The sequence below is a fragment of the Oenanthe melanoleuca genome, chromosome 5 (genome assembly GCF_029582105.1).
Source record: "Oenanthe melanoleuca isolate GR-GAL-2019-014 chromosome 5, OMel1.0, whole genome shotgun sequence".
Lineage (NCBI taxonomy): Eukaryota > Metazoa > Chordata > Aves > Passeriformes > Muscicapidae > Oenanthe > Oenanthe melanoleuca.
This window is the reverse complement of record NC_079339.1, coordinates 18,799,905-19,088,262: the sequence shown is the minus strand read 5'-3', so window position 1 is coordinate 19,088,262 and position 288,358 is coordinate 18,799,905. Positions and strand designations below refer to the sequence as shown.

Here is a 288,358-nt window from a genome sequence, read left to right as displayed (position 1 = left end):
CATCTTTTTCTATCTAGCCTGTGCCTACAGACCTCAGCATATAATTGGCATCACATAAATAAATAGGAAGTTTTTAAAAAGGTGTATTGAGTTGACAGAATGAGTCTTAAACCAGAAAACAAAAGGAATGCATTCATTATGTTGGCAGCCTGGTTTGGTACCTCTCATGCAGAAGAAGACGCTGCTAATCCTGATGAATATTCATTCTGAACAGGAGCGTGAAACAAAATGCATAAATTCACACCTCTTAAATAGGACATCTTTTGAAAACCATCAAAATACAATATTCTCCACACATTTTCCACTTTGGCTTGTCCCTTGTATCTCAATTAATTAAATATTACCTGCACATGCCTATATGTACATAGCAAAGAAAATCCCCGTGTTCTCGAAATTCAGACCTTGATACTAAGACACACATACCATTGGCACATGAACATACACTTAACATACACTGTTCATACAGTAAAACACTTGCATTTGATGGCAACACAAATATCCTAGGGAAATACAACCACATATTTAGCATTTTATAATGAGTACCCAGGACTAGCCGCAAAGGTTTTGGGGCAATGCAGCCCCAGAAACAAAGCAAAAATCCCACAGGTCTTCACTGTTACCTAGGAAGCCTGAAGACACAGTCAGTCTCGTGATCCATAAGATCCTGGGAATAAACCACAAAACACTCTTCTTCTCTGTGGAAAGGAGAATCTACTACAGAAAGAAGATCACCAACAACTCTTTCTACAATTAGGTTCCTTACTTGACTCCAATATTCCCAAATTGCTCAGCACAAAACATGACAAGCACTCTGAAAACTTTTTCCTTTCTTTTCTGTAAAGGGGAGTTTCCACCCAGTGCCTGTATACCATTTTCACCTTTCCTCACATAGGCATTTCAACATGTCCTACAAATGCACAGTCTCAGATCCTCCTCTGGAAGAAGCGCAAGAACTTGCAGAGGCAACAGCATGTCTTCTGGACCCTGTGACCTCAGACTTCTCTGTCAAAAAATGCTCATATAAAATGTGAGGTGAGGAAAGGAACTGAAACTTGGAGAGGCTGCTGTTCACATTATCCACAGGTAAGTGGTGGTACCTGGTTTGTGAGAGTTGCTCTATTTCACTGGTCCAAACTGGGCAACTTTGAGGAAAAAGTAGCATGACTGCAGCAATTCCAGTGCCAAACTGGGCAGAGCCAAAATGGGCATCTTACTTTCCTCATTATCAAAAGAAAAGTCATCTTAGAACCCAGGAATTCAGGCCAGAAGGCTTTTTCTATCAAGTCTCTTAACACAATCTTCTTATCAAATATGCTAAACTCAACTCAAAACTGGTGTTACCAGGTCCTGGTACAATACATTCCATGTGGATTCCTAAGGAAGCATGCACCACCATTTTTGCTCTATGCAGTTGGAGTTACTTTACTGGGCCACCTCACAAAGAGCACAGTGCAGAATCCTTACAGTTTTGTAGATTTTGCAAAGATACTTGAACTCAGGGAAAAATCCCCAGACAAAAGTGTAACCTTTCTTCAGAGTGGCTTCCAGTGCTCTTCAGGGCAGAGACCGTCTTTGTGCCTCGGACAGAGAACACAGACTTAGCAAAATAGAAGCTTTCATCTGATTTCCTCCTTCACCTACAAGCACTTGAGCTGTGCAGAGTACGTGAGGTAAAATCTCATCTGTTCAGGGTCTGTTCGGAAGGACAAAGGAGTAATAACATTGGGACTCAGTGTTTGGGACAAAAGGACATAACCTCCCCACAGGGTCCCCTTCTCACATTAAGAACTGAGTCACAAATGAAAGGAGTATCTTTGTGTGAGCTTCTAAGAAGCTGCTGAGAGGGCCGAGCACTTTGGAAATGTAAAAAGAGGATTACGGTGTTTAAATATTAGAATTGCTTCAATTGGATAATCGGGAGATATTTTTCAAGCATCCATTGGGACTTTTTGAAAGGGGGAGGAGAAAAGAAAAAATTCGTTATACCAACTTGTGCAACTGCCTTAATTGCATCATTAGATTTTTTTTGCCTTGCCTATTCCATCCACTCCATAGAGTACGGCCTTTATGACAAACATGAAAGATTCAGTAACTTTAATTCCTCTCTAACCTCAATGTCAGAGTAGGTATACCATGGTCAAAATTACCTGAAGTCTCAATCACATGTTTTCTACATTTTTTTTCACATATAAGTCAAAATCAAAATTAATTGTAAGAAGAAATTATGAAAAAAACCCCACAGAACAAGAGTACTCTAAAATGATCTCATGTTGTCACCCCTGGAGATCAATGGCAATCCTTTGCCTATCAATCTGCTTCACAGACCTCCTTTACTTGGGCAAACAGTAGTTGGTCTTTGTATTGATCAGCTGGAGAAGGAATAAAACAAGCTGCCAGTAGAGTTCAATTGCACTGGCTGCCAGCAAGTTCTACAGGACATGTGTCTGCAGGGAAATGCAGCCTCCTCATCTTGTACTCCTGCTTTCCTTTGAAATGCCATGTCCTGTCGTGGGAAGTTGGGTCAGGCAGCTAATGCAGGGGAAAACTTGTGTCATTTTAGCTGGGTTGCCCAATAGGAAAGAGAGAGGGAGAGTTGGGCTGCCAGCTCTGGCAGCAAAGCAGGCTGAGATCCTGGCTGACAGCAACCATGGGATCCTCTCCAGAGGATGTAGGACACGGCACACTTTCTTGGGCACAGGCTGTCCTGCCTTTCCTTCTACTTGCTTGATTGCTTCTGAGCTGCCTCTTCTCCTGTCTCCAACTAATGCACAGCATGTCCATCTTGCTCTGCTCCTCAGCAGGCTGGGCAGCTGTAACTGAGTTTAGCCTTTCAGTGAACAGAAAACCTTAATGTTCAGCAAGAAAACTTGGAAATCAGTGCTGCATGCACAGAGTATGGATTAAAACTGGGCAATTTCTCACAAGCGGAAATGTCACTCATGATCCCAAATGCCACTCCTGTGCCAAATCCCAAAACTGGCTAACAAGCTCCTGGGACACTCTAGCTCCTAAGAAGGCAATTGCCAAGATGTGTTTACCCATTTGTTTTAATGTAAAGCAATGCACTCCTTCTAGTCCTGTTCTTGGAAAAGGCTGGGCATTTATTTCTGGGTGACAAAAATAATAACATGGTGAGATAGATAGCTCAGACAAAAAATTTCAGCCAAAGTACTTGTTATTTGGTAATAATATAATCCATTCAGAACTGCTTAGGACAGAGTGTTGACGTGACCTTGGTAGGTGCACTACAAAAAAATTCTCACTGCAGTTGCAATAGAAACAGAAAAATAACACCCTTTATAGATCATGCTAGATGGTATCCACAGGCAGCATCTTTGAACTGGCACAGGTTAACCCTGACTGATGGGCAAGGCTGGTACCAGCACCTAACTTTCTCTGCCACAAGTTTGCATCTAATTAACACAGGTGTATACTGGTGGAACCTTGTGTGGAAAGTTGTCTTCACAACTGCTCACAAGGCATCTTCCAGCAAAAGCTTACCAGGGCAGTGGAATTGAAAGTGGACATCTAATAATAAAAATTAAGACAGGAATGTCACTTCAGACACTTATCTGAATGGCTGCTGTTTTGAAAAGGGGAAAGGTGAGCAAAGATCAAGGTGACATTCTCTTCCTGCTAGGGGCAGTCCTGCTCTGTCCGCACAGCAGCAACAAATTACTGGAGACCTACCCCATCCAGGTTTTAAAATTTATAAACTTGGAATGGGAATTTCTCTATTTGTTCCCCTTCAATTTATCTGGCTGCTTTCCAAAGCTCTAATCTGCTGCAGCGATGATGCATTTTGTTGTTGTTTTTTCAAGAAGTTTAATTAGGTAACTGGAACCAAGTGTCAAAATACCCTCTGCACAGAGCTCTTCCCAAAATAAAACCTGATTACTATAAGTAAGGGCCATGCCTTGAGAGAATTTGCAATCCTCACACTATTTTCTGTCCAGCTTTTCACTTGGGAAAATGAAAAAATAAGAAGACAGAGTCAGATGGAGGTATTTCTCAGTGGCACTCACTGCTTGTCAGCTAATTGTTTTCAGAGCTGCAGATGCTCGTGTAGCACATACCTTCAAATTTTCTCTGCACACAGGGATAGCTGAATAGCCACGCATTTCCAATCTGAATTTAAATTAATGTCTCTTGCAGAAGGCACTGTATGCAGCTTCCTGAGAAATCAGGGAATTGGCAGCAATGTGACAGCAGCATGTCTTACACTTTAGAGCTACCTACTTCCAACACTACTGCAAAACTACTGTAACTTTCAACAACTTTTGACTACCACATTACTCACCAACTGTTGCATGGTTAAATTCAGCACTGTCTTGGAAAATTAGAAAGTACTCACACCTACAACCAAATGTACAGAAAGAAGGCAGAATACAACTGTCTAAATAAGACTTTCCAGAATGAGAGATAAACCAAATTTTTGTTAGGAAAAGTCTGGCACTGATACCTTCCTGGAAAGGATCCATCTTTTTCATGTCATGGAGGAAAGCCCTCCAGCTAGTGAAGTGCCTTTTTTCTATCTACTCCTTGAAGTACCTTCCAAGTTTTATTGCTTTACTAACAGGAAAAGGAGAAGAAAAAAAAAAAAAAAAAAGCAACTTACTTGCTTTCTCTTGCTTATGTTTCCCCAGAAAATAATGACAGCTTGTCAAGTAAAAATGAATTTAAAGTAAAATAAAATAAAATATTTGGAAGAGCTGGGTCTGTCCTGTTGAAGCAGTTGTGTGTCCCACCACTGGAGCAGATGCCAGCAGCAGGTGAGGAGATTCCCCTCCTTCACCAGAGCCATACCTGGCACTGTTCATCATCCACACTGTGAATCCCCCATTGGGCAAAGCTGCTGGCTGTGAAGGAGCACTCCCCCTCACAGCCAAGGGTTCCCTTCCTGCTCTCTGGATAACAGCACTCACTGGTGGCAAGGAGATATTTTAACCCACTGTGATGCTAAAGGCCACATCCACCCTGGTCTACAGTCTCCATGTGTACCAAATAAAATTGTCAAAGAGGTCCTAGCCCCTCAGTGGACAAGGGAATTAATGAGGGAAGAAAGACCTCAGCCTTTGTCCAAAAGCCCTGAGAACACATTAAAGCCTTAATGAAAACATATCAGCACCAGCAAGCGATCAGGACAACAAATTCTACTTTGCTCTCAAACCACCCCTGCAGTAAAATTGCTGGGTGCTCAAAGAGGAAAATGCAGATGGACAGCTGACTTACCTTGTTTATGTGGTTTGCCTGGGTTTTTTTAAACATAGATCTAACATTTCTACCAGATTTTAAAAAAATCTGGCTGTTCAAAGGCAGGCTTGTATTCAATTTCATGAATCTCTGAGATGCAATCCTGTAAGACTTCAACCACTGTACTTTACAAAAGGAAATCTTTCACTTGAGAACAACAGGTCACCTAATACAAGGAGTAAGACACAGAGCAGCTGCACTAAGCAATTGCAGGACTGCAGAGGACTCATCCACAGGCGCCCCCACAGCAGCAGTGCTGTGACATGACCAGTGCCGAGTGGCCGAGGGGGACCCAGGCACCCAGTATGAATCATTTGCCAGATCAGTTTACAGCTGACAACATTGAGTTCGTGTCCCTGGCTGTCACACCTCTGCTGCTTTGCATCTCATGCAGTCCTTTGAGAGAGGGCAGAGGCAGCCTGCCTGATTTTTCAGCTAACAGGATAGGACAAACACACTTCTCTGTTCCTGACACCAATGAGTGTAAAAAGCAGGCAATTAAAAACACACTTTCCCCTCTCAGCCATTTCAAGAACAGCCTTTTGCATATACCCAAGTTCATCTGCTTAACACACAGTTTACTTCCCTCAGAAACATGTCTCTAACAATAGCTTAGCTTCTCCTTAGCACGTGCACTTTTTCTTTTGTTGGCTGTTTGCTTGTAGTGGCCAGGTATACTAGCCAGTATAAGGCAGGGATAATGAACAGCAGTCCTTTATAATTACAACTGAAGCGTTCTTAATTTTCTACATATTCAGCTGACACTTTTGTGTCTTGCTAAAGCACATCTATTTATTCAATATCCCAAACCAGGTTCAGATTTGTCTGCTGTGAAGAAATGAACTTCAGTAAGGAAATGATAAAGAAACACATGGTCTAAGAGAAAATCTGCCCAGCATGCCTGCAGTGTGAGGCTGCCCAGCCATAATTAACACTCAAAACATTGACATGCACATGCCAAACCCATGCAGCGTGGGATTAGCTGTACCTAATCCCTGCTGCTCCCTGCTCTGCTCTACAGCAGCTGCAACAAAAGCATGGGCTCCTGGTCTGCTAGTGAGAAACTCTCCACTATCTTTCCCACAGTCCCTATTCTTCTGTGCCCTTGGCATATCCTCACAACTGTTTTCATATCTGCTGCTCCTTTGGACCTGCTTTCAGTGTATTTAGTCTTTTATTGCACTTAACCTTTGTTCCCCAAGCTCCAGTCTATCTTCCTGTAACTTTTACCCATAGGTTCACTAAAAAGTGTGATGTTTCCCCACTCAAGCCTCTCCAATTCCTAGAACTTTGATGACTTCTCTTACTATTGATGGTTGAACTAAGATCCATTTATGTTCCTGAGGTAAGGTAACCCTCCCAGTGCCTCCTCTTCCTGTAACTCATCAGCCCCTTTATCTCCTTTTTGCCTTTCCCAGTCAGGCAAGGAAAATTGTACAGCTGCTGCACAATTCCACCAAAAACTGTCAAATGTCTTCTTTCTGCTTTGTCATTTCATAAATGCACAATCATATAGTGCTTCTATGTGCCTGACATACTAATACCACAGCTAATTATTCTAGATGGCTTCAGCCAGATCCTGCTAACCCTCCCCCCACTTTACTTAATGAATTAATCTGAAATTCATGTTAGAGCTTCTGGTATGAAGCACTTTTGCAAGTCGGAACACTGAAAAAGCCACTTATTAATAAGGAATAAGTACTTGCAATAGTTATTCTTAATGAAAAATGGAAGGTGGAAGTGGTAGGAATACTCAAGAGCTAATAATAGTGGGTGTAAACTACAGCAAGAAATATTTTAAAAAAGATAAGGAAAATCTTTCTAATGCTCATGGTAGTAACAGACTTGGACTGACTTCCTAAAAAGGCTGTGGAGTTTGAAGGTTTGCATTACAAGGTTAGACAAATACCTGTTTCACAAATGATCCTGCCCAGAGGGAAGGGCAGACTTTGATGCTTCCTGGAGTACATTTCCATCTGAATTTTTGGGGGTTTCTGTGTTCTGCTCTGGCAGCACCTATGGGATGGCTATGACAGTGGCTACAGCCTGCTGCAGACAGCCCCCTGCGAGCCCCACTGCCTCAGCTCCTGCTCTCACCAGAGCCTCTCCTGCTACCACAGAGGTGTGTCTCCAGTAAAAGCTGAGCCATGCTCAAGAGCTATTCTGCCATAGCACTACAAAGTATGCAACATAACAGCTTCATCAGAAAGGTGGTGGCTTAAAACCAACTCCTGAGTGAGGTTTGAGCAAGGCAAGGCAAGACCTGCCAGCCATCCATCAGACAAGCCTACCTGCTGAGATATTAAAAGCCCTGGAATGCAGGCTAAGCAACCTTGACACAAAAAATGTGCATAAAAGCAGCATGTTTGCAGACTGTTCATGAAGTAGACTGTCAGAGGGGATCCTGGCTAATCTCCACTGGCTATTCTCAGTCCCAAGAATACAGATATGCACTGGAGCTAAGTTTCAACAGTGAACTTTCAGCCCCTCTGAGCTTCACAGTGCTTTAACTATATCTTAAACAACTACACACCTTTTCCATCACACATATCCTGAAGTAGCCACAGGATTCTCCAAGATCAACAGGACCATTTTAGTGGGTTTTTTTTGTTTGGTTTTTTGTTTGTTTGTTTGTTTGTTTTTAGTTTTGGGTGTTTGGGTTTTTTAAAATAGCAATCTCATTAACTGCTAAGAGCTGGAGAGAACCAAGTGCACTCCACACAATTACAGAGGAAGTGGGTGGTTGGAAGTGACACAAGGAACTGGGGGCCTTCATGCAGGCAGGCACTATCTTGAAAGCCTGATGTAGAATATTTGTTCTGCTCAGAGAAAATCCATTTCCCCACACTGTGCTGTACACGCTTACTTCAAATTAAAAGACTTTCAACACTATCCATCTACTTTTTCTAGTCCCTTCTGTAGGACCGGGTACATAACTGCTTCGTGGGAAGCACATTAGATTCCAGACACTCTGTAAAATAATTTTTATCTTCCTGTGAGAATTTTCCTCCCAGTTGCTCTCTACCAGGACTGTCTCCAACACACTAATGAATAATATTTTAATCTGCAAATTAAAAGCATGATTTACCACAACTTTTTCTCACCAAGCAACTAACACAAGTGACAGAGCACTGGTGTTGAACTCAAGTAACAGGGCATTTTTAAATGGTGGAAGGCAAAAGGAGGGAAAAAAGTAGCTCATTTTCCACTATGTTCCTGTATCTCCCGAGACAAGGATTGTTTCTGTGCCACATTTGAAAGACCACTGAGTAAATCAGTCTTCTGCAGTCAGAGGGCAGGACAGCTATCATGTGTACGTTACACATAAAAATAACATGTGTTCAAGATCCCGAGGTGCTGACACTGCAATCTTCAAACCCTGCTGCAGAGAGCCTGGGGAAGTGCACCGGGGGAGGAGGAGCTGCAAGGACAATGCACCACTGACTTGACACAGCCTGGGCCCCAGCATCACCACCCCAGTTCTTCCCAAGTTTGTCTGCTTATGAAAGACAGACATATTGTCCCTGTCACTTGCTCCTCTGTCACACCCTCCAGAGCAGTGCAGCCCCTGCTCCCCGAGGGGGACAAGCTGCTGTGGCATCACTGACCTCTGCTTCTGAGAGCTACTGACCTGACCTACTTCCCCCTGCAGGATAGACTGAAGCACCCTCAACATAATGCAGCTAAACATGATTTTAGGAAAAAATCCAGCTATCTCCCTCTCAGTACAAACACAGCCTTGTGGATACTATTAGCACTGTTTTATTTCTATGGGAAATTCTCTACTGATCAACACAATATGTGCTATTTTGTAAAAAAATGAATAATTGGATTAATTATATACAGAAGGTCCTTCTGCTGACCCTATCCCTCACCAGTCCTTCTCCTCTGCTTAAATTCTGCCTGCCAGCTTAGGAGTGAGCCAGTGAAAGACCTCATAGACAGAATAAGATTCATATTTGGATATTTATCTTCATATAAGGCCTTCTCAATTCATTAAAAAAAAAAATCAGGGTTAAGTTTCCTCCTCTCCTTAATTCAAGCCAGATCTTTCAGCCCAAACTGGGCATGGGGATGTACCAGGAGACAGAAAGAAAAGACTGTCAAATCCAACACTTGGACACTTTTTCATTATTATCATAGTGAAGCTTTACATGCAGGCACTGAGGGTCCTAAATTAAATGTCAAATACTATCTGGCAGCAGGAATATGAAGTATAGTCACCTACAGGGAAAAGGAGCCTGACAGCTTTGGTCTGCTAGTCAAAACAGCAGTCATCTCATTCAGCTCTTCAGGCAAAAGAACCATCATTTGGAACACCAAAAGTTATCAGAATTAACTCACTGATTCCTACCAAAAAGAGGTGTTGGTGATGGTAGGGAGGGAGGACAAATTTTTAATCCTACTCAGATGTTGAAAAGATTAATTTCTCCACTGATAACACTGAAGATATAGAGATATCTTTCAATTAAAAAAAAAAGAAATTTAAAGTTGAGGTTGAAAGAAAGTAATTAAATCTTCTCTTTTGGCTTGCCTGTGTCCTCCTCACCACTTAAACAAAAGAAATGCCCCAAGCTCACTTCCCTCTCAGTCAAAGCAGCTGCCTTTTTGAACAGACTCCAGAAAGCTTGCCAGCTGAAGTTTATGAAGTCTAGTTAATTGCTTCAGCATATTGATTTCATGTTTGTATGCGGAAATGTATAATTGGAGACACCCCTAGCTGGTTATTCCTACAATGACTGGCACCACAGCACAGCCACGTTGCAAACCTTGCTCAGTGGAGGAAGAAGTGGGGTCTTCTAACACAGCATCTCCTCCTGTGTCCAGAGCCACAAACCCCCCAAACATCCCAAAGCCTATAGCATTGCTGCAAAGGCACATTACTAGGCATTGCTGATAATCACTGAGGTTTTAGAGACTGTTGCACCAAAAAGAAATTTTGCTTTCAGAAAAGCAGAATAATTTAGGTACAAACTTTTCCTGACTCTTCATCAAGGAATATTCTGTGCCCCCACAATCCAGGAATGTAGCTCTCCTTGTATATGGGGAGGAGGAGGAAGGCTGCAAGCCAGAGGAGGCCTTGGACAAAACAACAGCTCCCAGCTGGCACAAGTGGGCACACCTGCATGGCTAAACACATACTGGAAAATATATGGTAATTACACCTGCCTCCCTGATGCATCAAATTCATTTTAAGTGGGGTGTAAACATGTATTTGGGAAGTAAGACTTAGGCATACCAGGAAATAGTTATGGTGTATGGCATGCCTGACTTGGGGAAAAAATCCATGGAGAGAGCTGTATCCTGGTCATACTGAAACACCATGGCCATGCTTGAATTTACAGGGCCTGGGAAGGAGAGCAACATTCAAGGCAGAAGCAGAGAGAGACACAAATTAATTTTTTACATTTCTTAATGGAAAAAATAAAATCTTTCCCAACTCTTCCACAAGTACAAACTCAGAATTTGCTGAAGTCAAGCACTGATTTGTCAGCTACAGGAGGAAATTGAAGAGTAGATGAACACATTAAAGTAGAAAATAACACAAGCATCCACTATGAAAGTTTTGTTTAGGTGCTCAGATGCTTAAGCAACTTTTTTTCTCCCAGTTCACCATGGAAAGTGCTAAAAAGGCTCTTTTCAGGATGAAGATTTGCAATGTCTGCAGACAAGAGCTTAAGATGCTGAGCTTCAGAAGGGATGAGGGACCCACTCTGCCCCACAGTCATGAGGCAAAACTGCTGGCTCTCACAGCTCTTTAATTAAAGAAATAAAAGGCAATTTGGTGTATTTGGGGGGATTTTGGAATCCATCCAAGTTGTAGAAGAGATAGGAAAAGCCATGAGATTTGTAGGAGACAAAATCATAAATCTTCCTCTACCCTTTGCAGAGCTCTAACATTAATGCTAAAAATAACTACAGCACCTGCAGGATCTCAGCATTTGGCTTAATCAATTCTTACCAAGTTGTGGGGGGGAAGTGGCAGAGAAACAAAGGGCAGGAGGATTTCAGGACCTGAGAGTATCAACAAGGACATGAGGACGAGGTGCCCAGAGAACAAGTGTCCATTTGTTTCTGGGGCGGATGTTCCATAAGAGTTACACCAGGGAAAGGAAGGGGAAAAAAAATCAGGCAGGCACAGAAGCACATTGAGAAATGGGTCAGGCTAGAGGAGAGCTGTCAGCCTTCCCCAACCATAGCATTAAAGTTTAATTAGTCTGAGATCCCTTATTAAGGTCTATGATAACCTATCTAGGAGCAGCATGTCTTCAGACACAACTGTCCTCCCTGGCCTTTCAGATGCCTAGCTCTGGCTTGCAAATTCTGTACCACTTCCACACTTGATGCAAACCTCACAAGCACTGAAGTATGAGAGTCAGCAGTTCCAAACAGCAGAAATCACCATTGTGCTCCACAGGAAAATAGATGTTGAGTGCTAGAGAGGGGAAAGACCTGCTGGGGTAACCTGGCTAGTCTCACTCTAGTGTCTGGTTTATGCTATTATTTTATCATGTTCAATTTATATCAAAATAATTGGTGTCTTTCTGAAAAGAAATTACCATCTGAGGCTTGGGACTTTTTTTGTAATGTGCAAACAAAAAAAAATTGTTTTTCCTTCCAGTCATGAAATTCTTGTACTAAATACTGTTATCTCGAGCCTACCAATATGCTTTATTTGACAAATATGTTGGGGGCTAAGAACCACCTCTCTTCTTTTAGGGTTGTTTATGAAATGGTACTACTAGGTGGTGGCTTTGACCTCCAGCTTCCTCTCTCCTGATGCTTCAGCGGAAGGTCCAAAGCCACATCATTTGAAACTCCCACTTTTGGATTTTGGTTAGCAAATTAGGATTTACACTAGCTGCAACCATTGTGGCTCTTGCTCCAACGTCAGATCCAGTAATCCAATACTCTCCTATTTATAAAAAGACCCCATGGAATGATTTGTGAGATGTCCTGATCATGTTAGCACTAGCATGTTTTCTGACGTATAAGGAGCTAAGAGCAGCTTTGAGTTCTCTGTGATCCTCCAGTGGGACCTTAGCTACAGCCTGGTAAGGTCTGGACCTTTCATTTGATGCTTATTCAAAGCCATTTTATAATGAAATTTAGCCATTAGGGTAAACATTGGGGTATAAGTCATTAAGTATTTGTCTGAAGTTCAGAGAAAACTGAACAAACAAAACACAAAACAACAACAAACCTTCGCAAACCCATTACATGTTCACAGTCAGAAAATTGAGGGTGAAAATACAATTTACTACTAGGCACATTAGAAGGCTACTTTCTTGAGTTTTTTTTGATTGGCAGGCTTAATTAGAGTTTAATGCAATGTTCAGATAGGCATTAACAATACACTGTGCTTAGATCAAGGAGAATGAAAGGCAGCAGCAAGCAAGCGAACGCTCAAACAAGCAATCATTTCTGTAACTTACTTTTGGGTCTGTGAACTTGAACTTTAGCCTTCCCACCATCTCCAGCCTGAACAGGTTCCACACAACAGGCTCTGTTCTGGCAGGATGGGGAGCAGAGGGCACGAGACAGCACTCATTTCAACTCTACAAAGCACAACAAAGATTCTCAGCAAACAATAGGAGGCAGCATTTTTTTCAGCTTATTTTATCAGCCAAGTCGCAGCAAAACTATGAATACATTAGCCTGCCCTTGTGGGACTGCTTTTGTTCAGTCAAAAAGACCAAGAAAGAATGGGAAAAAAATGAAAGAAAGCATGAATTGGCAAAAGAAAAAAAAAAAAAAGAAGGAAGAAAGAATAGCTGCCAAGTGAACTGGGAAACCTTCTAGAAAGAAAATTAAATGTAATTGCATAGGCAAATCGTTTTTCTCATGGCTTTTTTGCATCCTTGTTAATGAAGCTGGGCTACAAGAGATGTTCCCGGATGTTCCAGTGCCACCAACAAAGTCAGTGGCTCAGGAGTTTGTGGGGGGCACTCATTCCTTGCATGCACAGGTGTTAAATTTGCTTTTCAAGGGTGCATATTGAGTGTCTGATAAATTAACACTCTGAATATCTATTTTGATTTATTTATAAATGAGAATGTAGAGAGATCTTAAAAGTACTAATTAAGGAAGCAATCAAGGATTCATGCTTCAGGAGAGAAAACGTGAAGTGTGAGACACTTTAGAAATACCTGAAATATTTGTTTAATTTGCTTCAACAACTCCCTGCAAAAAAATGGTTGCTCTTATTTGAGAGGCAGCAGCTTGCTGGCAAATGAAAGAGTTGAGGCAAAGTCTAACAGAGCTGTTTTCCAGGAGCATTTTCTGATTTCATCTACAGCATTTAATAGAACAGAAACCTTGCTAGACACCTTGCTAGAGGGAGGCTTAGATAACTAAACCTTGATTCAAATGCTGACTTTCAAAAGTCAAACCTCAACTTCCATCTAATCCTAAAGACATTTTAGTGTCTACCAGCAAAATACTCTAGATATTCTTTTTCCCTCCTCTGGCGAGGAGACTGCCTAAGTCTCAGAGACCAAACAGCTTGGCATCAGCCTTGCACATTGTTTCCCATCTAATTCATCCACTGAATCATTCTTTTGCCTTTGCCACAGGCAGGCCAGATGTAAAACAAATTTAAACAATGCTTTCATGATAGCCTTTCTTGCATAGCCACCACCATTCTAACAAGGGTGAGGCTCAGTGATGCTGTCCATTTGACAGATCTGAATCCAGGTCCTCAAGAGAAGTGATCCAGTGCTTGGTCTGCTGGCCCTTCTGGAGCAGAACTCAATATCTCAGTGTCTCCTCCTCTCTGCATAAATAACTGGCTGGAATACAAAAAAGGGAGAAGATTCATTGCTGCATTTCCCAAGATGAAACAGGTGTTCTCCTTGGCATGAAAGACAAAGGATAAAGCTTAAACTATATATTTCTCCTAAGCATCTGTCGACCTCATGGATCCACATTCTGGGTTTCCTAAATCACCCTCTCAGGCAGTAACTGTTCTCACACATAACAGGGGAAGCTTAGGCCCTAAATCAGATGAGCAGTTGGTATTACAGTAGCTGCCTAAGGACTCCAAAGCTGGGAGATGTGACACTTGGGCTAAGGCTCCTTGCCAAATTTAGCCCCTCACAGATAGCACTCTTGACAAACTCCCTCTTGTTCACACACTGAAGAGCAGGAAGAATACTGGAGGTCCTCTTTGTGTTTCTGCCCAGTAATCCAGACCACATACTAACAAGACTGCTGGATTTTTACATCAAGCAATTACTTTATCCTCAGGTCACACGAACAAGAAACTGCTACACCAAACAAGCATCATCAGGTACTTGGGTTCTTACCTCCACTCCCAATGGAAACAAAGGAGTGGTGTTGATATCATAGCTATCCATGGTTTCAACCTCCCAGGGGTTTGTCACAGCACAGTTGAGGGCAATCAGTCCTGGTACAGAAGCTTTCCAAAGTGAGTGTGGGGCAAAGACCAGATTAAACTAACTGTACCACAGGAGATGAGAGGAGAGAAAGGAGATTATCCCCCAAGGGCACTGATGGCTTCCAACAACAGAAGCAACAATCTGGGGTTTTTCAGATGCACCTTGTTTGACACTAACAGAATCCCTTCTGATGCAGGTGAATACCCACTTGCCATGACACCAATTACCATTACCTCAAGACTTTTTGTCTCCATGGTCCACTTCTGAAGAGCCCTTCTAAACTTCATTCACCAGGCAGTCACAGAACAAAATAAGATCCCATTTACACATATTTGGGGTTTGGTGCATGGAAATTAATGATCTTCCCCTGATCCTCACCTGCCTTTCTCATCCTAAATTGGGATGCATCTGGAGTGCCAATCACTATACTTGCTAGGAACTGAATCCTCTACTTTGGACAGCACAATTATCTTTTGAGCAATCAGCTTGTGACACAACAATAACAGCAAGAGAAAAGAAATCAAAAGCCACAATGTTTTCACACAGGTGCCCCAAGCTGCCAAGCAAAGGAAACCATAAACTTCTAACAGATGCTATGCTGGCAGAATTGCTTCCAAATAGATACTTTTTTTCCAAGCACCATTGGTGCCAGGTATCCTGAGGGACTGGCAATACTCAAGATAGAAGGCAGAATCATTTAAATGAGCCAAGAAGAATCCCAATAGTCCACTAACATCCCCATGAAGTGACTGATTGAGGGAGAAAGCATGAACACTTTTTTCTTTTTCAAGAGACACTGCAGATACTGAACATGAAATCAGGGAGAAACTTACGTACAAGTTGTACTTTATGTACAAGTTCCACCTGACTCCAGCTTCAGCTCCACAGAGCTCCACAGCTCTGACCACTGGTCAGTTGAGGCACCCTCTGCAACCTCAGTTTGCCTTGCTATGAGGCTGCAAGATGAGATACTGTCCCAACTGTTTTGCATTGCTGCTCTCCTTAAAGGAAGCATTCATAAACTACTAAGTGGGCACAACGACAACATGCAGGTGCACTTCTTTGCTAGGGCAGGAGGCGAGTCCTTTAGGCTTACACACACACATTACAGACACTGTGACCTATCCCAGTGCTAAAAAAAGCCATTAAAGCCTTTCTAGCACAGACAAATCCACCTTATTTGGCCTCTACCAGATCCACTCAGCAGGAAGCGTACCAACATAAAGAGGTGGATGCTGTTCTGCAGAGCACTTCTAACTCATAATTTTACCTGAGTGAGTGGCCTCAGCCACAGCCCATCTCACACAGGTGGTGCAGCCAGGCACCAGCTGCCTGAGAAGGTGTCAGAGGACACATGATGAACACCAGCTTGCAAACTCATTTCAAGAAAAATGGTACCCTAAGGAAATTAAAGCTTTAGCTAGCAACTATTTATCTTGTCAGTAATGGAGATGGGTGGATAATGATTAAATTTGGGTAAATATAAATCAGTAACACTCAATTAATTTAACCTGTGTACCTTGTAAGTAAGAGTCAGCATAGATCAAAGGCAGATTATAAACAACTTTCAGGGGCATGCAGTGACAGAAAGGACTGTCAGTAATTTTACTGCAACACCAAGCCAGTCAGAGGTCACTTTGTTCCAAACCAGACTTCAAGAAGCTGAGGCCGTGTCAAAGGCTCTAGCATTCTTGTAGTATGAACCAAAATGCAAAATGTAACAAGGGATCCTTGCCTCCTCCAAAAAACCACAACTCAGCTGGCCAGGTTTCTCCCCGATTTTCTGGAGTTCTTGGTTTGCTTAATGTCTAAATGTAGGCATGGACAAACAAGAACACCCACAGTTATATAGAAATCTTACTTGAATGAACAAGTCTGTAATGTGACACCTCCTTTAGAAATAAAGAAAAGCTGTGATCTTCAGGAGTAACCTGTAGCATTAAAGAAAGAACACAGCCTACTCCCTAGATGAAGACTTCATGTTACATTTCTTCAAATCCCCTAGTTAACAACCCTAATTTCTCAGAAAAAGTTTAATATGCCTAATTCCCACTAAAGTCACAAGGGACACTGAGCACAAAACAGGAGCCATTCTTATAAATCTTGAAGACTAAAATCCCAGTTTTACGTACAAAATATGCTAAGTAATAACAGCACGTTTTCCACACATGATTTAATCTAGCAGTCAGAAAGAAACCCCCTCACCATTAGCCTTTTTGATAACCCTGCCAGCTGAGGCAACACTTATGGTGTATGCAATACCCATAGCAATCAGCACATGGCAGCAGCCGCCTGTTACGGTTGGAAGCAACCTGAAGGCTTGAGGATTGATATTTTGCTAACAGACCACCCTGAACCACTCCATTCCCCTCCTTCACTAGATTGAGGAGGAACTTCCCAAAGCATCCAGCAGTGAAGGAACATGGACAACACAGGGGGTGCTAGCTTCTTCCACTGACTGTTCTGTCTGCTAATGAACACTACTGCCAGCCGAGTAATGAACTTCCAATCCCTGGAGCTTCATCCAAGTATCCCCCTTGCTCATGTCTAGCCAGCAGTTTAAAAGCCTGCCACTGCTTTGCCCTTTTATTTGGCTTCCAGGAAAGCAGCCATCAAGCTACTTCTCGGTAGACATTACAAGGAGACCTCACCGGGTTTATGAGGGCGCCCTGTGCCAGCAGGCTCCTGGTGCTGCCTGGCTGGGCCGGCCTGCAGGCCTAGCCACTCCTGGAGTGACATGGCGGTGGGCTGGCGGTGCTCAGGAGAGGCTGAGACATCCAGGGAATCACTTTGATGGTTATCAAGAGTGCTCAGATGTGTGGGAGCTCCCAGCTGCTCCCCTCACGGAAAGCCCCCGTTGCCGCCAGTGGTGACATCTTCCCTCCCTCACGGCCGAAGCTCTGCCTCGGAGCCCCCGGCCTGCCAGCGCTCCCGCTGTGGCACAGGGCCAGCCTGGGCCTCCAGGCCTTACACCGGGAATGAATGGCACCTGCCAGGATTGTGGGCAGGGCTTGTGGCGAGTCCACGGCCCGGCAGAGCCTGACACCCCCAAAAATTGCACCCCAAGCATGCAATGCACGCACCGACACCCGGTCGTGCCCACACAGAGACTCCTCAGGGACAGCAAACCCGCTCTGCACCACCAGGGACTCGCTGTGGCTTGGGAACAAGCAATTATCACTAATCTTAGTTATCACTGCAATCAGCATGGCTTTTCTCAGAGATGTCTGGCCTGAACATCAGGCAATGTGGCAATATGCACTGTTAAGTCCTTTATTATTTTTAAGGGTAGGTTCCTCCTGCAGCACCGCTACCCAGTTTGCTTCAGTTTGCTTCTTACTGCTGATTGTTGTGTCCTCTAATTTTGTTCTTGCCCACCAGGGAATGAGGATGGTGCATCCTCCGATGGCAGAATCCATCAAGGAAAACTCTAGGGGAAAACCAGTTTTTAGCGGTGCCCTTTTTTATTGAACTAAATGAAAGCTGCACTGACGCTATTAGCTGTGCCACAGCTTTTCTGTGGAGTTGCTTGTTTCATGACAGCTGAGCTCAGGCATTTTATTCAGCAAGCTCCTTGGGCATGGCTGGAACAGCAATGTCTGCCATGTGTTTCACCTCCTTGTCTTACACAGGTGAACGTGGCCAGAGCTCGCTCCCACACCAGCCACAGCAGCCAGAGCCATCCTTGCAGCCAGCAATTCTGACAAAGGAGGTGCAGAGGCACCTTCCTGCCCGTGGGATGGGAGAGCTCAGGACAGGATCTGTGCTCTGCCTCCAGAAGGGGACATGAGTGCAGGTGGCTGCAAATGACAATGCTCAAGTGTTTGAAGTGATTTGTAGAGGTGGAGGCAGCCCTGAGCTGTCCTCAGTGCAAAGAACAATAGCTGTGCTTTCCTGGGAGTGGGCTTTGGAATTGAATCCAGAGCTGCAGTGGTGGAAACCTCATGCTTGTAAGCTTTAATCAGCTTGGTTATATACAAAATTACATTTCCAATCAAAATTTCAGCCAGACCCCGATTTTAGCAGCGTCGCTGGACATAGGTGTCCCATGGACAGATGGCTGCAGGACATTTGGGGATGTGAGCATTGTCCTCTGTTTCTCTCTATTTTTTAATGTAATGGACTATTGCATCTCCTTGGCACGGTCCTTAGGGGCTTTAGAAATTAGGCTTGTCAAGAAAGAAGTCGAAGGCCCTAGAGAGCTGTCTGATGAAGAACAAGCGAGTTTTTATGTGCTCTAAACCCTCCCACCCAATTTCTCTGCTGCTGCCAGGCAGTCCACCCCTTTCAGCACACATTAGCAAACATCACAAGCCTATTGGAAAAAGTGCTGGAAATGAAAAATGAAATGTACTCTATTTAGTCTTCAATTAAGGAAGAAGAGTTTACTCCATCTCTCTAGGGCAACAAAAAACTGGAGCAGAGTGTTAGGTTCATTGAACATTAATGATCTTTTTCTATTATGCTAAATTATTGTTTCCTTAGCCAGTGATCAAATACAATAGCTTTATTAAAGCCTTTTTCTGTTAGAAAAAAGAAAGTGCCTTTCTGCAGCAGTGGCTCTTATGAATGACAAAGGAGCAAGGGCCCTACAACGGGGTGATTGTTGGAAACAAGGGAAACAATGGTCCCTGCTGCTCCTGCAGATGCCCTCACCTTCCTCTGCCCCAATAACAGACACACTGAGATGCCTGAATGAGAAGCTAATTTCAGCTTGGTGCTCACCTCTGGCCTCCTCTGCTGTGAACCAGGCACTGCTGAGCAGGGCTCTGGTAGTGCTCTGCCCACGAGTACTCAGAGTTTTCCCAGCAATAAAAAATATGAACCCTCCTGAAAAGGCATTTAACACATGACCCAGGCTGGATGAAAGCATGTGCTTACGGCAATGAAGAACAAGTGCAGGCTTTAATAATGCAATCTAGTGGGGAAAAAATTAATCTGAAGCAAAATGAGTCAATTTTGGTCCAAGTCTGTGGAGGCAACGTTATACTCTAGATAAAATTAAATAAAACAATTTTAGCAGAGTTCTGCGGAGGCCACGGTGCAACATAATTACAATGGAAAATTGATGTTCTGTTAAGTATGCTGTTCCTGAATGGAAAGGGTATGAAGCCACGGCAAAAACAATAGGTTTTAAAAAATAAGGTTGAAATTAAGTTAGGGAAACATTGTAAGCCACTTCTGAAGTGTATTTACTTATACCACTGCGTGCCTCTCTGGCGTGATAACACTCTCGTGAGATGATTGCCTCTTAGAGGACTGAACATTACCCCATGTACTGTGCATAAAATCCAGGTGCTTGCTCTCATCTGCTGCAAGAGAAAAACACAGCAACAGAGGTGCTGTCTCCTGAAGTCCCTGAGCCATGAGTGGCAGTGTGTTCCTGCTTGCCCTAGCTGGATGGCAGCTCGATGGGTTATTCAGCAGTGGAGGATGCTCTGGCAGCACTCACAGACATTCACCTTCACAGTGCTTTCCCATGGCATTCAAAACACTATTGCTACACCATCTGAGGCACACACAACAAATTTCTTATCTGGGACACAGCTCAGATCCGAGTGGGTTTGGGGGAGAAGTGGGAATGAAACCTGTCCCTGGCACGGTGGGAACACGTGGAGGAGGAGAGGGAGTGCGGGCAGAAAAATGCTGCTGAGCACATGGGGAACAGGTCCAACAGCTTCCCCAGGGGGCATAAGAGTTGCTTTATTTCACCAGAATACTTTTGAGCTATGGGAACTTTAATTTTAAAGCAGTTTCTTCCTGCCCCAATCTGTCTCTGTCTGGGAATCCATGCCATAGTACCCTCTGATGTAAAATATTCTGCTTGAAATCTACCTGGTAAAGGGGAGGATCAATAGGCTCTCAGTTTTGCATCCATGGCAACACATATTTTACATATCATTTTATCCTGAACAAAGGAAAATTAAAGACTTGGGGTTTTAGGGAAGAAGGGGAGGGAAGGGAACAGGCTTTGCCTCCAGGTGCAAACCTGTCATATTGAATCCTTAATGCAGTGAACTTAAGAAAAGTGTTGATAGAGCAAAACTTGAGACTCTGTGAGGAGAATATGAATGCCAGATTTATTTCAGCAGACAGTACTCACAGTCTAATGCAAACTAACAGTCAGCAGCAGCTCTCAACAGACAAACATTCAAACAAGTTAGTCTCAAAAAGTAATTATAGGAAAAAAACACCCAACACCTCACTCAAAAAAAAACCTACCAAAAAAACCCTAAAACTCAAAAAAACCCCATAAACAAAAAAAACCAATCAAAACAAAACAACAACAACAACATAAAAACCCACCAAGCATTATCAAATATTCATATTTTGGACTAATAATATTCTAAACATGATTCTGATCTGACTTCTACTGGTAGAAAGCTAGAAAATCAGTTTACAAGCTGCAGTGGTTTAAAATAAAAGAAGGCCCTTCCTGTGTTCCTGAGCCCTGGAAATTTTTGCTAAACTAGGTGATATTTGTGATAAAATTGTATTTGATATCTGATGACCTACAGAATCCTCACCTATGTTTAGTGATTTAAATTAATTCCTTAGTCTTAATAAAGGTTTTGTTTGTTTGTTTGTTTTTTTGTTTGTTTTTCCAAACCCAGTTATTCTGAAGTTGGGAACAGTGATTAAGTTAGGTAGTCAACAACATAAAATGGCCTGATTTTCTTCTGCTTTCTCCCTAGGGTTTTATTTACACAAATAGAGTATGAGTAAAATGCATAAAACTATACATTTATTTTAAGGTTTAATTTTACAGTCATTATGATCCACACAAAGTGAAAATTCCTACACCAACAGCAAGGCAGTGGAAAAACCATTTCCTAGTTGAATGTCTATCCACATCCACATGAAAAAAGGGCACTGAAATACCAAATCTGTTCAAGTCATTACCATGCCCCTTGCTAACACACTGTGTTGCACTGACTCCTCCAGTCACAAATTTTCAGATTTCAGCTTTAAAGCTCTGCTCTTCTAGGAACAGCTTGGAATCAGGTGTGCTGTGGGGCTGCATGTGCCCATGCTGAGGCAAAGGAAACCCATTTCATGGCCTGGCCAGTAAGAGGTAGGAGTGGACACTGCCTGCTACAAGAAGCCCAGAGACACCCCCAGAGGAATCAGAGCATCACACTGGACTAACCCATGTGCAAGCTCCCACCTTTGCAAGCCTGGCATTGCTGGCTCAACATTACATAGAGAGGAAAAGCTTGACCTGAACGGCTTCACCAGCACAGAGCTTTTTCCTGGTCTCCTGTTAATACTGTATCCAAAGATGCTCTATCTGATTGCTAACAAAGGCAGGCCCAAAGAGCACAGTCTTTGCAGAAAATGCATGCAGTTAATCCAGCACTGCTGGGTAAAACCTCATAGATTTTATAGCATACTTTAAGGCTATTTATGTATTAAGCCATTTTTCTGGGGTCAGGATCCCAGAAGACAACAGATGCAAGTATGTGAGACATTGATGCCACATTCGTGCTCATAAAGAACAGAAAGATTTGGTCTAAATATGGGGGGAAAGAGAAATAATTAATCCAGAGACTGAGGAGTGGTTGAAGTTGGGTTATTCCACTGACTTTGCATCACTGCCCTTCAAGCATGTGTCACACAATGGCTCTGGGAGAAATATGAGACAAAGAAGTCACAGTTTTCTTTTACTTGCAATTATGCAAGGATAAATCTTGTATCTATAGTCCCTCTTCTTTACCCTGAAGCCTGTCTGGCATTCTTGGGAAACAAGGGGATCTCTGCAATGTGGCTGTGCTGCTCCATCAAGGGCAGAGGTGTGGGGGAAGCCAAGCAGCAGAGTGAGCTTTCTGCTGGCTCCTGGCAGCAGTGCAGGCAGCCTGAGCTGCCAGCTGCCAGCTCTGGGGAAGTGAGTCCCTGGAGGGACCAGGGACAAGGACCCCTCCTGCCCGTGGCAGATGGTGAAGGCTCCTGCCAGCCAGCAGCATTGAGAGCACCGCTGAAGTGAGACAGTGCTGCTGCCTGCACAGCATGGCTGGGAGAAAAAACCCTGTGCCCAAGTCTTGGCCACATGGGTGCAAGGTTTGCCTTTGCTCACTTCCACTTTCAGTGCTGGAGCTCACCCATCACTGGCCTTGTTTTCCTCCTAAGTTGGGTGCTCTGGCTCTGCCAGTGCCATGCAGCATCCTCTTATGGGTCCTTCAAACCTGTTTGTCTCTCTGTAATGAGAGCAGTAAGACACATGCTACAAGAGCACTGTGATGCCTAACTCATCTTCATAAAATGCTTTGAATCCATCATGAAATGCTCTGCAAAAGTTCAAAGCACATCATCAGTATTATCACAGAATTTATTGTCTCTGAATGGTCCATGTCATTATCATTAAGCATGAATATTATTCTTTATTATGCATCCATGCTATATCTTAGATTCTTGGCAGTTGTTCAGAGATGTTGGAAATGCTTTTCTTGTATATGCCTTTTCCCAACAATTTCAGGAAGACATGCACATCTGAAATGTTAGAAGTCAAAATTCTGTAATTTCTAATGCACAAAAGACTCCATCTGGCACACCTATATTTTTCAGCTATTATGCAAACGGAGAACTGAAATATTAACAAGCTTTGTGAGTAATTCATATCAGGCAGGATAATTTTTAAAGTTTTTCAGTGAGTTTTTCTTTCTGAGAAAGAATTCTCTTGATGACTCTGAACATACTGATAGTTGCTGGAATTGAAAGAAATGGATGGGTATCATTAAAATGACAGCAGATTGAAAAATTACAATGAGGAAAAACACTTATTTGCATTTCAACATAAAAGAGCATGTCATGTGTTTCTTACCGCCCTAGCTGGTGTTTCTGGGGCACCATGTGAGTGGGTAGGTCCTCCTAATGCAGAGTAGCAAAGAGGAGGGAGCATGACCCTGGGGCAGGCAGACTTGTACAGCATATACCAGCATGTGTGAACATCAGAGACATCTGAGTTCTCATCTGAGAACTTGAAACAGAGTGTGGACAGCAGCAAAAATTACCTGGATGGTAAAGAAAATGAGCACCTTGAACAAAGCGAGGAGTCAATACACTCCAGTTCTCTTTCCAGATAATATGGATTTAAGCATTTTCAATGCCATCAGAACAGATGAGTTTGCTGGAGCCTGTTCTTCACTGCTGGTTGGACTCTGCTGAGGCTCTTGCAGAAGCAGCCATCCCACTTCCGTGTTTTGGCAGTGCCCCTATTCCTGCCTTTCCACTGGCAAGGACCACAAACTTCAGCTGAGCTGCTCACAGCTGCAGCCTTGACTTGCAGGATATCTCCCCACTTCCCCATGCTTCCTTCTACTTTTGCTTCCCACCTCTAAGGTCAAACTATGTCTCAAGAGCAGCCTTAGCTGCTGAAGTGCTGAAAATGATCCTGTCAGGGAAAAGTACCAAGTCTGGAGCAAGAAGATACCTTTAGTAAATCAAAAGATTAGCAAATTTACAGGAACAATTTTTTTGCCACTTGGTACCTGCTAGAAACCCTGTGTCAGGTTTCTGTTTTGTGTAGGAAGAGAGCTGTGCCTGTGCCAGTTCCTGGCCCCCAGCACAGCTGGTGATGTGGCCAGCCAGAGCACAGAGCAATGACATGGTGCTGTGGCAGCCAGGGTGACTGCTCCTGGAGGAGCCCAGCTCCATCCTCTGAGCCAGCTGCCACTCTGCTGACAGCATTACACTGGGGTTAGGACAGACCTTGCAGCTTCATGGGCCACCTGTTTTCATCCTGCCTGACTTTGTTTTGGCTTGCTGATTCAAACATCTATTTTCAACTGAAGAGGGGGAAGGTGAAGGAGGAGGAGGAAGGGAGATGGTTGTTTGGGGCTGATCCTAAGGGTTTTCTTCTCCCAGTGCAACACAGAGCCTCTCTAACACCTGAATTCACTAGTGTCACAATTCACATCAATTTCTGACACTGCATATGCAACAGTGATACTAACCCAAACTGTCCATACACTCACAAAGCAGCAGTACATCACCCATGAAGGAACCAAGCCTTAGATCCATACTTCAGTAAGTAGCCTACCTGTACTATGCCTCTTTGATCAGAGACAACCTTCCTGATGGCACCAAAAGCACTGCTAAGACACATGGGATTGCTGTGCTGTTTAGTCAGAAATAGATGTTGTCACAAGAAGCAGTTGTCTCCTCTGCCTTCAGCATAAAGGAGCTAAACCTGACAGTCCAAAAGAGGAAAAAAATTGTAGCCTGTTTGTTAAGATTCACAAGAAGGAAAAAATTCCAAATATTCTCTTTTATAAAATACATTATTAATTTTAATTACTTGTATGGATATAGCTTCATTTCAAGGAATACTGATTGTAGTTTCCACACTGCCCTGATTCTGTAGGAGAGGTTTAGGAAATGAAACTGCCTGGAGACTTGTTATTGACAAAAACTGCCTCATTTATTTACTTTGACTGGGAGAAGCAACATACAAGTAAAACAACTATCTGTACTATTCACTGATAAGTGAATTACATTTCTAATTTAGTTTTAATCACCTGAAGCACTAATAGAAACCTAAGGAGGGGCACTTATTTATTTTTCTTTTTTATTAAAGAAGAATGTCTGCTTCCCGGGAGGCATTCAGAAGCTGTCTGGACACAAACCTGAGTAACATGCTCTAGGGGACCCTGCTTGAGCAGATAGGTTGGACCAGATGACCTCCTGTGGTCCCTCCCTACCTCATCTATCCTGTGATTCTGTGATTAAAGAAGGCAACCCAGGAGCATCCATTTAATGGGATCAGCTCCAACCACTCATCTTCATTGTTTTCACGAGCAAGAAGGTGATGGCACAATCTGAAATATTTCTTGCTAGAGGAGGTCTCAAAATCTCCTGCCATTCTGACTCTCTGGTTAGCTGGGATCCAGCAGTCTGCTGGGCTAGTCAGCAAAGAAATCAGCAAGAGGCTCCACTGCCAGTTCCCCTTGTTGCTTCTAAAAGCATATCTTAAATAACACTCACTGTGGATATACACATTACCAATTTTTGCATCCAAACTGCAGGGATATTCATGTTCTTATGCCTGCAGGGTTGTAAATCAGAAAATACTTTAGTGTGTTACTTGCATTTAACAAATCACAAAGAGAGGTTTAATTTTGATCTCTGGTGGCTATCAAACCAGGAATGACTCCAGTCAAGGAGTCATTTGCCTTGCAGGGTAGCTGGTGTGAAAGGAAATAATACCATTAATATCCTTCAGATCCTTGCATCCAGGCTCATCCATAATCTGTGCCACCTTACTTTGAACTGTTAAAAAAAAAAAAAAAGGTAACTCTTTGTCTGATGAGCAAATCCTGTATGTTAAAAAAAAAAATAAAAATGAAGCAATTACCTCCCCTTAGCTTGAATATAGTAAAGGACCTTGAAAACTTTAGGGGTGATAAAGGTGACCCAGCTAAACTAAAGCAAATTAACTAACTGCAGTCATCTAAACAAATAAATCTGGGAGCAGACTCTAGCTTGCCTACAAGAAATATGTATGGCTAAAAAATATTCACGACAGCAGCTAGAAACCATTGTTTATTAATGCCCTTTACCACCCAGAAGGACACAAAAAGGAAACTAGCAAACAGGGACATTAAAAAATTATGACTTTTCTGACTGAAACATACATTATGCAGAAATACACCTCCCTTCTTTTGTGCTGGGGTTGAAGATACTGATAAAAAATGTGTTTCTTCCTTACCTCATTACTGGGGGACATTACTGCATTGCTATCAGTTGAGGTAAATGCCTTTCTGGCTTCACTGGAATGCATTTTTTTAAATCCCACCATGAGGGAAGAAGGCTTTGGGCAGAAGGGGAAGGTTTTTAAGGAGGGGAAGGTTTTTAAGGTGGTGGGAGGCAGGACATGATGGACATCATTCCTTTTTTGCTTTCTGGGAGATACTACTGGGATCAAAGCCCTTCAGCTACATTTTAGTCAAAACAGGAAAATCAACTCAAACCATACAGACCAACAGTAATTTTAACTCCTGCACGTACTTTTGGGGAACATAAGGAGCAGACAGTGGAAACAGCAAAGAAACCATCCCAGCCTCACTCCTGACACAAAACCACACTGATCCCAAACCGCTTAATCCATCACATAGCTGCAGGTGTAAGATCTGAGGATGCCCCAAGGTTGACACCATCCTCTAGTCCAAATAGTTTGGGAAAACCTTAACTGTTACATTCTTGGATACACTATCTCTGCAGCCATCCAATTTCATCAAAGGATGTTTGCTGCTTGGTCCCAGCATCTGGATGGAATTTGCCTGCTTTAAGGTGCCTCAACATATTTTCTTTTCTTTTCTTTTTTTTTTTTTTTTAATTTTTGTGCCTTTAACTACTTATGAAACACATTCTGCTGGATTGACACCAATGACTGGCTTGACAGAGTGTCACTTTAAAAAGCCCAGGTGACAGAGGCTGGACAAGCACGGTGACACTCTGGCAGTAAAATTAAATCTCCCCGAGATTGTCAGGGGACAATTGTCCCTGTAACCAGCTTGCACACTGCTTGTATTCCACCTGAAACCCCCTTACCTGTGTATCCCCTCCTTGGGATAGGAACTGGAAGGGGCTGGGCCTTCAGAATGTCTGCTCAATTTTCTCTGCATCAGCAATCACTGCATTTTGCAACCTGTCTTCCCTTGTGTTTGTTTTCTTGCAGAAATGGAGCAAGTCCCACACACACAAACCCCTCAACCCAAACCCCACAGGAAGAGGCTGAACAGCAGAATCATGCAAAACCAGACAATCAATTTGCAATGTCAGACTCTCTTTGTTGCCCTATTACTGTTGTTCATCCTCCAATAATCCAGCCAGAGCTCTTTTCCTTGAGTACAGCACTGGTTTGCTTTCAGATAGAATCAGTCTCCTTCATCTGCACAGCTCCTTTCACACCTGCACATCAATTCATGAGGCTTGTGTGTGTCCTCCTTTCCTATAAACTTGTCCAGCACTGGAGCACACGAGGGTGTTAGGACATCACAGTTATAACACCTTGTTCCTGCCCCATACCCAAAATACTCTCAGATTAAACAGTCCCTGAGTGTGGGACTGATAATGTTCATTAAAACACCAGTCAATTCACAATAAATTACATGAGTCACCCCATTGGGAAGTAACTTCTGCTCAGATGAGCATGCATTGCTTCAGAAGGGAGCACCCAAGCAAGGTAAAAGGTTTTCTAGGTCACTGAGAGTAGCAGGAGCTCTGTGGGTGCCCGGCAGGCACTGCTTACTGTGCAGCCCACCCCCTGCTCCTGGGAGATTTGCCACATTTAACCCAGGGAGCACAGCTCAGGAGGAGTGATTAAATTTCATGCTGTAGTTGCAAAGTAGGAATAACAGGCAAAATGGGATTAAGTTTTATAATCTCATATCTCACAGTCCTGGACCACCTAGTAATGTCAGTGAGATAATTCTAAGTTTATTAACATTAAAAAAGGCATCAAACTTCAAAGGGAAAGCAAAAAAATACACTGGTGATGTCAAGAGCACACTGTATGACCAGTGAGCCAGAGTGTTACTAACTATGTTTTCACTGTCTTCCACTGGCCCTGAGCTATTTCCCAAGTCTCTGAATGGGCTGACACAGGCTCAGCAGGGCAGTGAAGCGTGGCACCAGAGGTCAACACAGCTCCATCCCCAGGGCAGCTGCTTTATGGGAGAGGCAAGGGAACTTTGCACCTGGGAAGAGCTTCCCAAGCTGTGAAGGAAATTCTCAAAGGGAAATCCACACTGATAAAAAATCCATACAGGAAATATGGAACTGAATGCAGTGCATTTAAATACATTCTCTCTAGATATTTTTCCCTGTTTTGTTTTAGGTTTTTTTGCTGTTGGGTTTTGTTGTTGTTGTTGTTTGCTTTGGGGTTTTGGTTTGGTTTGGGTTTTTTTTCCTCTGAAGATTATCAGTTAAGCACCTAGGTCTCCTACCTACTTTACTTAGTTAAGCACCTCCTGTCCCACATTTGGGACAGACAGAGACCACATCTGGGCTCTGACTCCCACCCAGCCTCTTCAGATCTGTGCAAGAGATTTTGACATTTGACCAGGCACCAGCACAGCCCACCTTGTCAACACACACTTTATGGAAAGCCTGTAAAAAGCAGTGGGAAGGGCACCATTAAGTGTTCTGCTGAGTGAGGTCTAAAGCCCTACAGCCCTGTTCTGATAGAGGTTGTGCAGATAATTCCTTGAGCCTCAGCTGAAGTGCTGCTGAGCTGCTGGCAATGCACAGGCAGAACTTGCCAATCCTGCTATTGACAACCTTCCACTCACACCTTCCAGGTCCTGAAGCCTTCCAGCTCTCAATGGCCTTCCTTGCCTGTCTTATTACCCTGACTCAAAGGAAACTCTACTGGAAGTAAGCAGAGTTAGATGAGTGCCACTGAAATTACACCACATCAGGTTTTACAGAGTTCCATCCCTTGGTTCTGCAGGAGGATACGAGACCACTAATTTACAAAGCACTGTTTGCCTTAAAGAAATCACACAGAAAAGAGTAAGTTTGCCTTAATATAATGATAATTCAAAGTTTTTACAGAAGATGATCTGCACCAGAAGAATAAAATAGAGTAACAAAGTGAAGTATCATCATCCATCTGTGCTAGTTTTGTCCATCCTTTTTGAATGAACACATTTTCCAGGGCACTGCTTCCCTAGTACAGCATCTCTAGTTTCACACCAACCTACAACTGCACCATTTCTGAACATGTAACTTATATATAATTTGAGGTAGTTACCAGTCACCAAATAGGAAATCATGTTTCTTCTTGAAAGAGGTAATTATCTAGGCTCTGGCTCTAAAGACATTCCAAATGAGATTTACTTCCCATTAGCCATCAAATCCACAGTTGTGCCATAATTATAGAAGTACTTAAACAGAAATAAAACCTTAGATGCTTGTGGCACAGCAGTTTGCTCTTCACAGTGGTTTAAAATGTATGCCAGCAGTTTATTATTTTAATATATTTTCGTGAGGTGAATGCGACAGAAACTGCTGCATTCGAGTGACAAAGCAATGCTAAGGAAGAATTAAGAATTGCAGTTAAGTTGTGTATTATCATGTAAATGACAAGGGAATGTCACATGGGATTCTGTGCATTGTTCGTAGAGATAAATGCAGTGAACTATAAATACAAGCTCAATAGAGCCTTGACAGTTCAGCAGCTGAATGAAAGCTAGTCTTGCAGGCTGACAGGACATTTTGAAATAAATACTCATACACAAAGATGCAATATCTAACATATCTAATTAATCAGCCATTAATTTTTTTTGTGAAACTGTTGTCTTATTAAAAAAACTACCCCCCAAAAAAAACCCTACGACACTGTAATGGCCAACTAAAATTGTCTTTATGTGAAGTTTAATCTAAATAATGAATATTATTAGACCAAAGACCTCCTGCAGATAGGAATGCACAGCCCTCCCTAAGTTCAAGGGAGGGTTAGTGCCTGACACTGAAAACAGCACCTACGTGCACAGCAGCCACTGGGGCATGCTGCTGCCTTCATCAAGAGCTGCCTGTCCAGATGTAGAAGAGATTATGCTGCTGTTTGATTATAGCAGGATATATACTGGCATTTGGGGTCTAAAAAGGATTAGTTTATCCTTTGTTCTTATTCTGGCTGTTATTCTGAGCCATACAATGGCCTCTTCTATGAATACTGGTATTTAAAAAAGCAAGAAGGAGATGCAAATATTTTGCTTTGTACGTCCGCTGCTACTACTTTGCCCTAGAACAGAACTTCTGTAGGGAAAAAAACCCACCAACTATTCCAGCGTGATTAAAGCTTCCCTGTTCTTCAATTCTGCCTCGATCTCCTCATTGCAAAGATAACCAAAATGGGAAGAGAAGGCAGTATAAACACCACTGAAAGTAACCACCATCCCTGACAAGCCTCTGGAGCAGGGACAGCTGACATAACCTGTACCAGGCTGGTTTGCAGTCCCAGCTCCCAAAAAGGCTGACAGCAGCTAGCCCACACCAGCTCTGTCGGCTTGCTGAAACTAACTGCTTCAGTTATCTTAGCCAAGACAGTCCATTTCAGCCTTTGAAAACTGGATAAATGTCTATTCAGCTGAAGTACTCACACTTCTTTACCCACTCCAAGAGCTTTCCCCCTTTCACTGGCACCTAGGAAAGAGAGTAGTGTTTGAAAGCTTAACTGTACCCCTCCTTGCCTCAGAGGGAATGAGTAAAAGTTCATTCTGTTCAGTGGAGTGAGAAGCTGTGAAGTGGTGGCCTCCATCGCCCATAGGAAAGACTGAAGAGATGCACGCTTCCCTGCCAAAGCTCAGGCAAACACCCAGGCCACAGAAGCAAAACATTAACACACTTTACTGAAATATCAGTTTCTTTAGTATGTTACAGAAAAGTTTATGAACATATATAATGTACATAAAAGGCAGACTTTGTAAAATAAAAAGGTCTTCTATAAAAAAAATATTAAAAAGTCAAAGTAAAGTGCATGAAACAGTTTTTCCTCCACTTTAACTATTGTGTCATAGTCTTAGCACATAGCATTATTTTTTTTAAATGGGAGATCTTCTTGTGCCACCCATTAGTCAGTTACTTTACTGGTGAGATGAAATTATGATGGTGATGTTGACAAACAAGAATCAGAACAGTTTAACCCAACAAACCCACAAAAAAAACCCTAAGAACAAAGGCAATATGGGCTTCCTATACACTTCTCATCAACAAGATTTAACAATCAGTGGAAAGGTTCACTCTCGTTAAAGAAAACTGGTAGGAAACAAGTTTCATAAATAGGGCAGTTTTGATAGTTAGGGGCTCCCCTATTGTGCAATCAGTTCTTGGTCTATGAACATCAACATTCATACTTAAATATGCCGTTGCAAAAGAAATAATATATAAAAAAACTTTCCGCCTGCCTTCGTTGGAAGGAAAAAAAGTTACTCGACCCCAATCCAGACAAAAGAAGACTGCTTTTCCTATGGGGTCTCTTATGAGGGCGAGTGCACAAAGAGAGTTAAGGAAAGCACTGAGGATGCTGAGCCCTCTCATTTTTCCAACTCTGGGGGCAGAGTCCTGGAGTGGAATTGGGCCGTAATTATATCGATTGCGCTCTGCATCTTCAGAGATGTTGACAAAGCTGCTTTGGACAGCCCCGGCAGGCTGTGTATGTCCCCCGTGGCCGGCAGTGCAGCGAGCCCGGGGCACCGAGGCGGCAGCGAGGCCAGCTCCGGCCGGGCAGCACCGGGAGCAGCGCGGAGCCGGAGCCGCAGCCCGGGGCACCGAGGCGGCAGCGGGGCCGGCTCCGGCCGGGCAGCACCGGGAGCAGCGCGGAGCCGGAGCCGCAGCCCGGGGCACCGAGGCGGCAGCGGGGCCGGCTCCGGCCGGGCAGCACCGGGAGCAGCGCGGAGCCGGGCGCGGGCGCTCAGAGCGCGGCGGCCTGGGCGCGGCAGTGCGCGATGTGGCGGTGCACGAAGTCCACGCGGGCCTGCAGCAGCTCGGCCTGGCGCTCCGACAGGAAGCCGAGGCGCGCCCAGAGCGGCTCCCGCGCCCGGTAGCGGCGGCGCAGCTCGGCGGCAGCGCTGCGGCGGCGGTGCAGCTCGGCCACCCGGCGGGCCGTGCCCTCGCGGAACACGCACACGGAGCGCAGCAGCGGCTCGTTGTACGGGTCCCACATGGCGAGGAGGCGGTAGCCGTGCACCAGCCCCGCCTCGTTGTCCATGAAGACGAGCCCGCCGTCGGGGCCGCGGAGCAGGTTGCTGGTGGCGCGGCGCATCACCCGCGGGTCCCACTGCAGGCTGAAGAGGTTGCTGACCAGGCGGTCGAAGTTGGCCGTCAGGTAATCGAAGAGGATCAGGTCGCTCCACTGCACCAGCTCCACCAGCTGCGACGGCGGCAGCCCGACCAGCTCCCCCGCCGACAGCGGCTGCAGCCGCCGGCCGGCGCCCGGCTCGTCGCCCCAGGGCGCCGGGGCCACCACGGCGGTGAGGTTGTCCACCCAGCGGGTCAGGCTGACCACGGCGCCCTCGGCCCAGTGCGAGCCGCGCAGCTCCTCGCGCACCGGCTCCCACTGCCGCCCGCGGGCTTCCACCAGGGCGAGGGCCATGGGCGGCAGCCGCTCCTGCATGCCCAGCACCCCGGCCAGGTGATACGAGAGCGCCTCGCCCTGGATCTGCTCCGGGTTGATGCCGTAGCGGACGCAGGCGCGGCTCCCGTCCGACAGCCGCGCCAGCCGGTTGGAGCTGCGCCCGCAGCCGCCGCGCTCCAGCGAGGCCACGCGGGCTGCGCGGGCGGCCGACAGCCACGCCGCCGCCTCCTCCGCCGCGAAGCCCGGCGGCACCTGCTCCTCCAGCTCACGGCTCCAGAAGATGCCCCGCTCCACCGGAGAGGCGGCGTCGGCCGGCGGCGGCGAGTCGGTCACGGCGAGCCGCTCCTCGCCGTCCCGCTCCTCCCGGCCCGTCGCCGCCGCCGGCACCGCCAGCAGCGTCCGAAAAGTTTTCTGCCCGCCGCCGGCGGACTCGTCCCGCGCCGCCGGGGAGCGCGCCCAGCCCCATCGCCCCGGGGGCTGCCCGGCGGGCGGGCGCGGCTCGGGCAGCGCCGCCGCCTCCCGCCGCAGCAGCACCGTCCAGAGCCCCGGCAGGGCGCCCAGCAGCAGCAGCCCCAGCACGGGCAGGGGGCCCGGCGCGGCCCGCCTCGCCCGCTTCATCCTCACGCCGCTTCACGCCGCTACCGCGGGACGCGGCGGCGGTGCAGCCCCGCCGCTCGGCCGCTCGGCGCGGCGCTGGCGCATGGCCGCGGGCCGGATCTGCCGCTCGGGAGCGGCGGCGGGAGCGGGCGAGCCCCGGCGGTGCCCCACGCCGTGTGCGCCCAGCTCTGCCGGCGGCCGGGAGACACGGGCACCGCACCACGTGGGGGAGCCGGGGGGGCGCGCCCGGCCCGCCCCGTCCCCGGCGTGGCCCTCCGCTTAAAACGGCGATGGCCCGCGCGGCGGGGGCGGCGGTCCCGCACCCCGCGGGGAGCCCCGTCCAGGAGGCGGCAGGGTCGCGGATGGCGTGGGAGCCGCGCCGGTCGCCCGCCCGCTGGAAGGGAGAGCGCTGCGGCGCGGGCTATGTGCCGCCGGCTCCTCCTCGCCGCTGCAGGCAGCACAAAGGAGCCTGCACACGGAGGGAGGAAAGCGGGAGGGGGAAGGGGAAGGCGGTGCGCACGCCAGCGGGGCCGCCCCCCGCGCCGGTGCTCGGGCGGCCGCGGAGCCCCGGGCGCGGCCGCGCCGCCTCCCGCCCAGGGGCGCACGGCGGGGTCGCGCCGCGGTCAGCGCAGAGCAGCATCCCGGCGCTCCAGCAGCGCTCAGCCCGGCCCGGGCGCGGGGCCGAGCGGGGCCGGCAGGTGCTTGCACAAAGGGATCGCTCCAAAGCGAGCACCGCGCGGTGCACACCCGGACAGACACCCGGACAGACACCTGTCCGCCCGGCAGCGGAACCGGACCCGCCCGGACACCGCCGCGTGATGCCGGGGTTCCCTGCCGGGCATCACGCCAGTGGCCTGGCGCGGTGGTGAGACCCCACGGAGCATCCCTCCCCTGCTCTTCCCGCTCCGGTGGGCCCACCGGCACGGAGGGCAGCGCCCTTCGCGTCCTTACACACCGGGACGTGCGCGGTGCTCGAGCACCAGGTGTGTCACGGAGTGTGCGGACCAGCTTTTCGTGGTATTTTAACCCTCTCGAGAGGGGTTAACCCATCTCTCGGAATATCCTGCCCGAGAGCGACCTTTCTTTTCAAGTTGTGTCCCTGTGAGGTGTTTAGAAGAGTAGCTATTTTTCTATATCCTATTTCAATTTTTTTCTGCCTTCCCAAGGCAAAGACGCTTAGCTCTGCTCTTTCTGTATTTTACTGGGGACCTCTCTTGGGAAGAACACGTTTGTGAGCCGAGCGAGATTAAACAGCTCTCCTGCTATCATTGCCGTGGCTATCCTCCAAAGTAGTTATTGGAGTTGGATCAGCTCAGCGAAACCACTGCACGCAGAATCTTAAATACTGCAAAAGAAAAAAAAAATCCTTTCTCATCTCTTGAACTCTTTCTGCTCTCTTCAGGTATCACAACAACTCTTTTTCAGCCACACTCCAGTCTTCCAGGTTGGTTGGCATACATTTTATTATCTTTTAATATAAGAATTAGGGAATTGTTTATTTTTTCAGAATTTTGTTAAAAGCATTCAAACTCTTCTAACACACCTAGGCAACTCACAGTTATACACGTGCATACAGCTCGCCCACCACAATAAAAAAAAAAAAAAAAAAAAAAAAAAAAAAAAAAAAAAAAAAGCAAAACACGAAACACCACAAACAAACAACGCAAAGGTGGGAAAGCAGAAGCTGAATGCGCTGTCTTTTCTCCCTGTCTCCTGCCCCAAATTCGCGGCGCCGAGCGCGGCGGGCGCCTCTCCCCGCTGCGTGCGCTCGGTGCGGCCGCGGCCGTGTCGCACCAGCACCTCCTGCCGCTCCCGGCTCCGCGCTGCAGCCGCCGGCGGCACCGGGAGCGATGCTCGTGGGAGATACTCACCCGCCTGGCTCCCCTCAAAGGCAATACAAGCTGTCAAACATTCCTCTTACTGCCCAAGAATTCGGGTCTCCTGCTGTTCCGACCCTGAAGCCTTATTGCCAGATGATGCTTTACACTTTTGGAGCTGGTGATTGCTACACTTCACAGTGGTTGATGAGAACAGTACCATTACTCTGAGCAGGAGGCTTTTATCCAGCAGTATTTTTACCAGAGAAATGACACAGAATTGCCTCTGTTCTCTGCCACTTTCTAGCCTGAAATAGGTTTAAGAAAACTCCTGGCTTGCTGGAAAATTCTTGAAAGCAAAAAACAAATTCTACTCCATGCATTAGTTGGACACGTATTTCTCTTTATATGAATTTGTGTTTCTATCAGGTGAGTTATGCTTCTATGAGCATCAGACTGCCAGCGTCTGCACTGGGAATTCCATGTTCTTATCCATTGCCATGGATAAGGACACTGGATTTCCTGTTTTTTAAGGTGGACATAACCTCCAGGTTATGCATGATATTAATTTCAATTACAGCTTGCCTCTTGTAAGCTAGGCAGTTAATCAACAGGCTGTACTGTGACTACACCCTTAAATCAATAGCTGGGAAAACATCACTTCCCCCAAATACTCCACCTCCTAACTGCACTCTTTGAAAAGAGTACAAGCCAGAGTTTAGCTGAGCCAGCCCTCTGGCTAATAATCCTGCTTACAAGCTGCAATATTTTTAAAAACAGACAATTGGTAGAGGGTTAAACATCAGCCAAGCTGTTCAATTTACAGCATGTTAAGCATTCCTGAAACTGTGATCACTGATATATTTGGGTCAATCAGATGTCTTGTTAGTGCTTTGCAGACATTGCAATAAGCAGCTCAGAGATAAAGGAGAGAGTCTCCAGGCTTCACAGCCCTGTACTGGGGAAGGGAGTGCTGGCCACTGTCCAGGCCCAGAATTCTAGCAAGAAGAAAGATAACAAAATAATTTCTGGCTTCTCCATGTTGTTTCTTATATTAACTTGATTTTAGCTGCCTTGCAAAGCTAGGCTCAGAGAATTCCTGACTGCTGGTGTTTCACACTGTTTTTAGTCTAGTGAAGGTTTTATTCCCCTAATTCCCCTCCTGCCAGCCCAGCACCCAGCTTCTAAGTGATGAGGGGTAGCTGTTATTGCAGGCAGCAATTCCTCCCAATAAAGGCAGAAGAAACAGGAACTGAACTGAGACTTGATGATTTCTCCCCTGCAGTGAAAGTTATTCTGCGTCCAAGACAAATGCCAAACTCTAATGGACTTTGATAGGATTAGGACTGTGGGGAAGCAGACAGGGACTCTTCTTTTCTGGACACTGCATCTATGCTGGATTTGAGTGGTCCTGCCCCAGCTAGCAGTCTCTGCTGGGCAAGGAAGGCTGGCAAACCGGGCACAGAATGAGTCTCCATTGCACCAGAGCCCAAAACTATTAGCACCTCAAAACACCCAGAGGTGCATCAGTGCTCTCCAGGGCAGGAGGGGGCCTCCTCCATGGCTGGAGCTGCAGCTGAAAGAGGGAATGCATCTGTTCCAGCCTGAGTAGGCACCCTCTGGCTAAGGCAAGTTCTGGCCTGTGCTAGCATTGCATATCTTTGTGTGATACTCTCCCACAGCTCAAGGCTTCAGTACAACGCCTCCACCCCCACATTTCAGAGGCATTGCATGGAAGTTATTTCCCAGCACAGACCTTTTTGGACTACCAAAATTAGTCAGTCCCCTCCAGTAATTCCCAGGCTCATGGAATTTTCTCTTCCTTCACTGAGCACTGACAGACACTTTCCATTCAACACTGGTTTTAGTGCATACCCAAAGGCACACCTGACACACCTCGATGCCAAGTTACCAAGTCTGGTGAGTGCCACATCAACTGCAGCAGGGTGTGAGCTCCTTTCCTGGAGACTGCAGGGGGTGAGCTTGAGCTATTGCTTCGTGGTGATCTTTCTCACTAGCACAACACATTAAGCCCTTCATTTACTCTGAACTGGGGTTCAGGATCCCAGGGTGGGAGGGAATAGAATCCTTTTATTCTGCTCCAGCGTATTTTTTCTACATTTCATTCTCCTAAGGTTTTTTGTACAGCTTGTTCTCACCTTGAGTACTTCCCCAGCTCTGTCTGAACTTTTTCTTCTTTATTAGTCAGGTTACCAAACACTTCTATTTCTATCCAGCATTTCCTCAACTGTCCATGAACAGCTTGTTCCCACCCCTGTTTAGCACCTTTGGTTCCTGACAGTGAGTTGGTGCCAGTGAGCTCCCAAACCAGTGAGAGCCATTTTTAAAGGGACCACTGGAGATTGCTGTCAGGAGAGGGGCACTGAGTACATGGTACAGTGTGCCTGTGGGGCTTGGGTCTGCTGTGAAAGCTGCTGCAGGCAGCCTGGAGCAAAATGATGTCCCTGCTTCCTCAGTGCTGCACTGTCCTGTCCCTCCACATTTCCTCTCTGTGTTTTGAGTCTCTGGGTTAGGGTAAATGTGGGTGTCAGGAGTTTCCATCAGGGCACTATCAATTCTCCCCACCCCAGTAACCTACACTGGCTGATTTGCAGGGTTCCTTTTTTGCTGATGGTGGCAGCTTGCTTGGTGGTGAGAGCACCTTATGCTGCCCTTCTGTACTGTCTGAACCCACAGCCTTCTGGAGGAAAGGCAGCTCAGGCTCAGATCCTCCTGCCAGGGTAGCCTGTGTGTTTCAATTCTTCCTGATGCAAGGAAGTTACTTAGACTAGCTGGCTAGGGGTGAAGAGTTGTGCCTGCAAAGCTACCTACTACAGGTGCAGGGTTACCTTCAAAGCACTGCTACTGCCAATACAGCTTGTTTCTCCTGGGGAAAGGTGGGGAGTTTGGAATAAACTACACAGGCAACGAGTTAGTGTGCAAAAATGTTATCTGCTAAGTGTCACTGTGGGTTATTCTCACTAGGAATGCTTGGTACAAACCTATCAGCAGCAGAGCCCATGTATATGCCTGACTGGCTCTGTCAAGGTGGATTTGCATTTGTCAGCCTAAAAAATGCATCCCTCATGATGAGATATTCCGACAGCTGAAGGGCAGGATTTATAGCTGGTTGTGACTGGGGGAGGGCTGAGGAAGTTAAGGTGCTCTGCATTTCATATCAGGGAGGTGTACATTAGAGATGTTACCCTGCAGGCATGTTGGCAATTCTTGGAAGTATTTATGAACTTGTCTCAGCCTGGAATAGAAGCTTTTCTGTTGCTTTGACTTTGTAGTTGATTTCACAGAAAAGCTCTCAGACATATGGGAATATATAGGATTTTTTTTGTTTTGTTTTGCTTTGTTTTATTTTGTTGTGTTTGTTTGTGGGCTTTTTTTCAATCTGATGTACCATGCAGAATATGAAGCTTGGCAATTTCTGTTCATAGAATGGAACCTATCTCTCCTGTGCTCTAGGACTCTGTTTTTAATATCAAAGCAATAAGAGTAAGTGCTTGAGCTCTTGTGCCGGGCTCTTGAAAGTGTTCATAAGATATATCAGGTGCCTGATGATGCAAAGTCTTTCAGGTGATTTGTTCTCATCCCCATTAAAAGTGAACAGAAAAGATGGAAAGACATTTGTGCAATGCTCAGACTGACATTCTCAGGGTCTCTGACAAGCAGAGTCTGCAGAACTGTCATGAAAGAAATATATTGAAATGATAGGTCAGCAGCATCCATTATACAAATACAACCCAGCCTCCAGACAGCTGATGATTAAGCTGGGAGGATTTTTCATATGAGCAACATCAGGCATGATGGCCTTGCTTTTCATGGCTTGAGGGGAAATCCTTGGCTGATCTGAACTGGCAAAGCTGCACAGTGATGAGCTGCTCACTGAAACTTGCAGCATGCACATTAGAACAGTTCTGGGAGGTCACCACTCACCCTCAAATACAGCCCATTCTGGAGGGAAACAGGAGCCATTTGTGTCCATTAAAAAATACACTTTTTTTAAGATCAGCAAGTAAAGAGGTTCAAGACCTCTTGAAGTGAAACTGCTGAGGTGATTTAGGAAAGGAAAGGTGGTTAGCCCATGAGGGGATAAATAACACATTAGGTATTAGCCTCTGCTTTCAAGGGGGTCCTGAAAGCTAAGACCTCATGGCCTACACTATTCATGTCAGTTATATGAACAACTTTTCTTCTCTCCTTCTTCTGGCTGCCAAAACATGTGAGTGAAGAATATTGTTCAATACAGCTCCATTATTCAATACAGTAATTTTAGGAACCTGCCCTGGTGTAGCAGAACAGAACAGAACAGAGAGAAGAACTCCAAATTTGGTGTATTTCCAGAAGAGAGAAGGTCAAACCACCTTGATAACAGCTCATGACCTTCTTTCCTCCTGACCCCTCCTGCAAACCTATGGGATTTTATGTGGAGAAGTATGTATGGTTTGGAAAGATTCTGTCTTTAGATAGAGAGCCTCCATCACCTTCTGGTAAGCTGTGCCAGGAGTTAAATACAGTATTATCACTTTAATGTGATGATAAAATATCACTTTATCATCACTTTAATGTGTTCTCCAGGCACTTAGCCCTGTGATGGGCCCAGTTAAAAACTGAAGTGGACCAGACTTGACTAGAAAAATAAGGCCAAGCTAAAGGTAAAGTTACTATTGTCACAGAAAGGAAGGAAAATGGTCATAACATTCAGCTTCTACTGCAAAAATACACCCAGGACACTTGTTAAAATTTTCATCAAGTCCTAAAAATCTGCAGCTTTTCCACTGCCAGTGAAAGTGTTCTAACTAGTCTTAAGGTAAAACCCCAGCTGTGCCAGTGGAAAGCCAGCTGTTCAGTTGTCTTTAAGTGAAGCAGAGAAAAAGACCAGCTTAAATAGCAAACCAAGTTTCCAGACCCCTAATACCTTCTCTGCATTGTTGCCTGGAGAGGCAGCTGGGTTCCTTCCAAGGCCAGAGGACCCTCTTTGGCTGCCAAGAGTGCTGAAGGGGGAAGACACAGACAAAAGAAATGTATGAATTCCCTGGACATTTGCTTTTCTTCCCCTCCTTGAAGGTGTCCTCTGCCCCTGCATGCAGCTGTCAGGTGAGGCAGTAAGAAATGTGGAGCAGTGTCCCAGTCCCTCTCCTTTGGCCCCCAGGTCCTGCCAGAGGAAGTCTTCTTACACTGTGCCTGCATGGTGCAGGGTTTCTCAGCTCTTACCCACACCAGGCATGCAAGAGAGCCTGGAGCTTGTCCTTAGGGGCATCCCTGGCCTGACACTCAGGCAGGGTACACACCTGAAGGCTACAGAATACAACCCCCAGGCACGTATGGGGAGCAACTCTACCTCTGGGGACAGGTACAATTCCATCTCAGGTGACAGTACAGTCTTTTGCATCAGGCCACACTGAGGCTCCCTCCTCTCTCATGGGAGCTCTTCCTTTTCCACATTGTCTAGGGTTTTGTTTTACCCAATTTTAAATGACTCAGATGATGAGATTTCCACTCCTCCTCGCTCTCTCCAGCAGATGTCCCTGCTGGAAGCACTGGCTGTGGCTGCTGTACCTGTTGTAGTGGTTGTTCTACACTGTTGGGATTGAGTTATTGGCTGACATTCTCAGGCCTCAAACAAAAGTAAGGTCTGCCTCTTACTGCTCTTCCATGTGGCAGCTCAGTGAAGTCACAACACAGTTCAGGGGGGAGACTTCAGAGCCTTGGGACAGATGAGGGAATATGGAACAGAGGTTATCTTCTCACCTACCTTTCCAGTTCCAGTCAGTGACTTTGGAAGAAACAGATGGGCCCAGTTTATGAAATACATGGCTCTGGGGCTGGTGTCACCACCAACATGTTGGAATTCTTCACAGGGGATAGCCTAAATAGCACCAGGCCTGCTCCCAAAGCAGGAGGAGTGTCTTCACCCAGGAGATAGTGGGGCTCATTGGCAGAGCTTTAAACTGGGCTTAGAGGGAGAGGAATAATACCAGGCTTGGCCTGGACAAGCTGTGGGATGAAACACCAAGGTTAGAGAGATGGGGACCTGGTGAGGGCCCTCAGCTGGTGACTCTGAGACATGCTGGAGACACTTGAAATCTGAGCAGTGCAGTTGACAGGCCTGAAGGATGGGATGTATCCAGAGGGACCTGAACAATCTCAAGAACTGGGCCAATGGGAAACTCATGGGGCTCAACAAAGCCAAGTACAAGGTGTAACACCTGGATCAGGGTAACCCCCAACACCAACACAGGCTGGGGAATGAGCAGATGGAGAGTAGCCCTGCCAAGAAGGACTTGGGTGTGCTGGTGGATGAGACCCTGGATGTAAGAAGACATTTTCAGCTCAGAAAGCCAGTCATGCATGGCCAGCAGGTCAAGGGAGGTGATGCTGCCTCTCTACTCTTATTATTAGGTTTCCTCCAATGAAGAAGGGCTGAGACAATTGGGATTGCTCAGCCTGGAGAAGAGAAGGATCTGGGGTGACCTTGTTGTGACCCCAGCTGAAGGTGTCCTAGGAGGAAGCTGGAGAGGGACTTTTTACAAGGGCATGTAGTGATAGGACAAGGGGAAATGGCTTTAAACTGAAAGCAGTAGGTTTAGGTTGGAAAAAAAGAAAGAAATACTTTACTGTGAGGGCAGAGAGGCACAGGAAGGGGTCACCCAAAGAAGCTGTGGCTGGCCCATTCCTTAAATTGTTCAAGGCTGGGTTGAATGTGGTCTAGCTGCATTAACAATGCTCCCTGTCTGCCCAGGTTCAGTTACTAGCACACTTTCATTATTAGCCTAAATTAAGGCTCAAGTGGACTCAGGACTCTGCAGCTTCAGTGATGCATGCACCACTGCTCATTGTGCAGTGGAGATTTCCTTGTCAGGACTTTTACATCTGACAGGAGTAAAAGGTTGTAAAAGATTGAGTGTGAAGCAGAAATCAAAACAAACACACACACACACACACACATCTGAGTCATGAAGGTGACCCAGTTTTGAAGATCCAAGCTCATGATTTTTCTGTGATTAGGGTCAGTGACATTGAGAATTTTCCCCATTGCACCCTCTACATCTTAGTGTGACCCATTTAAAATTCTATGCCTAATTAACATTCAGTAAATGTCTTATTGATTACATATTTACCTATCTGATATTTATGTAGCATTCTCTCAGGGAATAAATAAAAGGTCAGAAGCAAGCAATATTTAGTGTATGTGATTTAAAAGGAACTCTGGAAGAACCCTTCTAATTTTAAGGACTACCTGGGGCAGGTTCAGGAGTCCTGGCACCCAATTTATGGGCAGTGTAAGAAACTGTGTCATGCATACCACGTGCTGCACAAAGAGTGTCTTTCACCAGGAGCAATGAAATGCAAAAGCAGGAGTCTCTCCCTTAACCTTTCTTCCATCCAATAGTTTGGCAAGACAGTCCCCTCTGCGACAGGGGGTGAGACATTTAGCCAGCCAGTGCTTTGGTTTCTCCTCTTGCAGAATGGGATGATGTGAAGATAAATGACTTGAGGTTTCTGAGTTCTGTTTGAGAGCTAGCAGTTGCTGGTGGACACTCAAGAAAGTCAACACAGTAGAATTTTTTTTGTTGTTGCTATACTGTCATATTTCACATAACTTCTGGTTTATGTAAGTCTGTGTCCTTCTCACTGATTTCAAACTAAAGATTGGAAAAAGCCAGAAGTTTTGACAGATAAATGAATTTCACTATCTTCCAGACCAGCTACAATTCTTTCAGTTTTTACCCCTACCCATTTCCCCATTTTATCCCATTTGAAATTCTCCAGTATGTGGGTGGAGAGAAAGAGCAGAACAGACATAACAGAGAAAAACCTTTTTTCCTCTGGGAAGCTGACCAACATTTTTGTTTTAATTTAGCCCAGTTTCCTTGCGAATGACTTTCTGCCTAGCTGTTGAACTTTCTGTAAACAGTTTAGTGAGAGTCATAAAACAAATCCCTCAAAGAGAAGGAAAATAAACACAGTCATGAGTTACTGAAGTGAACTCTCTTCTCTTCCTCCTGCACTTTGTTAGGCATCAGAGGGTTGTTTTTCAACTTAGTCACAAGAAAACACACCAGGGAGATAAGAGAACACAGCACAAACAAACAAATGCATCATATAGAAAGTATATATTTATATATTTTATATTTTTAAGTTTTGAGATAGATTTGAATAGACATCTGAACTTCCTCAGATATGAAGTGGCAGTAAAGATGTGGCTTAGTGAAATGTGCCCCACAGGAAGTGGCAAGTTGGTGGTAGGGATGAGATGAGCTGAGCTGGTACTGGGTGTTTCTGGGCTGGACAAGCAACTGCATGGGCTCCTGTGCTGTGTTAGATCCCCTGTTTAGATCACCAGAACACACCTGTACCCCACCCTGCCTTCCAGTCCTTACCCTAAAATTGTCCTCGTGTTTGGCACTGGGGTTTTGAAACCACTGAGGCAGATACTGGCACTACAGGTCCCTTCACAAATCCTATACCAGATGGTCTGTTATTCTGGAACAGAACTAATGTAAAGAAATGCATTGCATTTCTCTAATTGCCTTTTTACAGGGTTTCTCAAATTAAGCACCAACAAGGGGCAATTCAGCTTTGTAGGGGTTGCATCACCATGAACCTGCTCCACACTCTGTGCTGCTGTGTTATGTCAGTGTAGGGACAGACAACTTGAAGAAATTACATTAAATTACTTTTGGTGCTCTTTCTCTGCCTGCTAGAACAAAAGACAAGGACAAAGCCTGTGTAAAGACCTTGGACCTTCCTTCTGTATATCCTCTCATCAGGAGCTGCAGCACTCAGGAGCCCACACAAGGACTTTGAGAACTTCCTGCCTCCTGCTGCCAAAACCAGAGAAAGCACAATATTTACTAGGTTAAATATGCAATGTGAGGATGATGCTCAGACTCTGATTTAGACTACAGCTGTAACATGCTCAGATGACCTCATGTTATGAATTCTGCTTGGGAAACAAAATAATATTTAATGTGCAACATCCATCTTACTTGCTTTATTATCTTCAAACATCAAGGTTAAATCTGCTCATGGTCAAATGCTCTGGAATGTCAAAAGTTGTTTAGATGCTGACAGTGTATCACTAAGGATCTCTACTTAAATGCAAGTTATTCCATGATTTGTTGTTTTTAGTAGGGCTTGATGGTCTGAATACCAACAGCAGTAAGCAGCTCGGCTCTCTCAAAACTTGTCTCCATGAGACTTTTTCTGCACCTTGGATGAGGAAATCCTGTGTCCAAGTCATTTATGAAGATGATGAAGAGCACAGGGCTGAGGATGGACCCTGTGGAACCCCACTGATGACAGGTCACCATTTGATGTCACCCCATTCCCTGTAACCCTTTGTCCCCAACCTGTGAGCCAGCTGCTCTCCCCTCACATGATGTGTTTGTCCAGCTGTGTGCTGGACTTTTGTGTTCATGTCTATCACTGTGAGTGGGGAAGTCAAAACCACACAATCAAAATCCGTCCTCGTGGTGAGAGCTCTACAAATTGGGATGTCAGATTTGAGATGAAATAGCAAAAACCTTCTGTGCACATGTGCACAGTGTCCAGAAGCCAAGGGGAGTCAAGTGCCAGCTGAGACATTTCTTGGAGCTCAGAGCCTTTGACATTCTGTATTCTTGGATGCAGCTGACACAGGAGTGTAATTGGCAAAAAGATGACATCATCTGGATCTAGATCTTTGAAATAAAACAGCAGAAAACAAAATCAGTCTCTACTCCAGAAAAGTTGGTGTGAGTTCCCTTCAGGCAGCCTTAGTAGAACAGTTGTGCTATTAAATTTCAAAAATATTTCTGTTGGTGAAAATTCAAACATTGAATTTAGCCTGTGTATTAACCTGGCTGGTGAGGGGGCAATTAGCTGGGCAATTAGGCTGGCTGGCAAGGAGATAGGAACAAAAAAATCATTTTTAGCCTGTCATGTACAGAAGGGAGCTCAGGGAAGAGAAGATGAATACACAGCTGCCCCCTGCCCCTACCATGGGTAATAAAAACCTAATAAAAACCTTGAGCTGAGGATTTCCAGTGTGCAGTTTCCATATGTGGTTGTATGTCTCTAATCTTTGTGAGAATCTGCCTGTATGGATCTTTATTTAGGATCCTCTTTAAGATCTTTTCAAATCCTCATTAGGATTTTAGATGCAGCTTGAGCTTCTCCCCTCTCAAGCCATGGCTTAATTTTTACAATTGCAGTTCTGCTGTGAGCATCAGACAATACTTATTGAATGTACATCTTGATTTTGCAAGTGTTTTTACATCCCCTTTGTTTTTTACTGCAGGTTCTGATTTGACTTGCCCAGAAATGTGCACATTCTCTGATAGCCAGGGAACCTGGAACAGAAGATCCAGATGACCTTGCCTGTCAGTCCTTAGTAGCTACTTGTGCTTCTGGCTGGTAGCTTAACAGGCTTCCCTGTGGATCCTAGCAAAGCTGGGGAGACACAGGGAAATGTTCAGATAACAGAAACCCCAGCTAGAGACCCTTGGTAGGGGTCAGGTATTGTCCACCATTCATCAGTCTGGGCTGCCTAACAAATGAACCTGTAATTGCTGCCTGCTGCAGAGCTGCTCTGTGCCCTGCCAGCCTTCTCAGCCTCTCTGCAGGGTCTCCAGAGGGGAGCCAGAGCACTTGCCCGTGTCTTTTCAGAGCAGTGGCTCTTCACTGCTGCTGCAACGAGTTCCTGCACTGCTGCACAGTGCTCTGGTCGAGAGGCTTGGGGATTCCCACAGCTGATCAACATTTTTTGCTTCCCTAACCTTGACTTACCCAACAGCCTTGCTTCTATTGTTAGCCCTCTTCTCTTTTGGACTCTCAAGATAGTCCAAATGAGAAACTTTCACCCTGAGGATTTTACTAGTTTCCCCTTTGCCAGAAACATTCTTTCATGTGCGAAGTTAAAAAACCAAAGAAAGGAAAAAGACAAAAAGATACTGCTTCAAGAAGTGGTAATAAAAATAAATCACCATAGTGTGGCCAACAAGCTCTTCATTGAATTTTTTTTCTCTCAGGGGTTTTCCCTGAGAAACATAACCCATGAGTATTCAGGAAATATTCACATAAAACCACAAAAAAACACAAGTGAGTAGAAACCAGAAAAATTGTTTGCATTTGGCACCACACTTCTTATTTTAATCTCACGAAAAGTCCCAGGACTGATCCTAGATTTTCTTTTCCTTGAAATTCATGAGTGTCAAGGATAGAATTTGAATGAAAATGTGTTAAAATTAAAAAAAGCACTGTATAAAATATTCTGTTTGCAAGAAAAAAATTACTTCCAATTTAATTTTGTTTTCTCCATTTCTAAAATTATCTGCATTTTTAATGTAATTTCTCAATACATGACTAGCATGTACTGCTGCTTCTGACATATTACAATATGACATAATACAGTAGCTAATTAAGCTATTTAAGTAACAAGAATGTTTTCTTATTTTAATGCAATTTAGTGAAATGTATAATGTTAATAATTAGCAGTGTGGTTACTTAGAGCTAGTTAAAACTTAATGCTATATTCCCCGGAGTACTTTAACTTATTCTTTCAATCTGCAGTGTGCTGCAACAGATTTACACATTGTACAGCCTAAATAATTTGAGTGCCAGGGTGAGTCAACAGCAGTGTTTTGCAGAAAGCAGTGCTAACAATGCTGTAGGAAATAGCTTAATATTACTGGTACTTTGTGCTTAGCTCATATCTTCCATCCCTGTACCAGCAGACACTTTACTAAGGCAATTAAATATCCATTCACTACTTCTGTTTTCCAGATAGACAAGCAGAGGCTCAGACCAGAGGCAAGCATCTCTCACCCCAAAAATCACCCTGACAAAAGCATAAGGATTGCTGCTGTGCCAGAGGATGGCAGAGGTCTCTTTTGCTCCCTGTTCTTGAAAGGACAGGTAGACTTAGAGAAATGAGATGCACAGAAATCTGCTTCTTCCTCTCTTCTCTTATTTAGCCTCAGCTGTGCTGCTATTCCTAGACACAGCACCTAAATCTGAGCCACAGGCATTTACATGGCTTGATATTTTTATAGCAACAAAAATGAGTTTCCCTTTAGCCAAAAGTGGCTGGAATCCCAGGTCTGGAATTGTGCTGATGGGGTAATGTCTGGAAGGAAAAAAAAAAAAAAAGGAAATCTCAAACATGGAAACACTAAATGCCATGGCAACAAGAGAAGCAACAAATGGGGCTTAAAGACACAGGCTCAGCATTAATTGAAGCAGTGAGAATTAGAGAGAGGGAAATACCAGCCTTTTATAATGCTGTGTTTTATCTCAAGTGAGAAGGTAGGATCCTGTGGCCAGCAGAAAGGTGTAGCTGCTGGAGGGAGACAGGCAGCATCCTGCTGCAGGCTGCTGGCTTTCATGAGAATCCTTCTGGCCACTCAGCTGACATTACATGTGAGTTCTTCTCACATTAGCCTTTTTTCCTGAGCCCTCTTTCCAGTCATGTGCTGTAAATACAAAGGAGGGAGCATATCTCTGCAATTTGTTAATCCAGTGATAGGGGCTGGCTGTGCTGCTGCTGCCAAACCATCTGCTCTTGAGTCACGGAGAAATTCCTCCCTTCCCTGAAGAGCAGAGATTTTTCTCCAGTGACATCTGACTTGCTCTGTGCTAATTGACAACTCTGTTGAAAATGATGTATCTGCTCAGGATGTTTTGGGGTTTGTTCCAGTTTATCCTGGCCCTAGTGACGACGCTTCACAGGTCCCCCTTCAACCCCTAAATCCCTGGCAAACAGCTATTTTCCATACATAAACCTCCTGAGTTCTATCCAGGGTAGCCCAAAGGAGGCTTCTCTTGTTTCTTTTATTTCCTTTGTGGATCTGAATCTATAACCACCATCTATGCCACAGTAGTTTCCAGTAAACATCTGGAGAGGAGAGTCAAGGAAAAAGTGGTCTGAAATTGCTCAGTGAAAGGCAGGGGCTTTTGAAGTCAGGACACAGGCTTTAGCTCAGCAGATTTGAATTTATTGTGTTTGCACTTCTGCCACGAAACTCCCTTGAGATCCTTGACAAGACATCCCCTTTCATTATGCCTTCAAGCCCTGAAGTGTGTATGTTAGAGAGACCATAACCCATCTGGGTAAGGATTCTGTCCCTGTGCATGCACAGCATCTGCCCTAATGAGGCTTCGTCTGGGGAAGCTGCTTCCACATAATCACTGGGTGAACTTGTGTAAAGTACTGCCCAGCTGTCCCCTCTGCACTGCATTTGCAATGCAAAGCTCAGCACCTGGATTTCCAGGCTCCTGTAGCTGCTATCTCCTCATGATCTATGTGCAATAAGGTTGAAGTCATCTTCGTGAAAAAGACATATTTCCTTATAAAAAATGGATCAGGTTTCACTGTTTTTTAATTTAAAAAAATGACATCACTAGTGTGCTTCTCAGCACTCAATGGCAATAACACCTGAATCTCAGGCAAAGTGACTACATATCTGTTTCTTATTCAGCTGCTCTGAGCATCTCTTTCCCAGAGTGGAATTTTCTCTCCTGTAAGGTGATACTGCATTTCCCCACTGCCCTTGCCCTTACCACAAGTCCCTTGCTGTAAGACTGTCCCAAGCTGTGAGGATTCTTAAGGAGGAGACATATGGCTGGACATCTGCTGCTCTGAGGACAGGACAGGCTATTCCCACCCAGCAGGGCTGCTGTGAGTGCAGTGTGTGTGATGTGAGCTGTGCCTGTGTGTGTGCAGGAGGTTTGTGTGCTGCTCAGAGCTCTGCAGCAAAGCAATGACAGTCACAGCAAGCCTGCCCTCCTCAGTGATGCTGATTCTGTGTCCAGGCTGCTCAGGGTTTGGAGAAAACATGGCAAGAGGGGATGAAGAGTAGCAGCAGCAGTAAAGGGAGAAGATAAAATCTCATGAGTGCTAATTCCTTCTTCAGAAGATCAGACTGAGGAAGCAACTCTTACCCTCAGCATGTTTCCCAGGGCAGGCTAAACATGTGGGACAGGAACAGGACAGTGGTTATTTCTCTCCCACCATCCACCATTTGATCTTAGACTAGTTCCTTCATTACTTGTTGTAAAAGTTCCCTTTTGCTGTAATGATAGGATAAGAATGCCCTCCTTTGTGAGGTGTTTTGGGGGAAAAACATCATGTCAAAGTTACAAATTATTAGTTTTATCACAGCTATCTTCCTCTTGAATAAAGCCTCCCATTTGTACAAAAGGCATCATTGTGGAATGTCTCTCCCTGGTGTCACACTGAAATATACCTGATTTCATTGTACAGAAAGAGAGTTGTGTTCCTTCATTCAAGGACCCAGTAAACTTTTCAATGTGTGTCCTGGCAAGGCATCATGAGGACAGGGTAAAAGAGTAAATGAGAATAATGACAACCTTTTTCTTTGGCTTCTGTCTCAGTGGATTTCTTTTCCCTCAGCTTCAGCAATTTCCAAGTTAAAAAAAAAGGGGGAAAAAAACCAAAAAGAAGCAGTTTATGTTTGTCATGATTACATCCAAATTTCCTCAGAACTGGGGCCAGGTACCTTCCAGACAAAGGGATCCTTCTGTGCACTGTTGTGTTTCAGCTGGGCACATTTCACACAGCTTTGTCCAGGACCTGGCTCTCGTGTTAGAGCAGCTTTTAGAGGAGAGCACAGTGCAGTGTTTTCACCCTCACCCTGTTTGTGAACAGCTTCCATCTGTGAAAAGCTCTGGTTCAGTGCTGCTCAAGGAGCACTGGGATCCCTGTGGCTCTGTTTCCTGAGGCAGCCCTGGACGTTTTGCATGGAGGTAGAACCCAAGATTCTTGAAATAACACTGGGATCATAGGTACTGTTGTTCAGATGAACATCTTTTGAAGGCTGAAAGACTTTTGGTTTTTACTACATCACCCACGTGCCTCTTGCATATGGAAAGCAGACTACTGACCCAGAGCAGGAGAAATCCAAAAACTCTCAGAATTATAGGATTATTTGGGTTGTAAAAGATTGAGTCCAACATAAACCTACAACTGACAACTCCAGCAATAAGCCATGTCTCTAAGCACCTTGTCTACCCACCTTTTCAATACCTCCATGGTGACTTAACCACAGCTTTTCCCAGCTGTTGGAGATGATACCAAGGGAGGAACACATAAGTCTGTGCCTTTGCTTTGCATTCTCCTATCTATAAAGAAAGCCTAAAAGTGCTTGCATTTTACAGATATTCTCAGAGAACTTTTCAGTAGATACCTTGCACATGAAAAATTCAGATTTTGTCTCTACTCTTTTTCCCGATAAACCCTCTGGACAGCTTAAGAACTAATAGGATTATGATATCTATAATGAAGGCATGGCACAAATAACTCAGAGAAAAAATAAATTATATCTTGACTGCTTAAAATCCTGGCTTTTTGTTAGCATATGTTTAATGCAACACTGCTGTAGACAGCTGGAGGAAAAAAAATATCAGTTTGCTGAAGACTCATCTCAATCTGTTCTATACAGCCAGTAACACAGATATCCTTGCACTTCCACAAGGAAAAGCAATTCTGATAAGTCTTGACCTTTCTGATCCTTGAAAGGTTAAAAACAAGAAGAGAATGGAGGTTTTTCAGGAGGGAGAAAATGTCCCACTTTTCAAGCCTTTTCTTATTTGTCTCTGAAAGGAACAAGGACAGCACAGACTCACCCTGCATTTCCTTTTGCCATTTCTCCTTCCTGCTTCTCCTTGTGTGTCAGCAAACATCAGAAAGGAGTCAAGGCAGGAGTTTCTGGCTGGAGAGTCACAGGCAGCCTTGAGAAGCCAACCTTGCAGCTCATTCTGGGCTTGAAATGTCTCAGAATGTTTAAAATAATGGAATAAAAACAAAACAATTGCTCAGGGTTTCCTGGGAGCACTGGACAAAGACACATCATCCAAACAAGCATTTCTACCAATTGCTTTGTTTATCTGGTACAAAATCACACAGAGGGAGGGAGCTTTGTGAAATGGTGCCTTGTGGGGTATAACCAAGGGTAAGAAGTGGTCAGACATCTGCCTTACAGCCTGCAGAAATTGGCAGTATTGTGGAGAATTAAATCAGGGAATACAAGAAAGAGAAGACGCCTTCTGCTCTAACAGGCAGAATCCAGCAGATTTTATGCACAGTTCTGTTAAAGAATGGCACAGAAAACCCAAACACTTCATCTGGGTTTCTTAAGCCAAGCTTTTCAACTGTTTGAATTTGATTTTTCCAAAACTGAGGCTCCTCACTTGGCATCCAAAGATTTGACCTCCAGAAGGATGGTCACTGACAGCAGCAATGGAAGCCAATGGGAGTCTGCTCTGGTGCTCTTGGAAGAAACAACAGAATTTAAAAACAAACAAAAGAACAAAGAAAAAAAAAATGTCTAAGCATCTAGTTTTGGACCATGTAGACAAATACACTTGTGAACTTAACCTGTCAGCCCATCTGTCTCAAGTAAAAAATGAGATCTAGTCACATCTCCTTGCTCAGAGCTGTGAGAAAGATTCATTATTGCCATGAACATGAGAGCAGGATACTTACTTGAGTGTGTTAAGAAAAAAGGATATTCCCAGCCAACAATGCCAAATCTTCAATTGCCATAAAGTGTTTAATTCCTTTTGTGTCTTCTTGCAGTCAAAATCCAGTCAGGAGATGTATGGAGATGCTAATATCAATCACACTTGTTAAGGTGCAGATTATTGTGATGTGTAGAGCTCAGTGTAAGGTCATGAATGCAAAGTTATACACATTTATTGTATTTATGTGCACACATTTATGGCTGTGAGAGGATGGGGAAGGAAGCACAGTGCATGGGCAAGTGGTCAGAGAAGAAGAGGAAATAGCACCTGGTACACTGCAGGGAAAGTCAAACAATCCATATTTCAATGAAGAATAACCAGGATTTTGCCTGGATAGAAAAGAAATAAATGGGTTCAGGGAGAAGGGTCAGATGCATTCTCTGGGAGGCTTCAAGGGGAAACCAGGCTTGAGGGCTGTGGTAATCTGCCCAGCTGAACCTTCCTGTGGGTTAAATCTGAGGGAAAAGGCAAATGGTCAGGATTACCCCTGCCAGGTGGGCATGGGGAGAGGCTGAAATGAGCTGCTGGGGGACAGAAATGTCTGTAGGAGGGAGTCTCTCCCTAATGAATCTCAAATTAGTTTTCCTTCCATAACTTCAGCTTTACCTTTCATAAACTTTGAGACAATATTATCTATTTTGGATCTCATGAAAAAATGTTTTCATTAGTAACTGATTTCATTGTGGATTGAATTAAAAGCAATTTCAGGGCAGCAAGGCACTTTTCACCCAAGGCTGTGCCAGTTTATAAAGTGGGATGCTAGGACACTTCACTGGGCTCCCAGCACATTCTCCATACTGTGCCCCCAGAGAATCCACACAAACCAGGTCATAGAGGGAGGAAATAGCTCTTGTAATACCAAGTTACACAGCTGGGAAAAACTGACAAGCTTCTGGGCTCATTTATGCTTGTGTGCTTGAAAGCTTGTCTGTTTTTTCCAGCCATATCACTTGGCCTGATCAATAATTTTCCTCCAGCTGTGAACTGTGCCATATCATTAGCCATGACATTTTGATCATGTCTTTTCCTTCTCTTACACAGGGACAAGAGGCTGAGTTAGGAAAGAAAAAGCAAAGGATAAGGAAAAAACCAACTTTCCAGAAACACTTCTGGAGACATCTGAAAACTTTTGCATTTGATAGGGCAATTTAAACCAGATTGTGATCTTGATATGATATTCCAGTCCATCTCCATTCCAGAAAGCATTTCAGGAGCCATTCAATGGTAAACATTATCCTTGTGAAGGTAAGCATCTCTCTGTGAGGTTTCTTGGCTGTGTATGCTCCACCACAGGATGGGTTAGCCTGGTTTTGGTGCAGCTGCCCAAACCAGCCCCCAGATCTGACTGGGCCTGCCCATAGGGTGCCCTCCCTTCCTGCCTGTATGAGGGCACTGTGCAGAGGTGCTAAGTCACCCTTTCAGGCCACTGCTGTGCCCAAAGTGCCCCTCTGGCAGTGTTGCTCTGGCATCTTGGCTGCTGCCATCTCTTCCTGGCATTTCTGCCTGGAGGGAGATAATGTTGTAACTCCCATGACAGAGAAAATAAACCCTTTGGATGTAAAACCTTGCAAAATACAATGATTCACTTAAATAAAAGCAAACATTAAAAAAAAGAAAAAGTAGTGAACAAAGTAGAAAAAAGGTATCTTAGTTTTCTTTGACAGATGTTCGAATTGAGCAATAAATAAAATTTACTTTGTTCTTCAGTCATGGTGTTTTTCTCTCTCTGTTTTTTTCCTTTGTAGAAGAACAGCTTGCTTTGACTACCTATTCCCACACATTAGGAGAAGACCTTCTGCTGTGAAAACATTTCTTTGATCCTGTCACCTGCTAAGATTTCCTGTCCTTTGTGGATTCCTTAGTTTTATACAGCCCACCATCAACATCTGGTCCTCTTGTTTTGATGTTAAACATGTTTCACTTCTCTCTTGCAAAAAGTTGGAGAAGCTCATGAACACCTGTCAGCCAGCCCTTCCTCCCAGAGTGTTTCCCTTAGACAGTCAGTAGGTCTGAAGGAGTGGCACCTGTTGTTTTTTTTTTTTCTGGCAGGCACTTGCTGAGATGCTCACAGCCCCACCAGAGCAGTTCTGGACACCAGGGTTCATGCTTGGGACTGAAGCACCTGCCCCAAAGCTGGGTTTCTGCTTCCAGTAAAAATACTCTTAGAGTGTGGGAGGGCATTCACTGTCATGCTGGTTCATCACCAATTTAGTTCTGTGCCTCATAAATTAAAAGTTATTTTACACAAGAGATAAATGGGTAAATTAAAGGCAATCCTAATGAGTATCTCCAGTAGTGAGAATCTTCTTTTTGTGACCAGTGACAGAACTTGAGGGAATGACATGAAGCTATACCATGAAAGGTTTAAGCTGGATATTAGGAAAAGGTTTTTCACCCAGAAGGTGTTTGGGCACTGGGAGAGGTTCCCTAGGGAAGTGGTCCCAGCACCAATCCTGGCAGAGTTCAAGAAGCTTTGGGACAGAACTGTTGGGCATAGAATGTGTTTTTCTGGTCTAGGGCCAGGAGTTGTACTTTGGTGATCCTTGTGGATCCCTTCCAACTCAGGGTATACTATGTTTCTGTGTTTCTGTGTTTCTGTGATTCTGTGATTCTATGATTCTATATTTCTATGATTCTATGACTCTATGACTGTATGAATAGTGTGTGCCCAGGGCTGCACCAAATAACTGTCTGGCAGTTAATACTGAGAACACCCATGCATAAATTTATGAAGAGTCAAAAGAGGGTGTAGCAATGGCAAATATCTTTCCTGGGAAACCCACTATCTAGATATTAGTCTTCTATAAATACATCCCTTATTCTGTGGAGTTACAAAGAATAAAAGAAACAATGACACTTTCATATAAAGGCTGAAATTAGATGTTCATTTTGTGTGATCTCTAGGGAGATCATATTTGTTTTATTGAACATTTTACCAACATTGGGAAAATACTCTCTTTTTCTGAATATTTTCTCTTTGTCAAATTGCCAAACCTTACAGAATGATGAATCATTCTTTACTGACAGTAGTGCTTTTATTTCTCTTTTGTAACATAAGCAATATTTTTGGTGCAAGAATTTCAGACACTTGATACTGATGTTGCATTGGGACCTAGTCCCTGCATATTGGAGCCTATGGGGAATTAAAAAAATATTTCTGTGATAAAAGTAGGTGATGTTCACAATTATTGTTCATACCAATAGGGCTGCATGGGAGATCCACTTCATAAATAATGGAACTGAAAACAGAAGTTCAGCAGGAGCCATCTGAGGCTGCAGCAGATGAGGACAGTGGCAGCTGTGCTGCTGCTGGGAGGATCTCTGGGCCCAGAATAGTAAGGGGCATTGCAAGACAAAAAACCCAGTGAATTTTCAGGAGAGTAAAGCAGTGGGTAGAGGATGGGTGGTTGTTATAGCTAAAACTTCCCTGCAGGCTCTTCTGAGGTGCCTTATAGAAGGACAGAAATACATTTAAACAACATGGCTCAGAAACAAAGTTTATGGGTCAAAACTATCTGAGAGATAGGAAGAAAGAGCAGGCAAATGAGCTGGATCCTGCCCTGGGCAGGCCAAAGAGGTGATGGCTGCAGTGGCAGCTGCATTCCAGCACACCAGCAAGCATGGACACAGGAGAGCATGGCCAAGAGAGTGATGCAATGCTTTGATCTAATCAGTGGGATGAGCCCTGTGGGACACTCACCTCATCCCAGTCACTGCATTCCAAATGGATATTGTGGAACTAAAGGATGGAGAGGAAAAGGAGAGAGGCAGGGTGAAGAATAATAAACTTGGTGGCAATAAAAAAGCTGCTGAGCATTGTCTTAACAAAAAATAGCAACCTGGTGAGTCAAGGAAATGTTAGAGAGGTAGGATTTAACTGTTTGTCTTGGTTTTAGGGGTAATTTAATGAGAGAATGTAGGGACTTCAAACCTGACTTGATAAATTTTTCTTGTTGCAAAGTAGAGTTAAATAATCGATCAATTCCACCACACATTTCTGGGAGCAAAACCTTAACACATTTAAAAGAGGAATGAAACATCTATATATAGAGAGAGCAAGAGGTAATTACTAAACCAAAAGCACTTCAGGAGCTGAGTTGGCCTTTATTAGCAGAGAACAAGATAGAACTGTGAGCTAGAAAGGTTATCCCAATGAGTTTAGTGGTTTTATCTGTTGAAGTAATAAGGAATTATCTGGTCATTTCTGGAGGCAGAATGCTATACAAAGAGGATACTTAATCTTGTCTGGCCTGGCTGCATTTATGTGACAATATTCCAGCAGATCTATGAGCCCTAGGCCTGAAAAAAAAGGAAGGATTGAGGAGTGAGGCTTTTTTGGCAAAGCAGTTTGTGGTCCAATAATGAAATAGCAGGGGATACTTCAGGTTAGTCCTGAAAGTGCACTGCAGGAGCCATCCAGTAATAGAAGTCATCCATTATCTCTCAGGCACAAATATTTTGAAAGGAAAATTTCTGCACAAGCTTGGAAAAGATGGCTGGCTCATCATTCTGATGAGATTTCCATAGAGAAGTTACAGTATTTGCAAGATTGCCAACTTTTAAGCAATCTCCTCTCAGCCAATTTCTTTCTTTCCCTCCCCTCACTACCAAACATGATTAGATCACATTATGAATGTATTGCCTGCCAAATTTCATATCTAGTTAATCACACTGAGCACCACGACCTTATAAAAGAATCTTAAACTGATTAAAATCTTTACTCTGTGCCTACATACAGTGAAAAAAAAAAGTCTCACCGACTTATTTTTAAGTACTGTTTATTAAGGCATTTTGATTTATGTTTTCTTCTTCTTTTTGCAGTTGATAGGTCATACTTCAAATAGAAAAGCTGTAAAAGAAAGCAGTGGGTCCACCTTAGTTATGATTACAGAGAGGAAGAGGATAATACCAAATATACTCCAGATAGCTGGGAATATGTAGATTTCTAACATATGCATCTTTTTGTTCCATTTACTTGTGTACAGCAAGGCCCACGTGGCTTATTTTGCTCGATAAAATGATAAAACACTTAGAGCAGTTTTATTCTGCTGGAATAGCAGAGCAGGGCTGGCCCCAAAGGCCAGATCCTGCCACCCTTCTGGAACATGCACTTTGCAGAAGCAGACAATATTGTGCTTCATGATGAATGGCAACCCAAACCAGCACTACCTGCCTGGCTTTTTCCTTTGATTAAAAATGCATGAAAAGAAATCTAAACCAAATGGCCAAGAGATTCTTCACACAGAAAACAGTGATTGAATATAAACAATGGTATTATGGACAGAACCAAATACACAGGAATAATCCCCCCACAACAGTCAATAATCTTGCAGCACAAACTAAAAATTTTCTACTGGATCCAAGGCCCTTCTAAGGTCCTTCCTGAAGCTGTTCAAACTACTTGAATCAGATTTTCTGTGTAGACTTTTTTTCTTGAATGTTCTTTTGTGTAATAGTGTAATAGGAGTTCAAGGTGTCATATAGGAGGTTTAAACCTGTGCTGCCATGAGGCACGTGCTCTCATTGTGGCTTCAAGATAGAGAAATAATAAAGATGGAGAAAGGTGGATTTTCAAGCAGGACAGAGTGCAATGGAATAGACCATTCTTTTATTTTACTGCTCAAACTTGTAAGATCAAAGCTTGCTGGAGAAAACAAGAATCGCCATTATTTCTTTTCTACTCCTTTTTATTGCTCCTTTTCTAGGAAGAAATGTTCAGAGTAGTAAAAATCAATACCCTCTCTGTCAACTTGCATGCCACTGAATGATAAAAGCCAAGGGGAGCAACAACAGTGTGGAAAAATTTTTGACTTTTAGTTTCATCTGAGTTTTTCAGTCTTTAAAGTGAATCAGCACTGTTGATTTCTAATCCTGGATGCTTCTACATAAATACTTGCTAAAAACTCTGAAACACTTATTAACACTGTATATTGAAGGATTTAGAAATTAGCAATTCCTGTCACTTATCCAGTGTCTCTGAAGCAATGTACTGGTGCTAGTCTGCTGGTAATCCCAGCTCTGATGGAATCTATTTATTTCTTGTACAAAGCAGGCAGCACACTGCAAAATGAGGGCAGGAACTGCAGTGCTGACAGTGATGCTGCACATCTCTGCAGGTGAGGGAAGCCCAGCCACCCCAGGGCTTGGGCAGAAAACTTTCCATGCACCCTTGGCATTGTCACTTCTCCCAGTCTCAGTTATGGCTATCCACTGGTACTTTCAGGCTTCAGAAACTCAAAAGAGTCATTTAGACCCACTGAATTCAATGAGCCTACTGATGTAACCAAAGTTAGGCACATGCTGAAGTCTTTACTAGGTCAGAGCTTAGAATACCATTGTGAATAGCACTGTGTAGTATTTCATGGATATTTTTAATAGACATCTTATGAGCTACATAAGATCTTATATTAACTTGAATAAATGTTTTAGTTCACACTTTTTGTATAGAGTATTTTTACTTAAGTAACAACTTATAAGTCTTCTAAACCTCCCCAGCTGATATAGCTATGTTAATAGCAGAATTATGTCAAGATGCATTTTTCTGTGGTACTTAGTACACAGAGAGGATTTCCTGATACAAACATATCCTAGACTTGCTGAGGATGCATTCCTGAAAAGTGGTGATTTCACAATCAAATATTTCCCTAAGCATTATGCCAGGGCAGTGGGTGGGATTTGTGCTTCAGAATTATGCACAGGTTAAATACTGAGGGACAGTATTTAACAATGTATGATCCAGTTCATATCCCAATATCCCTGCCTAAAAAATAACAAAAGGAAAACTTCTAGGAAAATTTCTCTACAATTTTAAGTGACACAGCAGTTGTGGCCTGGCACACCAGAGTTCAAAGATGACAAGGATGACGTGGAGGATAACTATGTGGGAGCAAGACCATCAGGACTGTCCACTTGTCACATCAGTGCTTGGTAGGTACTGAAAAAGTGGATAAAATTATACTTTTCAGCAACTTGCTTCTCAACACTTAGTTTTGCAGTAGCTGAAGATGGTGAAGACTTTTTTTTTTTAATTAGAATTGATGACATGTCTGCACATTGGTCTGGGATTTTGAGCAGTATATATTTTTATAACATGAGATCAAGTTTTGCAATCCCCTGGTGACCTTGTCCAACTGTTCTCACACAGACTACTGGTCTGAAAGATCTCAGCCACTTCATCTATTGGTTGGAGTAATCCTATTCTTTCTTTCTGAACCATTATATATATTTCTTTTTATCATCTTTGTCATCTTGTTTCAGTCTCTCCCTTTTTGTCAAGGTCAGTCAAGTCAGCCAAGGGAGAAATACAAAAAGCCTGAGAACTGATTAGTGTAAGATGGTGTCAGATGATGAATGGCAGAACTCCCAAAAGTTGCATCAGGAAAATAAATGGTGTGTTACTATACATTTCCTGGTTATTTACTTGTATGACATGTAAAGCAACTGCATAAAAGGTGAATGAGTTTGTTACTCCTTGTTATTAGAATTTCACTGTTGTTCCAGATAGATGTTTTCACAGAACCTTCCTAAGGACATTTTGGCAAATTTGACCTGCAGGGACAGAGAAAGTGAACTTTAATTTCAGTTTTTGTGAGGATCAATGAAAGGAGAAAAGAAGATGATAAAAATGCAGTACTTCAGATTAAGCTCTTAATTTGTTAGACAGCACTGCTCAAATCCTACATCACCCCATTATCTCCATTACCTAGCTGCAATACAGCTTGTGTGAGCTGTATTTCCAGAACTGCTATACTTTTACATTTACATCTTGAAAAATGAGATATTGAGCACCCCTAAAAAGCTGACCTACCACCAATTACTTCCCACATGCATTTTTCTGACCTTTGTTTCATGCATACATTCATCTGACTGGACTTTGTGCTGCAGGTGACCTTCTTGTTGGAACATGGTTAGGATTCTGTCCCAAAACCTTACTCTTTTCTTGGCTTCCATCCTGATTCACATGAACCCAAAACCATAAAACGTAAGTCCAACTTAAAATCAAAACAATTCCTAATCTTCTCTATCTCTGATGTTTTGGTGATCAGTTTGAATTTGCTATACAGATTAGAAGTTTTATTCATTAACCTAGAAAGCCATATTTGTTAACCTTCAAACAAAAAATGAGTATCACAAGCATGACTGAATCTACAAGCTGTTAATTACCACATAGGGGAATAAATAATTGCAGCCCTTTTTTATTATCCCCTTAGACAGTAATATCAGTGACTGACTGATTGTTAAGTAGGATTGACTACTGGCTAGTTTTAATTTCAAGCCAAATCTTCCACCTGTTTCTTTTCTTACACGTTGCTATGGTGAAGATTATCATAGACTGCATACAAAAGTGAAACACAGAAGGATCACTGAAAAAAACCATCCAGACAAAGGCATGTAATAATAACTGAAAAAAAGCATATTGCTTGATAGGTGCCATTGTGCAGTCATATTTTTCTAGCCATATTTTGCTGCTGACCTGTCCAGAAATATATTTGGAATTGTAAACTTTAAACAATTTCAATATTCCTGACAGAAATCTTTCTAACAAATACATTTTCAAATACAAATGCTTTCTAACAAAGCATTATCATTGTCTTTACATGTCCCATTAGGTCAAGGGCTGTATTGTGTGCTGGCACTGCAACTCCTACCTCTTTTGGCCACTTTTATTCACACCCAGTTAGCTCTCCTGGACTGTAATGCTTCAGTCACAGGATTAACACCCCACAGAGAGATGGGAATATTTTGCAGAGCTCAGGCCAGAAAAAGCCAAACAAAGGGCCCTTATCTGCAGATGCCTGTGTGGGTAGGCTGCCACAATTCCAGCTTAATTCATGAATACTGGATATTTGCATTGCACATGTTCAGCAGAACTTGAAACCCAAAGGGCAAAGTATACTCTTGATAATCCTAGGAACTTATAGAATGTTCCTCAGATATACCAGTAAGGTCTGGAATTTAGTTTAAAAGCTTTATTTTAAAGGCAAATACTTTATAATCTCTCCTCTAAAAGGACCCTCCCTATTGGACAACAACACTTTGAAGGGAAAAGCAATATATTAATGCTAATCTTTCCTTAACCTCTCTTGCTGTTACTCCTAAAGTGCCAGATCTGAGTTTCATCTGAACTTCATTTCCCCCTGAGATACAAATCCTTTCCACACTCTCAATGGGTCCATTTTCTTTTATGATGTCTTCCCAGTGGTTTCTTCATATATTGTTTGAGTGGGTATTATTGGGCAGCCACTAAAACTCAAGACCTAATTCCAACAACCTTCTTGGGAGCATGTTTGAGTCCAGATGATTCAAACTCTTTCTTTGGCAGAAGGCTCCTCTAGTTAAGTGGGAATACTGCCCATAAAAAATAAATGGGCTCCAAATGTTCTTGTAAGAAGGAAGTCCTGTGAAGGCATCTATTCTGTAGCAGCAGAAGAGAATAACATTGAAAATCACAGATTTCCTCCTAGCAGAACCTCTGGAGCTTTGGACAATGATCAAGAGCACTTGGGACAGAATTGTCTGAGCAGAAGTCACAAAAGCAGAAATTTTTCTGGCAATGTTCCAGTAATAGAAACAAGAGATTTCCGTAGTTTGGGGGGAAATAAAAAGTTCACTACAATTTTAAAGACTGAAAAGCAATCATTTTTATTTTAAGTCCAAACTTAATTTATTCAGAACTATATATCCATCCTTAATTATTCTTCACTGAGTCCTCTCAAGCAGGACAGTTCAGAGCTACAAGTACCAAATGGGATGAAATTTCTGTGTTCCACTCTGGACCTGACACTGTTTTTCAGGATATGTGCCTCAGCTCATATCCTTGCATGTCACTTTTCCCCAGTATAAAATAATGGCATCCTTTCTGTTTTTGCAGGTTGGACCACACATTGTTTTTCAAATTTCATGGCAAATTATTAGAAACATGAGCTAGTGGTATTGATTGCACATTAATTATTCACTCAGTGGTCAATAATTAATTATTAAAGGTCTTGTTTTACTCTAGGGTGAAATGGATTGCTAGGTGCTTGGGAGTTATTATTATACAATAACTCTATCAGTCTTTGCAGCACTCTGTTTTACAATTCAGTTTCAGAGGAATGTACTTTCCAAACCTTTACATCCAACAGTAAGGCAGATACAAACCTTGAAGCCAAATGCTACAGTGAGATTCCTCAGCAGCACAGACACATGGTTAAGAGCTTTTAGCTTTCTTTCATGGGGGATTACATACAACCTGAAATATTTGGCTGGTGCACTGTGCCTGGTTTGGTCCCTGCCTCTTACTAGGAATGCAAGAAGGGCATTCAGGAGCACTGTGTAAATTGCCCAGAGTAATTTCTGGGACTAAGGCTACATCCCAACAGACAGCCCATGTAAATAGGCCACTTGTGGGCTCATGACTGAATTCTCTTTTTTGGCTGCTGAGCCATTCTCTAAGGAGGCAGTGGATCCACCAACTAAACTGGTTTTGCAAGGTGCCAAGCTAAGCTAAGCACTGTAGAGTAATGCTGAGTGTGGTGGCATAATTACATTCCCTCAGAGACAAAAAAAGATGTCACAAATCTACCAGTTAGCCCTTTAGCTCACACCTCCTTAGTACAGAAGGGCCACTTTTCCACCCTAAAACAGAAGGTGTCCCTGCAGAGTTGATTCCTCCTGCCAAGACACAACTTCATCTACTCCTTTTCTACCACTGAATGTCTCACCACAGGAATTGACTCAAAGGAATAGCTGTGGCCCTTGTGGGTATATTTTCCCCAGTGGTTCTGGTCTTTATGAAACCAAGTATTGAGTCCTCTATGTCTGGCCTTAAAACTCTTTTTCCATGTCCAGCCTCATTCAGTGCTCTGTGATTTGCATTCACTTTACACACCAAACCCAGATTTTGGCTTACATCCCCATGAGCCTCCCCCTCAGAGATACCTAAGCCTCAGACATCTGTAAGTCAACTTGTAGCCCAAAAGGATCTTACTAGCTTAAATAATTTAATTGCTTACTGGAAAGACTGGATAGGAAATAAACTAATCATGAATCCACAGGCTTTAAAACAGCTTAGTGTTTCTTTGAGAAGATGTAAGAGCTTCCCATTTTCACTGTTTTCATCTACTCTTGGGGGCTTAATTTTTTTCCTCAGTTTTTTCCCTCCTGCCACTGACCAGCAATGGCTTGTTAGAGGAACCCAAAGCTGGAATTAGGAAGGAGTTTGGAGCATATATGTATGAATGATCAGAAAGGAGCAAGGGACCACCAAGGCAGAGTTTCAGGACCCTGGGGCAAGAGATGTGCATCAAGGGCTGCAAGAGAACATAGTAACTGAGCCATAATAAGGCCCAGTGGGACTTGGAGAGCTTTGGTGACCTCCTGAGCTGCAAAGCACCCAGGGCAGCAGTCAGGCTGGCTCAGCAAGGATTATGCACCATAATGATTAAAATCTTGGCACCCACCTCAGGTCTTCTTCTATTGGTATTATTAATGGTAGGTTTGTAACAGTGTTAAGAGATTTGGAAAAAAACCCCAAAACTTTGGTACTGTTTTATATGGAAGGTGCACAAGCCCTGAAAAGACTGTTCACAGTGCAAAGTCAAGAGGTTGGCAGACAGACAAGCCTAGAAAGATGTCTAGTTAAAGGAATTCATCCCATGAAAGACCACCTGAAGGTGTAGGGGATTTTGCACTGCACTAAACTACTCAAGGCTTCCATTGGCAATGGCTCTCAAATTTTTGAGGCTGCTCGACATGCCTGAGTTTTACAAAGTGCTGTAGGTATTCGTTAAAGTTTTTGGGTTACTTGATTTCATACTCCAAAGCAAATGCCAATTTTTCAAATTTCCCCCCTCATATTATATGTAAATTTTGAAATCTTGCTATAGAAATCAAATTGAGAAAGTCTGATTTAGAGGCAAAAACCCATAACCTTTGGAAAGGATTAAAAATGGTTCAAGAAAAATTTTAGAGAAATTAAGGCTGATATGAGTTATGGATTCAAGACCAGAAAAAAGTCAGTAGCATGTGTTAATAGAAAAGGCAAAACAAAATATGACACAAAGATAAAATCCAAACTAAATGGTCTCCTTTGTTTGGATTAAACATTTCCTCAATATCAACATGTTCTGACAAAACATTTCAATTTTGCCAAAATTGCATTCCCTGGCAGAAATGGACAGTAAAATGGTTTTGACTAGCACAAGCACATGTATGCCAAGTGATTCCTTTTGTGTGTTGTGGTTTTCATCCACTGTGGAGTGAACTTTCACTGAGCCTCATTCATTCTTCTGCCCCACCATAAAATGCACGGCTATTTTAAGCACTGTACAGTGAACAGTGTCACTTGGCCAGGCTGCCCAAAGGCAGGAGTGTGGGACAGGAGCCCCCACACCCAGCCCTGCCACCCCTGGGGGGCATCAGCCCGAGGGCAGCCAGGACCAAGTGCCTCCTTCTGGAGGTGCCTGTAACTTCAGCTCACTGGGATGGCTCACGGAGAGGGACAGCTGCATTTCTCCTTCTCCCCGCTTTGAAACATCTTTCTTTACATAAGGAAAGCTGCTGTCTCTGTTCTGAGCGCTGAGCCAACAAAGCCATCACAAAAGGGATCTGCTGCCAGAGTCCAGAAAGGGTTAAGGCAGCACTTGGAGAGGTTTGGGGTGACGTGTGCTTCTGGACGCCTGAGAAGTCTCTTGAAGGTAGTTCCCCTCTGGTGAGGATGGGAGCGTGCTGAGGTCTGAAATCCGAGATCCCTCGCAGCCTGGAGCTGGTGAGGTCCCAGTACAAGCTGTTTGCTGCCTGCCCTTGCCGAGCAGCCCCAGCTGCACTGGCCTGGGCAGCATGGAGCCAGCACCCTGGACACTGGTAGGACTCACTCTTCTCCAGCTCCCGCTCATCTCCTGCTTGCCAAGAGGTACTGTAAGAGAGCGTGTGTGTTCCCGGCACGGTCGGACGAGTCCCTTTCCTTCAGTGTGGCCAGAGGGGTTTGATCTCCTGCGCTGTCAAGGGAAGCAGAGAGATCTGCCCGGACAGCAATAGCAGAAAGAAGGGGCTCTGCTTTATGTACTTTTTTCTTGTCAGCATGAAGTGTGTGTGTGTGTGTGTGTGTGTGTGTGTGTGTAGATTTACCCAGGAATGATTTTCAGGCAAACTTAATAGCCTTAAAGAGAAACAACTGGCTGAATTTGTTTGCCAATGGCCATTAAGAAAAAGGTATGCAATCACTTTGCTCATTACTCCTTTTATTTTCTCAACACTCAGTGCTACGGAAATGATGATAAAAAGAGGCATTTAAGTCTCTGAATTGTAAAGCGTAATTTGTTTAGTTTGGCAAGACAGAGATTTTCCTCTCCAGCCCCAACACCAAGAATGAAGGCAAGGGAGAAAAAAGTGAAGGAAAAAAAGAAAACAAAACCCACACATTGTTTCCAATCTGGGATTTAGTTCTTCCAATATTATTATTTCGAAGGGGAAGCCTTGTTAAAGCAGAACGATCTTTTCTTTACTCAAGCCCCATCCCAGTTTCTGCTGAACCAGCGTGTATTATCTTGATAAGGGTGAGCAAAAAGCATTTACTGTTGAGTGCAAATTTGCTGTAGTTATGGCCAGGAACCTGGGCTGGTTACACCTGGAGGTGTCCAGACCTGCTTGCAGCAGCCAGCTGTCAGCATCCCTGCTGCTCTCCTGGGAGCTGCAGCCCTAAGGACTGGGAGCTGAGGTGCCCTCAAGTCACCCACCCTTGAAGCTGCTGCATATTTCGGCACTGCTGGCTCCTCTTAGCAGGGGAGCTGTCAGACCTCAGTGACTGTAAAGAACTGGTGTCAAGGATGGTGCATCAGAGGGTCTGCCTCTGCAGTGCCCTCCCCTGCTGACCCTGCAGGACACAGGGAACAGGGCACGACCAGGGTATTCACCTGCAGCTGTGCTGGGAGGCTGCCCTCCTGCCAAAGCTCCCCCTGGGGCACAGGCACAGAGAGCTTCTCCCCACCTCAGTGCCACATGCACTGCCTTGTCCCCTGTCCCTGACATGTGCCACCTTGCACACTGGCCATGGTGGCTCCGTGGCATGTGCCGTGTGCTGGAGTGGCACAGAGCTAACCCAGCCAGAGGCAGAGCATCCCTGCCACAGGCTGTGGCTGCCAGGCAGCTGGGTGGGTACAAACCCTCCTGCTGCAGGGGCAGCACATCTCTCTCCTGGCAGGAACCTGGTCTGCAGGGTAATCTAGCACAGAGTCCCCTGGGCAGCAGCGGCCAGTGGGACACCAGGGCTGTGAGCTTTGGAGGCAGCGTGCTGGCTCCCCCAACACCCACTCCTGGCACACCAGGAGCAGTGTGAGCAGAGCCTGTGGGACACAGGGATGCCAGCTGTGCCCCTTGCCCCTGCCCTGCTGCTGCAGGGCTGGTGGCACTTGCTTGGCAGCAGGAGGGACCGGGAGCTCCCCTCAGCCACAGCACAGGGGCTCTCAGAGACAGGGGAGCCACTCAGAAGTGCAGTGGCCTTAGCATGTCAGGGCAGGTTGGAAAATAGCGTTTTGTCTCCTCCCCACAGATGTATCCAATTTTTATCCATATTTATCACACCCAGTTGCACAGGGCCTGCCTCGAGAGCTGGGGGCAGGAGTCAAGGCGGTCTGGGAATTTATTTTTTGGAATAAACTTGGATTGCAAGTGACTCATGTTTCCTTAAAAATATATGTGTGTTTTTGTGTGTTTCTGCCTATCTAAACCCTTCCCAACCTCTCTTCCCCTCCCCCTCCAACCTCTGTCTAGAGAAGTGAAGGCCAGATGCACTCAGACACATCCAGATGCATTCAATCTTAGCAAATGGGTTACTTCAGTTCACATGTTTAGGTTCCTAGCATGGACAAAGGGAAAGAGCCTTGCTTTTTATTTTGGAAAAAAGCTGGGGTTACTCACTTTTGACCCTGAGGTCTCTTCAAGTAGCTCCCAGGAGTCCCTGCAAGCCTGCCAATGCCCAGGAATTTTCTCTCCAGCAGCCCTGAGCACCACAGGACGATGCAGCTGTCAGCAGCAGGACCTCCCTCGGGCATGTGTGTGCCCCTCTCCCTCCTGCAGGAGCAGGGGCATGGTCGGGACCAGCTGGAAGGAAAGCCACAGGGCAGGGAGGCCAGAGATCAGCAGGGACTGAGGCTTGGCAGACTGAGGGCACCTCCAGTCCTTGGTTAGGCTGGACTACACTCTCCAAGGGAGCTGAAGGACTGCAGTTTGAGGAGGGCTGCTGCTGTCTGTGTGGACTATTTCTCTCTGGTCAGCACATTGCAGGTCTCACACCATTACAAGGGGCAAGTCCTCAGGACAGGTCCAGCACCACTCCTCTATGTTTAGGACCAGCACATTCTCATGTTATGTGGTCATGAATTTCAATACTGCAGCTGCTTCTTCTCTGAAGGTTTCCAAACATTCTCCCCTACTGCAGAAGTCTAACATCATCAGTGCTGTCACTTACTCAAAAGTTCTACATTTATTACCTGTTCCTGTTCCTTCTCTTGCAGTACAGAGAAAAATTCTCTTCCTGATCATACTAGTATAATTTTTCTATCCCAGAAAGAGTTAAAGCCTAAAGGCTAATATGGCAGCCTCTGAAGAGCCTTAACCTGCCAATTTCTTCCTGCCACAGCTTTTCTCAAATGAAGCCACAAGGCCACAGTGCCACTAATAAGATCACAAATGCCAGGTCATAAATACTGAGAAGAAGCTAAAGGAGAGGGGTATGTAAAAAAGACAGTCAAATTAGTGTGCATTCATTAAGTGGACAGACTCCACTTAGTATTGTAGATTTCCTCCTGTGTTCTCCCACTGGTTTTGATTTTCTTTTTAAATAGAAATCCTTTCTTTTTGCCTCTCCCTTGCCACTGTGTGAAAGGACACACTACTGGCAGAAAAGGATGCTAACTCTGCAGAAGCTGCAGTCTAATTATTCAGCAAAGGTCTGTGACCATAAAGTAGGCACACTGAGTAAAACTAGAGCAAGGATGTATTTTAGCTCCTCTTTTAATTAGCCTGGCTGCTGAAAAGAGTAATAGGTACATAATTTCCAAAGAGAAGCAAGTGGTTTTAGAGACAGCATTATCCCTTTCATCCTCTTAACACATCAAATAGACAAATAGACATAATTTGCACAATAGTTTATCTGAGGCAAAAAGGTTAACAATAAAGACCTGTGCTTTCCTTTATTATTAAGGGCTTGGGTTTGCCAAGAGCCCCAGTGAAAGTCTCTTAAAGGAAACATCCTTCTTCCCTTCCAAGTTGTCTTCCTCCTGGCCTCACTGAACCCAAATGGAGAGTTTTAGTATTCATTAGTTTCATCCAGTGCTTCACTCAGAGCATTTCCTGTGGTCAATGTCCACACACCTGGTCATTGTGGGGTGAGGCCCACTTGCATACCAATACAATGGCAGTAGAGCCAAGTAAGAAAGGAGCAGAAAAATGAGATGTACCTAAAGAAAGTGTAAGCTGCTGCTAGGTTTCATCTCTGTTAAGCTGTCTTTTCTTTAATGAGAAGTTAAAGAATCCTTTCAGATTAGAGAATCCTTTCAAAATTATTACATGGCCAATCATTCCCTACTAACAGCCTTAAGAAATTGCTCCTTCAAATTCAACTGCTTGTTTCTTCAGCAGAAGACAGTAGTTGTTGTTGAGCAGCATGTTGAAAAAATGAGATGAAATCAAATACAAAGGAGCATGTTCTCATCTGTGGAACATGAACTGGTTAAATAATAATTTTGAAAAATCATCCTCTATGGACTCAAATTCTAGAGATGTATCTATCTGTTTGTACCTGGTCTTACTTACATTGTACTGTTACTGCAAAAGGCATTTTTCAAAGCGATTTGAAATAATATTTCTTAGAGATTAAGTAGTGTTTACCAATGGATAAATTGAGGCATGGAAGGGAAACTTTTGCAGGATAACAGAATGGACTTCTAGCACAGGAAGTTCCCTCCAAGGACAGGTAGGGCAAACTGGTTTTTTGCTCAATCAGTTGCCTGATCCCTCCACATAGCACCTACTGTCAGCACAGATACAGGAATGGGAATGGGAATGGAAAGTTAGGGAGAGGAGGGAGAAAAATATCCCATCTTAGCAGCAGCATGGTCTTATATTGGCTTAAAGTGACTGTACTCTAAAAAAATTCTCATCCTTCCAAAGAAGTGGAAGACACAAGAGATAATTGGTATAATTGGGCTTGCTTGAATTCACTGTAGTTCTTAGCTACACAGTTTTCCCAGCTGTCAGATCTTTGGAGCAGAAATCCTTTTCCATCTAGCAAGGTATCTATGTTATACAAATTCACTATGGCTAAAGATTAGTCAGCTGAAGCTGACATTTTACTACGATGAGCAGCCCGACCCACCCCTGAGGCAACAATGTGCTTGTGAATCTGTTCCTGAATCACCAAGCTTTAAGGCTGATCTCAGCCCCGGGGATGAGGGGAGGCAGCAGCATCACTGAGGTGAGTTAGCTTTGGACTGACACTGCCAACAAGGAGGACATTGTCTGGGAGCCTTGCCTCCAGCTGCTGTCCTACCAAATCCATCACCGACAGCCTCTAGGATCTGACACGCTGTAGGGATTAGCTCTTGCTAGCTGCAGGTGTTGGTAGCAAGCATGAATGTGCTGCCATCTGAACCTGGAAATATTGATCTCTCTCACAGTGCTGCTCAGGCTGGAGCCAAAGCATCAGGTGAAGTGTTGTGTTGGGCTGTGCCAGGCTCCTGAGCCGAGCCCTGGACGCTTGCGTGCTTTCCCCGCACAGGCATTGCTTGCTTGGTTTCCATGGTCTTGAGCTGCTTCCATGTGAGCTGTTTATGCCTGGATTTAATGGGCTTTTCTTCCATCATTAAAATCTCATAAATTAATCCACTGTTTATTTGCCTGTCCAGAGTCTTGTTTGTTCTTTGCAGCTAAATATTTTGCATGGGTTGTCAAGCAGCTTCTTCCGGCTTGTCCCAAAATCAAAGACACAGTCACTGCCTGCAAGCCAGACTGCCTGCTTTGGAAGATTATCAAAGTAAAGCTCACAAAACACCCCACAATTATCTCTGCCACAGCTGGCTGAGGCCTTGCTTTCAGTATTTCGCTCAGTCAATAAATCTTCCCCCACTTTTCTGTGCCTCGTTCTCTTCTGTTTTGGGATAATAATGGCCAAGTGTGTGTGGGGGAGCTGCCAGTGGCTGCCCATCCCCAAACACACATGGGGCAGCAGGGTTATGCCTCTGCCTCCCTGGAGCACAGGCTGAGCTCAGCCACACAAACAAACATTGATTACACACATAACTGACTCTCTGCATAACCCTCTTAAACTTCTGAGGCAAAGGTTTTTATTTGCCTTTCTTTTTCGGTAGCCCAGAGATAAAACAAAGGGATCCTGCTATTATTCAAGGGATGCATAAACTCTTCAATCATATTTCTTTAAAGAATAGCTTCTAAGCACCTCAAAATAATAGATTCCATGATTTCTGTGAAGAAAATCCTAGAAAGGCCACTTTGAAAAAATCTCAAATCCACGTATTTCCTTGTCAAGGTTATATAAATTGCCAGACTTAGAAACTGAGAACCTGAAAGGGAATTAAATTGTCAGTAAATCAAAAGACAGTTTATTTTCATTGTCTAAGTTGAGACAAAAGAAGTGACAAAGCAGCAAGTATAGGCAGCAGCAAGTATATTTTTACAATCTTTTAAGGGCCAAGATCTGCTGCTCCCTTCTTAACACTAAATATTACCTCAAGGTCAACTTATTCTACAAATACACACATTTGATCCACCAAGAATAAGTGTGGCCTCTACTTTTTGGCTCTGTTGTGTAGACAAGCTGTACATATAAAAATAAATATGCACATACACACATTTGCACTCTCTACCTACCAACATGTGTAGGTACATGGGTAATATTTTAGGGAAGAATAGAGTAATTTAGGTTGAAAGGGACCTCTGGATGTCACATGGTCCAGCACACCTCTTGGTGCTAACTTGAAAGTTAAGTTGTGCTGCTCACAGCCTTATCTTGCCAGGACTTGAGCTCCTGCAAGGGTGGAGACATTCCTTTGTCACCCCAATGTAACTTTGCCTGTGAATATTTGGATCATTGTCATACAGACAAAAATTTTTCTTGGATAATGCATCCACTTTATTAATCAGCTTCAGCAATCTTGAGATAAATTACAATTTTATCTTGAGTTAGAAAAAATGAGAATTTGAAGGATGCTTTACAAAAGCTCTGAGTGTTGGGCAGTTATTTATTAATCAGACTTTGGAGAGTGCTGTTCAGGAGGGAGTGACACCCCCACCCCACACACCAGAGACGCAGCCATTGTCTGTCTTGCATGGTGAGATGTATCAAACTGAGTGTCAGTTCTACAGAGATAATTGGACGTGTGTAATTAATTTTCTTTGGAATATGAATCAGATACAATTCATAGATACAAGGCTTAATTAAAAGGGAATAATAGCCATAGGTTAAGAAGCCCCAGCTTGGCCAGGTTGATTGACTGCCATTCTGGAAATTAGAAGGCATGAGTTTAATTCCCAACTCTACTATTGTTTTTCCCTGGGACCTTGAGCAAAGTCACTCCACCTCCCTTGTGCTTCATTTTCCCATCTGGAAAGAGAGCTTTGTAAAGCATGTCAAGATCTATATGCAAAAGGGTCTATAACTGCTGAACACTAAGATTATTTCAATGCAAGATTCCACTACTGGAATAAAAAACTACAGAACCTTATTGGATGGCAGGAACAGCTTTTTCTTTTTGGAATGATTACAGGGACAGAGAGGGGAGATGGAAAGAGCACAACAGCAGCCCCATTCCTAAACTGAGAGCAGCAGCAGACTCCCTGGTTGGTACACCAGGCACAGAGGAAAGGCTCAGTTCTGAGGAGCACAAAGGGCTGCATTTCATTTCTCAGCCAAAGTGGGGGGTGGGAAAAAAAAAGGAAGAAACGGTTTGGTGGTCCCTTGTTAATGGAGTCAGTAAAAATCATTAGGGGAGAAGATAAGCTTCAGGGAGCCAGGCTTCATGAGGTCATGGAGAGTCAAGTGAGACTGAGCAGCAAGGCTCTGTGGTGGGGAGCTCCAGCACACAGTAATTAGGTTTTCAGTGACAGTGAAACAAAAACAGTTGTGTGAGAAGGGAGCCAGGTACAGGCATGGATGGGAGTGCTTCACCTTTGAGATGTAAGGCTTGTTTCATGACAAAGCAACCCTGTTACTCAGAGTTTAATACACAAGGAAAAAGGTTGTTACCTAACCACAATTAAAAAAAAAAAAATAGAAAAAAGAGGATAGAAGAGGAAAAAAGAGCTAGTCTCATTAAGTTTCCTTTGTGTCTTATCTTTCAAGTCTGCTGTCTCTTTTTACTCTCAAACTTCATGAAAGCAGTCATCAGCTGGTGAGAAAGCACGCTGACAGCTCTGTGCACTCCTTGGATCTCTCTTTGTAGAATTTAGATAGCACACTGGTGGGGAAAGACAGGATCTGCACTTATTGTGGCAGTCTTGAGTCACAGTCTGAGGCTGTTTCTTAAAAGGGTACTTCGAGCATATCTTGGATATCATATGAGGTTATGCTAAATAATAGAAAGATGTTACCACATTAGAAATGCCAGGCAAAACAAACCTTAAAAAATAATAAAAAAACGTTGTTTACTTTGGCAGTGAAGTCAAATGTAAGAACATGTGCTTCTGGGTGAAAATAGGGAGTGAAACCAGCTAAAATCCAAGTTTAAAAGTGGCCTTTCCTTGTGAGCTCTCTAGCTTTTGAGAATAGCAAATTCACAAGCAGAAATGCAACCAAAACATGCAATCATAGTTTAAATAATCTATACAATATATGATGCTTTAAATCAGTCCTGCAATCTGAAGACTTTCTCATGTGATGTCATCCTCTGTGGTTTTTTAAAGCAATTTTTCTCACCACAGAGGTGGGGAGGCCTTGCAGAGAAAGCAAACATATTCCTTCCCTCCAGTCTGTTTGGTTCCTCTGGCTGGCACTGCAAAACTCCTGTGTGTTCTTTGCTATGCAAACCATGCTGACATTTCAGGTGCACGGTACCACGTACTTTGGGTTTGGGTTGGATGAAGGCCTTGGCCAGCCTCATGCCATCCATGGATAACAGATCCTGCCATTCCTCATCAGATAATGGATTATTTCTGTGTGTCCTCCTCTCCATTCTCTGCAGAGTACACAGTGATCAATGAGAACTGCCCAGGAGCTGAGTGGAATATCATGTGTCGGGAATGCTGTGAATATGACCAAATCGAGTGCATCTGCCCAGGACAGAAAGAAAGAGTGGGCTACACCATTCCTTGCTGCAGGAACGAGGAGAATGAGTGTGACTCCTGTTTAATCCACCCAGGTATGTTTGTGCCTATGCTGTGTTCACACCAAATCTTTGGCCAAGGCATCGTGGCAGATGCTGGGCAGGGCAGTGGTGAACAAGCACATCTCACTGGGGCATGGGATTGTCCTGCATTTCCTTCCTCAGGAACTTCCTCTGTCACTCAGCTGACAGCAGCAAGACACTTGGCAAGGCTCCCCCAGAACAGCAGCATCACTGGCCAAAAAACCCCAACACTTTCTACTAGCAGTGCTGTCCTCAGTATGTCTTGGGCAGCCTTGGAAGCTGCCAAAGGGTGACACTATAGCTGGCTTCACACCAGGAGTGCTTTGGTGGTACTCTTGGTTGATTTGCACCCCAAAAGCAAGAAAGGAGAGATAAGTCCCACAAGCAAGGAGGAAAAAGAAAAGTGAAAGGTGAGAGGAGGAAAGAGCAGGATGAGCTAGGAGCAGTTCAGAAATCATCAGAATCATTTAGGCTGGGCCCAAGTGGCATCAGCACACACATTCAGACTCCTAAGAGAGGTGTTTACAGTTGGAGCAATGAGATTTAGAAGTTTGGGCAAGTCAGACTGGGAGTTTGGCTCCAAATCTCCGAGTCTGAGCTGCCTAGGGCGTGGAGGTTGGGTATGGTTCCCAGTGGGAAAGCTGTCAGCACCTCCACAGTCATTAACGTCATTGGCATCTTCTGTGGAAAAGACAGAGAGGCTGCTCCTCCTCCTGCAGGACAATCCACCTTGGCTTTCATCTGACACAGTGGCTCTCTTTTTAGGCTGCACCATCTTTGAGAACTGCAAGTCCTGTCGCAATGGCTCCTGGGGAGGGACACTTGATGACTTCTACATCAAGGGAATCTACTGTGCAGAGTGCAGAGCTGGCTGGTATGGAGGGGACTGCATGAGTAAGTGTCCTGCATGGGCAGGGAGGGATGTCAGGGGCAGGGAGTGGTGGGACAGAGCCAGGGCCAGGCTGTGCCCTTCCAGCTATTCCTCTACAGAGACTCTTGCAAAGGGCACAAGCAGGAGAAAGCAAACACAACCAGGCAGTAAGCAGACCTACAGTCAGGAAAAACACTTCTCTCCCAATGCTTGTCTGAGAAGAACTGGGCCTCATGTCATGGTGGGTTAGAACCCCACTAAATGTCTGTTTGGGTTTGGTTTATTTTAAAACTTTAACTACCGTGACTCCGGAAATCTTCTCTAATCTGAATTTCTTGGACACGCTTCATCATAGCCCTGGAATATAAGCATAAACATTTATAAGGGCAACAGCTTTACCAAAGAGCTTACACTCTGTCCTCCCTCAACCCCTGCCAGCCCCAAGGATATCTCAATGTTTCCTTCCTCTGCCACACATCTTCAACACGTTTCAAGGTGCCTCTAGAAAACACTGTCTTACAACTTCTGATTATGTCACAACAAAGAGTGTTTCAGGCCCTGGTACCAATATCTAAAAGTTTTGTTCCTGACCATGTACAAAAGCTCCTGCTTTTTAGTTCTGCTAAACTGTTAATCCCAGTTCTGTCTTTCAAGAATGAATTCCATTAGCTAATTGTATAGTGTTTAAAACCGGTATTTCCTTCACCATTTCCCACCAGTGAAGGTGTAGGTCTCTTTCAATTTTTATTGACTGTCTCTTTGTTCAAATCCCTTCACTGGAAGGGATAAAATTGGAGCCTGCTTTCCCTACTTTGTTCTGTCCATTGTGCTACACACCTTAGGCTTATGTCCTCTTAGTCATTGATTTTAGAGCAACAATTTAACTTGCTTTCACAACACTGCCCATGAACGTTCAAGAGGTGAAAGCATATAAAATAAAATCTTTGCTTCAAACAGCAGCATGTGGGGAGTCAACATGTTACAGCAACAGAGCTAACTCAACCTTGTGGCTTTGGAAGCTGATTAACTGAGTCCCTTGCCATTTACAGTGTGATTTCTGAGAACACTTTAAAGTCCCATTTTCTCTAGGTCCATGCTAGAGCTTCTCTGGAATATCCTTTAAAAGCAGAGTCAAGAAACAGTCATTAACTCATCTAATTTTTCCTCCTGAATATATTGGTTGCCTACAGTATATTTCAGTTTATTCTTCCCACTTATATTGAAGCAAATACACCTTCACACAGAGGTCTCTTTGGGCATTTCTGCAGTACTGAAATTTTTGACAGCTTCATTTTACAGTGTTTTTCTTACTAGCTGCTCTTTGAAGGCAAGCAGTGTGACACTGAGGCTGTGGTTCTTGAGAGGTAGGGTAGGAAGGTTAGATAGTGCTGTTGTCTCTTTCACTGTTAAAGTGAGGACACAGAGGGCAGTTGTGACCCCAGCACATCCTGAGCTCCCCTTTCATGGCTCTCGCGGCTATCCCAGTTTTGGCCGTGATGATCTCGGGAATGCCGAGAACTGCCCGTCTGGAAAGCAGCCTATGACCATGTGTGTGCTGGACTGCGGGCTCACAGCGATGTGGCTTTGGGTCTGCAGGGTGGCCAGCAAGTGTCCCTGGCTCGCCAACAGATTCACATGCTGGGCGAGCACAGGAACCCTCTCTCCTTGGTACCTGCGTACGGCATCGCAGCTGAAACTGCGGCCAGCCCCGGTGCCTCGCCAGCGGCAGAGGGCCAGCAAATCGCAGAGTTACAGAGGAGCGCCACACGGCAATGGAGGGATGCAATCACCTACCTACTTAGTCCTGCGTTGCCCCCCGCGGGGCTGGCGGAGCCCGCCCGGCCGTGCCGGAGCGCCGGGCTCTGTCTCCCTCTCGCGGGGCCGGCGGGCGCTGCGGCTCCGGCACCGGGGCCGCCCGGGAGGGCGAGCGGCGCTGCGGCCGGGCTGGGCACCGCATCCCCGGGCTGCACCGCATCCCCGGCGGGCACCGCATCCCCGGGCAGCACCGCATCCCCGGGTGGCACCGCATCCCCGGGCTGCACCGCATCCCCGGGCTGGGGCACCGCATCCCCGGGCTGCACCGCATCCCCGGCGGGCACCGCATCCCCGGGCTGCACCGCATCCCCGGGCGGCACCGCATCCCCGGGCAGCACCGCATCCCCTGGCGGCACCGCATCCCCGGGCTGCACCGCATCCCCGGGCTGCACCGCATCCCCGGCGGGCACCGCATCCCCGGGCGGCACCGCATCCCCGGCGGGCACCGCATCCCCGGGCTGGGGCACCGCATCCCCGGGCAGCACCGCATCCCCGGCGGGCACCGCATCCCCGGGCTGGGCACCGCATCCCCGGGCAGCACCGCATCCCCGGGCTGGGGCACAGCATCCCCGGGCTGCACCGCATCCCCGGCGGGCACCGCATCCCCGGGCAGCACCGCATCCCCGGGCGGCACCGCATCCCCGGGCGGCACCGCATCCCCGGCGGGCACCGCATCCCCGGGCAGCACCGCATCCCCGGGCTGCACCGCATTCCCGGGCGGCACCGCATCCCCGGGCTGGGCACCGCATCCCCGGGCAGCACCGCATCCCCGGCGGGCACCGCATCCCCGGGCTGGGCACCGCATCCCCGGGCAGCACCGCATCCCCGGGCTGGGGCACAGCATCCCCGGGCTGCACCGCATCCCCGGCGGGCACCGCATCCCCGGGCAGCACCGCATCCCCGGGCGGCACCGCATCCCCGGGCGGCACCGCATCCCCGGCGGGCACCGCATCCCCGGGCGGCACCGCATCCCCGGGCTGGGGCACCTCATCCCCGGGCTGCACCGCATCCCCGGGCAGCACCGCATCCCCGGGCGGCACCGCATCCCCGGGCTGCACCGCATCCCCGGGCTGGGCCCCGCATCCCCGGCGGGCACCGCATCCCCGGGCTGGGCCCCGCATCCCCGGCGGCAGCGGCGCCGCACGGGCGGTAGGTGGCGGGCTGCGGCCCGTTCGGTGCCCGTTCGGTGCCCGTTCGGTGCCGTACGCGCCAGGGGAGCGGTGTGCCAGGGCTGGGGCCCTCCGGCAGAGCAGCGAGGCCTGGCCCCGGCGGCACTCGAGGGCTGAGTGCATTCGCCAGAGCAGCGTGAGCCCCGGGAGAGAGCTGTGGCACTGCCAGCCAAAGCAGTGGTGATGGAGGCCCACGGCGAGCGAGGAGTACCATGGGTCTGACCCGTTTGTAGTATCCTCTGGCATAGCTGGAAGCATGGGTATAGCTGAAACCCCACCAGATCATTTGGTCAAAAGATAAATTAAGGGTAGGCCAAAGAAGTGTTATTAGGAAATAAACACACTGACTAGATTTAATTGGGTGCTAGTATATTTCCTAGTGGGACTTCTCTTGGATTGAATCGTCATGACCTAAAAGGCACATCAGGCTCTAAAACCAGAAGAAAATCAACCCTGCAGAACCCTTTCCTCTGTACCCTGCACTTCAACAGCTTTTGCCAAACCCGAGTAGTAATGTCACTTCAAGGCACGTGCTCCATCAAAGCAGGGGAGAAAGTGGTGCTTTCTAACAGCTGTTCTCAGCTCTGCTGTCCAAATGTGGACCCTGTGCCAGAAAACAGTACTTGTAGTTTTCAAAACTTTCTGGACATTACTGTTTCTTGTAATACTAGTGACCAACAACCAACTGGAAGCAGCAAATTGTGGCAAGTGACAGCTGCCTTCCCATATCAGCCTGTTTCTGGATAGCAGTAACCTTCTGTTGTCTTTCTCCTTCGTTCAGTCATCTTGACCTTTGAAGGAGCCTCACGTCTAAGACACAGCACTGGAACAGAAGATATTGTGTTCTTACCAGAGGTCGTCTCAGGACCTCTCCCTCCATCAACCCACAGGTCTCTGTGGGCTACAACTCAGAGGTCTCCTGAATTTTTTATTCTCTGTTAGTAACAAGCCTTGGAGGAAATCTTACTGTGGCCCTGAAAGCTGCCTTTTTTTCAGGAACAGGAACGGAACAAGGATGTTGATACTCTGCCAAAGTGGTTTATTTTTTTGTAAATGAGGCAGAATTTGCCAGCATTTGTGTTTATGATGTAAATTATTTTTGAGAGCTTTCCAGGTCTCCTGCAGATTTAGAATAGGAAGAGAAAAGACTCTTTTTGATCAACATACGATTGAACTGTTGGTCTGGGGAGTCAAACTTCTACTAGAAGCGCTGGAGATTTAAGAGCACAGTTTTGATGTGATCGCAAAGGTGCTTCGTGCAGAGGAGGGTGGGAGCAAACCTGAGAACATTCTTTTGGAGAGGGTCACTGAATGGCTCCTCTTTAGTCCCTGGACCACCTGCTTTGCTGGCCAAACCTACTTCCTCGGCGCCAGTGTTCAGAGAGTTCAGGCTGTACCACGGCAAACAGAGAAGTGTGTTTAGTATGCCGTGCATACAAGTATCTCTTTGCACCAGTTCTTTGGCTTTCCTTTGTTAAAGGCATCGAAAACTCAAAAGCCCTTCAGGACGAAAGGGAAACTTTCTTTGAGGTGGTCCAAGCCCCCTGTCAAAGCCTCTGAAGATTTCTAGCAGCTTTGTCTCAGGTTGTTTTTGTGGCAGGAGCCAATGGCAGCACAAGGGCCCGTTTCTTGCTGTGGGAAGGAGCATTATCATTTTCACCACAGCAGATCCTGCTGTACTTGTTGAATCCTAATGTGGTTGCTGGGCACACTCATTAATCCTCGCCTTTAGAGAGGGAGCTGAGTGAGCCACAGAAGAGGATGAAACACTTTTGAGGAACTCTTCTGAGCAGGATTTCTGTTTCCTTGGGTCCTGCTTAATTAAGGGTAACTGAGGGTAAATGAACAAAGGGTATTTCATTTGAGCAACACTTTCTTAAGAAGAAAGAGGAGGATTTGACCTGCAGTCTTCATGTTTCCCCATAGACCAGATGCAGCAGGATTGATTTCCAGACACTGTGATCAATGGGAACCACAGATGCTCGGTACTTCACCAAATCAGGTCACTGTCACCCTTTCTCCCTAGGGAAGGAAGGGCCCGGAGGCGAGTGTTAAAACCCTCTGTTTCAGTAGGAAACATTCATCCTGGGTTAAAAGCTTAGGGTTTCTCTAGGGAAACAGACGGAAGCAGAGCTTTCTGTTGGACTGAAGAGGTAAAAAAAGTGAGAGAATTGCTGTGGAGGTCTTTTGGGTCATTTGACTTTTTACTTATCCTCATCTGCGCTGTGTAGACTCTCCTGATTAGGTGATGCTGTTAGACTGAATTGCAATTTTTGGCTTACAGATACAGCCTCATACTCCAGCAAAGCAACAGAAGGCTTACCAGGGGATGTAGCCATGTGCAAGACCCCACTCAGAAAGATATAGTCAGGAAAGTAGGAACTGAAAAATTAGCTCTGTCTGGTACATTGAGATTTAACTGTGTATTTTGCTAGGACATACATGTGCAGATCACAGTAAACTCTTCAAAAATCACTAAACAACTTTTCATCTTCCATGGAGGAAAATATCATTAGCCATATTTTATAGCTGGGGAAAAGGGAGAGGTTACCAAAGGTGAGAGAACTCTCTGGGCTAAAAATGTTCAGCATTCAAGATGAGGAATTAGGACAACTATCCCTGGACAGATGCCTAGGGACAGCTGCAGGATAGTCATGAAAAGACATTGCTCCCCCAGTGTGACCTTGTCTGCTGTTTGTTCAGCTCATTGTCCTCTGATGGTTTTCTTAGATTGTGCACAAATGACTGGAGAACTTAATCTTATCCTGCTGATAGTTGGAAGTACATTCCATAGTATGGTGAAAAACTGAGAGCAGCACTGAGAGGCAGAGTGGAACAAGACTAGAAGAAGAAAAAGAATGAAACTGAAAGAAGGGATAAGGACTGTATATTGAATATATGTCACACTGAGTCATGATAGAGGAGCTGTGATGCTTCTATATCTTCACTGGCATGGTGGCATTAACATGCAAGGATGATGTACTGAATCCAGAGGACAAATGTGTCCTCTAGGAATACATCGGCTCTTTTTCCTCCCAGAGTCTCCTTATGAAGGACTAGCAACCATGTTGGACTAGCAGATGTTGGGTGCATCAGATTTTTTCTCTCATTCTTTTGCTCACTTGAACTAATTCAAGTGTTCATTGTAGTTTTGTCACTTTCCCACCAGCTTCCTCATCCTCAGAGGCTGCAAATGTCAGCATGGGCTCCATCAAAACTGTTCTGAGCTAGAGCATCAGCCAGGAGGGTAGGTGGGTTAATTAACAGAGAGGCAAAAGCTGCAAGAAATGGTTTCATGTGGCTACATTGCAAATCAGGGAGAAGCAATCACCTACAACTTTCCCAGGGATACTCTTAGCCTAGACAATACTCCAGTATAGTCATAATTCTTTACAACCATTGTGTGTCTGTCCCAGTATTTTATACACTGCCTTATAAGAAACAGTGTATCTTCCCAAACTGTCCCATCATCTCCTTCTGGTGTTATTTCTACATATATTTTATTCAAATGTCTCTGGAAGGTCCTTCACACAATTTTTTTCCTTGTTTTTCTCCCCAGGGTGCGGGCAGGTCCTTCGGGCTTCTAGAGGTCAGATTTTGCTGGAGGGTTACCCACTGAATGCACGGTGTGAATGGACTATCCATGTTCAAGCTGGATTTAACATTGAGTTAAGGTGGGTCCTACTGGCTTTCAGCCAGCACTGATTTCAGGTGGACACTGGGGCATGTGGGTAACCAAGAGTCAATGAGGGTCAGCAGCTGTGAGCCTTGGGGCAGTGAAGGTATAGCAACCACTTTGCATTTGGTACCACATCTCTTTCCCCTGATCTGGCTTGTGATGGACAGAAGGACACTGGGCAAATCAGTACTGTGCTTTCAGTTCCCATTTAGGACAGATGGATGCTGAGGAGAGTTTCTCAGGCATTGGGCACAATGTGTCTCTTTAGAGGTGAAAAACACCTAATATTTTCTGAAGACTGTACCTGGCTGAGCTAAGACATTCTTTGAAGAAAAGATGTAGGAATGTTTTAATATGATGTCTCATGCAAGGAGGCAGTTGCCCAAGAGTGCCTTGCACTTGCATTTAGCCTTCATTCTCATTTTCCCTCTCTTTTTAATTTTTTTCACTCTTTTCACCAACCGTATTGTCTATCAGCCTCAGTTATTCCCCTCACCATTCCTATGCCTGGAGGATGTGATTGGTTTTCCTGGAAGTCACAGAATCACAGAATTAACTAGGTTGGAAAAGATCTTTGAGAACATCAAGTCCAACCTGTGACCCAACACCAGCTTATCAGCTAAACAATGGCACTCAGTGCCACATCCTGTCTTTTATTAAACACCTTCAGGAGGTGACACCTTCAGGTGGTGACTCCACCACCTCCCTGAGCAGCCCATTCCAATGTTCCATCACTCTTTCTGTGTTTCATTTTTTCCTAATGTCTAGCTTAAATTTCCACTTACACAGCCTAAGACTGCATCCTATTGTGCAGTCATCACTCTTCTGAGCTGTGTATGCTTAGACCTCTTAATTAACCCCTAATGACTCAAGCTCACAATTCCTGCCTATTGCAGGAGAGCCTCTTTTTGGGGTAATTAATAATGTTTTCAAATGTGTGCAGAAGGGTGCTCACACATGCCACAGAAAGTAAGGCAGGGGATGGTATTTGAAATAGCTAATATAATAAAAGGAATAGCTTAACCCTTCACATTGATATTTCACTGACTTTGGAGCCCAGGCCAAAGAACTATGCTAGATACACAAACAGTTAAAATATTTTAAGCAGTTTAAATATGTTCTCATATGTTTGAAGAGAAGCTTGAAGGGAGGAAGAACAACAGATCAGTTGAAAAGAAGAGTTTGTGGTTTTCCCACATTAATGCACTTTTTCAGACCTGGAAATGCAAGCCTATTGTGTAGGTATGAGCCATTATTGCCTTAATATCACAGGAGCAATGCTGTGAGGAAGAGTTTTGTGTTCACATGACATAACTTTGCATCAGTGTCAGTGAGCATGAATTTTACCTGCCTTCTTTTGAAGAGATATTGTTGGTGAGGTTGTGATTTGCACAGCACAAGCTTAGGGAGGTGATGCTTTTCCACATTTCTGGAAAGGGCTTTGTCAATTGTGAGGTTTAAAAAGTGCTTCAAGACCTACAGGTGCCACTTGTCTTCACTGTTGTGGGGATGGATGTGAGAGTGGAAATGAGTCCTGTGCATGCATGTAACTATTGAATGCACCTATCTCTGGGTGAAGTGTTAACAGCCAGATGACATCTCTCAGGCACAAGGTGCAGGAAAGGGACCAAAGGTTATTTTAACAAAGGACACGATATCGAAGAGCAGAACTTGCTGTGGCTGCACTCAGGAGACTCTAACTTTAGTAGAGTAGGGAATGCTGTATTTAACAGATGTAGTAACTCTTTGGAGAAATCAGTCTTTCATCCTAGACCCTGAGGGCCACCCACACACTGACTAGGAAGATGAGATCCATATGAGATCCATAGAGTTCATGGTATGGTTCACAGTTCACAGTATGGTTCACAGCTCAGTGTTCAACTTTGCTGTTACAGAAGATGGAAAACCTTAACACAAGAGTGCCTTTCTCTTCCTCCCCATATCAATCCTTTCTGCAATCAAATAAACTTACTACTAGGTGTCAACTTGATGTGAAATAATGTTACATTTCAACTGTGAAGGTCTCCAAGAAGGAATCTTGAACTACCAAACTGCTGTTGTCAGCATCTAATTTATTTGAGCTGGGTAATGTTGGAGAATCCTAAAGCCCTTTGCCTAGCCTGATGATGAATCTGTCTGAATGCCTAGAAATCTCAGCAGATGACATAGCACTCCCAGGGAAAGATCAGGAGCTCTCCTGAACGTCCACAGTTAACCCTTCCACCCTACAAGTCCTGCAGGAGGCCTAGAGGAAATCTTAATGGAAAAGATGGAACAGGAGGTCCTCACAGAGGGTAACCCTGCAATGTGTTCTGAGTCATTTGACATCTTCAAGAACTGTCCACTGAGGTACTTCAGCAGTTGGATATTGTGAGAAACACGTACATTTAACCTAAAACTTCACCTTTAGGCACTTCCTACACAGAAGGGCAGGTTCCCCTAAGCTAACCAACAGGGCCTGCCTCCTGGGTCTGCCATCCATGTTTCCTTCACTGTTTTCATATAAACGTGCTGATCCCCTCTGTGGGTGGTAACTGCTTAGAGCTGTAATGCACAGCCAACACTGTGCTGAATCAGCACAATGCCAACAAAAGAACTCCTTTTTTTCATTCTCTCTGTGCACAAATCCTGTTTGCTGCCACCCTGGTTTGCAAGGGCAGTGATGGGGACAGCATAATACAGAAGGTGAACAAAGTGGCTGCCTTTGCTTACATAGGGCAGGAAGAGTAAAACTCCCAGCAGCACAGATAAATCTTCCCTTGCTTTAAGCTGTGCCATGCAGTCCTTTGGGGGTTGTTTTGATAAATAGTGTCCATGTTGTGGTGGTAGTTTGTTTTCTGTGCTTTTCTTTTGCCAGGCTTGGGGTCTTTTTTGGGTTGTGATGTATAGGCTCCATCAGCCTGAGCCATGTCAAGGATGTCACATCACAGCAGAAGTAGCTCACAACTTTCAATTCTTTTATTTAGTGCCTCAGTAGAGATGAAGTTTTAAATATGTCCTTTGGCTAGAAGCTTTCCTCAGAGGGGTTGGCCAATATCTGCTCACTGCAGGCATTGATGAAATCAAGACAATACTTTTCATTCCATTGTCTATCTGATGATCTGTAGCACAAAATTAGCATGCTTAATTTTATAATATCCAAGAGAATTATGGTATAATTACGCTTTCACTGGTGAGGAAAGTGAAGTTCCTTGAATTGTGTGTACCTGTGATTTAAACAGAATAGGCCTCACGGTCTGTAAAGGGTCATGTCAGCTGGGCTGTAGCCAAAAGGTTTTTAAAAGCTTTGGCAGGTTTCCTGACCTGCCAATTCTGAGTCTTAATCACAGGATCCCATGTCGTCAGTACAGTGTATCTGCTTCTTTGCCAAGTTAAATAAAATGCAAGTCAGAACCCCTATGCCTTTCACATTTTCCACTCTGTTTTCATCATTTTTTAAAACAGAGAAAGCAAACAATTAAAAGCAGTATTCTTTGTATGGTTCTTTCATTCTCTGTGTGTATGTCTTGATATTCTTTGTTCAGGGACACACATCAAGGCACAGTTTACCTTTACATCTATAAATAATACTGCTCCTAGTACATGGTGGGCATTCCAGAACCCTTCCTTCTGTACTTGCTCACATACTTAATTTTAATCAGAAATGTACCAGTTCAGAAAACCAGAAAATATTTTTAGGATTGGGTCAGGATAAACTGCAGCCTGATAAGTGTGACAAAGATGAATGGGTTAATTTGTATTGCTCTGTAACTTCCATAAGGGTAGATCCCTGGGGTGTGTTTCACCAGTGAAAGGATGTTTTGAAAATGTAGTGTATAACCTGATACCTGTGAGGATGTCTCTGACAGACCTGACAGAACTAGAATTCAACTCATGCATTTTATGCAAAGCAAAGTTGAATTCTCTCTCTCTAATGCATATTTAAAGCAGATGTCTCAGATGTCTTTTTTTTTTTTTCTTCTACATTCCATCAGATGATTTAAAAAGATAAGGAGCTCTGCTCCATTGGTGTAGCTTCCTACAAATGCTCAGTCATTTTTCTGTAGGTAGCATACTCCTGATGCTCACAAATCAGCCACATGACCTGAGCAAAGGTGACTGAGTGAAGAGGACTCTTATCTCATGAGTTGTCAAAGGAAGCTGGAGGAACATGGAGGCCTCCTTAACATGGGGGCCTGAGTCTCAAGATGAGAAGAGTATGAAACAGGCTCCAGAATTCTCTTCCCTTCAGACTGTGAGGTCCAGGAGCAGATCCAAAATTTGTCCCACCTCTTTGGTGTGAAAATGCAGTCTTTGCAAACCACTAGGCCCACACTGGAATAGGCAGTGTGGGAGATACAGCCTAATCCTAAGTACACATTTGGAGTGTCAGGAGTCTTGAGGAGGGTTGAGTACATAATGGGTTTCATTTATCAAATCTCCTGCTGAACAGTTAGCAGCATGGCTCTCCCAGGCCCATTTCTTCTCCTTGTCCTGCTGTACAAGGCTGAGCCCAGCCCCCTGACCATTGCACATTCTCTTGGTGTTGCTCCCTCTGTTTCTCGTTGATATTCTGGTGGGGTGCTTTGGCTCTGTGCCCTCCTGAATTCCAATAGCAGCATATAGCATGGCTGTTAATGAACAAAGCCTTGCACAGTGGCTGGATGGAAGCTAGGGAAGGACAGACGTTGTGGGAAAAGGCTTTAAGTATTTCCCTCCTGCACTAATTCCTGTGCCTTATTTCTGCTCTCAAAAGACAGGCAAGTGCCACACATTGGGGATTTACTACCATTTTGCTTTCTAATGCAAAACGTGCTCTAGTATTTTGATTCTGTTTCTCTGGCTGTTTCTGCTTCTGTTCCAACCCCAAGCTTTCCTTGTATCCCTAATTGCTCACTTCTGAGCATTACAATGTAAATAGCTTTTGAACCTTGTTAATTGACACTGTAACTTTCAGAACTTAGAGCTTTATTTAGGGCAAATAGAACGTTTTTTAGCAAACATTGACAATAGAAACATGCCCTCTGCAGTGCCTGACCCTGATGATAGTTCTGACATTGTATTTTGGTTAGGCACCTGATGCACGTGCATAGACTGTATGACTTCAATTTCAACTTCACTGTTCTGACACTTGAATATTCTCATGAAGCAACTGTATAGAGTTGAGCTGGCTTCTAGGCATCATGATGCAAAAATTGAGATGAGTGAGGGGTCTTTGTGTGGATGGGAACTTGTTGATTCACTGAGGGGGGTAGGCCCTGAATACCTAAATGCCCAAATAAATAGCATTCAGGGTGCACAAGTAAGCAGTCTGACTGGTTGTCCTTGTTCCCCAAGGTTTTCCATGCTGAGCCTGGAGTTTGATTACATGTGCCAGTATGACTATGTGGAGATCCGTGATGGGGACAATTTGGACAGTCAAATAATAAAGAAATTCTGTGGAAATGAGAGGCCACCTCCTATCCGAAGCACTGGGTCTTCACTCCATGTCCTCTTCCAGTCTGATGGATCCAAGAACTTTGATGGATTTCATGCTGTCTTTGAAGAAATTACAGGTAACATAATCCAAAAGTGGAACATGCCACTCATTCTCATTAATTCAATTTCACTAATCTCTTTCCCTGTTTTGCTTCATTAAAAACTTTCATGCTGTGTTGCCAGCAGCAACTTACATAAAGTCAGTGTGGGGAAGATCCAAAAGCTGTCAGATGGCATGTGAATGTGAGGCTCTTCTAAAAAATTCTAAATTTCTTGTGTGAAGAACAAGCACATCAGCCAGCAGAGAAAAGCTGCTGTTTTGTGTGACTTATCTGTTTGAATCGAAGAGTAAAGAGCACAGAGGAAGTAGAGGAAGGGGCATGTGTATCTGCAATGGCAGAATTGCTCAATGCTGCATGCAGGAGCAGAGTCACTCTCTCAAGCAGCAAAAACCTGATGGAAAGTCTCATAGACAGCTCAGTGAAAATGCCTGACAGAACTCATGTGTTGGCTCATGTACCATTAGGAATTAAAAAAAAACAACAACCAACCAATCAACCAAGACCAAAACAAACAAAAAAATCCCCAAGTGTGTACAAAGAACGAATTATTTTCTTTAAGAAAAAAAATGAAGAGGTGTTTCCCATTCTGTGATGGTCTCAGTGTTATCAATGACAGAAGTGGTGCTCCAGAATTACTGGTTTTGTCACTACTCAGTGCTTCAGTCCCCTACATTGCTTCCCATCGTTTCAAAATAGTGCTGAAAGTGTAGCTGGCTCATCATTTTGCCATTGTATTTGCAGCAGCCTCCACACTCTTCCTAGATCTTGCTTGTTTAACTATGTAAGGAATTTTGGTCAAGTCTATCTACAGTACTCCTGGCACAGGTTAATCAGACTGTGCTGCTTTGCCATAGATAAACCCTGCAGGATCCATGACTCACCATGACTTGCCTTCTGTACGTACAGCCTGGTGACCCACGTTTCAAGAGGTCATCCAGGGTATATCTGGCTCAGGAAATTTAGTTAGTTTATATAACCCTGATGTAAACACACAAACCTAGCTCCTAACTATGATCAGAGGTGTAACTAGCAATCTGAAAGGTTCCTGCTTCTGGATGTAGCACCTATGGTGTTTCTCAGCCTGCCCTGTTCTTCAAATGTCATCTTTAGTACCTGTTAGCAGGAGCAGTTAGCTATTGATAGTTTGCCTGGGCTTACAGCAGGAGAGGTGATATAGAACAAATGAGTGTGGCATGGGCTTGTTGCATAAGGGCTGCCTACATCCAGGGAACTAACATTTTCCATATGGTGCAAGCTGAATTGGTTCTGTTTTCTCTGCCCAGCAGGGAACACTTGGTATTTGAATATTGTTGAGCACTTTATTTCCGCCCCATTTTGAGTGGTAATTATTCTGAGGCTGTGAGGCTGCAAGTGTAGTAATCCACACAGAGCACATTGTAAAGGGCTTCTCAGAGTTGTGAGGAGCTCTATTTGTGCACTTTATTATGAGGCTGTTCTGGTCTAATGTGTAGTGCAGTGAAAGGCTTTTCAAACACTCCCAGTGTCTTTTTATGTGAAGCACTAACCTGGCCAGCAGGAGCATTTAAGGGAAGAATACAGTGTGCATGGGGCAGCAGAGAATTGAAAGCAGGGGCAGCACAGGATCGAAAGCTCTGGCAGCACATTGAAAACTGAAGCGTTTGCCCTGAAATTTCCCTCTGTGCACAGCACTGTGGAAGAGCCAAGGTCCCCAGAACAGATTTCACAGGCTTGCTAAAGCCATTCCCTGAGCTGCAGGTGAGAGCTGCAGCAACAGAGGTAATTACAGGATGTGGATTAGGACATGAAGGTGATATGGTGTCCCCAGCACCTTAGTTCCATACTGGAAAGGACTGAAGAAGTATGTCAAAAGTGAATTCCTTCTTTTTCTACCTCATCTTCCTGTGAGCTCTGTACTGGCTTAGAAGCCACAGTTTGCTGAAGCAGGGGCACTGACTGCCCAGAGATCGCTGGTTCAAATTCCAGAAAGGTCTTGATTGATACAAAATAAGCTGCAAAGCTTATATCTCCTTTAGGAAAGGTCTCTGTGTGTATAGTTATTAAAGGATGAACCACACAACCTGCTGTGCTGCCTAGTCTGGAGGCAGGTGCTAGGTCCCATCCTATGCCAAGTGTGAAATGGGATCCAGTTATTGGCATGAGTAACCAGAAGTCACTGAACAGAATTCAGATGAGAAGCATGGGAGGCCAGATGGGGAGCTATCAGAGTCTCTCAAGGATTAGACATATGCTGGATCCAGTTAAAGGAAAGCCAGTTACTGACTTTCAATAATGCTTTCCTTTCTGTACAGCCAAGCTAGTGGACATAACTTAGTGACTTTAAACTTCTGTAGTATTGTCCCTTGTTGTTTCACTTAAGCCAGAAAATTAAGACTCCTTAAAACAGAAAAAATATTTAGTGGTTTTCAGTATCAGGCATTTTCAAGGACAGTATCTGACAATCACCCTTGTTCACTTGACATGCTTACTTTCCAGAATGAGGAGACAAAGCTGGGACAAAGGAAAAAAAAATTTCACTTGCTTCAGCCAGTGGCTACAAAATATCAGTCTGTAAGAAGTCTTCTGCTTCTCCTTCCCTTTCTCAGTGATATTTTACCTTAGTTGTATACAGTACAATTGCCACATATATATTTTCTTTTAACTAATGAATTGCTGTCCTTAGTCAGGCCTTCATCTTCAATGAGACATGGAAGATATTCATTCCCCAGCCATGTATAAATTGCTCTTACATCACCACAGGAAACCTCCAGAGAAATCCATATGTAGCATCTATATATTTCTCACCTCATGCCATCTGGATAGTAAGAAACTTCTCTGAGAGAAGCTGCTCTGAGGTTGGTCCATATGGTGGCAGTGACAGATCCTGGCACAAAGGGGCTTTTCCTGAGGTGGGAAACACCTGAGCAGCTTGTGGGAGGTTCTGAGGAGATCTGCACTTTGCCAGAAGAAGCACCCCTCTGTACCCCACACCTTTCAGAGCAGCCCAGGGTGTGCAGCAGCTCATGGCACCTTGGAGTGCAGGGAGGGCGAGGTGCTGCTGCAGCTGCAGGGCTGAGCCCAGGCAGGGCCAGCATCCCCTGGGAGGGAGGGCAGCCATGGTGTCCCCTCAGCAGGAGGTATGTCCTCTGCACCTCAGGAAGGAGGTGATCACCCAGGCAGGGCTGCCAATAAACATGGAGCCACCAGCTCTGGCTGCAGAGCCTGTCTCCTTTGACTCAGTCATCACTGGCAATCTCTCTTCCCACACTGCTTGATCAGAGGGACTGTAAGGGCTGGAGCAGCAAAGTCCTTCCCACTGAAAGAGAAAATCAGTGTTGTGACCTCCTGAAGAACCTCACCATACATGAGCCTATGGGACCTGATAACATATATCCCAGAGTCCTGAGGGAATTGGCTGATGTAGTTGCCAAGTCACTTTTCACGATGTTTGAAAAGTCATGGCAGTCAGGTGAAATCCCTGGTGACTGGAAAAGAGATTAAAATGCACCCATTTTTAAAAAGGGATAGAAAGGAAGAGCCCAGAAACTGTTGACTGTCAGCCTCACCTCTGTTCATGGAACAGATCCTCCAGAAAGTTGTGCTAAGAACAGGGAGGTGATTCAGGACAGCCAGAACAGCTTCACCAAGGGCAAGTCCTTCCTGACCAATCCAGTGACTTTCTACAGTGCAGGGACTACACCAGTGCACAAGGGAAGGGCTACAGATGTCATGGCTGTGGACTTTCACAAGGCCTTTGGGCATGGCCACAACATCCTTCTGGCTAAACTGGAGAGAAATGGATTTGATGGGTGAACTGCTGGGTGGATGAGCAGTTGATTGGGTGGTCAGATCTAGAGCGTGGTGGTCAACAGCTCAGTGCCCCAGTGGACATCAGCGACAAGTGGTGTCTCTGAGGGGTTTGGATTTTGTGTGAAAACACACTAATGTTTTAGTGATTAAAGTAGTGCTAAGTAGTGCTTACTCTAAATCAAGGACTTTTCAGTTTCTCCTGCTCTGCCAGTAGGAGTTGCACAAGAAGCTGGGAGAGAGCATGGCCAGAACAGCTAACCCAAACTGGCCAAAGGGATATTCCATTGAATATCCACCACAGAATATCATGCTCAGCATATAAACTGGGGGCAGTTGATTGAGAGCATGGTTTGCTGCTTGGGGAGGAGCTGGGCTTCAGCCAGTGGAGTGGTGAACTGTGCTGTGGATAGATACTTTTTTTCTCTCTCGCATTATTTCTCTCTCTCCCTCTCTCTCCCTTTCAATGTAATTATTATTCCTATGATTATTATTGTCATAATCATATTTTTTTCAATTAATAAACTGTTCATATCTTAACTGATGAAGTTTACTTTTTCTTTCTCAATTTTTCTCCCCACCAGAGGTGATGGGGTGGGTGAGTTAGCTGCCAGCTGGGGTTCTATAATTCTATTCACTCATCTCCTTTTAGAACAGGCACATGTGTGTGTGTTATTACACAATGGAATTTGTTGGTATTTAATGCACAGTTACACATTCTGGTATTAAGTTATGCTGGTGTATACAATTTGATGTGTATGACTGTTAGACTGTTGTATGCAAGGGACAAAGCAACACCCAAAATCTAAAACAACAAGATCCAAGACACAGAAAAACTTCAAAAAACATGGATCCCAGAACTTATCCCTGAACTCCGAGTTGAATGGCAGGAAAAATGTAGGTTGCTATTAAACTTCTTTGGTTTAGTCTAAGCTCTAAACATTATTTGAACTTGATGAACATTATTTTTGTTCCATAAATATTTCTTATTACTTCACTGCAGTTAAAGGAAAATGGTAAAAGTAATGTATGCTGGGAAAAGAGCTGCTTAAAAGAGATATCAACTCCATTTACAGACACAGAATCAGTTAGGTTGGAAAAGACCTCTGAGATCATCGAGTCCAACCTATGACTGAGCACCTTATCCTTATTAGATCCCTCCTCTAATAAGAGAAGACCATGAACATTCTTGCTTTTCTTTTGCACTTTTGCAGCTTGTTCTTCATCTCCATGTCTTCATGATGGGACATGCATTCTAGACAAGAGCAGCACCTACAAGTGTGCCTGTCTGGCTGGCTATACAGGGAATCGCTGTGAAAACTGTGAGTACAGGCACTGTGTGCATGACCAGCCTCCAGGGCTGTCACTGATGCATTTATTGTAAGGAGTGTCATTGGTGTGTGTAGGTTTGGTCAGTCATAGAGCCAGAGAACGCACTGAGTATCTTGTGGCTTTTTTAAGACATGTTTCTTGCACTTCAGCTTTCCACTCAGTCATCCTGGAGCTTTATGTCAATGTGTGAAAAGGTAAAACAGACTTGAAGCTGGGAAATGGCACACAAGAAATCTTTGTAATGGATTAGCCTTATCAGACAGAGAGATCCCTGCCTGCTGCTTTCCACTATGTGCATCAGCTGTTCTCTACTGAAAACACATACCCCAGCTGAGCCCTGTGCTTAATGCTCTAGACTGAGTCAGTCATAGGAAATTCATCTTTCCTCACAGTCACCTGGAAAGTAGAATTCTGGCACCATGAAGCCAGATCAAAACAAATGAAAAAGAGTAGATTCTGTTCATATTTGTGTTGGTAGTCCTCACTGCACCTGTAGTCATACACCTGGTTTTGTCCTGACAAATGAATTGTAAAATTAGTGGATTCAGATCAATTGTCTGTTCCAGTGATTTATTTCTTCATGTGTGAGAAAATCTTCCTCTAACAGGGCTCAAAAGAGCATGAGGGAGTAAGAATTTCACAATATATGCAATGATAAAAGCTGTACAATCTATACTAGCTGAAAGGAGTGTTCTGCAATACTTAAAGTCATTGAGCTAGAACTGATTTCACTGGAAGATTTCAGTGGTAGTGGTGCAATCCACTTGGGATCATATTTGGCCCAAGACAGAAAGTGTGGCTTACTGTATCCTGCTGTGGGATTCCTCTGGCCATAAGGCACACAATGCCTTGCCTGCTAGCAGAGTTTTCAGTTCTATATCAGAGGAACCAATATACACCAAGCCTCACTTCAAAATCTTTCTCTCACGTATGCCACGTACTGTTAAGAGTGGATTTATCTCCTGGAATTTCTTTTATTTCATCAGGGGAGTTAAATCTTAGTGGCATGATACTTCCTTTGATGAATCATTTTGAGGTGAAAGACCTTTCATTTTCTACAGATCCAGAAGTAGCTCAGATGTGAGGAGAGATAGTTTCATATTTTCCATAAAACTGAAAAAATTTTGTTTCTGAACAGATTGCACAGATTCCTGGTATGTTTTCTGTAGGGAAGAGGTTGCTAAAAATTGGGAGTTCCTGACCTCAGGACTAAGACTGTCTGGCTCTTCTGCTAACAGCCTCTTTCCTGTGAGTAGTTGTTTAGCAGGTCATTTAGGGACTAGAAACTCCTGAGCTCTTTGCAACTGCTCAGCAAGATTAGTTCTGCCCCTTTAGAATGGAGAGAGAAAAAAAAAAAAAAAAGGAAAGATCCCGTCTGATTCAGAACCGACTGAAATTTCAAATAATTACATTTGCAGCAAACCTCAGCCCTAGTTTTGGCAGGCTCTACAGTACAGGCAAGGCAAGGAATGAAGCTCATATTCTTTTGCTGACTTTATTTTGTAATTCCAGTGTAGAAACTTCACCTGTGCAACCCACACAGCGAACAACAGGGGAGATAGTTGAAAAACAATAGGATGAGATTTCTGTCACTGTAAGCAATGAAAGGTACAGTTACTGACAGGATGAGAGGAGACACTTATATATACAGTAAAATTTTTAATTTGATGGGAGCCTTGTAGTTTGATTTATGAAATAACAATTTTGATGGATAAAATTCTGTTATTTATGATGTTTGTGGCTGTATGTTTGCCTTTTGCTCATGCTAGGCATAATATTGTTTTCCAGCACCTATATTGCTGCTTTCTATGTGAACAGCAAACCTCACAGTTGGAAAACATCATGGCAAATACTTTTTATTTCTGGCTTCAAGTAATTTTTTCCTTAAGTTATTTCCTTCAGTTTCGCCAAAATGCATCCTAAGTATTTTCCAACGTATGGGGAGAAAAGTCAGAAAATTGAAGGTTGATTTCGTTTTTTTAAGAACTAAAGGAAGAACTGGGGGAAATATCTATGGCTGTAATTCTTTAAAAGCTAGTTTTAGTTTAATGAAGAGCCTTTTAATTTAAATGTTAAAGAGAGATTGTGTCTTCCTCAGAATCTCTTTCTGGTAGGTCTTTCAGTAAAAGTGCTGTCTTGTGAGGAAGAGCCAAGAAATTTATTTCTGCAGAAAACTGTCATCAAATAGTCACTTTTGGAATACTCAATACGACTTTGGGCACTATAAGACTGACTATTTTTCAGTCTGGTTTTCTTGGAGTAAGTCAGGTGCAATCCCATTAAAGTTAATGGATAAAAAATAGGTATAAGAGAGAAGAAAATTAGAGCCCTTTAGTGTTAAGTGCATGTAGAAGCTCTAAGGTGGTGCAACAGAAGGTACCTAGAGAGATATGAGGATTTTAAAAAAATCCAAGGGACATAGTTCAGATGAAGAGAGACTGTGGGATTATCTCATTGAGAAATAAGTTAAGGCCAAATTAAAGAAATTTAGCAATGGGTATTTCAAGACAGAATGAGAAATTTTTTTAATCCCTTACCATCCCAATGCTGCTCTATCTTTTGTTGCCAAGTTTAAAGATGTGGGAATCACTATTGGAATTATGGAAATCACCTTAATGAGATAAACCACAGGGAACCTATTGTTTCCTTCATTAAATTAAATTCCATCTATTTAGCAGGATGATCAACATTGGTCAAGCTGCTTTCCTGGGGTCATATTTAACCCTAATTGCTCTGTCACTTACAATTTGCAATATTAACAAATTAATCCAAGGTACAGGTTACTTACAACTAACAGCCTCTTTTATCTTCTACTATAGCAGCCAAGAAACTAATATTTTGTTTACAATTTGAAGGGCTAATAAAGTGATTTAAAGGCTTCAACAGCATGGAGTAAAATGTAGGCATTTATCTTTCTGACAGCTGCTAATATATTTCAGTCAGTCTTGTATCAGGGCAAGAAATATTTTATATAAATATGTCTGATTGCACTCCAGAGACTGTTAAAAAATGTATATGAAATTGTAAAACAAATGCTAACTTTCTATCTTCTGACCCAAAACACAATAAAGACAAATCCTAAGGACAGCAAAAAATACCTTCTTACAGATAAACATGCTTTGCTATCATGGTACAGCTGGTAGAGAAAACTAACTCCTGTTTTAAATACTTGGGCTTCTTTCTGACCTTAAAGTGAATTTGCAATACACCTACATACCCCTCCCAGTGACCCCTTAGCCATGCTGACATGATTGAGAGCAAACTCAGGCTTTTCTCTTTGACCTTTGTATATTCTGATGCTGTCAGAGGCATTAGGAACCCACAAAATCAGATAATCTTGTTCTCCTAGCATACAAATACACTGAGACAAACCAGCTACTTCATCAAAAGTTGCAGGGGAAAAGTAACAAGCTGACTAGTGCACAACCTGCCTGCTAAAACCCATCCACTCCGGTGTCAGGCTGCCCATGACTCTGTGCAGTGTGACAACTACTTGTTCAACTCAAGCTAAGAAAGGTCTTTTTCCAAAATCTCCCTGTTGAGTTTGCCTGCTGAGGGTGCAGCTGTAGAGACAGTGTTGCTGGTACCCCATAGCAAATGCTCTTGCCCTCTGCTTGTCCTCCTCCTAGGACGGGCTGTTCTGACTCAAGAGTCCTCCCAGGGCTTGCTGGCCCCAAAGCAAGAGACCTTGACCTCATCCTGCCCAGAAATTTCCTGTTACCTTTATTTCAAACAAAGGCAGGCGAACTGGAGTTCCTAGGCAAATAAGAAGAGCTTCGCTGAATGGGGAATTCAGGGCTGAGATCTGATTTCCATTTTTATTCTGTTTCTCGCTCCTGTCTGCCAAGTAGGAGAGGTTTGTTCTGCATCCTAATGAAGAGTCTAATCCAACTGACAGAACTGTATAAACTAACTCTTTGCTGTAGCCTTTGATGTTGCTAGGGCTGGCCTTAGAGTGTGCCAACAGGACTCAATATAGCTTTCAGGCCTTTCCCCACTGCTGATATCATCCACTTCCATCCTTTTTGGCCTCATACATCTGTGGCTTGGTTCTTAGGGATGCACTCATCCTATCAGAGTGACTGATACCTAAGATAGGGAGGAAGCATTAACATCCCACCAACCACACCCCACCCCCTGTTCTGCTGTGGGAGAAAGGAGCCCAGCTGTCAGTGCTTGGCAAAAGCTAGACAGAGTTTGAAACCCAGGAGAGCTTTGAATGAGGCACTGATGAGAGGTTCTGGGCATTGAACCTAGTTTTCTTACCTAACCTTGGATATGTAATGCAGAGTTTTCTAATAGATTGCTTGGAGAAATTTTTTTTTTTAAATTTGTCAGAAAGATTCTCAGTAATAGATTTTAAGGAGTGCCATAATCACTATGCAAGTGTATAATTATACATTATATCAGTGTATAATCACTGTGCCATTTGCGGCTCACATGTGTTACACCTTACCTATGCTACATGATTACAATGGAGAACTTCAGGTATAATTAAATAAATTCCCCTGAGTCCTTTCTTGCAACGTTATCCTGAAAATCAAATCAGTCCTATTCCAGCTAGGGAAAATGTTCCAAATAGAAATATGACTCTTAATATGACTCTTAATTTCCCTGCTTCTGGGACTGCCATTGGGGTTTGGGTTTTTTTTGGTCTTTATTTGGTTTTTTTTTTTTTTTTTTTTGGTTGTTTGTTGGGCTTTGTGTGAATTTTTCCAGTGGAAAATGGCTTGTTATATTGTTATAGATTTTTTTAAAGGGAAAGAGTTCTACCTCGCTTCTATCAAGGAGACTATATCAAAGAGATGAGATAAATGCCACTCCTCCTCCACCACATTTCCACTGCCCTTCCTATTGGCATATGTGTATGGGATGGGAAATAAAAACCCTCTTGTTGAAGGGCATATGTACCTGGAGCTGCTAAGGAGTAGGGGCTAGTGGCTTTTTTTCACTGTTGCAATCCAAGAGCTCACCTGCCGTGAGACCCACACAAAAACCTTTCACTCAGTGTGGCAGTTCTCAGTTTTTGGACATCCATTGAGGGCTGCAGGCTGAATCTTAGCATAGCACCACCTTCTAGCCTGCCATGCAGCAGCTCTGTGGTGAGACCACAGAATGGTCTCAGAGGTGGCTGTTTTCCACATCCTTCCTGGAACTGCCTCTGAGAGGCAACATAATATGGAGAGGTTTTTAATAAGTCACTTCAGAGTTCAGTTCTGGTGGCATAATGCCCTCTCTTGTTTTACTGAAATGATCAGAAGAAGATTGTGATTCTGCATAGATGTTTGCTAGGATGTCATCTGTGCTTCCCCAAACTGCCTCACAACATACCCACTGCCCCCCAGTACATTTCTTTCCAGGAAAATCATGTGTTTACAAGGCAATCTGTACTGGTTAGTGCCTAGTGCAGGTATTTGAAGGGCTTGGTTTGAGATGGAGGTAGAGATTTCTGCTCCTAGTTTTCTCTTCAGTATATCTCCTGGAAATTTCTCCCTAGGTTAGAAGGATGTTGGAACCACATACAGAGAAACTGCCAAACCACCAAACACTGTATATGGTGTTTTAAGATAACCTAACATCAAGTGTCTTAATTCACTGAGCAATAAACTAAAGCTGTGCAGCTCGTGTTACACAAACAGCCAAAATGCCTCCTAGGAGGACAGAAACACCTAAAATAAAAATGATGTTGATGGATATTGCTACAAACTTCTGAAGCAGCCACTAAACAACAGCTGCTTGTAAATCAACCTGCAAAAAACTGGTCCCTAGGACTGGCCTTTCCCTCGGTTCCATCAGTAAGACTGTTGGATTGGGTAAGTCAAGTACTCTCTGGGAGGAAGGTGCTCACACCATCTGGTGTGTTTGGTCTCATAATACTTTTATAGTGTCTTGAAACTCCAGTGAGTGTCACTGACAGCAAGGCTGAAAGAGACAGAATATCTGCTTTACTGACAACTCCTCTTGTCACTGTCAATTGTCACTGTCAATTAACTAGACAATTCTTTTAGTTTTTTCAGAAAGTGAAACATATCTAGTAAAACTCCATGGTATATTCTGTCCAGAGCATAGCCCCAGGCATAGCCAACATCTAAATAAATGAGAAATTGTCTCTTTGTAAATGTAATCTATCCAAGGATAGGCCTGCCACAGGAAGTATATTTATAAACTACATTAAATCTATTCATAGGCAATCTCTACTTGCTCACCTCAAAACAGTACTGAACTTTTTCCTCAGCCTGCTAAGACATCTTAGAGATAATATCATCCATAGGATTCTCCCTGGTATGACTTGCCAGGTACATCTCATTTTTGCCACACTGGATGGGACAAAGATGCTTTTGCCTGTCATTTCACCACTGAATCACTTAGAAGGCTGAGTTTTTCTGAAAAGCCTCCTCTAATGCATGGCATAAACCAGCTCTTCAGCACAGAATGCCTGCCTGCAGCCCAAAAAACAGTCTGCAACACTGGCACATTTCAAGCTCACCCCCACCTTTTGCAAAGGTCACAGAATAGGGGGGTTGGAATACAGTTGTTAAATTGCTGATGGAGATGCTTTCTGCCTCAGAGCTGAGTGTGAGGAGATGTAACTTTTGAGTTTTTTTGGAGCTAGAAGAACTGAGAGAAGGACCGAGAGTAGGTTATAGTTTTGGGATCTCTGCCTGTAGCAACCATTTATCATTGCTAGCCAGCTAGCCTCCCTCACCTACTTTACCTAATCCTCTTCCCCATTACTGGAGCCCTAGAAAAACCAAACACTCAACTTCTAAAAATACTCTAATAGTTTAGAAAAAAGCATTGATCTTCTGAACAAATGAGTGAAGACTTCATCTTTTCTTAGAATTCCACAAATCACCTGAGAAAAAAATTACTTAAACCTCTATCTCCAACCCCCAAAGCTGGTATTTTATACTAAACTACTCTCTGATTTCTACCCTTAAATTGCTTGAATTACCCTGTCAAATAACCTTTGCATAGGTTTCAAAACAACAAATAAAGTTAGTAACAGCCCCCACCAAAACCATCCCCACCTTGCAAGAATAAAACATAGCTACTCCACTGAAATCTGAACAGAAAACATATCCCACTATCAACAGCAGCCATTCCAAACCGTGATCATTCAGTAAACTCCCCCAATAACTACCTCCAAAAACTAGAACTAGTCCCATACCATAACAACCAATCCCTCCAAGTCTACGAAGAAGATCTGCCATTAAAAACAAAGAATAAACATAATCCACTGACATTCCACTCAAATAAACCATAAAAAGCACCAAAGACATAAAGGAGACCCCTAAAACTGAAAAACCACCCACACTCTGCAACAGATACCAACATCAGACCTACATCTTCAGAATACAGTGATGGGTTAGATGCCACTGCTAACCCTCCCAAAACAAAGCACAGCCCTATGAAAAGTACAAAATAGGTCATACTTGTTCCTGCTTGGCCTCTCTCCAGTGTCCATGACCTGAAAACACGTTGCCATAAACTTCAGCTGCAGGAACCCTCCCAAAATACAACTTTTCTTTTTTTTCTTCCCCCTCCTACCCTTCTGTTCAGTCCTCTCTGAAGACTGCTGGTGCACTGTTTGTACTTTTGGGGTGCAAGCATACAGACTGCAGCTCTTGCAGTGCTTTGGGGTAACCTTACAAACACTTTGAAAGTTTGCTGAAATAATCAGCATTCTTCAAAGCTTACAGTTTTGTTCTTTCCCTTCCCCCTCCCCTCAAGTTCATTAAAAGGCTTTATTCCTCCTTGAGGATTTTACACTCAAACATCTCTGAGGCAGTTACCTTACACACTTCCCTTCATGGGAATCATTTCATTGTCTTCCATGCCATTTGCTGGTGATGCAAAACACTGCAAGGCAGAATGGCCCCAGGAGGCAGGAATGATGAAAAAATTGACCAGGCAGAATCCCACTTGTTCTTTCTTATGACTCCCAGTTTCCACTTTGGTTTCTTCAAGAGCTCAGAAACTGCATTTCACAGCCAATCAAATTGCCCTGCTACTTCCTTAGTGCTCTTCTGCTTTTCAGTTCCCTTTATTTTCTTTTCCCTATACTCTCATCTCAATGCCTGGCAATTTCCATCTCTTTTTCTAAAATGGGCAATGCCAGATTGTCCTTCCTATATGAAATTCAGCTCAGATCCCTGCAAAAGGCTAAATGAAATATTCTGTCAGCTATGCCAGGGTGAATCTGTATCATTAAATATTGTTCTCTTGTTTCAGCTAATGTACATGCAGAAACATTTTTTCACAGCAATATGCATTTATTTAGAGTACCTTTTTCATCCAGTGTTGCCTGGGCTTGTCACTGTTTATTTGGAAAGATGACATCTCCACAATGAAACACTTCAGGATTATTTACTCTCTCATTTGTAATTTGATATAATGATGAGCATATCCACTTCTTTCTTGCCCTATAATCTTCCCTCTGAGCAGACAGCAGGTTGATACTGTGATTTTTTCCAAGGGACACATTAGGGAACTTATGACAAATATTAGTTCTTGCTACTGATGGAGAAAATGAAGGTTGAGGATTGTTGGGATTTCATTCACTCCAGTATCCCATGCACAAACAGGTCCAGTTTTATAATTAAATAGGCCATCCAAGTACCGGAAAGGTTGCATCCAGAGACACAGCTTTCTAAGGGCTAAGAACAATGCTGATAAAGATCAAGTGGCTAATTGTAAGCAACAGCCTCCAAATTGCCTCCGGATGAATAAATCACAGTGAGTGATCCAAGCATATTTTCTCATGGATACGGTCTCATTCACAGAGGCAGGGAGCTAGAAAACATCAGGGGCAACTTCCAATTGGCTGGAAGGGAATGAAAAGATTTGGATTTCAGTAGGGATTACATCATAATTTTGTGTAATTATTCCTAGCTGGTGGAACTACTGCAAAAGCAAAGAGGCCCAGAGAGCAGGACTGGAAACCTCTCTGGTTCTTAGAGCTGGTTGATCAGCTGCTCTTGTTATGATTTCCTTTGACATTCCCAAGATTAATGTGAGGACTTGCAAAATGCAGCAGTGAGAGGCAATTTGAACTTCCAGGACTCTTTCATGGAGGATAAATTAAGGCCAAAGGCCTTTGTAATGAATAGCCTGTCCCAGCACTTCTGCATGTGCTATGGCTGGAGCTGGGCATGGAACTGGGAGGATGTGTCCTGGGACACCACAAGAGGCAGGAAGGAGGTTAGGGTGTTTTCTCTCTTGTGAAACACAAGTGACTGTGGGCAGAGATAGTTTATCAAAAATCCTCCCTTGCCAGCAACCTAAATGGAGGCTACTGTAATGCACGGGCACACTTTTGGGGAATAATTGTTACTCCTTCAGGACTTGTGTTTGCTACTGAAGGCCAAGTTCCTGAGGGATATTGGCTCTTTTAGCTATTGCAATCACAGTGACATGAGCACTTTTATGGAGCTTAGCCTTGGCCAAGTGCTTGTGATAACACAAAAGCTTGAGGTACCTCTGAGGCCCCTGCCTAGAGCCTCACCCACTCCTTGCTGAGTCTGTGGTGACAGGCATGACCAAGTGGAGCACAGGTTCTTTGATATGTGGCTGTAGCTGTTCAGAGAACACTGCCATCATTGTGAACACCTTTTTATCACATTGGTTTCCATGCTCTTACCTGTACAGGAACTACTGTGATGTTTCCAAGCATTTGCGTTTTGCTATGAGAGTCTTGCTTTAAAAATAATTAATTTTCATTCCAAACCTTAGCACTCTTGGCTTTTCTTGTTTATCCCTTTCTAATTTCTAGTTCTAAAAGTTGCAGCCACATTCTTTTTTCACCAAAAGTGCAGAGCCTGTCAGCTCCAAAAAATAAAAGTTTTGAGTGGAATCAAAGAAGACAAGCGAGCATTCTAGTCATCACCAGCCCCCTCAGGCACAGCCCGTGTAAACACACACCACCCCCAGAAAGCATTTTCTTCAGAGTCCTGACCAAGACCACCTGTCCTCCAAAGCTGTTCAGCTCCCAGCAGTCTGTTCCTGCTGTGGGGAAGAATGAAGATCACATTGCAAAGCTAATGCCATCAAGCCTCTCTGGCTCCATGCACATCCAGCTCTTGCCAGAATCTGGAGCAGAACAGCTGGGCTCCTTCGTGTGGCTTCTTAGTCATCAGTGCTCTCCAGTGTAGGAGAGGTGGGATGTTCAGGGAGGTGGTGAAAGAATGTTGGTTTCTTTTGCTGGATCCTGCAGTGTTTGCTCCATTTATTCAGATGTTGAGCTGAGAGCTGTTCTGGAGAACAACATCAGAAGATGCCAGGCTCTTTCCTGAATGTTAGTACCATCACTGTGAGTTGAGCTCCTTGTAGAAACAAAGCCTGTGCTGAAACAATTGTAGGCTCAGAGAGAGTGTCAGCAGTGTCACAGAGAGGACATTCCCACCACAGTTGACACAGTTTGCTCTATGAGGCACTACAGGACCTCATGAGCCCTGTGTTGCTATTGGCAGACTTATAATATGCCCATGATGCCAGCATGCAGAGAACCTTGGAGGCAGACAGGAGCCTGACAAGAACACTGGGACTCCTAAAGAATCAGTCTGGAGTCAGGATTCCTGCCTCATACTGTGTGTGACCTAACACAAGGTCTCTCATGAGCAGAAAGGAGTGGAAAACCATGCTACCTCAGGATGGCAGGATGGCCTGACACCTCCCAATGCAGACTATTTTATCAAATCCATTGGCAAACCCATATGATGGTTTGAAAGCCCTTTGCACTGCTTATGAGAAGCAGCAGAAAAGCAGGTCTGAGCACTCTGAGCCATGGCCTCCAGGAATCCCTCACCTCATTCCCTCTTGGAGGATACAGCCATTCTAAAAATATTTTGACAGCCAATGTCCTTATGCTTTTGGCTAAAGTTAGTCTCTGTGGGCTTATGTGTTAGGCATTAACCATCTCAGGCTGCTGTGCCAAGCTGCAGAAGAAGGATGTCTCTGGAGAACCATCTGAGACCTCCCCCATGGCATCTTCTTTGCTGGCAAACTTTATGGGAACCTGGGGTGTCCTCACCTTGTGGATGCATGCTGGGGAGAGAAGGCATAAGCATAGGAATAAATGGTATCAGAGATTTACATGGACCAACAGAGCTTGTGGGCTGGGATTAAGAAATAAGCTTGTTATGAGTGACTACAGATTCTGTATGGCTGAATTCAGAAGAGCTCTTTACACATGGGGCTTTGCAAAGGGTATCACAATACCCAGCAGTAGCTGCTGAGCTGCTCATGGCTGGGTTCCTCCTTAACTCGCATGCTTTATGTTCAGACACCCTGAACTATCTGCCCCATATGGTTCCATCACCTTTGGACAAAACCCTGCTGCTGAGAATAGTATGTACATTACTGAATGGTATAAAAATTACTGTGATTTCTGCACAAAGCTAAGCCAGTTTAAGTGTAAACATAGTAAAAATATCAGATGACAGGACTGTTCCTAGCTCTGCCAGTCACTCACTGCTTGTCTTCATGTTAATCACTTGATAACTCCATGCTGTAGCTTCCCCAGAAGTAAAATGCAGATATGCTAATGTTATTAAAAATTTAGAAAAACAGATATTATTGTTATGTAATGACAGGTAATCAGGCTTGCCCTCTAAACAAAACTTAAACCAAGGAAAAGAATTTCATCAAATCAGACTTACAGTCAAAATGGCAAACATTATGAGATTTACCACTATTGACTTTAGCAGGCTTGGCTGTAGGCAGCCTTTGCAAATATCAGTGAGCTGTATGAAATGCATGTAGGTGGAGCTGGCTGGGAGTTTTCTGTCAGAATGGTTTCATAGCAGTAAATTTCAAAGAATTTTTAATTCTCTGCTGGATTTATCCTTTAAGTTTTGTTCTCTTAATCACAGAGAAGAAAAATGTCACTTTCACATACTCAGCATGTTGTGCTCCCTCCAGCAACAGGATCCTGGAGCCACATTTCTCAGGCTTCTGGGTCCTCTAGCTCCAGAGCACTTGTTGGCCACTTCTATGAAGCCATAAAAATCCAAAGCTCAGATCCAAAATCCTGATGCTCAGCATCCCTGTGCAGGCGTTCTTCTGGCTCGGGGGCTGCTGTAACTTTTAGCAGCATGCAGGGTAATGACAGCACTCACTGGGGAACAGAATGTAATTTAAGCTTCCTCCAGACAAAATGTCCTCTTTTTGAAGATAGTTATTTAGATTTCTTCAGTTTCAGTCTATCAGGCTTTCTCTGGCAGTCATTAGACTGGTTTGGGTAGCATGGTGGCCCTAGGGGTTCCAATGTGAGTCCATAACTCTTTTTCTGCAGAAAGATGCTAGAATTCATAACAGCAGAAGCTGCTTTTATTCCCCTGCTGGTTACCAAGTGCAGTTTTTGTGACCATTTTCATTATTTGGCCTCCAACACACAACACAACAACTTGTGCAAAAGCAACATTTAAGCACCTAGAAGAGCTCTGTGGTCCCCAACACAAGAAGGATGTGGACATGTTAGAACACTCCAGAGGAGGGCCAGGAAGATGACCAGAGGGCTGGAGCACCTCTCCTATGAGAACAGGCTGAGAGAGCTGGGGTTGCTCAGCCTGGAGAAAAGAAGGCTCTGGGAAGATCTTAGAGCAACTTTCCAGTACCTGAAGAGGGCTACAAGAGATCTGGAGAGAGACTTTTCACAAGGGCAGATAGTGATAGGACAAGGGAGAATGGCTTTAAGCAGAAGGAAGGTAGATCTAGGTTAGATATAACAAAGGAATTCTTTACTGTGAGGGTGGTGAGGCACTGGGACAGGTTTACTAGAGATGCTGTTGATGCCCCATCCCTGTCAGTGTTCAAGGCCAGGCTGGATGGAGCTCTGAGCAACCTGGTCTAGTGGAAGGTTCCCTGCCCATGGCAGGGAGGTTGGAACTAGGTGATCTTTAAGATCCCTTCCAGCCCAAACCATACACAGATTCTATAAAAAATGTTCAGAGCTATACTACATAGGCAAAATGTGCTATATGCATTAGCATGGGTCAGCCCGAAAGCCAAATTCTGACTTGGGAATATGCAAGTAGCAATATTAAAAAAAATTGTGAGTAAATTAAGAACAAAGTTCCATGCATCCTCTTGCACCTAATTTCAGGGAGGGACAAAAAGTGAAATATAAACCTTTTATTAGTACCAGCAAGAAGAAATGAGGTTTATTTCAGGCATGCAATATATTATTGAAAGGTTGTGCAGAATATAGAGATAATAAATTATATGTATGAGGGGGTATATATTATTTAACAAAGTGAGTGAGAGGAAGGCAGCAGAAAAAGTAGTTTTCATTTAATTAAGAGACTCTGGGACAAAAGCAAATGATAATTCCATCAAGCAGGATTTGAAGGATATTGGAGAGAAAAAAGTTTGGCTAGAGAGATCATCTAATTTATCTCACTGGTGATAAAATAAGCCTGAAGACTATTTCTAAATGGCAGATAATTCTGATCTGAGGAATGTCTCTTACATATAATTTAAAAGGGAAAGGAATTTGTACTGTTATTATTAATAATAGAATATTTTACTTAAAAATTCAGGAACTTACTGTTCTTCTAGTCAAGTTTTTCTCAGATTGAGGAAAGTTATCCATGAAATGTGAAGTCATTTTAATGTTTCATACGGGATAGAAATTGTTTTCTTTTTCCCAAGACACCAAAGTAAGAGCAAAAAGTACAATAAGTTTTATCAGGAATGTGTGAGTTTATGATATAAACTCTTGAGGCAGCTCTGGTTCTTATTATCTAACAGCTGGGCTGTCACAACTGAGCATTTCTGCCAGAGGAGCCTCTCATATACATTCCTGCTTTGCTCTCTTATGAACTGTACAGAGCTGTATCAAGCCAAAATTCACCTCAAATTCTTAAGTGGCAAAGGTTACCTACATGCCTGTATAGAATAATTGTGGAACTTCCCAGGAACAACAGTGTGTAGCAAAATAAGGAAAAAATTAAAAACAAAAATCTCTGCTCATGATGTGTTTGCCTGTGTTGCTCTGTTCCCTACAATTCTGTGCTGTTTTTTTAGCTGGAGTTTCAGTTTTCAAATGATGAGACTCAAAAAAATTCTACTTACATCCTACTATACCTTTCCAACATTTGTCAAGGAGACTTTCATAAAATTTTTTTGAGTAACAATTATCCTGTTCCTAATTTTATCCTGCTTGAATATACTTCTTTATCCTCCTTTAAACATTTTAATGTATTATTTTTCTTTTTACCTTTTCAATCATTATAGTTTTTTAACTTTTGCATGAGCAATGTGATCATTCTTAGCTCTTAATCACTCTCAGCATTATTTTCCCCTAACATTAGTATCACCTTTCTAGATGCAAATTCACCAGGGTCTTTGTAGCTCTGATGACAACTTGGCAGGAAGAATGGGATCAGCCTGACCCTCATGGAGTCTCTGGATTGCTCAGATGTCTTTTGACAGAACTTGAATGAATGTGTTTCATATTTGGCTGTCCATTACCACCTCATAGTAGAATTCTGTAGACACCTAGTCCATTTTCTGGGTCTCAGGTGGGTCTGGTCCAAGAGGAAGGTGCAGAGGTCGAGCACTTGACACATGTCCAGCTTGCCCCAAAGGCAGGAAGCCAGAATCCCAGGGCAGTAGGAATGTTGTTTTGTTTTTTGTTTTTTGGTTGTTTTTTTTTCATGTGGAGCAGAGCATTCTAACTAGTGGCCTAGGAATGGCTGAACTCATGGAGTGCTCCTGGCCAGCCCAGCACCTGCTTCCCAAGGAAGTGCTGTCCAGACAGCCCATAGCCCTGTCTGTGCTGTAGCAGTCAGGGTAGACCAGGCACAGGTACAGATGGGGGTAGATACAAGCTGTGTGGGGATGGCTGGAGGTCAGTGAGAGCTCTGAGAAGGACCCAGCCCTCTCTGCTGGACCATGCACAGAAGGAGGACTGATATTCAGAAATACTCAGTAAATGGTAGGATAAGGTCCATCCTGCCTAAGCAAGGGAATCTGAAATCATATCAAATACTTTAGGAAGCTTAGAAACTGAAGAGAAGTGGGTCAGATCATGTGGTTGGATTTTAAAGCTAATGTGTATCCAGAGGGCAGAGCTAGGTATGAATGACTCTCACAAAATGTTCTTTTCTTTCTTTTTGATTTCTGAAAAATGTCTGTTGGAGAGTTGGATTTAGTCGTACTCCAGGAGAGAATGTTGAAAGACTTCAATAAAATGTCTCAAACAAAGAAGGCTGTCTGAAAATTCAATGTGATACACTGCACATTCTGAAAGATGTAAAAACCAGCTAAATTCACTCTTGATAGGTAGCTATTCACAAAAAAATAAGATAGACTTGGATGAAACACATGGGGGCTAGGATTCCCTTCATAATAACTCTTCAAAATTCCATTGCCTGAAGTGTTCATGAGTAAAGGGAAAAGGTGCAAAAGAGCTCTCTGAAACACATTAGGTGAAAGGAATAAAAGGCAGGTCAATCTGAAGAAGAAAAAATGTATAGAGCTCAAACCAAAGCAGTAGAAGCAGGTACTGGAGTAACTGTATGATACTTTCAGGCTAGATAATACCTCTGAAAACAGAGAGCTCAGCTGTGGGACTGAAATGCAGGGAACATCTCAAGATTCAAAACCACATTTGATTTGTAGAAAGAATGAGCTTACAAAATGATCCATAGAAAAAAATTAATGGAGTGTCTCTGTCTCCAGTGGCAAATTCATCCCTGTGTTACAAGAGAGCAATCAGTAGCTAAAGGCATGGGCAAGAAAAGGGACACATCTATTAATAATGGTAAGGTGTTTTGCCATCAGAGAAACCCTACAGTGGCTCTGTGACACAAGTGGGTATGAGCTAATGCTTGTAACATCTCTGTGATGAAAGGGGTGCTCTCATTTGTCACATACAGCAGATGAAGCAAACTACCCATAGGTTGCTACCACATTATTTTAGCTATGATTAGATCTCATGACCTTTTGGCTCCAAATCCTCTACTCCAGGCCACAGATGAATCTAAATGAATCTGTGTATGAAATATTGAATTTGCATCATAAATTAAACCAGAGTTGCTCCAGCTGGCTCACAGGGGCACAGAGAATCTGAAGAAAGTCTAGCAACAAACAAATCAAAAGGACAAGAAACTAAATCTTTTAAACACTTGGGAACTGAGCAAGAACAGATATTTATAGTTAGTAAGCAAGTGTAACTTGCTGACATGTTTTTCCCAGGATAGACCTAGAACAAGAAAGCACCAAAATATTTGCTCTGCAGAGCTGAACTGGCCAATAAGCAAAACAGAAAACCTGTATTTATGACAAAAAGTAGAGAGGTGCACATATGGTTCATCTAGTTTTCTCATTTGACAAGCTGAGTGACTTTACATTGAAAGAGAAATATAAAGTAGGAAAATGGATTCCTGCTCAGAAAAAGATATGAAAGGAGTGACTGGGAATACAAACCATGAGTAGATGAGTAGATGGGAAGATGAGTGTTCTGAGAATTTAAAACACCTAGAAATTCTGTGTTCCCATTATTTATGTTTCATTTATCTACGTGCTTATGTATACACATATCCACCTATATATGTATATATATATGTGTGTTTGTGTCTATATTTCACATGAGAAAAGTCAAGGGCTAGGAATTAATTTTTTAAAAATTTTATCATTATTCTTTTGCTAATGATGACATTGGTGAAGAGGAAATTCTGACCTTCCATAACTGGATGCAATTTGATTAGGAGCATTATAGTCCAGGCTCCTCTCTTATGCTTAATTGTTAAGACAGGTTTTCTCTACCAAGACCTTTGCTCACTAGTGCACAAATGATTCTTCCAAATCATTGTTTGATGTCTTCTTTATGTGAATCATTGGATGTTCCACAATCCATATAAATGGATGCATTTATGTGTGCTCTGTGTAAGAATTATAGGGCAGAGGCCTTAGAAAACTTTTCCTCTGAAAGTTCTGAGTATCAAAATTCGCCTGCAGGTTAGCAAGCAACTGGCTATGAGGCAAAACAGAAAAGTCAAATTCTAAAAGCATAGAGTAGCAATGATCTCTTTAGCATTGATCTATCTATTGCAGCAGAGTACCACAGCTGGCAGGTAAAAAAACCATATTCATATCTATGTCCTGCACTGAAGCCTCTCCCATGCAGTTTTCCACAATGAATGGCCTAGGAAAAGCCAGAGACAAAGAGATGGATAACTGTGTAGATAATAAACCATGTACAGAAATACACATGTAATTTCTACATACAGGAAACTAGCCTTAAAAAGTGTAAAAAGTGACTTGGAGAAGGTTAATAAAGAATGGACATTCTCTGACTCTCATAACAAAGAAATACAGCATCAAATAAAATTATCAGCTGGCAGACTAGAAACAAAACTTAGGAAGGCAGTTTATTTTTTTTTGTACTCAGTCTGTAGAACTCATTGCCACAGGATATTGTGGATACCAAGTATGTGGTTAAGTTTAGAAAATACTAAGACAAATAAATGTTAAAAAATATCAGCATGGTATTTTATTCAGGTAGTCCTTGTTGTTGTTCAGGTAGTTCTTGTTGTTCAGGCAGTCCTGAGACTTGAATGCTGATGGATTATGCCAGGAAAGTATTCTATGTGCTTGTTCTGTTTTTAGAGTCCTTCCTTCAAATATACTGTTTACCAAAATTGGACAGGTTTCTGTGCTGGATGGACTTAGCATGGTTGGCTTGATGCTGTCAGAAAAATCTTCCTTTTGATGCTTAATTTCATATTTATTACTTACAGTAATTATATAGAACATCACCTGTATTTTCCCAGTGGAAAAAATCCTGTGGAAAGGGTAAATATCCCAGTTGAATGTAATTATTTTAATGTTTATTTACATGAATAATGATGGTTTCTAATTTCTAAGATGTTATCTGAAAATCTATATAAAATGTAAAGAGGCATTTGAAAGAAATTCAGTATAAGGTTTATAAGGATCTATATTTTTTTTCTTGACCAAGCATGGTAGTTAATTCAAAACCTTTTTTAAGATGGAAAGTATTTCAAGTACAAATATTCTGAACAAATGAGCCCTAGTGATTCAAACACTTATGCACACAGGTGACACTTCAGAGTAATCCTATTGAACCTAATGGATCTAGATAGATTTTGAAAAGTGGGATGTAAATGTGTGTAGAGCTGATGTCTAAACAACTTTCTAAAGATCAGCATATACTGGTCTTTTAATTTTGACTCCTGTGTCCATTGTAATTGGTTTTTATATGTTCTAAGTAAAGAATCACCTTAACACAGTCCTGTTTTTGTAATAAAGTGGATTTTTTTGAAATATCTGAACTGTCAGTGGTGATGTGTAGGACTCCAGGTGCTCCTGCTCATGGTATTGTGGAAGGAGATGACTTTAAATACGGGGCCCGGGTTTACTTCAAGTGCAACGCGGGTTACAGCTTAAAGGGCAGCCGTGTTGCCTACTGTCAGCTTGATGGGATTTGGTCAACACATCATCCTGAATGTGGTAAGGTCACTTTAAGTTTTAATTCTTATCAAATACTTTGGCCAATGTATTCCCATGAAACTAGACTATCTAAATCTCACTTGAAATTTGGTAGGTCTGTGACATAACACGTCCTTTTGTCTTCCTGTTTTTAAGAAGCAGTAGGAATTCTTATTTTACTCTGCTGGAACCCCAGCCTACAAGGTTTTTTATATAAAGGTCACTTTACTGAAAACTAATAACCTCAAAGTCTTTAGGCATGTGTACTTCTCCCACATAGAGAGAAAATGTCTAGGACAAAAGCCAAGTGACAGACATAGTGCAACAATGAATAGTTACTTCCCCTACTCTGTGTGTCTGACACCTTCTCTGCAGAAACCTGGTGCACTCTGTGGAGGTGAATAGGAGCTTATTGTGAGAACACTAGACTTATTTCAACTCCCATCCTAGACAAAAAATGATAGAAAAGAAACTTCCATTCATTCTGACTGTGCAGGATGGCATGCCTACCATTCACATTGGTTCAGCTATAAAATTCCTTCTTGTCATCCAAAGAGACTTTAAATTTCCTTTAGTTGATTTGCATTGCACAATTTCATTTCCATATTCCAGAATTATTTGTTTCAGTTGATAAAGTGTTTTATAAGTGTGTTATATCAAGCAATATGAATTTTTGGGGGGATTATTGTAAAACATATAAGTTGATATAAATTGTATATAAGTTGATTTGAAAGAGGAAGCAATAGGTGTTCTTCTGTCTAGAGAGAAGTTGCAGTAAATGTAATGACAGGATCATGCCAAGTCCCTGCTGCATGATGGCCCTGGCTAAAGATCTATAGAAAGAGCTGTCTCTATACTTGGCAGTCACTGAAGTGCTAGGTCTCTCCTTCCCAGATGTTTTCTCTTTGTTTTTAATAAATCAAAAAGGTCATAACCCTGAGCCTAAGGAAGAAGACAATTACTGTCAAAGCACTGAAATAAGAGAAGGCCTTAAGTGACTGACGTGGTCAGCTTTTGGTACATTTGGAAACACGCACTCTGCTCATCAGATGATGCCTCCAGGCCAGCCAGCAGTGCAGGAAGGCAGCTTGCAAATAAAGCATTATTCTGTGGGGGATTCTCTGTAGTCTTTAGCTGCTATCAAGTTATCAGTCACTTATGGTTCACAAGTGAGAGAGCCTGTGAGGTACACAGAAGGAAAATGAGGATAAATGAAGAGGAGGCAGGGCTCTGCTTTTCCCTTTCTCCTGATGGAGAGGAAGTACAAAAATCTTTGTTTACTGAATAGAACTCGTGGAAAAGTATTTAAGTAAATATATAGCCTTCAGCATATGCTAAAAAGCAGTGCTTGTAAAGAAAACACTGAAATATAGACTTAGCCTGAATGCTGAACTCACTGTGAAAAGCACATGCTCTTCACCAGAGAGGCATTGTTATGGCTGGCTGTGTGTTCACACGCCCTGCTGAGCTGGGCTTTGTCTGCTGGCACAAGGTATGACTTTGTGACAGGGCAGGGCCATACCTTTGCACTGCAACTGTGCTGATTTCACAGCAATTTAAATAAATGCATGAGTGCTTTGTTATGTGCTGGTGCTTTTGTGAACTGAGGCTCAGCAGGCAGCTAAATCTGAAGCCATGATGTGAAGAGGTAATTTTGAGTCAATTGATATGTCCCAGTCCTCTGGGCTTTGGACAGCGCCAATACCAGCTGTCTGAACTAGATGCTCACTGGTCATCATGCACTGAGACATCAGGTAGAGAAATTAAACAGAATTGCATATTACTGTTGTCCTGACAAGAGAAAAGGTGAAATCCAAAGGAAAAAAAAAAAAAAAAAAAAAAAAGCACCTTGTCAGCTGCTAAATAGAAAAAGCAGAAAATTTAAAAATAAAGGAAAAATCATCTTCTAGCATCACATAGTGAATACTGTCCTCTAGATTTAGTCCAAAAATCTAAGTTTATTGAGGGAAAAAACCCCCAAAACTCCCCACAAAACAACAAGAATTAAAAAGAAGTAGAAAATACTGGGAAGGAGGAACTAAAAGAGGTTTTATAGGCAGAATATAGCATGAGTAAGCTTTTCATATTAAATTTTTATTGTCAGTAAATACATACATATGTTCTCTTTCCATTCCTGTATTTCCCTGGATTATTGAAATATCCCTCTCAGTTCTAAGAAAACAAACTGCAACCAAACATAAAAGCAAAATTAAGTAGTCAATTTTTATTATCCATGTGCAGTGAAGTATTGAAAATACAGAAAAGGGAAAAGAATGCCAAGGACCTATTTCCTGCAAATAGTTTAAGTGCAGCCTTTTATGCTATTGAAGAAGCCTTGTTAATATTAATGGGACATTAACATCATGGAAAATCAAGGTTCTTTTTCAGGATTGTCAGCTACTTCTTAAGGTTTTAACAATTAGGGCCTTTTTACCAATTAGAAAATCTTATGCTTCCAGCGGGACTAAAGTGTGTATTATAAATAGATATATCTATATTATAATTTCTTCTTTAATATTTGGCATTTTCAAAGACAGGGATCCCAGATGGTCTTGAAAAGGCATCTTTAATAAAGTGTAGATTGTTTAGTAACATCTGAATGAAATGCCAAGCAATTTGATGGGTGAAAATAATGTAGTGAACTTGATATAATGGTTACTATCTTTCTCCCCTGTCATTAGTTCTAGAAGAAAAAAGCTGCTCAGATCCTGGTGGCCCACTCAATGGCTACAGAAGAGTAGTAGAAGACACTGGGCTCTTGAATGGACGCTATGCAAAAATTGGCACAGTCATTGCTTTCTTTTGTAACAACTCGTATGTTCTTAGTGGCAATGAACAAAGGACCTGCCAAGACGATGGAGAATGGTCAGGGAAGCAACCAATCTGCATAAAAGGTAGTTTACAAACTTTCTTACCACAACTCACACAAGCTGCTATGGTTTTACTGGATGGTGTTTAATATCATTTGTACTCAACAAACAATCATATTTGCAAAGAGTAAGCTGTCTGGCTGATACCTGATACTGAGTTTTGTAGTTTGCCAGCTCTGTAGGCTGCTATGCTCAGACAGAGAAGATGCCAATGATTCCAGAAGATTCCATCTTTAAACGAGGAAAGGAATGTTCCCTGAGACCCTTATTATCCTCATTCTAGACTGAACCTGTGTAAGATCAAAATCAAAGAAGATCAGGAGAGAATTGAAATAGAATGACATAATTGTCTCATGAGACCGTTAACAATCAGTTGCTGTCATAAGGAATAACTGTCCTTTCACAATCCTTTTAAGACAATGTGACCACTCATGAATGCAAAAGGCAGAGCCTGTACACTGCAGCCTTGAAGATATGATTAATTTATATGGATCATCAAAACACTGAATCACACCTTTAAATCCTATGTTCTTGACCTGGAGCTATTCTATTGAGTGTGGATGAAACCCTGAGTGAATGAATGAATGAATGAATGAATGAATGAATGAATGAATGAATGAATGAATTTGGGCTGGGGAACTAAATTCATTTTATGAAAGCAATTTCTTGACATATGGACTTTTTTTAAACTGAAATGATGATAATATAAGGAAATATGTTTGTCCCTGGGGAATTTGCCTTATTCTGTTGTTTAAGATGAAAACAGTCTTTCCCTGAAGCATATCTGTGGAAAGCATCTTTATTGATGCTTACTGTGATACTGACATAATGTTTAACATATATATCAATCACAAAGAACTAGATATTGTTGAATTACACAGAAACAACTGCTCAGGCGTACAGATAAAATCCATCCTGCAAGACTCCTTTTCTTCCACTCAGGGAAGCAGGATGGAGACCCTGGCAGAGTTATTTGAACTTTAATATTTTATCCTAATCTTAAAATAAGTAAACTGAATATGCAAAGCTAGAAATCTTAGATCTCGTTTCTGTTATTTTATGCATATTCAGATAACTCTGAAGTGTTACTTTGAATCAGAGCCTCCAATTCCTTCCATAAGTGCACACACTTAGAAGTCCATAACATCCTGCAGCCTTTCTCTGTATGCCATCACTGGGATTAGCTGTGTGGGGCTGCACAGATGGAAATTAAGTATTTTTATATATAATTCCATTACTGGAAAAGTTTGCTCTGATACAAAACCATCATCTGTAGTAGTGCAAGTGTGGCATTCAGGCACACTGAATGATGGAAAAATCTTCCTCTGTGCCTGAAAGTGCCAGTGCAGAGTACTTCAGTAGCTTCCACTGTTGTAAATGGGATAGATCTTGTCAACTGTGAAGAAGTGTTTTTCCCAGGCTTTAGGTTTTAGGCTCTATCTTTATTTTAATGCACGTAATTTAACTGACTCTCTTCTTAATCCAGTGCACTACAGTTAGTGAGAGGAAAGGTTGGAAATGTGTATGAACCATAGCACTTGAGCTGTGAATGTGAAAAAGTACTGTGCAACATTATATTTTTTCTAGCCTGCAGAGAGCCAAAGATCTCTGACCTGGTGAGACAGAAAGTGCTTCCAATGCAGGTTCAGTCAAGGTGAGAATGTAATATCCCAACTACCATTTAAAGAAAAAATGTGATTGCTTTTCCCCTCCTCTCCTTTTCACTCCATGTGTTTAGCCTGCCCGAGCAGCAATTCCTCCATATCCACTGACAATTGAGCAATGAGAGCTGCTGGGAGGGAGGTCTGATTAAGCACAGGTTGCCAGTTGCTGGAGGCAGCCAGGAAGAAATGCACAGATAGACAGATAAACTACAGGATGATGCTGGAATTCTGCTTGCAAGCTTGTGACAGTCTAAGAACAGTTTCTTGGGGCTAATTATGTGTGTTAATAAATGAACATGTGCCATCTTAGTGCACAGAGAAAGCACAAGGAGAGAAGAGGGTATAGCAATGCAATCTGCTCCCAGTAAGTTTCACCATCCAAAGCAATATAGCACAATTTAGATAGGCTGGGCATGAGGGAGAGGAGGGGAGGAAGGAATGAAAGATTAGACCCTTCCTGGGCTTACCCTTCTGAAGATTTCTTGAAATAAACCCAATCTGAATTAGTTATGTTGCAATCTTCAGGTCCATTTTCGTCCAACTAGTAATTTCTCATTTCAGGGTTATTTTTGAAGTACATGACTCATTTAATTTTAGATTCAGTGCAAGAACTGTCCTCATCTTTGTTTTTAAGAACAGTCATGTCAGGTCAGAATAAAGGTCCAGCTCAAGCCATATCCTGTCTCTGGCAATAGCCAGTAGCAGATGCCTAGAGCAGATCTGAGGAGCTAGGCAAGCATAACTTCCCAATCACCCAGCCACACTCCAGGTCTTGAAGTATGATTGCAGAGATGGCCCTGAGAAGCTGACATGAGGCTTTAGTAGCCATTTGGGGATTTTTCTTGCTTAAATTTCTCTATTAACTTTTGAATACAAGTCTTTTATGTTTCAGATATGAGAGAACATACATGCCCTCCCATCCATAAGATGCCATGAGATGATGGCATCTCATGTTTGTGGACTGTTTTGTCCACAAGCATGAGATGCCATCATGTTTGAAGTAATCGCTGTTTAATCCCTTGAAGCAGAATCCCTTGAAGTAGAATCCCTTGAAGTAGAATCTCTATTTAATAGGTCAATAGTGAGGTAAAGTATAGATTATGCAATACTGCAAGTCACCTGTGAGTTTGGAATGGTACCCTGGCAGACCAAGTATAACTACAGGAGCTCTCATCCTTCTTCCAAAACACAAGGGACTTGCCACTGCTCTTGTTCTTTACAACTTTACTTTCCTACTATATATCATCTCATTGATTGGATACAATGGAGGTGTTTGTGTCTCCCTGTGATAAAAATTGAAATCATCATGAGAAAAAAAAAAAAAAAAAGATATTTTCTGGATGTAGGCAGTGCCAGAAATCTCAAGGGAAATTAATTTCCTGCTGAATTTTTCAGGCATAATAAAAGGAAGGATTTTTTTGTAGATATGAGCTTTTAAGCATTAAAGCAAGGAACACATTCTAAATGATAAAAATTTAACTAGTCAAGCTTATGGTCCATATCTATGCTGGTGCATATATTTCTTTCTTAATTATGTGCCTTGTTTCAGCTAATCAGTGCAATTTCTAAGTGGAAGCTTAGCGATTATGAAATTATGAAATCTCTGTGGTGAGGCAATTATCTTTGTTAATTGCTAAATCAAGCAACTTTAGCAACATCATTTAATCTGAATCAATTCCTAATACTGTCTATTAAAATATTCACTAGAGAAAAGATGTACCTAGCTCCCCTCTACTGAGAATTAATTATGACAGTGCCAAATTCAGGTGTAATGTCTTTATTTAAAAAATAGTATCTTAGACCTTTTGTGAATTGAAAAAACTTCCACATTCAGAGGCAACTGATTTCAATTCAGAAACTGTAAAATTAAAAATGGGACACAAATAGAATATGTATAAATATACGTGTGCAGATATATGTAAAAAACTAGCTGGGATATAAACGGGAATATTGCTAAACTATGCTGGAATTATATTTTTTCCTTATTCTTTCATGAGCAAACTTCATGTGATTTTAAATGCTACTTAACATAACTGGTGATAATTACAGTAATGTTTGCTTTTATAATATGATAATTATTGTGTTCTTTGTGCCTTGAAACAGAGAAACACCTTTGCATCAACTTTACTCTTCTGCATTCAGCAAGCAAAAGCTTCAAATCTATCCAACCAAGAAGCCAGCGCTGCCATTTGGAGAGCTGCCCCCGGGGTACCAGCACTTGCACACTCAGCTCCAGTACGAGTGCGTTTCTCCTTTCTACCGCCGCCTGGGCAGCAGCAGGAGGACTTGCCTGAAGACAGGAAAATGGAGTGGAAGAGCCCCTGTGTGTGTTCCAAGTGAGTCTCCAAGGGAAAAAAAAGTGCATATCTCTCGGGTGAATGAGGGAACAGGATGTGTATTCATCTTAGATATTTAGGGAGTCACAGCAGTGTAGGCTGCCTATACTTCCAGCTGGGAGAAAGGAGCAATAAAGCTTGAAGGATATATGTGTCTTTTTATCCACCAGTAGAACTTGTGCAGTTGATGGTAAAGTGATCAGGCTTTCAGCACAGTAATTTGCCATTAATTTTTCCTACTCTTTTATTGAGCAAAAGGTATAGTGAGTCTTTCTCCTGATTTGAAACAGCTTTCCTAGCTTTCCTACTTCTCATTTTTCTGTACTATTTACTACAAATGGGATTTTTCTTTCATTTGTATACTTTGGCACACAGCTGACAAAACCGTCAAAGTTTAAGCAATAGAAGGGAGAGTCTGCAATTTTAAAGAGGGTCTTCCTTTAATAAGCCCTGCTAAGGAAGGGTTCATACTGCAAACTGTAAGTTTAGATAAAATCTAATCAGGAGCTAATGCACAAACTAAGTTAGAGTAAGAATGTCACAAGATTTGATAAACCACACTACTGACATCAAGCTTACTGTGAAAAGGAGATCTTAACAACAAACAAATTTTTATTGTTCTTGTTTGTGGCTTACTTTGAGATGACATAATGTATTTTAAAAAGTATCACTTTCACTATGGACATGCACACAAGATAAAGTCTCCTAAGGGAGACTAAAAAATACAACCATGCAATGTAACTCTTTCAAATGAAGTAAACTTTTCATGATGTAGGGGATTTTACCCAGGTCTAAGCATGGATAACATATTCCTAGAAGAAGGCAGAGCTTTTTCTTTTCCCCAGGGTGACTGTTGATTTAGATTCATTGCTTCAACATTCTTGTCGCAAGGCAAGTCTGGTCTTATAGGCATGAATTGACCTGTGCAAACATTTGTGCCAGGAGAGGCCTCAAAAAACACTGTGACTGCCTAGGGTGAATTTGAGTGCACTGGTGGCTTTATGGTGTTTTATGACAAACAAGAATCAGGAGTGTTCTTTCCATTTCTTTCTGCGGTCATCTCATTACACTGCAACTCAATATGGTTGTGAAAATCCACCTGGTCAAGTGCTAAATCCATGTTCCTTCTTTACCCAGCAATTCAGATAATAATGGAAAACTTGAATACTTTAAGAAAATTGATATCAAATACTCCTATAATTTTGCAGGTTAGAGAGAGAGGCTAATTAGACAACTCTTCATATTCATCACTGCAGTTTTGTTTCTTTTGGCACATTCTAAGAAGGAACCAAGAGTAATGCTCAGATTCTTTTGGGGAGAAAGTGTTGCCTACTTTTTGCTTCATGTTTCCTCAGTCTGTGGGAAAGCAGAAAACATCACCCTTAAGAAGGCAGTGACCTCTATGAGGTGGCCGTGGCAAGCAGCCATCTATCGCACAGCCAACGGGGTGAAGGAGAGCAGCCTTCGGAAGGGGGCCTGGATCCTGATCTGCAGCGGGGCCCTGGTCAACGAGCGCACGGTGGTGGTGGCAGCTCACTGTGTCACTGACCTGGGCAAGACCATTGTGCTCAAGACAGCAGAGCTTAAGGTGGTTCTGGGCAAATTCTACAGAGACGATGACAGGGATGAAAAGACCATCCAGAACCTGAGGGTGAGTAAGCCCGACAGGAGTGAAAAATGTGAGCACAGGTAGATGTTGATCACATCTGTCTTGTACAGGGAGAAAAAGGTCACACTTTGGGCACGGAACTCTCTTACATGTTGTTCCTTGAAATGCATGTGTAAAGACTCGAGTGCCATGGCATAAGAAGGGCACATGCTGTAGTTCATTGAATTCCTCGAAGCCATCCAACTCATACATTCACCCCTAATTAAGAAAATAGCTCAGGTTCAGTGGGCCATAATGTCTTGAATGATATTGCCAGTAAAAAAGTAGAAGAGATGCCAGCTACTGTCAAAATTGATTAGCATAATTTATGAGGGAAACACTTGTGCTCCAAATCCTGGTTTAATGCCATGAGCACATTTCACTTCTCAGCCCCAAGGCCGTACAGCTCTAAACTGAAAAGAAATTTATGTCTGACTCCAGCTCCAAAAATAGCACCAAATCACCAGAGTGATTTGCTTTTTTGAAGCAGAACTAGAAAGGCTGAAGTCAAAATGATAAATACAGCAATTTTGGGTATGTGTGTCTCTTTTCTAGGGGAAGTGTGGGGTGTGTACATGACTTAATTAATGGAATTTATTCAAAATATCATAATTAACTTATTTTTTCCCCTTTTTAGTACAATTTAGATTCTGACCCCTTTTTAGTTTCTTTCTCTAATCCCATCTTTTTCATTCTTTTCCTGCAAGAAAATATATTACTTTCTTTTACAGTATTTCCTTATAGGAATCCTATCTGTTCTTGTAGCATTCCATTAAGGAAATGAGCCGTAAAGGTTTGGCCCAAATATTATGTAATGTATTACTAGTAGTCTTTTTTGGTGGGAAGTCAGGTGAATTTCAATAAGAAAGTAGCATTTTGGTTCAAGTACCACAGGCTGAAGGTGCCATGGCAGGTAAAACCTTTTCAGTACACAGAAAAAACATGAACTGCGTATTAACTCCCCACATTGCTAAAAAATGTCCTTGACTGCTTTTGTGTAAAAAGTGTTTCATGCAATAAAAACTTTCATAAAATTCAAGCAGAAAAAGAAGAAAAAGAAGGAAAAACAAAGGTCAGAAGTTGTTTGATCTGTGCATGTTTCCGATTTGAGTTAAAGAACACCACAGGTGGGGGTAGAGGAGAAGTATGCAAGATAAATGCATTTTAGTAGTATGGAAAGAGTGCTGCTGAGCTGCCACTGCTGTTAACCCTGCAATTCTTCCTACTCTGTTTCCTCTCCAGATTTCTGCCATCATAGTGCATCCCAATTATGACCCTATATTACTTGATTCTGATATAGCTGTCATTAAACTCTTGGACAAAGCCAGGATCAGCAGTCGTGTTCAACCCATTTGCTTGTCATCTTCTCATGACTTGACTTCATCCACAGAGGATTTAAAGATAATGGTTACTGGCTGGAAGGTACTGGCTGACATTAAGGATCCTGGATACAAGAATGACACAATCCGCATGGGAGTTGTTCAGATGGTGGATTCACTGTTGTGTGAGCAACAGTATGAGGATAATGGGATACAAGTCAGCATCACTGACAGTATGTTCTGTGCCAAACAAGACCCCACAGCCTTTTCTAATATCTGCCCTGCTGAGACTGGTGGGATTGCTGCCATAACTTTGCCAGGAAAAGCATCTCCTGAGCTAAGGTGGCACCTGATGGGATTAGTGAGCTGGGGTTATGATAAAACTTGCAGCCTAGAACTCTACAGTGGCTACACCAAAGCTCTTCCCTTCAAAGACTGGATTGAGAAGAACATGAAATAAAAATCTGAGTCTGGAAACGGCATTTTATGATATAATATCTCTCTAAGTCTCTGCTACTTTAGGCTTCTCATCCCAGTGATGAGACACATCTGTGACAAGGTTAAGGCAGACAGCCTGGTAATTTGTCCTAGGATCAGATATTTAATCGGGCTACTTTTACTTAACCCATGACAGAGAGTCTTAGTGCATGAGAAGTTTTGCCATATTTTGTCTGTCTCCCCTGGTGGGAGGACAATGCTCTGCTCCTGAGTCTGACATGCAGAAACAGGACAGTAAATTCTGTCTGAAATTATACTGTAGTGTGGAGTTCCCTGGAGAAATTGATGGTGAGCATTTCCCAAAGATCTGTGTGACTGAGTGGATTAAGAATCTGGAAAGAGTAGCCTGAATTCATTACGATGGATGAGCTTGTTACGGTATGTGCTGTCTGTATTGCCATAGTACAATGTAATCTTCTTCCCTCCAAGTACTTTACACATTTAAATAAACCATGGTTTGTTTTTTTAACCTACATACTCATGTCTGACATCATTTAGATCCATTGTTGCTTTATCTGTGTCGCACTCTTGGAACTCTCTACTGCCCTTGTCTCTTTGCATGCCACTCTCACTTGGAACTCTTCAGGAACACTAAAAGGCAGAATCAGCACAAAATTCAAGGACTATTTATGTATATAAATAACAAGAGTTTTTTTTTTAATACACTCAGTGCTGCTATTGTGCATGAGCTACTACAATGAAATGTACAGAGGAATTCTCTTTCACCTTGTAGTCTAAATAGATGAAAAACACAAAAAATATTTTAAATACTTTTTTCCAAGTTGGTTCTTTCAAAGAACTATGGAAACCTCAGGAAAACTTTTGATTCCCATTAGTTTCCATACATTTGTGGTAAAACTATTCCTCTGTAGTTCTTCAGGGTAAAGAATAATGTCCAGGTCTCACACTTAGCAGGCACTCTCCTTGAATTGAGGCTGAACTGTTTGACATCAGAGGGAAAGATTCTCCCACTTGGCATGTTGTCCAGGGAGACACCTGGGTATTCTCATGGTCCTTAGTCACTGCTCTTTCACTAAATCATTCTCAACTCTCTATTCAGTCATGGCTAAAGACTAGGGATTAATCCTATAAAAGTTGGGGAGAAGAGACAGTAATTATTGTCTTCCATCAATAATGATTTCTTGGTAAGTTGGATATGACACTGTGGAGTTTTTAGGACCTTCAAATGATTACAGTGCCCAAACCAGCTTACAGCAGTAGTTGGATGTGAAGGCTGGGAATCTGATGAAAAGATTTAATGGTCTTACCAAGAAGGACTCAAATCCTGAAGTTGTGTTTCACCTATTACGTAGCTAGGGCAACTTGAAGTTAGCAAGCCTGATTTCAGCTCTGATTCTCAGATGCTATAAAATCTCTATAAGAGTTTCTTAGCATTCAGTAGTTTACTTTTGAATCCAAAAACTGCTGCTAAAAGGACAATTAGAATTGGACATCATTCCACGCAATTTCTTTTTTATTTTCTTGGCAGAAATTCTTATTGTGTTATGCTTTTGCACTTTTCTTGTTTCCACTGGCAATAGGACCACATGATGTTGCTTAAATCAAAAAGTTTAAGCGCTACAATCAAAGTATACTGCTTCTCTTTATCTTGTTTGTCTGTCTTCTCCTGCCAGGAGATTATGCTTGGCCGACAAACTGCATGGCAACAACAGCAACAAAAATCCTGAATTAAATGTGAAAAACATGATGTGTTTCATTCCTCTGCCGGGAGGAACACATGCCAATGAATGTGTGGTACTCCCCTGCTGACAGAATGGGTTAGAGGAAATTAGGTGTTAGTTTTGGAGAAGCACAAACTTGCAGAAAGTCAACATGTGTTTCTTCCTAACACTACTGACAAAGAATGAAATGAGAAAGCTCTTTCACGATTACATTAAACGAGAGTTTCTACACTCTAAATAATTATTGTATTATGTAATGGTAAACAGAAATTGTGAAGACCTGTGAGCTGGTTGTATTCTCAGTTATGACACCATGACTGCATTGCTTTACATAGCATTATTACTCTCTCCACTGCTACAACTGAGAGACGAAGTCCTAAATATTTTTTTGTCCCTTTAGGATTTGTCCAGTCCAAACAGATCTGCAAAAGTCTGGTTTAATTCCAGCCTTAGACCTCACTCTTCTCCTTTTACTAAAAATCAACCATATTTTAGTAGTTACTGATCCTCTAACTGCTCCCATCCCCATTTGGCTTCAAATCACTCACAGACCTGGCAATGAATAGCTGAAAGTTTCTGGGCTTGGACAGCAACAATATAGCTGTTCACTAGCTGTATATCACACAAAAGTACATTCTTGAAGAGAAACTTGTAGGAATTCATGGAATTAAAATCTCAGGAGGTTTCTATAGCTGTGCATGCACTATTCAAGCCCTTCTTTTCACAGCCGTGATGCTCTTCAAAGAAAGCAGAAGCAAGAAAATAGCCAGACGCCTCTCAACCCCAGGATTCAGATTTTAGCACAGTGCTTAACAGGAGGAGGATGAGGTTGCAGCATTTGCTTCTATTTCTGGACCTCAATCATGTTTGAATCCTAGGTTAAAACCTGCCTATCTCTAAATGCCAACATAATGTTGTATTTCTGTACTTGTATGACATAGGTATTCACATGTACAAGTGAGCAGTCATATCAACATATCCAAGCACCTGTACCACATTGAGTGTTCCCAGGAATTATGAACCAGATTGTCCATCCTTTCTGTCAGGCTTCCCATGGTAATTTCCTGTTTACAGACTGAACAGAACTGTGCAGGGGTTACCATTAAATGCCAATAATGAGGAAAAATAGGGATAAAATGTTTGAAAAAAAGTAACGTGTGTCCTGGAATTGCTAATCTCTTTGATAGCTTGGCTCTATTTTTAAGATGTGGAACTATTTCAAACATCTTTTTTTAAACAGGTGAGGATCTGTGCCATCTGTTGGAGAAAGGGTGTGAAATAGCACAACATGGATAGCAGCTCATTTTCCCTCCAAGAAAAAGAGCTGTGCATTCTGTAAAGGCCATAAGGATATTGCTATGGAAAGAGGAGACCAAAACACTCTCTGCATTCTTATTCACTCCAACGAGTGTATGTTTTTCCTTTGTATGTTTTTGGGGCTGCATTAAATTACTTCCAAAACCAGGGCTCCTAGCTGAAAAATAGCACTGAAAGGAAATGGACATACTGAAGTACAAGCTCTTTTCAGGCACCCTCAGTTATTCTCACAGAATTGCCCTTCTAAATTATTTCCATTGAAAGCCTACGTCCACGGTAAGATTAGAAGAAAAAAATGTGTATTTGATTAGGACTGGGGATGACTGGGGATTGCGTGATAGGCTGCATCCTGCCATGTTTTAAGGGCAAGTAAGTGGAATTGGCTTGGTTGCAGGGGAAGCATCCTGGGGGAGTGGGAGTGGTGCGGAGGGTCAGGCAGGCTTTGCTCAGCCGTGCAATCCCTGCAGCCTCCCAGCTCCTATGGTGTCAGGGGGCTTCCGCATGGCTGCTGGCTTTCTGTGCCACCTCCTCGGGGCAGAGGGAACGAGCTGTGGCGGAAATGTTTGTTCCCTGTGAAACGGGACATCAGGTTGGTCAGACTTGGATGGCAAGACAGCCCCGAGGCTGGCGGGCAGAGCCCCAGCTGAGGGAAACGGGAGCGAAGGTGTGTGGCAGTGTCGGGGCGTGACACGAGCGTTCTGTGCCCAGCACCTGGGTGCAGGTACAGAGCAGGACAGAAGCGTCCTGCCTACGCTGCGAAAATGCCCCGGGCGACCCCCGCGGTGGCGGGGCGGGCCCGGGCGAGGCGTGGGGAGAGGCTAAGGCCACAGGCGGGATGGTGGCCGCTGCCCGGGGCCGCGGCGGAGCGGGGCCGGCCCGGGCCGAGCCTGAGGGGCTGCCGGCGGTGCGGGGCCGGCCCGGGCCGAGCCTGAGGGGCTGCCGGCGGCAGGTGGCGCCCGGGCCGAGCCTGAGGGGCTGCCGGCGGAGTGGGGCCGGTCCGGGCCGTGCCTGAGGGGCCGCTGCGGTGCGGGGCCGGTCCGGGCCGAGCCTGAGGGGCCGCGGCGGAGCGGGGCCGGCCCGGGCCGAGCCGAGGCTGAGGGGCCGCCGGCGGCAGGTGGGGCCCGGGCGCCGCGCCGCGCGTACCTGCCGGCAGGGGGCAGCACCGCGCCGCGCCGCACCCTGAGCGTCCCTGCGGGCCCCGCTCGCCCCGCCGGCCGCGGCCCCTCGGTCCCTCAGCGAGCCCGGCCGTCCCGGTGGGACAGCACGGCGCGGACAGGGTCGGGCCTCCCGGGAGGCTGCTGCCGCCTCGGCGAGCCGGGGCAGGTGCCGCGGCTGCGGGGGCGCTGCCCCTCGGCCGCGCTGCGGGACTCGGCTGCCGCCCGAGCGCCGGCCCGTTCGGCGGGGCACGTGCGGTGCGCGGCGGCAGGCGGACACCCCGAGCGGGGCAGTGTCTGTGTGTCTGTCTGTGTCTGTGTGTGTGTGTCCGAGGCGCCGCGCCTTCCCGCGGCTCCGGCCGGCTCCCGCAGCCCCGAGCCTGCCCCGGGAGGCGGTGGCGGCCGCGGCGAGCGGGGCAGGTCGCGGTCGGCGGCGCCCGGCCCTCCCCCTGCGAGGGGCTCGCCGCCCCCCCGCTGCTGCCAAGGAGCTGTTGGGGGGGATTTATAGGAGTAACAACGGCTCGTGATGTCAGCCCGTGCCTAAAATAGAGAGGGATTGACTGCAAATCCACGGCTCGAGGGCTAAACCTTCCAATCCAGCCTCAGCCAGCGCCGCGCCGATGTGAAGTCGCCCCCCAGCTCTCGCACACAGGCGCGCACACGCACACGCTCCCCGCGGCGAGGGGAGGGCGCCGGGGATCGCAGCCCAGGTGCCAGCGCCTCCTCGCCCCGCCGGCCACTGCAGCGCCGGTCCCCGGGGCACCGAGAGCCTGCTCTGGGACGGCGGGGTGAGGGACAGCCGAGGAGGAGAGGAGCTGCCGCATCCGAGCCCTGCCGAGCCCCCAGGATTACAAGGAATTGCGTGCTCCTTCCCAGACGTGAGCGAGGGTTATACCAAAGAAACAACCTCATTCGCGCCCTGCTGCCCAAATTAATCCCTTGGACCCTTGAGAAGACAGGGGGTTTTTCGGAGCCATGGCATCGACAGAAGGGTGAGGGGGACCATCTCTTGGGTGGGAGGAACGGGAGGATGGGGGAGATGCCCGGCATTGTTCTTTTGGTAACAGTTTCCTGTCATCTGCTTCATTGTTAATCCTTGCCCCTCGCCATTCCCTAACAGAATAATTAGGGAGTGAGAGGAAACGAGAAGCAGACGATCCACATATAGAAGAGAGCGAGGGAAAAAATTTCAAATATGAGCCACTGAAAAGGTCTTCGTTTTCCTTTCATCACTTCTTTATTTAACCCCTGGAGGGCAGATCAACCTTAAACCACCTGCCTGAAAGAAGAGTACAAGTGAATGGTTCACTCAAAAGGGAGGGGGAATCTTCTTCCTAAATATAACAGTACTGTTAATAATAACAATAATAATAATCAATATTATAATTTTTAAAAAAATCGAAAACCTGTCCCCTAGCCATCTCTTCAAAAGGCAACAAACAAATCCAACTTCTTGAGGAGTTGTGCAATTTTGCAGTTCTGTGCCAAATGCGTTAAAGTTCTAGCAAGAGAAATGCTGGGAAGGGCAAAGGGTTCTCCAAGAGGCTTTAAAGAAAAGCAAACACAGTTCAGCTCTGGTAGTGTCCCTTGGAAGGAAGCTGTTGTCCCTACCCATGCCAGGATTGCAGGAGTCGCCCGCTTCGTTATTCTCTTATGAAGCAGGGGGCTTGTTCAGTTTGCAGACTTGCTGATAGTAGGGAAGAAAAGAAAATATTTCATTGATCTCTGCTTGCCCTCTTATAACACTACCTAGTATTAGACTGCCTTTAGTGTGAGCCTCCCCTTTATCCCTGGATGTTGTCATGTTGTATCAGCATGATCTGCTCAGGATAGGACTCTCTAAGGACAGAGTGCAAAAGGAAGCTCTGTTTATATTGCCTTTGTGTCTCTCAGGCTAAAAGATTTGCTGAGCTGATTTAAATAACCCAACACATGTCTGGGAGGGTGTGCACACAGGTATCCCATTACCTGGTCAGAAGAAGAATCTGGCTGTCTGTGCAGTGGCCCTCAAGCAGTTGGCTTGGGAGGAATGAAAGGTTAGAAAGTATGGTTTGCGTTACTTTGGGAAAAGGACAATCCCTCAGTCTAACAGGACAAACATGTGAGGCTCTTCGGCTTTCCACAATGACAGAAGACAATTTATCATTCGCTATTGCCTTACCTTTGTGGGGAATATCCGCCCTGAATTTGTGTATTTTTGTTTTGGTGGCAGCCAAGCAGTTTAATCTGCCCTATGTAGCATATCCTCTGTTTAGCTAGATACTGTCAACAGATGATCAGCGCCATGAGGAAGCTCAGAGATGGAAGGACCAGCCTAGGCTTGCAACTTTTTCCCTTCTGTATCCTTGGACTACCCCAACTCTCACTCTCCTCTGGATGATGCAGTCATCTTCTGTTTGTATTCCCACATGAGGTGGCTGCAGAGGTCTGTGCTTGTTTTGAACCACTGGTGGAAGCTGGGATCAATTGTACGGGAGTTTAATAAGAGGTGGCTGTGTTAGAGAGATCTGTCAACTTTGGATGAGAGGAGGTTTTAAATGTGTGTAGAAAGAATTTCTTTTAAAAGAATTTTACTGAATAGGTGGGCTGCAAAACATCAGAGTGCCAAAACCAGAAAAGCTTTAGTAGATGCATGCTTTTGTTTTTCTTATGGAACACAGCTAAATGGTCAGGTTGAGAAAAGAAACCAAAAGTTTAGGCCTTGTTTTCATACCTTGTAGGAAATTTACCTAGACTGAGACAAACTGAAATTGTTGTTTGGTATGATTCATTTTGTGGTCTGTGACAGCTGAAGGAGGTGTGGAAAAAGAAGTTGAGTGGGAAGCATCTCAATTGTCAATCCGTGTTTACCAGTAAGAACTCCTTCCAAAACTGAATCCTCATCTTTCTCTCCCCTCAAGTGAAAAGCTGAGGGTAGAGATTAGCTTTACACTCTGATGTAAAGGTCAGCAAACTGAGGCACCAAAAGGATCATCAGGGAAAGTGAATATTGACTGGACCTTGTTCAAGAAATGCTTTCTCCCAGCACTGGCGCAATGTGAGAATGGTGGCAGAAACACAGCTCTGCTTGCAGCCATGGGCACTATCTCAGGCACACACAGGTGCATGGAGAAGGACCTGCTGGAGCTGGGAGCAAAGGGATGCACCCCATATTTACATCTAGTTTTTGTTGGGATGTTCAGCTAGATATGTTACTTGAGATCAGAAGCATGTAAAGGTTTTATTTTGTGGTGTTAAAACTGCTCCAACTACAGCCATTTTTGTAGTGGCTTATTACTCTTCCAACAGGGAAGCTTATGTAAAATCTTCAAAGTGAGGATGTTAGGTGTGTGACAGGATGTTTAATGAACAACAAAAGGCACTGATATATATATATACAGGGGAAAGTAAATCTGTGCTCCATTGTTAAGAGTTAGTCGTCACTTGCAGACAGGATTTGGTAGGAAAGATTTCCTTGCCTGTGCCCTTCCAGTCATTCTTTTATTTTTCCTTCAATATCTTACTCAGTTAAGCTTATCCATGTATGGAAATCTGCTGCACAAATCTTTCTGTTCCAAGAGGATGGTTAACAATGGGAAACTTCAACTGGAAGAAAATGAGAAAGGAAGCGTTCAACAACATGGCACAATCAGACCCGTGTACCCTCTGGGTCTACCTTACTATAGTTCCAGCTAGTAGGGTTTTGGTTTATGCTGTCTCTATATTGAAGGTTTAGTCTTTCTTTCACAAAATCCTCTGATACAGATCTCATTACTAAAATGGATTTTTGGTGCTTAGCTGGTGCTGATAATGGAAAATAGCCTGTTCAAGGAGGAAGGGCTAGCATCAAGTATGGATACAGTTCAAAGTTTCTTGTTTTTATGTTCTGTTTAAATGTCCTCTGCTGGCCATGACTGCAGACAGGATGCTGCAAGTGCTTAGCGTGGTTCAAAGATCCCAGGACATGAGTCCATACCCACGGACTGTGGTGCCTGGTGTAGGGCTCAGTACGTGGTGGGTTCATCTATGGAGATTTACCAAAGTAGAGCATTACAGCATTTCCTTTTCTTTCACAGGGTCTTGGTAGGACCTAAAGGTTCCATGAGATTGCCTCTGATCGGTTGATGCCCATGCTTGCCTTCAGACCTCTGAGCAAAGTCCTTAATTCCATGGTTTTATTATGGCTCTTATCTCTCTCTTTAGTCTTACTAAAGGGAGAGAATAGAGTACCTCACTACTGTTTCGCTGGTTTTGTATTTTTCAAAAAATAGATACTCTAAAAATCTAGAGATGTATTTGTATTTTGTATGCCTTAAAAAGTGGGAGTTTCAGGTGTGAAGTTTGGATTAGGCTCTGCTCCTTCAGGAATGTAGCCACTAGGAGACACTATCACTGCATCTACAGAAGCAAATTAAACAGAGGCTGGGCAGGTATGTGAGCTGGGAGCTCAGCCCTCTGTGTGCAGGTCAGCCTCAGGGCAGCCCTGTGCCTTTGGCTGGGCAGTCCTCTCCCAGTCCATGGGCATGGTTAGGGAGTGAGTGTGGGCCAGTGGCTATTCCCAGTGGGCATTTTAGGTAGGATCACCGTATATTGCAGAAGTTAACAATACTGATGTGGGCTCTTCCATTGGTCTCAGTTCTGGAGAGCCCTCCCAGGCAGGGTTTATGAAAAGCACAGAGATGTCACCTGTTCAGATTTGTGGTGCTCAGTTAACGGGCACATCTGTGTGTCTGCGTGTGTGTGTGTGTGTGTGCGTGTGTGAGTGCATGTATGCACCCTGCTACAAAATAAATCAGTGAACTGGAAGAGTATGAAAACATTCTGTGTGTTAATAGACAGAAGTCTGGGTAATTGCTTAGTGTCGTGGTTTAATTAGTGAAATAGTCCTTCTCAGTTCTATGTACACAATATAAATGGTATTCATGTAATATGAAATGGCACAAATGCAGTGCTCCTGTTCTGTTCACAGTAGAAGATAAACTGCATGGCAGGTATGGAGATCTCTGCCTTGGTATTTGACTCTGTCAATATCTTACTTAGAAACAAACAAACAAGCAAACAACCTCATCTGAGGTCCATTTCTCCAAACTAGGATGTTTCTACATTCTTCTATAGATACTCCTGTCTTCGTTGCAAGTTGCACTCTCTGAAACTGCAGTTCCACCATCAGGAGTACTGTTTGTCTGTGCTACCAGATCACCAAACAATAAAAGTTTGGTCCAGACCAGAGAGCATATGGTTGGATTTCTCCAAAATTAGCTACAGACATGGAACCCACATAGGTTCTATACTAGCTGTAGATGGATGGTTATTAGTTAACATAAGCTAACACAGGAGGCACAAATAATAAATACCTTATTGGCATAAAGCTCTGTAAATGCAAGTTAGCCTGTCAACATTTTTTTAACAAATTTGAACATTAAGAATTCATTTACTACACAGGATTATTTTTTAGCCATGCAGCTGTGATAGTTTTGGATCTTGGAGCAGGAGTCATAAACCATTTGCTGCGTTGTCAAGACAAAGCCAGAAAGGGAGATTGCCAGCATGTATTATGCACCTAGCCTGGAGACAACGTGACAAACCTAGGTGAGTCAGGAAAACTAACTTGACATTTCATCGTAGGGTTCAGGCACCTACATAGGAGAGTGGGTTTTCAGGATCTGCTACAATATATACAACAAGCACACCCACACATTTCTTGTCATCTGAGTTCTTATTCTGTAATTTACCCACAAATTTCTCTACATGGAAACTTGAGGAATTATTCTGGCACAAATGTTTAGATACTTCAGAGGATGAAATCTTCCAAGTGCTCTCAGTTATTTTTATGCAGGATTTGATGAGCACCGGCATAGGATGGAGAAGTTTTACCCTATGCTCTTTATCTTAGACATTTTGTGGGACAGATGGAATGAATGTAGCTTGGTAATTAGTCATATCAGCTGTGGCTCCGACCTCATTTCACTGTTGTCAATTGCAAATCTCTCATCAATTTCAGTAAAAGACAGGCTATATAGAAGATAACTCATGATCCTTAAATGATACAATAGTTCTCATGGCTCAACCTTCAGTTGGGTCTTGAGACACCCTTTAAAAAAGAAGTCATCACCCAGACAGTAACAACATTTTTATACATATTCAGTTCACTTTATAGATGTACAGGGATTAATATTTTTCCTATAAAGTCAACAAGTCCTTATTTATTTTGAACTTTTTGGAAATAGCAGGTTGTATTATTTGATTTGATATATGAAGTCTGAAGGGAGATTGTGCTTCCTTAAAAAATGACTAAAGTTTTCAAAAGCCTTGTCTTACCATAGGTTTCTGTGAGATAAATGTATGTGTACAGCCTCTCCATGGACACGTGTAGATGTTTGTATACCATACACCAAGAAATCAGCATACAAAGCAGTATTGCTGTACTAGCAAATTATTGCATTTAATTTTCTCTTTTTTCCTGTTTCACCTTGATCTACAGGCTGCCCCAATGAAGATTGCTAAGACCTGTTAATTTGTGAGCAGTGTTTAAAGGGTCGCAATTTTTCAGTTTAAAAAGAGTAACATTAGAATTCTGTCCTCTTTCAGAGGCAGCGTGGTTGGCATGTGGGTTCCTCTGTGGTATGGGTGACAGTGGGGATGCTGGGGCTCTCTGTGGTCATGGATCCCACACTGACAAGAGCCTGCAGCATTGGGCTGTCTCTGTAAAGAGTTGTCTCCATACCAAAGCAGTCTGTGTGTGTGAGGGGTGTGGGGTGAAGGGCACAGTGCTAACAAGTGGCCCTTCACCTTCAGTATTCTCATGTAATACCTTTCCATTTTCTGTGGGATTTCATTCCCTTCTCCAGCAGAATATCTTACAACGCCTGCTATTTAGAGCCGTTAATTGTATGATTTCTTGAAAACACTGGCTGGTTCTGTCACATCCATCATCTCTGTAATCCAGTAATGAAACCCCTCTTTTGCCAACTAAGTACAATGTTTCACCCAATTTTAGTCTCCAGCTCGTTACTTTAAAATGCCATTACCCGAGGCATACAAGCAAGAAAAATAAGTATGATTTTATATACTTAATCCTACTTCTGTATTAATTTAAAGGCTCTCAGTGTGCTTAGTTTTAAGACAATTGACTACAATATATTTCAGTCCTTAGAAAAGAAAACAGACTAAGTTCAAAGCTCATCATATTTTATAACTTTTATCTTCAATATCTTTGATTGTACATAAGCAATTCCAAATTGGGAATCCTTACAAGGAAGAACTAAAAAAGGACCAAGGCATAAAAGAATTAAGGAATACTCCTGCTAATTACAGATATCTTTAGGAAAGCAGTGTGGAATTCAAGAAAATGCAGTATTTCAGGTTCACAGTTGTGTCTGAGAAATCAAATTCATTGCAGCATTTTAAAGAAAAGAAAATAGAATAAGATTTAAAAAATGAAAATAATTTAATTTCTAGTTTTCAAAATAAATTATTGGATTCAGCTTCAATTAAGAACACTAAAATAATGGAGCCTCCAATACAAAGCAAATTATTTCACTGTGTATTGAGAAAATGTTTGAGTAGACTAAGACAATGTTTGTCTTTTTTTGTGTTTTTCAAGGTGCCAACAGTCTCCTCTTAGAGTTGTAGAGAACAATAAAGCCCCCCCTCATCCTCCTTTCCTGGAGACTGCATAAAATAATGTATCTGATTCTTTCTTCTGCTGGTTCAGTGGTGTTGCTTCCAAAATTTCCAGGAAGTTTTGAGCCCTTTTTTTCTGCCAACATTGCACTCTGCAAGTATATTTTGCAGTGTTGTTTTTCACAACTGCAGTTTTGCAGCATTGGTTTTTAGTACTGTTATTCATATCAAGGCACAGAGGCTGCCTGCCTGAATATTCAGTGAGCAGGATGCTACTGCCACTCCCAAAGTCAAGGTCCTTGAGCCCCATCCATGAATTGAGCTGCTTCTTATTCTCTGCTGCCTCACTATCAACTGCATCACTAGTGAGAGGATAATGGAGAGCACCTCTGAAGTAGGTATTTTGGGCCATTTTAAATTTAATCTATCATCTCTTTGGCATATTGAGAATAATCTGAAATGTATCCAAGTGTAAAATCTGTGTGAGTGAGAAAATGGTCAGTTTGGTACTAGAACACTTACTTAGAAGCTTAGAAGTCAAATCTGCATTCAAACTGATACTTGTCAAAAGTGTAAATGTATTAATTTATCCCAGGGCAAACAGGTAAATGGGTCTAAGTAGAGTTACATCACCTGCTAGTTCACATCTCTGTGTGATTTAAATTAATCTCACTTAGCCCTACTGCCAAATTTGTGCTTCACATCTGGGAGTGACTTCACTTCTGATTGACTTGTGGCCTTCTCAAGCCATACCATGTGGTTTCCAGATTGTGGACTTCATCTCCCTTGAGGCAGGTTGTACTTTCTGTACTGTCATTTACCCAGCAGCTGAATGAAATTTGGTTCTTGGAGATTTGGGACAATGACAGAGATCACCACTAAACAAGTCACATGCACTGCTAAGCTTGTGACATTGCACATCGTTCACAAAGGCTGTCTGGCAGGTGCAGGACACAAACCTGCTCGTACCTACTCCTTTGGACAAGTGTGTCTGATGCAGCACCCTCTTAGAGGGGTTGACAAACACTTCTGGTACGTGTTTCCAATCTGGAGGAGCAACATGACCAGGGACCAGTTTAGATCCTGAAGGTGGTGTAACTGTATTAGTCTGGTATTGTATCCAAGTTAATGATAGCCTCTTAATCCAGCTAATTATCTTGAGTGCAGGAGAGCGCTAGTATGGATTTGCCAGGCTAGCATACAGACAGACTCAAGTACCCTTTGTACACCAGGTTCAGCCCATACAGAGTCTCAAAGCCTGTTTCTCAAGGCAAGGAAAAAAGATCAACATTATTTATGAGTACAGAAATTCAGGGCATCATTTGTGGGTTTTGGAAATCATCAGCTGCCTGGGACCATGGCTTCCTTAATTGAAAAAGTGATAACACATTACATAATGTGTAACTGGGGATATGAGAGTGGACTAGAGGCTCTTCAGAGGTCCCTTCCAACTTTAACTGCTCTGAGATTCTGTGCATGACAAATACATGGTGTACAGCCATCTCCATGTAGTATCTTCACATCCTAGCTCTTGGCTATGGCTGTGATGCCATGTACTGCTGGCACACCATCCTGGAGTATACTCATCCATGTACTGATTTTTCATGAGGTTGGATTCAGTCTATGTATACATGAATAATAACCCAAGCCAACAGAGGTAGCTGGACCTGCTGACTCCACACTGTGCTGGTTATTATGTTGAGAGCCTTAGGTGTGTTTCTAGAGTACATTCCTGGTGTAGCTTAATCCAAATGTAATTCAGCTCCTTAACATGAACCAGAGCACAGCAGGTGTACATCTTCAGGAAGTTCACTCCAGAAGCTCGCTTTGGACTAAATTGCCAGTGTAAGTTTATCCTCAGTTGGTCACTGATATGCCTCAGGTAAGTGTTCCCTGGTGGGCAGGTATTCCTGGCAGGCTCTCATCATCTCCTAGCTGCTGATGTGCCTGCTAGCAGCACAGCTCTTCTGCAGCCACAAGCTGAGGTGCTGCCATGGCCTTCGAGTCGCTTGTGTAAGTCACTACTGAGCAGTACTTGGCCGGCTTGCCATGAGCAGCACACACTGCTGAAGGCAAAGCATGGCTGGAGGTAAACCATGCTCTCCAACCACAGAATGTGGAGGCTTCTGCTGCAAATTTGTGCCAAGTGTGCAGAGGGTTCTGGGCTGCATACAATCACAGAGGCAGCATCTCAAGTATATATGGTTTAGTACACTTCCTTTGAGGCAGAGAGCACGCTCATTAATTAAGCATCTGGTCCTTATCTGTATAAGACCTACTTTTGCTGTGGTAACAGAAAAGATTTGTCCCGAAAAGCGCACGTGTATATAAACACATGTCATCCACATACACACATGCATATGGGAATTAATTAACACCTGGTTGCTATTTATATCACAAAATGTAGGTCAGGTAGTGGAAAACAGATCAGAATTGCTCACCCGACATTTTAGGAGGACTTAGAACAGGCATTTTGCAGTGTCCCATGCTGGAAACCATCAGGAAATACTGTTTCTATTGACATAAAAAGTGCCAGAGGAACCCTCAAAATATGTAGGGCAAAACATACAAAACCTATGTCACTGTAATATCAAAGAACTTTTGTAGGAAGCCTTCTGCTGCTTCCAGGATTAGCTGTTGCTTTTCTTCTAGGTTTTGTTCCTGTCCCATTTGCAGACATCTGTTCCCTGGTGGTCTGCTGAAGGGGGTTCCCAATAACCCTTTCCAGGGGAACCTGGGGAGGATCTTCTGAAAGATACAGTAATGGGCTCATCGTTTAGGACCTCACAGCAGCCACCATCTCAAGTGAGTTGCTGGAGTGCCTTGAGGAGGACATTGCTGTCACCTTTGCTGGTAACGGGTTTGTGTCACACGGTGGCACCCTTGCAAACCAAATAAAGCTTGAACTCCCACTGCAGCCTCTCTCAGGGAGGTCTAGGGGGTCTTCACTCTCACTCGATAACTAAGGCTTCAGTATCGTTTGAATTTGAGCCACTGATTGTGTCTGGCTTGAAATCAATGAATAGGTGGAAAGACTTACTGGGCAGCAGGAAACAGATAAAACCCACAGGGGCACTGTGGTTGTGTAAGCCTCTTTTTTTTAGTAGCCTGGCAGTGGACACAAGATCATAGTGCAAAGGGGAAAATCCCAAGATGTTGGTTGGTATTTATGGTGATAATGTTTGCCTTTTCTTTATTTTTTTTTCCCCCTCAATATTTAATAATTATAGTGTTACTATCCGTTGCAGTTAAGGATTTTGTGGAACATAAACCAAGAACATATGTAGCTAAATTCACACTGAGGGAATCCTGTTCTGGCCACCTGGATTCTGAGCAGCTTCCTAGCTTAGATGAAGGTATTGTGTGACTAAGTGCTCTTAAACACATTATTTTGCCTTTCCACAAAGGAGGTACATTGTTGAGTTTAGGTATTTCGGTTTTGCAGTTGTGCATGTTTTGGAATCCTCTGCATCTTAGGAGGTCAATCCACTTGAGCCTTTTGTAATTGTGCTGACAGTGTCCAAAAACCCAGGCCGGGGGTCAGAGCCCAGCTGTGTCTTAAGTGTTTCATACATTTTTACAGTAGAAAGACAGGTAGTTGTCTGCTCTGGACAATTACACTCCTGTACAGAGGTCCAACAAGCTGCTGCAGCGAAGGTGTGGCAGTGTTTATTGCCAGAATCTCTTTGTGTGATGCATTTTTGTAGCTAAAAAATGACACTCTCTGTTGTTATGGCCCTTGGATTGTAGCAGCCATGGTGATGGCAGGAGTAAGGTGGAGACCAAAACCAACTCAATTTGTAGGAGATATTTATTCACTAACCTATAGAAAAATGTTTCCAATTCAAAATATCAGTGGTTAGTTAATCTGTATGTATTGTCCAAGTCAGGAGAAAATAATGCATTTTTATTTCTTGAGGGAGTAGTAAAGGTGTAATCTTAGAAATGCTCAAATGCCTGTGCCTTTATTTCTGTCCATTTTAAACTTGCTCCCAAAATACCCTGTGAAGCCAGCATACGTAGCCCCTAACAACAAAACCACAAAAATCAATAATACTTAGTTTGTGAAGTTTTCCCGTGTGTCTGGATCACTCAGTCTGGATTTGCCCTTTGTTTTGATAAGTACAAATTATTTTCTGCTGTATGTCATTCTATTCAACCTGCACATAAAACTTGTTCATTGCTTAGACTTCCGTGACAAATTGATGGAACGACAGTGTAGGATTGATGCAATGAAGTTGAAAAAGTGTTAAATGACAGTTTAATTCCACTGGGTGGTAACCATTCATAATATTTTCTATTCAGGCTCTGAATTGAAGGTACAAAATCACTGTGATGCCTGAACCAGTGTAAGAGCTGACATATCCCTCCTCCTCGTGCAAATACAGGAGGATTTATGCAGTCAGCACATGTCTGAGATTGCTAGGCTGCTTCTGGCATCCATAGCCTGCTGAGTGCTGGAGATGATGAGAAGAAAAAGCTAGAGCTCTCACATCAAAGCCACTGGCTTTACTTCTGCAAAGGGAGCACTGTCACTTGGAAGCTGGTCAGTGCTGATGAAAGGAGCCTGGCAGAACAGGGCATGGGTTGGACATCAAGCTGAAGATGCAGAAACAGCACTTGGTGCCTGGAGGTCAGACATGGCTGCAAGCTGAACTGAAAAGAGGGGTGCAAATTAATTACCATCTTTACCTGTGTGTTAATGCCTGATAATTGCCCTGGGTTACTCACTGACCATACACCATCCTGTAAGTGTTTTCATAATTTTTGATACCTTGAGGACATCACAGTAACTGCCATATACTGTTTCTTCATTGTTTCCAAGGAGGAGAGAAGGGAAGGAAGAGGAGGATTTTAACTTCTAGCTGTTTGTACTCTCTCTGCCATCAAGAAAGATGGTAGTTTGGTCAACCTCACTTCTCATCCATGATATAACCAAAATGGCTACATAGAGGTATTATTTCTCCAGCCTGTTTATTAATTATGCTGTGATACCAGTGTGTCTAAGATGTGCCTCTCTATGGCTAAAATGGCATGTACAGGAAGAATAATATCTCCTAATTTATCTTCCTATATTAACAAAGAAATCAGAGAGAGCTTAGGAGAAGTAATGTACTCTTGTCTTTATAGATGGAGAGTTAAGGTGTCAAGTTTGCTCCCTGTCACACTGGAATCTGCAGCTAGGATATGAAAATCGTGCTGTCACCATGGCCAGTCAGGCAATGCAAAACTCTCTGTTTCCCATATTTTTCATCCCAGGTGATGTTGGTTATGCCTTTGCTCTGCTTGACTAGAGCAGATGGAGGCCAGATGAGGGGCTCAACTTTCTTCTTTGTGTGGACCTTTCCCTTCTCTTATGAAAATACCATGTCGTCTTCACATTTGTTGAATTTTTGGGAAAGCTTAGATTCTCCTTTTGCTTTCTCTAAGGTTTTTTTATTCCTCAAGCTGAAGCCTAAATTATCTGTAAACCTGACAATCATGATTCATTTTTAGAGGCAGACTGCCTTTCTCAGAACTGCTGTTTCTTAGCACTGTTGTGAACTGATGGGTTTATTAACAGTGGCTGATTTGTAAATCTAGGCTTTTAGACACCAAGAGCACATACCTGAAAGGGTAGATACGACATTTCCCAGTGAAGGGAAATACACTAGTGCCAAATGTACATCAAACGCTGGAGTGGAAAGATCTCTATTGGCAGGTGATCAGGTTATTGCATTTTGCTAATCTTCCATCACTGTTTGTTTTGCGGACTATTACAAAAGAGTACTCAGGAACAGGAAAGTCAAAACATATCTGAGGCTGGTTGTTCCTTTAACAGTTTCCTGTAGTAATGTATCTTGTTTCAACATACAGTTCTTCCTAATACCTTCTGCTCATGACATAACTTTCTATTCTATCAAGTCTAGCAGAGTCTAGTCTAGTCTAGCAGAGTAGCAAGGGACAGAAAATTATTATATCAGTTGAGTAGCCAAGATCACACCCTAGAAAAATATTTTTTACATGACAAAGAGTAAAAGAACAGAATATTGGTCTGTCTTGTTTAAAGAAGGTGCCCTCATATCTACTGAGACATGGAAAATGTTTTACAGACAGACGCATACTAAAAGAAACACATTCAAACATGCAGTCACTGTTATGTCCCAAGTGGTAATCTGCCACTAAATTTTCAGGTGTCCCTAGGACATAACTGAAAAGCATGGCATACTTGGAAATTGTCCCATTTGATGTACTGCAAAATTTACATTTAAGTGAAGAGGGCCTAGCTATCATTTGGTTTGTGCATCTGGGTATTATTGACCTCAAAACACCTTTCTTAAGGTTTTATTGTGAAACTCTTCATCATAGTCCACGTTCAGTGTAAAGGAAGTATTTGGGCACTGTGGAAGTTATCTTCACAGTCCTATACCATTATAAGTTAGAATATTCTAGTAAATTGGTATTTGCTAGAACTAATTCATTATACAAGTGTCGGGTTTTAATTAAAAAAGAAGTGAGGAAAAAAGTGCATTCTAGAATTTTCACAGTCCTAAACAAATACTTCTTTTAATAGGTGTAAGGTAGGTATTCTGCCTGTTGGTTACTTTTTAGATCTTTACTCTTTGCAAGAGCAAATAAAAATTAATTACAAAGGAATGTGAGGAAGGTGGTGCACATTTAATTGCAGCTCTCTTGGCCAGCTTTGCATCATTTATTTGGGTTTGCCAGTACAGATTGCTCTGGCTATTTGCCCATATTCTGGCAATCACTTCTCATCTGTTGTAATTGTGGAAAATTTAATTTCAGGCTTACTCTTCCTTCAGTGAAACTATTGCCAGTGTGGCTGGCAGCAAAAAAGCAGTGTTGGTGGAACATGCTGATCTTTTTGCTCAAGCCCAGACTTTTTTAGAATACATTATATGTGTCACATGTGAATTCTAATGCTTTGCTGGATTACCTGTTATCTGGAAGTCTTTCTTTAGAAGTTCTTCACTCTGTCTGGAAATGAATGGGCTTTCCTAATGTGAAGCAAGTTACTTGATAATGGGCTGTGCATGAGCTACTCTGCAGTAATTCCTCACACAGATACGATTACCCCAAAGCAAGGGGAAAGTAACTGACCATACCTTGAAAGTATAGGAGACCCAGCATGCTGGCTTTGCCTGCACCACAGTGGATTACCAATGCAGGCAAGCATTTAGAATTGGAAAGGCTTTGCTGTCTCCCTCAAAAATCACATCTTTTTTTCAGTGCACCGTGAGTTTTAGCAGCTTTGTTTTCCTTGGCTTGGTCCTGAACAGGACTGCCCGATGAGGCCAGGAGATGGGGTTGAAGAATTGATTTTGATTCTGCTTGTTTCTGACTACCAGCTAGCAGTACATGAGACATTCTGCAAGTTTGAGCCTGGCAGCTAATAAAACCACTGCATGTTGTGCATGAGATTAATTTGACTCATAATTGTCTTAGAAATAGTGTGTCTAAGAGCCACAGGCTTTTCTTTGCTTGTTTAAGACTTTGCCTTGTTCCCTCTGAGGCACAGTTCCTTCTTGCTGTAGGTGTAAAAGGAGCAGGACACTTACAAAAAAATAGTGCATGATTGCTTGTGAGTCAGTGGAGAAAAAAAACCCTCAACAGGTAAAGCTCAGTAAAATTTATGTGGTATTTCCCAGTTTTTCCTTCCCAGAGCATTTTGTTAACAGTAAATGCCACAAGGACTCAAAGGGCTGTATGGGAGGGTGTAATTAACACTAAAAAAAAGATGACTTGAGAAAACCAAAACAAGACAAATAGATGCTTTCTTAGTGAGGCTGCAAGGAAAGGGCTCACATATGGTAAGTGGACTTTTTTTACGTAATGAAATACAGTAAATAGGCTAGTGAAACACCATTTAGTAATACACTGATAATGCAACTTCTAAGTTGCAGTTGTGGAGTGACATTTTTTCCTGTCTTATGAAAATACAAACTTGGAATTCAATTCTGCTAGCAGATGGAGAGCAAAGATTCACTATATTAAAAAGACAGAATTCTTAATACTCAGATCTGTTTTATAATACAGAATATTACATAGTTTGAACTTTATATCTGTGAATTTTTTTGTCTGCTTCCCAAAGCATATTAGAAAGCTGGTTCATGTCATCAAACTCAGCTAATCACATTTTTTTAGAAGTGGAGAAAGACCAGTCTCTATTCCTCCCTGTTTGTTTAATGCTGCTAGTTTTACGTGCTGGTAAGATGTGGATTAGGTGGTATAGGTGGATGCTTCAGGTGCAGAAAAAGGTGGGCTTGGTCAGAAATGGATTTAGAGAGCTGAAACTTAGCTATTGCCTCTTTGTACAATTGTCCTCAAGATGCAAATCTTTCAACCCCTTGCTGTGCTGAGACTGCTCTGCCTCTGCTCTGGGCTGGAGTGATGTTAGGCAATTCCAGTCGAGAGAGTTGTGCTGCTGCATTAGCCCAGTGTCTTGTCTCTCAAATTAGCCTGTGTGCAGTGTCATGGTAGCCATTCTGGTCAGCCTGAGCAGGGGCAGTCTGTTTCTGCTTGCCTTATGCTGTTGAGCCCTGGCAGTCAGGGTCAGGGTGCAGCAGCCCTTCTGCAGGCTGACCCCAGAGCACCTTGTCTGGTGGAGCTGGAAGGGCGTGGTTGTGCTCACCTGACATCTGATCTCTGTCAGGTCTTCAGACATGAACCTGAACTCAAAGAACCTGCCAAACTAAAATTCTGTCTAGACAACTAGGTACCGTAGTGCACTTAAAACTTTTTGTGTGGATTGTCATATTCTAGTGCAACATAAGAGATTATGAATTAACTTCTCCTACCAGTTACTCTCTTCTTCCTACTGTCTATTCACAGCTCATTAGAAATATGTGCCTGCTGAGCTTCTCTTTACTCTTCATTTGTCTTTTAGATCTTAGTCATATGTGGTTTCTCTGAATTTTGTTTCCCTCCTAGCCTTAGATTTTAAACTGAACCGTAGTTACCTGATGGCTTTACTTCGTATTGGCATGCTTGTTGTCTCCTCTAGGTCAGTGTGAATTCAGTGCTCATGAAGGATGCTAAATGAGCAGCCCAGAAGAATAGGTTTGGGTTGGTATTTCTCCATGGGTAGGAAGGTCTCAGTGCACCTTCAGTACAGTCTTTTAAGCAGGCCTCCAAATGTACAAACATCTGATTGAAAGATCTCGTCTTACCTCTTGCAGGGAGTGAATCCAGACCCAAGAGACATTTATCCTTTGGCTTCTCCCTGCAGTGTCTGCCATAAGTAATGTTTTTGTGGTTTGTGGGGCTGCTTTGTGGGAACTGAAACCATTCCTTTTACATATATCACAAAACTGCCGTTCGTGGTTGTGCTTTTCGGTCACAGCCGAGTCAGGCTGGACTGAGTCCAGGAATGATCCCAATTCCCCTTCCTTAGGCATCCAGTTCCACTCAGTCGCAACACCAACACCCTCCACTATGCAAAATTAACTCTGCCTCTCCCAAAATAAAAGGTGGTGTGATATTATATCGTGCTATTACTCCATCCATCATAGAGGAGTGGCCCTATTAGAGAAGCAAGGCTGACAGCATGTGCGCAACTCATGCAATAGAGAATGATGTGTTGTTATAAATAATAATTACTTCAAGCTGGTAAAAATGGCCTAAACTATGAGAACACTCCTCTGAAATCATGTTCAGCACCATGAAGCAAAACATGTACCTGTCACCATTCCTTCTGACTTGCTTTTATGCTCTGGGGAGCTGAAGGAGCTGTGCAAAAATGTGACACAAACTTTTCTGGCCAGAGGACATAGACTGAAGCTATTCCAACTCAGCATTGAAGGTGGTTGTGAGAGTGCATTTGTGTCCATATACAACTGGTCCTTCACTAGGAGAAACAGATGCTATTATAATGTTAACATGAATCCAAACAACACTTTTCCAGGAAGTGCAGTGAGACAAAAAAGGGAAACAAAGAGTATTTCTTGTTACTTTCTCTCAGATAGATGACTTTGCAGACAGTGAGATATATTTCCTGCTTGTGTCCACTGATCATCACTCTGCTGACTTCAGTACAGCTCTGTCATCTTATGTCAGCAGCGGTGTGACCTTCTGCTTGCCTGCAATTTATAAAGACAATCCACCATTCAGGTAGTTGCAGGCTGTGTGTTTTATGGGGCAACCTCAGCTTCAGTGTACACACATCTCCCTGCCCTTTGTCAAGACACTCTTCAAATTATTAGTGGTTTTCAGCAGCAGAAGATGCTAAATTCTGTTCCTGAACACTGTGGTGTCGTGCATTTTAATGAGAAAGTAGTGCAAGTGTTTGGCAGCACTGGGATTTCATGGTATGTTTCGTAAGCTGTAAGATATTTTTTCTTTATTTGTTTTATCCTGGAGCTTCGTCTCCTACTCTCAAGCTTTAAGCAGCTTTTTTTTTTAACCATTAGGAGACAGAATGGGTTATGTTAAAAAGGGAATTTCTTCCTCTGAACTTCAAAATTCCAATGCAAAAATCATTTGTTTTATTTTTTTTTTTTTTTTACACAAGATACTCCCTGACATTAAAAAAATTACTATTTTAAATTAAAATTAGGTGGTAACTTAAAAAATCAGAATTTAGGGGAATATTTGTATGCCTGCTAGTTTTTGATGCAGCTTTTCTATGCAGAATTGTCATGATTGCAGAAGTATTGAAGAAGATTTTAGGGGGGTTTTTGTATATTCAGTAATCCACAAACTATTTTTTGATGAATACATATGTAAGGAAGGACTGTAGCATTCTAATAGCATAAGAAAATGGAAGCTATATGGATGAGCTCTGAAATTCTGGTTTTGCACTATTTATTAATGGTTTTCATAGTTGGTTTTACTTGCTCAGATCTGTCCTCTCCCAAACATACTTCAATAATTTTATTTTATAAAATTTCCTGGAAATTATTTTTAGAGCTTATAATGAAAATCATCATGAAGATAAGGGGACAAATCACTTCAAAATTAAATATGCCAGTGGCATGATTTCAAGACAGTTTTTTTCTACCTTTAATAGTGAGATCAAGGTGTATTTCTGTGTTCTGGGGCTGGTATGGACAGCAGCTGCTCTCCAGAGGGTCAGACAACTATTGTAATCTTACAGAATTTGTTGACACAATGCTTATTTTTTCAAAAGGCTCTGAATAACTACTGTTGTGAGTCTTTACTTCTTTAAAACTATTTATTGGTGTGATCCTACTTGCCAATTTTTCTCACTTATGTACAGTCAGGTTTATTTGGTTATTCAGATTTTTCTTCAGTCTTGCTCACTAAGGAATTTGGTTGGTGACTCCAGATAAGAGACTTTTCTTTCCCACATGGGTGCTGTGCAGGAATTTGTGTCTTTAAGTCAAATTCAGAGCTTGCTGTAGGGCTATGCAGGTTAATCAAAGTCTTACTCCAACCCCAACTTTTCACATTGTGATGTCTAGTATACTCAAACATCACTGTAGGCTGATAATTCTTGTTGGGATCCTTATTAGCACAGATTTTTCCGCAACTCTTCTTGTCCTTTCTTGACTCTCCATCTAGGCTTTGATATGCAGGAGTGAGACCAAAGATGGGTTTTACACACAGGGTTTGAAATCCGTATCTGATGGTCCAGAGCAGGTACTATAACCTTATCAGCCAAACAGACAAGAGCTGTATCTGCCTGTTTGTCCATCATAAGCCCTTAATGAGTCCTTTGAAAAAAAAGATAAAACCAAAGAATCAGTGGTGTGGGATGCTCCACTTTGCCAAGACACCTGGCAGGTGGCATTGATAATTTCTAGGAAAAAACCATGAACTGAAGGGTAGGCAATTTTCTTTCCAACTATTCAAGTCAGATCTTGCTTCAGTGCAGCATTAGAGGTAAATGTGTGATCCCATTTCAGAGGGAATAAGGGAACTCATCTGTTCAACAAAGCAGAGAGCAGATCAGGCCAACCAGCTGACATTAATGAGTGGCAGCACAGCAAGTTTCTTGGATAAACATATAGTTCAAAGCACAGATTCCTGCTCTTTGTCAGGTTTTTGTTAGAAATGAATTTTCTGTCCTAGGGTGCAAAATTAGAGGGAGAAGCAGAACTAGCCTTTACTGTTAATGCCATGGGAAGGAGAACTAGTGATAACAACGTTATTAGTAAGCCTGTGCTTACCAGAGGACATTCTTCTATTTCTAGGAAAAGCAATAAACTGAAGAGTAGGCAACTTTGCTTGCCAACTGTTCAAGTCAGATCATGCTTCACTGCAACTTTGTAGAGGTAAATGTGGGATCCCATTTCAGAGGGAATGGAAGACTTCAGCTGTTCAGCAAAGCTGGGAACAGATGAGGCCAACCAGCTGACCTCAAATGAGTGGCAGCACAGTAAGTTTCTTGGGAAAACCTGTAGCTCAAAGCACAGACTCCTGCTCTTTGTCAGGTTTTTGTTAGAAGTCAGTTTTCTGTCCTAGGCTGACAGAATTAGAGGGAGAAGAAGAGCTGGTCTTCACCATTATTACTGCCACAGGAAGGAGAAATGGCTACTTTAATGTTTTAAGGATGTAGCCTGTGCTTATCTGAGGACATCCTACTGCTGGGCTTTGAGCAGCTCTAATGCTGCAGGTTGAGACAAATATTTGTACTGTGTAGAAAAGAAAGAAATTAATTTGCTTGGTCCTTGTGAAATATAACTAGGAATATTCAGATTAAAAAAGAAAACAAAACAAAACAAGGGAAAAATTAACTTGAATTTACTGAAAAATATTCCAAATGTATACAAGTATTTATTTATTAATGAGAAGATTCATTAGACAGTTTTGGACATTTTTAGGCAAAGCAGTGGAAGATAAATTCCTTAAAACTTTAATGAGTAGGCTGGACAAGTGACTCTGACATCACAAGACAAACCACCTGAATTCCTCAGGAAGTGCCCAGATAACCTACTAGACATCTGGTTTAGAGCTTTATTTGTGAGAGGAAAGGTCAAATTAAAAAATATTCAGCCCTCTTTTTTTCTTCTGCAGTGGGATCCTATTGTCCCTAGGGTTTTTCCACCACACTTGACATATTCAGTGTGCACAATAGAGAGGGGAGCACTTGCTTATCTTCAGTTTCTTCATCACTACATTATCTGCAGCACTGTCCCAAAGCCATCTCTTAGCAGGAGAGAAACTATTCCTTCCCTGTGTGGGTGCAGTCCATGGCTGGAAATGATCTCTTTACTAAAGCCAAGGAGTGACCCTGAAATGCAATCCACTGAAAACTGGATAGCAGGGAAGCAAGGATGTGGCCTGTGGGAATGTGTGGGGCCATAACATTAGCAGTGGGGCTGTCCTTAGCAGATATTTTAGCTATTCAGTAAAGCCAGATAAAATCATGATTCAGGAATATTCAAGGCAACTCCCTCTTGCTTGTGACTTGAAACGGAAATATTATAAATCAGCTTGAAAAAAGCAAAGAAAAGAAAAAAGAAAAAAAAAAAAGATAAAAGGGAAAGAAAAGGCTAAACAGAAGAAATTAAAATAAAAAATCAGTAAAGCTTCATGAAAATCCACAAGGTTTGGGGACAATATGTATTTTTTTTCTCTGTGTTAATTACACTTAGCCCACAGGGGCTGGCTGTAATAAACACATATTGGTTTGGACATAGTCATTGCTTCATGACTGAGTTAAAAATAGAGAATTGCCAGAAACCCCAGAAATTCTGATTGTAGCAAGAGCAATGCTGCTTTTTGCTAGTCTCCACCCATTCCTAACACTTGTATATTTTCCTCTATCCTGCAGCCAGTTTAGTCATCCCTTGCAGACAGCTGATGGCCACCAAGACCTACCCCACAGAAGCATTGGCTAGGAGATTTAAGAGCCAAAATTCAGGCCCCAAAAAAGGCAAAATGCACAGCTAGAGTTTGGTTTATAAAATTTAGTGAAATATTTATAAAGACCTTTACTTGCACTTTCAAGGCATTTCACTGCTCAGAGTTCAATAAACATCTTGGGCTGAATAGTACATCTAGGTGTCATTTCACCAAAAACTGAATGATCCAGTGTTTTCTTGTATTTGTATCTTAGTTCCCTCTGTGAAATGGAAAGGAAATTACTTAAGCATGGGGCAGAAGAGTTCAAGCCTGGTTTTGCAATGCCTCCTCTTACAAGCAGTCCCTGTGAGATTACTTGGAAGAATAAAGGCTGCATTCTTCCTGTCTGCAGAGCACATCAGGAAGCTGAAGCCAAGGGTTTTTTCTTGCTGAAGAAAATCAGACTGGGGTCCGTGCCCTGAGACATGGTGAAATGGGGAGGTGCCTGCCACAGCTCCCCTGTTTTCTACATGGCCATTACTCCTGCACAGATTAGGAAAACATTTGGGTCTTTACCCAGCTGGGAGTAATTCAAGGTCTAGGTTGTCACTTCCAGGACAGATGGAGTCAACTATTTGTCCTTTTAACTCTTTAGTCAGTGAAATAGTTTTTCTTGTACCCATATGTCTGCTGTGCCTACACATGTATTTCTGCCTCTGGGACCTCCCTCACACCAGAGAAATCCCGCCTGATTTTTACTGCATGATGTCCAAGTGACCCTTACCTTTATGCCATCTGCAATAATCATAGCATCATATTTCCCACTACAAAGGAAAGGGGCACTCAAAATTAGCACCTAGAAGGCTGTGAACACAAAAGAGGTCTCTGTGTGTCTGTCCATCTCTGTCTCACAGGCTCAGGCTATGTAATTGCCAGTCACAGACTCTAGGAGAAAGACTTCTAAGACTGTTGGTGGCTTTGGTACTGTTTTTATTATATAATAAAACTCCACAATAATATGTATCCAAAAATGCACCATTCTGTTAATTGAACTTGTTTCTCTCTTAGAGAGGCTAAGATAAAAGTAAGAAAATCTGAGCAACTAAATCTGATTCATGTTTTCCTCTCTCACTGAGATGCAGTTAGTAATTGCAGACAGAGCTAACAAAATCATCCATTGTAAAGCTGCTGAAAAGACTGTGGTAAGAAGAAGAATACAACTAAATGCATGTGGCTGCCCCATCTTTTCCAGGCTGCACTTGGACCCCAGGGAAGTGTTGCATGCTGTGTGTTCTTTCTGTGTCTTCCTTACCCTCTTCTAAAGGTAGATATAAAAGAGGATTAACTGAAAAAGCACTTGGTGTCGTCTTGCTCAGTTGCCAATCTAAGCAAAGATTTATCAAGAGATCAGCCTGGTCTGTGGTGCAGCAAAGATTAGTCAGGCTTTAAAATAAAACTACTTGGAAAAAAAGTGCACTAAAAATAAACTGTCTTGCTTTTATCCGTGAATAGGTACAAGGACTACAAATAGACACCAGTGCTTAAAACAACCTGGAATCACAATCATAGAGCAAAGAAACTCTTTTATTTTGAGATATGATAAATAGGAATTTTAATGCCTCTGCACTAGATGGGGCATGGTATCCAGGGTTATTGAAGAAATCGGGAGTCTGGCATTATTTTAAATGACTAAATGGCATCATGCTATTAAAGAAGCACGTGTACAGACCTGTCAGTTGGAATCTTCCGCTAATGAGCAACACTGAAATTCTTGGTGCTTAAAAATGCCTTGTTATTTGGAAAGTGACGGGTGCTTTAGATCCTAAACAGCCCAGACACCACTGTTAGGAACTTAGCACATCAAAACTGGTTCACAGAGAGCAGCATGACTCCTCTTCCCAGCATAAACTGTAAAACACATTCACTGTCTGAGGCAGATTGATAATTAGTAAGAGATTAAATGCAATCAAGTAATCAAGGCCCTTTGATCACAGAAGCAAGAGTGGTTTGGGTTGGAAGGGACTTTGAAGATCATCTTGTTCCAATCCCCCTGACTTGGGCAGGGAAGCCATTTGCTAGATCAGGTTGCTCAAGGCTCCATCAAACCTGGCCTCCAGTATTTCCAGGGATAGGGAATCCAAAACTTCTCAGGGCAACCTGTTCCAGTGCCTCACCATCCTCACAGTAAGAAGTTTCCTCCTAACATCTAATCTAAATCTCTCTTCTGCTAGTTTAAAACTATTCCCCCTTGTCCTTTCAGTATCTGCCTGTGTATTAAGTACCTCTCCATCTCTGACTGTTTTTTGTTTAAACTAGAGGGTTAGCAAAGAGCACCCCCAGCCTCCACAGTTTATTTTTGCTGAGTGGAAGAGTTTTCATAACACCTAACCTTAGCCTCCTCACTAAACATTAAGGTTTTTTTCCTTCAATCTATTACAGCCACAGATAAAAAACAGTTTCTGTCCCATAGAGCAGCATATTTCATAATGGAGTGCTTTTCTGATCCTGACTTGGTGTTACAACTTAATTTAAATACCTAACTTTTTATGGGAAAGGTTATTTTTTATATTAAATCTTACAAGAGATGCAGTATAACCACAGAATAAAACTGATTTTTGTTCCAATCATAATAAAGCTGTCAGTCACTCAGATTTATAATATGGTATTTTCATGATGGTTTGCTCTATTCAGCATAACCTCTTTCTGTTTCACCATCAGGATAGACTTAGGGCCTCATGTGGGACATTTAGAAAACAGCACTTGTTTGGTGAGAGCTCTACCTTCACATCCTTTCAGAGAGCTTACTTTAACTCCCAGCCCACAACTGGAAGTTGTTTTGCTTCCTGCTGAAAGGTGTCAAGATGTCTTTGGTGACTGGCCTCATTGAGCTCTGTTACAGTGTTTATGTGTCTGGTACTTTGGACCAAATTAGGTTACAGGCAATATTCTGCACTTCACTGAATGCCTTCAAAATCACTGACTTGCTTCTGGAGAGAGAAAAATGAAAAGTGAAGAACTTTGTCAGATGGGATGAATGACACTGTTCAGTGGGTCAGGAAGTGTCCTGCATGCTCCCCTAAGGGAGTGTTGTCACCAGAACAGTAAGGCAAAAGATGTTCTCTTTCTTGAATAATCTTACTTTATTTGTCTTTCTACATTAAAATAATATGACTGCATTTTGAGAAGAGCCTTGAGTTGAAACATGATGATTTTCATTTGTGAAGGGGATGGCACAGTCTGACTTGATTTAAGTTTTTGCAAATTTAGATGGCATATTCTGATTTTCTAAGAAGTTCAAGTTTTGTTATTCTGCTTAACCACAAATGGGATTTAATTTGCCAGACTAGCTTTCCCCTTTGTTTTCCCTCTGTAAAGACACCACTTGGGAAGTGCAATTAGAACTAAATAAGAGTTTATTGTCTGGATTAAAGCACCCTGGTTTTTGGTGAAAACTGTCTAGAATTCTACAATAGAAGGACAGTGATTTATTAAGTCTGTGGTAAAGCATGAGAGGAGAACGTGATTATCTTTGGCAGCTAAGTAATCTAACTAAGCAAAAAGCAAAAGTTTTGTGCTGTTTTAACTCTATTAAGCTGAGTTGTATAACAAAATTTAAATAGAGGGAATAATGCCTGTGGTAACTCTGGCCTAAGAGTGCTTAATTTTCATTTAATGTGCATTGTTACAATCCTGGGAGTGAATCCAGTGAACTGATGGACCATGTTCTCACTACAGATCCCATTTGACTCCAGAATGAATCTCTGATGCCAGCCTAAGGAGAATTAGGCTTATCAAAATCAGACTTCTCTAACACTGGTGTAAGAAACCTGAGGGTCAGGTAATTTTTCCAAGGTCAATATTTTTAAACATTTTAAAATGCTTGAGAGAAATGTGAATGTCTTTTCTATGGCAAATGCCTATATGTATTATTGTCCTTGTAACATAGTTCCTGCAAATAATTTCTGCTTTTGTTGGGGTGGCTGGGATCAAGCAGCTTGAAGCAGAAGATTCTGGATGGGTTGTTATGGAATGAAGTTACTAGGAAGAACATCAGGGTTTGCACTAGCTTCTCAGCATTGTGCCTAGGATTCTGCTTTGGAAGACAGCACCTAGAGAAGGCCACATCTACACAACTGTGCAAATAAAGGGTGTACTGACACTCACACACTCACCTTGAATGATCCTCCCATGTTGATGATCTTTGAGATATAAGGAAGGTGAGTCTTAATATTAACTTTGTAAAATTAACATTACCTAGAACTCATGTCTATGTAAATTCCGACACAGCAGGTTGAGACAGAAAAAGGTGAAAAATGGAACATTATTCTTAAGAGACATCAGAAATTCTCATCAGCATATATTGATAAAGCATTTTCCATACAAGCTTTTAATACCTGTTTTCCCTCTCAAGGCAAAAGGTGGGTAGCATGAAAGAATTTGGATACAAATTTGCAGAGATCATGTTCTTGAAATGTGTAAGCTGCATTTCAAGCTGATTTGCCTTCTGGGAGACTTCTGGGAGGAAAAGGAAGGTAAAAGAAAAAAAACATACTGCCTTTTCGTTTGTACAGCTAGAATCATGAAGGGATGCTATGCAAGGACCTTGAATGTTGTAGTGGTCAGTAACTGGAAAGCAGTCTGGGGAGAGCTCTGGGTTGGGTAGGGACTATTGAGACAGGTAACATGTCTGCTACCACCAGCCCAAGACAGAGACAGTGCTCCTGTGCTTTCTCCTGGGTTTCTGTTCTGAGGCTGTTATTTGTGTCATTTTCAGGCTCAGGAGATTGTCTATGAGAAGAAAGTGTCATAAGCCTTGAGGCTTGCTGTGAGTCTCTCAGCATTTGATGTGGCACTGCCTGGTTTGAGTCATTGCACTGATGGGGTGTGGCACTGTTCCCCAGGGGTGTGCTGCTGGCCTCCTCTGCCAGGGAGCAGCTTCTCCTGCACCCCTTCCATCAGACTCCCATGCCAAAGCTGAAGTAAAACACCAGTGGAACTGCTGTAATTCTGCAGTGGCCTCAAACACATTTCAGCATCTTAACAACACTGTTGTGGGAAGCATTCCATTCATTTACTGTGCTGGCAGGTGAATGAAGGTATAGGGAAGTTTGGCAAATCACCAGAGTAACAGTGGACTCGTGACAGAGTCAAGGACAAGTATAAAGGAGTTAATAACTCTCCAAAAATGCTAGGAAACTAATTAATCATTAACTGACTTACCTCCACTAATGCCAACAAAGCTGAGATGGCTTATTCCATTTAACTTTTTCCTTAGATGTGCCAAATTGTCCTAATAGTTGTCAATAGCACTTAATACTGATTTAATTTCACAGCAGAGGAAAAACACTGATTAAAGGACAGTAGTGTATATCTGTGTCTATTGGCAGCTGTCTTGTCTCCTGTAAGGCAGTTGGTGATGCCTACAATAAACTGGCTTCCGTTAGGCTTTTGAAAGAGTTGCCAGGAGTCATAAAATTCCTGCCTATGTTTCTAGTCCAAGATCAGCCTTCCTATCAAGGCTGCTGCACAATCTCTTTCTGGATGGTTGACATTTTTTCACAGGGTTCATCAGTTGTGAGTTTTGTGTGGGGTTTGTTATTTTGTTTTTTTTTTCCTTTGGCTAGATTTAAAAAGACTGGGCCAGTGGGCAGAGCTGCCACTAACCTTAAAGAGAAGAGGATATGATCAGGAATGCAAATCCTCTGCTTTTTTCCTATAGCCATTTTAGCTGTGCCTTTAAAGAATGTTTGTGTAGAACGTGGAACTTAGATTTTTTTCTGGACTGGTTGATTTTACGTGTTTTTCAAACTTACAAATATACATGTATGTATGTATATAAGGTTTTTTCCCAGATTCTCATTAATTTTGTATTTTTTAATAAAAAAGAAACAAACAAGTACAAGAATCCTGTTTGTTTTTCAAACCCAAACTGGGAAATCTATAAAGAAAGAACATATCAGCAAAAAGCTATGGTGAAAAAATATTTCTAAAGGCAAATGTTTTGAATAATCTGTGCACTACATGTGTAACAACTAAATAGGATTTTTTTTTTTTTTCAGTGTTTCTGGCCTCCTCTTGTTCTGTTTGCAAGAAAGCTTCCTGAAACAAGGGAGCTGATGGTTCTTCTGAGTTTATTTCAGCTCACGTTAATATTGCGTGCTTTAAAATTAAATCTGCTTCTTCATTTGAAATTAACTATACATTCTCAGAAAGCCAGAAAGTATTTAGCTTAAGGAAATAATTAGTTATTTGTTTGACAGTATTGTATGGAACCTTTTTTTCCCTAAGACATTGAACATTATTTTCAGTATCCCCAAAAGGAACTTTTATAGCAAATTATTTCCATGCTCCAGTAACAAAGGTTTGGAGATGGAAATATTCTTTAATGGCATTGTAGACCCTAATTGCTGGGGTAAAATAAAAAGTTTCAAACTTCCCTCTACAGCACATCAATACTGAATGCTTCTGGTTTATTGCTTGAAATCTTCATATCTCAGCTAGAGAAAATCGAGCTGGGGAGTGTAGTGTTAGTCTTTGGAAGATGTGTCACAGGGAGGAAAAGTATGGATTAGTGTCTGTGAGATTGTAGGGAATAACTTTATACTAGGCAGGAATAGAATTGCTGCTCCTAACAGTTTAGTCAGTGTGCCATTTTGGACAGACATGTAATGAATGAGATTTACATCTACAAAAGCAGGACTACTCAGGTGACTCTTTTTCTGGCATGGAGCTCAGTGTTTTCAGAGCCAGGAGCCTACATCAGGCAGCCCTGAAGTTTGAATGTTATCTCTGAAAATCACTAAAAGAAATAGGAATCCTGCATTAACTTTAGTATGGTTTGGCTCAGGTTCAAAAGCATGGAGTCTTAGAAGAACAGTGGAGATCTGGGCTCTGTCTCAACTTGTCTAACCTTTAGCAAACCTCTGGTTTCAGAGCCCTGCAGCTCTAGATGACTGTGCCGTTCTGGAGAGCTGTATCCAAGGGAAACATGCTCTGTTCACACCTGTAGGAGGGTGCATGCTGAGCTGCCTTCTCTACCAGGTCATCTCAGCTGGCTGGCAGAATATTGGGGGCCTTCATTCTAGTTCCTGTCTGCTTCCTTTGGAGAAGCTACTGCTTGGAAAAAAAGAGACCTTGTGTAACTATAGCTTTCGATTTTTCATCAAAATATAATCTGATCATTGTTGTGCAGCTGGGTCAGAAGGCAAATCAACCACTGTCTGGGTAATGCAGTGCCATGATGGGGCTTGGAGGGGCTTAGCCCATCCTAGCCAAGGATGGCATAGTCTGAATCTCTTATACTCCTACAGTATTTTAAAACATATCAAATGCCCTAAATCTCATACAGTTTTGCTGACAGTCATCAGTTCTGATTATTGTGGTATTCAGTTACTTTTCCTGTCTGTACCCTTTCTACTGGCTGTGGAAAAGGGCTCTTGAGGCATCTACTAAAAAGGGATGCATCTGTTGATAGCTGAATGACCTTTAAGGCTGTTTAGGTCAGGGTGAGTAACCAGACAGGTTCCTTTTCTAAAACCTTCAGCATTATCATTTCAGACAAGCACGTGAGGCCATGACACCGTGTCTTCCCAGCATGTGGAAGCTGCACAGAGCTCGCAGCCCAAGAACTTGAGTCTCCACCTGCTGACTTCACTCTGTAATGGCTGAGCATAAGGAAGATCTTTCAAGGTTCTTTTTTCTTTGAAAACAGAAGTGAAACTGTCCTATGGGCATGAGCAGAAGTGTATGAAGTAGATTACAGAGGAAAAACATCCTTGTAAAAACCATCTTTCTTGTCATCTTTTCACCCTTTCAATGCACCCACAGAGATCTGTAGGAGCAAAATATGTTCTAGAGCTCACCTCGTCTGGACTAGGGCAGACTAAGACTTGAAATAGTTTGCATCAACTCAGAGGTTTCAAAGGCTCTAGCAAATTATTTTCAAACAGCAGTTGTTTTTCCCCTCATGCTTTTTTTTTCTGTTGTTAGTTTTGAAGTGTGAATCAAGGTTGTACCTATTTCTCCATGAGTAACCAAACAAGAGAAGAATCTGCAAAAACCAGCAGCTAAGCACAGAGAGTGACCACAGCAAGGACATGTTGTTTGCTGTCTGCTGACCTTTATCCTGAGTGCCAGTCACAGATGCACCTCCTGAAGCATTATTAAAACAGGAGCTGAACCAAAGCTACTCCATCAGAGAAAACATTTTGTACTCTCCAGCACTTTTAATTGCACAATAGTGCATGCTTTGTGCCCCTCAAAGGTTTGAGGTTTGAATGTACCCAGGGAAGTTTGCTTTGGGGAGTTTTTTTTCCCCTTGTACATTAAGTAAGAGAAGGTGTCTTTCTTTATGAGGTCCTGTCCTTATCTTTAGAAGTTATTAGCTCCCATTAAAATTTCCCTCTTTCTGTTTTCCTTGTGTACATTCCTTTTATGTCAGAATGCAAAGTTATGAAACTGGAGTTTGGACATTCACAAGCATTTACAAAGAACAAAGGTGGTATTCATTCAAGTTGTTTGTGGTGTTTGCTTTCTTACTTCTGTATTTCTTTATTAATGTTACCTCATTTTGAGTCTTTATCCCATATTTCATACATCACTATGGTTACAGATTGCTTGGCATAGGTACAGCAGATTCAGCTGTTTACAAAGATAATTTGACACCACCACCACCTTTTTATGATTGATTGCAGTAAAAAATGAATGTTAATTCAGACCATAGAGACATTAAGGTGGAAAATCCTAAGCAAGGAGCAGGAAGAATTAAATACATGAGCACTGTGAGACTTACAGGCAATGTAGGATCAGACCAGACTTCCAATCTTCCTTCAGATCTATAAAAATACTGAAGACCTTGCTAGTCAGATATTACTTTTCCTGCTTCAAATACCACCTCATATGCTAAAACTCCTCAGCTGAATATGTCTCCTTATAATTAGGCACAGTTTCAGGATCATGCATCAGTAAAAATTTTTTTTAAAAGCCACTTTTTGCCTGTTGTAGGTGAGTGGAAAGGGAAGAGAGGGCACAGGGAGCTGCTGCTGCTGCTCCTGATGCCGCTGTTCCCATCTAGCACAAAAGGTGTTAGAGGAGACTAAAGGGACGAAAACTGGCCGCAAAGGACAACAGACTTTGCATGACTCCAGGGCAATACAGTTGCAGGGCCTCTGTAAGACCTTTCTCATCACTGCAGTGTCCTACATCCTCCTCTGGCAAAGGATTTGAGGAACAAGCTCTCCTGCCGCAATAGCACCGCGTGCAGGCTGGTGTGACAAGGCTGCATATTTGCTCATTGAAAATGTCAGCAAACAAGAAATGTCTGTTATAAATTCTCTTTCCTTCACATAGATGTTTTCTTCAGACCACTGGCTGGAGCCATGTGACTTCATTGGCAGCTGGCAAAAGATACATGGGAGGAGTTGATGTTCTGGACGAATTCCACTTCAAGCTTTATGCTAAGGGTCACTTTCACAACACCAGTTGTCATTTCACAACTTCTTTGTTGAGAAGTGTGAATTTTTCTATTGTCAAGATTCCTGTAGAAGTTTGTTTATTTTTCCCCCCATTCTGCATTGAAGGGAAGTAAGAAGCATTTCACATTCAATAGAGGCAAACCCACAGTCTAGGTTGGGCTGCTGGACCTGTGGAGGCAGACAAAAACAAACAGTGAATAGAAATACTGAACACTGTTTTTTTAATCTCTGATTGTTTACATCCAGCACTATCTTCTGTATGAATTTCAAGTTGCTAGACTTACATGAGGTTTAACATGGGAGATTTATAAATATGTATTTCATTTTTAAATCTGAATTGCTATTGGCATTTTTATTTGGTTTTGAGTTCATAACTATTCTATGGGTTAAATCTAGTAAATACAGAAGGGATGCAGCATTTACTACAAGAAAACATATAGTCCAGCACAATGACCATGGAATAGAATTGGAATATTGGAATATTGATTCCTTCTGTTGCCTTTCTGGCAAGTAGTGGTAAGCCAAAAAACCAAAATTTTGGTTTTTGTTGAATCTCATTTGCTCTTCTCCGCAACTGCTGCCTGGAGAAAGACTTGAAGGACTCAGGTTGCTATTATGTAACTCAGTAGTGTGCTTTCAGTGTTCTTTCCTTCAGTTACATATGGAGTATTTATTTTGCTTCACCTTTGTGAAAGAGATATGTGTGCAAGAGACTGCCTGCAAAAAGTCAGGGTCAAGTACAAATTGTAGGAGAGGTGGTGAAGTTGGACCATCAGATTGTAGTTTTGTGTTGAATAATTTTCTTGCAAATGATTTTTCACCTTTCCTGTCCACAGTCAAATACTACTTGAATGCAGCTGTATTACATGGTGCTTTCTAGTTCATGCTTCTGTGAAAAAATTCCTGTGACAATTTACTCTGCAAATGTAGAGTTTCAAAAGCTCCTGAAGAAACTGCAAATGCATTTCTGCATGAAAGAATATTTTCTAACCTGTATGCCTTTAATATTTCTCAACAATTAAAGATTTGGCTAGGGAAAAAATGTTCAAAGATGTGAACATGGGACATTGTTTATTGTATCACATATAATTTGGGTTATTCTATTTGTGTGTTACAAATGACAAACATGATTATTAGTATACTTTGGACATGTTAGCATTCATTCTTATGTCTCTTCCTGAGTTAACGTGGTTTAACAATTTCTTATACTCTATTTTTTACCTACCCATTTTTGTGTTAAGGCTATTAAAACTTTTCCACTGTTACTTTACTTTTGTTTTCTAATGGGTTTTGCTTTTGAGGGGAAAAAATTCATAGATTTTATGTGCAGCCATATATATGGGTGCTCACAATATATATGTATAATATATATGTCTTTGCAAGAATAAACAAAGTCAGCAGCTGTAATTTCTTTTTCTTTGCTTTAGTATAAAGATTCACACTTCAACCTTTGTTATAATTCATGTGACCCCTAGTCAAGAATCTGCAGAGTAGAAATTGTAAATCTACTGCTAGTTTAACTGTCTGAGATTATACACTGAGGAGTGGTGTTATGAGTGTGTATCTTGGCAAGTTTGTTTTGGTATTGCCTGTTTGCATTTGATAGACCTCCTGGGATTTTTCTTGCTTATATTTTATTCAAAGAGCACATGAAGACCACATATATATCTTGCTTTATTTGTGTTGAACAGCTGAGAGGTTTATTATTCAAAAAGAAAACCATTAAATTGCATTAATGTTGCTGTCACAAACTAAAACATAGGGTTTCCGGAATTCTATGATGTTTCATTTATTTGTCATACAAATATGGCCCAGGGATGAAGGAAATTTAAGAAAATTGAGGTAATTTTGTGAATCTGATTTTATAGCATATATTTAAACTGCCTGGAGGATCTGTGTGAGCAAGGAATGTGCAGAGAGAGATCTTGGGGCATACTTTCTTTTCCTTGTATGGAAATCAATCACTTCAAACTAAACTCAGATCAGAACTCCTCTGGCTGGATTTTCAAACTGTCACAATGTGGTATTGCTGTTGTCTTGCCATAGTAATTGTAATCAGGGTACCCAGATGGTTCCCCATTCTTCTTAATAGCCTGGGCTAAAATACACATTATGTCTGGTGAATGGAGGAGTAAATCACGTTAATGTCCCTTATGGAGATGAAAATATGTGTCGACCTTAGGTAATCACACACCTTCATTTTAGCATATCTAAAATGGGAATGTGCTCCAAACTTTTCTTAAGCCCTGAATTTTGACTAAGCTCTGAATTAGGAGTAAATAGGCACTCAATTGAGAGACATGGTTATGTCCCACATTACAAACTCCTTTGTACCTGGGGAAAGATATTGCTGAGCTTTATGTACTCCTAGTTTTGGTCACTCATAGTGCCAGGTCTTCTCATACGTACCTGTACAACCAAGAGAAAGAAATCTCTTTTCCTTTACAGAAGTGACAGAAAAAAAGAAAAGAACCAAAGACAATTTCTAAAACAATCATATGCAATCATATGATTATATATCTGTCAATGTGTGAGAGGTAGAAGCTCAGAAAATAAATTAAACATAAGGAGATTAAAGGGGCAGACAAGTGAGAGACAAAAAAAGAGATGTGCTGACCTTGCTTAACTTGGAAAAGCTTATTAATAAAGAGGAAAAACACAGTTCAGGATTCAGCATGAAAGTGAGCTTTCTTTTAGGTGATGCTTATTAACAACCTGGGACATTAATATACAGAATAATGGTCTGAAGAGCTATTATTTCTAGTACAAGTAAGTGAGTCTAGACTGTAACATGCTAGTTCAGTGACTCTGTAGAAAACCTGTGAATTATTTTGTTCTTAGACTCTTTTAAGCTGAAAATCTTCTCTCTGGGAGGCATGGAGGACCAATCTTTTATGTTCTAAGGTAAGAGTAAAGGGAGTTGAAATGTGGTCATTGGCACACATATGAAAAAAATAAGGGACATCCCCTTTCAATTAGATGATGTCCATCTTACACAGCTGTAATGATAGCAACACCTCTTTCATATAAAACAGGAAATGAGAAGAGAGACAAAAATAAGTAGGTATTATCAGGGACATTAAAATGAGTGACAGAAGATTGATTTTGGAGTAATGGATACCAAGTGTGTTTTTTTACTGTTCAAAAATATAGTAACATTCAGGTGTGCATTTCATCATACCTGACAATCTGTAACACACTTCTGCAAGTGCAATAACAAGCCAAGTTGTTTTTAACCCAAGTCATATGTGAGAGGAGGGAGAACAATCAGAATAGTGATAGAATTTTCTTCATATAAACAACACAGGAAACTGTGTAACACGTTCTGACATCCTGTGACCTTTGATATTATTAGTGCTAAGCAATGCTAATAGAGTGGATAGTCAAGTTCCATATTTCTAGAGATGAGTAACTAAAAGGAGATGGTCAGAAGATTTTTATTTGTTAAAATATACAGTCAAAATGCACAGGTTCTATATTTTCATCCAAAGGTTGGATTTCATACATGAATACAAGAGGTTAAGGCCTTGTTTCATAGCTTTGCTCTCTTGTATATTTTCATCCTTACCTGCCTATACCATATTGGTTCACCTATACTGTTCATGTTTCATGTTTATTTTTAACCATAGATGAAGAATGTATTTTATCATCTAACACCAATGCTTCCTGTTATAAATAATCCTTTGCAAAACACCTGTGAGTTGCTATTTGTGCTACTAATAAATTAGCAAGCAAGGCAATATTGAAATGCATGGAAAAAGTTAAGTGTGTAAAAATGTTTTGCATTAGTCTTTGCCATGGAAGTGAGCAAATGACTGAAACTGAGAGCCAGAGGCAAACATGCAGAGGTCATTAATTGTGGTTCTCAGCAGCTGCCTGGCTTGTGAAGGCAAGGTCTGGTGGATAACTTGGACTTGGGGTACCAGCAAGAGTGGTGGTGTGAGGTGCTGCCCTGCCAAGCCTCTGCTGCCTTCTGCAAGCCTGCACAGCTCTCCAACTGCTGTGGGGAGTCAGTCGCTCAAGAGTTTAAAGCAGAATAATGAAGAAGGAGGCAGGATAGGGATAAATCCAAGGTTAAAATAAAGTGAAATGTTTCATAAAATTATTTCATTGCTACCTGTCAATTAAAGCCCAGAATAGAAAAACTATAGAGGATCTCATGGGTGTCCCCAAATTTAAATTAGTGTGGGACAAAATTTGAGCTCCAAGTTCTTAGGAAACTGGATTTTCTTTTAGTCCAGTCTACCTTCTGATACTATATATCAATAAAATGCTTGTTTTAGAAAAAATGCACCATTTTTTAACCAGCAAAAGGTGTGCCCATTCACCTCCAGTAGAATTCTCATAGCAAGAGGGAGAAGAGATCTTTCTCTTTGTAGGTGGTGCTGTGATTGCCAGGCAAAACCCTTCTGAAATCTGCTAGAAGTAAAATTTCATATCATTTTATGAAAGCTGGAGATAGTATTTGCTCCAATGGAATTCATTTTTATGGCAGCTGGTAGGGAGAGTGTGCTGCAAGCAATTGGAACAAACTGTGCTTTTGGCCCTTGAAGGTTCAAGTGAACCTGTCAAGAAACATAATAAATGTAATAATTATTGTAAGAGAAGTGATGCATTGGTTCTGGCTTGAAGTTTTTCAAAATGTCGCTTCTAGAAGGTGACTTTTACCTGAGTTCTGGGAAGCCTGCCTGCGCGTGCAGCATGGCACAGCTGGAGTTTCTCTGCAGGCAGGTGGTGAGGGACAACAAGGCATGGGGAATGGCCACCTGCTGCTGTGGAGGAGAGGAGTGGGGACAGATGAAGGAGATGAGACAGGGACAGAAATTGGTCAGGGCTCCTCTTCAAGAAGTTAATGCTTTGGTATTTTCTCTAGAGAAGATACTTTGATTTTGATGAATCTTCTGGTTTCCGTCAGCTGAAGGAACTTGTTCATCATTTTTGGAGATGGTCACTGTGCTTGTGTAAATGTCCTAAGGGACACTTGTGTATTTTGAAACATTCTCTGATGGGTGCCACGTGAAGGATGCAGTGGCCAAAAGGTCACATGAGATTTTTGCTTTGGCCAGTCACTGAGCAATGGGGTGATATCTGGGCTGCACAGCAGCTTAAAGAAGCATTAGCAGCAAAGAAACCTAGTTAAGTGATCCAAGAACTGCAAGACTGACCTGTTTAACTGTGTTACAGTAAATGCAACTGTGAAAACCTATAGTTTTAAGTAATTAGAAAGTAGCAGGGTTAGTGAATGAGACTTGAGCTGGGCAATGAGAGAGAGGGAAAGAAAATTGAACAAAAATATGAGGTAACTTCAAGTCAGTGACTCCACGATGCCTCAGAAAAGACACATGAATGCATGGTCACAGATCTTTCATTCCCAGAGCATTTTAAATATTTCAGTAGCATGGTGTTAGTTAATCTGGCAGAAAAGTACCACAAATTAAACAGATGTGTAACTGCAGGATACATGGGCAGGGCAGCAGAGTTCTAAAGAGCATTTTAAGAGAATGCTTTTTCAGCTAGGTTTGTTGTGCAAAATAATGTTTAAAATTTTCCCACTTAAATCTCTATACTAAATATATAGCCAAAGACAAGCAATAAAGTAGTACATACTGTATTGTTTGCAGGGATGCAAAGCTAGGTCATGTACTCTGTGGATTTTTAATAGGAATTCTTCATGAACCTGAAAGCAACAGACAAGTGCTAAAGGGTGCTATAAAACTTTGCATCATAATTTCAGGGCATAATTAAATGGACACAACCACAGCATTACTAGTCAAGTGCATTTTTACTGTGTCCATTGTGGCTGCTTCTCCCCTTTGCTGTTTTTGAAGGAACAATCTGCTGATGAGGAAGAAGCTGTAAGTGTTAATGATCAAGACATGCACTGGCTTGCACTGAGGACCCCTGTGGTCACTGTACTGACAACCAGAGCTTGAGTGAGAGTGCCAGGAATCAGAAACAGTCTGGCCAGCTGGGACTGCAGCTCACTGCTAGCTACAAACAGCAGGACAATGGCAATGAATCATTGTTTCAAGTGTCCTTTGCTATTAAAGTTTTCAAGCAACTAAATTCAAATGCAATAAATAAAAGCAATATAAGCTAAAGCCTCCCTAAAGCTTCCTGACTAAATAGTTAGAATTTTCTAGATGATCTGCAAATAATAAAAATAACCATTAGGCCCTTTCAAAGGATTATTAGCTTCAATGTCTGTAAGTACTTAGAAACCTAATATTGGATCATCATTAAAAAGACAGCCTAGGATATGTACAGCCATTATTTATAATTGGATATTTAGATATCAGTCATTTTCAGTTTAAAACTCCATTTTAAATTGATTTTTTTTTTTTTAATGAGAAGTTGCCTAGTAAATTCTAGGGCTGTATCTTCCTGTGGTTCAGTGGTTAGGGACCAGTTCAGCCCACCAAGATAAACAAGTACTTACTTTAAGGAGATGTGTAAGAGCTGCCAAGTTAACACACAGCTGTGTCCCAGGAGATCTCTTTTCACTAGATTAGAAGACCAGAAGATCGTGTTTGGGTGTGACATGCTGTAAAGTGAGCCTCCAGTGTGCATTTCCTCTAATGTTGGCCTGGGGATGAGCCAGGATTCCCACAGCTGAGGAGTGTCATGCTTCACAGTTTTACTATCCCTTTTCAAACTCATGTGGAGACTTCCACTGCCTAGACCTTTAGTGGTGTGAGATTTTTTTTTATTTCTTGGCAATAATTTCTTCCAAAAGTGAATGAGATTTTCCATAGCTCCAGCTTTAGATAAACATTCAAGTGGCTTTAGTAGAAATGTCAGTAAAAGCTCAGCAAAAGCCTTAGGTTTTACCTTATGGGAGTTCATTATGGGTCATAAACTTTCTATTCTTCGGACTAAAGCATCCTGACATACATCACCATTTTGTTGGATGTGATGTTTACATAATATGCTTTGGAATTCATCATGGAAAACAGACACAGTGCATGTGATTTGTGTTTAGACCATTCTGAAATTTATGATTGGAGATGTAGATGAGTATAATTTAAGCTAAAAGTCTGCAAGCTTTCTACTTATACAGCGTGGTCTACAGAGGTTCTGAAAGCCATCCCAGGCTTGGTCTCTCCTTAAGTAATCTGGATTATAAATCTCACAAGGTACAACGGGAAAAATTACTTGTGCTTCCTTTTTCTAACTTTGTATTGAATGAGTCAATTATGTTTGGATAACACTTGAAATCCTCAACCCACAGACCAGTGAATGCCAGGACAGTACCTGCTTGTTTTATAGTCATGTCCTGAGTATCTAGAGCTGCTCAGTGAGAGCAGCAGAGATTTCAAACCCAGTTAACTGATCCCTCTAGTTTTACCTGCTTCACTCTTTATATTAATACACCATGGAATAACTGGAAAATTAACCATTTTAGGTTTCCAGTAAGTGAAAAATTCAAGTTTCCATGTTTGAATTAGGCTAAGGTTAGAAGATCCATCCTAATTTTCACAGAAGCTTGTGGATCCTTATGCCGTGGCAGTAGTTGTATCATACAGAAAACCAACTTCAGCAGCTCACAGAAACACAGCCTGCTGTTGAGCCTCACAAATTTTGGATATAAAGATTTGTCTTCAACACTTACCCAGTAACTGTGCTGCTCTGTGTTGAAGAGAAACACCTCTCTAAGAAGGCACTGCCAAGCCCAACTGCAGTATTTCAGTTGAGGCTACTCCAAGTGATGCTGCAGTCCAGTGGACAATATTGAATAAGAAAGAAAAATAAAGTGTTCAAGAAAATGCCTTCGGATAGAGACTTATGGAATGCCAAAAATAATCTTGTTCCTGCTATTCATGAAATTCTCTCAACTCTTTTGCATCTATAAAATGAATGTAAGCAGACTTGGGGGATACAGGCAGATCCTTTGATGGAGTGGTGAATGCCCTGAGAGCATCACATGTATAAGGTAGAAAGCAATACAATCATCCATCTTCAGGTCCATAATCCTAAATGTACTCTACTTTCTGAAAGCTATTTTGTATTTATGAGTTCCCACATTAATACCATGGGTTTTCTGGGTGTAGTTTCCCAACAGACGTCTCTGATATGCTGCTAAGAGGGAACAGTAGAAACAAATCAGCTGAGCAACCTATTTATCTGAATGTCCACTCCACTTCATGCAGCTACTAGAATAAATTATCAGTCCATGTAAATAGGAAACTTTTCCCTACTTTCACATTGTGGTCAAAGTGTGTTTACTAGTGTTTTTCATTTATTTTAAAGGCACAGTATGAAAAAAAGTCTCCAAACCCTAATTACAAAGGCACATGAGACAAAGAAGAAGATGCTTTACACTGGGTGAAAGTCACTGCTGCTTTTCAGGACTTCCTCTGTAAGAAGTCTTTTTGGTTCCAGTAGATGGCATGCACTCTTCAAAACTTGCTCTGTGTGATCACAAATCCTGCTCCAGGGAGCACATGGAGCTCTCTTTTTAAACTGCATCCCAAGTGATTCTGTAACCTCTTTAACATACTACACAGAGTTAGTATGTCTTCAAAACTAAGTTTCTTCATTTTTTGAGGGCCCACCCCAGGTAATTTTTGTTGAGATGTTTTTCAAGGAACATGAGCAGTTTGCCCAAAGCAATTTTGTTGGAGCAATAGTTGTGATGAAAGCAATCTGAATGTCTGGCTCTAATAAAAGTCTAGTGGTATTAAAAGAGAAGCAGGCATTCTAGGTAAGAAAAGATAAAACAATGAAAGAAATAAGAGAAAAGAATGGAAAGGAGTTTCTTGAATGGGACACATTTTAAGCTAAATATGTCATATGGTGAGAGAAAAAGCTTAAAATTATTTTTTTTCCTTTTTACTCTGTGAGGTAATATTCCACTGATGAACAAACATAATGTGTTTATAATGTTATACTATGTGACTTCTGCAGTTTTGTAGAGGTTTCTGGCACTCAGAGATTGCACTAGTAGATTACTAGCTTTATAGTTGTAAATCAGATTTTGGAGAACAGCTGAGAAAGACCATTATCTGCATTCAGAGACATAGGAGCAAATTGTGACTTTGAGTTTTCATACACTAATTCAAATTCTGACATTTTCTCAGAGAAGTTCAACTGTTTTCTTGTAGGGTTCTTAGTAGCTGCTCTTTGTGAAGTTTCTGATTCTATCTACAGTTTCTGGAAGAGAGCTTTTCCCCACAGGAAGCACTGAGGAATGTTTTCAAACAGAATTAGTGCTGGATGCACTGTTAGGTGCTGGCTCACTGACAAACATCTCATGGAAATGAATGCATTTTTTAGTGTGCTTTTGGCTGCTTTTTATTATCTGAATTCTTGTCAAACTTGTTTCTAATTGTGCACTTTGCAGGGTTTAGAGAAAAATACTGAAATGTGAAAGGTCATCTATCTCAGACCTTTGTTGTTGGAAACTAGCTCTGATGGTTGGGCTTTTTAATCTTGATTTTTCTAGTCTTCTGACTAAATGTGTATAGCAAACCTAGCACTATTCAGCTACTTCTCAGAAAATATAAAGGACATTTAGTACTTTGAGAAGCAATTTGTTGGATATGTAGCTTCTAAACCATATTGGAAAAGAAAAAAAAGTTTTGGTATGAGAGGGAACTTCTGTTTGCAGGCTTAAACAGCAACACCTGTGGTCACTGTTTATAGCTGGAAGATACTTCAGAACTGTTTTGAAATCACTTGGGATTTTATAGCACAGCATGAGTAAGAGTCCTGAGGCATTGGATGGGTAGAAGAACATTTTTGTGCTGCTGTGAAAACTACAGGGAATTTTCAAAATAGATTCCAAGAACAACAGTCATGGGATGGGCATAGAGGGTTTTCCAATTTTTTGTATTTTTTCTTCTCATTACTACAGATCATACTTTTAAAATAAATAGTTAATAGGCAGATTTGAGGAGAAAATAAACTAAGCAATTGGGATTGCATCCTTTTATCCCTAATGGTGTCTAGATAAATGGTAATAACTGTGTTCAGATTTAGCTAAGACTTGCTTAGTTATAGACTAATTCAGCCATGGTATGGGGGACTTACATGGCCACTAGAAACTTGTTCTATGTGAGTCATGTATTCAAAAATCACACAAATGCATGTGTCACAAACCTGTGACAATTTACTTCAGGAAAAAAAGGTGTTTCAAGAGCCATTACTAAGAAATAAATTCATAGGAGAAACTGCATTTTGTTTCCCCTTTTATGACAAATTAATTCTTTCTGTCTCAATCAGAGCTCCTCGATCAGTCTCTCTTTCTGTGGACTATTCTGATTTATACAAACCCCCCCACTCTTCTACTCCTTTTTGTCCCTAGCCAGCATGTCTAGGAGCTGCTGCATTTCTGGTCTTCTCACATTCTCACTGGCTTAATCTTTGCTCAGTGCCCCAGAAAACTATGCTAATCCCCAGTAATTTCATAGCCTTTTTCTTTGTGCTACCTGGCACACCCCAAGTAGAAGCAAACTAAAGGTCATGATTTTACTTGTTTCAGAGTTTCTGAGGATGTATGGAAATAATTTTTTGCACAAAGGACACTATTATTGTATAATTTGTCATGATGATAATAATATGATTCATCCTTAACTCTTCATCTCAGCCTCAGTACATAGTTCTTGGGTAATGAAGCATGCACAGTCCCAGGTCATTACACCAATATAAAGCCTTATCAGCAAATTGGAGATATTCCACATGTGCATTATTACATAAATAAATTATCAGCTTTGTAGTAGGTAGTATACTGTCTGGTCTAAACAATAGTTTCTTGCTTTAGACTCTGAATGAGGCACAGAATAGAATCCCTGGAGATAGAAATTAACCTTGTTTATTCCAAACAAGAAACAAACTGGTGGCCCTTCTTGCATATAGAATTGATATCCCTCTAAAGTCTGAAATACAGAGTAAATCTGAATCTTGCCAAGGACTGTGGAAGCCTACAAGGACACTTGTCTGTGTGAGGTCTGAATAACTACCTTAGCTTTGTTCTTAGAAACTGTAGCTTAATCTTTCTCCATCAGGCTTTGTCATGACACTTAAATCAGAAAGTCAGTTAACTCACACACTTCCAGTGTGTGGAACTGCACGTGTGGAAGAACACCTGTAAAGCTTCCCATGGCTCCCTTCCATCAGACCCACCATGCAGTGAGTTCACAGGTGCTGTTACACATCCCCCCTTTTGCAACTGCAGGAATTTCTCTCTCTCCTCATTTCTAACACCTAGGTGTTATCCTGGTTGCTTTATCCCTATCTACCTGACACTTCCAAGGAGTTTCTAGGTATGGAGGTACATACATGTCTGTATAAAATACACTCATCTTCTTTCTAATAAAATCCATGTGATTCATTGTTATCTGTTGGATTCATGTGGTTTATGGTGCAGGGTTTCATGAAAAGTGAACTTCAGTTCATGATCTCTCCAGGGAGACTAATATTCTTTTCCACAGTATCTGCTATGAAATGCTCCATGAAATCTAAGCTGCAAGTCAATAAGAAAAATTGAGCATAGTAAAAGGCATTATCCATGCACTGTGGTCTGTCTAAAGAGATTATTGAATGCCATGTATGTGGCCATACACAGGATGTGTGATTATGAATAGCAAAGAATTCCTGCCTGGCAGATCCATCATCTTTACCTCTCTTATTATTCAGATGTATTGCTACAGCCCAGTTAATAAGTAAGTCAATATGTTAGTCAGTCAGACTAATGAAACCTTGGGGGAAAAAGTCTCTTCTACAGTGATATATATTTGTGAAAAGACCTGGATAGAGATGGAAAAAAGGATCATACACTTGTAAAAAAATTGTGTAGTGTTATACTTCATTTTCCTTTTCTCCTGCTATCAAGTGGCCTATAGACTAGCCTCTCTTTTCAGGACAATTAAGCTTTGTAAGCCAGATTTTAAAGCTGGTGAAACTGTTAAAGGAAGTATTTAATAAGCAGAAATCTTATGACAATTCTAATAGGATTTTAAAAGTGCAAACAAATGTAGCATAAATTTAAAGATTACAAACTCAGGTGGATCATGAGTTGTTTTCTTAAATGATCTCATGAAACAATACTTTAAAAAAATCAGAAGAAAGAGATGTAACTGGTAAGTAAATCAGAGTAAGAAGTCAGGTCACACAGACCACTGTTTTTCTCAGGTTCAGTAAGGACGCTGCTGATCAGCTATTTGAATACATAACTGGAGCATGCTAGAAGTATTTAGATTGGAAAAAGCCTTTAAGATCATTGAGTCCAATGGTTAAATGTTCATTGCCAACTCCTCCACCAAACCTTGTCCCCACGTACCACATCTACACTAACTAACCCCAGGGGTGGTGACTCAAACACTTCCCTGGGCAGCCTGTTCCAATGTTTTTTGGTGAGGAAAGCTTTCCATTTAAATTGTTTTATCTGTAGTTGCTGGGAAAAGAGACCAACCCCCACCTGGCCACAGCCTTCTTTCAGGCAGTTCTGGGGAGTGATAAGGTCCCCCCTGAGCCTCCTTTTCTCCAGGATAAACAACCCCAGCTCCCTCAGCTGCTCCACACAATACTTGTGCTCAGACCCTTCACCAGCTCCATTGCCCTTCCCTGGACATATTCCAGCACCTCAATGTCTTTCCTGTAGTGAGAGCCCTCAATCTGAACACTGGGTTTGAGGCATGGGCTAATCAGCTAATCAGTACTGAGTACAGGGGACAATCACTGTCCTGGTCCTTTGGCCACACTGTTGCTGATCCAGGCCAGGTGCCATTGGCCTTCTTGGCCACCTGGGCACACACTGGCTCATGTTCAGCTGCTGTCAACCAGCAACCCCAGGCCCTTTTCTGGTGGGCACTTTGTCCCCAGCCTGTCATGCTGTCTGAGGTTGTGAGCCAAGGGCAGGACCCAGCTCCTTCACTGAACTTCACGCAGCTGGCTTTGTCCCATCGATCCAGCCTGCCCAGATCCCTCTGCAGAGCCTTCCTGCCTTCCTGCCTTCCCACCCAGCCTGGTGTCATTTGGGAGCTGACTGAGGAACACTCCTCCAGATCATTGATAACGATGTCAAACAGGACTGGCCCCAACACTGAGCCTTGGGGACACCACTGGTGGTTGACCCTCAGCTGGATTGATCTCCAGTTTGATCTGGGTCAGCATCCAGCCAGTTTTTAACCCAGTGAACAGTTCACCTGCCCAAGCCATGAACAGCCAGCTTCTCCAGGAGGATGCTGTGGGAAATGGTGTCAAAGATTTTACTTAAGTGCATCTAGATGACATCCACAGCCTCTTGTTCATCCACTAAGGCGGTCACCTTGTCATAGAAGATCAGGTTGGTCAAGCAGGACCTGCCTTTCACAAGACCATGCTGGCTGGGCCTGATGCCCTGGTTGTTCAGATGTGCTTGTGATTAAACTCACTCGTATAATTATGTTAAACTCATAGAACGTACAGTAAATGCTAACTCAGATGAAACAACATAGCTGTAAATTGTTCCAGGGAGAAAAGTTGTTTTTCCTACAAAAAGGCAAATCATGCTTCAGGGTGTTGCTTGTAATATCAGTCCCTAGGCCAAATCAGGCTCCATAGTAAATCTCCACTCAGAATTCATTAATGTCTCACAAAGAAGAAAAAAGCCTACATAATGCAGTTAAAATTCAATAGAAGGGTTTAGTGGCAGCAAGTAGCTTAAACCCCTTGTTATTGCAGACTCTCTTGCAGACTGAAGCTTATGCTACTCTTGTTTGTAGGAGTTTCATGTGTTTGGTTTTGTACTTTTTTTATTTTTGTGCAGAATCTGAGATCTGACCAGATTATTTTACTGATATATAATGTAACCTTTAAGAACTGAACATTACATAGCAATGATAGGAGTGATACCAGAGCTAGTGTGTGTTTTCCATAATAAAAATATTTCGGCTCTTTCACCTGCATAGCCTGTCATATTTTGGCTCTACATGCTGAGCTTTACCAATTCCAGTGTGGTTTGAAAATATATCTAATATAAGAAATGAAACCCCCAAACTATAGCACATGGCATGGCACAGTGGGACAGTATAGTCCCAGACTGCCTCCCTAAAGAAGCTCAGCAGCTGTTGTCATGATATCATTAATTTAAGCAGCAGAAAACACTATTTGAGCTCCAACTAGAAGTTAGTTACCTGGTGAGCTCATGCTTGAGCCCTATTTTCACAAGAGCTGTGGCAAACATTTTGGGCTCCTTTCATCCAGCTAGTGAAATCCCTTTTGTTCTGGTGATGTTCCATAAGTTTTCCTAGTCACTCATCTTTTACCTAGCAACCAGAGCACGCCCTTTCCTACATATGAGACATGAGTAAACTGATCATGGGGTGGAGCAGATCCATACTTCCTGTCATGAACACATGTAATCCTTAATAATCAATGTTAGCTGTCTCTCCAGGGAAAGGGGGAGAGATACAACCCTAATCCAAGATTTCCTGCTGGCAAATATTCTTTAGGGCATATTATGCCCTCATTTACTCCCATGCAGTCCCTCTGATTGCTAGGAGGAGCTCTGTCAGTGAGGAATCACAAAGGTTGCTGTCCACCAAACTTCATCATACCATTTTTGCCATGGCTTTTCAGCTCCAGCTACATTTAAACCACTTGTCTAAGCACGATGGAATTGGCAAGACGAGGTCTGCAGTCTGTTCACTTTTTATTCTGAGGTCAAAAAAGCTGATTCAACTTTCTATGCCTCCTCTTTTTTCCTTCTTTCCTTAAGAACAGTCCTTCTAGGAACAATTGGACTTTTGTAGCTGCTGTTTATTCATTGCTTCAGAAGAGACCAGTGCTTGTTTGACAACAAACATGTAGCTCAAGAGAAGTTCTTAAACCCTGATCTTAAGCCCGTTGGTCCAAGGTTGTTTTCTCTAGAACAGCTCTTGCTACCTCGATTGAAGTAATTGCTACAAAACAAAGCAGACTTTTATTCTGAGAATACCTGCTTGATTAACTGACAGAGCTGAAATACCTAGAACAGAATAAACAGTCTCTGTTTACTTACCTTGTCCCCAACATCTGTTTTGACTAGCCTCGCTATGGTCTTTACCTACATTTTTCATTTAAATGAAAGATTATTTTTCCCCTCTAGCCTGTAATCTAGGTTTATGCCGAGATGGGGGAGTATCTGGGAGATGAAGAGTTCTTTCCCTTTGACTGAAAATAAAAGGGCATTGTCACTGAAACACTGTGAAAGTCATTAACCCTTAATTCTGTGAGGAAAGGAGATACATTTGGTAGCAAAGGAAAACCAAACAGTCCCCTCACCCCCCAAAACCTTTTAGTACTAGAAGCTTCAGTGTGAATACAAGAAAGAAAGAAAGAATTGAAGAAATACAGAGAGTAGACTATCCCAGATGGAACTGCAAGAAAACCTAAGGAAAATGCTTTAGGAGAAAATAGGAACAAAAAATAATAGGGACCTTAGTGCTTTAATAAATGATTTTCCAGAATATTGGCGCATTATGTGTAGCAACCAGCAAGAGAAACAGACTACAGCTGAAAAAGTGCAGATAAATAGATTATGTCATATAGCACTGTGTATCTTACATGCAAAACTATCTGTAAATATTTAGATAATGTAAATTGAAATGTTTATGGGCAGATTCTTTTTCTTGTACCTAGTGCACACTGAGAAGAGGTACAGTAGCTAACTTCTCAATTATTCAGGCAAGAGGTTGTTTCTTTGCTTAAAAGGGAGTAAAATTGAAGTTTACTTCTGATACTAAGTTCTATTAATGAACTTGTCAGGGTAAAGCATTTTTTAAATCAGTGAAAATATAGACTGTTCATTTTGGGAGAGTTTTGTTCTCTACTAAGGTGAATAAAAATCAAATCTCCTGGGCCCAAAGGAGTCTCTCTCTTTTCTAGGGAAACGTTCTACCTCAAAAGGGAGAATGGTAGGTGACAGAGCTAAGCAGAGCATCCTGCTAAATTATTCAAAAGCTACAACATATGTCTAGCTCTTGGTATGTGCTATTTGGTATGATCTACTGTTTCATGTGACTACTTTATTTATTTTACAATATTTAGTTCATTTTTTCATAAATCCTGTCAATATTATTAAGCATCTGTAGTTTCAGTCATCTGTAGTAAATATTATTGTCTTTGAAGGTCTTGGTACTTATGAGTTCTCTGTAGATCTGTTTTGGAGCTTAGCTGTTTGGCTGCTTGTCACAATGACACAAGAAAATAATGAGCAGAACTGATTTATGTCTTTATGTTCTGGCCTTAGTGGAGTTAGACTAAAAGATGTTTTGGTTGGATGGGTTTCAGATAAGCATTCAGAAAGGGTCCTTTGTTTGAATAGCCACAGAAGCTCAGCACAGTGGAACAACGATTTACTTAACTAAGGTAATAATTTGCATGTTTGAGAGATCACAGCTGCTAAAATGCATTCTTCCCTGTTTTGTGATACTTACCTGTGTAGAGAGATACCATTAGCACTGAGATTAAATTAAGGGTGTTCAGTTGTGTAGAAGGGCCTCTGGTTGTTGGTACACCTCTGGCTTTGTACTTGCGTACAGCACTGCCCATGAGCTGGGGTATAGCCAAGCTCCACTCCATCATGCATTCATTTTTTCCATCAGCATGAAAATGTGAAGGAGAAGAAAGTCTTATACATGTTTAAGTCCCTTCCCTGAACACTTTAGCATGGCACTGTGTCCTTCAGGGTATGAAGAAAGCTGTTCATGTGAGTGTGCAGTGTCAGTGGGAGATGGCAGAGGGGAAGAACAGGTCCAGGAGGGTCTTGTACTCTGCCCTGACTTACATCTGTGCATCTTCCATTGACTTCAATGGGCACTTCTTCAGTTATGTGACTGCAGGCTTCAGGTGCAAAAATTCTGTATTCTTCTGGAGCTAAGTATCATTTACAAGATGCAAAATAGAGGCACAAAACCAGCATAAGGAAGATGTCTTGGTCCATAAAACAAAAATTAATTTCTGTGACTCTAAGATAAATGGATTTTCCTCTAAAAAATTTCTATTGCAAAACTCAGATTTTGTCATGTGCTACACAAGAAGCTTCTCTTATCCTTCACAGAAAGTTTATATTTCACTATTTTTTCTCCTCCTCTCCTCCCACAAGAAAGTCAAAAGCCTGGAACAATACTTCCTCTCTGGTCCAGTAATAAATATGTCATTGTTGAAAAGCAGTGCTAACTCCTTTATGGTACCATTTTTCATGTTCTGATATTTATCTGTCATCACTTTTTGTAACATGGGTGCACAGTTATTGTGTTTTCCTACTCTGCCTTTTTTCTTTAAAAACCCCATATTCATCAGAATTTCAGTCCATGCTGAAGGTTCACTTACAATCTTGAAGGGATAGAGAGTGTAAAAATTTGAAAAATGGAAAAGGTTCCAGGAAACCAATCTAAAATTAGCCCAAAGTAAAATCATCAAGTACTTCTGTTTACTGATCCATTTCAGTTCCACCTAATTATTTACTAGTGAGCAAGACTCCAAGGTTTTCTTTTGAATTAGTTTCAGCTGTCCATATTTCAGAGTTTCTGAGGAATATATAATTAACCTGGAGTGAATAATAGCTCAGAACAAGCTATATGTTCATGTTTGGTATGCAAGTGGAACCAGTTGTAATCCTCAGTTGCAAAGTTTGGATCCCAAGTTCCTTGGGGTTTTGGGGCATTTCCACCAGTGATTTCATGGCTTTGGTGCCCATGAAAACTTCAGACACTGTCTCAACTTCCTTGTAATTCCTCAAGTTGTGTACATCATCCCCTGGCTAATCCTTATCTATCTCTGATACTTGCATGGATAAGTCTTCAAGAAGTAGGCGAGCCTCACATTTGAGCTGCCAGAATGTGCACTGGTTCTTTGTTATTTCACTGTCAGCAGCATATTTTGTTGTGACCACTGCTGTGAAATGTTTGTAAAATTGCAGAATAAAGATTACAACACTTGGAGGGGTTTTCCACATTAAAAAAAGAAGAAGGAATATTCTCTAAAGCATTTTCAAAGGGTGCTTTTTATAACCATCAAGTGTATTGGAAAGAAATGCAATTTCAATTTGAAAGGGAAAAATTGTAGAAATATTTACATCAAAATGAGTGGAATCTTATTACAAGTGTAAGAACTTTCTGTTGAAAAACTTTATAAAGACAAAATCTTTACAATATTAAAAAAAGGAGTTTTGATTAATTGGGAATGGCTCAGTACTGAGAACACTGAAACTTTATATATCTTTTCAGACCTGTTTGAGGTCTGTAAACCTCAGTCTACTGTTGTAGAGACATATTTTCTAAAATATTGTCCTAATCTGGCATAAAACCAGATCTCAACAAGTATAATTTTCTTGATAATAAAAATTTCGTTCTTTACCTATTTCTCATATTTACATAGCCTTAGCTTTTAGGGAAAATGTTTGATTCATACTAGTATTTTTAGTGGCCAGAGAAGAGTGGGGTGAGAACATGTGAGAAGAAAGCTCTACTGACACCAAGGTCAGTGGAGAAGGAGGGGAGGAGGTGCTCCAGGCGCTGGAGCTGAGATTGCTCTGCAGGCTGTGGTGATGACCATGGTGAGACAGCTGTGCCCCTGCAGCCCATGGGGACCCAAAATTTAACTCATACCCCTAAGTTGAGCCTGTTTTTCCTGTGATGGCATTTGATGAACTATTTCTCCCAGTTTGTATTTCAACCCATGAGCCCTTTGTTATATTTTCTGTCCAGAGAGGGGTAAGCAAGCAGCTTTGGTACCTGCCTGGCATCCAGCCAGCATCAACCTACTACACACTTCCTCAAATATAAACTAGAGTTAGAAAGAGAAGTTTTTCCTCTAACCACTGCCAATTCAATGAAACCAAAGGTTTTCTTGGGAAATGCATAGTTTTCTGACCAATTTTCAGTAGCAATTGAACAAGTCTCATGACAACCAAGTTAAAAGTATTCTCTTGACCTCAGCATTCTGATTATATTAAAATAAAATGTTAATGTTGAAATTAAATGTTTTCAAAAGATTAAGCAAAATGTTATTGAATACTTTATTTTGCAAATAAATCCTAATTTTTAAACTATTGTTCTCAGTTGGAATTAAATAAGGTATTAAAATCTACATTTTCCTGCTAGTAAAAACTTTGCTCTTCAGCTTTCTCTCCTACTTAAATTAACAGCCATGGTCTTTGGGAAAACCAAGATTTTGAGCTCCACGCCAGTAGTTTAATCCATAAAACATTTGAGATTATATGTCCAGTGAATTAATTCTGATTGTATCTCTGCCATTTGAGAAATAACCACAAAAAATACTGTGAAGGCTACACCTTTAGAAGGACACCCCATTGCCATTTCAGGCTTCTTTGGGGCAGTAAATATGCAGTATTTATGAAATGTGGGAGGTGGTGGAATATGTGTCAGATTCCTCAGTTATATATGATGGAAGTAGTCCAGAATTTCCCTTTTGGCATCTTGTGCTATACCTTCTACTTGATTTTCACTTTTTATTCCAGTGCCAACAATATGCCTAAGCAAGTAGAAGTCCGGATGCATGAAAGTCATTTAAATCCAGTGGAGCACAGATCCAGGAACATATGTGTGCAGTTCTGCCAGTCTCTCCACAGGAATCTGCTCCTGACTCTCACTGTGTTTGGTAAGCTACATCTGCTGCTCTGGACCCTCTGTGTGTATCTGCATTTGTTCCTGTGGCACCACAACCCCTGTCTGTGGTCTTCAGCTGCTCAGCTGAACAGCCAGAGAGCAAATAGGACACCCATGGGCACTGCTTGTGCAGCTCAGGTGAGCAGGGTATTCCTGACACAACACAGAGCAAATCCACACCACTGAGGTAGCTGCTTTGGAAAGGAGTGGGATTTAAACCCCAAGGCCTCTCAGGTCAGTGTCATCCAGCACACTTTTTTTCCCTCAGTGATTTGAAAAAAAAGAGACAAAAACTCTTCAAAATTTTCTTTTATCTCCCAGTTTACACTTCACTAGTTTTAAAGTTTGTCTTCCCTCTGTGTAGCTGTAAGCCAGCGCTCCATGATCTCATCCTGAATATTGCCTCTGGCTTTAGCAGCTTCCAAATACGGAACAGTTTGACATTTTATTGTGGTTCACTGGCTCTTTGCCTGTTTCTTTTTCACTGAAAGCCCAACAGCCATATGCAGCAAATTTGTAGATGTACTCTTGTTATTGTTTGAAAAACCAGCTGCAACTGGTCTCAAATTACAAATTTCATCTCCATAATTTCAGCCTGCAAAACCCCATACTGCTGAAGTGTTTGCCTTGAATCACCTTTTAGAGGTGTACCTGATGCTGTCCAAGAAAAAAAATTAAATATACATATATTTTTCATTGCATCAAAGAGATGCTTCATATTCAGAATTGCTGCAAATCACAAACAGAAGCTTTGCTATCAGGTTTTATTACGCTTGGGATCAGGAAAAAAGGCATTCTGGATGTAAACATAAAATACCTGCTCACAAAGATCATGTTATGAAAGCAGACATGGCATTTTTTTCCCTAATCTATGCTTTAACAGCCTCAATCCTGAGCAGGAGGTTTAAGTTTGATCACTTTATCCACATAAATGGTGAGAAGTTTGTTTAATTTGAGAACACCAGCACAAGGAGAAGGATGCAGTGCACAAAAAAAGGAATAAGACACGAGCCCAAGAATCAAGTTTTCTTCAAATATATGTGCAGTATTCCACATAAGGCAGTTCCTTCCAATACCTACCTGCTCCTTTTTTTTGTTCTTCTTCCAGGTGTTATCCTGGGTGCAGTGTGTGGGGGTCTCCTTCGTCTAGCAACACCCATTGACCCTGACATCATCATGTTAATAGCCTTCCCAGGAGATATACTCATGAGGATGCTAAAAATGCTGATCCTCCCTTTAATTATCTCCAGTTTAATCACAGGTAAGATCCATTAGCCATAAATACTTTAAGATGCTTCCTACAGATATCACCTGGTTTGCTTTTTGTGATGTAGGAAGAACAATGGTGTGATGCTGTCAGCATTTTGCAGCTGCAGTGGGCATTTCAGAGTAAATTTCTGAGTAACTCAGTTGGCATTAGTATGTGTATGCTCCAGTGAGTTTATTTCCAAACACATGCTACCATCAGAAATTTCTTAATATGCTGTTTAATCTAATTTCTGGATTGCATCTTGCAAATAAAATAGCATGACACTAGTGAGCCTAGCCTTTCTGACTGTGTGGTGTCAGCCAGACCATGACCAGTTTGCAGAAGTCAAGGGCAAAAGATGGCAGAGATCTTCTCTATTTTTCAATGCTTCCTCTGCAATTAGATGGAGTTTTAAATTCTTCTCTTCAAGTTATAGGCAGTAGGCACTGCATACATAAGAACTAGAGGGAGAAGTATCAGTAATCTGTCTCATGGTGAGAATATCACAGGGATGAAATTAGCCACCCATTGGTAGTCATTAAACTTTGAAAATTAGAAAGGATTTATTTTATAATTATTGAATTGGCTATTGAGTGCCCATATGTTTGCTTTTGTTAAACACCTGCAGGACTGTCTGGATTAGATGCTAAAGCAAGTGGCCGGCTGGGGACAAGAGCCATGGTCTACTACATGTCCACCACTATTATTGCTGCTGTGCTGGGTGTGATTCTGGTTTTAGCCATCCATCCAGGGAATCCCAAACTCAAGAAACAGCTTGGTCAAGGGAAGAAGAATGATGAAGTATCTAGTCTGGATGCCTTCTTGGATTTGATCCGAAACTTGTTCCCTGAAAATCTGGTTCAAGCTTGCTTTCAGCAGGTAACTCCTTCTGCTCCTTGTTTACATCTTAAACTTGCCAAGGTTGTCTGTAGAGTTAATGTCATTGTTTAGATTAATCAGAGAAATGATGATGTAAGGAGGAATACAGGTCTAAAGTCTTGAGAAGGTAAATTAAAGAGCATTATTTATAGCTGCCTTGGTTTATGTTGTTATTATTTAAATTCATTATATTTTAAAATGAAGTTTATTTTAATTTTGTTATTAAGTAAACTTTAATTTTCTCCATGCTTTTCATACTGTATCTATGGTCATGCATGCTGGCTTGGTCTTTCACCCAGGTTGTATTTTAACTTGGCTGTTAGAGATGATGGACCTGCAATGTCATTTGGAATATATGGATGATCATTAATCCAGATCGTTGCCAAAATGGTACCCCAAAACCCAACTTCTCATAATCTCTATTGCTGTGTTAGAGCCCAGAGGAGATGGGGATAATAGATCCAAAGGGCTGACCCACCTACAGGTGGCTCCATCTCACCAGCTTTGGAGAATGCTGGGAAGAAAGGATGCTTGCACAATGTGTTTCTTGCTCTGTAGGGAGATAATTTTGTCAAAGCTTTTCACCAGTGCTTAATCAAAACACCTTGACTTTAAGAGGTAAAATATGCTTAAGAATATTTCTTGTATGTAAGATGCTTTTCCCTCCAACTGAATTGTTTGTTTGAAAGTAATGCAGACAGGGTTTTGGGGGGTTGTTTTTTTTTTTTGTTTTGATTTGGTTTTGTTTGTTTGTTTGGAGTTTTATTTGTTTTTTGCATGTAACAGGATTTGTTGCCAAACCTGTTCTTAAGTGTTCCTGTGTGAAATGGCATGATAGCTGGTACTGTGGTTATAGCCAAAGAAAAAAGTAAAGAGAAGAGAGGGGGAAGGGAGAAGAGGCCATGGGAGAGTGAAGAATGGAGGGTGACCTAAACTGCCAAAAGGGCTTGGATTGCTTCACTTCTTACAGGGACTTCCACATAAAAACTTATAATCCTTGGGGATTTAGAGAGGGAACATTCTCAATATTTCCAAATCATCATGGGAATGTCAGTCATGCGGTCAAACTGTTGGTGGCTAAACATCACATGTAATGTGAAATGTATTTTTGCAAAATTGAGTGAGGGAAAACAGGGTGCTTATGGTTTTTTCTTCCTCTCCCTCATCTGGACTGTGGAAGAGAGGAAAATGCAATTTCTTGTCAGTCAAAAGTGGTCAAATATCTTGACAAAGGGGCAAAAAAAAAAAGCAGAAAAAAAGATGAATTAAGCTACCTTTGTCAGGCTTTTTAAAAAACATTATTTTTTCAGTGTATGTAATACCAACGTTCAGGTTACTTCAGTAGTTATGGATCATCAATTTCACAGATTATTTTAAAATTTAATTTAAAGAAATAGCTTTTTGGCTTTTCAGTGTTTGACTTTAGCAGATTCCAGACTAATTTCTAGTGAAAACCTGTGCCACAAAGTCACATTTCATTTGTAAAGTGTGACTAGATGGAACTTTTGCTTCTGTTAGCCCTTAACTCCTCTGTAAAGAGTTAGGCTTTACTTTTCTCTCTCTTTAGGATGAAAATTGCCTGCTTTAATGGTGTCAGCATATATTTTTTTTCCTACATGTGTGCAGTCTCTCTCCATAGACACTCATAGTTTCCAGGTAGCCTTAGGAGGAAGAAATGTTTTGCAGCAATCCTGCAAAGAGTGGCTCTGAAGGGTGCACAGCAATGGTGCTGAACAGTGTGTGGGGAGGTTTTTGTGCCTTCCATTGCCACCTGGCAAAGCACAAAGAAGAGATTCATGTGCAGCTTTGGAACTGTTCATTTGCAAACTGGACTGTGGGCTATCATGAGACTTCAATCTCTCCTGAATTTTAGCATGGTCCACAAAAAGGTTTACATTTTTAGTGAAAGTTGCTATTCCAGCAGAAAAACATGGGACCATCTATAAATATGATTATGGCTATGACATATAAATTATTTTCTAGTCTCAGATGTGGTCAGAATATAAGCTTTATGTCAGACTTAACATTTTTAGAGACTGTGGCCATGTGCAAAGGACTGCTGAGGATCTTTGACTTAAGTGACTCCAGTGGAATTTGTGAGTGTGAACAGTCTAATATTTTATAATTTATTTCCATTACTCAGTTCTCACATTCTGAACACCTCACATAAAAAAGTACTGTGTTGACAAAATCCCTTAGATAAAATTTAACTCTGAAAAAAAAAGTAGGCATGCAAGAAAGTTAGGTGGTTTCAGGACAGCTGAAGAGTTTCTCATGCAAAGCTATGTAGGTGTTCTGTCTATATTACCCTCTCCAGATTTAGGCAGCAGGTTTCAGAAGGAGAGATGTAAGAGATTTTAAAACCATGAGGCTTTAAACCATATGGATCAAATCTGGATCATCATCCATAGTACTACAATGGCCATGTCAACAAGAAAGCAGTGCAAATGTTCTTTAAAAAGCTAATGCACAGTCTGTTATCTTGCTAAGTGTTTCCAGGAGCACAGAGAGTAAGGAGCAGGTGGGAAAACATGGCAAGCCAGTCACAGCTTCCAAAACATTTTGCCTGTCCCAGGACCATGAAGAGGCGGAATAAGGGTCAAGGTGTGAAGTGGGAGGAAAACCTCCCTTCTAAAAGCATCTCTCTTTTTCCACTACCTCCTCCCTTTTTTCCTAGCTGTAACCTCAAGCTCACTTCTCTCCTACCACACCTTCCCAGCTTTTCCTTTACTCTGCCTTTCATGGGCCAGGAAGAGTCCAAATGCGTTCAGAAGTTGACGCCTTCTTTTTATATTTTTATTTTTAGGTGGTCAGATTTGTATCTGGCAGCATTGGCAATTTTTCTGTTATCTATCCCCCACAATCTTTTAGTTAGAGAGCTCAGGGGACTGTGTATATTCCATTTTGAGTTCTTGCAGTCAAGAGCTCAAAAGCTGTAAGAGAAGTGTTGGAAATGTCCTGAATTTTTGATTCAAGTTAACTATCAAACTGGGATGACTGCAGCTGTACAGACCATCCTGAATAACAAGCCTCACTCCAGATTTTCTGACTGATCTTAGAGGCACTTAGCTTTTGGTGCTAAACAAATGGTATCAGCCTGTAACTCACAGTGACTGCCTTGCCAAAGGGACTAACTATCTGCAAAATGTTCCATTGTAGTGATAAAAACCATGCATTTACCATACTTTTCATATTAGAGTCATGAGGAAGACCCCCAGTACTTTGTAGCACTTGAAGCTGTTGAAAAATAAAACTTAGTTTTGGAAGAAGGGTTGAGAGGCTGTGGAATGCATGTCCAATCCTTTAAAAATATAGTTCCCTGGAATTTCAAGTGAAGAATTTTTATTAATTCCTTATCTACCATATGGGTGCATTCATTCTATTTGCAATCTCATCCTCCCTTTTTATTACCTTCAGATCCAGACAGTCACCAAGAAAGTGCTGGTGCCACTACCTGTGGAAGAGCCCCCCAATGTCACTGATTCTGCTCTTGCTATGGTGAATGAGACAGCACCACCTGAAGCCCAAATGGTCATTAAGAAGGGACTTGAATTTAAGGATGGCATGAATGTCCTGGGTAAGAAAATTTTCTGCCAGTCAAATATGCCTGTCAAATATGACAAACATGATATGTATGTCACAGCTTTTTGCTGTGGCTAGGTCAGTGTTTTCTGATCTGGTCTTCAGTGCATGCTTAGTCTCTCCAGATAATCACCAAATGTTATCACCTACTGGCTGTCCATTGGTCTTTGAGATATCACAGAAATCAGCAAGTGAATTGTTCTGGATTGGCAGCTTTGTGGTTATGAATTGCAGGAGTACAGTGGCAAAGCACGTAGGAGGTACCCAAAATATCCTTTCATCCTAGAAGAAGCTGACCTAGGCTAATACTAATGCATATTGGCAAAACAGTATGGGGGAGAGCTTCAAGAGCCAGAGCTTCACACACCCCCTGATGGGTCTGAGCTAAGCTGTTTCCAGTAGGTGTCTTGGGTGTGCTGAACTAATTTGGCTTGAGGCAGAGCCTGAAGTGAGAGGTGGAGTGTGAACCACACCACCCAAGAAAAATCCCAGAAAGGCTTGACACATTTCTGAGTCACAACTCCCTCTTCCTTTCATCTTGGCTGCTGACCTTTACCAGCTGCAAATGCCATCATGCCATCTTGTCTGGACAAGCCAGCAAGTGGAGGTGGTAGGAAAACTTTGCCTATCTCCCACCCTTTCCTGAAGCAACTGTTCAGTCTGGGATGGGGGCACACGAGAAGCAAACAGCTTCCACACCACTTCTATTTTCTCTTCTGTGCCTAGAGTCTGTCATCTGAGAGAGGAGTGCTCCTCCTTCAACTCCTTGCTTTCTGCATGTGGGTGAAGTCAGTCCAGATTAGCTCTCAATTTGCAGCCTCACACCTACACTCAAAGATGCTCTGTGACAGCAGGTCCACAAGGCTGAGGCTGACACCTCTGTGTCTATAGCTGTTGTCCTCAAAGTGGGACAGTATGCTGGGGTACCTGATCCCCTGCTTTCTCTCACCACTGGGCCATAACCTTTGAAATGGCCTCTTAGAGCTGCTGAGCAGCTCTTGCACAGCAGCCGCCGTGCCTGCAGACCTTCCTGAGCTGTTGGTGAGTTGGTTGGCTGCTTTGCTTAGATATGGGGGAGATGATAGCATCTGTAAGCTGGTCTTGTTTTTCTGTGAAGCAGCCTGCTCTACAAGAGCCTTGTATCCTGCCTGCCTTCATGGCTCTTGTTCCATTCAGCATCTCTGGGCAGAGGAGCCACTTTCTGAGCTGCAAGTTGGCATTTTGCACCAGGCATGAGGCAGCAGCTCATTGCCAAGGCTGTTTATCTTCCTGCTTTTTTCTCTCCTGGAATTCTGCTTCTGCATTAAAATGAAACAGTTGTTCTGACATCAGGGATGCATCACATTCAATGCTGGGCTTTTTTTTTGCAGGCTCTGTCATGGATAAGGAAAGATCTAGGAGTCTGAATAGAATTTCTACAGAAAAGAAATACACAGTTTAGCTGGGGAATTTGCTGTGGTGTTTTGACCAATGACTCTCAAATGTTCTTGAGTTTTTTGGGTTTGTTTGGTGTGGGTTTGATTTTGAATGAAGAAATGAAAATGTTGTGGGAATTGCCACCCAGTTTGGATAAGCTGTACAAGCCAGGCAAATTCCTGCAAATAGGAACCAATCTGACTCTCATGACTAACATAACAGCTCATTTGGAATTAATGAACAAAACTACCTATTAACATTTTCTAATGCAGATTCTGAATTCCAGGAAGTAACTCGGTCTCTGAAAAGCTTTTCATCATTTCTCTCCGCTCTGCAGCACACAAACATATGCTTCACTTCCCTATTCAACTGACTCAACAAAGATAGCTTGGTTCTAAAGAATGACTTTGTATCCAGGAAATTGGATTTAAAAAAAGAAGAAAAAAATCTGGTTGCTGAACCAGTGTGAGGATATGGGACAGCCTGTCTTTTCCCAGGGTACTGGCAGCTCATAATCCCTTATCTTGAATGTTTTTGTGTCCCAATAAGTTTTTTCCACAGGAATTTCCCAGATGAGTTTACACATTGGTTAAATACTGGACTCATATGATAACTGAAAATTTAGCCTCAAAGAATGGCTGAAGATTCAAACCATCTGTCACTATCAGCTAATAATCCAGCTCTGGACACTGAAAATTTCTGGAGGTGAAAGGCTAGCATTGAAGAAACAGCTCCAAAGTAATCCATGACAGATGCACCAGGTTTTTTTTTACACTGATAGTCCAATACTCCACATATTCACACCTTAGAATTTACCTTTAGGAGCCAAATGTTGCCCATATTGAATGCTATAATTTTGCACCCACTGATAGCCTTTTCAGTGAGATTAATCTGCTTACTGGGAGTTCTGTGGTTAAGTGCAATACTCACCTTCTCCTCCCACCTCTACCTTATTCATTTAATGGGAATAATCCTGGCCTATAAAAGTTCTAGGGCTCCTTTTGCGTTTCCCTGCACTCCAGGACTGATTGGTCTCTAAAGGCACTTTTCTAAAGCCTGAGAAAATTCCTCTTGGTTTTCAGTAACTGTTCTAACAACAGAGTTACAGTGCAGCACTGTGTTACCTTTCCCATTTGCCAGGGCTCATGAGGTTTCTAACAGCTGAATGGCACTGAAAAGATAACTGTGCATGTGTTTTTGATGATCAGATCAATACAGGGAAAAAATCCAACAAAACTGTAGTTGGGCTAGGAAATTGGAATCTAGTAAAACGTTGAAGAATCAAAGGTTTTCTGGTTTTGATCATGGTAGTTGAGCATGAGTACATATTAAAAAGTCCCAAGACGTGTAATACCCTACAGTTGTGAAATCCTGAGCAATTTGCTCTAGGATGGCCCAGCTTGAGCAGGGAGGTTGGACCAGATCACCCACTGTGGTCCCTTCCAAAGTTACCTCAACTGTGATTCTATGCCTCTGTGAAATCTGGATTTGCAGGTAGCATCAAGCCATTGACTTAGTGCAAAAACTTCCTAAAAGCCTTCTTTTTGTCTGCAATTTTTCCCTATAGGTTTGATAGGATTCTTTATTGCTTTTGGCATTGCTATGGGGAAAATGGGAGAACAGGCCAAGATGATGGTGGATTTCTTCAACATCCTGAATGAGATTGTAATGAAGCTAGTAACCATGATCATGTGGTAAGTTTGTAGTTCTAACTCACAGAACAAAATAGTCATTTTTAAAACATTAATATGGTGATGCCAGTTTGTTAGCAAACAGTGTAATTAAATAGTTGACTTTCTAAAGCCTTGGCAGGTATATTAGAACCAGAATAGCATTATTTCTATTTGGTGAGGATTATTTAGGACCCAGTTTGAGTAATTTCTGAAGAGATTATGTTCTTTGTGTGCTGAAATACAACATGTGCATGCACCAGCAAAGGCCTTCAAATGCCACATTGACTATGGAAGCTCATTAAATAAGAGAATATTATATAAGCAAGAATGGCTCACAAAAAAAATCCCAATTTTCCTGGGAGGTTAGCATAATCCCAGGGTATTCCCTAGAAGGTATAATTATTTTTAAAAAGCCTGTAGATATACTTTATTCACGGTCTTCTTTAGTAAAAATAATTTTGCCATCAAATAAAATTCCAGCAGTTTTCAGTGATGTGTAATCCTTTCACTCCTAGTTTCTGCAGAATGTGTCTTACAGCCTTGCTGCAATGGGATCACTGGAAGAGATCTGCCCTGTTTTGAAGTACACTCATTTTTATTAATGAGGCCTCACTTGCCTTTAAGGAAGTGACTTCCCCCAATTAAGTATGACCCCTTGTTTACTCTTCTGTGAGGGGACTGACTCTCTCTCTCTTTTTTTTTAGTGTTTCTTCTGAGTTCTTCCCCACAGCTATTTGAATGCCAAGCATGGCCACCTCACATAAAGCCAGTTTTCCAGCACCTAAAAATGCATTGCTGTGTTTGCCATTGTACCACTGTGTTCCCTAGGTCTTTGAGATCAGAAATAGCCACTCCAGCAGAACACATGTGTCATGGCTCATTGCTACCTGCCATTCCCTGGTGTCCCTGGGTGTGATTCCTTGAGTTACAAGGCTGCCCTCCTGTCTGCAGCTCAATGGACACAGTGTCTAGGAAAGTAAGGGTGCCTGAAGCACAAGCCATCAGCACCATCAGTGTTTCACAGGGACACTGTTAGGCAGGAGTGATGCAGACAGCAACAACAGTGTGGAAATGTGCAGAATAACAAAAAGAACCTGAAGCAATGACCTTGCATTCCTGTTATGCTTCTGCTTTTCTGTAGATGATCTTGTTGCATAAAACCATTTATTCATAAAACTTTCAATATTTACTCAATCTCCGCTCAATAGAGAGATGGTGACTATACTCCCATAACCCTCCAGGAGCTAGAATTTACTCTTACTTAGCACCATTTGGTAGATGTAATACCCTGCCTTCAATATAAATGTTCTCTAGTAGTCAGTGTTGCAACAGCAGGAAATCTTTCAACTTTCAAGAAATTCAGTGTAAATATTTATTTTTATTGATGTGCTTTTTGTTTCTCTTCTCATGAAGAAAGGAAATTCATGTTGGGAATTTCTTTTGCTCATCTCTGTTTAGAATTTTTAAAGATTTGTTGAGGCCAGAAGCAAAGGGGATTTAGTGTGTGTTTATAAAGAAAAATGCACTTCCTTGTGCAGAGTTACATTTTGTTTGGTTTATGCTTGCTCAGCACCGACATCTGTACCTCCCATGGTACCTACAGACTCTGAGGAGCATGGCATTGCTACACAAGCATAAAACAAACAGACATCTGGCTCTGACACCATGCAACTCTCTGTAAGATATGTATTTTGTCAAGTACATTGAAACGTGGCATTTTATGATAACTGGTGTAACAGCTGGCCATGCATTTGAAGTGATTGAAGGCTTTCCAGGCCTTGGGCACATTGCTCAAGAAACCATGAGATAATCTAACAAAAACCAGGAAACACTCCTATTCTGAAAGTCAGTTTCCTTTGTATTGTCTTAATGATTGAGGAGGCAAAAACCCTACCCTGAGTAACAAAAATACATAATTAATGAAGAATCCATAAATTAAAAAGCATTTGTCTGAATTATTGAAAGAACATAGTGGAAACATTTTCAGCCTTCAAGATATAAACAGTTCATTTCAACAAATAGTTTAACTGAAGTAAATAATTCAAGCCCCTGAAACCACATAAACAATGGGTTGTAAAAGTTATGTTTTAAGAAGAAATCTACACCATTCTTTATAATGATGCAAGCCTGTGTAGCATTATCATATACTTGTACAATGTTATTTCAGGATTACAAACTATTCAGGAAAGGCATATTCCACTTGATAGGATGGAAAATGAAGTAGATGGGGAATTTGCTGGAGATGGCCAGCATTTTACAAAATGGTGTGAAAACATCCCCTATTTTGTTCAGCACAGTTTTTATGACTGCAGTGCCAAGATGAGTTCTGTCTATGCTTGTTCTCTTTCTCCAGGTATTCCCCGCTGGGTATTGCTTGCCTCATCTGTGGAAAAATCATTGCCATCAAGGACTTAGAAGTAGTTGCTAGACAACTTGGCATGTACATGGTCACTGTGATTGTGGGTCTTGTCATCCATGGAGGGATCTTCCTGCCCCTGCTCTACTTTGTGATAACAAGGAAAAGCCCATTTTCATTCCTTGCTGGGATTTTCCAGGCATGGATCACAGCACTAGGCACAGCTTCCAGGTACACCTGAGAAATACCAGGAAAAAAATCTCTGTTTGTATTTTAACCAATTTTGGCAAAATAATTTGACTTCAATATAAAGCTGAGCATTTTAGACTTGTTAATGCACAGAACAGACTCAGAAAATTCTGTAGGTAACACAGCTGTCAGTACTAAATTTTTAAAAATCAAAAATTGGTGTTTTGCATTGGGGTAGTCAGTAGATCTTGAGCTGAAAATGTTTTTCGATTAAATAGCATATTTTAAGGTGTTTTCCTTCAATAAATGTTTTATATCTGAAGAAAAATTTCAGTTTCATTAAAAAAGTGAAAGCAAAAAACCCTAGTTCAAAACAGACCACCAGAAAACTGAGCATTCTTGATCTGAAGAATGCCTTGAGAGAACTGTAATCCAGCTGTCTCTTTGGGTCTACCCCAACCACTCTGCTGAACAGCTTCTCCCTTGATGAACAAGTCTCTGGGGGAGCTTACTGATGTGCATAAATACCTGATGGGACATACTGAGAGGATGAAGTGGTGCCCATTTTCAGTGGTGCCCTGGAAGAGAGGCAGTGGGCACAATCTGAAGCACAGAAGTACCATCTGAACACCAGAAAACTCTTTTTGCTGTGATTTACTGCCACACTGCATGAGTGCTGGCACAGGTCACCCAGAGGAGCTGTGGAGTCTCCATCCCTGGAGATCTCTGTGGGCACAGTCCTGGGAAATGTGGGAAACCTGCCCCAGCTGCCCATGCCTTGAGCAAGGGGCTCAGGATGGGTGACCTCCAGAGATACACTCCAACCTCAGTAATTCTGTGGCTCTGTGATAAACAATGCTAGATTATAGGAGATCTGCTCTGGCCAAGAGTTTTCATAAATGACAATTTACCTAAGGCTTTTGTTCATCAAAGTATTTGAGTTTCCACTCCAGCAGTATTTTTAAATGGAGGGGTTTTATTTCGAGCAAGTGAATGTCATGACCTGAAATATTCCCACAAAAGCAAGGCACTGTGTGTCTTTGCAAAGAGCTGTTCTCTTCCAGCCATCTTTTGTATCTTTTCCTATCCTTCTACTATGTTTCACATCCTTTCTTCCTGTCCTCCAGTGTCAGGGAACAACATGGGGTGTGTTTTTTTTCTGGATTTTTCAGTGAATGCAATACTGATTTCTCCATTTAGAGTGAATTCACAATCAAAGAAATTTAAAATTTGTCCCTACACTCAGAGGTCTGTGTGTCACACTCAGAGGTCTGCACATCAGTGTTGCAGTTCAGTTCTTAAAATTGTTAGAAAAGCCTCTGTCTGAATTAAGGGGAAAACAAAACCATATGCCAAAGTCAATAGTATGGATTTTATTGGGAAGGGAAGGGAAGGGAAGGGAAGGGAAGGGAAGGGAAGGGAAGGGAAGGGAAGGGAAGGGAAGGGAAGGGAAGGGAAGGGAAGGGAAGGGAAGGGAAGGGAAGGGAAGGGAAGGGAAGGGAAGGGAAGGGAAGGGAAGGGAAGGGAAGGGAAGGGAAGGGAAGGGAAGGGAAGGGAAGGGAAGGGAAGGGAAGGGAAGGGAAGGGAAGGGAAGGGAAGGGAAGGGAGAAAAATAGAAAAGAGGTGGGAAGACAGAAACAGTGACAGATTAAAGAAAGTATCACCACTCTGTGAATCCCACCAGCCTCCCATTGATGCTGTCCATCAGGTCTTCATGGTGGTGAGGGTGACCCAAAACACAAAGAATCCAATGGATTACTATAGGTTCAGGCCAGGTGGGAAAGCCCAGGTACTTCCCCCACGGAGGAGGAAGTTTGACAGTCTCTTGCAGCAGACTCTGGGTCTGTTGCATCACATGCAATGCTGTGGTGCAAGACCTCAGCAATGAGTCTGAAAAATTCATCCAGGCACTCTCAAGCTCTCAGCTTACATTAAGTCATGTTCATGTCTTGGTCTCAGCCCCATTTCCAGCTAAATGTAGGCCTAATTAAAAAATTGTCCAAAAAAGGCTTAAATCACAGCAGAAAGTGGAAGTAGAAAATGTAAACAATGGTATTAGAATTTCTGATTTTTGCTCCCATATGTTTATGTGTTATATTAATTTTAATTATATCTTCTTTATGATTTTTGCTTTCTCTCCCTAGTGCTGGAACACTGCCCGTCACATTCCGGTGTCTTGAAGAAAACCTTGGCATTGATAAGCGTGTAACAAGGTTTGTTCTTCCTGTTGGAGCAACTATTAACATGGATGGAACTGCCCTTTATGAAGCTGTGGCTGCCATCTTCATAGCACAGATGAATGGAATTGACCTGGATGGAGGCCAGATAGTGACTGTGAGGTCAGTTCAAAAGAGTCCTTTGTTTCTACAAAATGTGAAATGTGAATGCTTTGGGTTGGATGTCTTCTCAGTAGTTGAGTCGTCTCAGTTGGATTCACTATGAAATCCATGGATTTCTTATAATGATATACAAATTAATGTTTTACATACAGGTCCTGGTTGTCTGGTGATGTGTTTTCTATCATTTGCAGCCTTGGTGAATGCTGGTGGTGTTTTACACTTCTTCAGCTGACAATTGTCATGGTTTAACCCTGGGCAGACCCAAACCCCACACAGCCTCTCACTCACTCCCTCACCAGCAGGACTGGGGACACAATCACAAGGGTAAACTGGAAAACTCATGGGTTGAGATAAAGACAGGTTAATAGGGAAAGTTAAAGCCACGCACACAAGCAAAGCAAACCACGGGCAGGCAGGTGCTCATCCCCAGGAGAGCAGGGCCCCACCATGTGTGACAGTCACTTGGGAGACAAGAACATCACTTCAAACCCCCTTTTCTCCTTCTTCCTCCCACTCTGTGCACTGATGACATCATGTGCTGTGGAATATCCCTTTGGTCACTCGGGGTCACCTGTCCCAGCTCTGTCTCCTCCCATGCACCCTCAGCTCTCTCACCACTGTGGCTGTACAAGAAGCAGAAAGACCTTGGCTCTGTGTGAGCCCTGCTCAGCAATAACAAAAACATCTCTGTAGTATCAACCCTGTGTTCAGCACAAATCCAAAACACAGCCCCATACCAGTCACTGCCAAGGAAATTAACTCTACTCCAGCCAAAGCCAGCACAATAAAACAATATCAATTGCAATATAAAGCATTCTCTGTCCAATTAAGTGCTTTTTTCTTTATAGTTTAGGGGTATGCTACAACTCACATATAGGCCATTAACTTTCTAGAATATATCTGTTTGTATACACTAGAAGAAAAAAAGTATACTTAAAAAATCTTTCTATGTGTTTATATTTGCCTGTACTTTTTCTGTGACTTTGGTTAACAGGAAAAAAATAATGAACAGAGAATAACCCATCCTGAGGGTGAGATTGTCTGTGGCATGGTCTAGATACTCCCAGCCCTTTTATCTCTAGCCCAGCAAGTATTAACTGTATCTTTTCATATCAAATTGTCTTATCCAGAAGAAAGCTGAGCATCTTTAAGGAAAAAAGAAAGTACCCATTAAAACAGGATAAGAGTGATTGAAGACTGTAAGGGAGTTTTAACTTGATGAAGACAGCAGGTCTAGCATTTTGAATAGTTAAAATGGAAACCACAAGTGAAAGCTGCCAACTTTGTCTTCTTCCTGTCGTTTTCACCTACACAGTTTTCTTTTATTAAACCTATTTAACACCAAAGAAACTCCTGCAAAGGGCTGTCTAATTCTATGTTTCTTGCCCAGCTATACTAGTTCCACATTTTCCATTTGTTTGCTTCCTGCCCTGACTCCTGAAATAGTAAAGCCAAGTTTGTAAAAGGTTTTTAGGACTGCTTCTAATGAAGGCAGATGCTAGACCTGCATGATCCATATTTGTTCCTAAAGCTGAAAACAGTCATTTCAGAGATGCCCACATATTAAACTAAATTGAGACCAGGGAAATTCAAATCAGGAGTTGCTGTTGTCCAGGAGATTTGGTAGGCTTGAACCTGAGTTACTCCTCTTCCTCTGAGGGATTGACCAATTGGCTCTTCCTGATCTCACCATTTCAAGGCTGGTATATCCAGCTTTGTGACTGACATTTACAAAGCAGGGAGCAACTCTGGTCAATTTGTAAAACCACTGTTTTCCTCTTCATGCATTTTTCTACAGCAATATGACAAGAACTATCCCTTGAGATGATAATACAAATGAAGGAAAAGCTATTAGGTTTTGTCTGGTCTATGCAATTTGTGATACTGAGAATATTCAAATCACCCAGACATAACTTCAGAAAGACTTAATTAACCTTTGACCAGCCTTAGTTACTTCATGCTGATCATTTAATTTCTCTGATTTTCTCTATTCTTCGGGAAAGGGTGATCTTGGTAGCTAAGACAGGCTCTGTTTAGGTCTGAACAGTGCTGGCTTCATTCCCCTCCAGGTCTGTAAGCACTGCTGTGGGAAGGTGGGCAGGAGCATTTCCTCACAGAGCTTGGAAGGAATCCCTTAGCAGTCTAGGCTGGAAGTGCCTGAGGATCTGGCATCACGTGCAAAGCCTGACAGCAGAGCAGAGCATCCTGCCTGCACAGCTGCTGGACCTATCTGGGTGTTTAGTGAGCCAGGCTGTAACCCAGACACCTGACACACACTGCAGCCTGGGTCAGACCCAGCCAGACAGCACCTGGCAGCTCTGAATCAGGCCAACATCCTCACAGACGAGTTCTGGGGCTAATGGGCAAGCATTTCCTGTGGGGTCTGCTCTCCCTTCCTTCTGTTTCAGATTTCTTGGGTATGAGTGGTGGGGTGAGCTCCAGTCTCCCCAAGAAACCCAAAGAAAAAGGCACCTGCTGTGGCACAGTTCACTGCTTTATGGGCTAAGGCTCCACCCTCAGCCCAATTTCCTGGGCATTTTTTCCTGGGCAACCCAGTTGTGGAACTTTTCTCTGCCCTGACTGGCTGCCAGATGAAGTTCTCCCAGAGAAAGAGTGTCCCTCCATTATCTGCTTCCCTAAAACCTGGCATGTGTGGGGCTTTCAGCATGCTTTCAGCACCTATAGTAGTTTTTCACGTCATGAATGGCATATGTTGAGGCATAAATAAAAATCAAATTGGTCCCTCTCACCTGCTTTCCTTTTTATTTACCCTCTCCCTCTGCTTCTCCCTCTCCTCCTTCTCTTCCCTGCTTTTCTCTCCTTGACTTGCCCTCTGGCAAATTTATTTTCCATTCTTTATAGGACTGCCCAGTGATGTTGATATTTGTTATGGTCTGTGTTGTATTTTTAAACATTTGAAGCTCAGACATTCACTCTACTGATCTTCATCAAAACATAAGAGGCAAAAACAAACACAGGTTTGGATTTATGAAACAATAAGATCAATTTTGCTTTTTCATCTAAGGAGATTTGTGTCCAGGCTTGGTGCACCACTGCCTTGTATTTTGGGACTTTTGGATACCAGACTTTTATTCTTCTGTATTTAATAATAACTGCTTTATCTCAGCCTTTAACTCATAATTCAGTCTTCAGGTAACATAAATAAACAGAAATGAAACACCCTGAAAATTCAATCTGCAGTCACCAAACTTTGGCATGTCTGGATGTTAAAAACTCAGGGTTCCAAACCCTGGACAAGTTTGTTGAGTTTAGAAAACACCACAACACAGACTTGAATGGCATAACTAGCTTACAGACAACCTCCTTTCAACTCTTGGAACAAACCCCATAGATCTGGCCTCCCCTAGGAAATATTTCTAGAGAAACACAAGAGTGAAAAATATGACCTGAGCTTACCTTGATTTATCATATAGTTGCATTTTATGGGAAGAACACATTAAAAATATGACCTTCCTAATGGTCACACGAGTATGTAAGTAAAGTGTGTGGTCTCTTCCTGCTACTCCCATTTGATTTTTGTTTTTGCAGTTTGACTGCCACCCTTGCAAGTGTTGGAGCTGCCAGCATTCCCAGCGCAGGACTTGTCACTATGCTGCTGATCCTGACTGCAGTGGGTCTCCCTACCCAGGACATCAGTTTGCTTGTTGCTGTTGACTGGCTTTTGTAAGTTGTGCTGACTCTGCTGCTCAGTGCAGGAAAGGTGGTGAAGTAATGCTTGTCCACAGTGCTGTACAGCCACTGGCCTTACAGAGCTGTAAATCTCCCCAGATAAATCAAAGGAGGAAATGGGCTATTCAGTGAAGTAGGAGGCAAAGCAGCTTCCCCAACTGCTACAGAGCTACTGAAGTCAGTTTCCATGAGCCAAGGGTCTTCTTGGCACACTTGTGAGCTTGCACTTCTATATTACCTTCTTCCCAATTATGCCTTTCCATCACTCAAGAGCAGTTTTTTAATCTTTGCTTTCATATTTCAGTTTATTATAGTTCTGGTCCATAACGAAGGATGAACGCAGAAAATGCAAGTTCTATCAGGAGGTTACCAGCAAGTTATAGAGTGATTTGGGCATTTGTAGTAGCAAATGTTTTATACTTGAAGGGGGGAAAGTTGATTTCTTTGTATATAAGAAAGTAAAATACTTTTTAAAAGAGCCTGTTCCAGGACAGGACAAAGACCAAAGACAAATAAGAATGAAAACTGAAATAGAGAAGGTAATTCCCTAGTTTCATTTTACTGACAGATCATTCAAACTGTAAAGAATGGCTTTCATTTCCAAGAACTTGTTATCAAAGTCCTCTGATGCCATTGCAGATCCTCCAGCAAGAAACAGCTAAACCACATATTGTTTTCTGAGGCTATTGGTCTTCAGTAGTTGAATACAGAAGCTGTAAATGCCAGCTGTATGCCAGACCACATCCTTTCTCTTGCTGTCATTTGACAGCTAGAATATTCTTCTGTCATCTGTGCTGAGCTGAAAGTTGTCCCTTAAGTTGTACTGGACTCTAGAGACACTGCACTATTGTCCTGTACTGCTGCAGCACAATATATTCTGGTATATTTTGATATATTCTGGTATATTCTGCTCAACAGCCAGGTCTCCCCTGATATCCTTTTAAGTAGTAAAGACATTTGTTTTTGTTGTTCCAGCTGTGGTGCCCAGAAAGGGAGACATAAATATAACTGTACTATTTGTGTGTTTTCTCCTACACTAACAGCCTCAGCTGCCTGCTTCTGGTAGCTTTCATTTCCAGATACACAACTAAAATTATGCAAGAAGAAATAGCAGAGTTGAGAATGTACATGTGCAGGTGAAATAGAAGTTCAATTTTCTGACATTATATTTTGGCTTATTGAGAAGAATTCAAGAACTTAATCAATCCTCTGATGTGTTTTGGGTCTACTGGCATGGTCTATCTGTCACTAAGAACTCTGCTAAGCAACTCTGATTTCTGTTCCAGGGAAGAGAAAAAGAGGAATTTACAACTTGGGAGGCAAAGGGAAAACTTGACTTCTGTGATTTATATATAACTGAATTTCATGATATCATGATACAGAATGGTGAAATGAGAAGGTTCAGCAGATATAGGAAGGATGTGATATTCAGTGGGTTTATTATATTTGTGATGTCATAGTTGCAAACAGGAAAGTGGTATAGGAATCTGCAGCTGGAAGGAGGAGAGAAAAAATATATAAAAATGAATTTAAAATATTTGTTTTTCTTGGCTTTCCAAGTTAGGCAAATAGGCAGGTTTCTGCAGCTGCTAAGAGGATGTGCAAAAGAAGCCTGTGGTTAGTTTGGTTTTTTTAGGGAAATGTATTTTTACAATGTTCCTGTGGACTGAGAAGGTCTGCCTACACTGGCAAGCCTCAGAGCTGTAAGTTTATCAGCAATTCTGATCCACTAGTGGGTGTTGCATTTCAGCAGCATTGTCCCCACTGGCTAATCCAACCTTGCTTAAGAAATAAAAACTTCTGTACTGTGGAGCTGTAGCCATGGTGAATGTAGGAAGAGGAAGGATAGGAATTCTAAAATAAATACTTCAAGATGTTTTTCCAAAATAAATGGAAGGCAAGAGAACTTTCAGCCCCAATGGTTGGGTTTGGATGCTCATGGCCTACTGATGAGCAGTGCCAGTGCAGTGCAACCAGAACTGAAAGGTAAAAGGAAAAGAGATAAAAGAAGAGGTGAAAAGCACTGTGTCATGCCACTGTACTTATTATTCTGTGTTCAACAACTACTAGCCTCATTTTCCATCTTCTAGTGGCTGTGTTGTGGCAGCCACAATGATGTAATGAACTATGAAAAATGATGCTGCTGATATTGCTGTGTTAAGAAAAGGCACACACATCCACTTCTGAGCAAGCTTTTGCACACACAAACCAGACTTAAAGAATATCTGAAATGAAATGTCATAAAATAACATTTTCTTTACTTGCAAACATTAAACAATGTTACAGCAGTATTTCTAAAGAATGTAGAAAAGAAAGTTAGTAAAGTATTTAAGACCCAATTCCAGCCACTTTTCTGGAACCCACGAGTAAATGCAATTAGCCATATAGAAATACTTGGAAGGAACAGCCCTTCAATAACATTTCAATTTTGGATAAAAAAGATTTTAAAAAATATTCTACTCTATGAGTTTTTTCATTACTTTTGATAAAAGCAAATATCAGAACATCAGCTGACTTTACATTACCACCATCTGATATTGTGGTCTTATCAAAACCAGTTTTGCATTATTTGGTGGCTGTGTAACACAAAGATCACTTTATATCAAATCCTTAAACTTGGCACTCTCTCCTTCAACCTGGAGCTGAAAGGTTTCCATACCATTTTTTCCTCAAGCCTCTCCAGTATCTGTTGGGTTATTCAATCTTTCTACCTCCCATGCACAGATACCCAGTGTAAGCTCTTTCAACCAGGCGAGTTCCCCAGGATTTCACAGCTCTTACAGGCTCTGTTACAGTTTAAAACCAAGCACAACACAGCAGTGGCATTTAATAGGACAGTAATTATATGCCAACAGATGGAATAAAATGAGCTTATTTTGCTTCGGCCACAAGCTGGGTACTCTCCAGATGTGAGCTGACAAGCTTAGCAAATATCAGTGGTACCAGATTAGTGGCATTTTGCAGCAAAGAGAGAGGAATTAGGGAAAATGAGCTTGGGCAGCTGATCTGGTACTTAAACCTTCATTCAGTAACTCAGAAAAAGATTGCTTCTGTTCTGACTCTGGCTCTGAATATTCTGACTCTGATCTTGGCTTAGATCTAGACTCAGAATCTTCAGACCCCATTGAAGGCTGAATGTTATGAACAGGGTCTAGACTGCAACTTTTCTGTATTTGTTTTGTTTACATCATCCCACTTTTCTAAATTAGTTGGTTGGTTGGTTTTAACAAAAGAATAAGTACAATTGTCTTTGTTCTTCATAGGGTGTTCTTTGCCCCAAAAGAGGTCAGTGGCACTGTGCTGTTGATTCCTGACAGCTGAGACTTTGCTGTTTTTGTTGTAAGGCACTTCCCATTTTCCTTTGGATGGCTCAGTGTGACACATTGTGCATCAGTGTGCAGTTTGCATTGCTGAATCTCTCAGCTGATGCTACGTGTGCTTGAGCTGGAGCATTTCCTCAAATGACCCTTTCAGAATTTGAATTCTACCTCAATTGTATTTATGTATTCTCTCCACCTTGTTTTTTTTGGCATCCTATACTATCCCTCTGTCATCTGGCATCAGTGAATCCTTTCAAAATTTAATACCACTCATGCAAAAAAAATCAGTAGGTGTTCTTTTTGTAGAGTTGTATTGCCAGGTTCAGTGTATTTAATGGTCTTAATTAAAAATCACACCAGAAAGTCTTATTTTCCTATTCTACCACTCTGACCAGGTTTAAAATATTCTTCACAGGCATTGAATGAGAACTGTATAAAGCACTTAATTTGTATGAAGCAAAACTGGAAGGTCGTTTTCCTCCTACAGGTTGTTAGTTTGTTTCCAGGGGGAATTGCTGTTGAGGGTTTTTCCCTTCTGGGTATTCTTTTGAAGCCAAAAAAAAAAAAAAAAAAAAAAAAAAAAAAAAAAAAAAAAAAAAGATTTACTGATGTGTAGAGCAAAGATGTTAAAATCGGCTCAAAAGTTTATATGGTCATGAATAAGCATGAATAATGAATGTTTATCAGTTGAGATTTTATTTATTTAGATGTTTTCTTCTCTGTGTTCTACAGAAAAAGGAGATGTCGCTCAAATCTAGTACTAGAAATGCTAGAAAGGTTGTTTTGAAATTAATCACTGTCTTGGGAAATGAGGTCTTACATGCTAGCTTTTGTAATTTGGCAAATGTTCACACTGTTCAACCTGGCCATTTTGTGTAAATGAATCTTCATGAATACACTTCTGAGAATTAATCAGTGTAATCACTTCTCTGACCTATTTGGCAGAGCTAGACTCAGATGCTTTCAGTCAGTTTAATTTGCAGCCCTCTTGGTCTGAAGGTTTTTAGGAGTTTTTATGTTTAGTGCAGATATGAAGAGGCAAATGAGATTATAAATGATTTTAACGTGTGTGCTGCAGCAGGAAAGATAGCATGAGCCAGCTCCTATTTTTGCAGACTTTTGGTCAGGTTTGGGGCAGAATTGTGAAGTCAGGGAAAATCCACAGCTGTGACTTCACTGTTGACAGATGGAGCCACACTAAAGACAAGACAGGAGGAAGGTGGCATGTCTGTTAATGGCATCCTGTCCAGAAAGTGCCAACAAACATATTTCTTTGTAATGAAGCATGTTAGCCTTGGTTGGCACCCTCCTACACCAAGGGGCACTCGTTAGGGAAATGCTGTCACAGGCTCATAATTTTGTAGGCCATGACCTATATTTGGGTTGCTCATATGCCAAGCTCTGGCACACGTAGTGTGAGCAGGCATGCTGCCACACCAGCAGATGGCCATCTGCAAAGATGGTGCCAGCAGAGGAGCTTCAGTAGCCCAAGCATTATGGAGACATTTCAGGCATTTTTGTTCCCCATAGTTTGCTCAGTAAGAGTAGATGGAGAGGGCTTTTGTTAATTCAAACTAGGAATGAGAACAGCTCATCAGAACCAAAATCCTTTTCTCCTGCTGCATTAAGGTCAGTGCTCTGATAAATGAATAATTAAATGATAATTAAATGAAGGGCAGGAGTGTGGGCCTGGCACCCTGACATTGACACCTCCAGCTCCAGATGCAGGCACTGGGGGCTCTCAGTCAAGCACAGCTCTGCAGTTTGGCTGTGATCTAGCATACATTCTTTGCCAAACTCCATGAGAGCAAGCAGCTGGGACATGGGAGTTTGAGCATCATCCCTGTTTGAGCAAGCCCCTTGGGAAAGCAAACTTCTCCCATTTCCCTTGAAAGCTCCCATCTCTGTTTAAAAGATACCTTCCTGAAACAAATGCAGTAACTGTACTGTAAACAGGGCTGCTTTTTCTTCCTCTCATGCCATTCAGCCTCTGCCTTTTCCTTCTTTTGTAGGGACCGGATGAGAACGTCAGTCAATGTAGTGGGGGACTCTTTTGGTGCTGGCATTGTCTACCACCTTTCCAAGGCAGAACTTGACACCATTGATTCCCACCATAAAGGGCACGAAGACATTGAAATGACCAAGACTCAGTCAATGTATGACGACATGAAAAATCATAGGGAAAACAACTCAAACCAATGTGTTTTTGCAGCTCACAACTCAGTCATGGTAGATGAGTGCAAGGTACCTTTCACATTTATGGATATTGAGACATGTATATAGCACTGCATGCTTTATTTTACCTTATTTTTTAACCTGCATGTATTTTTCAAATCGTTCTGCAAATAACAATGTGACAACAAGGTCCATGAACCCCAGACATTTTGAACGTGTTTGAGCAGTTCAAAAGATGGTTTTTTGCACTCTTCTTAAAACTTGTCATTTGATGGGAAAAAATCATGTACTTTGTTTACATATCAAAAGGCAAGATGCAGCGTATTATGGAATATGCCAAGACGCAGAGAATATGGCATCACCTTCTATGGACATTTACTTAATTTTCTGTGGCAACAGAGAACTTAATTGCCAACCCAAATGAAGGATGGCTGCAATTCAGATGCAGGTGTTGTCACTTGCTGACTGCCTTCATGATATGCTGTTCAGAGGTCGACATGTGGAATGCGCTTTAGCACGAGAATGCTCCTGCACTCACAGCATGCTTCTGCTTCTCTTCTGCCAGCCTTCCTTCCCCAGGCACTAAGGCACAAACACTCTCTTCCCTCTGTAACCCTTGCTGTAACTAACATGCAATATTAACACTAATAATGGCATCTTGATCAGAGTGAAGTGAGCTTGAGCAACCCCGCCAGCTGAATGCCAAGACAGTTCAGGAGGTTAGTGATTAAAAGTTCACTGAGAACCCACCACTGGGATGGGGATGGGCAGTTTAAAATCCAGAGAGAGCTTTTGAAAAGGAGGAGAAAAGAAAGTAAAACAAGGTGGAACTTCTAATTTCATAGTCTTTTTTCCCTGCATTTTATTAATGCTCCAGTCTGATGCTGTGCATTGTGTTTGAGACAGTGGGTTTGCCAGTCAGCCTACCTGAGCCATTTATCCAAACAGATTGTCTTGTATCTTCCAGTTGCCACAGCTGAGCCAGTATCTAGCTGCAAATGACTGTACTAAGTCCTTTAGAATTTATATTGGAAATATGATCCTATACTGTCATTTTAACTTGTCTTTAGCCTGGCTGGAAATGTTCTTAAGAATGATTTTTTTTTTCCTAATTCTTGCCTCTTGAGAATGCAGGCCAAACCTGAATTTTCATTGGAAAAAGTAATACTGAATTCAGGAAAAAAACCCAGCCAAACAGCATTCATCTTATCTTCAATTTTTCCCTGAATTTTCCAAGGCTTCAATGAAATGTTTTTTTGTTTTTTTTTAAATCATACATTTTTTTTTCTGACATGGCTCTTCTCTTTCTATTCAGACCCATTCTTTTTCCATTTGAAAAATTTAAAAAAAATATGAAATGGAAGGAGAACACACACACAAACTTAAAAATTGTCATTAATTTATATTTGGCAAAAAAGACAAGGACACAAGAGATTAAATTTGAAGAAAAAAAAAGCCACTCTAGAAAGAAAGAGAGCATGTGCACACACTGTTTTGGATAACTTAACTTGGAATTTTTTGAAAACTGTTTTCAAGTGAAATAGCCAATGCTGGGTTTAAGATTATGTTTATGGAACTGAATACTGATAATTTAATCTGCTCTCAGTTTCTCAGATTTGCAGAGAGCTCCAGGTCAAGTTAAAAAGTAGTAGCCTGGGGAAGCAATCAATACTTGCTGCACTTTCTTTTCTCCTTCAGTTTCTCATATCATTTCCCTCAGCTGAGGCAATAGCTTGCCTCAAAACCATGGATTTTAATGGTGCTGACTGTCATCCTAAGCACACCCTTGAACTCAAGTTTGGGACCAGTGATTTATGAGCTAGCAATGTTTGTTCTTTTTAATTGTTTTAAGTTTGTTCTGCTTACAATCTCAGTTTGCACTTTTAAGCTCATGAAAAAAAAAAAGAGCCAGGCTTGACTGGATTTAGCACAAGACTGACTTTGAGCAGGTCACTCCTCTTGTCTGTCTGCAAGCTGCCAAAAGGATGTGTTGTTGTGACCTAACTGATGAGCTATGAATATATGCTGGCACTTGCAAAGCATTTGGATCATGTTGAAGGGGTCTACAGCTCCCAAGTGTTAGACTTGCAAAGGCAGCAGAGAATAGAATCTGGGGCTCTGAAACAGCCAGCTGTTAAATTTGAAAAGCCATCTCTTCATCCTGTCCAATGTGCTGGTGGGTTGAAAAGCTTACTGCAACTCTGGTCAGGATATGGAAAAGCTAATCTTCTAGCATGCCCTTTCTATTTACTTTCTGTAATATATTCCATGTATAACACTAGTAGTTTATCATTTTGCATGGTCAATGTACATAATTAATAAGTAGTTTACCTTTGTATGGGGTTAGAATGGTTGTTATTGCATGATATTTTTGTATTTTTTTATCATATTTCACATGACTCTGTGTGATTTTCATTTCTGAATAAGCCGTTCATTCCTGTATTTGCATGTTTTCCCCTTCTGATTATCTAAGAAAAAGCTTGACTTTGTTTCAAAAATCAGTGCATTTTGTCATATTTCCATGTCCCAATGCTTCCATGCATCCTGTTTATCCAGCATGGGGAATTTCAGCTCTGTCTTTAAGTTTTCATTTGAAGCTGAAGATGTTAACTTACAAGGTAAGTTAGGAAAAAGTAAGCCATCCGTTTAGAATTAAATGAAAGACTTTCTCACATTAGCAAGATCTACATCACTTTTGTGAAGTTAAATTGACATTTTATCTTTTTGATTTTTTGAAGTTGTTTGGCTGGAGATATCTTTCTTGAAACACAAGTTCATTTCTACTGATCTCTGGAATGGAACATACTGTCCAGTGTTCACTGTGAGCTGGAAGATCTCTATAGATCTTCTATCACACTTAAAACCTAAAAAATTCCAGCATGTATCTTTACAGGAAAGAGTGAGGATTTGCTGTGCATCATTTAAGACAGTTTAGCGTTACTGTGAATTTTTAATTGGACTATAGTCCAAATTTTTCATTACATTGTTATAGTGGTACAATGGACAATACTTTCACATGTCTTTTCTTCCATTTCTTTAAAGGTGGTGTAATTGTAGGTGAGTTTGTGTAGATACACATCTATGATTATTCTGGCCTTGCATATTTTTCATGTTGTTGCATCAGGTATGCAACTTTGCTAAGGAATTCCACTGAAAAAAAATACAGTTTCCTACATTAAAAAAAAAAAACAACTCTGTTTTTTAAATAACCCAGAGAAATCTACAAGAGATAGAAAGGGATAGAATCTGACATATTTACTTAAAAAAATATAAAACCTGCAGTGAAGGTTAAGAAAATGGGGAACATTTTTCTACTACTGATGTTTTCTAGTTCTTATAATAAATAAATGAACAGGAATCTCACTGTTTGGGAGTGTTGTGAATTCTGAATAAATGCATTTTACTTATATAATAAGTGACAGTGTATATAACACCTGTAAATATCATAATTGTCCATATAAAACTCACTACTTTTCTTGTCAAAGTGCCTTGGCCTTTAAGTTGCTTGTTGATGATAATTACTTGCAGGTAACACTGGCAACCAATGGCAAATCTGCAGACTTCAATGTAGTTGAAGAAGAGCCTTGGAAACGGGAAAACTAAGTGAAGAGATTCTTAGCTGCATCCTTAATAAGTCCTGAAGCTATCTTGTGACAGAAGATACCATGATTAAAGAAGATTTCTCTCTCTTTTTTTTTTTTCCCCCCTATTTAACATCTACAGTTTCTGCTTAATTTTGTAACTGAAACTTAGCAAAGATCTCATCAAGTCATTGTAGTGTCTTTGCCAAGCAATGATCCATAGCCATCTGTCTCCCTTGTGTTTCTGTTTGGATGATGCACCTGGAGAATGCTCCATGCAGTGCAATGTGCTCTCACCCACTTCCCCTTTCATTCAAGACACAGAGAATGTAAATGCTGCAAAATGGGAAGATCAAAGTGCCAGTACAGTTCACTACAGGGACTCAGGGTCACAGATACAAGAGAAACACAACACCACGTAAGCCTTCAAGTGTTTTGGTGACTCTTGTGGCACACCCAATCTGTTTATCACTGTATGGCTAAAATACCTTTTGAAAACATCCATAAAGATTTCTATTTGTTTTGATAATAGCAAGCACTGTACTTTTGTGCCTAGTTGTACTTTAAACTGAGCTTAGATCTGGGGGCAGGATTAATGCATAGAAGTCAATAAATTATCCCAGGCATTTTGTTAGATCAGTACAACTATAACTTAGCATTGAGAGAAGACCTCAGATTTGTATGTGTGTGCAGTGTGTTTTTATCAGGTGTCCCAGGGCAGGTGCAGCCTTTATTTCATGCTGGAGCTGTGCTGCTTTGTGACCACAGTGCACCATACAATACAAGGCACTAGAATTACAGGGGTGGTAGTTCCTTCACTAATCTATGGCTGGTGTGCAAAATACAGAAAACCATGGACTCAGTCGTGCCATTTTTAATCTAAGTAGGTGGTACCTTACTATTCACCCTGCTCCTGATGTCAGAGAGGTTCCTCACATGGATGGGATACTGAAGTAAGGTACCACTAAGGTTGATTATGGATGTCATGATTGGGTACTTGATAATGAGCTGCAAACAAGTTCTGAATCCATTACTTTTAGAGAATGTTTGAATGTGATCATCAGTAGCATTTGCTCTGAAGTGAAAGCCATCTTTCAAGCATGTCCTGTTTCAGAGAGTGGCTAAATCCTGAATTCATTGCTAAACCAAATTCCATATAAGGTTAAGAGAATTTGTCCAGGTTTAGGACTGAATGGAAATGAAAACAGAATTTCAGGATTTAGGCCAGTATGTTGAATTTACATTTTGTCTCTTTTGCAGAGTAATAACTCCCTAATGTCAGAGAAAAGTTTCTCTGAGCACATAGCATCTGAATTGATGAGACAGTGTTTGGTCAACATACTATATCTGACTCAACCTGTCAGAAGAAATTGCAGTGGGAATAAACACCTTGTGAAATTTTTTTAAAGGTGCTTGTTAATACTTAACAATTTTAAGATACTGGTGAATACCATTTTGCTGTTAGCAATGTTCCATAGCAAAGCTGAGCCACATGGCCTTGGAAGGTTCTACTCACAGAACAAGCTTTGTGCAGTTTTGGGGGAACTCTCAGAAGTTTTCAGAATGACCAAGAATATGAGCATATGGCAAATTTAAAAATGGCAAGAAAAAGAGTTCAAACATTTATGGAAATAGGCCATTCAGTGTCTGTGCTCAGACCTGTCATGGGTTTAAAGGGGAGTAATATATTTAACTGTAGAGTGTTATTTGGCTCTGTAGAGGCTATTAAAGTAAAAATATAATCTGCTTTTGTTGATCTGCACTCATATAAGTATCTCTGAAACTGCACAGGGACCTAAGCCAGCCAAGGCTACTTGCATGATTAATAATGTGCAAGATCAAGTCCATTGTCAGAGTATCCTTCATTTAAGCATTTATCATGGAATATTTTTCTTACCACTGTATTTTTGTCATCACTTGAATGCCATGGCCAAGCAAATCCTAAGTAAAATAGCCTATGTAATTTAACCAATATTAAACCACTGTGAATTCTGTAGACCTCTAATATGTATTAGAGGGGGAGGCCTTTTCCAAAGGCCACCTGAAGGATCTTGAGGATGTAATTTTTTTTTTTTTTTGTGAAGGATGGAATTGTAGGTTATTCAGAGAAGTGGCAGGCAGGTTGTGTTCTCTTCACTCATTGCTAGTAGCATATCTAGAGTTAACCTCTGTCTAGCTGTTGCTTCCCAAGTAGCATTCACTGGGTTATGTGCCAGCAATGTGCCTGGGATGGTGTGTAGGCACTGTAAAATGTTCCCTGCTCTGAGGTGCTGGCTCTCATCAAGTGAAATTTGCTGCCACTCGAGTGGTAGTTCTACCCAAGAATAACACACAGCATTTTTATCCAGCGTTCTTGGGCTGTTTCATGGCACAGCTCACCCATTAGTAGATGATTTTTCCTCCTCTTCACCAAGCAGTTTCTTAGGAGCAGCCACACTGACTGCTTGCATTGAAAGTAGCTTTAGAAAGCTAGTCCATATCCTTTTAGCTGTCATTTGAAGCTGTTTAGCAGTTGGAAACAAACAGGAATGTCAGCAACATGTGACTAGGCAGCTCCACAAAATTACATATTGAGAAACACTTAGAATATGCTTACAGTTATCCACTTGGGATGTAATGTCCTTTGAAGAGTGCTTCTTTGGATGGAGACTAGAGAAGGAAGGAATGCAGTGCTAGAGAAACCCCACCCACAAATGGGAGAATAAATTTGGATCTTTTGATAGGATTAGAATAGCAGACTGTGATTTTAAAGTGGTAATTCTGTAGATACAGTAACTCAGGGATTTTTCAAAATATAGTTATGATGGTATTTCTCTATTTAAATGTGGATGTGGGAGAAGGAGAAATGTTGGGTTTTGTATATTCCTCTGCTTGTAGCCAGACTGAATATTTAATATAGTGTTACTCCAGTGCAGCACTCTATTAAATCATCAAAAAGCTTTCCATTTCTGTGGGAAAATGTAACTCACTCTTGGCTTTCATTTCTCGATTTGCTCATTCCACGAGTCTGGGTTGCTACTTAACTAAATAAACAGAAAATAACCCAGGGACTGTCCACTTCAGCTCATCCAAGGTTCACGTTTCAGCAGGCAGTGCTGGTTACTGGCCAGCCTCCTTTTACTTTTACTAGGAGTCTCAATGCATTAATTTGCAGCTGGCAATTTATATTTTTTAATTTACTCGGAGTGCTGGGGTGGCAAAGTTAAAGAAAAAGCTCAGTGGTTTCTGTGTAGCTCATATTAACATTGTTTTCTGCATTTGCTGCTCTGTCAGTTCCCCCCACCTTAGTCTGTGCAACTGTGATATCCTTTGGCCTTTGAATTGCTGGCAGCACACTGGCACATGGAAAAGTCTAGACCAGGCAAAGACTCAGTTCATTGCATACTAAATGACATACATGCTTATGCATTTGCTTTGTGCATTGCTGCTGATGCTGGGTCAGCATTCTTGTAGTATCTGTTCACTGAAAGTAAAGCACTCTGTACATTAGAACTGCAGGGGAGGTGGAGCACTTTGCCACTTAAATTGTTTCTTCATTATTTCTGCACCAGCCTTTTAAGAAATGTGTGTGGGTCTTACACACAAAGATTCTTCAAATAGGTAGGGCACAAGCCACCTGGTCCCTTTTACAAAATGTGCTCTTTCCATTTGAGCTGGTGAGAAACTCAGTAGGTCTTTGAAAAACTGTTTGCAGTAGTAAAAGCTGTGCCTGCAATGCTCTGGGAAGCCCCACTGAAATCTGTAGGAGTCAAAATGTTCCAGGAAAAATCAAGTCCTTTCCTGTCTCTCTTAAGTTATGAGACATTTCACAATCCCATCCTAGGGAATAGTCTTTGTCTGCTATTTATAATGAAGTAAATTCTCACATCCAAAAGATTTCTGCCAAGATTCTTCTTTTATTTTGTTTCAGTGCTACAAATCCAGCACTGAATTTAAACTCAGCACACAAATAAGGATCACTCTCATTACAGATTTTTCCCATGTTTTCTCTGAGATATAGCTGATCTCCATTTCTTTCTTACAGCTCATGAAATTCTAGACTTTATGCCACTTTTAAAAGTAGGAGTAATGTAGATTTCTGATTTGTTTTCCATCACTCCCAGGGTCACTAGTTTTTCATCATGCAGAAGAGTAGACTGTTAATCTGAGAAGCTGAAGCATCAGCATGTGAATAAATTTATTCTGGTGACTTGCCTGGATTTTCTTTGCTTCCTTGCCTTCACTTGTGTTATTGCAGCCTTGTTGTAGCAACACAGCAGCAGTTGCACAAATCCCCATACCTATAGGCAATATTAAACCTCCCCTCTAACGTTCACTTCTTTTTTTATCTTTAAAAAAGCTCTGAGCTTTAGTACCGGGCTCAGAAGAATCCTTTTGTGGAGATGTAAAGGTATAACTGTTTCTCATCTCTTTAATTTCCATTCAGCTCTTTTTATTGCTGCATTTGAATTAATTTACAGAAGGATAAATAAGGGCACTTTATAAAAATGTACTGTAATATTATTCTGCTATGAGCCTGAAGACTATCTTGATTTTATTGTTGTGACTTTTAAGGCCACAATTAAGATATTTTTCATATTACCCATTATGATAGGTGTCTAGTCCATTGGGACAGTTCACCTCAGCTATAATTCACCATATAAGATAATGTAGAAGCTCCTGTTTCCAGCAGAAAGCATTCTTGGAAAGATGAGTTATTTTCTTCTCTCTAATAATATTGGTGACTTTGAAGGGAAAATATTGACCCCGTTTCCTTTGTCTAAGGAATGATACAGAGAGTATAGTTTCAAGTGCTAAAAAGAACAAAGCATCTACAATAGTGAAATGTCCAAGAAGGCAGTCAAGCTGTAGATGAATTTTTTAGAAAATGTTGTGTTCTTGTTCATGATTTTCCCAAAACAATGTATTTAGTGCAAATTCCTCCCAAAGCCACCAGTCTCTCCTCCCTTGGGCACCAAGGCTGTGTCTGCCTGCAGACAATGCACAGACTTGAGGCAGGACTCCTGGAGAAGCCCCAGCAGCTGCGCCTGGTGCAGACAGGATCTACAGTGAGTGCCTCCCTGAGTTTTTCCTCCTGGTCATACTTTATGTTCAATGGAAATCTGCTGCTAAGAATGAGTCAAACTGCTGCTGATGCCCAGGTGCTGGTAATTCTTTTACTTCCCTTTTGAGTGGCCTCCCTGGCACAAGGTTCTGAGGAACTGTCCCTCGCAGGTGCCCACCATCCCAGAGACATCTTCCCCTGTTTAGGGGAAACCCAGAGACTCCCCACTAATGGGTGGATACAAATCTAACAGATAAAGAGGTTGTGCAGCTGCAACTAGAAGTCTTACAAAAAAATAAAACAGGTTCCAAACATTGGAAAAGCCTAGAGCACATGACTGAGCCACTGAGTAGGTCTCTACTAGCCCAGGATGGAAATAACTAACCCAAATGCAAGATTTTGGGGAGACAAGACTTGTGAGGTTTCTCTCTTTACCCAACATTTGATCCCTTTCATTTCTAACTCCTTTCTGCTGCAGAGGAGCAGGATCAATGCTGATCAATGCTAGAGCTTCCAGTCCTACTAGTCTTCTACTCAACATTCAGGAGTCCTGCTACTGTTTTTGCTGATGCTCTGTGGCACACACCACTGCACGAAGGGAAGCTGTGGTAGGCAGCATCACAGCCTGGATTGTCTCGTGCCTGTATATTGCTTTGTACATAAATAGTGTAGTCTGCTGGAATTTTTGTACCATTCTTTTCCATTCCTTTTTCTACAGTTTTTCAAAGACTGTAAGCAAACTGTGCTTGCATATTGATTTTGCAGTCAGTATTGTAGATTATAGCATTTCCATGTTGGTGTTTTGTATGGACTTGTGAGTTCTTGTGTACTACAGGTTGTCCTTCCTACTTAAAGACAACTGCATACACTTCCATCCGATATATCCTGCTCCTTTCTTAAATATATCTTATTTCCTATGATCTGGTATGAACTCTTGCTTGTAGAATGCATCAGAAAAAGCTGAATATGTATTTATAGTGTTAAATATTGTGTGCTCAACACTGATTTAGTGAAGAATAATACAGGTTTTAGGAATTTGTACTTGTTCTCTGGAAACTACAGTGTAGACTGAATTAAATTACCTAGTATCTGTAATTTACAGACACACAAATATTTTCTTAGAATGTTTTCTACGGGATCATGTTATGTAGGGAAATAATCCTTTAAAGGTGATCTATACCTTAGAACAAAACCAGTTTTCTTATGACATTTAGGATCAATGAAGTATTTTTGTGTTATGTTTGGTGATGAATTATAGACAAAGCACAAAATGCAAGAAGCAAATAGGAATTTCAAGATGTCCTTAAATGCTGCAGTTCATCATGGAACAATACTATAATAATCTGAGCAATCTTCTAGATTGACTGTCTTGGGCAATCGTCCCTCACTTTTATAATTTTTCCTGATGTTACCTTTGCCAAATCCTGCAGTTCTTCCTTAGGACCTGGTAATGTATAACTGACTTGCTCAGAATGCAGTTTTTAGAAAATAGATCTGGGTAGGCAAAAAAATATGTTGTCAGGTACCCCATCCATCTTGCTACAATACAGTGTGTGTGAGTTCAGCCTGTGGAAAAAGTTCAGGATTTTGCCACCTAATTTTGCCTTCTTGAAAAAGGACCAACAGAACCACCATGGGACCAATGTAATTGGGTAGCATCCATACAAATACCTCCTGTTTTCTTAAGTATTTTTAAGAGAAAAATCACTCTATTTTTCGACCCAAATGACAGTTACTTCTTTTTTTGGTAATTTCTTCCCATTAGGCAAATACCTGTTGGCATTAAGGCCATGGCTATAATAATTTCAACTTAATTAATAAAGAACAATTTTTAGAGGAATAAAAATAAAATAATATAAATATCCGTAACAACTGTATAACAAACAAAAAAGTCTTCTATGACCTACTAACTCTTTGACTGTAATTCAAAACAAAGAAAACATGGAATAGGAAGGACTGCTGTCCCAGGGTGATACTGATACTGGGTATCTCTTCAGCTATTCAGAAATTTGTGGGGCCATGTTATTCTGCTGAGGTTTTGGAGCCTAAGTTTCTAGTAGATATATATGTAGGAAGTGTGTTGATATACCCTTGTATTTTGATCTATATTGTATTTTAAATCAGATGTAACAGGTATTAACTTAATAGGAATCACAGGTAGAATAGTCTTGAGTTACTAATAGCTGTAAAACCTTATTGATACCAGTTTTGACATTTTGTTGAAGCATGATGTCCAGTGCCTCTCTGCACTTAGTGTAGATAATGTAGCTATCAACATGTAATTTCAGTGAAATGGTGTATACAGTATGTGTAGCTGTGTTTTAAATTAATTTAATTGGTTTCTGTGTGTTGAGCCATAGTAGAAAATTAGACTGTGTTTTAAAATTTTGTTCTGTTTTTCATTTGTATCTGGATTTGTTCCTTTTTGACCATTCAATTGATTAGGTTCTATAGCTTAGTTACTACTATATCTGTCTCATATGGAGCATTCAGTTTTAATAACATTCAGAATCATGTATACAACCAGCTCATTGTAAATATTTTAGTTTTAGTTTGTAACTATCTAGCCAGTATGGTGTGTGTTAGAAGCTGCATGTGTGTAGTTCCCTGGAGGTGAGTGAAAGTGATCCCAGCATAGATTTGCTGCCTGGTGAATACACTTGTGTCATGAAGAATTAATGTTCACTGGAATGCTAAGTTTCTGTTTTATTTTCTTCTTGTTTGCCTGAAATGTTTGGACTCTTTATCACCAGAAGCTTAGTAAGTCACCATTGAAATTGGCACAAGGAATGAGGGGAAGTCCATCCAAGTGCATTCCTGATGGGTGCCCGGGCTGCTTTTGGCTCTGTGCATCATTCAGCCCTTAGTCACATCAGGGCATCACAGGATCCCTCTGAGTCACTTCCAGTCACTGCTTGCCCACAGATGCCAGGAAAGCAGTGCAGTCCCAGGGCTGGGACTGGGCAAGCCTGCAGGCAGCAAGGGCTGCCAGCTCTCTCCAGAGTGCCTGAGAAGTCTGAGTAGGAGCCTCTGCTTCATCCCCTTAGCGGGAACAGTCTCTGAGAAAGACGAAAACACTCACGGGCAAAGGGGCACTGCTTCTTTCATGGTTAAAAAGGGATACTAGGGTTTATTGGAAAATAAATGCCAAGCTAAATGCTTCTAAAGATACTGTGGTTGTTCGCACAGGTCTGTTATTTACAAAAGCATGTCTGATCATAAAAAAAGACAGATCAACTACAAAGTCAGTGGTAAAAACCTTCTGAAATCAGAGCTATGTTTCTATGAGAAAAGAGAAAATAGAACCATGCAGCAACAAGAAGCTGATTCATTCCTAAATACTCTGGACCTGGATCTCACAAATACAATCATCCCCTCTAGGCAGAAAGAAATAAAAAGCAGGCCCCAAAGCACAGAAACTATCCTGCTTGGTGAGTCCCATTATGATTCCTCAGGATGAATTGCACACTGGAGTACCCTGTGCTGCCTGCTCATCATCCCTTGCCCCTTCTTTAAGGTGACCAGGCACGAACTGGAATGTTCTGAGGTGTTCTATTGTAAAAAGGAATAAAAAGAAGAGGGATAAGGTTGGTCTTTACACTCAGAAAGTTCTGGAGATTTTGAAATGACATACTGTACAGTATCTATAGCACAGTTTGTTTAGAAATTAATAAATGCAGATGATAAAATTTCTCCCAACCCTGGGCTCTGTTCTTGTATATTGTAGTTGGAATGCCTTGTAGACTGATTCTATTTTTGTAGTTCAGATCCTGTCCTCTTTACAAGGATTGTTAGTAATTTGCTTTTAATGCTTTCTTACAGAGTGAACTGATTTCTGTAACTTTCATGTATAAAACAAACTAGACATTCTTTCTATACTGGAAATAGTCATGAATATAATATTTCACTAAATGTTGTACCTCTTATGTACATATCATCAATAAATGTTGATTCATAATTTTCATGGCTTACATCTGTGAGTTTTAATTTCAGCCTGGGCTCAGTATGGGAATGCTTTGTGTAGGAGTTTAGATAAAGCAGTCTGAAGAGAGAGGCTGCCTGTCCTCAGAACTGCATGCAGGGTAGAATATGGACCTGATTTGCCAGAGAGTTAGAAATCTCACCCCTCACTTTATCCTCCACGTATTCCAGGATGCTGGCTGCAAATGAGCTCATTTTCCACAAAGGGCAGGATTCACTAACTCCAGCTCTTGGCAGTGAAGCCTGGAGAAGTGAAAAGACATTAGAAGAGTAGGAGGACACAAATCAATGGCTGCAGTTGCTTTAGAAACCTACTTCCCTCCCCTAGCTGCTAAAAAATAAGTCTTTTATTCACAGCCTTTCTAAAAAAAAAAAAGTAAAAAAATAAATAAACAAAGCCTGTAGCGGAACTTCTGGAGTCCTTTATAAAGAAATCAACAGTATTTAGCACATAAATTAAGAGATCTCACGGAGTGAGCCCAGTGGGGTGGCAGTGCCAAGTGTGCAGAGGAAGCTCCGACGTGGAGCGCTGCGGAAACAGCCGCAAACAGCCGCGCTACAGGCACAGCCCTCCTCGCCTGGGAGCACCCACAGCGTGCACAGCCTGGCCTTGCTCTTAATCATCCCCTTGAGAGCTTCCAAAGAAATCCAGGCATGGCAGGAAGTGGCTTTGGCAGTGCCTCAGCTGGCAGGCTGCCCTCTGAGTCAGTAACGAACTGAGCCCTGGTGCGCTGCTAGGAGGATCTTTGGGCAAAAAGTACATCTGATTTACTGAAAAAGTAAATCTGTCTGCTGCCATTTTGATACCAGAGCAAAAAAGAGATCTGGCCTCATCAACAAGTGGTGTTAATAAATGCACTCTGCTAAAATAAAATTCCTTGCTGAAGTTTTTCCAGGGTGCCCATCATTCACCTACTTCATGTGCACTCTGTATGTTCAAATTCCTTCCATAAAAGGAATCTGTCTGTTCTTCTGTTACACATCACAGAGCAAAAGTTTAAAATTAAAGGCTAGACACCAACCTGTGCATGTTGCTTTTTTCAAAGCAATGTTTCTGCAAAATGACCTAAAATAACGAAGCTGTGCAGGAGCCAGTACTGCAATTATATGAAGCTGACCTTTCTGAAAATGCACACCCCAAAGGCTGATTCTCTAAGCCCTTGCAAGCCCCTTGTACCCCTTTTCTCTCTTCCATAGCCTTAGAGAAAATGATTAATTCAGGAGTGTGTTTGTGTCTGGAGTATATCCCTCTGTACAGGAAAGAATCTGCTAAAAGGGGATATAAAAGCCAGTGAGTTATGAATCATGGGCCCATATTAAGAGATATTTCTGTATGTCCTCTCAGGCATGAAAGAACAGTTGAGATAATGGTTTGGGGTTGTTAGGTCGGAAACAGTCTTCCCCTTTGTATTAGCCAGGACATGTGAACAGGACAAGGTTATGAAAGAAGCAGGTGGCCCCAGCATACAGCACTTTAGGAGGAAAACAGCATTGACAATTACACTCAGTTGGGCTGGAAGGGGTTATTTGCAGCAAGCACTTGCATTGCAATGATGTACAAGTGCCCCAGCAGGGCTTGGTGCCATTTTGCTCCCAAAGCTGTGCAGAGCCCTGTGCAGGCACCCAAAGCTGGGGCAGCTTCCCAGGCTGGGCAGGTGATGCTGCTGCCTCAGCAGTGAGCACTGAAGGCAGGAAGGAAAACAGATTGCATGCAAGATAAGTCTTGTGGTCGTGGTGGTTCGGGCAGGCAGGTTCTGTGCTGACAAACAAGATGTGTCTGTGCAGTCAGATAAATGACAAAACTGACTGCAGCCCACCAGAACTCCAGGAACAAGGTCTGGAGGAGCAAGGCTTCACACTCTTGGTAGGGCTTCTGAAGTACAGGGATGAGCATTTAGAAAAGCAACACAGGATCTGCTTTACACAGTGTTGTGCTCTTCATTCTCATTCGAGACCAAACTAAAAATGTTGGCTTTTCATGTAGCCATTTGTAAAACAGATCTACCACCCATTTGGCTCTTTTCTTACTGGGGTGCCAGAAGATGCTTCATGGATCACTCCCCTGTGATCCCTGGACACCACTTGAGAACTGCTGCTGCCCACATGTGCCAGGGAGAAAAGGCAGCTGACTCCCAATGCACTGAAGGGACAAGAAGAGGGACCAAGCTAGGTCAAAAATTCACTCAAAATTCAATCCACTATTTCACCCAGGTTACTGGTGTTATCTAAATTGACTGAATAATTTGAGCTTTGTTTCTGAACCAGTCTTCTCCTATTTTCTACCAGCCAGTAAACAATAGGCAGCCTTTATATCTGTCCTCTTCATGGGTGGGGAGGGAAGCCAACCTTCTTGAACAAAGGGTAAGTTTGTTTTTAAGTCACTGGCTGAACAAACAAGCATCCCTACCTTGAGTTCATTTCAGACTTTCACTTGATTAATGAAAGAAAGATTAACTAGAAAATAAACCACGAAAGAACTGCAGGGAAATACCCAAGAACTAGTGAATCTGAAGACCCTGCTGGAAAACAAAACATGCTGAACTGAGGGGATGGCTGTGAAACAGTTTTACAGGAAGGCAAACACCATGTACTTGCACACTAGGTTACAGACAGACAGGCAATGCTTGAACAAGCCAAAGCAGAGAATAATTAGTGGATCAAAAAAGTAAAAGGAGCCCAGCATTTGCTCTGAGGTTTGTATCACTGATGGCACAGTGCATAGCATGTGCAGGAACTCTTCTCTCCCATGGTGTGCTGTTATCAGGTGAGATCACTGTCTGCAGAAAACTGAGCTAGCTCCAGTGGGGTGCTGCTAGCAATCTCTAGCAGCAGCCCTAAACAGGATGCTTGCTTTACAAAAAAGACTTTGATAAAATACACATGAAAATACAAATATAAACTCAGACTTTAACTCTCATCATGGTGCAGAAGAGTTTATTACTGTTTCTTACAAGAAAAATGGAAGTGTGGAGTCTCAATTCATACAAAGGAAAGTGTGATCACTGAAAATGATTTAAGGGATGTTTTTTAGATTTACCCAGGGAAGAAAAGCCTTCTGTCCTGCCAGAAACTAGATGATGTATACCAATGACTACTAGTAAATTTAGAACTAAAGCTAAAACTCAGCTGTACCAAAGCCATTTGGTACCAAATGGTACCAAACATTTTTTATATACTTTAACATGAAACTGGCAATATGGGTGTTAAAACTGACTCCATCCTACCACTACTGCCCAAGGCAAGGCTTTTGGATGACAGGTACAAAATTTAGAGCCTCCAGAGAAATGGAAAATGCCTTATTGCATCCTTCTCTGCCCTGGGATGCTCTGAGGACTTCAGGACAAACTCAGCAGACCTAAAAGTTTCTGGATATACAATCTCCAGTACCTATGAGCCATATGCTGGTTTACCTACATACCCTTAATCTCAGCTGTGCCTCAGCTTCAGCACCCACAGAAAGCTGCTGTTGACCTAAATTCTAAGTTAACTGGGTGTTTGAGTGAGACTTTTCCTTAATTTTCTAAAAATGCTGGAGGTTTTTCTGATAAATGCACTTAAATTTATGATGTTTCAGATGTAAACAATCCTGTTTCAGTGTAAATTTGTACATGCTTTTTTTTTTTCCCCAGTGGGGCCATAGATTACTTCTAAGAATTTCATTTTAGTACAAAAGGAAAGCTTTACTCTGTATTAGACATAAAGAATCTCCCCTCTTCCCTCCCCCCAAAACACCCTCTCAAACTACCAAAAAAAGGAAATTTGTACAGCTGTATCTTCTATCTGGAATATTAAAACTAGCAGAAACTATGTCTGTTTCTGAGGAAAAAAGTCATCTTCTTTTTTGACAGTTTTTGTGGATTTGTTTTGAACCAAAACATATTTTTAAAATTTTTTTTAAAGAAAAAACTAAAGACAATCATGCCAGTGTTCAATGCACTCTTTTGTGGCAGAGAATGTATAAAGATGGGTCTCATTCCCCAACTTTTTCATGCAAAACCCTTTTAGAATAGGAATAAATAAATGCCTTTTAATAAAACTTTTTTGATTAAAAATTCTGAAACTCCTTGAAGGTGTCACTCAGGCAAAATCTTACTATTGCTTGCAGGAACCATCCAGACAGAATTGAAAGCAGGCTGTGTTTAAAGCATATGAAAAGATTTCACTGCCCCTTCCTTACCTGCACTTTAACAATAATCCACTGTCTGGAGGTCAGGAGAGCTGCTTTGATGGTGGATCCTCTCCTACAGTTTTGGATTTTAAAAAACTCCTATGCAGCAGCTCATTTGGCCAATGAAGATCTGTGTCAGTCCTGCACTTTCAAAACAGGAAGATAAGCAAGAGGCAGAATTGTCCCATCCTGCTGTAAGAGCAGTCAGGGAGGATTCACTTTGATTTCTTGGATGAAAGTAATGCCCAAAAGCAGCAAACACTCCACCTGAGAACCATATATTGATAGAGAAAGGAGATGGTTCTGACCAGAGTGGGATAGAAAAGAGACCAGAGAGAGAAAAAGAGAGAGTAACTGCTTTTATCTGCTAGGGCTGCTGCCACAGCTCCATTTCCCAGGCATATTTTCCTGGGCATCCTTAACACCTGGCATGTGTTAGGGCTTTCAACACATCTACAGTCCCTACAGTAATTTTCCACCTCATTTATAACATGTGTTAAGACATACATAAAAATCCAACCAGTCCCTCTCAGAAATGCTTTTGAAATCTTGCCTTTACTAACCTTACTCCAAAGGGGTGAGAAAGAGAAGACAAAAAGTGCAGTCTCTGTGCTGTACAAAGGGCAGTGTTACTCATCTTGGCTAATTCTGCCTCTCCTCATTGCCACAGCTGCTTGCCCCCAGCATGGGGGATGCCACATGCAGCAGGGCATAGCAATGGTGAGAAATAAGCTACCAGGGGAAAATCCAGAATCAGTTTGAAAATGAGGAGGTGGATGTGGAGGATGACTTGGAGGTGGGGAGGTTCACAGGAAAAGGCTCTTTTTTCCTACTCAGAGTTGTGAAATATTTGAGTGCCACAGTCCTGGGGGTGTTGGAGGTACTTTCCCAGCTGTGGTACAGAAATTTCACTTTCCCTTTACATCCTTTCCCAGAAATTGTGTTCTCCCTCTATCCTGAAATCCCCAGAGCTCCATGCCCAAAATACCTTAGCACAATTCTTTCCACCCTTAAGGAACAGGAATTTTGTCACCCACTGCTGTGTACACAGCTGGAACAGCACCCAAGGAACAGCCCTTTTTCCTGCCACCATTTTTCCTTTCCCCCTCCACAGAGAAAAAGTAATCAGAACCTGTGGTTACCCAAAGGGTTGGTATTTTACTAATCAGATCTCTTGCAGACACTCAGAGGCATCAGACCCTTGAACTGTTTAATAAAGATTAAGAAATAATCATTGTCTAATGTCCTAATATAACTTAAAATAAATCCATTTACTGCTGAATAACAAAATACCCTGGAGTCCTTGTCTGCAGAGGCAGAACACAGTTGTCAGAGGATTTATTTCCTTCATCTACAGAAAGAATAATTAGGACCAGCCCTGACCAGAATGTGTGCTAAAGAGACATTTCACAATTGTGTCTAAAAAGTATTCCAGGCAACCTGCTTCAAACTAATTGGTACAGAGGCTGTTGTTGTTGACAAGGGACACAGAAAAACCATCCCTATCATGTGAAGAACTGCAAAAGTACAATTTTGGAACTGGTGTTGTGGGAAGGGTTTCACATCCACAAAGGTAGACATGACAGCTGCACATCCTTTCGTTGCTTTAATCAAATACTCCTTTTCAGAACTTCAAGAAAATACAAATTAAACAATCAGCCTGCATTGCTTCATGAAAATATTACATTCCCATAAAACATACAGAGCCCCTCTTAAATAAGCCTGCTGCTTTAGGCAGTATTTCCCCTGCTCTGGATCACCTTTATTTGAAACTTTTTCAGGAATAACACAAGCTGATGGCAGGGTCTGACCTCCATGGCATCTTTGGGAGAGATCCTCATGCTTCTTGGGCACCAAGGATGGACCAAGGCACAGTTTGTCAGCACCAGAAGGAAGGGCTGGATCTTGCTGGGTGCTTTGTTCAGTGAGACAGGAACTATAGTCAAGCCCTTACTGGGTTGATCTTGACCTGAGCCAAGCTGTTGTAGCTGCTGTCTGCTTCTGGGGGAAGGCTGAGTTCATCACTGGCTCCCAGAGCATCTGTGGAGCCTGTGGGAGGCCAGCAGAGCAGACAAGGTCACACTGCATCCCCCTCAGCCTGGCTTGGAATTTGCCAGGAGAAGAAATGATCACAGTACTCAACACGACTGAATACTTGTCTCCCACTCACAGCTGGACTTACATTTTATCCTCAGTGTGGAATCAGGCTTATTTTGGAAGCTTATTTTAGAGTCTGACGTGTTTTTAGCAATACTATTTCTAGTTGCAATTTAGAGATGGCATTTTCTTTGATTAATCTGTTAAATAAATATGCAAATATATCAAGTGCTCTATATAAAAATACATACACACAACAAACAACCCCTCATAATAAAAGCAAGACTAATAAAAATATGTACTGTATTACACAGATGAAATGGCCTTCTAGTTTTGAAACTATAATGAAACAATTACACACAGGTCACAGGACACAATCTAAAAAGAATCAGCATATATAAAATAATGGCATTTCCTCTTGAGCATCTCCCATTTAAAAATATACAAAGAATCAACCAGTGTTGTCTGTGCTTTTATAGCTACTGACTATAAGACAAATTACGAAGAAGTTTGTGGATTTCTTCATTCAACATCTGAATAGGTAGATGAATAACATGACAGAGATTTTTTTGTTTTTTAAAAGAGAAATTTAGCTTCCAAGACAATGAAATACATCTTTCTCACTGAGACCTATATTCAGTTAGGATTTTAAGAGAGGAATAATTCCTACTCTGGATCTCCATCCTTAGTGGAATGAGTACCTAACACCACTTTACAGAGATAATTTGATTTCTAATGACAAATAGAAAAGCATGCTTAAAAACATGAAACAAAAATCAATGCACTGTTCACAGATGAAATCTCTGACCTACATAAAGCCAGAAAACATCCTGTGTGCATTTTAAAGCATCACCTTGTCATGGGACTTTTTGCCCAGGTGTAAATTGCCCTGAGGACATCTGCCAGCAGACACCAGGGCACTTGAGCATTTCCATGAAGCACATGGGAAACTGCAGGAGGGCTGGGACTCAGGAATATAATCACCAGTCTTGTGCTTTATATCCCTGTAAAGATCAGTGCTAGCTAAAGTCAGTGTTTAGCCAGCTGAATATTCATCCTCCAAACTGCTTCAGATGGAGAACATTAAATAACTTTAAATACTTTAGCAGAACAGTTTCAAAGGCAGGGGCTATGGTCAGTGAACAAAACTGCTGAATAACCCTGCTACAGACCATCCACATTTTCCTTGCATTTCCTGGGGAGAGTCCAATTAGAAGTTACAATTTTCCCTCCATTTCAATATGCTTTCTTAAAAATGGCACAGACCACTGGTAGTAAATAATTTTTTCCTGACAATTCATATCAATATAATGCACAGCATCATAGCTTAATACAAATATTTTACATGACAGACACCAAAGGACATAACAAAAGCATGTAACAATGCAGATCAGCTACTCTACTATGTTATATGGCTGGGAAGAGCTTCCTGTGTCATTTGCTTTGATCTTTTCTGTAGAAATTGAACTTCTGGTACCAAAAAACAAGCAATGTTTCTTTTTGGTGTCTTTAAAAAGCAGATCCAAAACAATGTAGATGAAATATAATTCAGAGGAAAGGAGATCATAGAAAAGCAACTTTTAAAATATCAGCAATCTCGTAAAATACAATAATTATAGGGGGAAAAATTTAATAGGCTCAGCATCTCCTTAGTAAAGTGGAGCAGAATATAGAGACCTATTTTCAGGAACAAAATACTGTCAGCTTCCCTAGTGATCTCAATTGCTTGATTTATGCATGTGTGACAGAGCTGGGGTCATTTTGTTTTATTCATTATCTTAACTAACAGGCTCATTAAAAACATGCACAAACTTGGATCAATGAATGAGGGGGGAAGAAGAACAATGAACATCTCAAAAACTGAAGGATAATTGTACAGGTTGTTGAATAATAAAGAACAGAAGTTTATTATGTTTCAGCTCATGTTTTCATGCCTTTATTACCCCTCCTGAGAAGACTTGCTGTATGTCCATAGATATTTAAAAATAGAGATAAATAAATTTTGATCTTCTGGGTTTCCCTCGTTGCAGACCAAGCCACACATAATTATAATGAGTCACTTCTTGTTTATACTGGCAGATTCTGAATGTACCCACTGCTATTCCTGGCTGGAAGGCATTTCTGAAGGATTCTGATGTTGCAGACATTGTAGAAGATGCCTTTGGGGTTTAAACTTGATTTTTTTTACTCTTGACATTTTTCCTCACATACTTCTGTACCATGACATGTTTAATACTCAAAATATCTGTAAGATGGAGTGACTGGATGCTTCTTTAGCTCCACACAGTGAAGACCTTCCATCTGGGGAGTAATGATGTAAATTTGTGTGCCTTCTGGCATCCAGGACACAGTGAGAGTCCTCTGTGAAGGGACTGGGAACTGAAAGCATTATGCAGCTCGTGGAGGTGTATTTCAGAAAGCACGCGTCAATTTTTAAACTCAGGCATCATTGCAAAGTGATTTAAAAGAAACAGAACTTATGCTTATGTTCAAAAGACATCAGTAGCACAGTGCATCTGTGAATTCCTGTTCAAGTTCCACATGATTTTGGATTCCCCAGCCCTGATCAGCTTGGCAGTGTGGTGCCATTACACTCCAGTCTTCATGTCAAACTCGTGATGATTTTGTGTTTCATTAACAGTCAGGAATTCATCACATGCTTCTGTTCGGTCGTTTGACTGCTCTTTATGGACCAAGTGCACCATTTCTTGTGATTTGCTGATGTCTCCATTCAATTCACTTGTCTTCCTGTCCTCCACTGCCCCTTTGCCATTGTTAATCACTAGCTTTTGCTTCTGCCCACATCTAGAAAGAAATAAAAAGAAAATATTGTAAATAGAGTCTAACTAAAGTAATAAAAAACTGAAGGCAAATATTTAGGAAAAAGTGATTGGATATTAAACTTGTGTCTGCCAGTGCAGACTTATACTATACAAAGTGTAAAATTTCTCCATATTGCATATTTTATTTTAAAGGTGTCCACAATTATATACATAAAATTTATCAGGAGCTCACGTATCCAATTTATATTTAATTTAATTTATATTTAACATATTTATATGTTACATATAACAATGAATGCTAGAAATATACTTCTATCACTTGACTATATCTACATTTATGAACTTTGTAAATAATCCCATTATGGGATACTTTCTATGTGGCTTGGGGCCACAGCTTTGAAAATGCACAAATTCCTAAGCAAGCAGAAAATCTGGATCAAGCTCTCACCTCCTTAACCACTGTTTTTTTCTCTCTATTAGCATGCCAAGCTTAGAAGCCAACCAACAGTAATGAAATATGGGGAGCTACCCTTGCTGCTGTCTGCAGCAGAGCTCCTTGGGATGTTCAGGTAGGAAATGGGTACTGTGCTTTTCAAGTTATATTTGCTGCATGGGCTGCCCAATAAACTTTATATGCAGCTGTGAATTAAAACACAAGCACACACAATCTTAAAGAGCCACCAGTCCAAAGCTGATGCACACTGGTTAGTGTGGGCTGGGTATCCTTCAGCATGGTAAAAACAGGACTACCTAAGCTGCCAGATTTACTGTTTAGATGACTCTCTGGCTACACAGTGCTGGACATGCTACTTGTCCTCAAACAGCCTCGTGTAAACTGAATATGCAGAGCCCAGCATGCCTAGGAGGGACAGTGTGTCTGTGAAATTGGACTTTCAAGTGCTTTCTTCTTAAATGAAGCATATTTTTTTCCCCAAATGACTAATTTGGCTGTTCTGAAATACCTTTTCTTTCATGCCCACTGACTCATAGATAAGGGTTATTTTATCTGAAGTAGCTCAGTTCACTCTGCTAATGTTATACACACCCTTGGGAATGATTTCCTGCTCTGCAGCCACAAAATGCCAAAAGATGCCAGCAAGGAGCTGTGGAGCTCCACAGCCTCTTAAAAGAGCTGCTCAGAGTGATCTGCAACCAGCAGACTAGGAAAAAATGTGCTCACTGCTTCCTGAACAAAAATCTCCACACATTATGTGGTCACTGATTAAAAAAAGAGTTAAAATCTAACATTCAAGTAGCAAAGAAAAATTGAACCTCAGAACAGCCCTCAGAGAAAAGAAAGAGGTAAGAATATTATAACCTATCCTTTAGGCTAGAGTTTTTCCAATTTCCCAGATAAATTTGCACAGATCACTGCATTACTTTTCACTCTTCATCCTCCTCATCTGTAAAATGGAGTACATAAAGCCACTGAGAGCTCTGAGAGCAATGTTAGCATATATGCTTGTGACAGCCAGCTGTGACACTGGCTCTTGCTCAGAAGGAGCAGATTAAGAGGTTTTCACAGAATCACTGTGGTTGTCTAAGACAGCCCTGCACACTGCACACAGACAATGCTTTAATGGTGGAGGGTTATTCATCCTGTGGATGTTGCTCTCTGTGTTCATCTCACAACTCCCACTCTCTGTGAACACGATTTTCCCATTAATAGATAGGGGGTAATTAATTTTCTGTGACCTATATGCAGTTAGTTTCTATTTACAAGACTGAACTGTTCATGTAGGTGCTGACTTCATGTGATGGTTCCAGGGGAGTGTGAAGGCTGCTGTGTGCCCTGTGCAGGACATGGGGACTGGGTCCCACGCTCCAAGCCACAGGGCTTTGCACAGGATGCTCATTCCTGCAGTTTGCTACTCTGCTCTTTGGCAAAGCTTTGGAGACTCAAGGAAGAAAAGAGTGAGTGTGTTTTGGGAGTGTGAAGGTGTGTCCTTACCTCCTGCGAGCGTTGACAGCGACGCACACGGCGAGGATCAGCGCCAGCACCACCAGAGCCACCACGATGATCAGCCAGTCTGCAGACACGAGGGAGGGGAGAGAGCATGTGAACGTGCCTCGTGGGGCTTTGCCACCTCACAGAACTGCAAAAACACAACCTCTTCCACTTCCTTTAAGCTGTCTCGCTCTTTTCCTTGCTTCCATGAATGTTTGCTTGGTTTACAAAGCCTTTCCATGCAAATCAAACATGTTTTCATCATAATTTGTTAATTTTTAGCACTCCATGGTGAAAAACTGACAGGCATTCTTTTTGTAACATGTTCTTATTGTATCTCCCTTCAGTCTTCCCTCCAAATTATGAGCTCTTCAAAAGGTGCTTCAAAGATTACCTTTCCAGAATTTTCTGTGTGCTCTTCTCCATTTTTAGCCCTTGTGACTAATGCAATGCCTTGAACTGAACACAGAGTTTCAACTCTGGACTTGCTAGCCTTAAGTAGAATGGGATAATTACTTTCTCAGTTTTAAAAATGACTTTACCACTAACAAGTCCCAGAACATATTTGCATTCTTTTGCAGCTGTATCATGGTGTTGGCTTCTTTTTATTCTGTTTTAGTCTGCAAGCTCTATTCTGGAGAGCTTGTCTCAGCTGTTATTTTCACTGAACATTCTCACGGATATGACACTATGCACATAACTTTACCAAGTTTTGCCTGATTTAATTTCAAGTTATAAAAGTTACTTGAATCTTAATCCCATTCTCCAAATGCATGGTTTCTCTCATCTTAATATTGCTGAAAAATTACATGAGTTACAATATGCTCCGTTTTTCAGACTACTTGTGAAAGGCTGAATATTATCTGATTCAGAATAAAGTCTGAAGAGCTGTATTTGACTTTCACTTTCATCTCTTACTTCAGTTGATATGAAGACAATTCTGTACTTGAGATTTTAAAACATTTGATTTCAAAAACCCACCTGGTACAGGGGCAGACCTTGGTTGTGAAGCTATTTTTGTTGTGGCTGTCTCTCCAGGGATAGTAGTGGATTCATAATGTCCCTTGTGTGGTCCTTGGTCACCATATACACTAGAGCCTAAAGAACAAAAACCCCATCCATTAGGCCAAATGTGCTTGATGAATATTTAACAGGAATGTAGGAAGACTGTGACTTTAACAATGTAAAAATCAAACTCTAGAAAGTCCATGCTGAAGCAATTAGTGAGTGTTTTTACTGCAAACTGTCACATAGACTATAAGCATGACATTCATCTAAACTGTCTATGGCTAGATTTAGTGTTCTGAGATGCAAAACCCATAGCTTTTCCCTCTTGTCTCCCTCATATCTTTCAGTTCTATTCCAACACAGGATAAAACTGAACACCTAAAGCTCTAATGCTGTCATAAAACAGAACAATAGTTCTCTAAATGCTTGTGATTTTGACAGCTATAGAGTGAGACTCTAAAAATTAAAAGTGCTTTTTTCCTAATAGAAAAAAGTGTTCTTTGCAAACTTAGACATGGATCCTCTTATCCTTTATAGTAAGTTGTGTGATTTGGTTCCAGGACAGTATTAGATCTTAAATCAGTCTCTTATATTTTCTATGCTGGCCATACTGCTTAAACTTTTATGCAACTACATTTTTGGCCCATGCTATTAACATAAGGGTATCCCAAGTCTAAAATTATCAGCAGACTATAGATATAGTAATTTCATTTGGGACTACTGCTTCATTATCACTACAAAAATATATTGCAAATCTCCACCTCTTTGAATTCTTCCAGACTCTAAGAAATTAAACACTAACTCTAGTCAGCTGTAAAGTTCTTTTTCTTTAACACACATTACAACTAATTTCTGTCCAGCATTTCTGATCTCATTTCCTAGTAACTGCTGGCAAATCCAAAACTGAGAAGCATGTTTTATTCCCTCTGTGAAGCATAGCCAGCAGGCAGCTCATTAATTTTCCAGATGTTTTTGTTATTTTTATTAACAAGAAACTTATTGACTGGCGTCTTGTCTGGTGCTATCTCACAACAAAGGACAGAGCATAAATTCAACAATGAAGAGTCTTGATCCAGTGCCAAAGAAAGCTGACCAAGAGGGACCTACTAACTTGTCTACACTACATCTCAGCAGCTTTTCAAGTGCTTTGAATCATCTTTGAAGAATTCCAGAGCTTTTCCTCCACAAAACCCCTTCGAAAGACATTCAGACATTTATTAAAATTTGGGTGCTTAGAAACCTGCTACATTTGCTGCTCCCCTGAGCACTGAGAAGAAGAAACAGGGGTCAGCCACATTCCCAGCTGCTCTGGCTCTGGGGAGTTGCTTGCAAGTGCTTTGAGGGATCCTCAAAAGCTCTCTACATTTCATTTTGGTAACATATTAGATTTTTTCCCTTTATGGACATTTATTTTTTGTGTTCCTTTAGTAGGCTGACTTGCTATTCTGTGGACACTTGGACACTTAGTGTGATGTCTGACCACAGCTTAAACATTGTTGTAGAAAAAAAGCAAGTGAAAAAAAGTGGTACAGGACATCAAACCATTCATTTGATCAGAGAAGACCTTTAACAATACATTCATGAATCTTTTCCATTCCATTTTGCCTATATTGGACAACATTGCAAATTAATGAACCCTTCAATAAATAAGCTTTTTGATGACAATGGTAGTGTCTTAATAATTCCTGTATTCTGTGTTCTTAAAATGTACCAAGAGAAGGTAAATGAAAAAAGGAAGGGCTTCAAGAAAATGGCCTTCTGAGCCTTTTGCCAGGGTACTGACAATACAAAGATTCAAGGCAGATATTCCCACTAAAAATATTTAAACCAGTTCTTACAGGTTTTATGTGCTCAGAACAGAAAGGTAGAAAACATTTTCTCATAGTGTGTAATGTCTGCACAGAAAATTAAGAAGGCAGCTTAGATTAAGTGAATAGAGCCTGTGAAATGAAAGAAATGAGTTTTAGTAGGAAGACATTATTAAAAACAGCTTTCGCTTTCCAATAAAATTCTGACAAATACATATATTGCATTTATAGTGCTATGCCAATGTCAAAATACTACCACCAGGCAATTTTGTTGGAGTTGGATTTACTGGTTTATACAAAATTCTTGAAAAAATAATTAGCCTAAGTTATACCCTGCAATATATCAATTAATGAATTGTTAAGAGAATTAGCTTTCAAGTGTTTTCTGTGTAAGGCTGTAAAAATATAGGTACATAATGTGCATTGTATGCCCACAGAGCATTGGCCAAATTCTCCTCTGGAATTGTTCCACTAACTTCCAAGAAAGTGCATGAAAACAGTTTGGATTAACTGAATAGGGGAAAAAACCCTCACTGTCAGGGTGGTTATTTGTATGGAAACTACTTCTGGGAATAAGGAAAAATCCCTTCATTTCCCGTATTATTAGCATGTGACCACACATTAAAAAAATGCCAAAGCTGTATGTAGTATAAAAAGCAAACACTGTTAACTGCACTAACTTCAACAGAATAATAACCCTTTGAAAAACAAGGCTGTTCACAAATGAAATGTCATTTACAGCCCAGTAACAGCTACAATTAATCACTGGAAAGATACCAACAGCACATATAGCTAGGGAAAAAATGGTGTCACAGAGGATTACCTTTCCTATGTACCTATTCAGCTAAAGTGGAGGGGTTACAGATGGGGGAAAAGTGACAGATAGTTAAGGATTACAGAGCTGTCATTTGTGCCCAGCAAAAAAAGAAAGACAAAATGCTATCACAGATGTATGGGCACGAGCAGAAAGTTTGCACTCCTTCATTTCAATAGTTGTGTTACCACATGCTGATAACAGAATATAAGCAAAGCTTATTTGCAAAACACTATTTTCAGCCTTTAGCTAATGCTTTTAGCAGAAAGAGATACCATTCATGGCATCTCATCAGCAGGTTAAAACCTATAACAAAACCCAAAAAGGAAGTCATAATATGGCAACCTTTTATAATTATGCTTAGTACACATTTTTGGACAATAGCCATTGTCCGCAATGACAACTTACTGATGGATAAATGAAAATGGTTATAATTCATTTTTCTTACTGGTAGTAAGAGGATCCTGCAAGGGAACAAAACGGTCCTCAATGTCTGAAAAAACTCCAGGCATCCCATAGACATGGAAGCCATCTGTGGTGTTTGCTGGTTCACCTTCCCCTCCAGGTGCAGTGCCAGGTGCCAGCGGCTCCTTGGTTGCTTTCTCTTGCTCAGCATCATCCACGGGCTCTGCGACTGTCACGATGGTGGCATGATCAGGGGCACTCACAAAAACCACCACCCACATCGTTTCTGGGGCCACAGCAAGCCAGAAAGCACCTTCACCTTCCTCATGCAAAGCACAGAAGGAGGAGGAAAGACACAAAGGCCTCTCCTTCCACTGTCACTGGCTGCTGAGAGACCCTCCAGCTCCACATCTACGCTCAGCACGTCGGAGCAAGATGCTGGTGACATGTACAGATCCCAGTGACAGATGGAAAGGGGAGACCTTTAGAAGAAGAGACTTCAGCAGCAGCAACCTGACCCTGCAACTCAGGAGTGAGCGGCCTCACCTCTGTTGGTCTTGCCTGGCAATTCACAGGGGAAGAGAAGTAAGGAACTGATGGCAGAATTTAAGGGATGTAATTCTTCTGTGAATGCCCTGCCCTCACCACTGGGACACCACTCCCCAGAGCTGCTGCTGCTGCTGAGTCACAGGACCAAGCCATCTGGTCAGAGCACCTCCACCAACCAGTCACGGTGCCAAAGCAGATCCAGCTGATCCCGTGGATGCACAAGAAAGGAAGATGAGGCGAGCCCGGGGATTCAGAATCACCAAAGTGCATGTCTCGCAGAGACAGGAGAGGACCCCAAAACATGCTTCAGCAAAGGACAGAAACCACCAAGTGCACCAGCAAGGAGTCCCTTATGCCTTGTCCACAGATCCTCCGACAGATTTTTCACTCCAAGTCCACATTAAGAATGAAGATCCCCAGGGTGAGAAAGAAAATTAAAGGAATCATCTTCAGCAGAAATAATGTCTCATTTCACACTAGACATGAGAAATGAGTGTGGTCCATTATTCTCACTGGTACCCATCAGAAGAGAGCCATTACCAGTTTGGGTCACACTGGCTGTGGTCCTGTGAAGGACTTCATCTCTGGCAGTTTCCATGGGATTCGTGATGCCTTCAGTGCCCTGTCCTGGTTCATCACCCCAAGGCACAGGAGTCTGAGTTGGCTCTTGGTGGTGGGCACCATCAGGAGAGGAAGCAGCTGTTGCCACAGGGTGAGGTGCCCATGCTTCCTGGGTTGTATCTTCTGGTGCCAGAATGTCAGTGGAGGCTGTGACTGTTGTGATGATGGCTAAGTTAACTTCAAACACATTTTAGAAATGCACCTTACATATTACTCCCTTTTTATTTTAGTAATCTCTACCTTTTTATTTATTAGCCTATGTAGAATAGGCAGTGAGAAGAAAAAACACAAAACAAAACAAAGCCACAAGCGAAGAACTTCCTCTGCATATGACACGCTGTTTTTGGGTTGTCTCTTCCTTCACTAATATTCACAATGCAGCCTAAAATATTGGTTTTGAAAATACCCAGTAAACACTGTTTAGAAGCAAGAAAACAGCAACATTGTTTTCAGAATGGGTATAAGAATTCCTGTTGTTAACATGGGAATTAGATTAGACTGACTTAATTTAAAACATTTGAACAAACTGCAAAATCATACTTGGGTTTTCGTATTTGCAACTGACCTGTCAAAACTCATAAAGCCTGAAAAACTGGGAAACTTTACAGAATCTCATTCATATTTAAAAAATATGAGTAGATGATAGAGAACACAGCTATATTTTAATCCACAAACTGCATCTATAATCCACACAATTTGTAGTTTTCATAGCTCTCTGTCAAATCCTAAATGTTGAGGATTAAATAATCCAGATAAAAATTGGATTTTGAGGAAGAAAAGCAAAAGAAACTGCTAATTTTTCTTTAGAATTTCTTTTTTAGAAAATGCAGGAAGAAAATATGCAAGAAATTCCAAACAGCTACAGTGTGATAAAAAACACACCTTATTGTATTAAATAAAGAAGCAGTATTTTGAATGAGCTTAATTTTAAATGGATAACGTGCAGAGTTCAAGAATTTAAATTAGAACCTTGCAGAACTACATGAACAAACTCCAATAAATAATTTCGTATTTTAAATTATTAAGAGAATGTGTTGAAATATTAAGACCAGGAATGACCAGACATGAAAAACAAACATTTACACTACCAGCCACCTCCAGAAAGCAGAAACTTTCTCAGCTAAAAACACACCTGAGCAAAGTCAGGGGACATAAGAAACAGGGCACACAGGAAAAAAAAAATCCTTAAACAGACAGGAATTCTTGTTGGGATATTGACATGCAACAAAATCATAAAAACATTTGCACTGCAATTTCCCAACAAGAATGCACTCTTTGAAGGTGAGAAAGACAGGGAAAGAAGTCAGTTTCAGAAGAAATAATGTCTCATTTCACACCAGACATGAGAAATGAGTATAATCCATTATTTTTCCTGGTACCCATGGGAGGAGAGTCATTACCAGCTTTGATCATTGTGGCTGTGGTCCCGTGGAGAACTCCATCCTCAGGGGCATCTGTGGGATCCACGATGCCTTCAGTGCTCATTTCTGCTTCATTATCCCAAGGCATTATCCCAGACTGATAAGTTGGCTCTTCGTGGTGGGCACCATCAGGAGAGGCAACAGCTGCTATGGTGGTTTAATAACAGATGATTTAAACACAGATTATTTAATAGCTGTGAATTCCATGTGTGCTTTATAGATTCCTGCCTCTCATCATTCTATGAATGAACCAGAGGGATAAATATTTCAATAAAGTCTATGAAAAGAATGCTCTTTCTCCAGGTGAATATTCACAAATTAAATAGATAAACCTCTTGAGGTACAAATATACATAAGTATGGATTGGACTTTATGATAAAGACAGTCTGGCATCACTAAATAATATAACTTATGTAACAAGCTGAATGCAATTTCACAGCCATGCTTCACTAAGGAATGAAAAGCCCTATAAGTGGTGGGGCAAGTAAAGAACAACTGTTTTTATATGGAGCTAAAATGTTCTGTTTCACCACCATCATCCAGAAAGAGAAAATCAATCACTCTACAGTTTATGTGATTATTTTAAGAGATTAATTGCTCCTGTCTACGAGTTCACGCAATATCTTTCCACCTGAGAGACAGAAGTGATGCAGCACACAAAGCAGACACTATGACTAGTACCTGTAGTGGAAGGCTCTCTTTCATGACTGCTGTCTCTGGAGGGAATAACTCTCTCTGTCACAGCAGGCTGTGTGGCATGGTCCTGTCCCTCATCCCAGCCTGGGAGCAGCCACGGCTCGTGCGCTGAGTCGTTCTCTTTGGCCCCGTGGCTGGGGACCGTGGCTGTGGTGGTGATGGTGAAGCAGTTATGAACTCAGTATATAAAGATCCATTTCCCACATTATTCTCCTCTTCCGTTCTTGTCTCTATGACAGGCCTTGCTCACATGTCTACTACATTTAATGGCAAAGAGAAGTAGAGTAGATTTGCTTCTCATCCTGGTTTACATTTATATTTTGCCTACTGTCATCAGTGGGACCAGCTCCTTCCTCAAACTGATGCTTTTCTGGATCAAGGCATCTTACAGTTTTACAAAAGTATTTTTCTGAGTCTTGCTGTTGACTTTGTATTGTTGAATATCAAACCAAAATGCACTGATGCAGAATTAAAAAACTCAAATAACTGCAAGGATATGACCCATCAGTAATACTTTAATTACATAAATTGGGTGTGTTGACTATATCCAAATTTTTTCCCCTCAAAATTTCACTGTTTCTTTAGTTGCAGCATCTCTAGGAAAACAGACAAGTAAGAGTGACAAAGGGGAATGCTAGGTCATGCTACAGATTTGTGAATGGTGCACACAATACATTCAGCTGGAGAATATCTGATACTGTAGTTATTTAGAGAAACACTGTCCATGTCAACCAACCTGCAGTTTTTATTAGACAATCATAGCAAAAGAGTACCCAAATCTTGTAAAAAGTATAAACCTTTTTAACCCCTTCAAGCCAATAAGGGAAAGAAAAAAAAAAAAAAAAAAAAAAACCAACAAAAAAAAAGAGCAAGAAATTTGCCACAGTGTGTTACAATTTTAATTGCAATTAGGCAATTATGTATTGCTGTAGCAGCGTATTATAACATTATCAGAAACCTCTCTTTGATAATCCACAAGAGCAGATGATGACTGTAGTGAATTCACTGTTGCAGTGCTCAGTACAGCACACCTGTCATTAACTCATAAATTCAGTATGCTCACAGGAACCAAAATTAAAATATATCAATTTTCAGTAACCACCTTTACAGTATAATTTTATCTTTTATGTTTCGTTTGATTCAACCAATGAAAGAGAGAAGCCTCTCTCTTTTTCTACATCATTCTTTGTTTTCTTCCCTTCATCACCAGTATCATCTTGCCATAGTTCAAAAGTGGGATGAGTAGATATTTTTGATAATTTTATTTTAGATATAACTGCCATTAACAAAAACTGGAAAAAAAAAATCCCAGGTCCAGCAATGGGGAGTGAACACCATTCCCAAAAGAGTGAAAAATGCAGTGCACATTATTATTTTTCCATTTAAGCCTCTCTTTCCTACAGACAAAACCCTGGTAGATAGCTTGTTGAAAGCCCGTGACAGCATGACACACAACACAAAACATAGGAGACAGTTACAGAATTAACCTACTAAAAGTCTTGACATGCAAGACAAAGAGAAGAGAAACATCCACGAACAAGCCTGAAGAATAGACTAATTTAAAAAAAAATGCACCAAAATTGCTCAGGTTTATTCACAGAACCTGTCTTATGGCCTCAGAATGCAAAAATATTAGTAAAAATCCTAAAACTAATCTTTAGAAAACCCTGAAAATTTACTAAAACGTGACCTATAATATTACCTGTAGAAGCTTCCTTTCCAAAATAACTTTCACCTGTGGTAGCAAATTCCTGTTGTTCATTACTGCCAGTGGTATTTGCAGGATTTTGTTCGTGACTGATCCCTCCAGAATGAACACTGTGTAACAGTGGATGGTGGGTTGGTCCTTGATGTTTTTCATTTTCACTTGCAACTAGTGCTGGTAAGATGATGATTGAATCAATAATGATCAAAAAGCTCAGCATCAGTCATCATTATCTTATCATCATGGTCTACATAACAAGAGTGTTTGGTTTTTGTGTTTTGGCTTTTTCTTGTTGTTGCATTTCATGTGAAATGAAAGATGAAAGAAAACAAAAGTCCTTCGGAAACCTTTTCATACAAAAGCATCACCAGGAGCAGCAGAAGATTTAAGTGGACTAGAAAGGATCCCAATGACCAGTGGAAGATAAAAAGAAGATGTCCAAGAAGCAGAAGAGCTCACAGAAACAACAGCTTGCATCTCTATCTCATATTTATTAATACTAACTTAACTGCTGAGTTTGTGTATTCTGGGTTTTTTTAATAAAACACTGATGAACTTTCTCTTTTGAGTTATCTCAATTGCACAGTTACAAAGCTCTAAGCTCTAAGGAAATTGTAATTTCTTCTGAGATTGGATCAATTAAATAAGTAGATTCATGTAAGCAGATAAGCATACTTATTTTGAACTCAATAATAATTAAAGTTCTTACCAATAAAATTAATTCATTGCTTACTCTTTAACTTGCTGTTGTTTACACAGCAGAAGATGCACTCAGAAATCAGCTGAAGTACCACCACCATAAGAGATGTTCTAATAAAGGTTTGAAAAAGATGCATAGCTAAACCTAAGATGAGCATAAGAACTCAGCTGGAAATATATTTGCCTTAAGTATCAAACATTTCCATGAGTGGCATATAAAAATAAAGCTAAGGTCTCTACTCAGAGCATGCAAAGAATGAGCTGGATGTCATAAGTCACCAGAGAGAGAAACTATGCTCTTTCCCAAGAAGATAAAAACTGGGGGAATATTTATCTTCACATTCAGGCAATGAAATATTTGTAAAGAGAGCACTCATGCAAATGTAATTCATTATTTATAAATTAAACCTAATACATATATATTGTCTCACAAAAACGAGGTAGTATTAATCCAATGTATGAATACGACTGATCTAGCAATACTTCACCACTAAAAGTTATCACAAAAACCGTTTCTGTGTGATATAAAAAACTGTTCTAATGCCAATTGTATACATTTCTGCTGTTCAAAACAATCTCAAAACAAGAAAGAGACAGAAAAATAGCTCGAGAATGCACTGTATAAGCTTTTGCCTACAGAAGATTTTAGAATTAAACGTTTTGGTATCTCAGTTGGCTACTGGCACTAACACTGGTAGCAAAACGTTCACATTCATCTGGAGGTGGTATATCATCCTATGTAGGACAATTTATGTATTTGAAAAAATAGATCCCTTTTTTGCCTTTTGTCTTCAGATTTTACAACTGAAAGAGTGACAGATGAATGTTACAGATGCCACCTCTGAGGGCCCTAGCACAAATAATGTAAAGGTTTCACACTGAACTGAGGCTAATGGCATGGGAATTACAAACAGCTGCACCCCGAGTGTCATACTTCACTGACTTATATGAGAAATCTGAGTATTATCTGAAATGCTCGATTGCTTTACCCCTGCTAGCAGAGCTAGGATACTGCTCCTCTTCATCTGTAAAGGTGGGGCTCCAATGGTCTTGAGTGGTGATTCCCAGAAGTGTTTCGTGTTGTGAGTCCACAGCTGTTGGGACAATGGAGGATTCAATGCTCTAAATCTACTGTCCATGAGTGCCATAAAGGTGATGGGAAATGGAAGTTCTTGCACAGCCTAGCTATAGCCTCTTTACTCTTCTTATCAAATCCCTTCACATCAAACCTGTTGTTCTTTTCTTTGCATTTAACAGATGGAAATTTTCCCAAGAACAATGGGAAAAACAAACAATAATGTACAGTAGAAGCAATGCAAAATCATTAGAGCAGTTGTAGAAACTTAACTCATGTTTTAAGAATAATGCTGGACCTGAAGAATATGGCAGATCTCCCCATGCACAAAAACCATGCTTGCTAAGTGCTCAAGAGGTACCACATTAGAATATCCACGACTGAGAAAAAAAAGTGATGGTCAGCAAAAAATGAGAGCACCTTGACAACCACCAGGAAGCCAGTATTAGACAAGAAAGTTATAATGCAATTAAAAAGATAAAACAGAACTTCTACAAGAGTCTGTGACCAGAGACTGCATACACTTTCACCCATGGATCATGCAGACACCACTAGGCCATCAAAGTTATGGAATGCAGTACCCATGTGGGACAAGTTATCAATGCAGAGTCTCTAAGTTAAATGAACACCAAAACTATCCAAAGCACAGGAAGGAAAAGAAAAAGTCCCAAACCAAGATGAATTCCTGATTTTGCATTTTCTACTAAAAGTGGAAACTACTGCTGAAAAAACACAAATACTGCACTATCTTCACAAAAATAAAAGGCTTATGAACAGTGACTCCTGAGTAAAAGAGAACACAGACAACAGACACGTTAGGATTAAATTAAATAAAATTTCAAAAATAGAATAGATCAATATATTTGTACAAATAAGAGCATTAGAGTATAGTCATCAACAACAACATCTATGCTAATAAAAACCCCAGGGCTGGGGCAATTCCCCAGTCATAAAGCCAAGTAGCAGTTTGTGTACTTCAGTGACACACTGCATTTAGCTTTGACCTTCATATGTGGTATTTTTCTGGTTTTCAGAAAAAATTATTTCATCTATGGATGGCTTTTGAACTAAAAAAGAGTTCTCAGATGACCACTGTAGGGCTATCCATACCAGGAAAATAAGGCTATGTATTAAAATATCTCAATTGTAATACTGGATGATGCCTAGACATCTGAGATCAGAAAAAAAATGAGGTGATGACAGAAGACTGCACGGGAAGTGTGAAGATAGCTGCCAATGAAAAAGGGACTTGGGGTTTGGCCTTTCCAAATTGTGCCTGAGCATCTTCCAGAGACAGGAATTTTGCTATTGAATAGCTGTCACTTATGTATAACATAAACTAGAAGTATTTGAACATGAAAAATTAATTAATAGAATGAAAGAGAAACTTTTTTGTCTTGGAAAATTATGAGTAAATGCAAACATTTGAATGAACATGAAACTGAGATGCTAATTTTAAGTAGTGAAAGAAGAGACATTATTTTAATCATAGGGACCTAAGATAATTTTCCAGACACGAAACAGATATTTCTGAAGGGAACAGCTGACAAGAAGATTTTCAAACAATATATTGCCATCTAAGAGGAGGTACACCACGAAGGGCAGGAAAAAGAGCAAACCAACACCAAGGACAACACAAGTTCCTTACTCAGACTCGGAGCAGTCTCATCCTTGGCCCCACTCCTGCCCCAGCCTGGAAACACTGTGGGGTTCATCATCTCCTCAGAAGAGTCTTCATCATCTGAATCACTGCCACTGGAGGTCACATCTGCTGTGATGATGTTAAATCTGCCATGAAGCCCTAACCCACCAGGCCATGTGCTGGCACCAGTGCAGCTTTCCTGCCTCCCCCACTCACAGCCTCACAATCACAGAGGAGAATTTACAGCCCCGAGCTTCCCAGAGGCTGTGGCTGCTCCTGGCCTTTTCCCTCTCAAGGGCTTCACCACCACTCTGCCATGGCCCTGCTGAATCTGCCCCACTAGGGCTCTCAGATACGTTTTGGGACCCTTTGCACACTCACAGCACTAACCATGCCCTCTTCTAGAAGGAAGAGCAGAGCAAACTGGCTTGGAAACCTTTCCTCCTCTCTCCTACAAGTCCTTCTCATTGGAACAGTCTGCTCTCCTAAACTGCTTGCAGACAGGCAAAAAGAAGGAGCCAGGTACATGGTTTCCATAATGACTCATCCCTTGCAGACAGGCAGAATGCCTCCATGGCACATGGACAGTGTGACACCTGCTCTGCTGCTGCCACGTGGACAGTCCGTGAGACAGAGCCCAGGACTTTGCTTTTCCTGCTTCAAGCACAGAGCAATGAACAGCAGTGACAAATGCCACACGTTCACCCCCTGTTCCACTTAGAGCCTGTGGACCTGCTGCCCTGGTAATCATCTGTGGCAATGCAGCCCCTAATCAAAGCAGCCTCTTAGCAAGGCATCTTTACCCTTGGTTGCTGGCGTGGGTTCTTGCGTCTTCTCCCCGGGATTCGACCACCACCAGTGGTCTCGGAACGGATTCCACCAAGCTTGGGTGGTGGTTTTCTCCAGCTTGTCATGATCAGGTCCTGCAGCTGTTAGGACACGGCTCATTTAACCAAGATCTTGCCATTATTTCTTGAGAAGCAGCTTTTCCTCCAGCAAGGTCAAGTCCACCAGCACCAGCACCTTGAGCACGCTCATGCCCAGAGATGATGTGAGAGCAGGGCGAATGTATGAACCCATGGTGTCATCACATTCCTCCAACACGTAGCCAGATGCAAGCACCTTTGGCAGCCCCAGGAAAGAGCATGCTCCCTTGAGAGCAGCCATCTAAAACCCCTGTGGGGTTTTAACTTCTCCACATTCCATAGGGTTAATGAGTTCCTCACAGGAGAGAGTAGAGAGTCTTTGAAATAGAGTCCAGAATAAGGAACATCCACCAAGATGGCATAAAACCACATATAAAAGATGTAAGAAGTATCTATGATAGGTGAGAAGGATACCAGAGATAAGCAGACCCAGAGAGGCAGAATGGTCTTCTCCTGACAACCCCATGAAGCCAACACTGCCAAGGACCTGAGCTCAGAACGGAGGACCTTCCTCTCAAAAGACACATGCACGCCCCTTGACCTGATGCAGCTGAATGCACACCAGAAACACCTGTCAAAGTAGGAATCAGTACAGCATGGAGAGAGAGGAGCAGCTTTACTTCTATCCTGTTACCAATACACAGACTATTCCTAGAATACAGTATATCAAATAGCAGGATACATAGATTTATGTCAGGCATTTACCGATGGAAAGAGATTTCTGCTTAGAAAAATTACAGGAACCTACAGCCTTTTCATCCACCATGCTAGGCAAGCCAACTAGTTGTTGGCAGGCAAAGACAAATAATTGTTCCACTTGTAGGAGGTTGGAAATTCCCTCCAATGAGAAATCACTCCTTGAGTCCCAAGAGGTAACAAGGAAAGTCCACAGACCAAATGAGAATGAAATAACAATTCAAGAATCAAGAGAATGTGGTGTTTTTAACTATATGGAGCCCACACAATCTAAATGGTGCTTTTTTGTGGCATGGGAGATGTGTTTGAAAAACAGCTGATGAGATCATCCAATTTTCAAACAATATATGTGCAGCTAAGGAGGAGGAACACCAGGAAGGGCAGGAAAAAGAGCAAACCAACACCAAGGACAACACAAGTTCCTTACTCGGACTGGAGCAGTCTCATCCTTGGCCACACTCCTGCCCCAGCCTGGAAACACTGTGGGGTTCATCAGCTCCTCAGAAGAGTCTTCATCATCTGAATCACTGCCACTGGAGGTCACATCTGCTGTGATGATGTTAGATCTGCCATGAAGCCCTAACCCACCAGGCCTTGTGCTGGCACCAGTGCAGCTTTCTTGCCTCCCCCACTCGCAGCCTCACAATCCCAGAGGAGAATTTACAGCCCCGAGCTTCCCAGGGGCTGTGGCTGCTCCTGGCCTTTTCACTCCCAAGGGCTTCACCACCACTCTGCCATGGCCCTGCTGAATCTGCCCCACTAGGGCTCTCAGATACGTTTTGGGACCCTTTGCACACTCACAGCACTAACCATGCCCTCTTCTAGAAGGAAGAGCAGAGCAAACTGGCTTGGAAACCTTTCCTTCCTCTCTCCTACATGTCCTTCTCATTGGAACAGTCTGCTCTCCTAAACTGCTTGCAGACAGGCAAAAAGAAAGAGCCAGGTACATGGTTTCCATAATGACTCATCCCTTGCAGACAGGCAGAATGCCTCCATGGCACATGGACAGTGTGACACCTGCTCTGCTGCTGCCACGTGGACAGTCCGTGAGACAGAGCCCAGGACTTTGCTTTTCCTGCTTCAAGCACAGAGCAATGAACAGCAGTGACAAATGCCACACGTTCACCCCCTGTTCCATTTAGAGTCTGTGGACCTGCTGCCCTGGTAATCATCTGTGGCAATGCAGCCCCTAATCAAAGCAGCCTCTTAGCAAGGCATCTTTACCCTTGGTTGCTGGTGTGGGTTCTTGCGTCTTCTCCCCGGGATTCGACCACCACCAGTGGTCTCGGAACGGATTCCACCAAGCTTGGGTGGTGGTTTTCTCCAGCTTGTCATGATCAGGTCCTGCAGCTGTTAGGACACGGCTCATTTAACCAAGATCTTGCCATTATTTCTTGAGAAGCAGCTTTTCCTCCAGCAAGGTCAAGTCCACCAGCACCAGCACCTTGAGCACGCTCATGCCCAGAGATGATGTGAGAGCAGGGCGAATGTATGAACCCATGGTGTCATCACATTCCTCCAACACGTAGCCAGATGCAAGCACCTTTGGCAGCCCCAGGAAAGAGCATGCTCCCTTGAGAGCAGCCATCTAAAACCCCTGTGGGGTTTTAACTTCTCCACATTCCATAGGGTTAATGAGTTCCTCACAGGAGAGAGTAGAGAGGCTTTGAAATAGAGTCCAGAATAAGGAGCATCCACCAAGATGGCATAAAATTAGAAGATGTAAGAAGTATCCATGAAGCCAATGCTGCCAAGAACCTGAGCTCAGAACTGAGGCCATTCCTTTCAATAGGCACATGCACTCCCCTTCACCTGATGCTGTCTCCTAATTTTACACCAGAACCACTTTCCAGGTAGGCATTAGTATATCACAGCGAGAGAGGTGCAGCTTTACTCCTACCATATTGCCAATCCACAACATTTTCTCAGAATACAAAATATCAAATATTAAGTTCTACAGCTTTATGATAAGTATTTCTGAATAGAAAGATGTTTCTGCTTCAAAAAATTACAGGAATCTACAGCCTATTCATTCACTGTGCATCCAAACAGGTATTGGCATGCAAATAGATATAAATGTGTCTATCACATATGGATGAAGAAAAATCAGTCAGAGTTACTGTTCATGTAGGTAGCTCATTAATCAATTCCTTAATCTGATTCATGGCACACCTAGAGATGAATCATAATTTGCTAATAACAAAGACTAAAACCTGTTTTGGCAAGGAGAGAAAGTCAATGGTAAAGTGCTGATGGTGTATTAGTCTGGACCATCAACTTTATGGAGAGCACCACCAATGATGTCCAAATCCAGAGAAATAATTAATGTGTATTATCTGAAGAAGAAGGAGCTGTGCCAATTGCTCATTTCAAACCGTAGCAAAGAATTCTTTAGATTAAGCTGGATATCCTTTAAAAAACTTTAACTTTGCAAATGAATTGTAGCATACAGGTGGAGAGCTGCCAATTTTGTTTCTTACTTTAACACACTATAGAATTAGATAGATTTTCAGCCATCTGTCTGAAAATAGATGGCCAATACTTTTCTTTACTTATTTCTTAATTTTTTCCTTCCCTGTCTGCGGGATTTTCTCTGGGAAATTAAATTCTGGCCAAAACTGAGCCTGTACTGCTATACGAGCTAAAGAACAGATACTGGGACGTGGCTTTATCTTCTTTTTGGGACTGTTCTCAATGTCACTTTCTCCTGTGCTACTGAATATTTGATGACTTCTCAGAGAGATGCACAGCTTATACTTTACCTCTCTCTAAAAGGAGTTCTAGGTTACTTATTAATTTATAATGCAGTAAAATTAAACTAAATGCGTTAAACGCTTGGGTGTTAAAATGATGTTTCTGAGCAACAGCCAAAGATACCAGGTGCATTACTTTCATTATCCTTTTTTTTTTTTTCCCCAGAGAACCAGTTTATCAATCCTAACCCTGTAAACAAACATGCCAATGCTATCACTTCTGTGATACACATATATCAGTATTGACATATTTTATCACCCTGCTCTACAGTTTCTTTGATCTTTTCAGATCTTAAATATCTCTTGTTTTCCCTCTGTCTTGCCCATGAGAGACAACTGCTAGCAACAGGAAGGGACATACATATTTAGGACCAATACATTTGATAATCAAGTAATAAAATGAAAACAGAAAGTGTTCCTGTACAGAAACAATGCACAGCTTTTTGCAGTGAGTACAGAAACACCAGTACAAGGAAACATTAAGTCACACCTGCACACAAAAGCAAACATATAGAAGGGAAAAATCACCAACAGAGTAAACCAAACTTCCCACTACTAAGTGGGATTTTCTGCACCCTCCACCCCTTACAGGCAACATTTTGTAATGAAAGCCTTCAGTGGAAACAAGCACCAGAAAATTCTCTACTTTTTTCAAGGTTTGGGGTAAAATAAAATTAATATTTCTTCTTCCATCTACATACTTAAAAGGCGTTACTAGCCTTCATGTCTTCTGAGGAAAGATGTTTGGGTTTAATAATTTATGTGTTTTAGCAGAGTTTTTGCTAACTGTGTAATGCATACATCATTCTTCCTCTGTCCTGTGATTTCTAAACACAGTGACGAGGGCACCATTTCTACAAGTCACTTAGACTATTTGACCACATATCAGCAATCAAACAGACAATCAAGCAAATTCCTCATGAATTCCCCTGATGGGAAGCCAGTGGGAAGAAACTTTCATTTCTATCAGTTTGATCTTTACTACAACATGCCTCTGAAGATTTCCTCCGTATAATTAAAATGTTCTCCCTTTAGGTTCAATTTATTTTCTGTGGCAAAGATCTTTATCACTCTAACCATAAGAACTAGTGTGAACATATGTACATTATTTCCACTTTAAAATGTGCAAGAGGACTTCAAAAGCTTTTTATTTATTGTAGCTGATGTGCACCACATATTTGATAAAATCATCACAAGCAATTTTTCCAACTGGGTAAAGCTATTTAAGGACAAAGAAGAGAAAATGGCTACTGTTCTTTTGGGTCCTCAAAGACTGTGGAGCCACCACAGCCTCCAATTTTTTCTCATGCATATTTCCAACAGCAAGAATGAGATGAGTTTTTGCAGTGCACAAATGGCTTGGCAGTTGGAATTGTCATATAAAGGTTAGCAAGGCCATGGTTTTGACATTCACAACCATAAATATATTAGAATAACATCACAAATCTACAAAAATATCCTTTTCTACCTCAGAAACAAATTGACTTCAAGTGATAATAGGTTGTACTAATTTGTGGTGCCTCATAGAGTAAGTAGGTGTGATAAAAAAGCCATGGGAAACCCAAAACAACAATCTTTCTGAGCTCAGGTACAAGCATTGAAGAAAACATACTGTAAATTATTTTGTTCCCTTTGTCCCAGAGTGAAGTTTATTTCCACTTAACCAGTGTGGAAAGTAGTGTATTTGAATGCCTTTCCAATTTTTGAGGTGTCGTATACTTCAGCACTTACCAGAATGCTCTTCTGTAAGAAGAAAGCAGTTTTAATTTATGTATAAAGTAGTTATTATGAAACATAAATCTTACTGGGACTTGCAGGATACTGTCCTTCATCTTCATGGAAATTACCAGCCACCGTCCCCAAAGTGATGTCAGGTGATACAGATGTAAATTCATCATCTGTATGGTGATGGATAAATCGTTACCATTCCAGTCGCTCAGTTGCAATGCAGTACTCACAAGCACTTCAAATATTCTACCCTGCAAGCTTCATTCCTTCATTTGTTGGTCCAAGAAAGAAGAAAGATGCAGAGCCCACACAAGCTTACCTTACTGACACAGTGAGGATATCACTCAAACAGAACATTTGAAGAGGAGAATGTATTACAGTGATAATGGACATTCTGGCCACCATCTGTTCGTGTGATACAAGATCTCATTGCAGCTGTACACCGTGAGGACAGGGATCTTAGAGCAATGAGTGAAGTTACTCATATTCCCCTCTGCTGATTTTTGGTTTAACCCAAAAAACTAGACTACTCATGCAAGCAGAGATGGTAACAGAAATACACAACACACACGTTGGGGAATGTGGGGAATGTTTCTGATCCTAGTTCCTTAGCAAGAGAATCTTAGGATTTATCTTTTGTGGTGGTAGCTACATGTTAAAACATGCCATGAGTATGCCACCAGTGAAAAGTAATTTTATAATCCTAATGCTCTTGCCTTTTTTTTTTTAATTTTTAATTTCAGTATATATATATTGAGGATAGTGATGCAAAATATTGGTATCCTTCACGGGTAAGTTATTGGTAATTTGACAAAAAGCCTGCAGTCACACAGTAAGCTTTACTGTACTTAGAGGGTGAATTATACCTCTATCCCTAATGTTCACTGGGAGTGGGTCAGACTTCTGATAATTTCAGCCACACAAGCAACATAAAAGATTAAATAGAATAAATAGAAAAGAACGTGGTGTTTGTATTTGGCAATATGATGTTGCGTATTTGAAATTAGTGGCAAGTGCCGTCCTTACCATAATCTTTTCCAGACATTCCTTTTTCGCCTCCTCCAGAAGTATGATCTGAGTATGAGACTGGAGTAGGACCCCCATAATACGAGGGGCTGGATCTCCTGATGGAGGCATCCATGGGAGTTGTCTCATGAGTGGAGCCACTGCCTGCGTTTTCCTCGTCCCCCCCCGAGGTGGAGGACTCTCCGCCGGCGTGGCGCGTGCCGTCCGCGTTGAACCGGGAGCCGTCCGCGTTCTCAATGACTGTGGGGAGGGAATGAAGCAGCTGATGCCACGGAGAGACACAGCTACAACAGGGAGCAACACCTGTGCATTGATACCAGCTCACCCATTTTAGCCCTCCCATCTAACCCAGATCACTAAAATATGTCTAATGCATATATGATAATTGTATATTCGTCGCATTTGTAGGGCCTGACTTGCGTCACTCATTTTTATCAAACTGCTTGACTTTAACATAAAATTTAGAGTTGGCAGAAATAATTTACTGTGGGTCTTTTTTTCAACTTCCAGCAGCTTTTCTAACAAGCAGCTCAAATCAGATGTAGGAAGGTTGCAGTCTTAACCAATTTCCTTTATGTCAAAGGGATCTTAGAAGCTCCGAGATGCCAAAAATGTCAAATACCTATATAAAAAATGTTTGGTACCCTGAGATAAACCAAACTCCCCAGTCTTTAGGGGAAGACAAGTGACTGGTTGCTTCAATTTCTATTTAACATCTCTTAACCGATTTTTCTAACGTTTTGCTTGGCTTTTTTAATATTAATGATCATTTATGTAAAAATAAGATAACCAGTTACTATAAATTGAGGAAGTACATGTCTTTCTAATCAGTACAGTACCTGTTTCATCATGATTGCTGAGTAAAGAAGTATCTATTTTTACAACCGGCTCACATGTTTTATCTGCTGTTTCTGTGAAAGAACGAAAATAGAAAGGATTAATTTGAAAAAAATTAATTTAAAAATCACATGTATAACCACATCAATTGTACATAATTACAAAAGTTCAGATGAGGAGGATTGAAAACTAACTTCCAAACAAATGTTATTCACTGATGTACCACCTTCTCAGGTGGGGAACTTCAAGATTGTTCTGTCAGCTAACAACGAGATTCTCCATTTCCATAACCATTCCAGACAATGGCTGCACTCAATGCCAGTTAACACAGCCTTATGAACCGGTTTCAATGCAGTCAGACCCACTGCCATGGTGGCAGTGGCAACTCTAACCCTTTTTGGCTGACAAGACCCCGTCCCCTCCGTGGAGAGCTCTGCAGAGGCAGAGTGTGCCCTGCTCTGGTGGGCACTGCTGGCTCCTGGGGGCTGGAGTGCCCCCCTTGGGGCTGGTGTATGAGCTACCTGCTCATGCTGCTGGTAGGGAATAATGCTTGGGAGCAGTCATAAAGATCTGGAGGGCATGGACACCACCACAGCAGCCATCTGTGAACAGTCATCTGTGAGTGACAGACAATGGCAACTCACATGGTGCTACACCAATGCAGAGATTTTTAATTATATCACTACCAAGAACAAAATATAAAAAATCACTGCATTCAAATCATCCATGAAAAGTTTTTCTACAGTTTTCTGTGAGAACTTTCTGCTTCCACTACGAATGTCACAACCTACTGAAATTCAAGGTCCTTGAAGTTAGTTTAGAGTTTGTTTTCAAACAACGTGTTCAGCATCTGTCATGGACTTTATACAGTTTCCTAATAATTTACTATAACATTTCCAACTAATAAAAAGTTGAAAACCTTAGATGAACACAGTCTGCTGCTGACACACATTGCTGTCCAGCTGCCTTGTGCCTAAATGGAGATTTGCCTGAGCAAATAGTGAATGGATCTGCAAACAGGACAGCAGCAGCTGTGTCCATGGGCCATCACTTGGAGCTGCTGCAGGTGGCAGCCACTCCTAAAACACAAAAAAACCTGCTCTTGGCTGTAAAGCTCATGTCTGCATGTGCAGAAGAGCTGAGTGCCATGGCTGACAACAGTGATGTCTCTCAGATTCACAGCTGTGTTTATTATATAAGCCCTCATTCCAGTACCTTAAGCAGGAGATTACATATGTTATTTTTAGTTAATCTGTTTCTCAAATGCATCATAAATCATCTCCTTACCTGTCTCATTGTAACAGTATGCATCATACCGAGCAGTTGTATTTGCTGATAGTTTGTAAATGCCAGTGTTATTTGCTGCACAAAGGTGATAGGGATTGATCCGTGGGATAACAATATGCCCCACCACGAAACCATACCTGGAAGAACAGAGGTAAATAAACCATATTACTCACTATAGCAGATGTCACCTCAAACATTAAGAAGCTGCAAAGAAGACATTACTTTTAAAAGTGCAGGCATTTATTCATATTGTTTTGTTGCTTTTTCATTTGAGTGTTCCTTTCTCACATGCAGCTGCATCAGGGTCCAGTCACTCAGCATAATTTTTTATTTAATTTCCAGACCTAAATCCATTTAAATTAAATATGCACCGTATTAGTTAGCTAGAGTGATCAGTTCCAGAGCAAGGCAGTGAAAGTGAGGGAGGCAAGTGCAGTTTGTACTATCTGACATTAAATTCCCATTCTTTAGGGATTCACATTTTCATTGCTTTGACATAACACAACTCTCAGTGACACTTCACACAGAAATGTTGAGGGTTCAATTTATGGTACCTGAGCAAGTTCAAAGAATAACTGCAACACACATCATTTTCTGCAAAAATTGACAGCCTAGTAAAATATTCAAATAGAAGAACCATTCATCCACAAATTCTTCCTATATCTTTCAGTTGAACAGTGTGATTATTGTGCACAGAGCTCACATAATTCAGTGAAGACTGTGGTTACATAAGGTACAATACAATATTACTGTTCTGTAATCCTGGAACACCTCATTGATTCCAATTTAACTGGAGAAGTGATAGAATGGTAACAAGAACTGGGGTTTGGTTTGGGTTTTGCTTTACTTCTTGGGAGGAATGATTTATAACAAGGAGTAAATGTCACACCTTTACAGTTTTTTATCTATGAACATCATTCCAGCTTCATGCCTAGTGTGCAGATACTTGCACTCTGAAACTCTCTTGTAGGTGGAATTATAAATTGCTTTACTCACACTCCCAAGTAAGCTTACAGTGGTGACATTTTACAAACCATTGTTGACCTACTTGTGTTATGTTTTGTCGATTTTTATTATTCACATACATCTTATTCACATTTGGATGGTTATATGCAGTATATTTTCCCTCTCTTACTCACATTTAATAAGAGCTAAAGCTTACTGACAAGGACTGCTTCTAGCACAGGATCAACAAATGAAAGTAATAGAGTGGGCCAGAAGGAAGGGAGGAAGAAATCCCATCTACCTGGCTTACATGTCCAAATCTGTCATCTGGTAAATTGTGAATTAGGGAAAAACTGGAATATTAATTAAAAATTACAGCTTCCTCCTGGGGAAAAAAAATCCCTCTTCTTCTTTCAATTGTCTTTATATTTCAGCTTTAGAAAAGACTTTCCATAGTTTAGAGTACTCATAATTGCTTGCACAGAAATCTCTACCCCTATGCATTATTTAGGATTTGATCTCTAAATGTTGTGCAGTGCTGGGCAATTCAGAATGCTGTGTATGTTCATGGGCCAATGTCAGAAGAAGAACATGCCCACTGTGTTATGAAGGACTTTCTCCTTCAGAGTAAAGAAGTGTTTCTAGTCTTTACATGGTACAATTTTAAATTACATTTCCACCTCTGATGGAGGAATCCTCCAAGAATTCTCTGTTCACGTATTCCACCACCACAATTCTTGTGAAATGAACAAGTCAGAACAGGAAATAGTTGCAAGCAGTAGTGATGTCAGTACTATTTCTCATGGTACCAGAGTGAAAGCCTTAAAATTCTGAAGAAACAAATGAATTGTTCAGTGACACGCTAGGATCTGAATATCTTCCTAAAAAGATCATTATTCTGTGAATATCTTGTTGCCTTTAGATTTTATCTGTGAGAGATTATGGTTTTTTTAAAAGATATATAGTAAAACTATATGAATCAAGGACCTACTTGTTACTGGACACAGAGCAAAGATACACATACACAAAGATGTTTTGTTCACTACAGAATATAACTTATTTAGCTAATCTTAATCTCTACAGTAAGTCAAATGTAATTATTACACTAGTGGTGTCATGATACGTTACGTTTTCAAGAATTTCTTTACCTGCAGGTTTCAAATCCAAGCTCATGAGCTTTCTTCAGCTGCTCTAGTGTTGCCAAGGTACTGTTGAGAGCCCTGCAGAGTTCAACTGCTTCAGATCGTGTGAGACTGTAGCGACCATTTTTTTCAACATGAAAAACTCCTCCATATCTGCAACTTACATTGAATTCTGTTGCCAAAAGAAAAGAAAAAACAATGTTAAAAATTAGACCTAATGCTTCACTGAATACCTGGAAATTATTTATTTTCAAGTACAACGCTTTCAAAGCAAACCCACAAGTAACAGCTACCAATTAATTCAGAAAAAGCACTGCCACTTTCAATCACCTTTTTCATATTTCCCCTCTTTGGGTTGAGGCATGAGTCAAATCTCCAGCCTCCCAAAACTAGCAATACAACATGTTTTTGTGAGGTCTCCAGGACTTTTAACATGCCATTAACACTATTGTGAAGATGAAAGGGTTAATTATAATAATATCAATACAAATTAGAATAATCATGTGTGGAGAGAGAAATGGGGAAACAACAGGACACTTCAAAGCAACATGAATTATTTTGGCTTCTGCCCCACCTTTGCCTCAAGAGAAAAAACACAGTTGCAACTCCAGACTAGAATGACAACTGCAGAACACACTTCATAGGAGTAGCTATGATTTCCAGTGCAAAGAGGAGCATGACTCATTTTTATCTTAATTTTAATGGAAGTTCCATGTGCAAGAATGGGAAAAATAGACCAGTCTTCTCCAGTTTGAGAAGGCTGTGTCCTTACTGTCCATTTGAAAAAACAGATGACATGTAAAAACTGCTTTTCTAAAAAACACAAAATGCAATTCGTACACATCTGCACTGACACATTTCCTATAAATAATGAGCAATTTCCCTAATGTAATTTTTGCTTGACAATTTTGTTCCATAGCATAGATGTGAAAGCAAATGATAGTAATCAAGGCATGCACTCCTTCTTTAGTTACTTTTGTCCATTCATAAATTGATGTCATTCTGTGTACAGGGAATTTCCTCTGGTAAAGCACTAGGAATGTTCCTTTCTATAGCTCACAGGAACCACTCAAGGAGATTAAAAAACCGGATTAGATGCAGACAGGGTGATGCATGAGAGGACAACTATTCACAGCATGGGTGGGAGTCCAACAGTCTTGAAGCTTGCTGGTCCAAAGGAGCTCAAAAACTGTGCACCCAATCTTGAATATCACAGGCAACAGAATTAATCAATATTATTACTTGGATAGCCTTTCCACAAAAAGAATGGAAAAATATCTCTTCTCCAACCATTCCCCCTTCCCCAGTATACCAGCTGACAAAAACATCTAACTTAGACAAAATCAATTTGTATTTCAGAGTTAACAGTCTTGCTGATTACAGTTCTTAGTATTTTTCATATTTTTATTATCATATGTCATTAAAAAACATTTGGCCCTTCTGCTACTCCTTGACTACTGCTATGGGATGGAGCTGCTCTCACATTTGCCATGCTACTGACTTTTACTTTCATATTTTTATTTTTATTTTTTTTTATTTATTTTTTTTATTTCATATTCAAAGCCTGACATTGTCTTGGAAGTTGTCCAGTCAGTAGCTGCATTCAGCAAAAACGACCTAGACAAGAAAAAGGTTTCTCTTTAGTTTTACCTTCTTGATTCTCTCTTCCTAAAACTTACTCTGTGAGGCCCAAGAATTAATGATAAATATGGGGAGCGGATCACAAACTTGTATTTGATTACTTTAAAGTAACAAGCTCAGAGATTTTAGTGATAAATTTTCTTGAACCATTGACATATTTTCTGATAATTTTAGGCTAATTTTAAAAAGCTTTTACTGTGGAAGCAGCACATACACTTGCTTTGGGTTCCACTTGATTGCAGTTAATCCTATAAAGTGAAGTTCACTTTTGTTTAGAGTGAGTTGATTTAGCTGTCATCAAACCTCAGCCCATTCCTGGTTTCAACACTACAATTTATGCTCTATTACCACTCTGAGCTTCAGTCATAGCCAGAATTCCACTTAGAGCAATTCTGCTGTTTAAAAAAGTAGGGTTATTTACAGGAAGAGGCTTAGTGGAACTGCATGTGAACATGTGTGTATTTTCCATGGAAAGGCTCAGCCTGGTGGACCCTGCACAGCAGGACCCTGCTGGGAGTGCCAGTGCTGCCCAGCTGCACTGCAGGCATGCACAGGAGCCAAGCCAGGCTCCCAGGAAGCCTGAGCAGCGTGAGAGATCACATGGGTGTCCAGGAAACCCCAGGAAAAGTGTGGCAATCCAGTTCTCAAAACCGGGTTTGAGGCCATCCAATTCCTTGGCGCCGTGCCCTGAAGTAATGCTGAGCCAGCATCTTTGTTTTCACTTTGATGATATCCTCCACGCCTACCATTCCAAAAGTGCCACTGCTGTGGCAGAGACACTCTGTTCATGAGGAGCTGAGTACGGAAAAAGGACCAAAGCAGTACCCAGAACTCACATGGTATTTCACAGCCTAAGCAAATTGCGTAAATTCAGCATCTACTCTTTGGAAGCAGTGATTACGACATTTAAAAATGACAAAATGCAAACCCAGAGCTATCAGGGGACACAGCATTTTTACTGTATAGTCTCAGACTTTAATGTTCACACAATGGGGACCCTTAACTGAATTAACGAAAAAAATTTTGATCACACCAATAAATACCATATAAAAAATAAATGATGGGATCGAAACTAAATTAATGTCTTAAATTTTTTCCCATGCTGAGGCTTGTAGAGTAATTTTGAGTTAAAGAAGAAATATGACTGTCAAATTTAAATTAAAGCATATACTTCACCTTTTCTCATGGGGCAGGAAGGTCAAATCTGTTAATTTTATGTTGATTTTGCTTAGCTGGCTTTAACACAGTTATGCAAAAGATGGATTTTTATTGTGTTCCAAGAGCCAAGGCAATGTAAACCTCACTCTGCGTGACAAACTATTGCTTTTAACGTTTTTGAAGCTTCAAAGGGCTGACTCAGAGTGGACTCACAGTGAAACCACCAACGGCACACCAACTTTCCCTCCTTCCCCCTGTTAGAGCTGTCTGGCTTTGGGGGCTGACAGGACACAATCCTTCCTTTCTTCCTTCACCCACATGATCTGCTGCAGCTGTTTAGTAATAGCCCATAAAGAAGGCAAACAGGGCAAAATCCCTCTGAATTGTCACAATCATTATCTCACCCAGACCATGAGACTGGGTGACACAAACCACAGCCATGGAGTGCTCCTGTCTGTGCTGAGCTTTATGAGCATGGAGAACACAAACTTCCACACAGCCCATTTCTGACCATCTTTGCTGGGATTTCTGGTGCCCTCTCCCAAGCAGCTGCATGCAAACCTTTCTCTGCTATCCTCATTCACATATCTAAACCAGGTTCAACTAATACTTGTCAGCCAAAATCACTAACTTTGGTTCCCCAGACAATTTGCTAGCTAGAGCCCACTGGTGGGGTAGAATCACCTCACACAGCAGAGCATTGTCCTGTCAGAGAAGTGTGAGTTACACCCTGATAATTAATAGGAGAGGCTTGTTAGAAACTGTCACTGTAAGAAACCAGGTGCAATTTCCATTTCCACCCTGATTCTGCAACCCTTATGTACAATGAGTAACACTGACTCACGCTAACTCTTCCCACTGGAATTGATTTTCCATTAAATTTTTGCTATACTGTATGGATGTCTCATGCACTACTCCCTGCTTTTCATTGTTTTAGAGACACCACCTGGGATTTCATTCTCAAGGTGGACTCTGTCTTGTATTAGAGGGAAAAAAGCAGCTCTTTCAGCAACTGCAGAGACATCAAAGCAAAGCAAGGGGAAGATTTGTGAGCACCCTGCCCACTTGAAGGAAAGCACGTGGAAGACTCGTACGTGCTAACAGACTTCTCAGTAAAACCACATGCTGCACTGCATGGCAACCAGGAAATGTTGGGGGGATGTTTTCGTGGGGATTTTCCTCTTCAGTTTGTGGCTCAAGATGATTGATAGGTCACCAGGATGTGCTAAACTGGGGCTGGCAGCAGAGACAGAACCAGAGGTTTGACAGTTTTCATTCTCTTGGTTTTAATAGAATATAGGATTTACTTTTATTGTAAGAACTTGGTTCTAAATTTATTAAACTGAGTTCTAGCCCTCGGCACATATACATGGACAAGTGTTTCCTTATAATCACAGATTATGGAATCTTGTACTGACACTTCTGAACAGGAACAACCACCAACTTAGCACTGATACCTACATTATGAATATCATCACCTGCTTTCAATGCATGCTAGAAATGAAGTAGCATACTGGAAACAGATTAAAATATGTTTAAAAAAATATCCTAGTAATTACTATGAGATTCCTTTTCATGCAAATCTGAGAACAGGGCCATATGAGTCCTAAAATCTGAGGAGGTCTGGACAATCCAGATCTTGCTCTCAGTTCTGACCTATCTCTAGTTATACTTGGTTGTCTAATTGTTTCTCAAGAAAACGACTTCATGACTAAATAAGAATGCATATTATATTTCCGACTTGAGAAAATGGCCTCCAAATACAAAATTTAATGAAACATTTCAGAATTCAAACATTTGTCGATGTATGCATTAAGTTAGTCTGATTACTGCCATTTTGACATCTGCAAGAACTTAAATGTACAAAAAATATTATTCAGTGATTACCTAATACACTACAACACACATGGCCTGGAAGGCATTATTTGCTGAGTATTCTATCTTTTTTTAAGAGTCTATTAGCAAAAAACTTCACTCAGCAAGTCACAGCCCAGGCAACTGTAACAGGATACAGAGGCTTTTACCTTTATGTCAGAAGTTGGACTGAAGCCCAAGTCAGTGATGAAAACCACTGGATAGCTGTTTGCTAGGTTATGTAAAATGATTCATTAATCCCAGCCACAGTCACTAATAGACACGTGTCGACATCATTAAACACACCTATACTTGGATCCCTGGGGGCATGATGAGGAAAGGAGCACTGTGCTGGGAAAAGAGGACTCAAAACTGGGATGACTACTCACTGATCAAAATTCAGAAGTCAAATTTGCAAGATCCACATGAAATGAAGCAAGCAGTCCTTTCCATCCCAACACAAAAGAGCCAAGGATCAAGCCACACGTATCATCATTAAGTGTGGCTGGTTTTGTGCTCTTCCAGTTATGGTATTCTTGTTCTGCTAACCACCATGCTCTAAAGAGAGTAGAGAAACAAGTCTAGAAATAGACCACCTACTCCATAAGCAAGGCTTTTCCAAATAGTGACAGTGACAGTAAGTCTTCACAGATTCTTGAGAGCTGGCCCATGAAATACTTTCCTTGGAGTATTGCCAAGTTGTGAAACCTACAATGATTTATAGGAAATACATTTCCAGATTTAGTGGCAATAAACCGTATTTTTGGTTTTCAAAGTATCCCCTGTGGCTACTTAAATAAAGCAAAATAAGAGGTTTGTTTTCCAGTTTGAAACTACCCTTAATTCTGAAATTAAAATAATTCATTTGCACAAAACAAAATAAAATCACCTAAGAAAGTCAGGTTTAAATGTTTACATGGCTACAATACATGTAGATTGTTTAAGGAACACAGACAAAAGTTTCCCTCAGGGATTTTTTATAATGTCATATTTTCATTTCAGATTGGCATAGAAAAATGGACTAAGCCTTGAAAATATTAATTCCACATTCTTGTATCCCTAATAGATAGCTGATATTCAGGGAGAGAAAAATTCTCTGCACACCTGGTTTTTAAAGACAGCAATGTCCAGGAAAACTTTAAAAGGGATTTACCTGCAAGTTTGCAAGGAGCTCCTGCTATAAATAGAGACAACGTATTCTTAGTAGTTGGGTGTGGTGACAAGAAAGTGAAGATGACTCTCCATAGATCCAAAGGTGTAAAGTCAGAACTTTCTTTGAAGTTGTGCCTAAGCTGTTTCTACTACCCAGTTATATTTGGGTACCTAGTAATTAAGTCTGAAAAAAGCAAAGAAGAGTGAAGCCTTCTCACTTTCCTGTGTGCTGCTAGCTGCATGAAGAGTCATGGGACAGCCATGCTAACCTTGAGGTCCAAGTGGGCTGGTGTGGATCTCTGCAGAGGAAAAGAAACGTGGCCAGAGGTATCCACAGAGGCCAGAGGGAGGTTCTCCTATCTCCAACAAAAATCAGCAAGTATTCCTTGCATTTCTGTCTCACTTCTGGGAGTGCACACTGGAAATGGGATGTGGGACAAAGCTCATGCTGCTGACTTTTTTCCAAATCGTTGTTCCTAATGAATCTGCCTTCTGAACATCGAAGTCTTTGTATCTGTTTACTGATGGACAAAAATCTCCAGTCTCGTAACTGGCAGCTCTCCTGGCTGCTGCTTTAAAACAATGGGTGTGGGGTAGTGCTATTAATAAATCAAGCATTCACAGAGTCACTCAAAATGCAAGTAAGTACAAGAAATATGCTTCAGTCCTCAGCAGCTGCTGTAGGAAGAAAAGAATCTGCTAATGCATCTTCCAATCATACTTTATCTGCGTGGTAACTGTTGCTCTGGTAAACATCCTGAGTGAGCCTATACTGTGTCATCACTTATGATAAACCTCCTTGCTGCTGACATTAATATTAGTCTTTTTGTAATAGTCTCACCCAATGGGGAGCTGAAAGTTTTCAGTCTCCAGTAGAACGTGGTACAGCTGCGCAGCACCTCGGGGGAAAAATTGCAAGCAGTGATATCATAGTCTGCAATTAGTTATCTGATATGCCCCCCTGGAAATGATGAAAACATAATCATCACTGGCGATACGGAGAGAGCTCCAGGCTGCACAGAGAGCAGTCTAACCCCAAAGGCTGACTAACAAGGCTCTGAGGAGAATCAGTTGGATCAGCTCCATGCAGCCCAGGTGAAGGAACACACCAAACAGAGCTGGAGAATAATAGCTGGAGTCTGATTTTCACTGTTTGACCTATTTAGTTATTTGGTTAAAGGCAGCTGCCACACAGAGTGGCTCAGCAGACAGATCCCCAGCCTGGAGCCCAAAGGGCCTTACTCCTATTTGCTGCTCCGTCACCTATCCAATCAAAGAAAGGAACCTCAGGAATCTTTTCAAAAGCTCTGAAAGCCAGCCAGTTAGACAGAGATAACATTACTCTGGTAGACATACTGAAAAAAAGGAGGCTGCTCAGAATATGCTTCACAATGTAGGACATGATCTGTAGAAGTGGAAGGGAAAGTTCTTATGCAAGCTTCTGATGATGGAAGAGAACATTGTCTCATTCACTACTCCCTTAGTTTTCCCCTAACACAAGAATGACAAGGATCCCATAACCTGTAATCAGATTGCCTAGCCAGCAGGCAACTTCTCCTGGAATTTTTGGTGGCAGAATATTTTCATTTTCTGGACTCTTTGTGACTCTGTCCACCCACATACTAGAGTTTCAAGAATCTTGAGATTTATACTGAAAATGCTGACTTGCAAGAAACTTTCCTAAGATGTATGGTTATTCATACACTAAGCTACATGAGCAGTTAAATTTCTTTAATAATTCTTGCAGCCTTAGTTATGGATCTTTTAGAACTGGTTTAAAAAAAAGACATGTTTAATAACTTGAGTTTGTAATAAATGTCAGTGTGTTCACAATGCTATTGCTATCACAAATATGATAGGAATGGCAATATTTTTTCTACTTATAAAAAAAGTTTATTTAAATTTAACAGTTCATGAGAGGCAGTGAAGATTCTCTTGCTTGAGGGAAGAATGGGAAAGAGGCACTTGAAGTGTGGCCTTGATATTCAGTGATTTCAAATACTACATTAAATCCTACATATATTTAGGCAGTGGAGATACATAAAGGCAATGCACTATTGCTTGCAAGTAATCATCCTCAAATAGTGAAGCATTATTGCTTCCCAAAAGTGCTGGAATCATTGTGACTTTGTTGTGATGCTCATTGATTCTAGTAATTTGTTTTAAAGGGATACAGCTGGATTTTGCAAAAAGATCCAGAGCTAAATCCACATTTGAATAGCAAATGATACAGTGGCAGACTTCAGTCCAGGTACAGTGAGTTCTATGACATTGGATTCATTTTGAGTAAGAGTCAATTTCATCTGTTTGGGACTATGCTATCCTAATAAATATAAAATTTGAGACAGTTACTAACTAATAAAGCACCATGATATTTTTCCCCCACCAAGGACATTAATTGAAGCAAAATTCATCAAGTGGTTTATCAAGAGCACTAGACAAAGCATCCATCCAGGACGTAAGAGTCCAGGCTGGGAGAGAAACACATTGAGAGCAGCCCTGATGAGAAGGACTTGGGATTTGTCATGGATGAAAAGCTGGACATGAGCCACCTGTGTGTGCTCCCAGCCCAGAAAGCCAACAGGATCCTGAACTGCATCCAAGGGAACATGGCAGCAGGGCAGAGGAGTGACTCTCTCCCTCTCTCTGCCCTTGTAAGGGCCCACCTGGAGAGCTGCATCCAGCTCTGGGGTCCCCAGCATAAGGACATGGACCTGCTGGAGCAAATCCACATGAGGATGACTGGAGCACATCTCCCACAAAGAGAGGCTGAGAGAGCTGGGATTCTTCCACTCAGAGAAAGCACTGAGGAGGCTTCCCTGCAGCCTTGCAGTACTTAAAGGGTTTTTTAAAAGAGGGGGAGTTTTTTACACAGACAAATGGTGATAGGACAAGGGGTTAGGGTTTTAAACTAAAAGAGAAAAGACTTAGATCTGGTGTTAGGAACGAGTTCCTTACTGTAAGGCTGGGAGGCACTGGAACAGGCTGCACAGAGAAACTCCAGCCCTGGGAGTGTCCATGACCAGGTTAGACAGAGCCCTGAGCAGCATCATTTAGAGCGTGGCATCTTTGCCCATGGCAGGGGGTTGGAACAAGATACTCTTTAAATTCCCTTCCAACCCAAGCCATACTGTGATTCTGTGATGTCTTAGAAACAGCAGAAGCAGCTGATGCAGTGGGAAACCACTTTTCCAGGTGATTTGCTACCAGCCATTGTGCACAGATCCTCTTGTCTTCCTTGAACAGCCTAAAAACATGTCTTAGACATGCCTTGCTGTAACAAACTGCTAATTCACCTGACTCATAAAACTACTTTCTCTGGATGGGTGGGAGATATTGGGCTACTTCCCAATATAGAAATCAATTCAAGATACCAAAACCATTAAGTTAAAAAGCAAAAGATAGGTTTCAATTAGTCATGTTGCCATGACTTTCATTGTGGATGTATTTGTATCACATCAGGGCTGGAAAAAAGGTGTCAATGCCTTGCATTTGCTGTGAGTCAACAGCAATGTGATTGTGACTGCATCGATAAAATGGCATGACCTGAGCACTATGAGTAATAAAGTCAGACAGAAGACTGATAGTGTTAAGAAATTCAGTGTGGGTCTACAAAAAATTGCTTGTATGAGTGTTTCAAAACACTTACTCTTACTCATAAGGAGTATTTTCTCACACATATTGCTCAGCTGAAGGAAGGATTGCACAGCCAGACTCAGTGATGGATTGCCAAACAGTAACTGAAGAGAGTTTCCTGTTTTTATGGTAAGAGTTTTCAGAGAATGCTCTGGTCCTCTGTGCTCTTGCTCACTTCCCATTCAGTAGAATAATATTTGCACAAGAACATTTTTCTTACGATTAATCACAATGCTTCTTTCATCTGAAATAGCCCTGTGTGAAATCATACCTGCTTTCTGAGGCTGAAGCAAAAGAGGGACAAGGGGCTGGGACTGTGGAGAAGATGTTCTATGTACAGATACATTGCTGTCTCTCTCTTGTCCTACCTGTGCGGTGGGGATAAAAACACTCACTTCCCATGGGCTACAAAAATCACAAATCATTATTTTCTGCTGGCAGCATGTTTGCCAGTTCACTTCTTTCTCACTAGTTGGGAATATTCTTTCTCTGCTAAACACTACTATGTCTAGACTTCAAATTTTAAGTTCTAGGGCAATTTAAATAAATTCAGCCTGACTCCAGTTCTGCTGAAAGTGTTGATGAAAACACCAAATAAGGTTACTCCCTCTTAACCAAATGTTGTAATATTTATATGAACTCCGTGCAATGCATGGAAAAAGAAAAAAAACAAAAAAAAAACAAAAAAAAACAAAAAAAAAAAAAACAGAAAAAGAACAAAATTTCAACAGAGACACCATCTATTTCCAAAGTGCTACACTGAGAAAACCTAAGATGTCAAATCTGTTTCAAGAATTCCAGTTCTTCTGCAATAGTCAGAAGAATCCAGCAGGTAACAAACAGAAGGAATACATCTCAAATGTGCTGGTGTTGAAATGTTTGAATGTTTAAGATACTATAGGATGTATTGAGGAGAGACCACAGGTTTTTGTTACTAATGTCCACCTTCAGCTTTGGATGTGTATCAAGTAAATGTTATCAATAAATACTTTTGTAGGTTATTAATGGATATAAACCTTGCTGGGGCCAAGACTTTCAATGCTGTGGCTATGCTATGCTTTTAAAATGGGTTTGTGATAACACAGAAGCAATTGAAGCAAATAACATCTTTTATATTTTATTTTGAAGGGTAGCCTATTTAGGAACAGAGAGCTTTTTAAATTTTTCCTGCTTTGCTCAGCAAAATAAATTAATTAAAGTGTTTATTAATTTGCAAATGCAAAATTTTGTATAGAAATTCTGCTGTTCTTTAAGGGCACAGTTGCAACATCTTACCAGTCTTGCACTGTTCTTTATGCAATATATTGTCTATGCTGCACTAATTTACAATAGGTCTGGTCCCCACTAGCATATATATAAGTCATAGGAGTTGCTAAGAAATATAAAAGAAGAAAAACTATCTCCAACTCCAGAAGGAAACACAAACTGCTGGTTATATGTACCAGCTGAATTAAAATAAACTCCCATCAAAGTATTATCAGAAAGCAAATTCAGATTTGGCAACTGGTCTTAACAATCTCCCACTCACAGGATATGTCTCCTCCTGGAAAAGTGGACAATTGGGCTTTTTCTAATCCACATGTACCCACAGAGACAGAAAACACTGTCTAGGATATGTGCCTAGAGGTGCCTTGAAAAATCACCTGAAAAATTGTGCTGATCTTACTCTTCCATGATGCTCTAAGATTGCCCCTGCTTCACTGTTTGTAAAAAGAACAGTTATTGCTGTGCTCTGTTCAGTGTGAGCACAAACAATATCCCTGCTTGATAATGTGTGAGACTTGGCAGGTCAAGAATATGTTGAGAAAAGAAAGCAAAACTACTGTAATTCTTTCCCACCCAAAAAAGCAGCCAGAAAATTAAGCCATAAGAATAAAAGGAGAAAGAAAAAAAAAAAAAATTAATAGAACTGATCTTGTAGAAATGTCACAAGACACAAAAATCATCATAGACACTCTTAGAAGAGCTGTGCAATGTTTTATACCACAACAGGGAACAAATTAATCCGGGGTTTTACTGAGGCAAGCCACAAAGCAGGAAAGAAACTTCTCTCTAGGCAGTCACCATGGGAATGTGTCTCACATGCTCAAAATGCCAGGCAGTTACTACTTTTAATACAAGAATTGCCAACAGGATAAGTGCTTCTCTAAAACCTCAGCTGTGTCTGCTCAGTGATGAACTGGAACCACCAAGAATCTCTTCTCAGTAGGCTATAAAATGATTTGGCTACATTCTGGAAAAGAGGAGTTTAAAGGTTTAGAGCTCAATATGCAAACTCAAGGAGGATATTTTTATTTTCTGTGCTAGGAGAGATTTTTTTCCTCACAAGAAGACAAAGTTACTCTGACTAGTGCAATGGAAGGGTGGTATTTTGTTAATACCAGCCCTATAGCCTTTCCCAGAGCATCAAGCTTTAAGTACAAATACTTCCAAAACCTCAATAAGACAGTAGATATTTATCACTAGGAAGTATTTGTTCAAACAGGAGCAAAATTTGACTAAGCTTAAGACACTATTCTCCAGCTAATTATTAAAGAAATTCTAAAGTTCTTGAACCTAAAGAAGTGTTAACTCTGACAGTAGGGCAAAAGATGTAAGTCAGTTCTCTCTTGGCAAACTGCTTCAAACATCCCTCATCATAAAAAGATAAGCACAGAATAAGAACTCTTTAAGGAAGCTCTACTTTGCATTTACTGTTGTCTAACAGGAAACAATTGCTATCAAACTGAAAATAGCTGCCAGTCCTCAGTGAGTATATAGACAGCAAACCCACAAGTAAACAGGATAAAACTGTCAGAGCAATAAAGTTTTGTCTGGTTTTTACAGAACTGCTACTGGCAAAATTGATTTAAACAAAACATGAATTATTTCACTTCCATGTTCTAAGTGTTACTATAGGTCAAATTTATGCATAAACAACATATAGGAACAGAGAACAAAACCCTACATTTCTAAACTCATTAGCAAAAGAAGAGTTTTTTTCTACATTTCTACATTTTCTACATTTCTACATTCCTACACCTACATGTGTGTAAACGATGGAAAAGGGAAAGGACATGTAAATAATGATGGACAGCTAATCAAGCAGGAGGAGGGAAAAGAAGGAAGGGAGTGAAAGACACATTCAGGCTGCACCCTCAGTGTCTCCATCACTGATGGATCATGTTTCTTTAGAATTGGCAAATGCTGCTTTCCCTTGAACCTGCCTGGTGAGCTATTCCATATTCCTCGTGCAGAATCTTTACCCAGAGCACAGGATGGAGCTGGGCTGTCAGCAGTGACATATTGTGTGAGGGGACACTCCACCTTGTCCCCCAGATGTGAGCTGGCCCATGGCAGGGAGTAGGGGAGTCACTCCCATCCCACCCACCCTGCAGCACTGCTGAGCTGTGCCACGTCCCTGCTGCAGCAGGAGCATTTTCCAGCCTGCTCAGTGTGTTTGGAGTGGGCATGTGGGCTCAGAGCTCGATCAGCCACAGCCTGGCTGCCCTGGCACACACCATCCCAGCCCCTCTCTGTACACCTCCCTGCTGGACACCTCTGAGAGGCTGCCAGCTTCAGCTTCTACACCCCAGCTTGGCCAGCAGCTTCTTGCTTCAAGGGGTCTGGGTGCCCATGGAACACCCCTGAGCTCCAGTTAACCTCTCACTTCTGTATGGGAAATCTGCAAGAAACTATTCATTACAGCTACCCACACACACCACACCCTGCTTCTTTACAGACACCTATCCATTAACAAAAATAACAATAAAAAAGCCCCCTAGGGAAATATACTTCTGAGAACCTGTTTTGCTAACATGCTGTCACTGTGAGACATACATAATTAACAAGAGCTGTGCCATAGCAGTTTTTTTTTTTTTACTATTATATGTTCTGTCAGAGGCAGCATCTTATTTATGAAAGCAGGTATTTAGTAAAACAGACATTAGTTGTGAAGTTGAGGATTGCAGGCCAATGCCCTTTTTCTAGGCAGCTGTGCCCTGGCAATCTCTTTTACAATTCTCACACTGCTTTTGGAACAGTATCATTAGCAGAAAGAGAGATGGAAGTTTTAACACAGCTGTTGTATGTCTGGTGGGGTTTTTTTCTTCTTTTTTTTTTTTTTTTTAAGACACAAAACAGACTTAGAGTTTCCAGCTACCAAGCTACATCAATCACCAACAGAAAAGAGGAAAAAAAAGGCAAAGCAAAGTATTTTTCAAACTCCAAATGTAGGTAGAATTCAGGTCTTCTCTGTGATTTTGGTTTGAATTAGCACACCCCGCTTGTGTTCTCATGTTTTTAACAGCTAAAACTGTAGATTATTCTTCAACTCCTTTTGAGGCTTTTTGTTGTTTGGGGTTTTTTTTAATGTTTCACAATATGAGGGTTGGAGGTTATTGTATCAAAATAAGACTGCTGTGTTATATAAAGTTGCCAGTGCTGCCATGTAGAGGAACTGGAAAGTCCCAAAGCCATTGCTTACTAAAGAAAGTTCAATTACGTTCCTAATTGAAAGCACAGACTCAAAAAATGACTGCAGGTTTCGTTAGGCAGGAAACAGTCATGGATGTCTGAACTTTAAATTGCAATTAGCTGAACTTTCTGTCTGACTGGAAAGATTCTCCGAGGAAAACCCCTCTTTTTCTCAGTTGCCACTTCACATTACTGCCTGCAAACTCACTCATGGGATGAGTGCTCTGCCGTCCTTGGGCGGGGGAGCTCCGGCAGCTGGGAAATCACAGCCAGCTGCTACTGATACTGCTGCACAGGCACTGGGGGAGGAAACTGATAATAAACAGCACTGACACAATCTCCCTGCCACTGCTATTAGCAGCACCCATAATGGCCACTGATAATTACAGTGCCCCATAGCTTGGAAATTATTATTACCTCTCCTGGAGGGAGAGATGTCTGTTAAGAGATGATGGACTCCTGGAAAATGACCAGCAGCTGCACCAAACTGGCTTCCTGCCTATAGTCATGGGTAACACTCAGAGAATGGTCCAAACCACCAGCTCTGTCACAGAGAAACCCTGGCAGGGTAACAGGCAAAGAACAAAATAGATGTGGATGTGCTCTACTTTCTAGCAAGCTTCCCTATCTCTATTTTAGGAATCAGTTTAATGCTGACAAATTAAATCAGCGTGTTCCCAGATGCCAGCTGACTCTAAAATATGATGTGTTTTGAGCACCAATAATTGTCCCAGTGCAATGTTGCATTGTTTTCAAAGCAGGCAAGATTACTGTGATGGGTGATGTTTGTTTCACAATTATCCTCTCCGTGAAGTTGTATTTCACAGATAACTACATACATTTAGCCTTGTTCCTGGAAAAACCAATTTTAGAGGTGAGTTTTGCAGAACTCCTTCCCTTGCTCTCTCACATAGTATTCTCTTGAAAATAAAAGACCAAACAGTGATCTATGAAGGGGAGAATTATCATCTTCCATATTGGCTGTATTTTCAAACACTTATTCCGTAGTTCTGGAACAAAAATATGATGCAAGAAGACCAGAAAGTGGATGGAGAAGCCTTTTCACAGCATTTGGAATGTCAAAAACCTTTTAAATTCTTTGATTGATTTACCATCTCTCATAAAGGAACTCTACATTGCTCTTTTTCAACTTCTGTACAGTTGACTACCAGTCAACTATATTCAGAACTAATATTATAAATATTATCACATTTTTTCAACAAGTATTTTAGGAGAAATGAGCTCATGGTTCTCTCTGGTGTTTATCTGTCTATCAGCATGTCATGATGTCTCCAACTCCTGGCACATTTTTGATGTAGCCAAACCTCATTCATGTTTAGGTGATAGATGAATAACTGCAATATTCACACTATATTCAATTCAGGCCTATAAAATTCATGGGAACTCTTCTGGAAGGATACACCACATAGGGATGAACATTTTGTTCGACCTTGGCTGGAGCTACCAGTGGTTTTAAAAGCATTTACTTTAAACAGTTCTTCCTCAATTGTACGATGCTATCTGTCCTCATTAAGCCTTTCTCTGACTTCCTGTTTTCAAGGTAATGGCTCTTCATTGTGGTGAATACCAGTACCTAAAGAATCTTCAAACATTTCTCCAAAGACTGAAAAAAACTTTCCTGCCAGGGTTTGCTGGCTCTGTGTGCGAGTGTTTCCAGGGCAGCTCCATAACCCTTCCACTAAACAATGATGGAAAGTTCAAGAGACCTCTTAATGAAGTCTAGTTACTCTGTACCTTTGGGAAACTGCCAAGATACACACTGGAGGGACTGAGTGAAAATAAACTAGCACAAAGAGCTTCTTCAAGCTGCTTTATTTACAAATTTACACGATGGATATGCAGACCAGGGGGCAGGCAGGTCTCTTCCAGCAGCTGCAGGATTCCTGTCTCAGAGCTTTCCCTTGCAGTGGGGCTGGGCAGCCAACCTCCCTCCTCCCACGGGCGGACTCATCCTCCCTCCTTCCATTTCATCTTTACCACTTATGGCCCAGTTCCTTCCAGTTGGGGGGGGCAAAATTCTGGGATTCGCTTTGTGTTGAGGAAAGCTTGGAGGAAAAAATATTTCTACAAACACGAAATGCTTGCAGGAGGAAATCTCCTCTGAAAACATCATTACCCAGGATGTCAGCATCTGTATCCTCCAGGATCCAGACTCCTTAGACAAGCCATGCCAACACCGTGAGTAAGAAACATATCAGTGACAGTATAGTCACAACACCACAAAAATCAGGATGAGTAAGTTTCTCACTTTTCTCTGTATCTCATTTTTTCCTTCTGAAATCACATTAAGAGTAATTCCAGGTCCTCTTTAATTCAATAAAATGCTGTACTAAAAGGATCAAAATTCCAGTTCAGGAGTTTCCCAACAGCAATAGCCATTAGTCTGTGATACACAGCAAAATCACTGGCTAAAAAAAGAAACCACCACCATCAACTGCTGTTTTGAAATCATTACAGACTACAAAGTCATGCTGGAATGTACTGTATACCAACTTAAATATAATATATGTAGCTATAGTTTAATACCTTACTAAACCAGTAAAGAAACTTCCCTGGAGGGCATATGTGGAGTTTGACACATTTTTTGTATCTTTGCTGAGGGCTCAATTTTGGGGCTTTCTGTCTCACTATAAAATCACATTACTCCCAGAGCCAGTGCAGATCCTGCTCTCCAGGACACTCCAGGCAGCTCACAGAAGTAAAAATCAGCCGAGCAATAATATTTATACAGTGCACAGACATGGAACAAGCCAAAGATTTAAACACATCTTAGACATGCCTTATTTGCTTACAGTAGCCCTGTCCTTTCTCTTAAGCCTTTGTCCATACACCTGGTCTTAGCAAGAGCATTTTGGTACAATGGACACACGATTTTAGAAAGAAAAGCAAAGAGGCTGCCCCAGCTATCACAGATGCACTGGGAGCTTGTTCCCTCTGACACACCCATTCACAGCCTGGCAGCTCTGCAACCATTACAGAAGTATCCCCTGCTGCTCCAGCAAATGAGACATATATTTACTATACACACACACACAGCCCTTGGGTGATGATGGCCGTGAAAAATGCCTTTTGTTAGATTCCTGGAACTGATGAGTACAAGAACAATATAGAAGCACAACTGTTATCCATAACCACTAAATGCCTCGAGGCAGTGGCAGTCACAGTGAGAGTCTGCTGAAAGTGTGGTCATTCCCCTTAAACACAGTTGAGCCTGCACCACGTGAAATTTCAAAAGCTTTTTGTCACTTTGAACATAATTATTTTTCCTCTGTATTAACCTTAGATATAAAAATGCAAATATTTGAAGCAGATAACCAAGCTGCAGGAAGGTAAGTGATAAACAACTGAACTTTGTCACTTCTAGCCCTCTTTCTCCCAAAAGCTCATCAGTCAGCCCCAAAGAGACCTTAGAAAGTCAGAAGCAAGCATGCTTGGCATGAAAGCTCTCCACATTCACAGAGATCCCTGCAGTTCTTCTCCTGTTCAGCAAGGCTGTGCCCAAATGCAGTTTGTTTCAGTGCTGGCTCAGCTCATGTGAACTCCAGAAGGCAGCTGTAAGCTGGGGGGCTCACCCTTCCCTCCACCCCCCTTTGTGCTGCAGTCTGGAGCAGAGCTGGGAGAGCAAACAGCGTTTGTAACAGCAGTCACATTGTCAAAATGAGCTTTGCCAGAGCCATTCCGAATTCCCCAATGTAGTTCTGTTCTCAGTTAAACTTCATTCTTTAATGTTCTGCAATTCAGTTTTTACAGATCTGGAATTGCCCTTTACAAGCAATACACAGCTTTCTGTGATCGTACAGACCAGCACAACTGAGATTACACTCCTGAAACATCTCTGAAAACACTTGAAATAATAAAAGTACAAAGATGCAAGAAAGCTTTTAGCTATTTAGCAGAAGTGCACTTGCAGTCTGAAGCATTAACAATCATAAGTCTTTTCATTCATAAAAATCTTACCTGTTTCTGTTAGACAGAGCTTCAGCAAACATAATCCAAAAGTTGCCCATAAGGAGAAGGTGGCCATTGTTTTCTTGGAACTGCTTTGCAAAATCCAAAGATCCTTGCAAGCTGCAGAGAGCAGAAAAGCCCCGATGCTTGTTAAGCCTGCAGTCAATGAGTCTGAAGTTTGCTGCACTTTTTATTCTGATTCAAAGGCACTGAAGTAATGACATAACTGGGAGGGGGAAGCTCCATCAAAAGTCACACCCATATTGCAACAAAAGTTACCCAGCAGCAGAAGGGGGAGTGGAAGGAGAGCTAGTACTGACTAAGCAGGCACACTTGAGTTTTAAAGAGCCATTCTCTTCTTACACAAGTCTAGTCAAAAGTTATACTCAGTGTGCTTGTAGGAAAATTTGTGTAATCTCTCCCGAGTTACCTCAGAAATGCACTGTTTGTTATAAGCTTTTCCTCCTGCCTTTTAAAATCTCTTCATTATTGCAAACCAAGTGACCATAAAAGCACTAGAGTTTCTGAACCTTTGTAAAGCAGCTATAACAGCCTAGATACTTCCCCCAAATATTTTGCTTATTTATTCCTATCTCACCATTTTCTCTTTTTGTGGTTCAACTAAGAGCAAGTAAAATGCCTGCTCTGCAATGTTTTTGCTCACTGCTGGAGGATAACCTCATGCAGAAGGTAAGGTGAGGCAGTTCAGTTTCCACAGCCTGTTCTACCCTTGATGTCCCTGCACAGGCTGCTCCAGCACAAATAATGAACAAACAAGAGCAGTGAATAATGCCAGTGCCAGAAGTGAGTGGCACTGAGGACTAAGGCTGATATTTTATTGTATTTCCCCTCCTATTCCCGATTCAGAAAGCAGAGAAACAGGATGGAAAGGTACAAGATCTTTGAGTTCAGACAAGGTCTCAGCTCCTGAGGATCATATGTTCATTGCAGTGTGTGGTTTTGTTTGGCTCTCCGTGAAACCCCAGGTGAAAACCTCAGTGCCTCTGTAGATAACAAAAGGCTTGTCTCCTGCATGCCTTGGAGATTCCCCGTGGTGTCTCCATGCACTGGCTCCCCTTTAGAGCTGAGAACTGTGGCAGTGGCTCCTGTGCCTGGGGTGAGGGGCTGCTCAGGGACCACCAAACCAGCACTTCCCACCTTTGGCAGCCAGCATGTGGTGATGACTGACAGCCAGAAATGCCCTGATTTCAGCCTCCCTTGCCAAATCCAGAATGAATAGTCCGATATCAGATTACCATTCTGTCCATCTTCCCACTTGAAAGAGTTTTCTCATTAATTTAATCTCCGTTAGCACAAACAATGGAAAATTACTGACAGGCACAAGAAGGTCACATAAAGAGGTTTTCAGGACTTTGCCTTTTTTTTTGACTTAGAGATGGCTGGCTATCCTTTCCTCAACCAGCCAAATTTTTAGCAACAGGTTCCAACAGGCTTTTCCTACAAGTCTAGAATATCTGATGGGACAAAGTTAAAGTGAAAAATCATTCCTTTAAACACAAGGAATCTTTTCATTACAAAGCTAGCAACTTTGAAATGATGGTAAAACACATTTTTTTTTGTGAATATGCTACTTTTTTTTTCCTAAGAAATGACTTTTAAACAATTAAAAAGCAATCTCCCATATACTTTATTGTCTAAAGTGGAAGGAGAAATAGTTCTGTAAAATCCAGTACATTTATATCTAAAAATGTTTTGGCATCAAAATCCATGAATAAAGTTTAGTGTGCTAGCACACAGTTAATGAATGCTTAAAATTTACTAAGCATATCTTTTTCTTCAATTGCTAAATTGCTTTTAAAATTCACATCCTGTGGATGAAACAGAATAATTAAACATTTAATTAAAATTCAGGAAATTTTGAGTCCTATTTTTGATGAACATAAATTGCCTTTCCATTAACTGTCTGTATTCATAACTATACCAAATTAAAAAAAAAAAAAAAAAAAAAAAAAAAACTAAGGGTTTTTTTTTCCCCAGGTAAAGGGAGAATAATGTCCATTTTGGGGATACAGGCAGTCTCTTATTTAGCCAGGAGTGGAAATTCCTAGTCTCTTCATGGTCTGAAGTTTCTTATTCTAGCCCTTCTGACACCTGATTATTAACAGGTTGTTTTGTAGATACCAAAATATTACTTGCTATTCATCTGAGTATTTTCAATACTTCTGCATGTGTTCAGCAAGAGTGGGTGGTATTCTCTTTGGAAAGGCTCTCTCTTGTTTGTTGCCCTGAAAATTTGGGCTAAGACTAGACACATTTAGACCATGTGCATGGAGGTTCTGGTGTCTAATGTGAAAGGAAAAGACACAAGAAATATAATTGATAACATCATGTCATTTTGTGTGATAAATCACAAAAATAGTCAATGAGCTGTTTGTATGGGACGTGTGAGTTTGGCCATTCCTTGTTCCATCTGCCTAGGACACACAGGTGCATTCCAACAAAAAAGACACAAAAATATTCCCTTATTTCCCACAAACATGGTCAGCTTATGTTGGTCTCAGGTAGAACTGCAGGGCAGAATGCTGCTCAGAAAATTTAGTCAAAGCAGATGTATGACTCTGGAAAAACTGGTGGGTTTTTTTTGGGTTTGTTTTGGATTTGTTTTGGGGATTTCTTTGTGAGAAGTACATAACTTCTCCTTTAGTTTGGGAAGACACTATTACATAGGAACAGAAAAATCCTGAAGTAAATCTTCAGCTGAAGAAATGCAGTAAAACATCCCTTTTGAGCCTGTCAGTACAGTTAAATATCTGAGATCTGGAATTTGCTTACTTCCTTGGCAATAAGAAGCTCAACTACTGGCACCAAATATTTGTAAAATGATTAATGAATGAAATTTATAAAAGAAAATGAATCAATAAAATTGAAAAAGCATAAAACCTCATTAAAAGAGTGCTTTTCTGTGATGCATTTGTACAGTGAATACAGAATCTGTGATGGTAAAATATAGTACAGGAACACCAAAATAACTCATCAGTGATTTTATCACATATGTGAACTGCACTAATTAATTTTAATAAAAATCCTAATAAGGAGTGCATATGTTGGAGCCCTAGAAAAGGAACATGCATGGCTTACAGTGATATAAAAAGTTGGGAATTTTGGCAGGAATTCACATAGAAAATTAAATTCTGGCCTAGCTTATTTGAAATACCAAAGTTCCACTGAACTCAGTGGTGTAGCCTCTCCCTAGGATGAATATTTTATTTTGTGGCCAGACAAGGAAATGGATGTACCTGAATGAACCTGCATTTATGGTGGAAATAAAAGTAGCAATGGAGATTGATTTCACTATTGAATGGGTGTCTCCAAACCAGCACAATGGGAGAAATTGAAAGAAAGGTAGAATGGAATTTTGCTTCTGTGAAGGCAGCTGGCATTTGTCTTTTGAAACCCCAAAATTTCTTAAAAAAATACAGCTACTATTTTTTTTTTCTACTATTGGCAGAATTACTTATTTTTAATTAAAAAACATTTTCTGAGCAAAATTTGTTGAATATTTCAAGATTGTTGTGGGGAGTTGAGCAGCAACTGGTCCAAGTGAATATGAAAAGCACCAATGTCATTAGGTAGTTCTGGCCATGGCTGTGTGTATTTTGTGTAGACTACAGATGATCTGTGAGACTAGCTGAAAATCAAATTTGGGGGAGCAGGGAGCATTTCATACCCACTTATCTGTAATACCAATAAAATATGCTATTTTTAATAAGATTTCCTCCATGTCCCTAGACTGCAATCTAGTTTCCTGCATTTCAGACTGGATTCAATTTCAGAGCAGATTTAATTTCCATTATCAATCCCGAAAACAGGTTTTGTAATGGCAAGGGTTGTAAATGCTCCAGCGTGGCAGATCTGGAGCTGAACACTTTTCTTGGGCTCTGAGCTGAAGGGAAGGCACAAGAAGAGCCTGTGCTGGTTGGAGCAAGAAAAGCTGCTCTTTTTGGCTGGAGGGCAAAGCACTCCCTTGGGAAGCTGAGCGCCCGGTTCTGCTCCCATCAAGCTTTTGTTCCTAGATGTAATTTACAGCCTGTGTCCTGCAGAGAGCTGGGAAGATGAACAGTGGCTCCCAGTTGTTTACTCCTGAAAAAGGCAGCAACCCAGATTGGCACCTACCGTGTGGATTCATCAGCCTGTTCTACTGGTTCGCCCCAGATCCCTAAATAACTCACTCATCCGACTCAGGCACAAACCTCCACAGCCGGCATGGCTCGGGCTGGCTTTGGGAATTCTGTCAGACCGTGTGGCTCCATCATTTTTCATGGTCCCAGCACCGCTGAGTGCACGTAGTCCCTGGCTGACCCTCGTGTGCCACGGAGCACAGGCAGCAAATCCCAGTGCCAGGACAGCTCTAACACCTCTGTCCCCCTCGGTCACTGATTGATGGAGATGGAACCTGTCCCCAGCAGGGCCACCAGCTGTGCCAGCCCCGCAGAGACACTGAGCCCATTCAGGACTGCCTGAGTCACCAGCAGCTGTGGGGCTGGGGAGGGGGAATACCGGGAAATGGAGGGGAGAAGGGCACTCTCCTATTCCCTGTAGGTGATTTCTGCCTGTCCCTGCCCCTCCCAGCACACCCCATGCACGAAATCCCTGGCACTGATACATCCGAGCAAAATAAATGAAAGTGGGAATACACAACACTCAGCGTGAGCTGCCCTCTTTGTGCTCAGCATTCTGGATTCCCACTTTCATTTCTTTTGTTTGCAGTTACACAAGAGGTGAATCAAGCCTCTACTAAGCCATTTCCTGAATCTACTCTTTCCTGCCCATTGTCTTTCCATTTTCTCCTACTTGATTTGGCTTCATGACTTCTACCTTGACTTCTCTCTGTCATCTCCACTAATTTCTCCTTTTTCTTGGTCCCCATTCTTTTTCATCCACACTCTCTCTTCTGTACAACATACTGGAATTACTAAGTCAAACATTTAAAGCCCCAGAAGAGCAGGTGAGCTTTACAAAAGGCAAACATTCAGGAAACTCAGGAAACACTTCCTATTTGCATAACCAAACTGTTAACTGTTACATATAGATAAATGCTTAGGGGCCTTTGTGCCTAATACACACCTGACCAGAGCCATTCAAAGTCAGGGGAGGTTTTCCATTGATTTTGAGAAATTTTGGATCAAGGCAGCTGCAAACAGTGTTTAGTTCAGTCCCAGTACCTGTATTCCAATAACTCTGCCTACTGCATAAAGTGTTTACCCTGTATATATATATATATATATATATATATATATATATATATATATGTATTCTGAGAGGATAGAGGGGTTACATCATATTTACAGCCACAGATAAATTTTTTTTCCTATCTAACAAAAGTAAGCCCTGAATTTTAACCGGAAAAATTTCTGTTCACACCTGTTCTGTTTGTGCCACTCTTGCCATAGCCACACACAACACATCCACATTTAGACCATGTCTTAAACATAGCAGTCTGGGAATGAGCAGCTAAGCCTTTTTCAGTTACAAAGAGCACTAAAACCAGACTCTGTCTGTATATAAACAGAAACTTACTAAATTTCAGTAGTCTCCCTGTTAGTCAGTTTTATGATTCCTTTGAAAGGTGGAAGGGAAGGAAAAGCATCCTAATTTTAGACTATAATGAGCATGTTTGTTTTCGGAGGCAAGGGTTCCAGCTGTTTCCAGAGTGGCTCCAGAAGGGAAGGTGCAGGTGTGCACACATCACAGGATGAACAGTGTGGGGAGGCTGACAGGCACAGCAGTGCTAGGTTTTGAAATGCTGAACTCCCTGGGGAAAGTACACACAAAGCAGTCTGGCCCTCATGAAATTTTAGGGAATGCATTGCTGCAGCAGTGGCATCTTCTTCCTTTTGCCTGGTTGGATGTGCAGACACAGCAAACAGCATTCCCCCTAAACCCTGTAGGCTGTGCAGGTTAAACACAGCCAGGAATCAATGAACTGGTGCCACAGCAGCAGCTGGTTTCCTACAGTTTGATCCTTTCTGGATATACCCAGACAAAGCCAGGACTGCTGTCTCCCTGAGCTCAGCTGGAAAACAGGGAGCCTGAGGAGCTGTCTCATGCCCAGGTGGCACTGAGTGCTCCTCCATGGATGGAGAATGCATAAGGCAGGAAACTCCTGCCAGTTTTTCCTCTTAGAGCCTTATATCTGAGCTCTACATGATGTATGTTGGAATTGAAGTAGGAAAAGCCAGGAGTTCTGAGGGAAGTTCCCCTCTCTGTAGTGTAAACAAGAGAAAGAAGGTAACTCTGGGTGACTGCAGGCAGGAGTTTTGTGTGAGGCTGGGACAGAGCCACAGAAAATAGAATTCAAAAGATTAGTGAGACAGAAACTCTGGTTTTGCACATCTCCCTGTGCCTGAATTTCTGCTACAGAAATGGGTAAGGGAGGAGCTGACTGCTCTTACAAGACAATGAGCTTTTCTTGGAACTGGGAATTGTCACACTAGACTGCACGTTCATTGCCTACTTAACTTGGCTTAAGTACCAATGAAAGCCAACATTTTAGAAACTAAAAATAAACACTCATTTGGGATATTATTACACAGTTGGTGAAAGTTCAGTTATGGATTAAATTTCTCTCATTAGCAAGAAATTCATACCTAGAACAACACAGCTGTGTTTGAAAATGTACCTTTCTTACTGACCAAAATTTGGCTTATTTGCTTTGTCTTTTCTTTAGTAATATTGAGTGACAATAACTAAATAAATTTTTTTAAAAATATTACTTTCCATATGATTTTGAAAATGTGCATGTATTTAGTTGCAGTCTTTTTGGGTAACCTTTTGAGGGATATTTGACAGGATCTATCAGTAAAGATATTAGCCAGACAGAAATTCTATACAGAAAAAAAAAAAAAAAAATTCAATGTTTTATGCAATTGCATATTACAAAATTATGCTGGTTTGTTTATATAAATACAGTAATCATCAAATTACATAGTATAATATGATCATTATAGCAACTCCATATTATCTTTTGGTTGCTGAAAATTCCTTTTTCAATAATTTGTTCTTCACTGATAAAGAGAACATTTGTTCATTAATTCATCAATTCTTCAGAATGGTGCATGTCTAAAATATTTGCAATGTGTTCACAAATATTTCATTTGCAGAAATACAACTGGGAATAAATACATTATGGGTTATTAGTTCACCTATGAAACATTACTTATATTGTCTAAATATTTTACAGAAGTGTTGGAAGAATTAAGCAGGTCATGTCTGAACAGCTTTTTGAACAAGTCAGATCTGGAAAGCCATTAAGACTCCTTCAGATGTTAAAGTTTCAGCCAACTTGCTCTGAATTTACAAGAAATTATCTGTGTCTGAGTCACCAGATACTTCAAAGATACACGATATGAGACCAAATTCAGTGATATACAAACACATATGAAAACTAGCAAGAGAACCTGCATTTATCTGCTGTCCATTGTACCCAAAGTCTCAGCAGTACAAAGTCCCTCTTCCTGTCCTTTGCAAGACACATTAAGATAAAGTAGTTTGTACACATGAAGATTTATCTGAGGTTCATAATCCCCTCACTTTGTTTTCTAGAACCAACCCTTCCATGACTGTTGCAATGATTCAATGAAAATTTTCCCTAGGGGAATGGGTAGAGAGGCAGAGATAATAGAAGGAATAAAAAACTGTTCTGTTAGTCTGATAGATCTGGTACAGCACTGTCTAGCAAGCAGGAACAGCAGCTCCTGCCAATACCAGGACAATACCACAGAAAGTGAATCATACTAAACAGTTTTTTTGAGAGTCTTGAGACAAAAAGGAATGTGTTGAGTGCACTCCTGCAAAGATTATTTCCCATATACAGGAGGAGAGTCACTGTTTGGTATTAGCTGGGCCAGGCAGGATAGATCTGCATCAACATCAACATGATCTCTGACAAATATATTACACCCTCAGTGATGAATTATACAAGGCATATCTCAAGGGGCACAGATGTGAGATAGGCTATGAATGTTCAAGAGTCTAGTTCAAATACAGATATAAGGATGCTAAAGCTTATCTCAACTATTTAAGCATTCCTTTTTAACTTCTCCTCCCGTATTCAAATTCGGTTCTTCAATCCCAGTCTAGCTAGTTTTTCCTCTCTTCTTAATCACACAGTTCTGTACAGACAGATATATCTGCAATACAGTTCACATGGCCCAGTCCTTGCTGAATTTAGCAGCTCCAGAACACTTCATGCCTTTTCTAGCTTCAGAGAGCTGAGTGAAGCACTCATAGAAAGCTGAGAAATAAAACTGCAAAAGCAGGGCACGCACTGGTGGTCACAAGCAGCCAGCAGCCCTCACTGGGTGCCTGGGGAGGCTGAGGGTGCCTTTACCTACTCTGAACATTCCAACCACAGCTGCCAGTGGGCATTTGGTCCCCTGGTGTCTCTTGAGTCATGTTGAAGTTGCTCCATTTTGCTAGAACAGAGAAATATTGGGCCAGAGAGAGAACCTGAGCCTATGGCTGATGCTTTGTTTGACACTGTTGTGTGAGAATGAGATCCTCCTTCCTTCGGGGAGCAGGCAGCTCAGCATGTATCTGCACATCTGCATAGCAAAGGCAGCTCTAGCCTGCTGTCAGCTGAGCCTGCCTCCCAGCTGAAAACATTGGAGCCTGGCTTGCTTGGCATTGCATATGAGCTCATTAGCCTTGCAGATAAGCTGACTAGCTAGGACCAGCTACACTCTGGTAGAGATCTATGGCTTTCAGGAACTCATGTCTTTACATACCTGGTAATTACAGCTGGGTACAGCTCTTTGCCCTCTTCTGCTGTCAGCTGGAGTCGTGTCCCTCCTCCCTGGAGGTGAGCTTACCCAAAGAACACATCTCATTGCAGGATTTGGTCACAAGTCACCTGTAAGACAGCTTGTCACCTGTCAGATAAGGAGTTTATCAAAGGAGCTGTCTGTGCTTTCCCCATCTCTCTACTCTTTTTCTTTGGCATGATCTGCAAGATTTCAGATTTTGGTGGTGTGGATTTCTACTGAAGCCAAAATCAGTAAGAGATTTAAAGCCTAAAGCCATCAGATTGTAAAGCCTATTCAGTGACAGATTTCAGTCTTGCCAAATAAATTCTTTGCCAAGCAGGAAATCTGGCCAAGCAAGACTAGGAAAAAATTCTCCTGAGGCTTAACTGGAGTAAGAGGTAAAATTCAGACAGGAAAGAAATTAATCTGAACATTAGGAAGGTCCTGTTGTGAGACCAGCTAAATAGTGGAATAGCTTCTGAGAACATGCTTGCCCTTACAGGGGACTAGGTGAAATGGCTAGAGCTTTTTAACTATGGCTTTGTGATTCACTTAAGAGGATCCCACATCTCGAGTGCTATACTTGGAACATCTGAACAGTCACTGAAACCTGTACTAGGAATTAGTCACACCATGGTAGGGCTTGCCACTCCTCAGAGACTTTGCTGCAGACAAGGGGTGCTTTCAGTCACACAGCTTTCAGACTGAAACTCAGCCAGAAGCTTTTCTGTTTCTTGAAACACAGGTTATGGGAAGGAGCATTTATATTTTAACCCATTTCTTCTCTATTTGTGTTATTAACCATCCCACAGACATCCTACTTTTACATTTCTCAGCTATCCATTTAACATCCCTGATGCATGGGATATTATCAGTAGGTAGCAAATTACTGACTGAAAAATTAGGAATAGTCTGTGGATGAATTTATGAGATTCATTTTTAATCATCTCTTACATTTTACTCCAACAGAAACACAAACACTTCACTCAGTGCCATTGTCATGGAAAGAGGGCATTGTGCTCTGGGCTCTGCAATGCCATTAAACCCTCACAGATCTTAGAATAATTTCTACTCCCTCACAGATTCAGTAATTGCTTCTAACACAAGAGAAAACAAGTGGGCTGATGCATGACTGAATGGAGAGTTCAAGACACAGGCATTTTAAAGAAAAGCATTTGTACAGAAAAGAGTTCTCATAAAGAGATGTGTAGTGATCTCCTAGGTCAAGTACACTCTCATTGCTGTGCTATTACACATTCTTCAGTGCTTTGCATGCTGAGCTATTACTTTGCAAATAATATTTGCTTTTTAAATGGCAGGGAGTGCTAAAGGAATATTGGAATTAATAACTGTGCAGCTCTGACTTGTTTCAGAAATTCCTGTGACTGGAGTGGTACAGAGTGAAAGAAATTATAAATGAGAGGGACACAGGATTTGAAACAAGGGAATAAGGACTGGGCTGAACACATTCTTTTCTTATTAGCATTATTCTATTGAGGTCAGTGAATCCTTTCTGAGCTGCAGCTTGGACACATGAAATATATAATGATCTCTTGCTATAAGTATGGTAGTAGTGTAAGGAAAGAGTAACAGATTTGTCAGGAGATATGTTGTCACTGAAAATATCAAGCCTAGAGAGACAGAGATTTGAAGCAAAATGTACTCATATAATCTTCTTCAGATGGCTTTACAATGATCATTCATGAGCAGTTTCAGCCACACAACCCTGGTCATACAAGCAACCCTGAGCATCTTTATAAATCTGGGAGTCACAAGAGAAGTTCTAGAAAACAGGGGGGAAAAAGGGGGAATTACAGAAGTTCACATGATGGTGGCTCCTTTGTCTTGAGACAGACCACAGGCTTACACAGCAGTACCATCCTCAGCCCTTCTTCCCTATGGGCAGAGACTCAAATCATCAGATTTTTGTTCCAGCCTGTGCCTTCCCTATTTCTAAATAGCCCCAAAATGAACCAGAATATATATATATATATACCAGAATCCTATCTATGTCTAGGCTTTGACTCCTGAATGTAAAAACTTCAAGATGGATTTGCCTACTTAGAAGTAGAAAGGTAATTTTTGGTTTGAATAAAGATTCCTTTTCCATGACAGTGTAAAAATACCTTTTTTCCAAGACAAACACTATTTTTGACACTTTGAATCCTTTCACCATTTTGTGATCAAGCATGGAAAGCAGTCTGGATTTGGATGTTCAGCCTGTCTTCAAAAAAATTACAACCAATCCAAAAGGCAACCAGTTGTATCTGTCAATGACCTCAAACTTAACAATAAAAGGAGAATAAGATACAAATTAAAGTTTGGTCCATTCTGTGCTGGAAGTATTAAGGAGCTTGCTTTCCCCATTTCAGTTGTAAAGTTTAGTTTTGTTTAGGAATTGAAACTCTTGCCTAAGGCTGAACACTTACAAATGTAGAACTATGTTCAGTAAAACAATCTGCTTCACTAGGCCAAATACTATGTTCATTTTTCTCCCTATGTGTACCATAAAACCTGACAAATTTTAGTGGGGAAAAGAAATTCCAAAGTCTCAAGAGTTTCTATAAATCTTAGTTTGCCTTCTCTGTTAAATCAAAGACAGGAGTGAATTTGCATTTCTGATGATTGCTGTGGGGTGGAAAGAGGTACAAACCAAAGGACATGTGCAGAGCAGAGAAAAGGGAAGCCTGGAGAGAATTCAGAAACCTGCTACAAGTCATAAAATTTCAAGCTCTAGAAAGGAGACAAAAAACTATGATATGGACAGAGAACTCATTTCCACCCAGCAATTAAGACAGTGTTGTCTCAATCAGTAATCATTTGCATTTAACCACCTCCTACCCACTCTAATTCTGGATAAACAAAACTTCACTTATTAATTTTATTTTTTAATTCAGCATCAAACACATTTGCTTAATATATTTTTAAAAGTTTTTGAATTGGAATCAGAAGCCATGTGTGGGGCTTATACATAAACTCCAGTTTCCAAAGGAATAAATATTTATTTCTCAATTTTCACCCTAGTCCAATAAATTCTTTCTTCTGCATGTGGCTACATGAAGAGTAAAGGAAAGTCATAAATAACATGCCAGGTATTTTGCAATGAACTGTCTCAATTAGTCTTTAAATTGCACATCAGATGAGAAGCTGCAGAACAGTGCTTTGCACTGGGTTTGGTTGTTTTTTTTTTTAAGTGAGGTTTTTGTTTGTTTGCTTATTTGGGTGGTTTTTAGTTACAATTTACTTTAAACTTGAAGAAATTCTCTGCATCCTCTTAAGGGAGACAAGAGTCTCAGCTATGCAAGTAGATTACAGAAAGGGCCAGACTGGCATCCAAGGATTGGTTGGTTCAAATATTGCTCTGTATCTCTCTGTGCTCATAGCACAGCTGCTGTGCTGCCTGAATTCCTATGCAACTATTAATGGTGTGTCACTTTTGTGGAGATGTTTCTTTTAAAAGGAGAGAAACTATAACAGAAATATAATTTCTGATTTGATTGGAAACGTCCATCATATTAATGATCCTTAAAAAGGAAAAAAAATACAGTTGTGATACCAGGTTTCTTCATATCTATTTCAAGATGCAAAAAAAGGCTGAAAGCTCTACAGTAGCATGTAGTCATCCAATATACACTTGTATATATGTGTATATATATTTCTAGCACTATGTATGCTTGTGTGTGTGTGTAAAACAGGAAACTTTGTGAATCACCCATCACATATTTAAAAAGTGAGAAAAGCAGAAAAAACAAAAATGGATTAAAGTCCTGAAGGACTTTATTAGAATCCAGCATTAACCCAAGTCAAGGAAACACTTCTCTGTATCTGTTGTGAATCCCCATTTAGGATCCTGCCAACAATGCCAATTTGTCATGAAAGAGTGGGTTAGGATGGTTCAAAGAATCACTGTCAATGGTATTAGCAAAAAAGATTTTAATAGAAATTTATAAAAATAACTTTGAAAAAGCTTGATGGCAAGGTTCCATCTATTGCTTACTGTGTGGATGAAACAGACAAAGGAAACTTGATTTAACATTGATTCAGAATGATTTACACAAAGACAAAAGATGTTAGAGGATAAGGGAGCTGAGTCACAAGGTTCAGAGTAGACCCACTTGCTTTCTAAATTCCTGATGGAACTGAGGTGTGGCTTGGTCAATCTGTACAGCTCAAGGAATTACAATGATTAAGTGTATTTCTGCCACTGACTCAAAATACAGTAAAGGCAGTTTTCCTTTTATAACACCACATTGCTGCATTTTTCTGCTGTCAGAATCTGTTTAGTGCTCAGAGAATGTTCCTGTGTCTCAGGGTCCTGTTTCTGTCTCACTAGAATTGATAATACCACAGTAGCCATACAAACCACACAGAAACACATGTTTGGGGTGCTTTTTTTTTCCTTTGTCCAAAAGGTTGAAAATCTGCATTCTTGTGACTCTTCTTAACAACTCACTGAAGGAACTTCTGACATCTCATTATTTTAATTTTTGAATTTCCCCCTTCTACTTTCTAAGAGGCCCTGTTCCCAACCCTGACCCTGTGACAAGTAAGAGTAATCTCATCACTTCCATCACAAAAAGTACCCAACATTCTTGCCTAGATTTAAGAAGCCAATGTGTCATAATTTTTCAGGCTTTTAAACCTTTTTTTTTTTTTTTTTCCTGGCAGGAAATTAAGTTAAAAATTGGGTCCATTTAATTATCTTTGAAAAATTCTTTAGAATTTTTAAGAGAAGATGTGCTCAGCAGTGAGCTACCCATATTCTCTGGTGTTTCCACACAGTGAGCAGCCTCCCTTCAGCATGTGGCAATCCTCAGGATACCTGCAATGACTGATGGCACATGGTTGCAGGTCCTGGATACAGAGACATGTTCTGTCACATTCCCTCTGGAGTGCAACTTCCTGCACTGCTGCACAGTCATCAGTGGCTCATGATCCTGGCTCATCAAGTATTTCATACTCCAGATTCATTTATTTGTAGCTGCTGCTGAGAAACCCTTGATGACTGCACATGTTATTCAAATAAAAGTGCTCAACACAAAAAGAATTTCCCAAAGAGAAAGCCAATTGTTTATCTGCTGAAGAATCTCTGAAACAAAACTCTTTGCTACCTTTCATAATATCACTTTGTACAAGGAGGTACTGTGCTTCCTGCCTGTGCTTCCACTCATTCAACAATGGCACAATTCTTTTTTATTCTGATTTACTCATTGGATTAAGGAGAATGTCCTTAAAAAAAAAAAAAAAAAAAAAAGAAGCTGCATTAACATGTTAGTTCAGAGAAACTTTCTGCCCAATCTTTTACCCTTTTATCTTCCTGATTAAATAAATATTAAAATAAAGAATCATTTTGCATATCCCCACTTTTCTTTAGATATATACACAAGAATGTATCTTTATGATTTGGAACACTTATTGAATAGGATAAAACAGGATCCCTCCTTTACCACCATGGCCAAAATATTTTTTTAGAAAGACAATTTTTCCCCCACAGCACTTCAGGGCATACCATTTACTGTATTTGCAAGGTCAGAGAGGGAGTTACTGCTGGTGATGAGATTATTTCTTCCTTCACTTAGCAGAATGTAAGATATGTACTCCCAAAGCAGCAATGACTGCAGCTTTTCCACCACCCATGAGATCACAACCATAATTAAAGAATTTCCTTTTCCATTACTTATAACATTCTTTCTTTTTATTTTATTATTTCCCCAATTCTTCTGGCTTAAAACACAAAACCTGAGCATAAAATATCTATTTCCCTGAGCACTTTAAGCACAGTGGATATCAATCCCTCCCAGGGATCTCTCAACTTAGAACTCTTTATTACAAGAATTCTAACCCAGAAACTGAATTTATTTTATGTTTATAATAATGTGTGTTTACATTTATGTTCTCATTTATGAATATTCACATCTTAATGGAAGAAATCTGATTAAACAGGGAAGTAAAGCAGTGATAATCAGTGCAGAAATGTTATTGCTGAGCCTAATAGTTTCTCCTTCAAAGGATAGGCCTAGATATTCATCTATGCAATGCAAACAAAACTATTCCTCCAAAATGGATTTTCTCATTTGAAGAGATGTAGTTAAATTATTTATTCATCAGCTCTCTCTTACTATGTTGGCCAGAGAAAGGAATTTTTATTCTACTGCAATTAGAAATAACTTGGATGGGTCAGCATTGCAAAAGAATTTCACAGCACTTTTTAAAGAGGAGCAAATAAATGATTTTGTGATCTATGCTGAGGGAGTGCACATAGTGACAATAATTTCAGAGCATTTGAGAAAAATTTCAGGCATTGAGAGTTGACTTCTTACACAATCAGTGGCAAAGGGAATGACAACAATAATAGAGCCCAGCAAAGATGTGAGTAACAGAGATTATTGAAAATATTCTTCTTTGCCAGGACCAACATATTAATTTGCATGTTTAAGCCACATTGCATTGGTGACATGCAGAGATGTCCAATTTAAAAATGAGATAAAATAGATAGACTGCTTTGCTGAGAAAATCTGAAGATGCACTGCAGTGCTTGCAGGAATTTTGCTGGTTTGTGCATTCTTACCTCTATGATAATGAAGAAAATTACTTCTGCAGGCTCAAGAAGATTGGAGGTTTATAAATAGATGATGTTGTCTACATAAATACTTCTACAAATGATAATTTGACAATCTTCATACATTTTTTCTACCAGCCTATATTAAGCAAAACTAAATTATTTCAGTGACCAAGAATGCAACCATTGTTTTGAAAAGTCTCAAGAACAAACCTGGTCTTTCCACAGTAAGATGTCCTTGGAGCTAGCTGGTATTTTTCTAAACAACAAGAGTCAGTAATGATTTGAAAATTCAATATGCTGTCCACTGAAGCCATTGATAGCCTTATATTCATTTCAGGAAAAACAACAAACAAGCCCACAAAAATTTGCTTAAGCCAAATATAATAGATTTTATAGGGAATTCCAAGGCTTGTACCAATTCCATCACACAAGTTTTAATCTCACAAATAAAGTGTCTGCCACCCAGAAAAACTCCCTTTTAATATATACATCCATTTGGGCTCTTAAACTGAAGAATTGAGGCTTTGTAAGGTTTTAGTCAGAAGATTCTGCAGTCACCCAAAAGGGCAGGAGCAGAGCTACTGCTTCAATCAGCTGTCATATTTTATATGGCCCTATTTTTGCTTTTCTCTGATGTTTGTTTAGCATTCCAGTTTAATGTAAGTAATGCATGTGTGTGATGCTGATACATTCATTTTCCCAGAACATTATTAAAGTTATGAGTTTAACCAATTGTAGGAATTACATCATATTTGCTTTCAGTATGAAGTAATTTGAAAGATCATGTTACCAATTAAACAGATTATGTGTAAGGCTTCCTTTAATCACTCTACCAGCAGATCTCAGAGGACTATTAGGATCTTTCTATTTGAAATTTAAAACAATACAGATGAAAAAATCTACTTACTTGCTCGATTCCAGGATTTCTATATTTCTTCTTCTAGGTTAGTTTATGCCACAGATGACAAGTGAATGCATAAGGTATTGCTCTTTGGTCTTGATGTATCTTGATGTATCCTGATGGTCTGATTTTCTGTCCATCCTTAATTATATCATTTGGTCTGAGAGGAGATATATTAGATAAAAATTTGTTCAGCTTTGATAATCACTGAATTAAATACTGGGACAAGAGAGTAATTTTCCATGAAGCTAAGGCCTGTTACTGGACACAGCACTGCAGTTGTGGCCTCAGCAGTGCTGAGCAGAGGGGAAGGATTGCCTCACTTCATCTGCTGGCAATGCTTTGACTGATGTAGCCCAGGACATCACAACCTTCTTTGCAGGAAGGTGTCCTGGTTCCAGCTGGGATGGAGCTAACTTCTTCTCAGTAGCTGGTACAGTGCAGTATTTTGGATTCAAAATGACTCTAATGTTGATAATACACTGATAATGTTGATAAATGTAAGGTTTGGATTTTGCTAAGTTGTGTTTATCTGAAGTTTGTTTGTTTGTTTGTGTCTCATGCTCAGGCAGTGAGCAGGTACACAAAGGAAAAGACACTGGGAAGGAGCATAGCCAGGAAGGGCGACTTGACCTGGGCAGAGGGATGCTCCACACCACAGAGTGTCTTGTCCAGTTCATAAACTGGGGGAGTGACCTGGAATGGAGGGAGGAGGGAAGGACAGTCTGGGTTAAGGAACAGGGTCTGGCACCAGCCAGTGGGTGGTGAGCAATTGTATTCTGCATCACTCTTTTTCCTTTTTTCCCCCTTTGGTTTCAGTTATCAGACTGCTCCTATCTCAACCTCCAAGCCTTGCTTTTGTTTCTCCTCTCCATTCCACAGGGGGGTGAGGGGAAGGGTGGCTGAGAGAACAGCTGGGTGGTGCTCAAATTCCAGCTGGGCTCTAAACCACGACACAAAGGCACATTACTGTTTCGTTTACCCACTCTGCTCACCATTTTCTGTGTTTTGTTCCTGTTGCAATTCCTGGAGAAAACGTTATGTGCTCTAAAGGTCACCTTAAATGCCACCTGGACTGTCAAACAGGTCATCAAGCATCTCCCACAATTAGTAGGAGGTGGTCCTTAAAACCTACAGAGTTTTTGGTCTTGTTTTTGCAAGCAATCAGGGAAAAAGAATTTTAATGGTTCAGCCCTAATAATGGAAAGTTACAAACTCACTTCTAAAAAGTGATGATTTTGCATTAGAAGTAAAGCTAATACTTAATTGAGCAAGACTTTGAGCAAAATGAAACAGCTGAATCAGTCTGGAACAATGTAGTGTTGAAACAGGAAGGGAAAAAAATAAAAATATTTACATTTGGAAGAAGGAGACAATTCAAATGTCACCGTGTGAATTTTTTGTTTAGAAGATGCTATTATCAAATCAATAGGAGTGGAAAAAAAAAAGGAAAAGAGAATAATAGTTTAGATGTAGGTGTGGTCTAAGGCAAAAATTATACCACAATCTCATTTCCAGTTAGCCATCAATCATAAAACACACACTGCTGTTTGTGGGATTCAGTTTCCTGTCTAGTAAACTGTTCTCTGCTCACAGTTCTAAAATATCACATGCAGCTGTACGAAAATACAAGGTACAGGCCACCCATGTGAACTATAAAGGACTCTGAATCATGGACCTGTCTGACCATTCTTTTAGTGCACCCTCTTTTCCATAAACTTTATTGGAAATGGCTTTATATTCTAATACTCATTAGAGAGGAAAATATTAAATAACAACTGAGCCAAGAAAACAGAGTCCCTAGGAACTTTACCATATTCTAATGATTCTCTTTCTGCAGTTTTTCTGATATCTCAATTAGTCAGATTTTTGTTTCACACGTGCTGCATCTGTGAGATTTCTTCCATTAATTTTCTCCCAAATTTTACTGAACTGGTTCCTACAGATGTCAACTCTATCTGCTTTTATGCTGTTCCTGCTGTTGTTCATACTCTTTACCACCTGCTAATATAAGAGCTCTCTCTACACTCAGTAGGTATCTGTAGAAGATGTAGCAGATTCTTTCACTCTAGAAGTCACTGAAAAATGGTTAGCAAAGGATGTATTAAAATTTTATCAAAGGGATAGGGAATTCAGTTTGAAAATTAACACTGTAACTTTATTAAAATATTGTGATAATCTAGAATAAAAGCATTTTCAACCTCTTTTTGACTGCTTTTATCTGCTAGGCCTTCAGCAAGTTCTCAATTAAATTGTCCTTAAATACTGTTTATGAGAAAGTAAAGCAGATCAGCTTTTTTCCTGCCAACTATTAAAGCAAGCCACTTCATTCATACAATTCATCTATTCAACTGCAGCAGGGATTATTTAACTCAAACTTTTCTCTGACTTATTTCTGTGTTTCAGTTCCCCTTCCTTTCCTTCCCCTTTTCTTCTTCTCTCTTCAGTTGTCGAATTCACTAAAAAATTATTGCAAGAAATGTCAAACTTAGCATGTTACTCTTTTGAGGACATAATTCATATGGTTTGCTTTACACTGTGTATTTAACATGATCTCACAGAAAACTCTTATCTTCAACAAGCTGCTGTCAGCTTTTGGACTTCCCATTTCTGTGGTTTGTAAGGCTGAACAGAAAGAACCAAGCAAAAAGAAGTTGAATGACGTAAAGACTATTTGCTCCCACTACAGAGAACACCAAGCTAGGGAGGCAGTGAACTTGTGAGGTTTCCTGAGGAAACTACCTTGCCATAGCAACCAAAGGCTTTTTAGAGCTCACAGATGAAAAGGTTGATTCCTGCTCCTATCACCCCTCTCATGCCTCTACACCAAAGCTCTAGATCATTCAGCTCTAGGATTCATGTTTCTGTTTGATTAAAAATTTTAGAATAACTTTAAAATGCCTACAGCAGGCAAAGCAGTAGTGACACACCTGAACAGCAATGGCTTTCTCCCAGATTCCCATGAAGAAATGCAGTAGATGTGGACTCATCAGAACTATGTCACTGCAGTGCTCCCCACCCTGGAACAAACAGGTTCCTTTTCCATGGAGCACTGAGGGGAGCACAAAGATGCAGCTGAGAGTTAACTAGTGGCACACTATGTTCTAGATGAAGACAGAGAATGCTCCTGCATCCTCCCAGCAGTCTTTTTGTTTTCACTCCACAAAGGCTTGAAAGAGCTGTTCATTGTACTGGTTCTGTGCCAAGGAAAAAAGTAATTCATGGTTTTGACCTTCAGTGGATTGGGACCACAATGCTTGTGCTAAATCTCTCCTTCACCACATGACTGACCTCCCATGTGCTACCCAGGAAACACTGAATCTTCACACTGTATTATCCTATTTAGTTCAGGCATAGAAAAAATACTGCAGTTTGTTCCTAGTTAAAAATTACTGGTGAAAAGTGTCTCTATCAGGTATGATGGAATGGGATTAGATCACTGAGAAGCCAACAGAGGAAGAGTAAAGCTTTATGCCACTTTCCATTTGTACAGTGCAATCTCTATTAGCAATCTATATTATCTCTTCTGCAACCACAAGCTGTCTAAGCCTCACACTTATATTGCCCCATATTAACCAGATTTTAATGACTGTGCTTGAGCACTTCTGAAACTACAAATTGTTTATGTAAAAATATAAGCTATAAAACCTAAAGGATTGCTATCCCAAGGAGGAACACACTATAATGTTCTGGCAACAGATCAGAAGCTCTTTGCCACAGTTGCATTCAAATAAAAAAAAATTGTCCTCTGTCCAAAAACCCACCCAGAAACAACAGAGGGTTAAGGGTAGAATTTTTAGCATGTAATAATTGCTTACTAAATCTGTTAGACTGGCGGGGAAACTTCCAAAATTCAGATATGCTTTGAATTCCAATGAATACTATTCAATAGTATGCCAAAATGTTCTTTCAAAAATTACTGCAACTAGGGAAAAAAATAAATAAAAAAAAATTTAAAAGGCAGCAAAGTTTGCATGCAAAACTCTTTCAAATAAATGATATTAAGAATGAGTACAGGTCAAGACTAGAAAGTTCTCCCTTAACAACTCTACAGGAGCACAGTCTGGAAACCAGAAGCCACTATCACTTCTGGCTCATGGCCACTGCTTCATCTTTTGAGTTATTCCAGGCTGATTTCAGACTGGCAAGCAGCAGGAAGTAGAACTAGCTTTATGTTTTACTCAGCCTCTTTTGCTGTACTTTGGTGATGCCTCCACTGCCAGTTTCTTTCAGGGATTCTGTTGCCTGTGTCTTCTACCCTGCCCTTGAGCTCCATCACTTCTGGAAGTAGGACTTGCAAAGCAGGACAATTAGGTTTGTGCCCAGTAGGAAACTACAGGCATTAGTAGTTTCAGCTTTCCAGGTATAGGCAGTGCTCCAACAGGCACTCTTATCAGGTAAGGCAAAAATATCAATCATGCAATTTCCAAAGGTATTTTCTATCATTAAAAATCTGAAAAAAAATCTAAACAGATTTCAGCATTGGCACACAATAACTTACTTTACTATTTTAAAATGGGTTTACTTTTGAGTCAAACCTATTCCACTAAAGCCACATTACTTCTTTTTTTATTATTTTTTTATATTTGTGATCATATTCTGAGTGTGCTGCATTCTCCATCTGCCTTAACAATGTGTAAAGACTGGGGTTTGCATGTGGCACACATCTCAGTGCCAACAACTGGTACCAACATGATTCTTATTCCACCACGTTCCTCTTGTCCTCCACTTGTCTAGTTTCATTTCCCCCACCAGCTCAACTTCCTCCCTTGTGTTACCATGCTGTGGTGTTGGTGCATAAATATTTGGTTTCTCACTGACTACACCCAGTCTCTGACATGGCATGTACTTTCTTCAGTACCTATGCTGTTCCTTGTTTTCATCTTCATATTCCCTTTGCTGACTTTCTGTCCACTGGTCATATTCCTCTGCATTTTTTTTTCTATAGTTATTTACTTGATTTAGGCTTTTGATGAGTAAATACTGAGCCTCAAGATCACACAAGTTTCTTTCTCAGTTTAGAGTTCATATTTCTCATTATCATTGCAGAGATTTCTCCTGGATTAAAGATTAATTTTAGTAGGTCAGCCCTTAAGTTTTTATCTTTTTTTTTTTTTTTTTACAAAGCCTAACACAGAACAGTTCATGATCAGTAATATAATAGGCAGAAGGACAACATATCAGCTCTCTATGAGTGTTGAGGTTACTGGCAGAAAAACACTGTGGTGGCAGGAAGTCTATAAGGCTTAGATATGACCATAGAATATCCAGTTCTGATGTTAAGGCTGGTTCCTGAACTATAATTTTTAGACATGCTCCCAGACTTATTTTTTAAGCCTACTTTAAAGCATTTTGCAGTCTCATAATTATACTTCCTCCAAATTTTTCAGGTCATTAATTCTTATAGTACTTCCTCTACATCATAGTAAATTCTTCTTCTCCTTTGGCACTAATATGATCCAACTTTTGCAGGCTCTTATCAGTATTCCCTCTGAGCTGTTTCCCTTTTTCCTTCCAAGTCCAGACAATAATAATTTTGCTGCCATGCCTTACTCTAGGATTTTTGCAGTTTATGTGAGCCTTACCAAACATACATTATTAAAAAGTAATGCTGGTTTTTTTCCCACTGTCATATTTATGATTTACAGTCTCATTATTGAATGAAGCCATTGAATTGTAACACTCCTCATGCAGACAACTGACTTAAGCACTGCTTGATTTTTTTCTCCCAGCTTTAGTCTCCTTGCATTGTTTCTTACAGTGCAGTGCACCTTTGAGGGATGAGGGAAGATCTTTTTCTATGATGTCTCTGTGCCATACATCATAAAATGACACCTTGAGACATTAGGGGGACCACAAGCATTAACCAGAAAAGAACATACAGTGGCCACAGCAAAATACCTTGTGTGAATCTACAAAATAAAATTCTGGGGTTTTTTTCCTTGAATTTGTTGTTTTGTTTTTTTTTTTTTCAACTCCTTGACATGGAAAAAGGTACAAAAGGTGGTTTGGTACCTACACAGTACAAAGAATCTTGAGCAGCTTGTTACTGTGCAATTAACCAAGGTTTCTAAATCTGCACTTCAAATCTCAAAGGTTGTTCTTATCATAAGGCTCTAAACAATTATAATAATGACAGCTCAAACAAATATTCGGTGTCTTAATGAAAAGTCAACACTGGCAGAGAAAATTTGCTTTAGCAGCATTTGACAAAGACCATTTGGCTCAGACAAAGAGGGCCTATGGACTGGCATTAACTCCAACTGCAGTGCAGATTTGCAGATGAAATGTTCCAAGTTTTTTAATCTACAAATAGCAATTAATTTTCCTTTGCAGAGGCGTTGGGAGAGAGAGAATATGAGAAAGACTCTCTTTGTCCTTTTCTCACACAGCATTTTTTGTCATGAATTCCCTTGCAGTTCTATTCCTGTGCACCCAAGACCTGGAAGTCACATTCTGAATACTCACCATGAAGTGTGTGGTCATCAGCTGTGAAAATACAAATAAAGAATTTTGAATTTATTTTCCTTCACAGACATGAAAATAGACATTGCATGTGCCTCTCTGTGAATGGGATAGAAAGGCTTAGAAATTCTTCAAAAGCTCTACAGGGAATTTCTACATGGTGGAGAGTTGGGGGTTTTCCCTTTTTTTTCTTTTCTTTTTAACCAAGAGGTATTCTTTTGACTTACAAGTAATGACACAGAAGCTCAATAAACTAATCTAATCTTATCTGTGGTTTGATGTGAGCAATAAAATGAGTAGTGGAGAGGAGGTAAAGAGTTGAAGAGAAGAGAGAGAAAAAAAAAGATAAAAAAGGAGAAATGTAGGAGAATAGAAGAGTAAAAAACAAGGGGAGGAAGAGTAAAATCTTTCCAGCAATGTTTAACACTGGAGTACATTTAGGTACAAATGACTGTGCAACAGATACCAGAGCTATGCCCTATGAGCACTATTGTATATTTGATTTATTTTGGTTTGAGGGTGTACATCACCCCCTCCAAAATACTTCAGACAATCTAAAGGAAACACTGGCTGATGGCAGAAATCCTAAGAAACCTGGAGAAGTTCCAAGACTATTTTTTATCTTTGCCCACCATTTTGAAACAAAATCTACCAAAGCAGAATGAAATCTGGTGCATTTCCTCTGCCTGTATGTTTCAGATATTTGCAAGAAATATTTCCTTTTTCTTCCTCCATTCAAGAATCTAGCATCTAGTTGTAGTTTTGTTTCATTTTTTGTGAAGTATTTTAGGTCATGTTATTACGAAGAATAAAGAGCACTAGGAAAATGACAAAGCATAGTTAAAAGAGAATGACAAATTCTATATATAAGGTTTAACCAATTGCTTCAGTATCCTCCTACATCTCTCTTTTTGGAGGATACCTGTCAGGACTCAATTTCATTTCAACACTTCAGATAACAAAAAACAATTTATTGTAGTAAGGAAAAGGGAAGAAAAGAGGGAGAGTCAAGACAGGCCATATTGGGTCTTCTAGTGAGGAAAGAAAATCCTGAAATAAATATGTTTTAAGGTTCAGAGGTAGGAAATGAAACACACAGTCCTGTAATTTTAGATTATTGCTTGGGTTCCAGGTCTATCTTATGTAGATAGAGGCATAGTTCCATGTGCTGGTGGCTTAGCAGCTACCATATATATAGCTCTACCTATTAAAGTCATACAACTATATCTATTTTAAAAATCATATTTCTAGGTCTGCTACATTTTGAAATTAATTTTTTTCTGTGTGTTTTCTGTGTAAAGTAACTTTAGGTTTTTGAAATTTCATCCAGAATAGCTGGGCTTTTTCAGAGCATAACATTTGAAATATCTGGTGTTTTATTCAAACATCTATACTTCTGAAATTGTTTCTTTTAATCCAATTCTTCTAACACCCACATACTTTGCCGTTTTATATGGTAGTGGTTGTTGCATCAGGAGCATGCCATATTCCACCCCTCTGAGTGCTGCTAAAATTCTAAGAGCAGCTGACTCCCATATACACCCAGTGGCTCTTTGCAGCCATGATTATCAAATATAATCCCTCCACAGGGCATGCCCAAGCACAGGGCTAAGCACAACTACCCCTGAAACTGCTGAAATCCACACAGCCACACAAACTCCAGGGAAATAAAGAAGCTGCCAGAGCTAAGGAGAGGACAAGGGTTGACCCATATGCAAGTGGACTGCAGAAAGAAGCACGTGGAAAGACCTGGCAGGGAGAGAAGACCTGGGCTGACTCAGGGAGGAAGGACAGAAAACAAGAGGGAGATCTCAGCATAGAACAGAAGGAATAGAAAAGCTCATTTCTGTGTTGAAATAAATAAATATTGCAGCTGTGTCCACGCTCATACCCTTTCTCTCCTGCCAGAAGCCATGTCCCACTGGAGGTACAGTAATGCCTTCCAGAAATAAGGTCACTGTACAATAGTGAGTCACTGTCAGATCTCACTGGCTCACTCTCAGATGCCACTCCCTCATTTTCCCTCCAGCCATGGTCTGCTTGCAAGAATGAGCTTACCACAGATAAACAGTTAATGCAAAGGCTGTGACAACAACTCAGCTGCAGAAGGAAAGGCTCCAGGGGGACCCCTTAGATGCATTCCAGTACTTAAAGAGGTTTATAAAAATAGGGAGTGACCCTTTACACAGGCAGGTAGTGGTGGGAGAATGGTTGAAAATAAAAGAGAAGAGTCTGAGGTTTGTTATTAAGAACAGGTTCTTAACTCAGAAGCTGGTGAGGCACTGGAACAGGTTGTCCAGAAAAGTTGTGGATGCCCCATCCCTGGAAGGGTTTGAGGCAAAGCTGGATGGGGTCTGAGCAACCTGGTCTAGTGAAAGGTGTCCCTGCACCTGGCTGGGTGTCAGTTAGATGATCTTTAAGTTCCCTTCCAACTCAAGCCTTTCTGTGATTCTATGAAAGTGAGGAAATACCAGCATTCATTGGTGTATATTAATAAATCAGTTAATGCATCAGTTCCTTCTATGCATAAAGAAACCACCTTCACAATTTCACAATTGATACTTTATTCAGCATGCATGCTACTAAACAGAGACTGGGAGGTATACAGCAGCTAGACCAAGGGCCTGCAGGAAAAAAATCTGTGCTCAGGGCTGGGAATTAAAGGTTAAACTGAATTCCTCTCTCTGCCTTGCATTTTTTGCCTGAAGCTGGAGAAGTGGCTTGATCTAATATTTTATTTTTCTAAAACAAGTGAAGTCTGCATGTTAATTTCTGGGTATCTAAACTGCACCTTCTGTAAAGAAATAATCTCATTGGCTTACAACTGCAAGTGAAGTTTGAGAGAGCTATACTTTGAAAGTATGAAATTCAGTTTACTCCATCCTCAAACAAGATTTCCTGCATGTTTCAGATGTGTCAGAACTACACTGTCTCAAATCAAGCTAATTGTTTCTTTTAATCATAAAACCTCCTGAAGGTGATAAGATTTGCTTGTCTC

General features: G+C 41.5%; 4 protein-coding genes across 16 annotated transcripts; 2 read left to right on the top strand and 2 right to left on the bottom strand.

Moving 5' to 3' along the window:
* Positions 1 to 31,985: 31,985 nt before the first annotated feature.
* Positions 31,986 to 33,447, bottom strand: FJX1 (four-jointed box kinase 1). The gene has a single exon (XM_056492657.1). It carries the CDS (start codon positions 33,346 to 33,348, stop codon positions 32,068 to 32,070), a length of 1,281 nt encoding a protein of 426 aa, XP_056348632.1. The 5' UTR covers positions 33,349 to 33,447; the 3' UTR covers positions 31,986 to 32,067.
* Positions 33,448 to 64,308: 30,861 nt separating this feature from the next.
* PAMR1 (peptidase domain containing associated with muscle regeneration 1) lies at positions 64,309 to 120,456 on the top strand. Of its 2 annotated transcripts, XM_056493443.1 has the most exons (12): positions 64,309 to 64,572; positions 72,854 to 73,030; positions 73,784 to 73,912; positions 80,433 to 80,547; positions 85,869 to 86,086; positions 91,072 to 91,179; positions 109,499 to 109,669; positions 112,330 to 112,542; positions 114,106 to 114,172; positions 116,286 to 116,518; positions 117,874 to 118,169; positions 119,409 to 120,456. In XM_056493443.1, exons 1-12 carry the CDS (start codon positions 64,500 to 64,502, stop codon positions 119,943 to 119,945), a joined length of 2,337 nt encoding a protein of 778 aa, XP_056349418.1. In that variant the 5' UTR covers positions 64,309 to 64,499; the 3' UTR covers positions 119,946 to 120,456. The 2 variants fall into 2 exon arrangements, with proteins under 2 accessions (XP_056349418.1, XP_056349419.1); XM_056493444.1 differs by lacking the exon at positions 109,499 to 109,669.
* Positions 120,457 to 124,304: 3,848 nt separating this feature from the next.
* SLC1A2 (solute carrier family 1 member 2) lies at positions 124,305 to 210,004 on the top strand. 5 transcript variants are annotated; one of them, XM_056492166.1, is made up of 12 exons: positions 129,600 to 129,704; positions 174,402 to 174,541; positions 175,658 to 175,810; positions 176,427 to 176,677; positions 180,095 to 180,254; positions 183,243 to 183,369; positions 185,702 to 185,935; positions 188,038 to 188,232; positions 191,782 to 191,916; positions 197,255 to 197,486; positions 199,974 to 200,035; positions 200,946 to 201,104. In XM_056492166.1, exons 1-11 carry the CDS (start codon positions 129,670 to 129,672, stop codon positions 199,998 to 200,000), a joined length of 1,689 nt encoding a protein of 562 aa, XP_056348141.1. In that variant the 5' UTR covers positions 129,600 to 129,669; the 3' UTR covers positions 200,001 to 200,035; positions 200,946 to 201,104. The 5 variants fall into 5 exon arrangements, with proteins under 5 accessions (XP_056348139.1, XP_056348138.1, XP_056348142.1 ...); XM_056492164.1 differs by lacking the exons at positions 129,600 to 129,704; positions 199,974 to 200,035 and adding an exon at positions 124,305 to 125,128 and having other exon boundaries at positions 200,946 to 210,004; XM_056492163.1 differs by lacking the exon at positions 199,974 to 200,035 and having other exon boundaries at positions 129,563 to 129,704; positions 200,946 to 210,004.
* A 2,931-nt stretch (positions 210,005 to 212,935) lies between these two features.
* Positions 212,936 to 262,900, bottom strand: CD44 (CD44 molecule (Indian blood group)). Of its 8 annotated transcripts, none has more exons than XM_056492498.1 (14): positions 262,677 to 262,890; positions 244,809 to 244,974; positions 242,716 to 242,852; positions 241,431 to 241,502; positions 240,592 to 240,831; positions 239,643 to 239,735; positions 230,044 to 230,220; positions 228,327 to 228,488; positions 227,625 to 227,792; positions 226,144 to 226,377; positions 225,098 to 225,283; positions 222,001 to 222,117; positions 221,023 to 221,101; positions 212,936 to 219,093 (listed from the first exon to the last, which is right to left on the bottom strand). In XM_056492498.1, the coding sequence occupies exons 1-14, from the start codon at positions 262,741 to 262,743 to the stop codon at positions 218,877 to 218,879; spliced, it is 2,115 nt and encodes a 704-aa protein (XP_056348473.1). In that variant the 5' UTR covers positions 262,744 to 262,890; the 3' UTR covers positions 212,936 to 218,876. The 8 variants fall into 8 exon arrangements, with proteins under 8 accessions (XP_056348473.1, XP_056348474.1, XP_056348475.1 ...); XM_056492499.1 differs by having other exon boundaries at positions 227,625 to 227,789; XM_056492500.1 differs by lacking the exon at positions 230,044 to 230,220 and having other exon boundaries at positions 262,677 to 262,900.
* Positions 262,901 to 288,358: the final 25,458 nt, after the last annotated feature.

What these genes read in the sequence shown, in the direction of transcription:
- FJX1 (XM_056492657.1), bottom strand. Translation starts at nt 33,348, where the DNA reads ATGAAGCGGGCGAGGCGGGCCGCGCCGGGCCCCCTGCCCGTGCTGGGG.
- PAMR1 (XM_056493443.1), top strand. Translation starts at nt 64,500, where the DNA reads ATGGAGCCAGCACCCTGGACACTGGTAGGACTCACTCTTCTCCAGCTC. An exon ending in AACACATCATCCTGAATGTG is followed by an intron (nt 109,670 to 112,329) that starts GTAAGGTCACTT and finishes CCCTGTCATTAG; the next exon opens with TTCTAGAAGAAAAAAGCTGC. An exon ending in AGACCATCCAGAACCTGAGG is followed by an intron (nt 118,170 to 119,408) that starts GTGAGTAAGCCC and finishes TTTCCTCTCCAG; the next exon opens with ATTTCTGCCATCATAGTGCA.
- SLC1A2 (XM_056492163.1), top strand. Translation starts at nt 129,670, where the DNA reads ATGCACCTAGCCTGGAGACAACGTGACAAACCTAG. An exon ending in AGACAACGTGACAAACCTAG is followed by an intron (nt 129,705 to 174,401) that starts GTGAGTCAGGAA and finishes TTTTTATTCCAG; the next exon opens with TGCCAACAATATGCCTAAGC. An exon ending in TCATGGTAGATGAGTGCAAG is followed by an intron (nt 197,487 to 200,945) that starts GTACCTTTCACA and finishes AATTACTTGCAG; the next exon opens with GTAACACTGGCAACCAATGG.
- CD44 (XM_056492498.1), bottom strand. Translation starts at nt 262,743, where the DNA reads ATGGCCACCTTCTCCTTATGGGCAACTTTTGGATTATGTTTGCTGAAG. An exon ending in AGCCACAATGATCAAAGCTG is followed by an intron (nt 226,378 to 227,624) that starts GTAATGACTCTC and finishes TCATCACAACAG; the next exon opens with TCACAGCCTCCACTGACATT. An exon ending in GCTGTCAACGCTCGCAGGAG is followed by an intron (nt 219,094 to 221,022) that starts GTAAGGACACAC and finishes ATTTCTTTCTAG; the next exon opens with ATGTGGGCAGAAGCAAAAGC.